The following is a 240,898-nucleotide window of genomic DNA, read 5'->3' as shown; positions in this document are numbered from 1 at the left end:
GTTGCACAAAAATCAGTTAGCATTTCACTGAGCAACTGCAACTCACTACTGAAGAAGTGACTTCCATTGCATACCAAAGCCTACTACGCTGAACAATACTTCCTTTATAGCAAATTAATTTTAGGTTGGCAAAAGTGCAATGTTTCCTTCACTAAATAATTTTTTTTTTTTTTGTTAAAAAAAACTTGTACATTTTTTTCCTTTTTTCTCTTATTTGGTTGAGTGAAAGATGGGCAGAATGAAGCTGGCCACAGAATCTTACAAACTTGTTGGTCAAAAGCTGAGAGCCTGTGTATATGAAACAAATTGTAAATGGACTACAGTTTAATGTACACTGTAATTTGAATATGATTACTGTATCTTAAAATAACGAGCTGCTATGAAGTACATTTCCTAATGTTACTAGGCTACTGTCTCTGAAGGTACTGGATCATATTGCAAAGGTCTGTTCTTAGGCCCCCCAAGCATCATGAATGGTCTTGGTAGATTTTCTTTTTTTGTTGCTTTTTTTAAAGGACCTTGGCTGCTTTTTACTAAAGGGTTGCTTTTATGAATATATTTATACTATTAAAGGATGGTTGATCTAATTTAACTTGCCATTTTGTAGGAGAAAGTCCCATCACAGAGTCAAATCTTTTGAACTGTTATGCATGCATATTTTTATTTAATATAAATTTTGAGTATAAAAAGTAAAAATTTTAACGTGAAATGCAAGTTCTCATGTTAAGTTTCTTTAAAGAGATGTCTTATTTTATTTGTAATGTATATATAAAAGTCATACCTGTATGGTTTTTTTCTTACATTTAACTGCTGTCCAGTGTTAAATGTATGCATGTAAATCTGTTGCACATCTGAGACAGTTTTATTCTGACAACTATGTAACTTATTCATTCTGTAAATACACTTACCGTTTTTGTGAAGTAACTTTGGTTGATATTTGGATCAGTACATCCATTTAACTAAAATATAAAAGTCATATATAATCACAACAGAGTATGTGCTTCTTGTGAAGATTGTGTTCTTGTCTGAATCTATACTGTTGCAGATAGTACCCATGATCAGCAGCCCCAAGACACCTTTTCCATCACTTATGGTGAAACCATTCATTACACTGAAATATACCAGTGAGAAATGCAAGGGCTTTATTGTAAGTCTGTAGTTGCAACTCATCCAGGAAGAGGACACTGACTAAAGCAGTTTCATAGCAAAAAAAAAAAAAAAAAAAAAAAAACAAAATAGAGGTGAAGGTTTGTTTCTGCTAAAAACATGAGTAATGGTCCTGTTCTTTACAGTGCTGAGTTCTGGTGAGTTTTTTTTCTTATACTAAATGCAAAAGAAAAGCTGTACGGCTTGATATATCAGCCTCACCTCTGAGAACACAGTAAAGCCCTCTCGCACACCCCTTTTCATTTTCAGAACACTTCCACCATTGTATGTGAATCTTGAAAAGTACTTGTATTGATGCAAAGGGGTGGAATCAACTTCTTTTACAGGTTTCCTAGTTTTGCAGTCCATACAACTCTGTAGCACAGTTGCAGGTTAAAATAAATGCAAGGCAAATCACACAGCTATTTTTCTGAGTAAAATAATCTGCAATGGTTAAAGTCATCTTCAGATTTCCGTTGCGTATTTCACTTTTGAAAGCTATTTGGAACTGTAATTGGGGTGGTCTGCAAAAAGTTTTAGTGGTTGGTGAAAGCTGAGACCTGCTCTACCACTCAGCAAAATCATGGATATTTTACAGATCACAGTCACAGGAAAAATTTGATGTCACCTGCAAACTTGACAGGTATATACTCATGCCTCCTCCAGATCACTTGTAAAGATGTTGAACAAGACAGACCACCCAGTATACATCCCTCATTACTGTCCTGGAGGTAGAGTATGATCCATTAAGCAACTTCATTAAACTTTTCCTCCACCGAGTATACAAACCTCCAGAGGTTCCTTCTACCCTATTCTATGGCTCTTCATAGATAAAAGCTGTCATGTAGCCATTTACCTTTCTGAGCATCATTTCTAAACTTCAGTCAAAGCAGAAATCCGTATATTCCCAACAAAACCTCACAGAAGCCCTAGGACAACATGAACTGCAGTAATACCCCACTGTGCTTCTACAACACTGAGACTTAATTAGGATTCCCCCAAACACATTTTGTCTCCATGAAAGCACATTGTTACTCCCTCCAATTACATTCAAGCCACCTATGCTGAAGGTACATTAAATGAGCAGAAAACTTTTGAGGAACAAACCAGTATTGAATTGGGGGCACCAGGACTTGTTCTTCCTCTTTTAGGACACATTAAGCCTAGAAAAACGTGTTACACAATCACAGACAGCCCAGCTCAAAAAGTATTTTCCCTGCTCACTTGGAGGACATGTGGAACATACAAGGGAAGAGTGTATGTTACAGGCATAATCTTCTAGCATACAGTTTTTGATCAAACTGCCTTTTTTATATATACAGAGGCAGTGGGAAGAGACATAGATACGTTTACCCCAGATGTTATGCTCCAGAACGTTTGCATCTTCCACATTAGTTCAGTTTGAGTGACTGAAGAAAAAACTCTGTCCCAGTTTTAATCTTTGCATCGCCTAAAGGCAGACTACACAGAAAACTTCCTTGCTTTAGGAAATCAAATAGGTTCTGTTTCCCTCCAGATATACGTTCCTGTTTCATCCCAGCAAGATGAAACTAAGTGATAGCACACTTCTACTGAACTTTATTCACAGCATATATACAATTAAGTTATGTATTTTATAAATAGTACAAAAGTCTTTATCCATTATCCAATGCCAGGTCAAAAGCCTAAAGTCAAAACATTGTAAGAGTCTGACAAAGAGCAAAGCACAAAACAAAAGGAGGGCACACAGATCAGACAATGTATTTGAAGCTGTAAGTGCTATCACAGGACAACCTCTTGCCTTTGCAGCGGCCACAGAGTTCTTGGCGATGAGGTCTCCTGAGATCAATGTGTCTTTTCTTCTGAGGGCAGGAACAACGAGTCTTTGAACAGGTCTTAGGAAACAAGACATTTTATTAGCAGTAGATCAAGACTGCTCACTTCATCTTAGTGATATTTTGTTTTCCTTAATCATAGCAACACATTTGAGCTAATACACTTAAAAGAGCTTGTGGTAAAAACTCTATGCAGTTAAGACGTAAGAACCTTCTCACCTAGAAACACACAACCCTACCCTTCATGTAGCTATGCATAGTACTGTCTGAACAGAAAACCATTCATGTAAGCCATCTGCAGGAGAGGGAGTCCTACTCCCTTACACCTTTCCCAAATACCATTTGCCAGTACTTTAATGAAAGCAAGTTCTCTTCCAGAGAAACTCAGAACCTAATTCAGCAACTGTAAACTATTAGAGTTTATGACAGTCTCTGTCAGTTTTGCCAGAGATACTGACATCTGCAACTCACCTGGCACTGGATTGCTTCCACTCGATAGGGATTGAAGGCCTTTTGGCATTTGCGACATAGCTGCTTGAAGTACACCTGGAAAAAAAAACAAACAAGTCCTTGGTTACTACAGAGACTTACTCAGGGTGTTCAGTACTTAAATTTGTGACAAAGCATCCAATTTGTCACAGATTTGGTGCCAGTGTTACAAGTCTCAGGGGCAAGAAATGACTCATTAACTACCTTGTTGCTTCCAGAAATGCACCACACATAAGCACTCTCCCATCTGGTCTTGCATTCTTTACAGTGGAAATAGCCGTACTTCTGCTCCAAAAACTGCAGAAGGAAAGTTCATGAGCGGCCTCAAGCACCACGGGAATACCCAGCCCGCTCCCTCGCTACATCACCTCTTCTCGCAGCCAGGAGGCTCCCTGCTGCAAAGAGGCTGCAGGGGAGTACCCACCCTGCCAGTGATGCGCGACCTGAGAGAGAAGCCAGGCTGGGAGCCGCTGTGCCCTTCCCTAGGGTAGGCTTCCCTCCACCCTGCTTCGCGGCTCGCTCCCCGCCTCTTGCCCGGAGCGAGCCTCGAAGCCCCTTTGCGCACCTGGAAGACAGCCCGTCGGCGGAACACCGCCTCCGTACTCGGCAGCGCGGCCTCTGCCTGCCCCTCCTGCTGATGCCTGCTGTCATCCTCCACTGGCTGCTCCTCGGGGGTCGTCCCAGCCGCTGCTTCCTTCTCCTGAGGTGCGGCGACCTCCGGCAGCGTGAAGAGGCGCCTGTCCGTCACGGGCGAGTAGAGGGCGAGGTGCCCCAGGGCGCGGCGGGCCACGGGGCTCAGCGGGCGGCCGGCGGGCAGCGTGCGCGGCCCCAAAGAGCACTGCACCGCGGCGTCGGCCCGCATGCTCACCTGCACGCCCGCCTCCCGGGTGCTGGCCCTGCGCAGTGGCGGCGTCAGCCCCGGGCTCATCTGCGACAGCATGGCCTGGAGCTGGGCCCGGCGGCAGCTGTCCAGGTAGTCGGAGGGCATGGGGGTGAGAGGCCCTCCAAGGAAGGGGCTGATGCCGCCGCTCTTGCCTTGCTTCCAGCTGGGCTGCTTCACTGCCGGATCCCCGCTGCGGCTCGGCGTGAGACTGCTCCTGAAGCTAGAGAATGTGCTGAAGGGGGAATAGACAAAGCCCTCCATGATCATAACCACAGAAAAGTCAGCCCTAGTTCTCCCCCTGCCCTGCCTTTTATCTTATCTTGAGCGCTGCTGCTAATTGATGGGGAAATTGGCCCCAGCCCATTGGAGGGCTGATGACAAAGGGAGGGTTGCAAACCTGTTCTCATCCCCTGCCCCTAGAGCTGGGCACAAATAGGAGGTGATGGGCATCCAGGAACACAGTATGGAAGCCTGGGCATTCAGGCCGTGATGGGACAGCCCCGTGCCACCGTCACGGTGGGATGTCCCATCATCACCTCATCAATGTCTCTGTCAGGCCAAGGGCTGCACCGAGCTGGCCTGCAGCTGTGCACCCCGCATGCAGACTGGCTTGTGTTGCTGATTCAGGCCTTCATCTCCAATTTCAGGTGGGAAACAGCCATGGGGCTGCATGGCTGCATCAAATACTGCAAGAACAAGTCCAGGGCTGAGTAAAGCCTTGGTTGTTTACGTAGCTGTACACTGGTGAAGATCTTGAGAGAGCTGATTAAGTAATCAGTGCTCAAAAAGTAGTGCATCTCTGGAAGACCCTGAAAAGATGAACAGATGTAATTCAGTCACAGCTGGGACTATCATAGCTTTCATGGGGAGGGGAAGTCTGCTTGCTCCCAACTCCTTCACTTTATGGTCTTAGAAGAAGAAAAAGGGGGGGGGGGGGGGGAGAGTGGGTTGGGAAACTAACAAAGCCCAGATAAACTCCACTGACAACTGAACAAATGCAGACACTGCTGCTGCTGCCGGCTTTTCCCATGACTTTATTCTCTGCTGATGACCATGACAGCACATATTTTCTTTTAAAAGCCCAGAGTGGTGGAGATGAACATCTAGCTGATTGGCTATAGAAGTGGTACATAGCAGGCAACAGTATATAATTGCGTTCATTGGCTGTTTTCACCCAAATTTAAGTCCTCTTGAGGTACACACCAGACTTCCCCATCTTTCTGCATTACCCATCATGTACATCCAGGTCCCTGAGCAAAAGCAATTCCACAAATGGGTTTGCCTTTATCTGAAGCAGGAATAACCCAGACTGTCTTCCCCAGCAAATTCTTTATCCCCTTCTACACTCTGTAAAAGTTCTGATTGGGCTGGTCCAGCCCTGTTGGTGGATTCCCTCGTGTTGACTAGCCAGGTGGCTTTTGCTAAATGTGTATCCCAATGTTTGTAGGTCCCATGACCCATTGCTCTCAGTGTAGCTTTTGGCAGTCCACTGTAGCATTCGATTTTCCCAGAGGGTGGTGCATGGTAAGGGATGTGATATACCCACTCAGTGCTGTGCTCTTTGGCCCAAGTGTCTATAAGGTTATTCCAGAAATGAGTCCAAATTCTATCTGGGGTGCCATGTCACATCTCTGCTTTGATGGCCTGAGGTGTCGAGCCCATAGGGCCAAAAATAATTCACCCTTATGTTGCCAATCTAAGTCCATCTGAGCCACTTCAATCTTAGCAGCTTTGTCCACTTGTTGGTTGTTCTGGTGTTCCTCAGTGGCCCGACTCTTGGGTACATGAGCATCTACATGGCGTACCTTCACCATCAGGTTCTGCACCTGGGCAGCGATATCTTGCCACAGTGCAGCAGCCCAGACGGGTTTACCTCTGCGTTGCCAGTTGCTCTGCTTCCATTGCTGCAACCATTCCAACAGGGCGTTTGCCACCATCCATGAGTTAGTGTAGAGGTAAAGTATTGCCCTCTGGCCAGTCCATGGTGACTTCTAAAATTCCTGGATAACTGGGATTTCCTATTTGAGCTTGTCATGTAATTAAGTACGACCCACTTACTCCATGTAGCATCAGTTGCATGATGCGTAGAGGAGACCCTGCCTTTGAACATCCAGCTGAGCACAGGCAACCGGGGTGCCGAAAGGAGCTGTGCTTCAGTGCCAACCACTTCTGAAGCAGCTCGAACCCCTTCATAGGCTGCCAGTATCTCTTTTTCAGTTGGGGTATAGCTGGCCTCAGATCCTTTGTATCCTGGACTCCAAAGCTGAGGGGTCGACCTCGAGCCTCTCCTGGAGCTTTCTGCCAGAGGCTCCAGGTAGGACCATTCTCCCCAGCTGCGGTGTAGAGCACATATTTCACATCTTGCCTGGTCTGGACTGGTCCATGGGCTACTGCATGAACTATCTCTCGTTTAATTTGTTCAAAGGCTTGTTGTTGCTCAGGACCCCATTTGAAATCATTCTTCCTGGTCATGTGATAGAGAAGGCTTACAATCAGACTAATTTGGGATGTGCATTCTCCAGAACCCCACAACACCCAAGAAGGCTTGTGTTTCTTTCTTATTAGTTGGTGGAGACATTGCTGTTATTTTGTTGATCACATGTGTGGGGATCTGGCAATGTCCGTCTTGCCATTTTATTCCCAAAAACTGGATCTCCTGTGCAGGTCCCTTGACCTTACTTTGTTTTATGGCAAAACTGGCCTTCAGAAGGATTTGGATTATTCTCTTTCTCAGAAACTTATTCTGCTGTATCGCCCTAACCCTAACCCGATACCCAGCCCAACCCAAGCAGCGATTGGTCTCTTTCAGGTAACTCCCCCCAGTTTATATACTGGGCATGATGTGCTGTGGTATGGAATACCCATTGGCTAGTCTGGGTCAGGTGTCCTGTCTCTGCTTCCTCATGGCTTCTTGTGCCCCTCCTCACTGGCAGAGCATGAGACTGAAAAGTCCTGGATCGGCGTAAGCACTACTGAGCAACAACTGAAAATGAGTGTGTTATCAGTATTGCTCCCAGACCAAAGCCAAAACAGCACAGCACCAGCTGCCAGGAAGGAGAAAAATAACTTGCAGCTGACACCAGGACAAGCTTGTACACTGCTCCAAAGGGAAAACAGTTATACTGGGAAAAGTGACTTAATGCCTGTGTAATGAAATAAATTTCAGCAGTACAAGCACGTACATATTAGTCTAACGGTTCTTCTTCCATAATCACATCACTCTAGTTCAATTCTAAGGTAATATCATAGTTAATATAGTTAAAATCATGTAATTAAATCATCCAAACTGTGTATGTGAGGATTTAGAAACTGCAGAATCCCCAAATCCCTGGACCTGCTGTGATGTGAAGTAATCTCTTTGTGTAACTCCTCACTGCTCTATAAAATTTCAGTGAGCCAACAAGACCAGGGCTACAGAAGAGCTGGCAGGGGTGATGTCTTTAAAAGTTCACAGTGTACTTATGAAATATCATTTCAAGTGTCTGAAATAAATCAGTAGAAACAACATTTTTATGGATCAGCAGGAGGCTAAGATTCAGGAATCACTCATCACAGTCAAAAGAAAGATGGCTCAAGGCTCCACATTATGCTTGGGTTTTCAAAGCACTGTCTGTAGCAAGTGAAAACTGGGGTATGGAGATGAGCAAGTTTAAACTTAATGACTGCAGCATGGCTGCAAAAAGACTAAGCTGTTCAGGTGCTTTGGGAGAGGTATGGAGATTAAATTGGAAGCTACATGCCATCATTCAAAAGAGATGTTTGAATGCTTTGAGAAGAACCAGGCACTGCAGCCTCCCCAATTAGAAATTCAATAATTTCGTTGGAAGGAGGAGGGACATGGAAAAATTATTGTATAAAGAGACCCTGAAGTAGGTGACATATGAGCATTCCACCCAACTTCAAGTTATTTTATGGACTCATTGCTGAGGCCAAGAATTTATCAAGAGTCAAAACAAGAATGGCCATGTACATGGAAGATAATAATATTCTCTTTATTGTAATATCATCATTGTAGTATCAACCTAATAAGCCACCTCAGCATATGAGGTCAAGATTTCCACAGCAGTGACACTCCATCACAGTAGTACATCTCACTACAGGGCTCCTGGAGCCTTTTTCTGCGACGCTGGTGTTAACCGCTGTTAAGCAGGAGGATGGATGTGTCCCTTGGATGCGATACTTCATCGCTCACATCTATAGGGACGTGTGTCCCTTGGATGCGATACTTCATCGCTCACATCTATAGGGACGTGTGTCCCTTGGCTCGGCACGCTCCCTGTCCGTATTGTGACACAGCGCGCTCGGAGGGAGACCACTTACGAGCGACCCCACAATCCCTCCGCCACAGCTGCCCCGCCTCACACAAGGCTCGCGGGATCGCCATGACACCACCCCCTTCCCATGACGGGACGGCCGGGGCAAGTGGGAACGCGGGTGCGTGCAGTGCGCAGGCGCGCGGGTGCGTGGTGGCGCCGAGCTTTGAGCGGGAGTCCGGCAGGGTTGTGGTGGTGCTGCGCGTGCCGTTGGTACTGCGGAGTAAGGTCGCCTGTCTTGCGCGTGAGGCGATGCAGCCGCGCCGCCCGAGGGGCCGGACGGAGGTAAACGGCCCGCGGGTGGCTCTGCCCGCGCTGCCCAGGGCCTGCTCCTGCTCGGGCTGCGGGTTGTCTCTGCGAATCCAGGCCCGCCGGCAGGTCCTTCCCGCTGCCGCCTTCCTCACGGCCTGCGAGGCGTTTGCGGTTACCTCCCGCCGGGGGTCCCGTGTGTGGGGGGGAAGAGGGGTGTCGCCCTGTGAGGCCCCTCGGCGCTGCGGGGTGACGCGGTGGCGGCTGCACAGGCAGCGCCCCGCGTGTGGTGGGTGCCCAGCAGGAGCCGTCCGTGACGGGAAGCAGCGTGGACAGGGCACTTCGGCTTCTAAAATGTACTTCTGAGGCAGTTTTGCATTACTTGATTTGCTTCAGGATAGTACTTTCCCCTTCTTTAAGTGCCTGTCACTCTCATCGTTTTGGTGAGGCAGTGTGTGTAAAACAGCTATCGCGGGGGAATCTGATTTTGCTGTGGAAACAATGCACGTCTTAAAATAAGCAGGGAAGTTTCTATGACAATCTTGTACCTGGTTTTTAGTAGAACTGTGAAATTGACACTGCCTCCTCCCCTTGAAAGCATCTTTAAATCACATTCTTGGCACATAAGTTGTAATGGTTGTAGCAGTTTATACATATTAGTATATATTGTATCCTAATATTTAATAGTGTGGATTTTTCATTTTTTAGTAAAATACCTCAAGAGTGTTCTGCCCATTCCATCTCGGTTTTGTCCTGTATTTGCTCAGTGTTTTTATTATCTCTGGTATGATGCCTTATGCTCTCCTGGACTGTTGTTTACATACCATGTTTGTCTCATTGCAGTGTTTGAGCACACGCATCACAGTCTTAAAGCTAAACAGGCTGGGTTATGACACACCTACTAACATAGGAAACCAGGCTTAAGGCTTGCAGTCCCACGACATTAGAATAGCACTGTGTGAAAGTCTTTTCTCATTTCTTCTCAGGTTTTTCCACAACATTTCCAGTAACGTTATGGATAACACAACGGCTTGCAAACCTGTGGAGAGACTGACTTTCTTTGAAATATTTAAGGCACATTGCAGTGAATCAGGTACGGTTTTTCTACAGGAAATAATTTTTATTAGGGTTACTTTCTGGGCATTGGTATTTAATCTGCTGTATGTTCCATAGAAAAGCATTTTGCAACTTGTTAGCTGTTCTTCTTGCCCCAAATCTGTATTTGCTAATACCTGCTTTTTTATATATCTCTTTATATTTTTCTTTGAAGCTCTTTTTCATAATGTGTGCTCAGTAACTTTTTTATTTGTACTTGCTTTTAAGCTGTTTCCTCCTTATGTACCCACATGCAGACTAGGTTTAGTCTTTTGCCAAATGCGCCTCTAGTAGTATGATTTATTAATGTTAAAAGGAACCTTAACTTGACAGTTTAACTAAAATAAGATATAAACTAAAAGCCACAAGTATACCTTTGGTTTTAAACAAAATGGGTATTTATCTGCTCTTTGATTTGTTTTGTTAATGGTGGGAGAATTTGGGTAGTCATTCTTTTATATCTTGTGGGTATCAGAGCTCAAAGCTATCTAGAAACAAACAGAAGTGTGACAGAAGAAGCAGTGCAATTTGCTGCTAGCATTTAAATGCTGATGTATTTTCATATCCTGTGTGGATGATTCTTTTTTCCTTTTCACATAGTTTGCTATATGTTTTTCTTCATAGACTTAGGACCTGTCAGTCTCAACTGGTTTGAAGAACTCAGCGCAGAAGCACCCCCGTATGAGCCTAAATTGTTAGGAGAACTTGATGGTCCCCTTGGCTGGCTTGATCAAACATCTTTTAAAACACCAAGGGCGAAACCCTCTACATACAGTCAGCTGGTATCAACTCCTCTGATTTTTAAAGAACAAATATTGCCACCTTATTCTTCTCCTGGAAAGGAAGTGGATCAGAAAAAAATAGAAGCAAGTAAGTAATTTTTATTTGTTTATTTTTTAAAGTGACACTTAATGGTGGTTTGTGCCCTCCATAGCAAGAGATTTTTTATCTTTTGTTGTTGTAGCTGACTACTGTTAATGTAACAGATAATACTGCTGCAGAAATTGTGTGACTGAAATACTTATATATATATATACTATATATATAATATATATATATTATAGTATGCTTCTGAAGACCACCTATAAAAACACAGAATTAACCTTGACAACTCATTCAGCCTTACATTAAACTGGTACTGTATATGCAAAGTTCCCTGTAGAAGAGAGATTGTTGTGGTCCTAATAGAACCACAGAATGGTTTGGAAGGTACCTTAAAGGTCACCTAGTTCCAACCCCCTTGCCATATGCAGGGACACCTTCCACTAGACCGGGTTGCTCAAAGCCCCATCCAACCTGACCTTGAACACTGCCAGGGATGGAGCAGCTACAGTTTCTCTGGGCAACTGCTCCAGTGCTTCACCACTCTCACAGTAAAGAACTACTTCCTAGTATCTGATCTAAATCTCAGTTTAAAACCATTACCCTTTGTTCTTTAACTACATGCCCTGAATACTGTTAATATAAGGAGATGTGTGCTTATTAGTGTAATCTGTTGACTGAGAATCAGAGTGATTTTATTTTTATTTCTTTTTAGCTGTGTGATTTTTGTTCTATGCAAAATCTCTGAAAATCTTTGTAAGAGAGTATAATGCTTATCACGCTGAAGTATGGGGTGATCTGTGGAGCACACCTTCACCTATTTTAGAAAGATTTAGAAGCACTGAGCTCTTTGAACTAGTAAAACTCTGAAGTCATGGAAAGAAATCACACTTTTCCATTTGAAAAAAGAATTTTACGGCTTTATGAGGTACTTCTCATTACTTTCATGAGGTGCTTGGGATTTGGAAATAAAGTGCATGTTACTGGCCCTTTTTGATGTACCTGAAAGCCATAGTTATTCTCCTTGGACAGAAGGAAGATTCTTTTCTAAGGAGAATGAATTATAGATCATATATAAGAATCTTTTCTATGGAAGAATATCTAACCCCATTCCTGTAATATCCGATTTGTATGTCAGCCATGTCTATGCCCTCCCTACAATAAGATAAGCTTTAGATAAGCTTTTCTAAACAGGTTATAGACAAACACAACTTTATTACCAAAATTGTTCTTGGGACCTAAAGGTCTAGAACTGTGCTACTATTCAAATATACTTTATAATATTGCTTCCAGAGAATATTGTTACCCTGTTTGTTTTTCTGAAGTTAACTGCTGATCTGCTGCTCAACTTATTCTCAGCTGAGGACATGTTTCTTACAATTATTTGGACTCCTACAGTGTTAAGTCCCTTGTAAATTCTTGATAGCATGGAATCCTATGATTCTTCTTTTCAAAATGGTTATTTTTGCTATGTGTCTGTGCATGTGGACATTTGCATATACTTCCCTAAGGAAGGGAAGATGAAGTTTACCTGTGGCTGGCCTCAGATCTTTTCTTGGGGTTTTCTTGGTTAGAGCCAAGTAGCTTGTGTGTATAGGTTTTCCCCTTGTGAAAACCAGAAGCTTTTGGATTTCACCTTGGTATGGCACTGAGATGCAGTCATGCTGTGCATATGGGCTTGAACTCAGAAGCAGAGAGAAATGCAGAAAGCTAGGTGTAATTTCTGTTATGGAAGTTTGGAAATTTGAGTACGAATTCTTCTGAGTAGTGGCTTGTTCATGTGAGAGGCTCACCGTTCAGAGGCTTCTGCTGCTTTGGTGGGCACACTCACTTTTGCCTGGAGATGCTTAGCATAGAAACAGCTACTGCTAGCAGTGACAGTGCCTCCACTAACAGTTCCTGACATAATTTTTGCTTTATGATGCTTATTCAAATCAATGGCTTAAGTAAATGTGAGGGAAAGTTTGTGCAAATGCATGTTTGCATGTATTGAGTTTCTCCTAAGAATAACTTCTGCAGTGACAAGAAGGGCGCAATACACTATATTAAAGCTGACATGAAATATGTGACTTGAATAAGATTAAGAAAATGTACTGAAGCATGTATGTATATATTTATTCACATGTATCAGGTGAATAAAGTGACATAATGAGGTTTTTTTTGGCTGTGCATTTGAAATGTGTTTAGCATTTTTTGGATATGGAATTTGAACATGCTCAAAACACCAGAGGAGAAAGTGTTGGGGCTTGGGGATTTTGCTTCATTTTTAACTAAGAATTAGAAGTTGCTTTTTTTTTTTTTTTTAAGCTTGTCTCTGAACTCAAAACTGAAACTGTTGCCTGTAGTTTTGCAAAGCTGTGTTCTTACTACATCCTGTGTTGCAGGCAGAGAGAATTTGACAAGCCCAAGTATCACAAGAAAAAAAGTAATAGATCAAGAAAATGAAATACTTGCTTCTCCTCCTGGTACCTGTCACAACTTCCTTGCAGCTAGGTATGCTAAGTATGCCAACACAAATATAAAATAAAAGGGATTTTACTCAAAATCAATGTTAAACCCACCATATTTGACTGGTAGACTTTTTCAGAGCAGTGAATAATCTTGTATGTCTGGTGTATTTGACACCTACAGGCTTCTAAGTAAACTGAAAACGAAACTAGAGCTAATTTTGAAAATTTCTGTGCTTTCAGGTGTTCTTCCTTTTTATTTTTCTACTCCTTCACAGCTGTCATATGGCATTTGTTGATATTATTTCAGCTTTCCAAATCCTCAAGATCCGGTGCAAGAAAGAGGAGCAGTGATGTATCATGTGCTTCTCAAGTAGTAATTTGTAAAGCCACTTAACAGTATTTACTGAGGTTTTTTTAGTAATAGCTTGATTTTCTACATTTAAATGTGTAAATTTAAATGTGTGTATTTAAGATAAATCCAATCAAAGTACTCATGTTGATTATAAGAATAGTTTAATTATTTAAATTAATTAAGCCAATTTCTGTAGTTTCCTACAGCGTATTAACAAATGCATGGTTATACTGAAATCTATCATATTTATATTTGCCAGACAAATAATCTCTGAAAATTAACATATATCAGAAAAGAAGCATTTTGCTGTTCGTAATAAGCTTATAGTAAGGTTTAAAATACTGACTGCCAGTTAGGAAAAATTTACATTTTTTTTTTTTTTTTTTTTTTAGCCATGGGTGGAAGTGGTAATGTATGTAATGTCTAAAATATTTACCTATTTTCAGAAATTGAGAAGTTAAATTAATATTTGGTTTTCTTTTGCAGTCCAGCTATTTTAAGAAATACTTACAGAACACCACAGAGAAATAATATTCCTGGTTTGTATTTTCGCTTTTTTGGTTTTAAAATATATCTAATATCTGTAGATAAAAAAACCCTTTATGTTGTCAGTATTATTTAATGTCCTTATTAAATATTTTCTTTTAGCACCATATGGAAGCTTGTTTTGCACACCTAAACTTTTGGAGGTAAATACATTATTCGTGCATTCTGTTTTCCTTTTATGGAGTAGTACATTTGGAATTCTTCATAGAAATAATAATTGTTAAATATATTTCTAGGTCAGAACTCCAAAACGTATTTCTGAAAGTCTAGGAGCGGAAGTGGATCCAGATATGTCCTGGTCAAGTTCTTTAGCTACACCTCCTACACTTGGTGCAACAGTGATACTAGGTATTTCTAAAAATGAAGACTTGCTAAAGAAGTTCTGGTTTTGACACTGGAAACTCACTTAGTGTGAACTGATTTTTTTTTTTTTGCTTTAATTAAAAAGGGCAAAACTCTTGCAGTGATGCTAAGTGGGTGACATTAAATAATGCAGCTGTAAAAGGAGAAATGACATTAAGTGTGTCATTGCTTTTCAAAAGTTTTATTCCTTTGCATAAGGGATTAGGGAATATAAATTCAAAAATAATATAGCGAAGCATAGGAAGAGGATTATATTATATTATTATTATTATATATTGTTATTATTATATTACGATTGCTTTGCACTATCACAAAACTAGATACTATTAAGGTTGTCATGTGAATATGTTTATGAAGTCTAAGGAGTTAGCCCATTGAGTAAACTTTCCAGCAGCAGTTCTGGCTTCAGTGTTTTTAACCTTCCTCACAGTGCCTATCATCACATCAGTGCAGTGAGGCAGACTGAGATACTGATCAAATTGAAGACTGTATTTCCTGGGTTATTTGGACTTAGTAATTCCTGGACCTCATTTACTGTGCAGCTGTGGAAACAGCTCTGCAAGCATAATTGTGAATGAGAGTCGGGTGTGTGATAGCTGTTTAAGTGGTAACTAACAGCGATGCTAAACATCAAGCTTTGACCTAAGGTGTTGCTCTAAATGGAATTTCCTTAGCATATGATATGCAAAGTGAAATTTGACTGTGAGATTTGTTGATGAAAACTCTTGAGAAAGGAAAGCTCTTGGGAGGGAGGGGGTAGCACTGTTCACAGGGCTACTGAGTTGTGCCATTTTGCGTGTTCGTTCATTCAGAATGATGTGACCTGAAGAGATTGGCTGGGGGAAGTACTCATAGTTTAATGGTGGTGCTCTAGGGGACAAGTTGTTTGAGCTCTCATTCTCCCACTTCCTGGATGAGCATGGTATTTTATAGTAGTGATGCCCACTCTGCCATCTGACACCTGTGAAAGGAAAGAGTGAGTCATTTGACAGCTACATGGAAAGGAGTTGCTATGTCTATGAAACATGTTATTTGAATATACTGCTCTTAGGCATCTTAAAAATAGGGTTCACTTTCTCCTTTTGTAATCTAGGTGATTACTGCTTTTGTGGGAGGAAATGGAAACCAACAAATTCTTGACAGAGGCTTCATGGTCTTATCCAGATCCTTGGACAGAGCAGTGCCATGAATAACTGCTTGAAAGGGGAATGGCAGTGATGGTGGTCTCAGAGGAGTAACTGGTCTACCCACACAGCAAAACCCACAACCTATCATTGAGGGTGTTTTGTGCTGTTATGAAACTGCATTTGCCTCCCAGGCTCACTTGTAGAACTTTTCAGTTAGAACTTTTAATTTTTAGTAATTTTTTGTTTGCAGATCTCAGTTGCATTTAAAATAATCCAATGAAAACCCTCCCAAAACACGGCTGTATTTGAACCCAGCAAATTACTTTGGAGCCAATTAATTGACTTGTCTGTCTGTTTTCTAAAGCTAGAGAGAGTAATTCTATTTCTGGAGCAAAGCAACAGGATGGAAGAGCTGATATAGTAAGTAGTTTTAAGAGCTATGCTGTTCCTTAATTTCAGTTAAGCTATTCAGTTACATGTTTTTATTCCTGGCTCAAGGAATGTAAAATTCTGTCGTTTTCATTCTAGGCTGTCCTATCTGGCTATTTTTAGAAGTTACTGCTCACAAAACTAAACTTGCAAAACCTGGCTGTAGACTGTATTCTCGCAAATAACCCACTTTGAGGAATACTTTTGCTGTGTTTTTTAAAAAGGAAATCAAAACCACCTGGATTCAGCAGCAGTGGGAGTCCTTCAGAGAGGCATCAAACCTAGGAATTGCAATATGCTACTTATCTGAAGGAGGGTTTTTTGGTTGGGTTTTTTTCCTGTTTTGACAGAGCTTTGGAAGTTACTGTTTGGCAATAACTTCTTGTGTGTAGCCACTACATCAGGAGTCAAAATTGAGTATTAATTTCAGTCTTTTGAGGGTGTTAGTTCTTGCATAAGTATAATTTTACTGTATATATATGAAAGCTGAATGATTATTCAGACTGAAAACTGAGGATGTCACTAACAAGATTCAATTACAAATTTATGTTTGATTCTTAAGTACCTGAAGCTTCACAGTTAACAAACAGTTGCCAGTTAAAATAAACAGAAAATCTTTCTGCTTCCTTATGTCTCCTTTGTTCATTTTTGAGAGGCTTGCTTACAGTAAGCTGCTGAACCCATTCACCACAATTAAATTGGCTGTAGAATGGATCCTGATTCGCATTGAAAATGGGGTTATCTGCTTATTTATTTTCCAGTCTACCTGTAAAAATGTTGCCTTTCATTTTAAGAGATGTGGAATTATTCAAATACTGAAGTAAATGTTTTACTGTTAAAGTGACAGTTCCTAGTATTTAATATAACAGCTTATGTCTTTGGTTTACAGATTTCGCGCAACTTTTTTTCCAACCATGATAAATGTCCTGGGACAACTGATGCAAGTATGCTGCCTGTACCAGAGACAGTAGAGCTAACTGCTGAAGATGACATCAAAGATTTTGGTATGCATTGGTGTTTTGTTTTCTTGCTGACTATACTGTGAAGCAAGGTTGAGGGTGAAGTTACATTGTATAGCTTGAGCTGATCTCACCTTACATCCCCTGCCAACTGTGTACTCCCACTTCCTGAATAGAGTCAACTTTGTAAAACTAATCTAGCCTTAAAAAAGGGAATCAGTTTCTGCTGAGTCAGTTAATTAAATCAGCTTACCTTGCCACTTGATGACAACCAGATTAGTAAATGAAGGCTTGAAACTGTGGGAGAGCTCAAAGAGAAAAATGGTGCAGGCTCAAGGGGGAGCAAGACTACTACTTCTAGCTGTTGAACAGATTTAGCTTTATCATGAAGTTTCATGCCAGTACTCATTATTCTGTGGTAAGGTTGGTTTTGGATATTGCTATATCTCTTCTTCATTTACTTTACATATTGGTAGTTCAAAATGTGACAAATCCTTTAGGAAAAAGAAATGTTAACTTTTTTAAAAGAATGCATAAAATAGCCAGGGGAAAAAAGCGTTTTCATTCTGTGTCCTGACATCATGTTAGTGAATAGTGAAGAGGTTCACTTCATTGTGAGCTAGCTGTTTGATTTGATTTGATGGAAGAAGGGAGAAATCTGTTCAGCGTGCATGAGTATAAAAAGGTGCTGTAGGGATTGACGCAGGCTAGACAAGACAGTATATCCTTAGGATTGTATGTCTCCTGCTCTTCTGAATTAATTGGACTGCCCTAAAAGTGCTGTTTGGTGGTACCTATAAGAATTGTGAGAGAATCAGTTTAGAATTTGATGAGGGTGGCTGTGAATGCTGGGGTCAGGATGCATTGTTCTTGCAGATCATTATATACCGCTATTTTTATATTGTAGGTTCAAACGTAGTAAAAAAAAAAATGTAGTTGGTAGTAAACATATTCAAGTAATCTGTAGTCTGTAAAATACTGGAAAGGAAGGGCAAATTCATGTCCTGTTCTGTATTCTGAAATGACTTATTGCATTGCATACTACAGTAGAGAAAGCTCTTTAAAACAACCTCTGTGTAAAAATAAAAGGAAGAAACCCATTTCTCTTAAAGTATAAAATAACTTTTGCAAATGTCTTTTTTTTTTTGTGTGTGTGTGTGTGTCTTCCCATTTTGGTAATAGTTAATTTGGCATTTGAAGATGCAATGTAAAAAGAAAGATAGCTCAAACCTCCATGTTTATAGCTTTCAGATGTTGGTTTTCTCTGGAATAGTGTTGTATGATCGTGAAATGCAATCGGTTTTATTAGGTATGCATTTTGTTTCAGTCAAAGAAAAAAGAGATGATAATATTGATTTGAATACTTTCATGACTTCAAGGATACAATGAGATTATTTATATTTTGCCAGTTTTGTAATTAATAGCAGTGAGACTGAATATATGCACTCAGTCCAAAGTACAGGAACTGCAAAATATTCCAAAGATTCTTTTACTGGATTGTTTTTTATTCTTAGTTGTAATAATTTGGGGGAGGAGGAAAACTTTTTTTTTTTTTATCTGTTTACATTTAGTGTAACTATGGACTGCAAGTTATGTATTGTCAGGTGTTGACACTTCAGAATTTTACAGAAGGAGCTAAATTTGCATATAGTCATTAAGAATATTCATTTATAACCCAGTAATTAATTCCTAAGGTTCATGTCCCTAGTTTAAGCAAGTCTAGGGCTGCTCATTGTAACACTAAGCTTTAGGCATCTGTCCCTTGTATCAGAATTCACAGTTTTGCTGTAGGTGTATAACTGTGGATTCAAGAGTTAAGGTTCTTCAAATCTATAGAATGAAGAAGCTATTTAAATTGAAAACTAATGTGAAACATGAAATTCTATAATGCTTTTAGATACTTTACCCTGACATTTTGCCCAAAACTTCAGATTTAAACTCTTTGAATCAAAAAACCAAAATGGCATCATTCATTCCAGTTTATAACCCTGATGAGAGTAAATGGTCTATCTTTAATTTCAGTGTCTAGAACTATTCATGCAGTAGGTTCACTACCCTCTGCTAAAAAAGATTCCAACCTGAAATGGGATGATATGTCCTGTCTGTCAATATATTAATCCAGAGCAGGACCGTCTAATGCTTAAGCCTGTTTTTTAATGAATATTGTATTATTTACCCAGAAGGAGAGGCGCTTACTGGGAAAACAGAATTCTGTTGTGCAGTTCATGTCTAGGGGGTTGTCATTTCACTGAGTCTCCAGTGAGTTTAGAAGTCAAAACGAACTTCTCTGATTTTTGGATTTTTTTTTTTTTTTTCCCCTGCCTTCAGGTTACTCAGTGTACAACCAGTATCTTTACAAGCTTTCAGATACTCCTGGTTTTCTTTTTTCAATTAAAACTAATGGTTCCTGTGTAAGTAAAAAGAAATATAACTGTATCTTTTTAGAAAACTCTATTCAGAAATTATTACAGGATGAAAGGATGTGGAAGCAGATATTACTTCAGAGTAATGTACTTTAATAAGGGAAAAGGACATGTACACTTGATCTGTAGTGTTACAGTTTCTTCTTTTCAAGATCCAGTTCAATGATACCTTCTGCTTCTCAGCAGAAAATAGAAAGTAAAGAGAATGAATAACTGTTAAAGAAATACAGTGAGAAGTGGGTTTATGTCTACAACATAGGCATGAACTCTTGATGGGTGTATTGAAAATAGTTGGATGTGTGTGACCAAGTATTGGTAAATATTCTGTGGACTTCCAAATGGCAAACATTTCGGACACGAGGTTATTTACAAGTTCTAACAGGGAAAATTATGGAGTTTGAAATTATAGAAAATGTACCTTAAAAAGGCTTATGGAAAAAAGCTAAGCTATTGGTTATGTGCCCAAGGAAAACAGAGGACAGCAGTGTTTTGTAGGTACTTTGTTACCACTTCTTTGATTTGAAAAAGCCTTAAACAGTGCTCTCAAAATAAAACCTAGCTGTCTTTTTTAAGGTGCACTATCTTGATAGCTGGGTCTAGTTTCATACATCTGAGAAGGTAATATTTTTATTTGGTATGAATAAGCTTTTAAGTCTATCTACAAAGTAGAGTTTAGATTATCTTCCCTCCACCTCATATTATTTCTATGCAGAAACAAAAAAATTCTCATTATTTTTCTAGCATCTGTGCCAGTCATGTGGAACTTTTTACAAGCTTCCTGATCAGTTAAAAAAAATAAGAATCTTTTCTAAATCTTTCTAAATCCTGTACTATTCTATATCAAAGCAAAAGGTAGTTTAATGAAATCCTTAAATAACAGTTTCCTTAGCTGACAGTTATAGACAAAACCAGGCAGCTTCTTAAAGTTGTTTTGTGTACTTCTACCGGGTATAAATTTTGGAAGAAAAAAATACAGACATTTGTCTTGTAAAATTTACTACTCATTCTCATGTCAATAGGAGGAAAAAATACATTTGACAGCTACATTTCATCTTGGAAACCTGCTTAAGCACCAAAGCCCTCAGGAGGCCAAGGCATCTGCATGTATGTCTTTTGCTTCCTGCTTCCTCTAACAGCTGCGATTGGGGAGTAACCTACTTTAAAGTCATGTAGATTTATCTTTCCAAACTTGCTCTGGAGTAGAGGCAATTACTATAAAATTGAAAGCTGCATTTACCTATAAAAGCATGATGCTGTTCCTAAGTTGTTTCCCCACACTTAATTTTTACTTCTTTTACTCTCCCCATCTTCTCTAAACTCTTTAGAGTCAGAGATGTTAAATGGCTTATTTGGCAAGATGGACAGCTTTGAGGATACATTCAGCATGCCTGTGAAGTCCAGTGGAACTCTTCTGCTGTTGCCGCATGTTCTTGATACAGTAGAGAAATGTGAAATAACCACTGGTACAGCAAAAGGAGAGGGAGATGTTCCTTCTGAGCAGCCCGATAGAAGAAAGACTGTCATTTCACAAGAAGTGGAAACAACTAGGTGGACTGAAAAAAGCCACTCTATTGAACTAAAGGATTCTTTACTCCAAAACACAGATGGAGATACAGGGGATGGTAAAGATGGCTGTTTAATAGGACACAAGGAACTGGAGTCACTTAGGATCGCAGGAGATAAGCAAGACTGTAGAACATGTAAGTCATCGGAGAATGAGAAGCCAGTGAGAGAAATGCAATCGTCATCAAGCCAGTGGTCTCAACTGAACTTATCTGATCTTGATGTAACTCACTTGGAAATGTCCATATTTAGTTCTCCACCTTCTGACTTACATAGAGAGAAAAATACAGAAGAGAAGACAGTACTAATGACCAAGGATGATGCTGTGGAAAGATCTTTACTGGATACTTCAGACTTGATAAAAGCGCAAAAGCTGTTGAGTGTCAATTTGTCAGAAAGGTGCTATGAAGTGAAAAATTCTGAAAACAACCCAACATCAGAAATAACTCCAATAAAATCTGTGTCTCTGAGTGTTCAAGACCCACAGTTAGTAAAAGGATGTGCAGCTGAGAAGGTTTCCAAAATGAGCTTCTTAAACTGTAATTCTTTATTAATTGAAAGTACAAATGTCACAGAGTATTCTGTAGTCTACAATGGCAGCTTTTCCAAGCATTTAAAAGCAACTTCTAAATCTGTCATAACTGATGTTCTGTCTCACCCACTTGTATGCAGTGCTACATCTCCAAATAATGGCAATGACCTACATTTAATAAATAATGAAAATACTCTCACAGAGTCTGGCTTAAAAAGCAGCCTGAATATGTTATCCAGCTTAAGAAAGAGATCCAAGGGATTCATTTATACAATAAATAATATGTTACTATATCAAGAAGAAGAAATAGAGAAAGAAGTAACCTCTGAGTCACCTATTCATCCTGAATTACCACATTCAGAATCTGATTTGTATGAATTTCATGGATGTCATGTGGCCAGTGTTGATGAGCAAGGTATATTATTAAGCTTTTCATCATTTGTGGAGGCTTCTTTATTTATTAAGAATATTTTATTTAAATGTTTCAGATAAAATCATGTAAAATCTTGTGTTTGTGATAAAGTAGTTGTACAACTGGGAATCATTATACGGAACTGGTCCATAGCATTATTTTCACATAGACTGGTGCTAATTTTCTGCTTTATTTTCAGCTTACTTTCTGGAACAGAAACTTCCAACTTGAGCCGTTATTCTAATTGACAAGCTTTATTATCTTTGTGAGTGCTGTTTAGATATCCAGAGTGTCAAGGGCCATCCTGACTGAGTTGATAACTTCTGAGAGATCAGAAAGAATGATCAAGTTGTACTGTTGTTTTTCTAAAATTAGAGGGTTTAAGACACTACATCGGTTTCTTTCAGAAACACAAAATATTTAAAAAACCAAATTACGTAATGAAAGAAGCACATACTCCTGTTTTTAAAAGCTGTTGTTGTCACTAGAAGAATTACTTTAATGTTAGGAGTTGAAGTACGTCTCTTTAAGGTCTGAAATAAAAACTTACGTTGAGACACAAGGAATGAAAGCCCATCTCTTCAAATTTCATTACAACTAAAAATTGGGGGTTTATTTTTTATATTTATTTATTTATTTATTTATTTTAACTAATAGTAGTTAACTGCGCACTTGTTTCTGAGTATTAGAACATAAGCAGTTTCAGTAGATCTCCAGTCTTGTCAAGGTGTTCATATTTGAAAACAAAAGTGATGTTTATGGTACCAGTTTTAAACATATGTAGAAACAATCTGATTTTACATTTGTTTGAATAAGTAAGAACTACTTTATTAACACTTATTTTTTCTCTAATGTCTTCTCTTGTAGACTGCTTGCTTCTTGCTGAGAGAAAGTGTTTGCAATCAAATATCAAGGAAAATAAATTTGGCACTTGTACGTTAAAAATGGATATAATGAATAGCTCATCTGGTAATTCCTTCAATCATAAGCTGAAGCAACAAGACCTGAGAGACTTAAGGGAAAATGCAAGAGAGGGTCAACCTGCCACATCACTAAAAAGCTTAGATATATCTAATACGTGGAAGGAAGACATAACAAATTCTTTAAATAGTGAAATAACTTCAAATATAAAACGTAAAGTTCTAGCTTCAGCATGCATAATGGCAAGAAAGCATTCCAAATTGTTCCCTAAAGGCTGTTCCTCAGAGAAAGGCAAGAAAGATAAGTACATGGGTGCTAATGTGAACAAGGGAGGTTCTGTACCTCGGAGCCTGAAAGAAGAGCTTGCATGGTCTTCCCCCAAGAATAATGAACGCTTGATTGGTACGCATCATGACACTAAATCTGTGACAGACAGTAGTTTCAATAATACTTTGAGTCAGATCAACATTGGCATAAATGGAGTCAGTAGTGATTGTTGTAATAAAGCACCAACTGATAAGAGGCTTGCTACAGACCAGTGGTCAGTAGCTGGCTGTGGAGAAGCATTTGGACCTCTGGGAGTATACTGCTCAGAAAATTATAATACTGGATTAAAACAAGAGGAGAAAACAGATGCGGCTGCCTCTTCAGAAGTTAGAATCAACGATGAAAAGCCAAAGTCGACTGAAAACAGTAAAAGCCTTCAAGCAGCTGATTTCACTAATGTAGCTGTAGAGATTGCTAAAGAATCCATAGATTGTGTAGATGATAATTCTTTAAATGAAGTGATTTCTGAAGAAGATAAGCAAGTAGCACCTGTGTATTTCAGCAAAAAGCCAATTGCGAACCTAAAGTATAAAGGGAAATCATCAGGAAGTCTTAATGCATGCAGTTTGAATCTGGGCTTTGGTGGCTTTCAGACTGCTTCCAATAAGCAGATTAAGTTCTCTGAAGTCAGTATAGCAAAAGGCAGAATGCTGTTTAAAGATATTGAAAATGAATGCTTTGAAGCCTGTTCTATGGAAAGAGTTAGAAACTTTTCAAATCAAGAAAAAAAGGAGAGTATGTTTTTCTCAGATTCAGAAAGCAACGTGGCCAGTAGTTTATCTGATTCTCTAGATTCAGAGACCAATTTTCTTAAGCCCAAACATACACAGTTTACTCCACACAAAATTGGTTTGTGTAAAAGCTTTCCTAGAAGCCCACAATCCTTGCAAGAAGCAAATCAAACCTTGACAGCAAGCCAAGAAGCTGAAATTGCTGAACTTTCTAGTATCCTGGAAGAAACAGGTAGTCAGTTTGAATTTACACAGTTTAGAAAGCAAAGTAGCATGATACAAAATCATGCCTTTCAACAGTTTGGAACTGTAGAAACATATGGAAGAAAAAATGTGGAAAATAATTCAGAAAAAAGGAAACATGCTGGGTGTAGCACTTTAAAAACTGAAAATCGGGTAAAAACTGATAAGTCTTGTATGAAGCAGGAAGACACAAACGAAGACTCTGATGTCATGGAATACAAAAAAGAAAATGCAGTGGTTTTTCATAAAAATGACAAAAAGGTTATTTTTGCTAATTTAGGCAGAAATGAAAGTAGAATATCTAATGAGAGCTTTCCAGTAGCTAAAGGGGACAGCTTTTCTCATTTCGTAGGCTTTAGTTCAGCTGGAGGAAAAAAAATAAATATTTCTAAGGCAGCTTTGAACAGATCTGCAGAGCTCTTCAGGGACTTGGATGATGATAACTATTTGTTTAAATCTTATAAAACTAGTACTAGATGTCACCATTTAAATAGTCATATGTCTTCTAACTGTAATTTTGTCAGATGCCTGGCAAAAGAAAATGAAGGAAAAAAGGTTTCCATTTCAGATTTCAAAAGCATAGATGCCATTTCCCAACCAGGTTCTGTTTCCCACCATGCACAGAAAAAAAATGAGGACAGTATTAGTACACTGTTTAAGGAAAATGTGGAAAATCATACAAAAAGACCAATAAAGTATAATGAAAATGCTAGTTTCAGCAGTACTAACACTATCGTCAGCAGTGTACCATTCATTAAAATCCATAACCAGAATCATAAAACTTCCAAACAATTTTTGAATCAAGGAGATCGCCAAGTTGAAGGCAGTTTACAAGAAGACTCATTAGATGTAACATGTGTAGGAGATGCTATTACAGGTGCAGAAGAACAAAGTTTAATTATAGTGGATGAAATTAAAAACCTGTCTCCTAATCAGAAAGGGGAAGACAGAAAGGAAAATGAATGCTTGTCACCAAAATGTCGAAGTCCAGCTGGTGGTGATAAATCCATTTCTGTTGCAGCTTTGGATCATTCTCTACACTTGATCAATGTACAACATGCAGAAAGAGATGTAAATGTTCTGGACAACTCTCATAAATTAAAGGCAAATCTTAAAAATATGGAAGAAGACATCACCCGTGATAAGATCCTGCTAGAGAATGAAAGCAGAACAAAAGTAGGTTCTTGCCATCATCAAATACCTGTTGATCAAGAGGTAGATGTTGAAAAAAATGAAGTGAACGGGAGTTATCTGACTGGATTTCATACTGCTAGTGGCAAAAAAATAACAGTTGCTGATGGATTTTTAGCTAAAGCTGAACAGTTTTTTGCAGAAAATGTTGATGTAAGAAAGGAACATAATGGCTATTTTGAAAATCCCATAAAAAAAAGGAAATGTGGTAAAAACTGTGTCAAAGACTGGGATTTACATATTGAAAGCACTGTTCAATGTGACCCAGATAAACTTAATAAAAAGCTTGTTCCTGAAGAACCTGGAAATCAATTTAAGCAGGCAGTAGAGAGCAGTCCCATTAAACAGGCTGTGCTTATTGATACTGTTAAAGTAGATACTTCTTTTAAGCTGAGCGAAAGAAGTTTCCTAACTTCATATACATGTGAAAAAGCTGATGTCTGTCCTGAAAAGTCAGAATTGGAATTGCTTCCTGAACAGGAGAGGGATACTTTGAGTAGAACTTCTTTGTCTGAAGGTGAAAAAGTGTTTGGAGAGAGAGAGAAGAAATACTCGCCAAAAAAGAGGGATGATTCAGAAAACATGCATGATTCTCCTGTGCACTTTGCTGTGTCTCTGAATTTAATGAAACTGTCAAATGACCTTGAAGATAATTCTGTGCCTGGAGACACAAAAGATACTTTATTTGCTGAGGATAGAAACAGTATATCTGATCAATCCCTCCTCTTGACTTCAAAAAGTAACTGCTCTCATTTGAACTGTGACAGTACAGACTTTGACTTAGAACATTTAAATGAACTTTGTGCTGATGAAAATGGCTTCATGAGCACCACAGTTAATGCTTGTCAAAACAAGTCACTAGTCAGTCTTCCTGAAGATGAAACTAATTTAGCCAGGTTAAAAGAAACAGCACTTAGTTTTGAGAATCAGAGGGGTGATCTGAAACAAATTGTGTTTAGTACAGCAAAAGGTAAAGCAGTTCCTGTTTCAGAAAGTGCATTAGCAAGAGTCAGAGAAATATTTCAAGACAACTACAGTGAATCTGTGAAATTTGAGACTAACTTGAGAACCAATCAAACAAAAATTGCTGGAAATCCATCTGCCATCATTCATGCTGAGTGCCTGAATTCCTTTAAGTTTTTAAATGCTGCAGGAAGTGAAGAGATTGATTTGTCCACATCCCATTTTATTAAAGTAAATGCAAGTGCTAGTGAAAGTCATCACCAGGATATAAACACATCTGCAGATGCAAAGCCAGCTTCAAATTCTCAGATGGGAAGCTTTGAACGCAATAGTAAGCTTTTAGGGCACTTGCCTATTCCAGATAAGCAGATAGAGGAGTCAGATTCTTCTGCAAGCAGTCGTGGGTTTTTCAGTACAGCAAGTGGTAAGCCTGTACAACTATCAGAAGAGTCACTCAGGAAAGCCCGGCAGCTCTTTTCTGAAATGGAAGGGAATCGGTCATCTCATGTACAAGAAGCATTTTTAGTTGAGAAAGGTGTTGAAAAGTCTGAAATGCACACTGAAATAGTTCCTAGGAAAATGCAGGTAATGTTACCAAGAGGGGAAGAAACTGCCAGCACTAAATTGATTTCAGGTCCTGCTTTTGGGTTCAGCACTGCAAGTGGAAAGCAGGTAAAAGTCTCTGAAAATGCCTATCAAAAAGCAAAGGCAATTTTAAAAGAATGTGATGACTTTTTGAGCAGTGGGCTTTGCATTACAGATCAACTCAGTTCAATTAAAGAGAGTGGTCAACATGTAGAATCTGTAACTGATAAAGTGATCTCAGAATCCAAAATTGAAAAAAGTTGCAATGAAGACTTTCATGTAGAAAGCACCTACCTTGAGGAAATGAAGTCTTTTCCAGGCACTCACCATGTCGAAATGCCCGAGTATGTACCACATAGTAAGAAAAACAAGCAGTTAACATTTAAAAATAACTTTCAGCAAGAGGAGACTAGAGCTTTTGGAAAAGGTCAGCTGAACCTGGGGATGAAAACGGAGTCTGGAGCAGTTTCATGCAGTGTTACTGCTAAAGCAGAAAGGAATATTAATCTTCTCCAAACTCCAAATAGTTACTTGGGAATGGAGGCTGTAGAAAGTGCAAGAGCTTTTATGGAAGACGATCTTTCCAGTTCTGGAGCACAAATTAATGCTGCGCAGTCTTTCAGTGGCCGACTGGATAGAAACTTTCAGAGTAAGACCTTTGGGAAGAGGCACTTTGAAGAAGAAAACTCATTCGGTAGGTCTTTGTCTTACATATTCATATATTTATTTATTTTATTTAGTGTGAGGTGTCCCTGCCCGTGGCAGGGGGTTGGAACTAGATGATCTTAAGGTCTTTTCCAACCCTAACTATTCTATGATTCTATATGTTCAACTCCATATTTCTGCACAGTGGGTTGTTTGAGGGTGGTTTTTAAATGTCGCATTTATTTTTAGGTCATACAGAAGTTGAAGTTCTTTCTCTAGTGTCAATGACAAAACTTATTCTTGTTGCAGGCAGAGTTCATCCACTTGCTGCAGCTCATCCACTCTTTAGAGCCTTAAATGCACAGTGCAAGCTGAATTTGTGATTAGTATTTGAAGGTGTGCAGGTTTTGCTGGTTTATCATAAAGTAATGGAAGAAAACTACTGCTCTTTTTCTCCCTGAACAGACTTCCTTCCTTTTTTTTCTCTACCCAAATCTAGTGTTTTTTCATTGCAAAATGAGCAGCAGTATTTCCATTGTCACCTTTTTGTGCCTTGTAGGTAAGGAAATGGTTTCACTTGTATCACTATTGCCAGTCTGATATGAAAAATAGTTGTTGATCTAAAAGCACAGTTTACCATCTAAAAGTGATCTGTCTCAGGGCTGAAGTGTTGCTGCTTAATGCTTGCACAGTCACCCAGACCTGTTCAGGGACCTGGGCTGGCTGCAGACTCTTTATGGAATCGTAGATTGCACCAGAGTTGATGCCCAGCTACACCAGTTCAGGTATGATGGTTGGGCAGGCCAGCGTGGCAGAGTGGGCAGGTGTGAAAAGGCAGATAGGTCTCTTTCAGCCCAACTTCTAACAGCTGTGCCACAGTTGAACCATATCCTTAGTTACAGCTTCTGTAAAAGATGTGTTACACAATTTTTTAGAATTCTGAATGGACTCTAAGTACTTAAAGTATAAAAAAGATGCAGGTGAACTGTGCTGCTGGAGTCCACTGCAGTGCACTTTGAGGCAGACTCTCCTGATTATGTTTGATAACTTAAGGCTCACAAATTTTGATTTGGAGGGAGCAGACTTAATGAGCACTAAAGATTCTGCAAGGGACTTCATTATATGAAGTCTTGAAATCATTCTGAGTAACACATACACAGTTATTCTGTACAGAAGAAGCTTTTGTATTTTACGGTGAAGTAGCTCAATGTTCAAAAAGGCTGTTTAATGGAGACATGATCTGACAACTTGCTACTTCTTTTTGCTCTGAGTTCTTTAATGTTTTATTTAGCAATTATAATTAAGTTATACAGCATTGGTAAAAAACTGAACTTAAAAGGAGCATCACTTTTAAAAAATCTGTGGTTTTATTCCAGGAGAACCTCCAATTAAAAGACAGCTACTGCTTGAGTTTAACAAAACACGGAATTCCCCCAGGTCTTTGAAAGCTTCAAAAAGCACCCCTGATGGTAACTTTAGTCTTGTTGTATTCTAAGCAGTAATCTGATACTGGTTGTTGTCTTTAGAATTTCCAGTAAACTTACGTGTAATAAGATTGCTTAACAACTGGTTTTATCAGTATAGTCATGGAAATCCAGGGAAGCTGCTATGGTGACGTCTCTGCTGAATTGAAAATCACATGATTAATGGTATGCCTTCTTGTAGAGAATCTAAATATATTACGGGATACTACTTCTGCAAGAACTGTGGTTTACAGCGCAGTAGGAGTTTATCCAGTTTCTCCTAAATCTCTTCTATCCTAAATCTCACAAATTCTAGTCTCAGAAGGCAGAATATATTTTATTGATCTGTAATTGCTCAGTTAAAAACTGTATCTATAAGAAAATGAGAAGTTATTGGTAATTTCATCATATAATAATTTGTGAACAATATATTTACTGATTTACTCTGTTACAGATGCTTTTAATATTTTAAGCAAGTAATATGGAGGCTTGTGAAATTAAGGTTTTAAAGTTTGAGTTGATGCTTTATGTGAAACTAGTTAGTGATTAGGATATTAGGATAATACGATTTTGGCTACAGGCTTTGGTTATGGGATATGCTGGGTTCTTTAAGGAACTTGTTCTTACTAAGCACTGCATGTTCTCACCTAGAATTCAGTAACAGGATTCATCAAATATATTGGTTTAACCAGTATATTAGTTTCTGGATGCTGTTCTAAATCTGTCTAAACATAAACCCCTTGATCTAAAGTTTTAAATGGAAGTAGTGTCTACCAGAGAATAATTTTGTACCCTTCATATGTAAATATGATCCTACTCTGCAGCAGGATCGTTTATTCTTTGGTGCAACAACTGAAAACAATTCTGATCTCCAGTACAGTCTTGCCTCTGAGTTCTAGAACATGTGACATCTTGTATCTGTGACTTCTCATATGAAACTTCCTCGTTGCAGCCCATGGATGTTGCACAAATGAGTTTAAATTCCAGGCAGACATGATTTAGTTATGTTGATAATTCCAAGATAAACATGCCCTTCAATGATGGAAGAAGGATTTTGTGCAAATAAGCACAAAATCTGTTGTAACTTAAAAAAAAAAAAAAATAAAAGAGTTACTTGAAGAGTTGTAAATTGAATGGTAGCCTACCTGGAATTAAATAAATGATAAACATTTCCCTTTCATGAGCCTAAAAAACATCTTTCAGGCTCACAAATAGTAATTGTGGAGAGTTCAGCATTGAGGTCACTTATCCTTTATAACTGTCTGCAACAAGTGAAGATGTTTTATACAGAGATTTTATTGGTGGGGGTGGGGAAGAGCAAAGCAGTTAAAAAGGTTTCCAAAATAGAATTATGTATTTATGACATTAATATAAAAAAAATATTTGCTGTAAATATCCATGTGATATGCCATTTCAGACTTTTTTGCTAATTATCTTACAGGCATTTTCAAAGACAGAAGAAAATTTATATACAATGTTCCTTTAAAACCCGTAACTTGTCAACCTTTTGGGTGAGAAATTTATAATATATTTTACAGTTCTTCTAATGTGGTTTCTTAAACTTGGAAGCCCTCATATCCTTTTAAAAGTATATGGCAATAATTTGCTACCCAACTTTATAAAACGCTTATAATCTTACTTCAAGCTAAATAAGTTACAATTGCACTTTGCTGCAGTAAACCAGTGAGATGCTAAACAAGTTTTACACTTGTATTTCTCTTTTCTCAGTAGATAGAAATTAAGTATTTGTTTTTTAAAATGTCAAAGACTGATATTTTGTCATTCTATTGATGTAGTGTTGAATGTTGTATTACTAAATTAAGACTATAAAAATCCTAACAAATAGTTTTGTCAGGAAGCTGAAACCTGTATGTTTAAATGTTTTCGTCTTTGTAGGGCTATGAAAGAACGACAGGAAGTCAAGAATCCTACCCTTACTCTACCAGATCAGGACTTTAAAGGATTCAAATCTAAACCTGCCATTTTTCAGCACTGTGCAATAAGGCAGTCTTCAAATGGTACTTCAGGGGTTTCTACTCCATGTACGGCCTCAACAAAAGAAAGTGAAGAAACAAGAAGATTGTACAAATCTGGCAAAACTGCTAAAACTTTTATTCCACCCTTCAAAACCAAGCTGACATTTTCAACAGGTGAACAGCGCATTAGCAAAAGGTGTGACTCACCAATCAGCAAAGATATGACTAAAGAGATGGAATTAAATCAAACCACAACTGAACACAATATTGCTGAACCTCAAGACCACCAGTCATGCACCCAGCATGCAGCAGACGCTGACCTAGAAAATGGCAATTCAGGTATTTTTTTCAAATTTTGATCACTTAACTATTATGAATACTAAACATCAGAATTGAATCTTTAAGGAGTTTTCATGTTTGGTCAGGTTTCTTTTTTAAGTAAAAAGAAGCTTCTCTTTCAGCTTTTTTCTTTGTGGGGGGGAGGTGGTGGTGGTGGTGATGGTTCAGGAAAATCAAGAAATAATTACTTTTCTAGTATTTTATATTGCACTCCTAATAAATCGTATGCAACTCTTTTCCAAAGTTAATTAAGAACATAAAGAATTTGCTTTCACATAGTGCTTCAGAAACAAACTGTCATATGCTTCATTTGATATTTGATTTTATAGTGTGACTGTGTATCTTTATGTGTACTGTACAAAAAGGGTTTGCTGATTAAATTATTTTTTTTTTCTTTGCAGATCTGGTCAAGATGATGACAAATCTTCGTTGTGCCAGAGATCTGCAGGAAATGAGAATTAAAAAGAAATGTAGGCAACATATTAGCTCCCAGCCAGGCAGTCTTTATGTCATTAAAACATCTGCAAGAAACAGAATCTCTCTGAAAACTGCAGTAGAAGAGAAATCTCCTAGTTTTTATTCTGCTGAAGAGGTATATTGGTATCTTTTTATTGTGTGCCTTTCCTGGGATTTGTTCCTTAAGACAAGCAAACAAAAACTCAGTAGCTTTTAAATAGATACATTCTTCAGTTTTGAGATGAATGTTTACAGTAACTGTTAGACCAGTTGCTACAGTATTTAAGCAGCTTTGCATATCCACAGTTTCAAAGACTTTTCCAAATAATAAAGGTCATAAATATCTCTCTGTAGTGTTATAATCAAACAAGAGAAGCATCAAACAAGGAAAAAAAACTACCAATGATAGTTGCTATTGACTTTTAACCCATATGAAGAGCTTTTTTTGAAATAAAGTTAAAATTTAAGATTAGCTAGGTCTATATAAAAAGACCTTTGCTTTTGGTACAGTGAAGGTACAAAACCTGTTGAATGTTTTTAAACACTTATAAAGGACATTGTGATGCTGTGCTGCTAAAATAGTTGCTGGGAATTCTTACATTCTCCCCAGATTACATACGAAATGACATTTTTAATCTGAATTTATAACATTAGGTATTCAGCTGAATTCTTACTTTTTGTCATTATTTTCTCTTTTTAATCTGATTTTTTACAGCTTTACACATATGGTGTTTCAAAACATTGCGTACAAGTTAACAGTACAAATGCAGAATCATTCCAGTTTCTCATCAAAGACTTCTTCAGTAAGGAGGATATATTAGCTGGAAATGGGATGCAGCTTGCTGATGGAGGATGGCTAATACCTACAGATGAGGGAAAAGCTGGAAAAAAGGAGTTTTACAGGTACTGCTACTTAAGAACTCGAGACAAGCATGCTCTTTGTAATTATCCCCTAGAATAAAATCCAACAGAGTGATCTTTTAAAGCCTCTGAATACTTTTACTGGGCATTTTTAATATGTCTCTGTTAGTGTAAGTAAAGATATTGTAGGATTGTAAATTTACTATGTAGACTAATGTTGGAGATCTTTGCTGACCATTAAAGAAAGCATATGAAGTCGATTTAGAAAATTCCTGGAAATTCTCCAACAGAGTAAATAGTCCAATTAAATTAAATATTACTATTTTCTGTTACCAATAAAATATTACTATTTTCTGTTAATTCAGGACTTTACCATTGCACACACATGCTGCCAAAGCATATGAGAACAAAACTGCAGTATTCAGACAATAACCACATCAGATTATTGTAACCTTCCTCTTTTCACTCTAATAAATATTCCTTTGTTAATGTAGCCTATGTACATACACTGAATACAATGCCAGGGAAAAATAGGCAAGTGAAAACTTAAGTGTGTTTCAGATTAATTTGTTAACAATTTATCTGCAGAGCTCTCTGTGACACTCCTGGTGTGGATCCCAAGCTAATAACAGAGGCCTGGGTTTACAATCACTATAGGTGGATTGTATGGAAATTGGCAGCCATGGAAGTCTGTTTTCCACATGAATTTGCTAACAGATGTTTGACGCCAGAAACGGTTCTGTTGCAGTTGAAATATAGGTATGTGTATAGCAGTGTATTTGGAGTTACAATCTGTGATACTGTGTGCTTTCCAGATCATAATATTATAAACTAAGCAACTTTACCTTGCGTTTACTGTTTTTATCAGAACTTACGCATAGCAGTATTAAAAATGTTATTTTCAAAAATCTACATAACATTTGCTTCGCTACAATGGTACTTAATCATGTCAATTGATTAAGCTATAGTTTGCTGCAGTTGTTTTTAAGGAAAACCAATGTGATGGATTTTGTTTGCTTTAACAAAGCATCATGAATTCTTTTTTGTAGGTATGATTTAGAAGTTGATAAAAGTAAACGATCAGCAATCAAAAAAATAACAGAAAGAGATGATGCAGCAGGTAAAACACTTGTACTGTGTATCTCTAAAATCGTATCACTAAACACCATTGTATCTCCTAGCGGTAGCAATAAGAATGTGGAAAGTAAAAAAACAGCAGCAATAATTGAAGTTACTGATGGCTGGTATGGGATTAGAGCTCTTCTGGATCCACCTCTCAAAGCTTTCTTACATAGAAGAAGGCTGGCTGTTGGTCAGAAGATCATAGTGCATGGAGCAGAACTTGTTGGCTCTCAGAATGGATGTACGCCACTGGAAGCCCCAGATTCTCTTATGTTAAAGGTAAAACAAAATATTAGTTCAGCTTGACTGGATGTGACCAAGAGATATGATGGACACAGTGTCATTGAGCCATGTTTTATAAACAGAAAAAGTTTTCTCAGGACTTATAAACACACAGAGTTTTCTTGAAGTTTAATAACCAGATTTGTAAGACATGACACCAGGTAGCTGACACTATTCAATAGGATGGAAAGACAAGTTTAAAATATTAAATTCTGCCAAGTTTTTCTGTGTGTTTTGAAAGTTCCAGCTCCTTTATTTGGCAGTATGGAAATTGGGGGATGAATGGGGGAGAAGAAACAGGTCATGATAGGGTGAGCTTGGCAGGGGTGTCTGTAACTTGTTTGAGGATGATTAAAGCACTGAGTGAAGTTTCAGCATAAAACTTTTGCTCTTCTGGTATAAAACAGTGGCTTGTCTCATAGATGCTCCTTTCCTAGAGAATTTTTAATTCATCAAATTTTTTGGTTCCTGTTTAAAATGCATTCTTCAATGTGAAAAGAAACCTTGAAATTAAAATGTGGTATGTTCAGGTGCAAAAATTAGATAGTTGAGGTCAGTGTGAAAATAGTCTTCCCTCTAGTTATAATAAGTTGGTATCTTTTTGACCTACTGGTGACAGTTTTTCAACATTTGACTTACTCAGATTTCGGCGAACAGCACTCGCTGTGCACGATGGCATGCAAAACTAGGATTTCACTCGGATCCCAGGCCTTTCCCTTTGCCTTTGTCATCACTTTACAGTGAGAGTGGTGCAGTGGGATGTATTGATGTAGTTGTTCAAAGAACTTACCCTATTCAGGTATGCTATTTTATTAATCTAATAGGTTTTATGAGGTAAAAATCATGTTAGTTAATTTTATTATATTATTCCTCAAATCAGCCATTGTATGGAGAGCTAAAAAATTTGAGAGAAGATGCCATTATGTGTAAAATAAACAGGAGTAGTTCCTACAGTGTGTGTGTATTCAATATTTCAGGACTGGAGCATCCTGCTGGAAGAAGAATTTGAGTTTGTGCTCAGGATCTCTGGTTGGCTTTGCTTTCAGCTTCAAAAAGCCATAAATAATTGAACTTCAGTTCTGTAATCTAAAAACACAGTGCTTGTTTTAAAGGAGAAAAAAATACTGACAATTTCAACTCCGAAGCAGAAGTAAACCCCAATTTTTTTCTATCAATATGCATATCCCTGTAAAAAGTTAGATATTTATAACCATTAGTAAGTTTACTTTTTCTTACATGTAAGTGACTATATTGTGTAAGATCTATAACTTAAAAATGTTACTGAAAATACAGTGCGATTATGGTGTAAAATAGAATGAAGACCTTTTAAATACCACTTGATATGCAGACATTTTCAGTATGGTCAGACTTCACTCTAACTACTTGCTTTTATGACAATGCCACCTACAAAAAGAAACATTTTTTTTTTAATTAATAATCAATCCTCTTAATGTTAACAGTTTAGTCAGGATACAACTTTCAGATTTTGTTAACTTTTCTCAGCGCATGTTAAACTTGGCATTTACACATAGGGATTTTTTTACTGCTTTCTGAAGTGTTGTATTAACTGTTGATTTATGTAGAATGAATTCTGCAAATGTAATAGTAATACTTGGTTGGGATCATTACATAATCATAAACAAATGTCATTAATGGAGGAAATTGGAGCACTTACTATGTGAACTGCCTGATAGGCAGAAAGGGGACTAATCTGTAACCACATCAATACTAAATAGCTTCCAGGCTGGGGAGAAAAGTGGCGCTTTGTATCTCTTTCTATCAAAGATTCATGTGCTGATGTTTTTGTTTGTTTGGGCTTTTTTAAACACTGAGACTTGCTCAAACATAACAAAACAATGGGAAGACGGCTGTCTCCTTTTACTCAAGAGTCAAGGAGTATAGGAATCAAAGTAACCCTAATTAAAGGTGTCAAACTGTGAATACTGCAAGAAATGCATGGCATGCAACGCCTATTTCAGCAATTCACTTCTTCGTAAGGATTAGCTGTTCAGCCCTTTCTCGTCCTGCTCTCACTATATTCTTGTGTTGCTTCTCTATGCTAAACCTGGAGCTCACCTAATCCTGTTGCTTAGCTAGTTTAATTCACTAAACCAGGAGCAACTAACTCATAGTAATAATACAAAAAAACCAACCAAACAAAACTAGCCAGTGCTCATTGCAGGGGGCGTTGGACTAGATGGCCTTTAAAGGTCCCTTCCAACCCAAAGTATTCTATGATTCTGTGATTCTATTAAAAAAAAAAAAAATAACCCTGCAATGAACTGCTGTTTGTTGGATTAACAAACTGAATGTGGTCTGATGAGATCAAATATGTGCTAAAGCAAGTATAAAGGAGAAGATAGGACTGTGCAGCAAAGAGAAAGGTAAGGGATCACTTTCAGCAGCACTGACCTCTTTGTTTGGCTTACCTATTCCTTCAAATTAGGCAAGGTTGTGACCACGATTGTTTGGCTTACCTATTCCTTCAAATTAGGCAAGGTTGTGAACACGACTGGAGTCCTGTGGAACCATTTCAGGCAGAAGAAGTTTAAGACTATCTTGAGAGGAACATCATAGTTCTTTTACAGCATATAACCTAGTGTGTTAAAACAGACAGTACAGTTGATGTGGAAACACAAATTGGGTAGAGGGTAGAATGCAGTTCTGGTGTGTTTTTAAGCATTGAGTTTGATGGTTCATATCTTAAGGTATCTGCCAGTGGGATCCAGCTATCTTCTAAATTACATCATTGATACCTATTAGTATAAGCTTTGGTTTCTTCAGCTGTCGAATCATGCAGTTTTCATTACTCATTCATTCTGTCTGTGTATCTTTAAAGTGAAGATTTACCAACTAATGCTGTGGGGTTTTGCCTTCTACCTATTACACTGAAAGAACTTATGACCTATTACCTGTTCATTTTTTTGAAGCATTTTTACTTAGCAGTGAATATTAGAAGGAAGTTAAATGAAGTTAAAAATTTTGAAAGTCTGGGATTAATTTTTTTTTTTTTTTTTTTTTTTTTTTTTGAATCTTCTTTATTTCAGTGGATGGAAAAGACATCAACTGGTTCATACGTATTTCGTAACAGCCGAGCTGAAGAAAGGGAAGCTGCCAAGCATGCAGAGGGTCAACAAAAGAAACTGGAAGCTCTGTTTGCAAAAATCCAAGCAGAATATGAAAAGCATGAAGGTAAAGTTGTCATCATTTCAGAACATGTATCAAGAACACAAAAACTTCAATGTTTACAGAAGAGTTTAAAGAAACTGGCAGAACTTATGTGGGGATAGAGAAGTAGGGATAGAGTGTTAGGTTGGTTTGTTGTTGTTGGTTTTGTGTTGTGTTGTTTTAGGCTTTTTACTTCCTACGTATTATGACCTTTCAGTACAAAACAGTTATATACTTATTTGCTTGGCTTCTCAGCTCTCTGGAAAACTCTTCCTGAATGTGTTGGTAGCCAGGCTACTGAAAAATTACCATTGAGATGATGCTCAGGGAAGTGCTTACAGAATTGTAGAACTGTTAATTCCATTCTCTTAAAAGACCTCACACCATAGTATTTCATCCAGAGGTGGATGCTGCTTAGGGTGTTTCTCAGTAGACCTAAACAGTCAAGACTGAGCATCTTGCCTCACAAACATTGTAGGACTGTGAAGATACTGAGGTCAGTGGAACCACTAAACAGGACAGGAACCCTGGTGACACAGAACATGGAGAAGGCTGAAGTACTGAATGCCTTTTTCATCTCAGCCTTAACAAGCAATGCCAGCCTTCAGCAATCCCAGGCCCTAGAAACCAGGGGAAAGTCTGAAGCAAGAACAATATACACTTGATGGAAGAGGATCAAGTTAGAGAATGCTTACATAAACTGGAAATATGTAAGTCTGTTGGTGATGGGATGAACCCACAGTGCTGAAGGAGCTAGCTAATGTTTTTGTGAGGCTGCTTTGATCATGGTGATTGGTAGAGGTGCCTGAAGACTGGAGGAAGGCAAATGTGTCTCCTGTCTTCAAAAAGGACAGGAAGAAGGACCCAGAGAACTAACTACAAGCCAGCCAGCCTTACCTTGGTACCTGAGAAAGTGATGGAACAACTAATCGTGGAAACCATTTCCAGGCACATAAAGGACAATAACATGATAGGGAGTAATTAGCACAGATTCAGCAAGGGGAAGCCATGTTTAACGAACCTGACAACCTTCTCTGATAAAATGACTGGCTTGGGTAGATAAAAGGCAAGAGCAGTGCATATTGTCTACCTTGACTTCAGTAAGGCTTTTGACAATGCCTTCCTTACAATCCTTATAGAGATGCTGATGATGCATGAGCTGGATGAGCAGTCAGGTGGATTGAAGACTGGCTGAACAGTTGGGCCTAGAGGATGGTGATCAGTGGCATAAAGTCTGTTTGGAGGCCAGTAACTAGCGGTGTACTCCATGGATCAATGCTTGGTCCAGTCCTGTTTTACCATCTTCTTTAACTATCTGGATAGTGGGGCAGAGTGTCCTCTCGGCAGGTTTGTGATGATACAAAATTAGGACTGATACAATAGAGGATTGTGCTGCCGTCCAGAGGGACCTCAATAGGGTGGAGAAATGGGCTGACAGGAGCACTGTGAAGTTCAACAAAGGGAAGTGCAAATCTTGCACCGGGGGAGGAACAGTCCCATGCAGTAGTACATGCTTGGGATCATCCAGCTGGAAAGCAGCTTTCTGGAAAAGGTCCTGGGAGGTCCTGGTGACAAGTTGAAGAGTGTTGCTAGAAGGTCTAAGGAGGTGATCCTTCCCCTCTGTTTAGCATTGGTAAGGCTGCACATGGAGTGCTGTGTCCAGTTCTGAGCTCCCTAGCACAAGAAAGATGTGGACATGTTTGGGAAGAGCCAAAGGGCCATGAAGATGCTTAAGGGGTTAGAGTGTCTGACATAAGAGGAAATGTTGAGAGAGATGCTTCTGTTCAGCCTTGAGAAGAGAAGGCTCAGGGGCATCTGATCTGTGACATAAATACATAAGGGAGTGTGCTGAAGATGGAGCCAGGCTTTCCCAGCGTTGCCTAGCGGCAAGACCAGAGGCAATGAACACAAACTGAAACAGGAGGTTCCCTCTGGACATCAGGAATCCCTTTTTCACTGTTGGGTTACCAACAGCATTGTCTGCAGAGGCCGTGAAATCTCCGTTCTTGGAGATATGCAAAAGCTCACTGGACGTGGTCTTGGGCAGTGTGTTGTATGTGACCCTACTCGAGCAGGAGGGTTGGCCAAGACCTCCAGAGATCCCTTTCAATTTCAGCCATTTTCCTGATTCCGTAACAGGATGACACTGTGCCAGTGATTTCTAGCAGTAGTTTCAGGTCTGCTGTTGCTGTAAGTGCTGCAGCTTGGCTGCTGATTGCTGCAGCTTCATGAAACTCACTGCTGCAACAGAAAGTGTTTGCTTCCTCCCAGGTTTGACTCAGCTAAACTGGAATGAGGAAGGAGGGGTATTAGGATTCTTGCCACACTGATTATGGATTCCAACTGTCTTGATACTCTGATCTGTGTTTTTGGGAGGAGTTTTTATTGGTTTTGGTTCAGTGGAGTTCTGTGGGTGGGGTGTTAATTTTTGTTGTTGGTGGTTTTTTATCCAGAAACAGATAGGATTCCATCACTAACAGTAACCTGTGCAGTTCAAATTTCATATGGTCATATCTACAACCCAGATAGCCGCTCACTTTTTATAAATCTTTCTCATGCTCATCTGTAACACCAAGAAGTTCTCTAACTGCTTTCTCAGCATAGAGTCCCTCATAAGTAACAATGCTAGATCTTGGTATCTTTGAGGCTTTTCTGCTATATGAGAGGAAGAGGAAGTGACAGACATACAGAAATGGTCAACCATTGATGAAATTTCATAGCAGCCCATCAAGCCTACCACCCTCTCCTAAGTGTGGACACTAATACTGGCTTCCCCAAAGCTTGTATAAATATTCTGATCTATGTTGTATTTGAATGAATGAGATTTTTTTTTCCTGTTTGCATTTTCTGTGTATCTACACACATATATCAGTTCCTCTATAGAAGTGGTTTGTATTTGTATTCTGGCAAGACCGACATCCTGCCATGCTTCTTACATAATTATTTCTTCTTTCACTTTCAAAGTGTATTGGTTGCACGCAACATAATGGTGCTTTTTCAACAGAGAGAACTAGCAGAACACTGAGATCACGCATAGTCACAAGACAGCAAATCCGTAATTTGCAGGATGGTGCAGAACTTTATGAAGCAATTCAGAATGCAGCTGATCCTGGTTATATGGAGGTAACTGTAGATCCTACTGGGCTAATTTGGAAATGCTGGTGGCATAATTTACAATATCATACCTAACAGCTACAATCAACAATTAAATTACTATTTATTTTTACTGCCTTTTGAGATTTTCTACAGCATGCCTACTGCTAAATAAATTAAGATTAAAAAAATGAATTTAAATAGATTAATAATATATTGGATTATAAAACAGAATGCTATTTTCTCCTGACATAAAAATCCAGGATATAGCATAATTAAAAGTTAGTTACTTGTAATTTTATTTCTTTGTCTTCTAAATATGAAAACTAAATGCATCTCCTAAGTCTGGACTTTCACATGCATATTCTTGCATGCTGCTCACTGAAGTGTTTGATTGTATTGTCATTGTTCTCCTCATTCCCTGTTCCAGTTCAATCACAACTTTTAAGTGCTTATGCCTTTGTTAATGAAGGTGCAGGTGATTAGTGCCTGCCAGTTGGTAAAAATGAAATACATACCTTGTCTTTTACAAGTCAGGATCCTTGACTGTCATAAAGCCAAATGGTCTGTGACTTTATCTATACAATGTTAATCATGTCTATGGTGCTGCATGTAAAGGTATCTGGATCTTGAAGGCTTGGTCAGAAAGGTAACACTCCTGATGCATTTTAGTGTAGGTCACTGTATTAGCCCAGAGATAGCAGCCTACTGAGAGGTGCAGCTCTTTTTTAATCCTGACAGAATGTTTTTCTATTATTTCTTCTTTCTTATGAAACAGAGAAGCATGCCAGTTACATTAAATATTCACCTTAGTTATGCTAAGCATAAGTTAAGCAGGCTTCTCACTCACTGAGCAGTGTGTTATGTAACACTGCAACAGCAGAGCACCAGCTGAGTAGCAGTCAAGACTGGTGACTCCTATTGTGTTAACATACCTTATGTCAAGTCCTAGTAGTGTATCCATTGAACAGTAAATTACTTGTAACAGACAAACAGAGGCTATCTAAAAATCTTGGCAGGATTTTTTAATTAATAAAAGATACTAAATACATTTTTCTCTTGGTTATAGGGATATCTCAGTGAAGACCAGCTAAAAGCTTTGAATGCTTACAGGCAGTTAATGAGTGACAAAAAGCAAACTCAGATACAGGAAGAATTCAAGAAGGCTTTAGAGTCAGCAGCACAGGAAGAAAATGGTTGTTCCAAAAGAGATGTGTCTACTGTATGGAAATTATGTGTGGTAGACTACAGAAAGCAAGAAAAACATAAAGGTTAGTACTTGGAAAATTATAAATAACTCTTATCTAAACATGGTAACTGGCCAACATAGGTAGATTTGAAGAGTTCTAGCATGTGTGTCAATACAACACACAACAGTTTTATTTGCGGTTTGGTTTAGGGCTTTTAGGTGGGAAGGAGTGTTGTGGATTTATTTTGATTAAAAGCTTTCAAATCAGCATTGCGTAGCTAATACATCTTAATCTGATACTATCAGGGGTGATACTGAGTATCTGGCGTCCACTGCTAGATGTTTGTTCGTTGCTAAAGGAAGGCAGTCGGTACAGAATCTACCATCTGTCAACATCACAGTCCAAAGCAAGATCAGACTCAACTAATATACAGTTAACAGCAACAAAGAAAACTCAGTATCTACAACTATCAGTAAGTGGCTTAAGTGCATAAAGATGTATTAATTAAGTGTATCAGTCTTATAAAGTGTCTTGTGTAAATACTGTAAAATGTTGTGTTTCTTCAGGTATCACAGGAGGTGCTGGCACAGATTTTCTTTCCAAGGCAGGCTCTAAACTTCACCAGTTTGTCAGATCCTTCTTTTCAGCCACCATGTGCTGAGGTTGATTTAGTTGGAGTTGTCATTTCTGTTAGCAGAACAGGTATGTTTTGGATCACATTCATGTCCTCCCATTGAATAAGTAGTAAATTTTTTATTTCAAAAGTCAAAATGATCTTGGTTGTTGTACCTGCATCTCAGGCCTGTGAAAACCTGCTAATATAGCTCATCACTGCTATATGCTGGCAGATAATTCTGTTTTCCTAAAGAAAAACTGTCCTCACTTGTTAGCTCAGGAAGAATTTAGTAAGGGAGGATCTAAGCTCATGAGAGGCTTTTTTTTTTTTTTTCATTCCATAAATTCTGTAAGTTCTCACGTCTGTGTTCAGCATCTGCAGAAGTAGCGTCCTGCATGTGAGCTCTCTCCTTTGTGTGCAGTGTCTTGGAATGCAGGCACTGGAGCTCATGGGTAGGGACAGGTGCATACTCTTCTATACTCTTCCAAATGAAAAGGAAAAGCACAATAGGAATATTGTTTTTCAAACACTGCAACACAGACTTTGAGTTGTTTTCTGTAATTGGTAAGGAGAGAGTATAGAATATGAATGAAGCAAGAAACATCTGTTACCATGCAAATAGGCTGTCATATTACATTTATCAATTCTCTTTCAAGATGTTTGTGACTTCTTTGCAGTTACAAATAGCAGTAATCAACCTCTACTTGCAGATTTAAAGGTTTAATTCATACTTTTTTCTTGCTTTAAGGTTTCACTACTATGGTGTACTTATCTGATGAAAGCTATAATTTAGTGGCAGTAAAGATCTGGACAGATCTCAGACACTTTGCTATTGAAGATATAGTTGTCCGCTGTGCATTCATTTCTGCAAGCAACCTTCAGTGGCAATCAGAATTCAGATCAGAAATTCCTATGCTGTTGGCTGGAGATCTTTCTGTATTCTCAAGCAGTCCAAAGGAAAGCTATCTTCTAGAGAAGGTTAATGGACTGAGAAGTACAATAGAGGTAAATCTGTATATTTTTAGTTTAATTTTAGCTACTGCTGTATTACATTTTTCACCAAAAATTCCATTAGTACTAAGAAATCTTTAAAACAAGTATTGCAAGTAATGTTGATTTTGAAGGTGAGAATTTGATGCGGGGAGACAGAGTAGGATGTTAATGCACTTTTCCTGCACATTCCTGACTCAAAGTGTCACCTATTGAATGTCTTTTGGTTTTGTTTTGATTTGGTTGGTTTTTTAATTCAACTTAATCTACACTGTCTTTAGCATGTGCCACGGAATCTTCTCTGGCTACCAAAAAATATTGTGCCTGTCAATAGGGAATCTGTCATGGACAGTTCAGCTGTAGCCTTTTAAAAGCTGGAATTTACTGTCTTGCTCAGTGAATATATTTAATATTAAATTGTTAATTTAATTTATTATTTCAGTTTTCTAGCTGTGCTAAATAGCATGTACTGGTCATGCATTTCCACTTCTTCTTGAAAAATAAGTTTAAATACAAAAAGATTTTTTTCTTGTTAACAATAAATGCAGGCTATGATACTTCTGTTCACAGAAAGTGCAGCAGTCTTAAAAGTTGTTGGTTTGATATAAAATAAACTTCTAGTGGGTTATGATGAGAAAACAAAGTCTTGAGTACTTTGTGAGCATACAGTACTTACGCAATTGGAAAGCAACTATTCTGCATTGTAAACTGTTTTCTCCTTTGTAGCATGTGGCCTCCTTTTGCTCTGATGCAGAAAGTAAATTAATGAATCTGCTACGAAGAAATCTCTTGCTTACACCCAGTTTAACTAAAAGATGTGGCTTGGAATGCCCCTCTCCTTTCTGCAACTCAGGTCTTTATGCAGAGGATAAAAGTTTGGTAAGCTTCTGCTAATTAATACTGTGTTTATACAGATGGTACATCCAGTAAGGATATAAGCAAGTTTTACACTGATAGCTGAAGGGAATGGTCTCCCTCCTCAGTCTGCTCCATACATTCTCTTCAGGGCAATGCAAGATGATTAGCTTTCTCTGTGCTTATTATGCCCCAGGAGGAGCTGTAGGTTATTCTTCCTCCAAGTGGTACATGAAAACCTCCCCTTGTGGTCTGTGTTTTCACATCACACTAAATATTCTGATTTTTTTATGAGTAAAATGAGTCATTCTTTTCCTATAGATGGTTTATCGCTTCCTTGGTCCCACTGTGAAGATTATCTGACAGGGATGTCACAGGAGGGAAAAATCTTGATCTTTACATTTTTTTCTCATGGCATTCTGCAGTTCCTGTATTTGCTTAGAGAATTTACCTCCTGGTCATCTTTTCTTAGATATTGTTCACTATTTCTAGGATTTAAAAGGGGAGAGGTATCACCTAGTAAATATTTACGTTTCATATAAGTCTTGACAAAGATAGAGTTAAATAGTACTAGAGTTTTCCGTGACGGCTGCTGATGACAAGTTGTTCATGATGTGAGTACTGAGTGCAGTCAGAACAAAAATCTTTCTTGCCACTTAGTTGCAAGGAAGGTGGAAACAACCCAGTGTGTTATCAATTCCCAGGGACTAAATTTAAGCTTATAAGGCATTCTTCTCCAATTCAGAGAAAGAGCTAATACCTAATTATGAAGGTTTTGTTTATATCTGTTTATTAAATATGTTAACAGAATTAAAACAGATGAGAGGTTAAAGGTTCTCAAGGATATGTTTGAATGATTTGTTGTGCAGTGGCTATCCTGTATTGTTAGCTTCAAGGTTTTTGGTCTAAATTCTATCCCTTTCTTCAAATTTTTTTCTTCATTTTCTCTACTTAACAACTGGGTGAGGATATATCCAATGCCGTAGAAGACTTAACTCCTTTTTTATGAGTGCTTTGATTTCCTACCACCTGGCAGAGAAAAATTTCCATACATTTACCTTAGATCTGAGAAACAGAATGTAAATGAGCTGTCTTAATGTACATGCAGACAGTAATTTATCAAGCATCAGTACTTGAAAAATAGTATTAGGCACTATCAGAAGGTATCAAACGGAAGTTAAGTTTGACATGAATGGTGACATAGAGGGGAAAACCTGGTACAAAAATGTGGTTTTGTGTAAGTAATTGAGGAAGCTAATGAAATAGGACATTCTGTTCAACATAGAACTTATTTCTTTTTAAATAGATCTCTTCTAAAATTGAAATAAAGCACCCAAGCCCTCTGTCAACTAGCACGCCAAATATGAAATTTGTCACACGAGGGTCAGCAAAAACACCTTCACCTGCTACAATTAATGATGACCATTCCAAAAACAGCAAGAAGAGAAAAGCCATGGACTTCCTTAGTTGCATACCTGCCCCTCCACCACTGACACCAATGTATTCAGTAATTTCTCCATCTTTAAAAAGAGCATTTCAGCCACCAAGAAGTTTGGGTTTACAGCGTAGCAATTCATCAAAAGAAACAAATCAGAATATTGGTCATGTCACCCCCTGTAGAAATTTGAGAGAAAATGTCCATCTTCCTGAGAACGACCTGGTTGCTGATGAAGAGCTTGCAATGATTAATACACAAGCACTCATGAATAATTTACCAGAAGAAGAAAAGATGGAGTATGTAAATGAAAACAGCAGTACAATAGCTACTAATTTATCTGACAATCTTTTACCCAAAAATAATTCCAGGTCTACTAGGCAAGCAAATAACTCATCAAAAAGCAGTTCTGACGTAGCTGAGGCTCTTCAGAAGGATGAAGGAACCTGACGACTTGTTACCAGCCCACAGAATGCTACAAAGACAACACCCCTGCAAATGCTACGAAAGGCACATGTACAGTACTGCATATATTTCAAATTCAGTTTATTTTTACACTTTGTACCTTAAATCCTGATTGTATTTAATAAAGCTGTATTATAAAAACAATGACATTTCCTCTGCAAAATAATTTGGCTTTCAATAATTATACATTTCTCACACAAACATGTATTGTACAATAGCATCAGTGTGGCTGAAGGTCTGATGACATTTTTGAAACCATTGCTTTGATTCTGATGTATTCTTAAATTATAGCAGGATCTTTGTTTCAGTCTAAAGCAATCAGTTTTGTTATAATAGTTCTTTGGCTGTCAGAAGTGGCACAGGGCAAAACAATTCTCTTAGGTTTATTGTTACCAAATTACACTTTAATTCTGAAATACAGCTGTGTAATTGTGACACAGTTCTTGTACTTCTCCCTTGGAACTTTCCATTTAGTGCTAAAATAGGCTTAGAGGACAGCTATTATTTGATTCATAGCAAAATGCCGTACAAAGTTATTAATGATAGAGCCTTGGTCAGTGTTTCCAAGGAGCTACTCCTTAAAGAAGCACTCAAGGCCACAGTATCATGAAAGATAATCAGATGTTTAATGTCATCATTTCTGCTGGGGAGTGAGTCAGTACTTGAATTCATTACTTTGTTCTCATTAATTTAAACTTCTCAGAACTGGAGTTTCTCTACTGGAGAGGGCAACAGTCCTGCTAGACTGGCTGCCAACTCCACGTTTTAGTTTGTTGTCAGCCTGCCCTTTGCCTGCTGTTTCCCACCACACACAAATCAAAGGAGGGAGGATGTTTCAGATCCAGCGCCACCCCCAGCTCCTACTCAACAACCTTTCAGGGGTCCTGTGCCACTTACTTGGCTCAAGTGCCAAGCTGGGAATGGCTCCTGGTGCCAAGCTGGACATGGTAGCAGGACTGGAGAATTGACACAAGCTTGCTGAAAGTTCTGTAAACCTTTGTGCAACATTGCAGAGCCAGGTTCCCTAGACCCCTAGGTCACAATTATTTACAGTGATGATATTACTTCTTTAAATGCAGCTTGAGTAGAAAATGCAATTCATTTCATACATCTCCTCTGTCCTGAAGAGAGCTTGGCATTTGCCCTGAAACAGTAGATTTCTTTATACCTTTACACTTCTTGGCTGAATTGCTAGATGAATAGCAGCTGTACCTGTATTTGTTAACAGCCAATGTGAGCTGTCTTCATATCCTACTGTAAAATAACTCATTACTGCCCTGTTCCATAAGCACTGCCTAATAATCCACACACACTTAAAAAATAATTGCCCTCACAAATGCTGTGTTTCAAAAATGTTCATGAGGCATCTTGATGAGGGCATAATCAGCAGAATTTAACTATGGATAAAATCCCTGCAGGATAGCTTCTCACCCATCCATCAGTCAGTGGCTTCTCAGCACTCAGCAGAAGAATTGATTTCTTCCCTTAAAAGAACATTCTTTCCCTTTCTTAAGTAATTACTTTGTACTTCTGAGTTAGTTTGGGTATTTGGTAGATTTGCACTTCAGCTACTTGGATCTGCTCCTGTAGCCCTGTTCCTACTTAGAAGCTAACAAGCACTGGCCTAATGCTAATGCTTCCCTTTTAGAAGCCCCTGTATATGGACTTGTCTCAGGACCAGGTGAACTCCTATGTCTTCAGGACCAGGTGAAATCCTATGGCAAGATAAAGGGCTCCATTTGGTATGTTTAAAGTTTCACCTTCAGGCTCGTGAAGCTGTTTGGCTGCACTAGAGCTGAGGTAAGAAAGACCAGCATGTATCCAAATAGCAGAGATGGGAATAGGGAACAACATCAAATCTTGCTAAAATCTGTTAGAGCTGCCTTTTCCATCATTCACTTTGCATCTCTTAAAGTTGCAATAATGCTCTAGGCAAGGTGGGGTGGGAAGATACAAAAAGTTATACAGCCAGACAGAAAGTATTAAAATGTCAAGAAATGACAACTGCGTGGAGAGGGAATTGGCCACATGGCCTGTAAGAAAGAAAGAATTAACTTAGGAATATTTGTTGTTATCTATTAGGGACAGAGAGTGATGCAGGAAACCGAAACCAAAACCAAACAGAACCCATGTGGCACAGCCACTGTCACTGTAAGCTTGGATGGATTTTCATGAAGGATGTGGGACAAGAGGGAGTACAGTTTCTGCTGGAGATAGTGCTTTTAGATTGGTCATGCAAAGCTGTGGGATTGTAATCCAGAGGCATTAGAATATTTCCAAGAAATAAAAGTAGTTCAGAAATATGGTAGAAAAATACAAGAATAAAAAAACAGTTTAGAGAAAAATATGTACAACTGGAGACTTTTATACCCTGTTAAAACCCACTGGGGAATCCACCTCTTCAGTTAAAAGGCATATTGCTTGTATGCGCCATGCGAGGCCTCCTGTCTGAGGGGGCTGGAGGTGGGCAGGAATGGGCACCCATGCTGTAAGCTGCGTTTGGTTCACGGGACCTTCTTTCATCTCGGCGTGGTTTTTCGGACTGAAGAACACTGTGGAATGTAACATTGTGCTCATATTGTTCCTTCATCTGTTGTATCTTTTGTCGAGGAACATGATGAGTATTTCTTCTGTAGAGTCAACATTAAAGAAGATAAAAGTATTTAGCTGACTGTGTGTTAGAGGTTACCTGAAGCTTGCTACAGTTCCCGACACGTTCAGGATAATGGTTCACATCCCCACTGATCTGTTTCTGGCCCTATTTTCCCAAACTGTTGTATGCTTCCACATACTTCTTAAAAATATTATGTCACAACTGAAAAAGGTAACCCAAGCATTTTTGTGGGTAGCCAGGACACAAGAAGTTAGACAAATGCTTTGAAATGAGAGTGCCATGTAGAAGACCTCTGTATTATATAATGCATATATATAGTGTGTATATAGTTTTGCTGGTGTTTAGTGCTAATGGCTTGATAGCCTCAGGGTGAGCTTTTGTACATCTGGAGAGATGCAGGCAAGGGCTGTAAATAGCCCGGGCACTGACTTAAAATCACCATGTATAGAGGTCAAAATAATGTTGTTGCTTTGTCTGAACACGGGTTAAAATCATACCTGATGTGGTTCAGGCTCCAGGGTAAATGACATGTTTGAGAGAGAGGGGAGCTCAAACACGCAGGGCTTCCTGGATAGACCTGAAACAGCTGCATTCTCTCAACACATAAGTAACAACTGTTTTTTCCAAAGACCACTCGGAACTTCTGTGAGTTTGCGAACTCAGAATATCTTTAGTTTTGCCATTTAACTATAAGGCACAATTTGTAATTGAATCCCTGCAGCAGACAGTGCTCTCACCCATGCCATTTGCGCCCAGTAACCAGCACAAACTTTATTGCTGGTGAGGATGTAGTGTGGGACCACAGCAGAAGCAGCCATCAGCTGTCCCTGAATCATCTGCCAAAGAGCTGCTCCAGACTGAGAATATCTGGATTAGCATTGCAGTGCTGCTGTAAAAAGCCAACTCGCTTCATATGATTAATAAAACAAAGTACAAACTACCAAGTAGCTCAATCTATAATAAGTGATTAGTAGTAAAATCTGCCTCTGCAGCAATGCCCTCCAAATGCTCCAAGCTGGTGCTGGTGAGCTGACACTTGCAGTTGAATGCTAAGGCATAAGTGCCCTCACCTGCCTTCAGCCCCAAGCCATCCACTGCCACCTGCAGTACCCTGAAGCCACAAGCACTGTGCAGAGCCATCACCGTCTGCCATGCACCACACACAAAAAGGTGCAGCCCTGAATTTTAATTTCAGTTCCTAGCTGATACAAAATGAGTAAATCAGTTGAGATTAAATACCTGTGCCCTGTTTTCTTGCAGTAATAAGTTATCATGTGTTAGCTACTGGATCTAGTAGATGGGAGTGCACTATTCATTCACTGTAATGTACTTGACATCAGGTTGGTTAAAGGCTAGGAAATTAGCCTGCATGGATTTTTTTCTCAGTGATGTAACCATTAACCCTGCAGCCACTAGCAAAACAGAGTCCTATTTGGCTCCCTCTGTATCCTACCACCTCACGCAGCATTGATACATTCATTGTATCCCTTCTGGGTGAGCATGTTAAGATCTTTATAAAGATCCTCTAGAGTTCCATTTATTGCCCACACTTAAGCACCATACACAATGGTGTTACAGCAAGACCATGTTTGTTATGGTTAGATTTTTTAAGAACTGAGTATTGTCTGTAGTGCTTGGACATCTTTTTGTGCCCAAAGAGAGTGCTGCTCAAAATACAGAATGAAAATTAGGGTTCCTGCCCCAAGAAGCTTGCAGTATAAATACACGCTTCAGGGGGGTTGCTTTTTCTACTGCCTGGCTCACTTCATGGTTAGGCTTTTTCAGTGCTGAGTTCACTACAGGCCAGGTAGGTACTAATAGACATTTTCCACAACAACCCTTCTGTTGTCATTTGCTAGGTTACTTTTTAGCATATGTGAAGAGGAAGAGGGCTGACATTTCTCAGACCACATAAATAAAATAGAAGCTGTCTGCTGTATCAAAGAGATGTACCTTGTCAGTTCCTGAACATTGAACTTCCAGGGTGTATCTGGTTCTTGGAATACAACTTCATATCCATTTTCACGTGCCTAAAGAAGGACACAGAAGTGTTAGATGCATGGCTGCCAAGCTCAGGAATAGCCAATCATCCAGACCCCCAGAGATTTTATCTAAGAGATGTATCATATGTACCAGGAGCCAGAAACGGGAAGATAACCATGACTCCCACCAAGGTGCTGCTGCTCTGAGGCCCAGCTAGTTTTAATTCCAATCAAAGGGTTTGGGTCTCCCAGAAAAACTTGCCTCAGCCTTGCCCCAGTCCCTGTCCCCCATTGCAATGGGATCCTAGCACTTGAACACTTTGGAACTCTTTGAACACAGTTCAAGAGCTGCAGGTTGGCCACGAAGGCTGGAGCTTCTAGAGTGTGAGGTCAGCATCTATCAGATGTGCTATTTCCAGCTACTGAGTCTACAGGCCTCAGTATGTTATCATAATTATATATTATATATATAATATATATATAAATATATTATTATATTAATTATATTAATTATTATTAAATTATTATTAAATAAAATTATAAATAAAAATAAAATATAAAAATAAATATAATTGTAAATAGAAATTATTATTAAATTATTAAATATTATATAAAAATATATAATTATATTAATATATAGTATATATAAATATTATATATATTATATTATATATCATAAGTGTTGCCCCCCGCAACACTCCTTTCCAAGTCAGGACAGACATCTAAGAAGTTACAGCCCCACAGCTGTGGTGCATACAGCTGTAATGAGCTGCTGCTGGGCTGGTTATCTGCAGATCAGTTGCTGGTACCTAATAGTCACTGGTTTACTTATTAAAATAACATCTATCAATCACCAACTATTTTATCATTTATAAGCCAGAAGAAATAAAGGTAGAGCAGTGTACCATGTTACTCTATATTTATGTACGCACACACAAATGTCCATATATGTATTTAATACAGGATTTGATTGCTTTTGTCTTGATTTGTCAGGGAAATCTGTTCACCTTTTTATACTTTTTATACTTTGCCCTTTTATACTGTTTACCTTTTTATACTGTGCTCTCATGTGCTTCTGAGTCACCCACAAGCACTCATAACTGCTCCTGGGGTGACACGCCCAGCCTCTCCAGCACCACCAGAAATTCCTGCCTCTTCTGTGCTCCCATTACAAGCAACACTTACACACAAATTTCTTAACTGACAAGACCATAACCCAAGAATAGAAGTGCGAGCAGACAGGCCACAATATAAAACTGCACTAAAATGTTGCCATCTCTGCCAGAACTCTTGACAAGAGATACCAGTGCACCTTCAGAAGCTGTTTATAGTGTACTTTTTGCAAGTCATAAACTAAAATTGTAAGTAAGTCATATCTTGTTATATTTGTCAACAGATAGATAGGTTGGGAACTGTTTAATTCATGTCACTGCTGAGGAAGGAGATGACATCCTGATTGCCAAGAAGAGGGCAAGTTCAAAAGACTGTTGATCTTTTCAAGTAACTTTGCCTTCACTGAGCTATATAGCGGACTAGATAAAACAGCTACACTGGCACTTCTTCCCCTACTTCACCACAATATCAATCCTTAACTATAATCAGAGAACTAAGGGAGAATGGAAGTAATTGTTCTTAACCACATCAGATAACCTCATGAATGTCATAGCTGAGCATATAAAAGCAATAAATCAGAGCTTTCCCTACCATTATCACATACGGCTTCATTTCCCAAGCATGGATGTTGGTATTATCAATAATAACCGGGCTTTTCCCATTCTTCATTGCTTTGCGTGCTGTAATGTAACACATTAAGTAAAGCTAAAATGTATTAAGTAACAGGCTGAGCCAGGTCTCACTACCACAGCATCCTTTCTTTGCCCACCACTAACAGCCTTGTTTCCCCACCATTTGGTGCAGCTGCCACCCAAATGGGAGCAGTGGTTGTTTCCCACAGATGCCCTCCTAGAGGAGGTGCTGCAGCCGCTGGCTCTGCTCAGTGATACAAGCTGAAGCTCTCATAAAACATACTTAGCAGTATCGTAGCACTATGTGTTTAAAACAGCTAAAAATGTCTGTCATTTGCTAAAGATCCCTGCTACAAGATCTGAAAGTATGTTTGCCATTGCTAGAAATGAGTTCAGAGCACAGCCTCAAAAGCACATTACATTTTTCTTACTGAAGTAGAGACCTGGGTTGTTTCATTCTCAAACTTATAAATAAGTTTGCAAGTTTTCCTCCTGGCTATCACGAATTGCCCCCCGCAACACTCCTTTCCAAGTCAGGACAGACATCTAAGAAGTTACAGCCCCACAGCTGTGGTGCATACAGCTGTAATGAGCTGCTGCTGGGCTGGTTATCTGCAGATCAGTTGCTGGTACCTAATAGTCACTGGTTTACTTATTAAAATAACATCTATCAATCACCAACTATTTTATCATTTATAAGCCAGAAGAAATAAACTCAGAAGTGGTAAATGTATTTTCCTAATCAGTACCCATGAACTGCACTATGACACCACTTCCAGATATTTTATTTTGGGGGCTAACTTTAAAGACAGACTGAAAAGCAAAACTGTTTTCTAAAACCCCTGGATCGAGTTCAGTCACCTCTCTTTTGGTTCCATTTGTGTGCATCCTCTAGGAAGTCAGGCTCAAACACGTATACACCATTTTCAACGAAGAAGTCATCCGTACTAAGAACTACAGCACTGGGATAGTCACGTTTTAGTTGTCTGAAACAAAAAAACAAGATGAAAGAAGGATTAGTATAGCCTAACGCACAGCTTTCACAAAGCCCATCATTAACCCACCCTTTATGAATGCTCTGCAGATAGTGATTCATTTGTAAAATCCGAGTTTAAAGGATCTGACAGTAATGTCATCAGTAAGTGGACACATAGAAGGAAAAGAATGGAGCTTAAAGGTGTGGCCCTGATTTCTTTAATTCAGCAGAGAAGTCTACACCAGACTACCAACATGCAAGTCTTCAGTCACATCATATATTCAGTTTTCTTCCTGAGTCAGAATCGTAGAATCATAGAATAGTTAGGGTTGGAAAGGACCTTAAGATCATCTAGTTCCAACCCCCCTGCCATGGGCAGGGACACCACACACTAAACCGTGTCACCGACGACTCTGTCCAACCTGGCTTTGAACACCACCAGGGATGGAGCATTCACAAGTTATCTGAGAAGGTATGATTGCAAACACAAAAAACCCCAAACCAAAACTGCTGATCCCATGGAAGTTGATCTCAAAAGACAATTTGGCAATACGAGTTTGGCTGTAGAGAGATTTCTGAAGATAACCAGGAGGAATGATCTGTCATTCAGTTAAGGTGGTCTTATATCGCCACTGCTCTGGCTGGCTGGGATTTTGGGGTTCAGTCTGGAGGTTTTGGGTTTGGGGTTTTTTGCAACAAAGCACATAATACTTTTTTTTTTTTTTTTAATTTGCAAACACATACCTGAGTGATTAGCCAATATTTCTTAGTATTTGTTGCAACTTCATGGGTTTTTTCTGCTTTTCACTTGTCTCTGTTTTACTTAATTCTCCTCTTGTAGAGTTGAGTAGTTTTTATTTATTTTCAGCATTTAAGCAGGTTTTATAGACAAGTCTGAGCTGTCTGGATTGGCAGCCCGCAAAACAATAGCAGGGCAACCCCTCTTCTCTTCACACCAGTGTGCATCCCACAGCAGTGCTCGTTCAGCCCTGGGATACCCATGGAGGGCAGATGCATGTCCTGCTGTAAGCTGACCAGCTGCCTCATGGACCATGACTGGCTTTAGGAGGTGGAAGTACTGGCTCATATGCTGGTTTAAATAAGAAGCATTCCTCTGCCAGTCCTTATAGGGCATAAGAAAAGACCTTAGCGCAAAATTGCGTCCCCATTTTTGTGTAACCCAGATCTGTGTCCAGATTCTTCAGTGAAAAAAACAACAGTGTTATGGGATGAAATCAGGGAGATTTTATCTGCATAAAACCAGGGAGAGCCCGCAGCAGAATCTCACTACTCACTGTCTTCCTAAGGCCCAAAACATCTCTGGAAAAGAAAATAAGGTCAGCTGAGGAACCTTGTAGCTCTCAGACATGAATGCTGCTTCCCTGCTATCTCACAACACACCTGGTCTCCAGTCCTGGGACTTGTTTCAGCTTCCCTGATAAACTTCTTGTTTTCCATCCCCATAAACTGCAAAACAACTATTTCTCAATGTCTTATCTAATTGAGCAACAGCAAGAGAAAAGGTGCCTCTAGGTTATCAGTGAAAAACAGACACAGAGAGAAAAACCTTAATTCCAGCCCTGCCCCAACCATTCACTTGCCAATTTTACCCTAATCTGCCTGCCAGCAGCAGCTCTTCACTAGGATTGCATTTCACATTTAGCCAAATAAAGGTCAGCTGCTGACTTTGTTCCGCCTCCACTGCAACTTCTACCATCTGCTGAGTAATTAATACCATTTTGTGTTGGCAACCACGAGGCTCACGGCTGTTGGGACTGGGCTGTAGCTGCTGTTACGTATCATTTAGCACCCATATATTATCTTCCAGCTCCAAAGAGAGTTTTTACTCACATAATCACTGCTGGACAACCAGATCTAACAAAGGTCACGTTGCAAAAAGTTAACAAAGAGTTAAATTATTTTGCTTTATTTTTGGTCCCAGGCAAAGAATTCTTATAATGAAGAGCATGGGAGCACCTAATGCTCACCTGGTTACTCCTGTACTGATGAACAGAGGGGTTCAGCTCTCACTGCAGTTCAGCACCTCACCTTTCCCTCTGCTCTACCCACCTACATCACAACCTCTTCTCTAAAAACTTGGCTGTGCTAAAATATGTGAAAATACGTTGAGAAGGATCTCGGGGGGGGGGGGGTTCTTGCTCAGTGTTTCCTTTAAAAATGTTCTTGACCGGTGCAATTTTAAACAATTATTTTCTTAGCATACACCTTAATGAATTTTTAACATGTATATATGCAGGATCCCATGAGGACTTTGATGTTAACCCCTAAGCAATCTAAATAGTACATGATTATCTATAAACTCAGTCTACTGTCCTCATATCACTGGTAATTAAAGTAGATAAAACTTGTGATTCAACGGAGAAAAAATAGGACACGAAATGTGCTAACGGCTATGAATTACTGTCACATTTGCTGTATTCATACCAAACAAACTCCTACTAACAGCAACATAAGAAAACATTAAGTGGGAAAAAGGTGTTTTACCTTCTGCTTATTTTGCTAGTTTTCACTTTTAGCCTCCTAAAACACCCAAACTGACACTTACCACTTTCTTTAATCACCTATTGCCTGTGAAGGTTTTTCTGCCCCTTATACTTTCAAAGGGCCCCCAAATCTCTTTAGTATGTTCCCTCAGAAATAAGCTTTCTACGACCTACACAGGCCCACAAGTGGGTTGAGAAGAAGGGGTTTACATAATTAGATCTGGCTTCTAATCCCTGTATGCAATAAATAGACCTGTATTTTAGCAAAATATGCCCAAGCTGTGCAAAATGGGAGGATTGGTGGCCAGTGTTATTAATTATTACATTGTGAGCAGCACTGTAAAAAGAAAATTACCCAGTGCTGTTAGATCCATAAAGTGTGAAGCATACTGAGGAGGAAAAGCAAAATGAAATCTCTTTGCAAGATCAAAGGATACATATGAGCTATGTTTGCATTTCTTAAAAAAAGCCATCAAACTCAAAGGGCTGCGCTGTGATAAGCAGGACCTGTCAAAGGTTCAGTATTAATTTGCCTGCTTGGAACATTTAATTGCACAGCATCACAGCTCTCTACCTTGCAGTAAATACAAAGTAGGATATGCTCTGTGTCTTGCTAAAGATAAGTTGCTGCTGTTTTGGAAAATACAAAGGATAAGAGAAGATGGAGAGTCCCTTTTACAAGTAGTTACATAGAAAAGATGAGGGGTAATAGACACAGGTTAATCCTGGGGAGATTCTGACTGGAGACAAGAACAAAAAATTTCACAATGAGCACAATCAGCTGTTGGAATAATCTCCATTGGGAAGTGGTGGATCCCCCAACACTGGACACTTCTAAGATTCAGCTGGACAGGGTGCTGGGACATCTAGTCTAGGCCATGTTTTACCTTAAAAGGTTGGCCCAAATGAACCTTGGGGTCACTTCTAAGCTGGTGTTCTATGATTCTGTACTGCTGCGTTTCTGTTTGACCAAAGTACACTGTAACAACTGCCTCAGCGAGTAGAGTCTCCTCTACTTTTTGATTATGATCTGTTCCCATGGTATAAAGCATACCATTTTAAAGTCTCTTTTTTCTAAAGAGCATCTTCAGTGCTTTCAAACAATCATTTCAGATTTTAACTATATGTGTAGACAAAAAGCAAATATTCAGGATTTCAACTAGTTGGATGCATTAAAGTACTTGAGAGAAGTCTCCGTATCACTAGTAATATTATTGAAGAGAAAAAAACCCCATAACAGTATTCCATAGGCTGTCAAGTTTTTCCATCAGAAAATTTGAAAATTGATTGATTTCTGATTTGAGCCAGGTATGCAGATTGGAAGGAACATTTGCAGTGCTCAGAAGGCAACAGGATGGTTTACTGGCTAGATCTCTGAGCCAGTAAATTCTCAGTCTACTTCCAATGTAACTGAGATCAAAATATGTAGGTACTGACACCACATGCAGCCACTTGCTCTGGTCACTTTTCCCAATGTAAAGCATTTCTGTGACATTTGGAAGCCTTTAGTTTCAGCAGAAAATGAGAACTATGAGATCTGGAGCACATGCCCAGCACTAGCACTGAAACACTTGTGTTGGAGCAACAGCATGATGAGGACCTTGCCCTGCTCTGCCAACAGCTCTGTTGGCAAAGCACTCACATGCCTGGGTGTCTCACCTACAGTGGGTAGAGAAGTGCATGAGAACTTTGCATGGGATCGGGCTGCAGGTCACATTTGGTAAATACATTCAGGAGAATCACCTGTTAGTGTTTTACATTGTGTTGCCTGGTGCTGCAGAGCTGAAGTCACAGAATCATAGAATCATTTGGGTTGGAAGAGACCTTAAAGCCCATCCAGTTCCAACCCTCTGCCATGGGCAGAGACACCTTCCTCCAAAGCCCCTTTCCAGCCTGGCCCTGAACACTGTCAGGGATGGGGCAACTTCTCTGGACAACCTTTTTGTTTGCTTTTGCAAATAATCACCTTCCTCCTCCTCCAGCAGGATCTTGCCCTGAGCTTTGCTGCAGTAGTTTTCTTCAGCCATCGCGTTGCTCAGCACGTTGTGTTTACCAACACCAAATGGTACACAATGGGGGAATAGCACATCTCAGAATTTTGGTAGCGCAAGTCCTTCCATAATGTGGGCAGAGTCAATGGAGAGGTAACAAATGCTGTTTTTACAGCTGCCCTTTGATCTGTGGACTGCTGAGTGGCTAAATGCAATGATATCATTAACAGGGGCTAGAAACAGAGTAAGTTCCTCAAATGCTCATTTCGCAAGAGACTAAAACAATACGTACAACTGGTTTGTAAATCTGTCATTAATAATTAATCTTGTCTTGTAACCAAAAAGCACATAGGTGAGTCAGTTATTTGCACTGCTCGAGAATATGGCGTCAAACTATTATGCTCTGTACTAAGAGAAGACCCAACCCCCCCTCTGAAGGAGAAGAACTTACAGAACCTCTTTCGGGGGAACACATTTGGGTGCCAGTAAAAACACTGCATTTGGCTGTTCATTAAAGAACTTGGTCTTGCCCAAGTCCTGTGAGGCAGAAAGCTCAGTGTGACAGGAAAGACTGTACTGACAAGAGGAAACTGTACATTAACCCAGTGTTTCACACACCTTCCACAGCGAAGCCCTTCCTTTGGCAGCCTGTAATCCCCGCGTGTGTTCCTCACCCAAGCAGAGGAAGAAGACAGCGAGTGTTCCTCTTTTGATGGAGAATGGGTGAGTGGCACCAGAAGCCGTGAGGTACTGGACTGTGAGATCTTGTGATACCAGATTGTGGCTATGCTGCATCATGCCCATTGCAATGCCATCTCCCAGCACTCCCCTCGGGGGTTTTCCACCTATTTTTAGTCAGTCTTGGAGCTGTTGGGGAGTGGACTGGTCTGACCACTTTATACACCCTATAGCTCTGACCAGGAATGCTGGACACCATGAAAATACAAGTCAGAGTTGTCAGTTTTCACAGTCAGAGAGGAAGTGCTTTACTGTGTTTGTGATTAACCACGAACAAATCCAAAACAACACAAAACCAAACAAACAAAACCCACCACCAACAAAAAGGGACTAGTCTGGCACTTCTTAGAGAAGAAACAGCTGCCCTGGAGTGGGTGATTAGTCCATCTTAATATAAACATCCCTTCTGGTACTGCTCACTCCGGACAACAACATTCACAGTTCTACAGGCAGCACATCCCCAAAGCGGTTATAGGCAGCTGGAGCAGAAAGGCTTTGAGCGGTTCCTGGAGGCAGAGAAGGTTTCCAAATGGCTGTGCTTACTCGTCGGAGGTCCTGCGAGGCTTCCGCCTCCCCCTGAGCCAGAACCAGCTCTGAACCAGTGCCTCACTCGCCTTCGCCTGACTTACGACGGTGTCTCCTGCTCTCCCACGGGCACCGCACCGGGAGACCCCGCGGTGCCGCTCCCGGCACACGGACCCTGCAGAGCGGCCCGCCGGGAGCCGAGCCGCGATGGGAGCCGAAGGAGGAAAAGGAGAAAGGCGAAGGGCTGCGGAGCCACCGCCTTACCTGGCCAAGGTGCTTTTCCCGGAGCCCGGTAGCCCCCGCAGCAGCACCAGCCGCCCGGCGAACCGGCCCCGCCGGGGCTGCAGGCTGAGCCCCCCCAGGGCCTGCAGCAGCCGCTCATCCATCCCCGGCCCCGGCAGAGAGCGGGGTGGGAGCAGCCGGGCCCGGCCCGGCCCAGCCCGCAGCGGCGGGGAGGAGAAGGGAGCCCGGGCAGCCGTTACGGAGCCTGGCCCCGGGGATCATTCCCCCGGCCCCCGCCGCGGCTTGTGTCGTCCACTGACGGGTGGGTAGGGGAAACCCGCGTCCCTCGGTGGAGGGAGACCTGGGATCCGTCCCAAGCTCCCGAGACCTTCCCCCTGTGAAAACGAAAGCTGTCTGAAGGAGAAGCATACAGGAAAGAAAGGACATTGGCTGCTCATGCCGCAAAACCGTGCAGTTATGGCATCGGCCTTCTACCCGGAACATTAGCCCAAGAGACCATCTTTCATAACTTAAAAATCGAGATTAACTCCCAAATTCTCAAAAGTGGGAGAACACAAGCCAGTGCTGAAAGCGTTCAGTCCCCTGTGCTGCCCATGTGTATTGGTCATACCAGAAAGGGAATCACCAAAACTCTTCCGAGGAGTGTAGCTATCTACAGGACACCAGATACAGAAGGGTTTTTTTTCTTCCTTCCCTCTTTGCCTCCCCGACTGTGATGGAGTTCACCCCACCACAAAGGCAGGCAAGGATTCCAAGCAGCTGTAGCCAAACAACTGCCCTGCACCAATGACCCTATGCCTCACGCTCACTTCATCAACTCCACTTTTTTCAAATACATTATCACATGAGAAAAACTATAGGGAGTTTAATAAGATTTATTTCCCCTAAAGAAAATCTGATCTGCTTTCAGCTGATCACCACACAAGCCAAAGAAATTATAGTTTCCTGTAAACCCAGTAACAGCTGGCATGGCATCACACCCTTCCTCTCAGAGGTACATGCAGTATCAACTCCAGCTTGGTTAAAAGGTGGCCTCAGGCATGCCACAGGGACATGCCACCACCAAACTACAACAGTGAAGCTTTTGGGTCCGAAGTTTGCAAATAGCGCTGAAGAGTGTTCACAGATCAGGAGGCGGCTTAGCTCCCTCGATGTGGCACACCAATAATAGCTGAAGCAAGTGGGAAAAAAATAGTGGTAGGAAAGAAGATACATACACTTGAAAACTCAAAGATACCCAAGGGGGTTTAAAGTAAACTTAAACTGGCAACACCCTACTAAGAGATGAAACACCTTTTGTCCATACAAGAACACTGTGAGATTTTCAGAATTACTTTTATTTTAAGCAATCTGGAAGGTCAGTGTTCAGTAACAGAAAATACGGGCATTCAGATTTCTCTCTCAATAAACAGAAGTAGGAAGAAAATATTAACCCTTAAGTGACATTTTCTTGAAATCAAACTAACTTGCCTGCTGTCAGCGGGACATCAGGTAAGGCTGAAGCTGTGGCTATGGCCAGCATGAATTACCTTCCTTCTCCCTGTGACATTTTGTATAACATTCTGCTGGTAGAAGGGCAGCACATTTCCAACCAAGGAAAGTAAAAATCACACAAGTACATAAGAAATGCATAAAAAAAAGTGCAGCTGGTACATTTCGCCAATGGTACAACCTTAATTTAGAGCTACAAATATCTTTAACTGCTTATGCTTATATGCAGGATTTGTTTAAGTGGAGAGTTGGGATGCATCAGCAATTCAGAGCACAGTGGAGCTTCAGCATGACTGCAGTTGGGTAGCAGCTCTTCAGCTGATGCACATCAAAAAGGGTGCAGGGAAAGAGGAAGAAGAGGAGGTGAATGAACAGATGGATCAATATTCTGGATGTGGAGGCTGTGTAAATGGGAAATACTGTTTTTGGCAAGTACACACAACCTAAGCTTCCTTGCTTCTCCTCTTCTCGTTGATCTTTTCTCATCTTTTTCACCATGAGGTTATAGTTGTCTTTTCTGTCACTCCCTCTCACTGCAAAGTAATTTCCAGCCTTATGCCGGTCTCAATTGACAAAAGTTGCTCTTTCTGATTAACTAACTAGGTGTAATTTCATTTGTCCTTTCATCTCCCTCCATTTTCTATTGCCTGTCTCACCTTCTTTACTTGCTATTTCTGCAAGCACTCATGATTTTTCATGGAATTGAATTCATCACTTAATGAGTTTGGCTCACTCTGCACATGTAAAATATTTCCAGCTTTCCTGATTATCCGTGTAGGCCTTAGACATTTCCATGAGCAAAATTTTAGATTTTATTGCCGGGGTTCATTCATTTCTGCTGCTCATCTCCCCCTGGAAATCAATACTCATGTTATTGGGACAACTTCTTCAGTAACAGAATTGCTATTAGTAAGGTTACTGTTCTAGTTGAGGAATGAACACTGTGCTTAATTTTGAGGGGAAAACCACAATATTAAAGAAAAAAAAAAAAGAGGAAACAACTGCTTCAGGCTTAAATCATAAGAATTTAAGTAAAAAATGGCAAAAGCAATACTACTAACAGAAATATCAAATCACTCATTACCAGTGCTTATAAGGCTTATCAATCTATCACAAACCATATGCACCTCACCTCCAATATGTTTGAACCAGATCTACAGTGAAATTTTCTCCTTATTTCTATAGTCCCAAATAAGTCTAGTTGAAGGGAAGCACTAAGCCTAGTTTTAGGAGAAAAAGTGGTAAGTTGTGCACCTCTGGGTGAAAGAATAGGAGTTACTGATGAAAACATTCCACCTGAGGTTGTAAATAGACTGGGGTGTGATTATGACTGGCAGGATGAAAAGCAAAAGTAGGGTAAGACACATAACAGGCACCTTTCCCTGCAGGTAGGCATTACTACCAGTTTGTGTACCAGCTGATGTGGCAACATCTTGGATCCTGGTACAAATGAATTAAATACCAGAGTCTGAAGCTCACACCTCATGCTGACAGACATCTCCTTTCTGCTTACTGGTCTCTTATCTCAATCTCTTTGTACCACACTCAAGGATGTACTAAGAAGGCATAAATCCCAAAGGGCTTCAGAAAGTGACCCTTTGGCACACACAACAGAGTTATCTGAATTTTGACTTTTCATATGTGGACAGAGAGATTGCTATTGGGGGGCTGTAGAGAAGGTGGCCAAAGATTCATGCCAAGAATCTACAGTGTTTTCTTCCTTCCAGGTTAATCCTCACATTTAAAATCCTTGGTGGCCAACTGAAGTCCTTCCATGGTGCAATCAAAGTGAGAAGTTTCTGAAAGAAAAAATAGCAGATTCTGCTGAAATACCACAACAGCACAGACTGCAGAAAGACTTTAATGGTTGCAAATCTGACTGAGGTTCACCTTCAAAGTTAAAAAGTTCAAAGTTAAAAAGAATGGAGAAGAAGCAGATGATGGAAAGCAAAAGGAAAATAAATGCAAGAATGGAAATGAAGAAAACTTGGATGTCAAAACTAGAGACAGTAAGGATGTAGCAATCTCAAGGCTGAAAAATAAAGAGAAGAGTAACAGTGGACTTTTTTCCTCTACATGTCACAAACACTATCTAATTAATAGCTTTTCAACCAATACCACTATAGCATAACTACATCCCATAATTGTTCTGTTGTGTTGCAAATCTTTCCCATTACATTTACTTGGGACCTCACAGGCCTCCAATTTACGCAGTTCATGGGAGCCACCAGCAGAGCCTGATGGTTACTCTTGTCTGAGAGTTCCAGAAACACCATTCTGGGCAGCTCTTACCCATCCTGGTAGTTGTACTATCTGCTTAAGTAAACTGTAGGCCAGGTTTTCCTGGTGAGCACTGTAAAAGGCAGGTGAGGTTTTCTGGTCACAATTCTGTGCACTTTTTCATTTCCTTTTTTTTTTCAATTTTTTTTTAATTAGTGGTTAAATGTCAAAGGATAGAGAAACTATTTTTTTATTATCATTGTATCAAAGTAGCAACTGGAAGAGGTTTGGCCATGGGATGGTTGGTGACAGCCAACATGGCTTCACTAAGGGCAAATCACTCCTGACCAATTTGGTGGGGGCAGAGCAGTTGACGTTGTCTACCTGGACTTGTACAAAGCACTCAACACTGTCCCGCATGACATCCTTGCCAAAAGACAGTCCTTCCTGTCCCAGCTGTATGTTCCTGCTCCTTTGCATGTGTCCTGCTGATCACATGGCTCAAGTAAAAGTTGTTTCAGCTCACTGGTCCAGACTGAAAACTTTCTGGATGCCTTTATGCATTGGATGATTGAGCTGAACTGCCTCAACCCAGCTGCTGAAGCATCGGGTCCAGCTAAGGGAAGTGATGGGAATAGCATAGCCAGTGAAAGGAGGAGCAGTAATACATGTCATGAAGAGATTCATTTCATCAAAACCACAGCCTGATCGGGCTGTCACGGAGGAAGTCTTCCTGCAGGGAGTTACTGACTGCTACACTTCACAAAGAAACATACCAGCCTTTATTCTGCAGTAGTCCTGCAGATAAATGCTTAAACTGACACTGGGTTTTGTCTTCTTGTTCTACATTTGTATAGCACCTGGTACTCATGAGTCCTTCTCTAAGGAGAGCTAGTAGGCACCAAAATAATGCTGTTTTCACTGATCTCAGCATTTTTTAACCCAGGATTTCTTGCTTAATCTCCAGAACAAATGCTGATGTGCTGCCAATGCGACTATAAGGAGCTCTCACAACAACTTGAGATTAACCTTGTGTTTTCACAGAGGAACACCAACACTGTTCATTCTACCATTTAAATAAAACCACCCTTACAGAACATGAATACAGAAGCATGATCATCTGACTAACAGATTAAGTTACACTTGGCCAGTAATGCTCAGTTTATTTTTCAATCTAAGGGGACTGAATTGATCATACCAGGTCTCCATTTATTTTCCATGACTTTAAAAGCTTTCAGAAAGAATGCCTCAGCTTTTTCACTTTTCCTCCCCGCCCCCCCCCCCCCCCCCCCCGGACATTTGATGAAATCAAATCCATTTCAACATTTATAGCTGTTCACTGGAGCAGTTTTACAACCACTCTGGGACATCATTCTTGGCAAGTCTACTTTAATCAGCAACCAGAAGAGAATGATTTTGTGGTGAGGAAATGCAACCTTATCCCTCGAAAGCAGGGGCACTATTGACCAGAAAAGCACACCTTCCTTTTAGAGCAATTACACATGCAGACTTCAGAGGACTGCTAGAATACCCACCTGGGGTCTGGCCAAGGGTTTGCATCACCTCGTATCCTGTGCCTGACAGCGAGCATGAGTCAACTGAAAACCGTAAAAAATGCTTTTTGCTTTTGGAATATTTCTTTTCTTTTTTAATTTTTCTAATTAAAAATTCCTAATATTTATCATAGAATCACAGACTGGCTTGGGTTGGGACGGACCTTACGGATCACCTAGTTTGAACTCCCTTGCCACGGGCAGGGACACCTTCCACTAGATCAAGTTGCTCAAATCCGCATTCAACCTGGCCTTGAACACTTGGAGGGATGGGGCAGCCACAGCTTCTCTGGGCAACCTTTGTATAAGCTTAAAAACAGTCTTTCATCTGAAGGCATGACTGCGCAATACGTGGTCCCTGGTATCAAGGCTGACTGCACATCTGCAGCAGCACCAACCCATTTGCTCCCTGGCCCCAGAGCTTCAGCACTGAGTTGGACCTTGCAGCATCTTATCTAAATTTTCCAGCCCAGCATAAAACTATCCGTTTGTTTCCTCTGGTGTTAACAAGTGAAATTGTAGCCTTCATGCCAGCCAGCAAGCGCCAGAGCTGAAAACTGGCACAGGGCTGGGAGGAGGGGTACTTCCCACTTTACTATCTGTGGCAGTGAGCCATCACGACAGCTTGGCCTGAGGCAAAACCACAGCTCCAGAGGCTCTGGTGTCTCATCCTCTTCCTCCAACAGCCTGCAGGACTTTCCATGACTCATTTCAGATGGTGAACTAAAAAAAAAAAACCCCGAACAAAACAACCCCAAACAAAACCCCCCCAAACCCCTGACCAACTTCCCTCCTCATCCCAACACAGAGCCCTGGCCAATTTAGCACTCCCAAGTCAAAGGCTTTGCTGAGCGCCAAAGCTGCTGCAAGGAGGTTGGGACCAGGGCAATCAACCCTTACACAGGCTTCATCTGTCAGCAGGGACCTCCAGCTTAACCACTCCATCTCAGCACAGATCTTCATTGCCAAGTCCTTCTGCACAGAGATGCAATGCCTTATTTTAAAAAGCAAAAAAAAAAAAAAAAAAGACTGAGTCTTTTTTCGTGGCAAAGTACACACCACTTTAATTCTAGGTTCCCTAGGACTAACATAAGCCAGTTCAGTAGAGTATTAGACTGCAATGTCATGTTACAAACTGGGGTTTAACGATGTTTCGTTACAGACCGGCAGTCAGCAGCTGGCTCACAAATGCACAGGACACACCAAGACAGCACACAAAGGAAAGAAATTTCCAGGTTAATCACAGTTTTCCTGAGGGAAGAGAACAGAGCTCTCCAGTTTTGTTTCTTTAGCACACAAACATTTTAACAAACCTGGATAATTCTGGGTAGTAACCTCGGTTACATATCCACACTGGGACAGCCAGTGAGTATCACAAGCAAAATCCTTGCCTGTGGAATGTTCACATCTGCATTATTATAAATGAGTAACTTTCAATAATTTGTGGCTGAAACAGGGCAAAGCATTTGGTGAAAACATTTTTTTTATTTGCTTACCAAATACTTTAGTGCTTGACTATGTAAAAGGCCATACTGCTACCAGATGTTCTTGATGTTGTTAATGATCTGTGTTGACAGCACCTTGTGAGATTAGTGCTGTTGGTACTGTGTGGTTCAGAGACTCCCCTCACCTTCCTACACTGGTAGTGGGTACAGGCTCATCAGCAAGTGACCTCCAATGTCATTTTTGTCATCAATGATATAAAACCACATATAATCAAATCAACCCCCAGTCAAGAGGTTTCAATTCCAACCCAAACTATTCAACTACTTTACTTCTGTTATGAACCTCCACTCTGAAAATTAAGAAGCCTTCTAAAAAGTCAACTTCTGCTTTTGTAACTGTCCCACACAGAACATGTCTCTGCCTCCTCCTCCAGCCACTGTCTCATGCTCAGGTCAGGCACAGGACACCGGGTGACACAGACCCCTGGGCAGACCTCACGTGGGTGAGCTTCCAGCAGTCCTGTGGTGTCTGCATGGGAATAATTTAAGCCTCAGGATTTCTTTTTTTCCTGGCTCAATTTGCCCATGGTGCAAGTTATTCTATTTCCACGTACCTCAGTTTCCTTGTTTTAAAACTACAGATTAATCCATTTGCCACTTGGAACAAACCAAAGTTAAGCTAGCATTTTCCTGCTGGATCCAAAAGACCTTCCTTCCTATCACCATCTACCTAGAATATCTTCCATGAGCAAACTGGAAAAACTTCGCCAAGTTTCCAAAAATTCACAAGCCAAGCATGAACACAATAGCAATACTTTCCAATACTCAGTAGTGCACTTTGTCATACCAAATAAAAACATCCATGAAAAATTAACACTTCAATATATGGAGTCCTATTGCGACCTTCTGCTGCTGATTCTCAGCTGAAATGCAGAACTGTCACTTTATCATAACTTGGTGAAATACTGTTTTATTGCTCATACAGTGCTCTTCACAGGTAGACCCTTTATGGAGTTAGCATTGCTCACTACACTGAAGAGTTGAGAAAAATAGGACTGAGATGACATGACTCACAGCAGATTGCCACAGTAACCAAACTGGGAATAAAGCTCAGCTCTCAGGCATCCTCGACTGCTGCTTTCACTTCACCAGGCAGGTTTTAGATTCGGGAGAAAAAATGGCTTTCATAATAATGCTGCCTTCTCTTTTCCCCATTCAGGCTTAAAACAAACCTCAAGAACCAAAACAACCCTCAACCCTAACTTGAAGAAAAAAAATCAACTAAGTTGGATGAGACTAAAGACATCTTAAAATTATAACAAACAATATTCTTTAGTCAAATATAATACAAGAATGAAACACATTCACAAGTGGGACTGATTACCTTTTCCATCATGCAGAATTTAAGACAGTCAGTCATGGCTGATGAGACACAGCATCCAGAGAGCCAGCGCAGGCCACAATGTTCTCCTCTATCATCCCTTGAAACAGCTCCACTACTTCAAGTGTTTCAGAAGAGTCTTGATTCTCTTGGTGATTTTTATTTATATCTTCAAGACCAATAAAATCATCTGAAAAATAAATCACTTATAAACTACAGCCAAAGACACCTGAAATTATCTTATGTAGTCTGGCATTTATATCATGTCAGGATAGAGTATTTCTAGAATAAAGTTTCATTTAATCAGAATATTCTTGATTTTCCCTTCTAAATGGCCTACAAAATAAACCAAACCTTTCAGGTTTGTCTCTGATGCAGAGGGAGACTGAGAGCAAATGTGTGTGTGTTTTCCTACTCTTACGTTTCTTCTCAGCTCTTGGAGAGCATCCTTTTCTCTTTTTTAAGAAAAAAAACACAACTCCTCTCCTATTTAAGACAGAAAATCCTACCAGCTTCCAGGGAACTACTACTGTGTATTTGTAATCTCAAATTACAGAATTTGTGAGATTATACTACACTAATATGGAAATCGTAGAAAATGACAACCAGCAACCTTATCCCATAACATCCACACTGCAGGAATTAATGCAAGCAGAAATCCAAAGCTTCCCATGGACCCTGATACCTCCTGCTGCTCAAGTGTGTGACCTCCGAGCTGGGGAGCAGCTCTGTGGAAAGAAAACTGGGGGTCTTGGTGGGCATCAAGCTCAGTATGAGTGAACAGCATGCTGCTGTGGAAAAGCCAATAGGATGCAGGGTTACATCAACAAGGGCATCCGCAGCAACGATGTTGTTATCCCACTTCACTCTTCTTGTCAGACCACACCTGGAATACTGTGTTCAGCCTTGGTCTCTGCTATATAAAAAAAGATGCAGACAGGCTGGAGAGGATCCAGATTGGAGCCACAAAGATGATCAACAGACCGGTAAACCATATGAGGAAAGGCTGAGAGAACTGGGTTTGTTCAGCCTTGAGAAAAGAAGGCTCAGGGGAGACATGATCACTATGTTCCAGTATTTAAAGGGTGGCTACAAAGAAGACAGAGACTCCCATTTTGCAAGGAGTCACATGGAATAGACACGGGATAATGGATACAAAGTTAGTCCAGGGAGATTCCAATTGAACACAAGAGAAAAATTTTCCACAATCAGAACAATCAACCATTGGAATAATCTCCCACGGGAACTGGTGGTGTTGGACACTTTTAAGATTCAACTGGGCAGTGTGCTGGGCCATTTTGTGTAGACAGTGATTTTGCCCAGAAAGGTTGGACCACAGGATCCTTGAGGTCCCTGCCAACATGGGATTCTATGATTATCAAGTGGACAATTTTTAGTGATCATAAAATTTAATTAAGTTGAAGATGCTCAACATTTCAGAGAAATAAAATCTTTCTGTAAGACTTCTTCATGCGAAACGTCCTTCTGATCTGGAATAGGTAAACTTGAGCTAAGTATTGGATTAATTCTGTATGGGAAACTTCAAAAGCCAAGGAATTTCAGCTCTTGCAACACAGTGACCACAGCTCTGCCATACTATGTGCGCAATTAATGGAGGCACGAATTCGTTTGTCACAACCTAAAGCTTTTGCACAAAGTGGAGTGTTATGACTCATTTGTGCTGAAAATCTTCAACACACTTCAGCATTAACTATTCTCTCTTCTGAACAAGTATTTTATACAGTTCTTGTATCACAGAATACACTTACCAGCCAAGGTGTTTCTATTTTGCAATCCACTGGTTTTTTGTTTTTCCTAAAATAGATAATAATAATCCAGAGAAAAGAAGAAAGTATGTGACAAGAGAATTTGTTATTTTAAGGAAGAACAAGGTTGATGCTCTATTTTATAATTACTATTTCATTGTATTTACAGAATTTTCCTCATTTCCATTACCAGACGTTACTGAGCTCCATGAATAAAAACAAACTTTCACGAAGCAACAGTTACAGTGGGGAGAAAAGTAATTTGTAAGTTACCACTTTCTACCTAGAAGAGTACATAAAACATCCACCTCCTCATTGCGGGTATTAAAAACCCACAAAGCAAATTTACTAGCGAAGAACATCATCTTGCTTATGAACTGAAGAATTCCTCTTTACACCTGGAATATTGGAAAGCTTTCAAAAATCTCCTAAAATTCATACCTCCACAGAGGTCTTCCACAGTAAATAGATCATCTTTGAAACTTTCCAGTCAAGAGGAACTATATAATCATCTGGCAACAAGGATTCTGCAGAAGAAAATATTTTGTGCAGTTGAGTGTTCAGATCTCTCCATAGCCAAAATATATTACTGAATTACAAGTTTTGTACACATTATATATACAGACTTAAAAAAAACCCCACTACTGATATTTAAATGGGCCGGCAGCAAACTCAGAATTTAGGTTTTCTAGAATCTAAAGCCAGTGCATAGGAGGGGTAGGAGGGGAAAGGAGATTTGGGTTTGGTTTCTTTTTTCAGGTGAAGACTTTCCTACCATACTTCCGTTTCCCCGACATACTCCCTCAAAACTGGGCTGCAAACAAGAAAAATTGAAAGCTTTCAGCCCACAAATTAAACAAAATGCAACTTAAGTAACAACCTTTATATTTTAAAATGTTGAATTATAGGAATTTGTACAATATCACTAAAGAAATTACTTTCTAAAATGTTCTCTCTTTAAAAAGTTGAAAAGAGATTCTTTGTAGGAAAACAGTCTAAAATATATTCTATATGAGAATGATACAAGCAAGTCAGTAACTAAATATTTCATTTCTAAATAACCAAAAATGTTTACCAAAAATTTTCCCTCCAAAATAATAATAATAATAAAAAATTACTGCAATTGCCAGTGTTGTAAAATACTGTAGTTCAAATGTGTACATGGATAAATAACAGATAACAGGCCACAAAAAAGAACTTTTGAACCTGTAGGAAAATTATGGCCAAATCAGAATGTGGACAAACCTCTGCAGACAGCAGGCATATTTTTGATGAAAAAAGCCCCAGCAAACACCTGGCAGAGCTTCAGAGAGATATTGGGGTGGGTTTGTGCTTCTTGAAGGTTATTTCCAAAGGAAACTCACCTAAACACCAAAGCATGTCACCTGTTACTGACTTAGAGAAGAACAACATTTGGTTCACTAACCTACTGAGTGTTGCCTGTTCAACTCCCCCTTCACAAGATCCCTGTTTTCAAGTCATGGTCAACTCCCTCTAGGATGATGAAATTTAGGATCACGGCTATGAAGACTCATCAAGTTTGGAGGAGAAAAACGTCTTGTATGTAACAGTAGAGGACATGAACAGAACTCCTCTGCTCTGTTGAAACAGAGCTCTACAGGTCAAGCTTTTTTGGTGTGTGGTGCCAGGTTTAGATAAAGCAGCTTTGTAGGTCCTTTGGGGATCAAGCTGAATACTGCTGCCAGTGGTTTGCATCATTATTCTGCAGGTAGCATTGCCACCAACTTTTACAATAAAAACAAGGAATCCTGAGGTCAGTTTGGGCAGATAAACAGACAGAAGCTGCTACTCACCTGTCACCTTAAAAATGCTTATATGAAGCTACATGCTTAATTTTAACTGAAACAAATAGGTGTAAAGGTCTATGTGCTGAAAAAAACCCCACCAAAACAGTCTGGTTTTTTAATCCTATTTGTTGGCCAAATCAAAGTTACTGTTTCTCCACTGACTAAATTTGGACCAAAGAAGTTGCAGAACTTCATGCACAGGAAATCTATGTCTTAGCGTGATTTCGAAACAAATGGCTGTTCTTGTTGCTGGCTACAGCTCTGTAGGATTAGCCTGTAATAAAAGTTGGAAATCACTGTTGCCATACACAACACCTTTGAGGACTGATTGCCATTTTTCTAAGTGCTAACTTACAATGATTAAAAAAAAAGTACAAAAATACGACAACTGGAGCTCTGGAAGGCAAATATATAACACTGTGGCACTTAATAATGCAAAAATGATCAGAGCGGTGGAGCACCTCTCCTATGGGGAAAGGCTGAGAGGGTTTGGGTTGTTCATCCCAGAGAAGAGAAGACTCCAGGGAGACCTATTGCAGCCTTTCAGGTCTTAAAAGGGGTCTTTAAGAAAGATGGCGAGAGACTTTTAACAGGGCCTGTTGTGATAGGACAAGGGATAAAGATTTTAAACTAAAACTTTACTAAAGAAAGAAAATGGAATATTGTTATATTAACCAGGTGGAATATAAAACATGCAACCTTTATATTAGAGCACACATTTTGTACCACGTTTTCATTTAGTTCTGTGATTAACACAGTAAAGTCTTATACTCGGTAGGGGGTATTAAAACATCAACAAGAGCTTCATCCTTTAAAGTAGTAAGGCTTTGTAACTAAAAAGACTGCAAATGCAAAGCTAAACCAAACAGCACCTTTGACAGAGACTGAATTTTACATTAAAAATAAAACAAAATAATCACCAAGGCAGCGATAACTCCTTTCAATAGGATTAATATTTGATTAATTGGTACCTAAAATAAAGTATTTAATCATGGGGGGTTTTGTTTGTTTTCTGGTTTTGGGGCAGTGTTTTGGTTTTCATTTGTGGGTTTGGGGGGGTTGTGGGTTTTTTTGGGTTGAGTTTTTTTGTTTTGTTTTGGTTTTTTACATAGGAGTAGTAAGAAGAGTATTACCCAGCGGAAGACCTGGAGAACCAAAGAGCTGCACAAGCTGAAAAGCAAATCCTAATGATAAGGGAAGTCCCAGAAAACTACACGCCATATTCACATCTCGATTATCTTTGAGTTGTGAGTCCTCTGCTGGCTCAGTGTCATCTGCTTCCTGCACATTTTCACTGCAGCTTGCCAGCATACTGGAATCTTCAGCATATTCAGACACAACTTTCACAGATGACAAAATATCTGGTCGGCTATTTGTAACCTCTGAAGAAACTTGCTCACTTTCACCCTCTTTATTATCAACTACCTTCTGTTGCTTAAGAGCTCTAGCTTGTTCCTTCTTCATCCCAGAAACTACACAAACTCTGCAGGAATATTTTGGCATAGGAGAAGACTGTCCTAAATGAATGCAAGAAATACCATGTAACAGAGTATCTGAGTCTGCAGTAGGCATGGAATAGGTTGCCTTGGTGCCACTGAAAGGTGCAGAATATTCCTGCAATACACGGTCCTGTTCACATTCTTCTTTGTAGTCCTTGCATAGAAAGCTTTTTTTCCCCACTTCCAAAACACTTTTCTGGGGAACATCATCTTTTATTGGGACTTTCTTCCCTCCACCTGTACTACCACCAATCTGTCTTGGTAGATTGAACTTTGGTGCCAAGTTGACAATTCTTCTGTATCTTTTTCTCTTTGATGCAATTGGTGCAGCATCATTTCTTGGAATATCTACTTCCCTTGAACACTGCATGAAGGTGGCCCTAGCTTCCACCAGGGAATGAAACTGCACTTCACCAGCTGCAGATGCTGACAGACCATTACTTATTACATTACCAGCCTCCTCAGTTACTGTTACCCAATGGTTTTCCTTCATCAATCCTTCATTTGACCAACGGCATTTTAGCTGTTTTGAACTGTTCCTATGAGTCTGTTTAGGTTTTCTCATTTTTAGGAGCCTTTGTTCACCTACAAATTTATTCTCAGACCAAGAAGAGAGAGAAACTTGTGTATCAAAGCCCAGCTGCAATTCCTCAGTAGGTAATTGGAAATTAATTGGAAAAAAAGCCTGGGCATTAGAGCTGTTCTCTTCTGCTTTTAATGCATGTGTGTCCTCTGTGTTATTACCAGGCACATTATCATGTGTATTTGAATTGTAACACTGAATGATTTCTTTTCCTTCACCACTTAACAGCTTAGCTTCCATGTCAGGTTCAGGTATACTTTGATATGATCCGAGTTTATTTTCTTTGCTTAACAGTAGGATGTTACAGACTTCAGAGATGCCTTCTGTTTCTTGGATAGAATTTTTCTCATTGCTTATTTTTAGGAAACTGCTCCTGCAAAGATTTTCTATGTGCCTTTGATTTGTTTCCTCATCATCTACTGCATTTTTTGATAGGTTATCAGTAGAAAAAGGTTTTAGATCTATTACAAGGGAACTGTGACTTTCCACAAGCAATTCATTTTTCGATGCACTGTTGGTCATTGTTGAGACCTCAGACACAGCGATGGGAAACCCTTCTCTTGAAACCCCTGCAGCTTCTTTCAGGCTTTCATCATCACCATTAGGCTGTTCTTCAGAAACTGTTACTGAATCCTCTGGACCTTCACTGAATATACACAATGATCGGCTGTCTTCTTCTTCCAGATAATCCTCTTCACTTCCTGATGTGTCCTGGTCATCTGGAATTGGATGATGAGCTGCTCCACCTAACATTTTCTTTGTGATTTCTGTAGGATTACCTTTAATTTTTTTGTTTCTTTTTCGCTTTCCCCTCTGCTTTGCTTTTGTAGACAGGTGCCCATGGTTCTTCTTTAAAATTGTCTCCCTATGTGAAAATAATAATAATAAAATTTTTTTAAAAAGCAAAATAAATGTCAGTAATAATGCATTCATTGTGTCTAATTTGAAGAATAGGTACTTTATGTTAGTATGATGATCAAACACAGAACATCTGCCTTTTTAAATAAATAAAATCTCAAATAAAACTTTCTATTTATTACACAAATGTACACCCTACAATTCAGAACACTCCTGAACATTTTAAAACAATTTAAAAATATAGGTGCCATCTCATTAACTTAGCTTTACAAAAGTATCTCTGCCAGAACAACATGTTTCTGGATGTCTTTTGTGATGTTTGAGTAAGAGATATTAAAGAGCAACTGCTATTCTGAAATTTCATTAAATGCCATGCTGAGCAGAAGGGTACTAAATGGAGGATGTAGTATGCAAATTTCATCCATTAAGATTAAATGGACTATACTTATCTAATTTGGACTCAAATGCAAAACATACTAACCAAAAATTTGAATAATGGAAGGGTACAGTGACTACAGTAAGAGGTATTTACTGCTCAGAATATTATGTGTCGCTGCATACGTATTTGGAAAAAAATATTTCATATTTTACGAGCAATAATACACTACTGAAAAATTTAACACAGTTTTAGGCAGTTATTTACAATTAGTTTTGCATCTCTCTTCAGAACATCGGATTTTTCTCTGCATTTCTCATCAAACTGAACAGATAGTAGCCCTAATGGTGACTTCTCTGAAATCTTGGCATTAGCCCATCAGCCAGCTAACCCTGAAACGGACACATGTAGAAAAACCTAATGCAAAAATCTAACTTCTCCCTATAAAAGAGAGAAATGAGATTTTTCAAAGCTAAGCTTGACTGCAAATCTTTGTATCAAAAATCTGCTTCTTTGCTGTAATTCTCTGCTTTTCTGTAACCCTTTGTTCAGGATGGTCCTTCACACTAAAGCAAACAAAGCAGCAGCTACAAGAATTAAAATATTGAAAGTGGGTTAGAAGGGAAAATTCTCTGGTTTTAAGAAGCATAAAACCCCTTATCAGTGAAGTAGAAAATATCACATTTTTAGTTGTTTTTTATGGAGTGGGGAATAAAACATCAGACTTGTGCAGCAGTTCCAAGAATACTTTAGTATTGTACCTAGGGGCCCTTGTGCTGCTATGCAACAGCTCCACAGAAATGATAACCAAATTGCCCAAGTCAGCACTAGAAAGGAATGGGCTTGCTCCTCCAGTCTTGGTATCATTATTGTAGCTACACTCTTCCTTATCACTCACTTCTCACAGATGTGAATTTGTGCTGCTACTGATGGATGTGAACTTGTCTAATACTCAAGCATGTTTCTGGTGCCTAACTCCCGACACATCTGACAACATCTTCAGGACAATGCTGACAGAAACTCTTAGGCTAGGATGTCACATCAAAAGGTATTGTAAAACTCAGCACATTCATTTCCTTTCCTTGCCATTAATTCTGAACTAAGAAGGAAAACCACACTGATAGGATTCACTTCAGAATGCAAGAACAGCAGATATACATCTACCAAATAATGGGAGAAGAACCACTCAGATAATGCAGAGAAATTAACAGTTATTACTGCATTGAAATTGTTGCATGTCAAAACATAATGAATGCAAACGTTGGTCCAGGTTGATAATGCAGTGAGATTCAACAGTTCATAATAAATACAACAGCCATGTCATTTCTTTGCTTTGGAGACATGGACATTTTACACCAATTCAGCAAAATTTGTTCTCTAAAGGTCTGCAACTCTTAAAGATGGGACAAAAGCAAAAAGGAAAGTGATGAGCAGAATAAGAAAATTTGTTATTCTTCACTTTTCTAGGCAACATCTATTTTCCAACTGCTTCTAGGAAAATACTACACCAAAGAAACACTGTAATGAACCATGATGGCATAGCTAAAAATTTCCTTCTTGGGGTATATCCAGTTTCATAGTAAGGTTTGTGCATTTAATAAAGCAATTTTTCCATTAGTTTTCTTTATTTTTCTTATAGTTCCTCCTCTTTTAGTCCACCTATATGCTTTTTGAGGATTTTTCTTATTGTAAAACCATATAGCACACAAACACTGAGAAAATTCAAGAACCAGCATGGAGATAGACTTTTCTTTACAGGGGCATTTGCTAGTGAGTTGTTTTTAAACGCATATAACACAGGCAAATGGGATAAGAAGGAAAGTACCAGTTTCAGTAAAAATGTAAATTTCGCTATATATTTTAAAAAATGAAAATTAAAAAAAAAAAAAGAAGTTAGTAATAAACAGGTCTGAAAAAATATACTACTATTTTTATTAATATAGGAATTCCCTTTCTGTACAACACTTTGGTTTTTCTCAGCCTACTGTTCAGACAATATTAAAAGCTTTTTGCCATAACTCTGTTACATGTGACTTCAAAGTTGTAACCTACTGCTCAAAATAGCACTGTCCAGCTTGATTAAGAGTCAGTGCTCAGATGACACTCTTTACTGGAGAAACAAATGCACTTTCACAATTGCTGAGGAGGAACATGCAGAGTAAATAATCTAAAGGTAGTAGTCACATTTTGCTGAAAAATGGCAAAACCAGAAAAGAGCTATTTATTTGTAGTTGTACAAACTTTAGCTCTGGCATACATCTAAGCTAATGTCTGCTTCTATCAAAAAATGCCTGCAGTCATTGCCATAATGAAATACAGGAAAGAATTATGGAATCATTTAGGTTGGAAAGACCTTAGAGATAATTGAGTCCAACTGCTAACGTAGCACTGCCAAGTCCACCACAAAACCATGTCCCTAAACCCCACATCTACGTGTCTTTAAAGTACCTCCAGGGATGGTGACTCAACCACCTCCCTGGGCAGCCTGTTCCAGTGCTTGGCAACCCTTTTGGTGAAGAAATTTTTCCTAATATCCAATTCCTAATATCCAAGCAATACAGAGGAAATAATACATACAAAAAGCAATTCTATATGACACTTAGCAACGAGGTACATGCTCTTTCAGAAATATATGTCACCATTAATCTGAAGTCTCTAGAGTGGGTTTTCAACATCAAAATTATAGTAGAGCTGTTTACATAAAACAGTTTTTACTGGGATAGACTTCACCTTTTCCACCTGGTAAATCCAAGTGCATTGCTGAATTCTTTGTGACCTAACTTCAGCAACATGCAAAAAATGAAGTTACAAGTTTGGAGTAACAAAAAAAGTCATGGTGTCAAGCCTTTTTGTTACATATCTTGGTTTTAACACTTAAGTGAGTGATAAAGATCCAGTTCCTCAAAATCAAATAAGATATTGGTATTAGGCGATCAAGAAAACTGAAAAAAGAACAAAAAAAAAAAAAAACAACCACCTCAACCTCCCCCCAAACCATCATATGCAAAATAACTTGTCAGCATTACTTGGCTTCCTGAAAAGTGAAATTCCATTAGACAGCGAGCATCCAGCTTAGCACTTTATTGCCCCTGAAGGAACAGTCCTTGTCACCTTTTCCGATTTTATTCCAGATGTTGTCCTTGCACTTCCCTTACCTGTCTTTTCCTGGCTCTACCACCTCCTTGTGGTGGATTTACCTGCCTGAGCCGGCATCAAAAGAAAGCAAGTACATGTTATTGTTGTTGAGCTCATTTAACTTACCAGAGCAATAAGTAGAATGTCTAGCTAAGACAAAGGAAGTGGTGGGTAGGATTGAGGTGACTGCTTTCAAAAGCAACATACTAGGTTGCCCCACAGCCCATTTTAAGGCAATTCACTATAAGTGATCTGTAAGAAACATGTGCACATTACAGTGTTGCAAATTAATGCTCCCCACTCCAAGTATCCTACTAATTAGATCTGATCTGAAGTAACCCAGTATTTATTATTCTTTTGTCTCTCAACAGCATTGCTAGTAGTGGTGAGATTTAAGTACTGCCTTATGAAATAGGCTAATTATCACAATGCTCGAAGAGCTACTTCAATCTTTATCACTTCTACAGGATTGATGTCTATACAGCTTCTTGCAATGTATAATGAGCCACCAGACTGCTGCTCTGTTACAGGCCAGACACAAGAGACACTGATCTAGAGAGCAGACAGAGAATAGCATACAATTGGTTTGATCAGAGCATGCCTTTAGAAGCTATTCATTTAATGAACAATGGGGCAAAGTGCAACCACTTTACTTTTCAAAACAAAAAAAAAACCAAAAAACCCCATGCCCAAGTAAAACACCCAACAAACCAACAAAAAACCCCACCAAAATCACCAAAATCCCAAGTTCCTGAGGTGTTTGTAACAGCAATTCAGTTTCAAGCAACAGCTCGTTCATTCCACAAGAAGTTTCAGGTGGGGTGATCTAATTGATCACCCCCCCCAAGTTCATGAAAGTCATAAATGTCTTTTGACGGAAAGATCCAATCTCCTATTTCAGCTCCTTAGTCATACAATATGTTGGTTGACACTAAGGAAATAAATCCTGAATATACTGACTGATATATGTGTACATACTCACTGAATATGCTTGTGGCCAGTACCAAAACATCTACTTCCTGAACAAGTGAAACAACTCAAAACCTGCTTTCAACCTCATATAGGTGCCACAAATCTCTCTTGCCTGACACAGTTTAAAATTCTAACCAGAAAAAAGGAGGAAAATAAAAATAAAAAAACAGCACTAAAGGTACTGATGGATGCTGACAGACAGAAAAAACACCATGTTCTGTTGGACTGCATTTCTCTGCACCATTAAGTATTGCTCAGTATTAAAAAGCAGGTTAAGGAGGAGAAAAAAAAAAAGGACAAAATGAAATGCTACAATTGATCTGAATCCAACTTGAGGGGATGTACTTACAATACAGAGAAGAAACTGCAGGTTTATCATCAGCTTTCTCACCCATGAAGGCTCATAGAATCAATTCTCATTTAAGTTCTCTCTGTCAGTGTTTAGTCTTTTGAAGAGAACATGATGGACACACATGCCAATGTTATGCACTGGAAGTACAGCATGACTCATCTTGTCAAGTTTAATGATATCAGTTCTATTACCTAGATGATACCAGCTCAAGCATGAAGACAACCTGACTGAAACTAATCCAGGCTAGACATGAAATATGCTACTTTGAGAAGCAGTCTGGAGAAATAGGAACTGTAGTCTAACTTGCACTAATTAATAAAGTTTGTTGTGACCTGCTCTGCAGTAGCACTCCATAATTTTCTATTGATATAAAGACATTTATATATGAGATTTTAAGGAACACTTTCAAAAATCCCAGGATAGAAAAATCCCATCTTCCCAGACAATGATCAGTCTCAGTTTTTCACTAACTACAGCACTACTGCATATGTGGATATGAACCAAAGGATATGAATTAAAGTGGCCTAAATCAACAAAATTGGAGCAACGACATGTAATTAAGTATCCACCAAAGCACAGACCATAATTCTGAGAGCAAAAGTACAACTTCCAAAAAAACCAAGATGATGCTGCAAACTTAATGAGACTAAAGAAAAAAAAAAGGAACAAGGAAAATGGATGGTATGACAGAAAAATAGTACTTTCAGCAGAACAAGAAAAACATTCAAAAGGATGGGGGGGTGGGAGGAGGGGAGGGGAAGAGAAATATATAGATTCAGTTTTTAAATTAGCATCAGTTTGAACTGAAGCATTAAAAAAAAAAAAAAAAAAAGAAGACAGCATAAGGTGATAAGGTGCAGCTCTCCATACAAGTTTACAGTTCAGGAAGAAAAGGGAAGTGGGAGATGGATTCAGTTATGAAGACAACTGTAACTGAGCACAAAACACTCACATCAGACAGATGAGAAAGATGCAATTCAAGAATAAGAGGAAACCGGGGGAAAGTTAAAGAGGAAAACAGTAAATAAAACAGTATCAGTAGCTATTAAGTAACCAGCATCTAACCTAGATTATAACAGCTTTAAAATTTAAATACTTGTAACCACAGACAATGTTGCTTTTCAGAACATCTGCTCCAGGTAGTGCACTCATTCTCAAACGCTGTATGAAACAGAGTTGCACAGCATTCAATTATAACATGCATTCTCCAGAAGGTATTACACCTTTTCAACACATCTCAGTCACACTTTGTCATACTGGTATCCAACTTTTACTTACTATTACTGCGTATTACTCCTTGGCATTGACTCATTTCCCTTTTAAACATCTTTCACCAAAAGGACTAAAGATATGCAAGTGACACAATGAATTATCCCTTAAAGATCGTTACTTTTTACAAAACAGCCCTCCATTATTCCTTGAGTGTTGGAGATGAACAGCTGCAGAAAACTGTCTTTCAATTCTGCGATACATAGCATCAACAGAATTCTGTCTTTGGACAGAAAATAAAAGGCTACTTTAGATAAGCACTAACACATGCCAGAACTTTCTAAGTCTGGAAAGACAATACAACTTAAAAGAGACAAGTGGTAACAGACACTGTCTGAGGGAGAAAAAGGGGCATCAGCTAAAGGTGTTGTCAGGAGCTTGTAAGCAACTGTCCCAATATAGCTATGAAACAAAATAAACAAAACAAACAATACAGCCAGTTTTGCTGCAACAGTTAACGCCAGAAACTTAGTGCCCACTTGAGAGTACGAAGAGAATCATGTACTGCTATATTAATTCAAGCCTGCGTCTGACACGCTGAAAACAGGCAGCAATTCTGTTAGTGATTTTGAAGACTTCTCTGATAACTCTTCCAATATTCTGGACACTGCTCTCACTATATTCATTAGAATAGAATAATTTATGTCAGAAAGGGCCTCTAGAGATCACATGGTCCAGCCCCTGATCAAAGCAATACCAACTGAGATCTCATTCCTCAGCACCTTACCCAGACAAGTTCTGAATACTCCAATGATGGAGAATACACAACCTAATATCTGATTGGAATTTCCTGTGTTGCAACCTCTACCCATTGCTTCTTATCCAAGAGGAGCCTGGCTCCATCTTTACACTCTCCCACTAGGCAGGTGAAGACAGCATTAAAGCTGTCTTAGCTTCCCTTCTTAAGGCTGAACAATCTGTTTCTCACAGTTTCTCCTTGTGTATCAGGTACTCCAAAGCCCTGACCACCCTCTGCTCAACTCACTCCAGTATGTCACATCTTCCACATACCAGTGAGTCCAAAGCCTGACACTTTCAAAGGCAACACAAACTAATGAGGCAATACACAAGCTTATTTAATCTCTTTACAAGCTCAGTTTGCTGCAGAGCAGCAGAAAGTTAAACCACAGTTAAGTATCTTTGCCCACAATAAAACCTCTCCTCAAGACTTAGGGCCAAAAAGGGCAGCATTATGAACTTAATCTAAGTATTCATTATTAGAAACAAGAACTTAGCCTAGACTGTTGGAACAAAACAGAAACAGAATGAAACACAATGCTCTGGATCTTCCATACATAGAAGAATGTATAGAAGAATATACACACACAGAGAATTCCATTTATACTCTTACATATAATGCAATTTTGCTGCACAGCCATAAGTACAGTCTTCCAACTGTAGTTTTCATAAAGTGAAAATAGTTTTGAAATGCTACCAGGTATACCTCACTGAATATTCAGTGATGTACCAAACAGCTGCAAAGAGCTGCAGATGAAGCTCAAACATGTATACCTGTCTTGCTTCAGGTAAAAGATGTGGTATCTGCTTATGCTCTCAAGACCCCTGTGAAGCAGTGTATTCACCTCACAAGCAATACAGGAAAATTATTGGGAAAAACACTAAATGGGGAGAATGTAATACAGTTAATCCACTCTTAAGTCAGGTTCATGAGCTTTCAGAAACTCTTCATGGTTAAGAGAAAGATGTGGGATAAGTTGTTCAGTAACTTCTTATAGATTACTACAACCTATAGTATAGATTACTAAAAACCATGGCTGATGAAGAAATAAAAAAAAATAATTGAAGTATAATGAATAAGGTAACAGCCAAACTGCATTATAGGCCCATGACTAAGACTTGTTTGTAAATGATACAATAAACCCCTTCGAAATGAACAAATGTTTACTCAGTCAGCTAAAGCAGCACTTCTTGTCTGTTAGCCATTTAAGAGATCAAACAACATTCACTAAAGAATTCATGCTTTTTTAAATCCATAGAGTTAGACAACATGCAGGCACACAAAACATTTTTCTACTATGTTTCCATAAAATCTTAGAATACTTGAGAGTTAGTATCAGGAAAATACTTTAAAAGGACAAGCAGGATGACCCACACTACTATAAAGCAGTTGCCTGCCCTGATACCAGTTTTAGGGACCACAAAGGAAAAATTGGATTAACAACCCAAAAAATAAAAATATTTAATATCACTAAAAAGACTGCAAGTACAACAAAAAATACTCTATGGATACAATATTCTGACTTGGTACAAGATGGTATTGCTACAACAGAATATATGTATCAGTAAGGTGTACATGAAATGGTCAAGGACTGCCCGCCAGCCTGAGAAATGAAGCAGCAGCATTATCAGCTCAAAGGAAACTGCAAAGGCCCATTCCAGGTGCAATACTTCAATGTTTTTATTATTCTTTAGCTAGAATGACATTGACAGGCTATCTCAAGCTAAAAACACCACTTGCAGCTTCTCTGTTACTACAGAAATAAGTTAGACAAATTTGCAATGATCTGGCCTTGACAAACTGTATTTCTCACTACTTTATCTTCTAAATATTTAAAAGACCAGCTGTGCTTTCACATATTTTTCTGTGAACTCTAAAAAAGATGATTAACAATTAATTTAAAGCATGAGCCTATTAAAAAAATAAACCCCAAATTAATTGACATACAAGTAGGAAATTATCACACCTAGGAGATTATTACTAAAGAGCTTTAATCTCTGCTCTTGCTTTTATTTCAAAAGGATGAGAGCATAGAACACTGAAACAAGAAAGGATCACTGCAGAAACACTGAAGTGAAATATTTCTGCATCTCATCTATGTATGTGAAACATCTGATCACTCTTAAATTGAGTACTTAATTTCAAATTCATGAACTGCATTTCAACACTATGTCTTCTGATTGCTCTCTACTGGGAACTGTAATACATATCTCTGTTCTTTTGCAGGGAAAACTCTCAATTCTCAATATGGACCTTGGCACCTCTTCTTCACCATGTGCCAGGAAAGGGAAAACATTTCTTCCCAAAACCTCAGCTGCTAGGAGGAAGCAGCAGTTAAAGCTACAGGTAACACACATCAACATAAAAATATTAAAGTAATTATTTTTCTAATTCACTAAAAATCAATCCAACTGTCCAGCTCAAAGAAGAAAATACTGACACAGTCTAAATTCCATCAGGGAAGACAGACACAAACCACTCAAACATAAATGTTATGGACTTCATCTCAGTCTAGGTTTCAGTTCTATTAGCAGAGAAACACTCCCGTCTCTGCAGAAGGTTTCAAGAGATAGATTACAAAAGACAAAATATTGGTTTTCCTCTTAAAAGACAAAAAGCTTAAGAAAAATTATGCAGTATGGCAAACTAGATTAAATGAACCTACAGAGGACATACGCACAAGAACAGAATTCCAAACATGGCCTCATTTAACATCGCACATTACAAAGTTTATACAAAAAAGTGTCACATTAAGTTGTTATACTTGAATCCCAGCCAGCAACTAAGCCCCACACAGCTGCTCACTCACTCACCCCTGGGTCGGATGTGAGACAGAATCAGAAAATTAAAAGTGAGAAAACTCAGCGGTTGAGATAAAGACAGTTTAATAGGTAAAGCAAAAGCCATGCACAAGCTATGCAAAGCAATGAATTAATTCACCACTTCTCATCGGCAGGCAGGTATCTCCATCTCCAGACAGCAGGGCTCCATCGCTTGTAGCGATTACTTCGGAAGACAAATGCCATCACTCCAAACATGCCTCGTTTCCCCTTCTTCCTTCTTCTTCCCCCTGGTTTATAGGCTGAGCATGACACCACATAGTACGGGCTATCCCTTGGGTTGGCTGTCCTGGCTGTGTCCCCTCCCAACTCCTTGTGCCCCCCCAGCCCACTCACTGGTGGGGTGGTGTGAAGAGCAGAAAAGGCCTTGGCTCTGTGTAAGCACTGCTAAGGAATAATGAAAACATCCCTTAATTATCAACACAGTTTCCAGCACAAATCCAAAACATAGCCCATACCAGCTACTGTGAAGAAAATTAACTCTATCACAGCCAAACCCAGCACTATAGGTCTTCTGTGGTTTGGTATTGGAGTGGTAGGGTTTTTTTGTTTGTTGGTTTGTTTTTTTTTTTTAATTTTGCTTGTTTCCTTTTTTTTTTCTTTTCCAAACAAAAGAAAAATAAGAAAACTAAGTCATTCATCAAAGACAAGGCTGATGGAAACTTCTGATAATTCAGAAAGTAAACTAATCAAACAGAAGCAGCAGTTTAGACAAAGCAGTAAAACTAGAACTGTTTTTTCCCTCTAGCAACATGTAAGCTTATATAGCTGATGCTAACTGGACAGCTATATGAACCAAATTATGTATGTCTTGCAAATTTATTCTCATTTAAATTTCATGCTTCAAAAAATAAGATGTTTAAACGACAGCTGAATATCTTAACTATACTGTTTAAATTTACTTACCAAACATCTTACTGGTTTGAAGCATGCAGCAGATATGAATGCAAATTCTAAGTAACATTCAGGTTCTATGTATTAGTTGCATTAAAAAAAAAGTTCTGATACCATTTCATGAAGTGTAACAAACTAGCTAGCAATTTACTAAAAATCTAAAACAACAGGATATCTTCATTCTAGGTACATCATCATCATCAAAGGTGATCAAAAAACTATGCCAGACAGTCAAACTTTTTAAACCCCCAGTCTAACTGAACAGCAACCTCTTACATTTCTGGTACACCCTTTTTGACAAAATAAGTAATTTTCCTTGTTTGTGAGGAAGCAGGACAAATCCAAATACCTGCAATAGGTATTTCACATTATTTTATTATTTTACATATAAACAGTGTAGTGTAAAAAACTTCTGAGATGTATGTATGACCATGACTGTCATATCCACATGAAATATTAATATACTATGAAACAAAAATATGTTGCACAGACAGTAATTCCACCATGTTATCACCTACCATGTCATTATACTTACCTTGGAGTATGGCTTTATAAATTAAGCAGTTTACAAGAAATGTCTGATACAGTGCCAAGTTGCAAAGCAAAGCACTCATTTTTTGTTATGTCCTTTGCAAATACTGACAACATGCTCTGCATATCAAAAATACTCACCAATAATTTATTAAAAATACAGCACAAAAGTGCTCCACCATTTTAAAATAGCATAAATTTGTATATATTTACATACAGATTTCAGTTAAAGAAAACTTAAATATTAATTAAATATTGCTAAAAAAATAAATATATTTCCTTTAAAAACTGAAGATGGAAGGTACCAACAGATATCATAACATAAGCTTTCAATAATCTGCTCTTTTTTGTCATACCTTAACACATTGTATGTGTGTAAAGCAGCAAGAAATTTTATCACTTTATTATGGCTTAATGTAATATAGAGTAAATAAAATGAGTCTTTCTAAAACCTTTTTATCTTCCACTTGAAATATGCTTTCATGTTCAAATGTAAAAATTTTGGGATAATTAAAGTACTACTGATCATTTATAATGATTACCATGACTCTTCTGAGACATGGAAAGAGATAAACATGAAAACTAAAATACAGTCAAGTAATTGGTATGAACAACAGGTAACGAGGGAAGACAATCGATATAGTAGGAAAGCTTTTTTTACATATAGACATAATTTGATATATTAACAACACATGCACTACTGAAGTATTTTAAATAATTTTGCAAGTAATTAAAACAATTACCAAAATGTGAAACTGCACACTTCAAAATTTTATAGTCAATAGAAGTGCTTCTGAAAATGTTATTGCAGATATACATTAAGTTGTACAAACTTAATTTGCACAATAGGTGTAGAAAAAAAATTTCATTATATACCTGGACTTTCAACTTTCATGGCATTCAGGCTTTAAAGATGAAGTAATTTATAGGGCCTGTTGAAAAATTGTCCGTAAGTAAAAGAAACGCTGGCTTTGGAATTTTCAAAATTCTGATTACTATTACACCAAATTAGTAACAGAAAACCATGAAAATTCTTTTACTACATACTCATGTTCTTGACAAACCCTCCTATTCAGGATTTACTCAGTGTATAAGGAAATCAAATGTAGTTAGACCTCAAGATAGGTTATTTCAGGTAGCAGGGTAGTAATAATGCTCATATGCATAAAATCCTACAAGCATGAAAATAATAAAACTGTTGCACTGAACTACTAAAACAACATAGAGGAGAAAAATGATTTATTAATACAACAGGCTGTTAGAAAGCAAGCAAAGTGAAAACTTACAAAATCATTATTTTAAGAGAAAAAGTTCAGTAAATTAGCCTATCTCCATGCTGGCTTATTCTTTGTTATGTGCTGATCAGATTACATCGGCTATGCCAAAACTGGGAACATGACTGGTTTTACAGAATTATATGCACTATTTATATTGAATTGATGCATTGCAACTGTGGACTGGGACTTGACAGCCTACTGCTTTAATACTTCATTTTTATTATAAATAAAATAATTTGACTTAGAAAAACATAGCTGTGAAATTTTGGGTGTTTAGTGATAAAATTTAGAGGGCTTTAGTCAGCACAAAGAAGTTGGTGTGCAACTACCATCACAGCTTATAAACTACCACTGAGAACAAATAAAAAAGTAGTTCAGTTTGTGCAGTTTAAGGCTGGTGAATACTGTATTGACAAATACTGCTTCAGCTGCCAGGTGAGCTTCTCAGACAAAAAAAAAACCAAACCAAATACCACAACTGAAGAGAAAATACATGCCAAAATTATGCCGATTGGTAATACATGCAAAAGAGAACAAAAGAACACTCCAGGATAAAACTGCTTTCAAAAACATCTCCTAAAAGAAGACTAAATGACAATCATTAAAACTGGTTATTACATAAATCACCTCCTCTTCTGGGGCTTTATTTATCTTTTAAAAGAAGATCTCCAATATGACCTCTTCAAAAACACTGCTCAACAGTTACTTTACGTATGACAACATCGTCTTAGGTTTATGAAGGAAGACTGCTATACGTCATACTGTATTAAATATTTTACCAAATTCAAAGTTATTACAACTGTAATAAATATAATTAAAAAGAAAACAACATTAAATGTACAATTTTATTTACATATAAGTCCATTAAAGGAGCAACCTCCAGATGAAAATAGTCTTGAAATAGGCCTATTTAAAACACAGAAGATCCACTACTTTACTGGAGGTGATGATGTGTTTTAGAAGGGCAAGTAACAGATTTTTATTAACTGACTGCAACTGTTATCGGCTACTGGAAATACTGAAAGAATTCCGTAAGTCTGTATTGCCTCCCCACCTATGTCTTCGCTGCAGAGGTGGCCTTTCAGTGTTTTTGTGGGGAGGTACCACTGAATTCATGACAATAGGTATGGATATTTGATATTCATATCGTTCCAACATCTGAGCAATCTTCTCACGAGTGACCCCATGTTTATTCCTCCTACAAAAATAAAAATTTAAATAAATTGTTTGGTATGTTTATATGTCTACACTCTTTAAAAAGAATACAGAAATCCTTTAATTTCACATTTTTTCTTTTTGCTTTTCATATTTGAAACTCCACTTTTATTATACTGTACCTTCATTCTCTCAGTATTCAATTTGTGTTAAAGTTTTAACAATTCAGTACTGCATATGTTAAATACTAGAAAAAAGTCATTCTTCATACAGAAATGTGATGTTATTCTCTAGGAGTATGTACCTAAATAACCCTAGAAAGACTTTGTTTTCTATTTTTTCATCAGGTTTTACATGATATACTAGCTATGTGAGTAGAGGGATGGAAAATATTATAGATCAATACTTGTGAAGGCAATGTTCGAACTAGCTATTTCAGTGAGACCTTGGCCTATTAAGAACCTGACACATTAGACATTATATTAGAATGTATCCATCTCCTTAGTATTTAAGGGATAGAATCTTAAGATCCATGTTAGCAGAAAATTTTAGTCTCTGCCATTAAAGAAAGCCACAAGGGTCATGCACACACTGAGTGCCACAGAATTGCCAGCACTGTAACAGAACTGAATCTAAAAGAACAGATACAAAAATAAAAAAAGTTTTAATAGTGTAGACAAGCATTTATCTTAACCCAATACATTCTTATTCTATGAAACCTTGTCCAAGCTGAATTATTTCCAAGTCATACCAATAGCGAATATAAGCCTGCATCATTGTTCTTTCTGCTGGGGACAGAGAAAGCTTGGGCCTCTTTACCAACTTGCTCAGTTTTGTAGGAGAGAAATCAACACTGGAAGCAAACAGACTATACTGGAAAGAGAATACTCTACACAGAAATAGACTGATTCTCTTCTTTCTTCCCTCTCTCCTCTACTCCCCCTCCAACCTCCTGTGAGTTTCTGGGAAGAAAAGACTTAGAGTACTTCTCTCAGACATTCTTCCCTAAGACAACATCAGATACTAGAGTGTCGTCCAGGGCAGCAGCATGTTGAACTTATCAGTTAACAAAGTCTTAACAGTTTTGATCTTATTCACAAATATAAAAAAGGTTAATAGTAGAGAAAAAAGCCAATCTCCTAGGAATATAGAGATTCTATAAAGCACTTGACTCTCATGACAGAAAACCAAAACACAAAACCCTCAAAACCAAACAAGACCAACCAATCAACCAACAGTAAGTCCAAGTCCTTTCACGTCACATGGTGGAAGCATAGTGTTACTCAATGTTTTCCATATCTTAATGCTCCTAGAAAAAGATTACAGCTCAAGTGCTCTAGGCATAAAGCTCCCACTCATCCACAACTGGACTTCTGTGATTCTGTGATTCTGTGACTTGTGTATAAACACTTCATAAATGAACAAGTACTTTTCCTTAAAGAACAAGGCAGGATAGTAAAATCACCGAAAGCAAAATCACATCAAGCATAGAAATTAATTTTAAAAATTAAACAAATCTGCTGCATAGTGTCACTTAATACTGGGATCTTCTCCTCAGGCATGTCTTCACTCATGCTTTGGAGGCTTGGCTATGCTGAAAGAGCATAAAGCCATCTATCCTTAACTAATCAGATGTACTGGTAAAAGCTCCTAACAGTTACGTTTTGGAAGCTGGTTTTGCTTGGAGGAACAGAGTCTATAGATAAAAGCAAAGTTCTGTCACTATTAAATCCTTCTACCCTAGAAAAATCTTACATACCAATACACTGGCAAAGTAATCTTGCATGGACATGACTACTTAAAAAAATCAGCACAAGTTTAATGAAGTCATTATCAACTTGCAGTTTTGTGATCATACGAAGGAGAAAGGATTATATTAAACATGTTTGCATTTCACTTCTGTGTGAAGTTACATAGCAGGTAACTTTACAATTAAAACAACATCCACCCCCACATACAGATTATACACAGGATACCTGTTAGTCCCTAAAACCTTGAATCAAATGTATAGTATGTTTTTTAAAAAAGTTCCAGTCCCCAGCTGACCAGCTACTCAGAAAGACACAAACATGACACTAGGGATTTCTTTCATCCAACACCAATTAAACACTTACTAAAATTTAAAAAACCCCTCTCTTATACCTGTGATTTTGACACTCATTTGTTCTCTCACCTGCAGTTTTGAAGACTTCCTAAAGATGGGATCAAAGTACAAAATCCTTTATAAAAATGTATAAAGAAGTTTTGAGCATGTCTGTGGAGTCATGTCTGTGGAGTCAAAATATTTTTACAGAAGTTCTGTGCACAAAACTAAACTAAAAGCAAAATCACTCATGAATGACTCTAAAGATAATCTGTACTTCACAGGCACACTGAAGAATAAGATACTGATACCTAGTTCATGCTAAAAAACAGGTCACGTTCTTGATATCAAGAATTCACCCAGTAATGACCTAGAGAGCCTTTTCACAGATTTCTCAAACACACTAAGCAGTGGCAGAAACAACCCTAACAAGCAGTATCTAGAAATGCACCTGACTTCTAGAATACAGACAGATTACTTGATAAAAGTTACAAACATTCTAGGCAGCACCACTAAAAACAATTCAGAAGACTGTATCTAAAATACAAGAAAAGTCTTTTTGCTAATTAAAGTACGAGGCAGTGAATTTTTCATTCCAACTACCAGAAACAGATCTTAAGTGATCCTGTTTAGAATTCGAATGTATGAATGCAGACAACTAATCAAATTATCCAAATTTATTATTAGCACAGTATTTGCCCAGGCACTGCACAAAATGTTTAGCTTAAAATTCATAAGGGGAATCCCAAACCTACAATATCTTCTCTATTGTTATCTATTTCCTAAACATGCAAACATGGGGGAGAGAGAAGAGGTGAGAAACGACATACAAAAAACCCCAAACCTTAGAAATAGAGCCTTCTCCCCAAACAAATGAAAGCTCCCATCACCACCTTTCCTAAACTCTCAGAAAATAAAGTTTCCAGACAATGGGCCTCTATTCAAGTATTTAAAGCAACTGGAGCTGCTGAAACATTTCCAGGAAGCTCATAGCAATTGGTGGCAGCCCTTCACAGTTCAAGCGGTTTCCTTTGGTTTTGGAAAAGACAAACTTTACTTTACAATAAAATTCAATGGTAACAACACTTCATGTTTATCCTGTTACCTGTTAAGACCACGTGAAAATACGAATTTTCCTGGAAAATTAGCCTCTTCCATGTAATGGATATCTCACACTGAATATCTTAAAAACATCTGATTACCAAGACAGCTTCCTAACTTGGCTGTGCTGGACCCAGAATTAGACAAACTTCCTAGAATCCATCCTACAGACAGAGGACTTCATCTCTAAAAATAAGCTACTGGTAGCTTAGGAGAAAAGGTGAAACTTCACAATATTTATAAACACAAAGTATAATTCAGTAATGTAACTATTATACACACATACTTTGTGCATTGTAGGGGCTACTTGACAAATCTGAAACACCTACAAGCCATGTCAGCTGGAAGCATATAAAATAACAATCAGTAAGAGAACTTCGCAATCAACCATGAAGATACTACATTCCAAACAATGAAATTTTCCTAAGTTGGTTTGAAACCTCATAGATTCCTAAAGCAGATATATCTGAGATGAGACATTAACCAGGAATACTAAGCAGCTTCTCAGGAACTCTTCCAACCCACAAGTCCAATGACCTATGTCCAACAGTACTTTAAGTCAGGTACTCTGAGGACTGAGGACAATTTCACAAAATCTTGCAATAAAATAATCTAAAATATGAGCTTTCTTTTTAACCTTTACACTCCTTCCAAAAGGTGTAATTTCTTTTTGTCTTCTACCTATTTCTTGTCATCAGTGCTTTGTAGCAACAAATTTCTAAGAATAATTATTGATTATAATAGCAGGAATAATTTTTCTACTCATGTCCAAAAAAATTTGAATATTGACTTTTTGGACCAACAAGACCTCTACTTATTTGTCTGTTTATCCATAACATTTTCACGCACAGATACATCTCAAAATGTGCATTTAAATAAAATAAATTTTATACTAATAGGTGAGTATTTATAAATCATAAGATACTGAATAAAATATAAAGTATTATACATATATGTGCATATTTATCTGCCTTTCTATCCTGATATATAACTACAACAATTTTTGTAATATAAACCTTACTTTTCTAATTCTTCAGGATCAAACTTCCACCACGTATCTGGCTCATGGAACTCCACTCTGTATCCCTTTTCTAGAGCCTGCAGCAAGCAAAGAGAAATTCATGATATATGTATCATGATTATATAAAATGTAACAAAAACTTTAAAGACCAATATAATAAACAGATGTAGTTAACGCTGCGGTGGTAGCATGCTAAATTTCACTTACCCCCAACCTGTCTTAACATTCATTCCAGGCTAAACAGATCATGTCAAGTCAATCTTTACACTGGTCTGAATTATTGACATACCAATTACTGATCATATCAATAAGCTGCCTATTTTTAGAAACTTGACTAAGGAAAATGTATCTGGACAAAACACACCAACTTACACATCTGAAGGTAAGCGTGAAAACTTGTCACAGATGTTAAAACCACACAACAAAACCTACCACTTCCACGTATGGCTTCATTTCCCAGGCTTGAGTATTAGTGTTGTCTATTATAACTGGAGATTTTCCCTGCTCCATCGCTTGCTTTGCTGCAATGGAAAATAGTGCAAGTTAATAAACAGCTATGTAACTTTAATAAATGGTAAATGTAAGTTAACAGTTCCAGATGTTTTTTGCACTAATCTAGTCTGACTGATCTAAGAGAAGGAATAAAAGCACTGAAAGGCAGAGACAAGAATGGAAAGAACTAGAAGCAAGAAGGGCATAAATAAGTGGTGCTGAATTGATGCAAATGGGTAAATGGGAAGTGTAGAAGTCACAGCAACACAACTAAACTGCTCAAAGTTTTGCTGAGTATAGCAACCCCAGCATGATACCGTATCCTGCTTCCAGCTTCACCAGCACGATTGGATAACACATGGTGCATTCATAACTGAAACCTGTGGTTAGGTATTGCAGTCCTTCTCCAACAAACTGCTAAGAAATAGGTGATTTTCACAGAAAGGCATCACATATCTGAAATATTTTTGAGATCCATTAAAAAAAAAAATTACAGTCATGCTGTCTCCACCTCACTAATGTTTGAACTCGCTGGCCAGTTTCTAGCAAATCCAAAAGAGGGCAAAAGCTTCAGGAATAACACGCTGCTTCCAAGTTCTAGAAAACAGCAACTGATAAAAAGGCACATCCAAATTAGCATCTTTACTGATGGAAAGACAGATTGAGCACAGCCACCATGCAGTTTGTTTGGCAGGACACTTACACAGTAGCATGCTTTTAACTTTGGACTAGAAAGATATTACTGCTTCTTACTCAGCAGAACTGTCCTAGAGCTTACAGTGCAGAGGTGAGATCAGCTGGAGGACCATAGGGACAAAATATACAAATGTGCTGGCTGAGATTCATCAGCTCCACAGCACAGAAAACATTTTAATGTTACCCTGATGCCTAAAGCAATATCTCTTCGTAAGACTAAGACTGCTTTAGTCTTGATAAATCAGTTATCTCTCTAATGCCTAAACCTAACTCTAATTTTGAGATCAAATATTCTTCTAAACTCCGTATACAGTCTGGAAAGCATCCCCAGACGACTCCTAACTCACATTACTAGGATTTGTCCCTAAAAAGCCCTACACTGCACAACCAGCTTTCTTGGGCACATCTAGAGAGCATGATGATGACATTCAGCTTCTACATAATGCTTCACAGGAGACTTGTCCAAAAAAGTGAAAAACTCAAGTTCTATACCCTTATCAGCTTGATATCCACCTCCATTTTATACAAACCGGGACAGCAGTTTAGCTCTTCTTACCAGAAGTTTAGAGGAACGCCTACAGAGGAGAGTACCTCTCAAGAGACAATACTTGAGTATCCCACTTTTGGGACAAATGGACTACTTCAATTTTTATAGTTTTACTTCCTTCACCTTTGTATTCTGAAAGCAAGACCTCTGCCATTACTTGTAAAAAGGGACACAACTTCTACATCTTTAGAAAAGAACTACTCTGTGCATGGATCAGTAAATTAGGTTCTTTTTGCAGCCTGAAACTAAGCCAGATGGAGAAGCAGATATCCAACTTGTATTTGGGTATCAAACTTACGAAGAAGATTCCTCAACTCCACCTACAACTATTCAGAAGTCGGGCTTTTATAAAGTCTATTCCTCAGCTTCTTTGTGCCTCAGTTAATCAGCAAACCCATAACTATAATTCCTTATCTATTTCACAGAAGAATTATGAAGACGAATTCCATAAAAAAAATTAAAAAACCCAACTGCTCTGATGCTACACATTGAAGTCAAGGAAAAAAAACCCAAAAAAATCCAAAAAACCACCAAAACCCAGCTTAGTTCTAAGCAGTACTACCAATGTGAGCCACAAACACAGCGAGAATTTCACATTTCAAAATTTTTGCAGAAAAAGAACAAGGATTCAGTCCTTACATTATGGTTGCAAACCAAAACTCAAGACTCTGAACCTCGGGAAATTACTTGAATTAAGGTTGGATGTGTAGTAATTATAGGGCATACATACCACCATACTGTCCTTAAATACTCATTTGGGGCACTATTTCCTCTCGGGTACTCCAAGCTCTTTCAGCACGATGGACTTGTTCTGTAGTTGAATGTGGGGTATGCATCAGAACAACAGCATGACCCAAACATTCCTCTACGATTCTTTTTTCTTTTAATAATTGTGCAATAAATGAGTAAGTCAGGATGACTACCAACAGAGAAAGATCATAATTTGGTGAATGTTTCTGAACACCATCCAGCTCTCTCCAAGTGCCAATACGTTGCATGATCTTCATTTTCTTGCTGCCCAATTAAAAAAGTTCCACGTATCATTTACAGAAGTGATCTTAATTCGTATGAATAGGAAGACAGTGAAAATACATTCTGAATATGACATTTAATTATTACTAGATACCATGAAGGAAATATCCGAATTGCTAAATCTTGTATCTTAAACAGGAAGATGCTTTTAGCAACTGTGCCGTAGCTTGCTAATAAAAAATTCAGAATGTAATACCACTAGTGTTCACAGGAAAGTTGATGAACTAGATGAAAGAATTGAAATATTTGAAACTCAAAGTACTAAAATAACACTCATACAAAAAAAGTTTCCAGGAGAATGAATAATGTTCCATTAAACAAAGTTAAAATAGTATGCATTAAATGAAAAGCAAGATCCACAATGAGTAGGAAGATTAAAAAAACACGTATGTTGGATACCTGCCCATTTAGTGAACACTGCTCAATCTGTTCACTGAATGAAGCAGGGATCTGAAGGAATAAAAACCCTGAGTTATTGGAGAGAAGTAGGGATTTATCTTGATGGAAATCAATCCATACAATGGGAAGAAATTAAGTTAAATGAACAGGCTGGAAAGCAGCTTTGTAGATGGAAGGAAGGAAAAAAGCAAAGATAAAGTATGCCCAAGAGAGCACTAAGATTTGATGGAAAAAGCTCTTAAAAAAGGAAAAATATATTAACATGGCACAAATGGTATTTCTGAAACCCGAATCTACAAAAGAAAGCTGGTAGGCTGACATAAACAAGGGGAAAATCCTGAAATATGCATTTCAGAAAGATTCATAAAGATAGCAAGAAAATAGCCAATTCTGCAATGAAGATATTGGGACCATCATTAATCTGGAAAAGCCCGTGAAGCAAGATTATATTACAGCTATAGCCCACTCACACATTCTACCATTTTGTTTTAACTCTGGATCTAAGTGCTAAGTGTGCTGACGTAGCACCTTACATAAAGCTTTGTTTAAAAGTAAAAAGCTATTAATTAATTTTACTACCACTGTCCAAACCAAATCAAAAGAGTTAAAAAAGCAGATAAACCCAACTTGACCCATCAACTCAACAATGTTAAAAACATACCAAAGACAGCCAAAAGTTCCAGTAGAAGCAGCAGGATGAACTAAAATTGGAAACAATTAGAAAAGCCACAAAAGTGAATGTAAAGGGCCTAAACCCCTGAAAGAGTGACACTGATTGAAATCACAGTGGCAAATTAGCCACAAAGATTACCTAATGTTTGTGCATTAACCTTACAACCTTCACATTAAATGTGTATGTTTTAAGTGTTAAGGGTATGTAATTCACTACCTTATTAATATTTGAGAGTTTGAAATTCTGTTAACCTAAAATATTTTTCTTTTCCTAATGGGTCTGACTTGTAACTATTTTTTTTCCCTCCTACTTACTATATCACAGTAATATATCATTCTCTCCCCAAAAGTGGGGCGTGAGGGAGAAGATAAAGTTATCAGAACAATTTTCTCATTTGTAAAGAAAGCAAATTTTTGCTTTTTCCATAATTCTGACATGATTCTGAAGCTCTAGCTAAATATGTTGTCACGTGAATTGAAAAAGAAATATATATACACATGTGTATTTCATGTAGCTGATATAATCTTTATAGAACTTTAACCTAGACCTACTCTTCAGAATCCAAACTATCAGGATTACCATTCCCCAGCAGTTCACATTTCATGTATTTCAAAAATCCACACATAAATGAAACCAAGACCTTCTCAAGTACTTCAAGTCAGAGAGCTCTACCTAGTCAAAGCAGAAGGCAGGAATTGACTGTAACTTCAACCCAAAGTTATCCTGGCAAACGTTTCAAGGGGGGGTGTTCTAAACAGCACGGCACAGCTGTTCTTGTTCTTGCTATCAAAATCATTGAATAACTAAATTATACACTGTTCTGGTTATCAAAACCACTGTGTAACTAACTGGTACAGAAATAGAGAAGTCTTAACATCAAGCCAGAAACAGCCAGAAACCATTATCAAGTGAGAACTGTCCAGTAGTCTTATAATTGTTGAGCCCTCTCGCCTGTAAACTGCCACCTTATCGACTCTTTTGCTCCTTAGGCTCCTACTGGGAACTTCAAAGTATTTACTATTGCTGCACTACATCCTCAGAAGTGCTCTTTATAACTGATATTCTAATGACTGCTCTAAAGATTTCCTTCACCTTTCATACAGAAATGTTCCCTGATGTATCATCAATTTTGCATTAGGATTAGAAGAGGAGGAAAGGGGAAAATATTTTTTTCCCTTGGCCCTCCATATCTTCTGATGCAAAGAAGTAGTCCTTTAGATAGAAAGGAAGCTTCTGCTTGAGCGACTGCAGCACAGACAGTAATCTGCATGCACAGACAATGGAGTTGTTCAGTTTGTCCACTCCTTGAAGCAGACCAAACAGATTATGAGATTCTTGGAGAACTGCTACACAACGGGCAAGAATCTGTCTGCTACCTTTCCTACCCTAATTATTTACTTCCTTACCAATTAAACCCAACATTTGGACACTGCTAGGTATTAAGAAAAATGAGTATTAAAACTGTTAATCTACACAACTGAACTAAAATCTTCCCCAGAAAAATTCTTCCATAAACTTTGGATGAAGCTCAGATTAGGAAAGATACTGGGAAAAAAAAAAAAGGATACTCTGCTGTTGGCAGAATTTAAAAGGTTCAATTCTGCCATCAAGATACTAGTATCAAATGTAACAAATCAGCAGGTCATAGCAGAATGAAAAGAGATTTTCTAATTTTAACTGTGAGCCTTCTGTAAGTTCAAAATTTAATGTACATGTATATATACACACATTAATTAAAATATAAGGAATACTTTAAATATATACATCTATATACCCTATACTAATATATATACACGTATATCCTTTTCATACAGACTGTTAACACACATGCACATTATGCTACACTTCTATCTTCTACATATAAGCATAATTTAATAGGATTCCTTCTATGCATTCAAACCTCTCTTCTGGTTCCAGTTATGGGCATCACCAAGCTGAGCAGCATTATATGTATATCCATCTTGTTGATGAAAATAATCATCGGTACTGAACACAATACCATCACGACTTTGACCAAGCAGAACACTGTTAAACAAAGGAAAACACAAAAATATTTTAACTTCAATTTTTTCAGATAGATGAAAATAGACCCATGTCAAGAAAACCTCACAGAATATTTTCTCAAAGCCACTTAATTTTTAGGGTTGAGGGGACACACGACAATCAAATCCACATTAATCAATCCCAATAAACAACCCCCATCCTGCCAAATGTAAACTTTTATTTTCAGAAAATCCTTGGAAATTAGGGGTTAAGGGAAAACCTTGTAAAACTGAGACAAAACTACAATTTTGTTTCAAGTCTGACCTACATAATAAGTCTGAATTAAGTGTGATTACAAAACCTCCGTGATTATTTTTTGGTTTTGATAGTAAATTTAAATTTGAAAATACAAAGCAGTCAGTTAGCACCACAGAGTATTTGTAGCCCATTGCTACAGCCATGTATCACTGTCCTGTGGAAATTCAGGCAACTATTTCAGCTCAGAAATGGGCAATATACCCAAAGGCTACAAGCCCCAAATTGTACCAGAAGTATATGGGATTGCATAATTGCTTAGGTGGCAGGAACAGAAAAGAACCCTGGCCAAATCCGAAATAATGTCAGGGGAAAAATATATGTTAGTTTGAAGCTACCAAGCTTTCTTAATGTATCTTCAAGAGACCTACATAAGTTTGATTCCTACACAAGGAATTTTCTGTTTTCTGCCACCTGCCACTAACAGATCTGTTATGGATCACAGTTTAATGACTACGATACTGTACTGCATATTAACTTACATTCCAACACATTTATTGTCCCATGACTATGTTGTTGGTTATTTTTGCTTTTAAAATACAGAAATCTGTAACAACAAAATTCAGATTACTGAGGACTAGAAGAAACTACTAATGATGCAATTGTCAAGTAACATGATCAAGGCTGCATATAAGCTGGTTTTGACTTCGTGCTCCTTCTCCCTTTTCCTGAGTATTAAGGTTACCTTAGGGCAAACAGTAATGCTATTTCAGAAAGCAGAGCATGATACACCAAAATATGCCCACTTCTTTTGGACATTGAACAATAATTACTTCTGTTAGAGCCTATGTCTTTATTAATGGTGTATTACATTGGTTTATGAGAGCACAGAAGGATTCAAAGGCTAATTTTGTTCCAAGTAGATAAAAAGGCAGCAGTAAAGCATATACCACATACAGCAGCATTTTTTCATATCTATTCCTCTCTGGTATGAAGTATTTAACAGGAATTCATGTTCATTAAGTTACTTGGCCATGATTTCACACATGGTCCAATTTTCTTATTTAAAATATGCTACATTTGCAATGAATAATGCTACAAAAACTGGATCCATCTTCTACATTCACTTTTTGTGTATACACATCTGGAATAGTAAGGACCATCTGCCTTAATAAAAGAGATAGCAAATAGTAACTAGGATTCTTCTCCTAGCTGAGTAGACAGACACAGCCCTGCAGCTCCTGAGAAGCCAATCATCAGGCTTCCGCAGGAATATATATATGAACTGATGAATCAAAACTAATGGGACTAATAGGGCATTAATTTTTATTTTTAGGAACTGACTCTGTTTGCTCAGTCTTCTGAAGAATAATTCACTTACTCAGATCTATTCTATCTTCCAAACATCATTAGCAGCAATAAAGAAACACAATGATAAGAGTTAGGGAATCCTGTAAACCATCAACAGAGTTCATTCTTGAGATATTTTGTTATTATTCCCCAAAGTTCAGAATACACCACAATTTATTTATGAACCTATATTACTGATGTAACAGATTTAATACAGTAAACTACGTTTGTAAGAATAATCCTAAAACTACAGAATTTGTGAAGGCAAAGTGATTACCAAAGAAGCCAGAGTAACAGAATCCTTACCCTATACACAACATACAAGCTATCACAAAGTAATGATTTTATGAACTGGAGCTTCAAGTATTACAGCAATGATCATAGCCTGTATCTAAATTGTGAAATCATAAAACATAACATTTTAAAAGCCTGACAGTTATCCCTTTCAGAATTCATAGTAATTAAACTTGCAAAATTTAAAACACACACTTGTCAACATCATTTGGAATAATTCACACACATCTAACATGTATTTGGAAATAAAATTTATCCAAGGCTCATTAACTAGGAAACAGAAACAACAGGAAGCACATCTATGCAAAGAAAGCATCATTACTACTTAAACCCACAAAAAGATGACATTCCACTTTTGAGCAGTGAAGAAAAGAACATACGTACATTTCTAATGAGAGTCACATTCCAGATTAGTCAGCATCAATATGTGCACATGCCTGAAATGAGCAGCAGAATTATCCAACTGCTGCAGTCCAGCTTCTTCACCCTAAATATTCCCTGCAATTGAACATCTACCTTTGAACATAGTAGAACAGTGAAATAAAAGCAGATAGGAAAATTAGAGCATCCCACCTACCTTTTCCAGACATGCTTTCTGATCTAATAGAACATATTAGCCCAACATACAGAACTCAACTTGAAACCAAATTCTATTTAATAGTCAGCAACCTGACATTTTTTCCAGTGCACACATGTGCACACGCACACAAATCCTGTCTCAATTTTATTTCAAAACTAAAATGGTCTCCCAACCTGCATCCTAGTTAGCCTACTTTGACAGATTATTTGATAATGAAGATCTCTCAATCTAATAATTCTCCTATTTAAAATAGCTAAATATCACAGATGACAGAAGAAAAAGCCAGTAACTAAATATTCTAAAATTTGTAGCATTACTAAGCTATGTAAATGCTAATTTAAAAACATGACTTGTAACACTGTTCATAGAAATACATCACACAGTTGTTTCTATGTTCAGCTATAAATACCAACTTTTCAACTTTTCTGTTCAGAAGACAGAGCTCTCAGGAAAATGGTCTCAGATACAGATGACTCTTGATATATTCCTGACAATGAATTTAATTAAAAATGTACTTCTTAAATGACACCAATATTTGTTCTTTCAACTTCATTAAGCTTTTTATTCAAATTCATGTTCAGATATTTATGGAAGAATGGAAAATTAAAATTGCTGCCAAGTTCAGTAGCAAAATACCCTAAAAATCCCAAGTCTGTTTTCTTGTAACTTTTTCCAGCGTTGAAGATCATATTATCATCTACTTCTAATTGTAGCAGACTTTTGTCACTTGGGCTAAAGATATCACTGCTGGGTATCTGTCTGGCCAAATTGTTTTAGATAATAGTCAATTACTTCTAAAATCGAAGGAGAAATACAGCATTTTTATCACGTGTCATTATTCCAAGCTTTTCTCTGAGAAGTTTTGGATTGAGGAAGTGAACTCTGGCAAAGTACATGTGTTTGCTTTTCCTGCAAGATTTTTTTTGTAAATCTGCCCAAGCTGTAGAACTTTGAAATGTCACGTGCATAGAAAATAAAGCACCCATTTTTGTACAAAGTAAAACAGAAAACAGAAAGGTTCTCACTGCAGTAAACCCATTCCCAAACAGCGCATTCTGGCAGCAGCAGGAAGCTGATTCAGCACCAATACTGCCACCATTCTAAGAACACATTTTTTTTCCCCAACACAATCTTAAGAATGGCAAGAGAAGTAACAAAATTGGCCTGAAATAGAAAGGACATGGGAAGCATAGTGGCATAAATACTGGAACTAGCAACTTGGTGCTGGCACCAGAGCTAACAAATAGGGACACTGCAAAGCATAAAGTGAAGGGAAGAAAATGGTACAACAAAGATGAGAATGAGATCCCATCAGCTGTTGAAACAGGGACAAGATGAATCTGCGAAGAAAGGGGATGGAGAAGGAACTGAGAAATCAGCTTAGAATTTAGGAGCAGATGTGGAGCTAGTAAGCACAGATCAAAAGCCATGGTTGGATAGGAACAGGGAAACAAAACTGGAAGCTGATGGATAGAGAGGAACTCAAATGAGCTGTGACTATCTAGATCAGGTGAATACAGGAAATAAGTCATGTTGATGAGAGGAACTCTCCAGTGACCAGAAAACCACTAATGTTATGATCATACTTAGGGTAAGTAAAGACAAGGACCCAAGGAACTAAAGGCCTCACCTAATGTCAGTTCTGGAAAGTCAATGGACTGCATCCTTTCTGAATCTATTTCCAAACATGTGAAGGAAATTAAGGTAATCAGGAAGAGCCAATGTGGGTTTTGCAACAGACAAATCATTCTTTATTGACTGAAATGCACTCTCTGATAAACAACTGCCTTTGTAGATGAGAACAGTGATGAATATAACACAGTTTGAAATTATCAAGGCTTCTTATCATCTCCCATTCAGTAACAAGCAGAGTACAGCAAGGGATGACAGCAGGACTAACTTTTTCATTATCTTCATCATTAACCTGGATGATGAGGCAAAGAACTCGCAGATGACATCAAATTTGTAGTGATGTCCTACATACCTAACAGTAGCACTTCCATCCAGAAGGCCACTGAGAAACTTGAGTACTAAGCAAAACATCATGAAGCTCAACAAGGAAAGGAGCGAAGGTCTGAAACTGGTGAAAAAGAAACCTAAGCATTGGTACAGGAGGGAAAGTCACTGGTTGAGCAGCCCTGCTGAAAAGGATTTGTGTATTACAGTGGACATCAAACTGGAGATGAGCGATTGGCGTGCTCTTTATCTAAACAGCAAACTACACACTGGGTTTTATTAGAGAAAATGTGGCCAGTAGATGAATGGAAGGTATCATCCACACTCTACCTGGCTCGTGTGTGGTCAGTTCCAAAATACTGCATCCAGTCTGGGGCTTCCCAGTTCAAAAGACATGCTGAAAACTACGAAAGGACTGAACAGATGCCTGTCAAGAAGGTTATGGGCATACAACCTTACGGAGAAGTTAATATCATCTGGGCTTGTTTAGTCTGGCAGTGAAGACAGTAAAAGACCATCTGATAATTGGCCTATTACAGTAAATAAGTCCATACCTGCACCTGAAGGAAAGCTTCAAAGATGAGGAGCCAGATTCTACCAGGTAACAGCACATGTTATAACACAGGAGAACACACACAAATTATGGCTTGAGAACTTCAGTTTGGAGATTAGGAAGAACTTCCTTAGTAGGAGGACAGTATTGCACCAGAAAAGTTTGCAGAGACTGTGGTGTCTCCATACTTGCAGGTTTTCCAAGATCAGGCTAGACAAAAACACAGCTGATCTTTTCCAGTGATGGTGACAGACGTGCTCCAAGCAGAACAAAGGACCAGCTGAATTCCACAAGACTCTTCCAAAAAACATGCCTGTGATTCCAAGCAGCTGGGATGGAAGAGTTGAAACAAAACACTGTTCTTTAGTGGAAGATTCAGGACAGACATGGCTCAAGTTTTGGAGCAGGAGGACAAGCCCTTACTTTGCACCACATGCAGACAGGAATTCAAGACTCCTGGGTCCTACTACCACTCTGTTGTCATTTCATACTTGGGAAACCTGCTTGCAAGATGCATCTTATTCCCTTCTAGTACTGATCCACACAAATTATGTCAATTTTCTGCTTTTCTTTAACAGCTATGGTAGCATAAGCACTAGAAGTTTGTCTGCAGGTACTAAAGATGCCAAGCCGGCCAAGATACCTTGCGTACTAACATAACTTTAGAAGACTATTTGTTGTCCTACTCTACACTGCAGAGTTCTGTGATTTTAAACAGAAAAACATCTTCAACGTTATTCAGAACAAGACTTAATAATACTTACATTTTTCCAGTAGAAAGCCATTAATTCTTAGTTACCCCAAAAAAGGTAACTAAGATGCTGAGACATGACTTCATTGGAATTAACAATCGCAGCCAAGCGTTGAACAAACAAAACTGCATATAATTGAATACATTGAAAATCAAGTCCCAGGGAGTTCGAATTCCACATCTAAATTTGGTGACTATTCTTGACCTTGATCTCACAGTTCCCACTTTCCCATCTGTTAAATAAAATTAGCAATTTATCTCACTAGCAAGAGATGAAAAAAGCATTAATATGTGTTCTTAAAAATCTGAAGATATTTAGAATCTGTTAGAGAATACGAGTAATATATTTGGAGAAAGATTCAGAGAGAATTCAGCACACCAAACATGGAAAACAGATTATTTTATATCTTTACATTAAGTATCAAAATTTCTGCACTGAACGAGGAAGCATGTTTTCCACAGGATCATGGTTGGTATTTTTAATTTTCTATATTGCTCTCATGTATTAAAGGAGTTACTGCAATAGAATCATAGAATAGTTAGGGTTGGAAAGGACCTTAAGATTATCTAGTTCCAACCCCCCTGCAATAGGAAGGGACACCTCACTCTAAACCATGTCACCCAAGGCTCTGTCCAGCCTGGCCTTGAACACCACCAGGGATGGAGCATTCACAACCCCCCTGGGCAACCCATTCCAGTGCCTCACCACCCTCACAGTGAAGAACTTCCTCCTTATATCCAATCTAAACTTCCCCTGTTTAACATTTAACCCGTTACCCCTTGTCCTATCACTATAGTCCCTAACGAAGAGTCCCTCCACAGCATCCTTATAGGCCCCCTTCAGATACTGGAAGGCTCCTATGAGGTCTCCATGCAGCCTTCTCTTCTCCAGGCTGAACAGCCCCAACTTTCTCAGCCTGTCTTCATACGAGAGGTGCTCCAATCCCCTGATCATCCCCGTGGCCCTCCTCTGGACTTGTTCCAACAGTTCCATGTCCTTTTTATGTTGAGGACACCAGAACTGCACACAATACTCCAAGTGAGGTTTCAAGAGAGCAGAGTAGAGGCGCACGATCACCTCCTTCGACCTGCTGGTCATGCTCCTTTTGATGCGGCCCAGGATACAGTTGGCTTTCTGGGCTGCGAGCGCACACTGCCAGCTCATGTTCAGTTTCTCATCGACCAACACCCCCAAGTCCTTCTCTGCAGGGCTGCTCTGAATCTCTTCTCTGCCCAACCTGTAGCTGTGCCTGGGATTGCTCCGACCCAGGTGTAGGACCTTGCACTTGGCATGGTTAAACTTCATAAGGTTGGCATCAGCCCACCTCACAAGTGTGTCTAAGTCCCTCTGGATGGCATTCCTTCCCTCTAACATATCAACTGAACCACACAGCTTGGTGTCATTGGCAAACTTGCTGAGGGCGCACTCAATCCCACTGTCCATGTCACCGACAAAGATATTGAACAAGACCGGTCCCAACACCAATCCCTGAGGGACACCACTCGTCACTGGTCTCCAGCCAGACATTGAGCCATTGACCACAACTCTTTGCATGTGGCCATCCAGCCAGTTCTTTATCCACCGAGTGGTCCACCCGTCAAATTGATGTCTGTCCAATTTAGAGACAAGGATGTTGTGTGGGACAGTGTCAAACACTTTGCACAGGTCCAGGTAGATGACGTCAACTGCTCTACCCTGTCCATCAGTTCCGTAGCCCCATCATAGAAGGCCCCCAAATTGGTCAGGCAGGATTTCCCCTTAGTGAAGCCATGGTGGCTGTCACCAAGCACCTTATTGTTTTTCATGTGCCTTAGCATGCTTTCCAGGAGAATCTGCTCCAAGATTTTGCCTGGCACAGAGGTGAGACTGACTGGTCTGTAATTCCCTGGGTCATCCATTTTCCGCTTCTTGAAAATCGGGGTTATATTTCCCTTTTTCCAGTCATTGAGAACTTCACCTGACTGCCATGATTTTTCAAATATGATGGCCAGTGGCTTAGCAACTTCATTTGCCAGCTCCTTCAGGACCCATGGACAGACTTCATCAGGTCCCATAGACTTGTGTATGTTCAGGTTCTTAAGATGGTCTCGAACCTGATCCTCTCCTACAGCGGGGCCTAGGGTCTTCATTCTCACAGTCCCTGTGTCTGCCTTCCAAGACTTGGGTGGTGTGGTCAGAGCCTTTGCCAGTGAAGACTGAGGTAAAGAAGTCATTAAGAACCTCAGCCTTCTCCAAATCCAGGGTAGCCAGTTCTCCTAATAGCTTCTGGTGGGGGCCTACATTGTCCCTAGTCTGTGTTTTATTCACTACGTACCTACAGAATCCCTTCCTGTTATCCTTAACATCCCTAGCCAATTTTAATTCTAACTGGGCCTTAGCTTTCCTAACCTGGTCCCTAGCTTCCCAGACAACATCCCTACATTCTTCCCAGGCTCCCTGTCCTTGCTTCCACCTTTTATAAGCCTTTTTTTCCCTTCAAAGTTTCCTTAGCAGCTCTTTATCCATCCAAGGATGTCTCCTGGCCCTTCTGCTGCACTTCCTTCTAGTTGGGATGCAACACTCCTGAGCTTGCAGTAGGTGATCCTTGAATATCATCCAACAGTCTTGGGCTCCCCTGCCCTCTAGGGCATTCCCATGGAACCTTACTAAGCAGGTTCCTGAAGAGGCGAAAGTTGCCACACGCTCTTCTCATTGTCCTGAGGATCTCGAACTTGACCATCTCATGATCAATAATACTTACAAGGGAGATAGCTTTAAAAATGTACCTTTGCAAAACAGAGCAACCAGTAACTAGACGATACTATAGTTAAAATTACACAACCATGTAAGCTAGAAATCTCTAATAGGTGTTTTTCTATGTTATGGAGACCATGATGTCCCAAATACCAGAAAAAAAAACAAACCCACAAACAGCAAGGCTACTCCTTCATAAAAAAACAAGGAAGAACATGACCACTGTATCTATTTCACAGATTCTCACCATACAATAGAAGACAATCACAGAATACGTCCCATTTGTGATGTACCCTTTCTAGATGAAGCTCTACCAGTAAGTATGATATCATATAGCATTCACTGTCTGTAATCTATGGGACCTTAAATGTTTTTTAAACTATAAAAAAAAAAAAAAAGTGAAAATCCAAGTTGGAAGCGGTACCTGCTTTTAACCCAGTCAGACTTCAACAGTGTATTTTTAAGGGAAAAAAATACCTTGCATGTCTGTTGTTCACAAATAACCAGAGAAGCTGATAGACCACAGTATGAAAAAGAAAGGCAATGAGATTATGATCAGTTTCATCAACACACTGAAAACGAATTAAGTATTTCCAGAGTAGCAGAATTCTTCTAATGGTCTCTGAAGATTTTTGAATGAGCAAAAAAAAAAAAAAAGTAATTCTGGTTCAGTGAAATTAATGCTGTTACATTTGATGGAAGACCTCTTTATATGAAGGAATTTAAGAATAAGGAAAAAAAAAGCAGCAGACATCACATACTAGTACACCTGAAAGCTTCAGAATAAAAGATTATGCAATTTAATGGGTACAGAACATTTTAAATTCAACACAAACCAGCTCCTGTTCATCAAAACTTTAAAGAAAACCAAATCCCAAGCAAATACTGTTAATGCTTATGGATATTTTTCATTCAAAATTAAGCAAAAATTACTGCATTTTAATAGCCAACTCTACAAATACCAAAGTTTGCCAAGTGCTTCCGGATATTTATTTTTTTAGTTCTTAAAATTTTTTACGTGAATAAGCTTCTCAAGATTTAAGTCTGTACTTACTGAGAAAGTGTTGTTTTCCCTGAACCAGGTAGGCCTCTTAAGATGAGGAGCAATTTCTGTGAACAGCTAGATCTTTCTTCAGTTAACTGCAAAGAAGAAAAACTGTGTATTCCTCCTGTATTGGCAGCTTTTGGATCCTTCCAACACTCTCCTCTGGTTTCACAGAAACCATTATTTTGGAGTCCATTCTGGTCATTATTTACATTTCTGAAGACCTGAGTAGTACGGGTATCAGCATGACCTGTATCGTTGATACTTTGATCAATCAATGAACCATGACTGTTATTATCACTATTTCCATGGTAACTATAATAATTTTTGTAAGAAAGGTTACCATTCTGAGAAGGGAGAACATCAGTTTTTTGTGATGGGGAATGAAGTACCTGAAAATGCGACTGATGGTTGAATCTAGGAGGAAAAGGTCCCTGAGGTATTATGAAGGACTCTGTTGACTGCCAAGCAGGTCTGAATTCTGGCACTGAGTAGTCCCAATATTTAGAATCCTCTTCTCTATCAAAGGTATTTTCAGTTTTCCAGCCACTTGTTTCCATGACAAACTGCTGCTCATTGCTTGTTTTCTCACTGCTTTGTTCTTCAAAGAAACACTGTTCATTCTCGTAATATGGTTGTGGGCTGCCCAACAACATGCGCTGACAATCCTCTTGTGACAGCTGACTACAGTCATATGGAGCGCATTGTTCCTGAGAAGTTTCAGTTTCTTGTTCCTGAAAATTGGTATCTAAATTTTCACTTTCCAGCTGGTAAATTTCTTTATAGAACTGGTCCAGTTCATCATCTATTTCTGGTACAGCAGAAGTAACAGTCTGTGTCTTCTTTGCCTCCTTTCTTTTAGCTCTGTTTTCATGCAATCCATTCCGGTCTCCCTCACTGCTTTCATTGCAACTGCCAGATTTGTCCTGTTTGTTACTTTTGACAGGCTTGTAAATCGGTCCGATAAATTCTGTGCTTGTAAAAAAATCTTCATCTGATGCATTTCTATTTACTGAGAATGATGTAATGCTATTTTTAATATCTTTACCAACATTATTTGTAATAAAAGGGCCTTTTTCTTCAGCTTTAGTGTCATTTATTGAAGCAAGCTGAGGATTTACATTCTGCACAGCTTCCGAACGAACTAGGTTATTTTCAAGGAGCACTTTATTCAGTGTTCTCAGGACACCCGTAGGTATTTTCTCTTGCTTCTGCATTTCATGTTGCCCTTGGTCATCTGAAGCACACACTGGTATCAAGTCATCTGATGTTGCTTCAGTATCCACTTCATCCTCAATAGCTTGGTTATCACCAGCAGAGAGGTTCTCATAGGCCTCTTCTGTTGATTTCATTTTTTTAGAACATGGTTCAATGATTTCATCCTGACACTTCAAGAGAGGTACTCTGCTTTCAGCATGAAGCATCTTAGAAAACAAATAACATATAATCAGCATGTACATTCTAAAAGTAATGTATAAAAAAAGCAGAAGTTATTCAGGCCTACGACAGGCATCCTCAGACACTCCATGGTCACAACTAAAATGTATTCAACTAGAAGAAAAGCAGAAAGCACCAACAGGGAGCATTGTTTAAGCAAAACTGCCACATTATTGAACATCTTTAGTAAATAACTACATTAGTGCTGTACCAGTCCAGCATTCATGTTTTATAATATACCTTAAATAATTTACAAAAAACTTCCAAATGTGAATATTTGAAAAATTAATTACATCAACAACCTTTGTTCTTGACCGACCTATGTTAACCCATCAAGTGTTCTAAATCTCTTTTATAAGATAAACATGTGCCAATTTCCAATGCACAAACTGATACCTGACATCACTGCTAATATGACCAACGACAATGAAAATACTTCCGTTACAAGGATTATTTCCTGACTGAACGAACTGAACTCAATTAATTCATTTAACACCACTCAGATATTGGATGGCATTTATAATTTGGTACTAGTTAAGTAAGACTTAAAATTACATCTGCAGTCTGTTATAATGTTTCTGGGTTTAGAACAACTAAAGACGTTTGCTAGGGACCAAGACACTTGTTGCACATTTTCTAAAAATAAACACAAAAAACCAATCCCTGCCCCAAACAGACTGCATTCTGAGAATGATTCAAGAAGTTCCAGAAAGATTCAGAGACAACAGCAATTAAAAATAAAGCAAGATGGCACTGACCACTGTGACATGAGATCATGCTATTAGCCATCTATTAGAATTACTTGGATTTTCCTTTGTATTCAAGAGGCCTAGACAGAATGCAATAAACCCCAAGTCATTTTATTATGAATCAAGTGCCAAGTATTTTATTTAGCAAATTACACTTCCCCCATACAAATGCAGCACCTAACAAGAAAGTATTTTTCCTATTAGAGGGTTTATTCTACTTTCTGTGAACATTCCAACTTTCTAGGAGTAAAATATTAAAAAAAAAAAAAAAAAAAAAAAAGCAGCTCATGCCTTTCATTCTGACCAAGAAATGAAGGTTTTTTGAAGTTTTTTTTTTTCTCTTTATCTGAAAAGGACCTATATGTAGTATTAAGGAAAGAGTCCTAAGTAACATTTATTACCTCATGCTTACTTGCAAAACTGATGTTACTCTAGACACATTCTCACCTACTAACCTACTATGCAAAGAAAGAGAATCTTGCCATCCTCAGTCTCAATATGTCTAGACCAAGGAGATTTTACTGTTTGCATTTGATCTCACTACTTGGAAGACAGTATTAATGTCAGAAGGGGGAAAAACATGGCCATGCAACTATCCCTCTTCCTCAGAGCTGGTGGAACAATGTTGTGTGCATGGTCTCCCCTCTTCTCAGGATACATATATTTCATGCATACCTCTAGTTTATCAGTTCCTCCTTTTTGAAAATTAGAGAGTTGTGTGCATGGTCTCCCCTCTTCTCAGGATACATATATTTCATGCATACCTCTAGTTTCTCAGTTCCTCCTTTTTGAAAATTAGAGAGTATGACACTATATGAATCATGAACTCTATTCTACATCTATGAAAAAAAGGGGTTACTCTACCTAGTAAGTGGGGGGGGGGGAGGGGGAGGAAGAAATGTTGCTTTATTAGCTTCTATGGCCTCATCTGTCTTCTGGAATGGTGTCTGTGCAAATCTCATATCCTGATGTGGAATGAAAACAGAGCATGTGAACACCTGCCACATGACAGTATTTCTAACGAGGGAAGATGCTGCTCTGACTGTCCCGCACAGGAACATCCTTTCTTGACAATCTTGAAAAGACTTTCTCTGACTACCCTTTGGGACAGTGAAATTGCATGTGAAAGCATCTCCACCTGTATTGCTGAGGAGGACCGACCAAATATGTACCAGAAAAGTCCAATCTACATGACAGCCTTGCCTCTTGAATGCTGATAGTCTGTCACATTTCTGTAAAGAACTATTTGTAAGCATTGCACCTGAGCTGGTGGTTCACCAGCAACACCAAATTACTACTTTAATTAACCTGACAAACATACAGAAGACTCAACCAAGTCGGTAAAGGCCTCAAGCTCCACCTGTACACTAAATATCCATATGTAAAACAAAGCACTTACTGATGGGGGGAACCGATTGGCTTTGCTTGCATGACATCTTTGCGGACACGGGAGTGACAAAGCATGTAGGCCAGAGCCCCCCATAGGGCAGGCCACCCGTCGCAGGCTGACGGCGGTGTGTGTGGGGGGCCGAGGCCGCAGGTCCCAGCTCTCGGTAGGTGTGTCAGCCGCTCTCCCACCCTTCCTCCCAGCAGTGTAAGGCACCCACCTCCCCGCTTCACACACATTTTGCTCAGCCTACGTCCCACAGCCTGAGCAGCCGTATTCTCACTGCCCGCTTCCCCGCTCGTCCACGGTCTCTCTTTGCCACCCAGCAGTGGTAGTAAAGGCGGGGAAAAGCCCCTTCCCGGCCCCGCTGAACAGAGGCCGCAGCCCCATGCGAGTGAGGAGACCAACCTCAAAGCCAAGCCACCCGCCCGTCTTCCGCCGCTCAGGCGAGCTACGCACTCCCGGCAAGCCGGGGAGAGGAGCGCCGGCCGAACCTTGCCCTCAAGATGGCACCACCTCCTGCGCCCCTTCACCCCGCAGCCCTTGGCTGTTATGGGGCTTGTAGTTCCGCCCGGCTGGGCTGGCGGCGGACTGCAAGTACCGGCATCCCCTACCGGGGCGGTTTAGTCTTCCGCAGGTCCCGCGTTCGCCGATTGGAGCAGTGGGGTTTGGGCTGTTTCAAGCTATTTCGGGAGCGGTTCTCTCAGCGTGCAGCCTTTGTGGGGCAGGGGCCGCCTCTGTCATTTCGCAGCGACGGGAGCAGCTGTTTGTCTTTCGCTGCGCTACACTGATCAGTGAAGCTTGATTTCTCAGCTTCGTGCTGGAGCATCTGGAGGATGCTTGAGGAAGGATAGATCTTGAGGAAAGATAGAGTCTCGGCCGCTGAAGACATGGGGCAGAAGCGCCGGGCAGCAGCCATTGCCCTGCTGTACCTATCGGTTCTCCTGCCGGGGCCCAGTGCTGTGCCCCCACCACGTTTTGATGCTGGTGTCTATGGTATCGCCTGCCTTTCTAAAACTGTCTGATGGTTGGTTGTAATTAATGAAATAAACCTCACAGGCGTATTTTGCCCAGACGTTAGGCCAGTCCACGTTACTTTGAATAAAACATGTTCTTTTGGCTATAGCCTCAACGGAGAACACTTACTGTTATAGGTTATGTATGTCTGTGTACTAGATTAACTTACTCTGACCACTATGTTGAGGAGAAAATACCTCTACAGAGTTTTAGGGATCAGAACGTTTATTTTGCTTAAAGTGATATACTGATTTTTGTCTAAGAGCAACAAAGATTTTAGTAACATTATGGAGTTTCAATGAGGACTGCCCCCAGTGTAAACACTGCCAAGGTTTCCTGCATGTGTGTTATACTTAGATGAACTTGCAATTTTTCCTTGCAGCAGAAATAGGGTATATTTTTTTTCCATTATGTGGCTGCATTCTTTTTTCAAATCTTACGACATTATGCAAAGCAAACCACATTTTTCCTAAGAAACAGTCTTGTAACAGTACACACAACAACTTCTGTAAGTGATGTGCCCATTCTAAATACCTGCAACATTGATGCTTTCAGATAACCTGAATAAATTATGAATATTTGAGAGTCTATATAATTTATAAAATCTCTGAATATTGTTTATTTGCCATAAGTGGCAAAACGAACACAGTGATTGTTAAAATCCATGCCTGGCATTCCTTCCAATTACCTCTGTGACCAAAGGAGCCTCCTTTCCTGTGCTGGGTGATAGCTTTGCTCCGCTAGAAGGTATGCACCTTTAGTAGCAATTTAATTTAGATCAGAAGTGAGCTTTGGACGTGAATCTCCTGATTCTTCCCATTTACTCTGCTTTGTTAAGATTAGCGCTATTCCAGTGTAAAAGCTACTGAAATGCGCAGTGTATGAATGCCACAATTGTAGCATCAAATAGTCAAATACTTTTCTGTATTGATTTGGACATAATGGTGCTGTGGAAGTTATGAGGACATTGCCTGCGTCACAACCAGATCTGGGGAATCAGTGTGCAGCTTCTGAAGGAATAAGGGTGGCATAACCTTGTACCTTTGTTACAGGCTGGCAAAACTGTGTGTGAATTCTGGAAGATAGGAGCAGCCTTGTGTTCAGATACGGCCTTGCTGCAGCTTTGGGGCCTGCATTTTGTACCATACTGTGGAATCCACAGTAAAATTCTAAAGCTATTTTGAAGTAAAATAAAATTCAGAAGGAACAGATCATTTCTGCTGTGAGGAAGGAAAATAGGAAATGGCATAAAACCTGACCATTGCTACTAAGAAAAACACAGAGGCACAAAATACACAAAAGAGACTATTATTGCAGGTTGGTGGAATATTTCTAACACAAGTATTTTCTGAAATACAAAGGGCTACACTGCTTTTTCTTCTACCATTTTTCATGAGATTATCTAAAGATAATAAGGCTAGTCCTTAATTTTAATATTAAAATTATTCTTCAACCACAATTCCTGACTTCTTGGAGAATTCTTTTCCAATAGTAATACTATTGAATATTTAATCCTAAGGAAAAAAATATTTTCCATCTGAAATAATAATTACGTGTTTCCCTACACATGATAAATCAAGAAACACTGAAGATAACCATTTGGAGTGAGTAAGAGTGTGCTACATGTGGACTTTTTGAAGGTAGTATTGGGAGATCAAAGCTCTCAAGTGCTTCATGTTGTGTAACCAGTAATTGTCTCAGATGCATTTCATTTTGGGAATTCTCCCAGGTAATTAAATAAGCCACATGTTACAGCTGACAATACCCTAATGTCATTCTTTTTAACCTCACTGAGGGTAATCAAATACACTTTCCCTGGTGGTACTACTACAGCTGATACAGATGCCATATGAGAAGATGTTGTACTTACTAGAGACAAATCTACAAACAGTTCCCCCAGAATCCTCAGGCTGCACTAGATGATAAAGGAAGTTCCATCAGAAACATCACTGGGGGAACCAGATAGTGTACACAGTGTCCAGGCACTGCTTAGTCAGCAAGACTATCTAAATAGCAGCTCACATTTACATAAAAATGGAGTAGACTGAGTGTAAAGCGTCAATAGAACATTCAATGGGATGTTAAAATAACTAGCTTTAGATAGAGAACAGACAGTGGAATGGTAAAAACAAAGTGTTGAGGAGGAGAAAAAGAGCATCAGATAAAGCAACTTAAAAATGCTCAGCATTTTATACAGCACAATATGTTTAAGTATTTAATGTTTAATATACTAAATATACTAATTACTGTTTAAGTGAGACGGAAAGAGAGATAATATGTATTACAAAAGTTCAGTGCAACATGCTTAGTTGTGGCAGTGTTGACAACCCTACTCTTTGTGGAATATTTGTAATTTTAACTACTCAGTTGTTACTTGAAATTACTTTTATTTGAATATTTGAAGGTTAACAACTAAGATGCTCGCCTTTGAGGTACAACTTATGGTAAGAAGTTCTTAAATATTTTTCCGATTTTGTTAAACTAACAGCACTGCTTAAGAATATTTAGGTTATTGTACTCACTTCTCCCACCTCATGTCCTACATCTCAATTAAGGATGGAGAGCATTTAAATCAATTAAAGGTAACTCAGAGGAGACACTAATTTAATTCACTGACAAACTGAGCTATTCGACAGGGAAAGAAAGACTGCTGGTACAGACTCCCCAAATATTAATTCACTACTGTTGTACCTGTCAGAAAGGCACCAAGAGAAGAACACTGACTACTGTGGCTTTTTAGATGATGGCTGCCATAGGTAGGGTACTTTAGTATTAAGCTGTAGGAATACACTGTGTACTCCACTGTGCTGGAGTGGTCAGCAAGAAGATTCCATGACATTTAGCAACAAAGCAACTATTAACCCACACTAGAAGGGAAAAAAACAATGAACCACACAAAGCAAAACAACCAACCACAAACTGGTATTAGCAGCCTTAAAAGTTTGTATATTAATGGTCTCTAGCTTACTCATATCAGACAGCAAGATGGTTAGATTTGTTTAGTGTATAAAGCATGCACTAGTTGATAGCGAAATGAACATCACTTCCTGACTGTAGGAAAGAGACAGATTCTGATTCAGGAATTTAACAATCTGAATGAAGTTTTTTGCTCCTGTGGCTACTGTAACATGAAACATTTTACTGCTGTCTCTGTAACATGAAACATTTTATTGCTCTCTTCTTATATATGACTCCAAAAAGGCACTGACCTCTTTAAGGTCCTATCTGAAGAAGAGAAGTCAGGGATGAAGATACATCTACAACTGACTTGAGATGGCAAATTTTGGGAGGGGGTAATAGTTTGTGTTCTAATAGAAAGACTTACTTTAGTAGGTCATTTAATCTTACTAGTGTCCCACTGTAGCTGTTAACTATTTCATGAAGAGAACTATTTCATGAAGGCTTCCTACAGTCCTCACCCTGAAAAGTAACATAATATAATCTTCAGTTTATTGGGGGTTTGGGGAATTTATTTTTGGTGAAATATATAGTATTTAATGACTCTTGTCTTTTTGTTAGAAAACAACCACAAGCTGATAGGTATTTTTGGTAAAGTCTTCTTAGCACAAAGATTAAAGCAGTACTTATTAAACTTCAGAATAAATACCGCAAATGTGTTTAAAGCTAGTAGCTTCTGAGCATCACTGCTGTCAGCTGTTTGATTTTTGTTTACAAGGAGATGGTGTTGGGAACAGCACTGACAGAGACAGTAAGAGTCTAAAAATTCCAGTCATCTTAAGTTACTGTTTCCGTGTGGCTTCCTTGCAAATTATTTAAGAGACATGTAAGATACTAAAATTAGTTGAAAAGTTAACTCATGTTCATAATAATATCAGCCATTTACCTGAAGAGCCAACACAAATAAATGAAGTATTTTTTTCTTTCTCTGAGACAAATCACTACACCTGCAAGTCAAAGGTGTATATAGGCACTAACTCTCCCTCCTACAGGTCAAAAACCCATTTGGTATGAAGAACTCACTATATAAATGATGTGTATTTTATTTGAACTGTTTTTCGAGTAAGAAGGCTGGAGCACCTCTCCTATGAAGACAGACTGAGGAAGCTGGGCTTCTTCAGCCTAGAGAAAAGAAGACCTTAGAGATGGTTTCCAGTACCTAAAGGTGGCCTGCAAGGAAGCTGGAGAGGGACTTTTTATAAGGGCATGTAGTGACAAGAGGGAGGATGGCTTTAAACTGATAGAGCAGAGATTTAGATTAGGTATTAGGAAGAAATTCTTTACTATGAGGGTGGTGAGTCACTGAAACAGGTGGCCCAGAGAAGTTGTGGCTTCCCCACCCTTGGAAGTGTTCAAGGCCAGGTTGGATGTGGCTCTGAGCAAACCAGGTCTAGTGGAAAGTGTCCCTGCCTGTGGCAGAGGGATTGAAACTAGGTGATTTTTAAGGTCTCTTCCCACCCAACCATTCTATGTTTATAAAATATTTTTGATGCAATTGTTCAAGAGTCATAAGAGAAACAAACAGAAGGGAAAGGTGCTTATACCTATGCTGGAAACAAAAGTATTTTTTTTCATAGACCTGCTATATTAAGCAAGTGAAGATAAGCGTGATGGAAAAAATATTACACCCTTCTATTTCTCAAACTTTTTCAATGTTTACTTTGCTGCTCTGCCTTTATTTTTCCCAAACCATCTATAAAAGGAAACAAAAGCTAGTTTAGGAATCAGTTAAGTAGTTTCTTATTTCTCCTGGGTAACTCATGTAATGTTAGAAATGTAACTTGCAGTTTGCATTCAAATAAAACCCCCTGTCAGTTGGCATCCATTAAAATACTTCATTTGTGCTGGCCCTTTATCACTCTGGTGATGACTGTATGGAAATATTTGCTCAACAGTGACTCTTAATTCACATAATGTTAATCTATGGGTAGGGAAATCAGTAGAACAATTCACAACTTACTGCTATCAAAAGCAGGCGTTCTTGTTCGCTGGTGTATAGTCTCTTCTTTCTTCCTTGTGTTAATTCACACTTCTGTGAGTGGACTGAGCTTGCTAGCCAGGGCAGAGATTTACAATATGGTTAAGCTGAAATATCTTCTTATCCTGGGAATGAAAAGAAAGTTTTGCTCTCTCCAAACTATTCCTTCCCTTGTTCTGCCAGGGACTGTAGGATATTTTTAGGCAATTTTTATATTTCAGTGTAGTGAATCAGTAGGGATTGCTACAGCACAGAGTCATTCTAGGACCTAGCTTCCTTAGGACCTTTCTTCACCCCTCAGTGGGATGCTGGGGTTGTTTGAAAGTTTATGTCCTCACCTGCCAGCTTTCTTCCCGAGGTCCCTGCCTGTTCAGTCTTGTGAAGTATATCTTAGAGCTCTTGTTTAAATAGAGCTATGATTGCTAAAGTTAGGATATTGGTTTGTTCTGGTTTGAAATATCCTTGATCTTCATCAATGACCTGGGAAAGGAGCTGCACACTGTGATACTTGGGTGGTGCCAAACTCTTTTGGGTAATCAAATGCTGTGCTGGTGGAAAGAACTCCAGGTCTCACAAAGTGAATGGGTAAAAAGAAGGCAGATAGTCTTGAATTAGATCAGTGTAAGGTAAATTATAGGATTATCTGTCAGTAATGGAAGTTTAAATTCACAGTCTGGAAATCACTGCTTTCAGCTCTCGGAAATCGTTGGCCCAAACTGTAGCAGTAACCAAAAAAGCCTCACTGAACCACAGAGATATATCATCAGGAAGAGTACCGAGAGCAACACAGAAAGCATTTTGCTGATCTGTGGGAAGTCTCAGCGTATTCCTATCTTGCTTACTGTGTGTAGTCCTGGTCTGCAAGGACACAAATTTAGAGAAGGTGTTGAGAAAGACACCTAAAATGACCCAAGGGAAAAGATCAGCAGTCTAGCAAAGTAGGGACTAAAAGGGTTTGGATTCTGGTTGTGAAAAGACAAGGCTGAAGAGCATATGATCATATTTTACAAACCACCTGTTTAAGGTGAAGAAATAGGGTTCTTGACACAGTGGGTAGTTGGCTTCTATAATCTGCTGCTTAAGTAGGCTAGAATATATGCAGTGGCAGCAGGTTCAAAAAGGGATTAGACAAGTTAGTGGACAACAGGTCCACAAATGGATTCTAAAGGCAAATAAGTCTTTGAAGTTCTGTGGCACTGGCTTTCTCTGTATGTTATAATGTAAGCAAAATTTCGTGAAAACATGTTGAATCTTTCTTAAGCACACAGTTTCTGTAACATACATTTATGTTTACTCCTGGCTTTCAGGAGGTGGCAGATGTAGTAAAACGAGTCTGCTTACAGTTATCAGTGCCCTGTGGGGATGTGACATTTCTTGTGGAGAGCCGGAGCCTGCCCTCGGGAGCACAGCCAGCACTTGCACAGATTGCACGGTGCGGCTTTTTTCTTTTAGGACGCCGAAAAGGAGCCGGGTACTTGCTACTCCCTTCTGTAGGTCGAGTTCTTAACACTTACAAGTTATTTTCTGAGGGGACTCCTGCGCAGCACGGTCAGCGACGCCTCCAAACGAGCATACAAGTAGCTCTTCAGAGGCTGGCCGGCCGGCCGGCACATTTCACCGAGGAACGACAGCTCCATGCTGCCTCCTACCGCCCACAGCCCCGCGCCGGGCCCGGCCTGACGGCACTTCCTTACGGCACGGCCGCTCAACGGCTGCCCGCAGCTCTCGCTGAGGCGGGGCCGGGGCGCCGCAGGCCGCGTCCCTCCCGCCTCCCTTGGCGGGAACCGGCCGCCGGGTGAACGTTAGCGAGCGTCCGGCGGGAGCCGCGGTGTCCGACGGGCTCCCTCCTGAGGTACGCGCACGCTACTGCGGCAAGCCGAGCGCCTGTCTTGTAACGCGGCACCCGTAGCGAGCACCGCGCGGTGGAGGAGACCGGGATGGGTTGAAAACGGAGGAGTAAAGAGTCACCTTCGAATATCCGTGAAGTATTAAGGAGTCTTGGTATAGGCAGGAGATGAAGGGCAGAGCGTATCTGAGGGGAGGCCTCCGTTATACAGCGCCGTTCCCCGCTCCCCGAGGCGTTCACCGAGGGAGCCGGGAGCGTTGCGGTGACCTACTCCCTCGGCAGAACGGGGCAGAACAGTCACGTCCGCAACATGTCAGCACACTAGTTACTTTGACAGCTATGGACCTGGGTTTGCAATTGCGGTAGCTATGTTTAACTTTCCTCCTGGTTGGTAAGTATCCCCGCACACAGGTGCTAGTGCTCCGTAGGAAGCAGGTGCGCTCCCCAGCGCAAGATGTGGTGTCTCGGTAAGCCCAGCTGACAGTGAGGGGTGTCGAGGGGAAATTGTCCAACCTGCGTCAAAAAAAAGTATATCCTTGACTGCAAGTAATAGAAGACTGTCAGATATAGTATTCCTCTCTTTCCTGCCCGTGCAGTAGTACTTTTGTTTTCAGGAAGTGCAGGACAAACATAATTCACCTGAAAATCCAAACGAGGGGAGTTTTGGGGCCTTAAAAACAAAGATTTCTATAAAATTTCTGGCAATCTATCCCTAGGAGTGATGTAGTCTTTATTAGAAGATGAGGCTATATAAGTTAGTTTAGAAGGTGAATGAAAAATAAGACAAGATGGTTACAATGTGTTAGTGACAAAACTCACTTAAAGATTGAAAGCACTAGATACAATGTCTTGGCTAACATGCAGTTGAAGTATGTTCCTCACACTAAGCAAAGCCCTGAATGTGTTTCAGCAGAACTGCCAAGTACTATTTATGTTTGGGTTTTTTCTGAAGCATAATACTCTAAGCACTTCCACGCTCTCCTGATGCGTCATTCATAAATGCAGCATTTCATCTGCAGCCCTGAGAAAAAGTTACATCACTTCACTGCCTGCACTTCCCTGTCAGGGCGCCCCTGAAACTCTTGCGTGCTCTGAAGCAAAACCAAAGGGGTTGAAGAGCGATTTCTGCTACTCTTTCTGCTGTTTCTCTGCATTTAAGCAACTTTATTCCTCACCATTTTACAATAATCCGTTAATAATTCGTGTTGGTTTTGAGAAATACTTGTTTCTCTGCTTTGCACCGTGCACGTAGGCGGGTAACGGACCGCAGCTCATCGGCCGAGGGGATGCTGGGCCCCTCCTTCGGACCGGGCCGCGGGCTGTGCGTGAGGAGAGGTGCTCTGCCGGCCTGCAAACCCTGCAGTAGAGGTCCTCAACCCGGGTCCTGGCTTTTGGCAAGGATCTGTACGGTGTTGTGCAGCAACCGGCAGTCTTTCGGGGTGGCAGGCATAGCCGTAGCCTCAGGCTAGCAGGCGAGAGCTGGATCGGGACCCAGAGCGCAAGCACGCTTAGGGAGGGGTCGTAACTTTTATACCCTCTTCCCTTACCGCTGCATCGCCCAGTAGCGGCGCTCTGCAGCTCCCGTAGTGGCTGCCCAGAGGACCGGGCTGTCCGGCTGGCCAGGGCGCGGGGGTCCGCCGTTGAGGGCAGCGGTGGCCGCGGGCCCTGTGACCGCTAACTTCGGCCAGTGCCCGCGCAGTGGCGGCTGCGAGGGCCGGTAGGGGGCGCTGCTGCCCCACTCTGGCCTCGCTCGCTTCCCCCGGCGGTTCCATTGGAGCAGCCAGAGACAAGTTGGCGCCATTTTGAAGCCGACAGGGGGACCGGGGCGAGCTGCGGAAGGGGAGGGGGTTAGAGGCGATTGGCTGCGGCTACGGCGGCAGCTCCTCTCCGAGCCGGAGCAGCGGCAGCGCGGAGCGGACCCGCCTGGGACCAGCGAGGAGAGGCGGTTGCGGCGGGGTAAGGAACCCGGCACCTTAGTCGCCGTTACCCCCACCCTGGCCCCTCTCCATTTTCCTTTCTCTGGGGCGGAGGCGCCCATTCGGACCGAGCTCCGCGGCCGGCGATCGAGGAGGACAGGGAGGAGGCAGACCTCCCCTTGGCCCGTTGCGGAGCACCCCCTTCCCTCCCCATCTCCTCTCGGCGCTGCTCCCCTCCCCCCTTCCCCGTGGCCGGCGTCACAAATTAAATTTGCCGCTCCCCCTCTTTGCACCCCACCCGGCGGGGCCCCGCGGGGGGGTGACCTTGGCTGGGGTGCGCCGCGGGGGCCTGGGGGTCACCCCCTGTTCCCCCCCCTCCAGGTGGCCCGCCGGGCGGTGTCGCGCGCTCAGCGGCGGTGGCTCCTCGCGGCGGGGCGGGGGGGGGAGGGTGCTTGTCCGTTGTGGTGAGCGATCGCGGCTCCCGCCGGTACCCCCCCACACTCCGCTGTACCCGGCCTGTTCCCCGCGCGGGCTTCGCCGGGGATCGCCGAGGGGACCCCCCCAATACTGCCCAGTTCGGTCTCTCCGCCCTGCACTTAGCAGCGATCTTCAGCGGGGGGAAGCTGGCGGCCGCTGAGGACCTCGGTTCGGTAGGTCCCTACTTGTGTGAGCCCGTTCCTTTCATGCTGGCTTTTTTTTTTTTTCCTCTCTCCTTTCTTTTTTCCTTCCCACTTTGCATCAGGCTCTGTTAGCGCTCGGAAAGGAAGCTGGGGGGTGTTAGCTGCCGCCTGGTATATGAAAAACTATGAATTTTACATCTGAATTGCCAGATGGAGAATGGTTAATTTATAGGTTATGTATTGTTTACGTGGGGAGACTCTGGTCGGGAATCTAGGTCTGTAACTTCATCCCGCGGCAAATAAATCACTATCTGCTCTTCAAAACAAATCAACAATTAATGACGGTGAACAATCCCGGAACGTTAAACTGCAGCAGAGCAGCTCCGGCAGAGCTGGGTTTTGTCGTGCAAGTCTTACTCTGACTTTAATGTTTGCTCTCTGCACGGTCGCTTGCCGAGAGTGGTGGTTATTTTTTTAGGCGTTCTGTTTTCCCATTTACACAACTGCTAAAGTATTCTCGTGTTGGTCTTTGTTTTGTGCTTGCAGGGTAGGTGCTTTAGCTGTAACTGATTGATTTCTCTTTGCTGGGAATGGAATAGGAGCGTTGAAAATTTGAGTGGCTTTATAGCTGAAAGTGGGTGTCAAATCACATTTTGGGAAGGGGTAAGATGACATGCATTCCTTCAGGTTTTTTCCCCTTCCAAGCTAGTAGAGTTGTCCAGTTTTCATATGATAGAAATTTTGCTTGGTGTGTCTTGTATGTATTTCAGTATTATATTTACTTGTGTCAAGTAATGCCTCAAAAAGATGTGAAACATCTGCATGTATGCTGTGCTCAGACCACCCTAAAAGAAAACTGGTAGTGACAGACAATCAGGTAAGATAGTTTAACAGAGGCATGTGTCTCTGTTCATGACAGGCATTTGAAAGCATGCGCTACTGGGGAAAGTATTTAGTACTTCGGTACTTGCATGACGTCTTGAGTCTGTTTGAGGCAAGGTAGTACTTAATTGCTGTGAGGTGTGGGGGGTGTGCAGTTGTGTGTGGTGTTTTGTTTGGGTTTATTTTGTTTTAAAATTCTTACACAGTAGTACTTGCTTCTGTGCCTCTTGCATTCCCTTTGCTAGTTACTATACAGACTGGATATGCTGTAGTTCAGTTTTTGATGAAACAGCTAAATAAATCAAATGAGAATGGACAATCATAATGTGTATAATGCTTGTATGCTATTTTTTTTTTTTTTCTCATGTGCCATGTGAATGTTGGTATTGACTGTACCTACCAAGTGTACTTGTGGACTTGAATTGAGCAAGTCAGCTAAGTCAGTATTAAGTTGTAATTAAAAATATAAAAACAAACAGTCATTGCTAGCATTTGGAAAAGCATAGTAATGAAATATCACATGACCTCAGGCATTATCCATTTTTGGTTGTAAAAGAGGAGACTCTGTTCCCTCCTGTAGATCAAAAGAGATGCATTTTCTTTTGGGGTATATTGCTCTCTACCAGGGTATCAGGTTATGCTTTTTTCCCTCTCTTTCTTCAGTCACAGAGTTCATATCATACAGAAGAGTAAGAGGTTTTATGGGTATGTGTAGGAGTCTTTTAGTATGGGATTTTTCATTTAAAGTTTTTTCGAGTAAATGTCTTTTCTTTAAGCCTGAGTTTGGAAGGTGATAAAGGCTACTTGTTGCGCAAGGAGAATTTTCATGGGAGCAATGAATAAGAAAATGTGAAGCAGAACGCTAAAAGTATGCGAAGGAAGAAATGGAGGAAAATGTGATACTACAACTCATCATTTTTCCCTACCAGTTTCATTTTAACATCTCTTTCCCTTAATATTACTTAGCCCAAATACCTTCCTCTTTCTTGACGTAGTCTTCACCCTTGCCTTCAGGCAAGTTCCAAGTCCTCCAGGCAAGAACCAAAAAGTAGTTTTGGTATGTGGTACCCCTTGTCAGTATCATACTCCTTTTAACAAGTATCTGCAGTAATGGTGTTTTTACTCATAGCATGAAACATGAATACTTCAACCTGAAATAATCCTTGGAAAGACTGAGAGAATATCAGAGGCTTTCAGTCAGTTTTGAAACTAGCTGGTAGTGGAAAACTGAGGAAACTTTTTTAAAAGAATATGTTAGTGTGATAATCTTTAGTGGTAAAGTGTTGTGTTGATTTATCAGATTTGTAGACCCTTTGGACTATTTGAACAGCATTGACAGACCCTGGAAGAAATCGTGTGCAGGCTTTTAAAGAATTGCAAAATACATGCTTTAAAAACAATAATAATATCTTGCTCTTAGAGGTTGAACGCCTCAAAGTTAAGACTGTGCATATGACATACATACTGCTCTTCCATTGGTGGCCTCCTCAGTTGAGTATAGCCTTGTAGAAAACTTAAATCTTTTTTTTTTTTTTTCCCCCACCTGCTTAATTCAGATGTTTAATTACATGAGAAGTGCAGTGTATGGCTGAAAATAAACTATTATTTCAGTAAGTTAGTGGTTTATTTCAAAAAGTCTTTGGAACACTTTGGATTCCACAATAAAAATGCTGTTAATATGAATATTTACTGTAACACATGTAACTTGAAACAATTCCATGAAATACAACTAATATTTTAACTTTGTTTCTAAGAATCAAAATGTTAACGCCTCCACTCTTTTTAGAGGTTATTACTGTTTGTCGCTGTGTGTACTGCCTTTCAACTTTCCTAAAGTGTGAGGAGGTTCTTGGAGTAGGTTCTGAGGATTAAGACTTCCAGTACTTTGTCCCCATCTGTGGGGTTTACTCTTTCACATTCCATCCTACGCATTCAGAAAACATTCTGCATTATTCTGCTTGGGTTATACTGCCTGATCTTAGCTCTGTTATTTCAGCTCATGACAACTTTGGTATTAATGTGCTTCAAGAAATAATAATTGAGAGAAGCGCCGTACCTCATTGGGAACAGATGGGCGTGTTTGTACTAATCATCTTGTGTCTGTCACCATTTATATGGTAGTACTGTAACCAGGGATCAGGACCCCATCTGGGGTTTTCTAATTTAGACCCTGTTCTTTAAAGGTTGATTTCAGACAATACTAACTGTGTGTACTTTTTCTCTGACTTAATTAGAAACCCTGGTGGATGCTTCTGCTGCTGACATGAGATGCTTCACTTGCATTCATTTTAATGGTCAAAAAAGACATGAAGTTAGCAGTCAAAATGTTATTGTCTTAATTGCTTCTGTTGTATATTCACCTAAACTACATTTCCTAGCTCTTCTAAACAGGACTAGATTGAGCTAAAACTTAATTGTTAATCACTTAGAAAATAACTGCTGAGTGAGGCTTTCCACCTTTTGTGCACATAGAGCCATTAGTTGTCCACGACTTCTATCAAAGCAGCCTCTGGTTCTCTCTGAGACATCCCCAGTGTATCCACATTGTAGTTCAAGATCAAGAATCAGAATTCTGAAAGTCTTAGAAAGGAGAGGATGGGGGGAAAAAATCCCTGTTTTTTTTTAAAAAAAATGAAATTAAAACATCTAGTTACCCACCCTGAGTGTGAACATACTGCTCACAAGGAAGTCTTAAAAAAGTACATCAAAACTTTTTGTATGTAATCTTTCCCCCCAACTTGAGTCTGACTGTTCACTTCTGTTAGTGCTGCTTCTTTACCTGGATGTAGAGTTTCAATGAAGACAATCAGATTTCCAGGAAATCTTTGTGCATGTGTTGGGTTTCTGTTCGTAACAAAAAATAATTGAGATGGGTTGTTGTCATTTATAAGTAACGAGCAGAAGTTACTTCATGGAAACCTTTTCGAGTTTTTTGAGATTTCCTTCCTGCCTTTGCATCTACCTACTTAAAATTTGAAGGTGTTTTCTTCAGGGAAGTGTACAGAGGTGGTGAGCAGTTCACTGTTAGGTGTGATACTGTCAGTATGAAGCATTGTGTGTACTTCATTACGATTTCCTGTACATGGAAATAAAATATATGGCAGAAGCTATAGCTTTTTGTGCCATTAGTTTGTGAAAGCTTTTATGTGGCACAGTGTCTGTGGGCATTCCACATCACACCCAATGCTTTTCAAAAGTTAAAGGAGACAAACTGCAACCACAATTCATGGTATATAATAATGTTTGCATTGGGTTTTTTCCTTCTTGAAAGTATGAACTACTTAGAATAAGGCTGTAACGTTTTGCTTTCCTGGTTTTTGGAAATGGAAGAAAGAACGGATAAGCCCAGTGATAAACTCTTTTGAAGATTTTTGAGGGAGCATTTATCTTCCATTTGCCCAGCTTAGATTATGCAGTCTGTAGTTCTTGGAAGCATTTCTGTAACTGAAGGAATTAAGAACAGAGATTTTCATGCATGTGTAGTTTTTGGAAAGAAATACTCTGTGCTAATTTTTAAAGAGTGTTATATATGTACTTTGAGAACTTGAAGTATTTTGAAAGGCTTCCCAAGTAACAAATGTTTCTGGTGGTAATCTCTCCATTAGGTTGTTTGTACAGTGTTATATATGAGCATGTTTAGAGTAGCTTTTTATTTCTTAATGGGTCATTGCCCCCTTAATCTTCTCTATAATATACAAAAATGTCATAAACAATATTCAAAATGTAATTTCTTCTTAAAAATAGGAAACTGCTTTAGTTAATTTCTGTCCTCATAAATACATGTTATGATAGTCTTTAGTTATGATTTATATATAATTATTTTCAACTGGCTGTATTTAGGAATTAGAGCTGTGTATCAAAGTTGGCTGACATATTTTCCAAAAGCTGGGAAATGCGAAATGAATTGACAGGGAACTGTGGGAAGGGGAAACATATCTAGTGATTTGAATGATTGAACATCACTTTGGAATACTGCAGTTCTTTTCTGTCAGTTTTTTGTGATCCTAGATAAGTCTGTTTCAATCAAACTTTCCACAAGAACTTTTTAGTAGTGCATTTATGTCCTGGGAGACAGACTGTAGACCATGACTATTTCTGCATGGGTCAGTAGAAGTTTTAGTTTTGGATACAGCACTGGATAACATGGTGTACTTTTAAAGTTGTGCCCTAAATTTCCTCAACTGTGCAGACAAAATTAGTGGGTAGTTCTTAAATTTCATTCTGTAATTCAGGTTACTCATCTGTAATATGAGAAAAATAGCTGGTTTTATGAAAACTTTTGTGACTGTGTGAAACAAGTTGATTTTTATGGCACACTAGCATATTACAATGGTGAGTCCTGTAGAGAAGCCCAGTAGAAAATTAAGTCTCTTGAGCATGGTTTAAATAGGGTGTAATAAGGGAGACACGTTAAATTACAAGGAGAAAAGTTGAGTAGCTTCTTTGCTTTGAATGAGGAAGTCCTGTGGCATGGAAAAAGGTAGTGAGGGATCAGGCAAATAATCTCCTTTGTGCATATTCTCTTTAGTATTGTATAAGGAATCTTAATTCTGATGCTTCCTAACTTATACTAACTGATTTTGCAACTATTTCTATACTTTTGCTCTTTGTTTTTAAGCAAACTTAGTACACAAATTGACTGTATGGATGTGCTCCTGTGGGTCATTAGGTTATAACCTTTAGCTCTGTGTAGCTACTACTAATTAAATTAATGAAATGCTATTAGTAGCTGTAAGTTTTTCTCTTTTAACCAGCAGTAAGTGCGACGAGATACAAGAGCTTTTCAGTGAATTATTGTAAATGCTTGTTACTGGTAGAAGATCTGTGTAACATGATGGTTGCATGTTGCACTGCAAGCCTGGGAAGGAATGAGTTCTGCAGGATGTTCATGACCCTACTGCCACCGGCAGCTGATCTTGCTGTTCTGGTCGTTCTCTGTCTCTTTCTCTAGAGAGTGACTTCACTGTCTAGTTAATCCTCATACCTTTTCAGGCTTCTGATTCCAATCCGTCATTGTCCGAGTAAATTCTACTTCCTTGAGGTTCCTAACTGTTGTGTGTGGAGTTTGTGGTTTGTTCACACCTTCAACTTTGCTTTTTGGTTGACTGGCTTTCCCATAACCCCTAAACTTTCTACTTCATTTGTCTGATACAACTTGTTAGTCTCTGCAGTGGAGTTAGAAGTGTGTCCATACCTCAGCTGTTTCTGTGCTAAGTTGAGCTTTTTGTCTTAAAGACTTAATTAAGACAGACTTCTCTTGAGCTGAGAATCTAGCTGAGGTGTGGACAATTCCAGCTTTTTCTGCTAAAGAAGCGGCAACATCTGGCTCTGAGCAGACAGGTGGATTAATGGTGGATTCAGTTGTCAGCAGGATTTACCAGAGGTGTTCATTGGTCAGGTTTGGCTATGCTAACCTCCTAACTTCACGGGAATCAAGAGAGGGCAACCTGTAAGTTACAAGAGCTGATCATATGCAGATTAAGTAATATGTGGAAGCTCTCTGAACTGTTGTGTCTTGATGGTATACTTAGAGTGTACAAGTACAAGCAGCTGTGTCTGTTAATGCTTTAATGCTTGAACCTTTCAGTTGCAAAATCTGTCCTGTTATCAATGAGGAAAGATTAGCTTCTACTGAGTGTTTTTACTGTTATCTTCTATAGGTGTTACTTATGTCCTAACTGTTTCTATTTATGGAACATAATCCTGTGGGGAATGTGTAGGGTTTTTTGTTGTTGTTTTGATCTGGTTTTTTTTTTTTTTTTTTTTTTGTTAATGCTGATGTGCTTTAGATTTTTCTCCTGGGTAGATTTTTGTCCTCCTTGGGGGATGGGGTAGTATTGGGTTATTGTAAGGAATGCGGCGTATGTCGTAAATGAGGTGTATGTCCTTAATACGTATCAGCACAGATCTGAGCCTTTAGCAAAAGTGTAACCTATATACCAATGCACACAGTTTGTCTGCCACTGTACAACGAGTATGTCATAGAATATCCCAAGTTGGGGGGGACCCATAAGGATCATAGAGTCCAACTCCCTGCTTCTCACAGGACTACCTAAAACTAAACCATATGGCTAAGATGTCATTCTTGTTCTTTGAATTCTGACAACTTGGTGCTATGATCCCTGGGGATCCCTGGCTCTCTGGGGAGCCTGTTCCAGTGAGTGAGCACCCTCTCAGTGAAGATCCTTTTCCTAATATCTAGTCTGAACTTTCTCTGCAGCTTCATTTCATCTCTGTGTGTCCTAATATAAGTGATAAGCTGCAACTGAAGGATAACTACATATAAAGCATTAATTTCCAAAGTGAAAACAAACCACAGAGTTTGAAAATTTCTTATCCGGAAAGTTGGTTTAGATGTAATAGTATGAACACTCCTGTTTGTAACCAAGCCAGGATTAAAATGTCTCAACATAAGCAAGTTTCTGAAAGGAGGGCACAAAGAAGATGGAGTCTGTCTCTCTTCAGTGGTGCTCAGTGACAGGACCAGAGGCCATAGGCACAAACTAAAAAAGGAGGTTCCCTCTGAACATCAGGCAACACATTTTCAATGTGATGATGACCAAGCACTGATACAAGTTGCCCTGGGAAGTTGCAGAGTTTCCATCCTGGAGATGCTCAAAAGCCATCTAGATGGAGTCCTCAGCGACCAGCTTTAGGCAGCCCTTTGCGAGCAAGTGGGTTAGACCAAGTGATGTCCAGAGGTTCTCCTCAGCCATTCTGTGAAAACACAACCCCGCAAGGCTAAGATAATTATAAGGGATGAGTAACTGTATTAGAAGTTGTTACAGGAGTGAATAGTTTATTGGCAAAGAGAGCTTCCATGTTGGTTGTGTGTAGAGATACTTGTCAAAGGTAAGACTTTGTAGACTGAAACATGAAAAGAGTCTTCAGCTTCAGTATGTATGTTAGCAGATGACTATGCTCTGTCGCTTGAAGTTTCTTCTAGTCCTGTGGTCTTAAAAACCTACCACAAATGCACCTAGGTCACCTTGTAGTAAGTTTTTATTTAATCTGTGCTTTGTAATCACAATTATGAGTTCTTCCTTTGTCTCCAGGGACACAATCATTTTCACAGTCTATGGTTTTCTGTCACTTAGAGTTCTGAGAAAAGCGAATAAAAACGTTCTAGTTAGATGGGGGAAAAAAGCTACCCCAATACAAGCCATCTGGGTAGCCAACTTCTATTTGTAAAACACCCAACAGAATGTGGTTTTGGTACTAAGATTTCTGTATGCAGTCATAAGAGGAATGTTTGTTTATAGATCATATTTATTAGGAGTGGATGCAGTGTTGCTTACCACAACAGCTGACTTTGCAGGGCAATACCCATGCTTTCTTTAGGGGGATGGATTCAATTGTAAGACCTAAATGTGTTATGTTTTGATCTTTAGTAATTCTGTATTGGATCATTTGCAGTAGGGTGCAAGACATTTAATTTTGTGATTTTTAACATTATACATGAAGTTACAAATAGAAGGGCAGTTCACTTATGTGTACAAATTCTGCCTTCTTTCTAAAGCAACTTTGTATTGGTTGTCCATCTGTGAAGTTTTACAAAATACTCATTTGCTTCTGTGGTAGCATGCTCATATTCTTCATGTTTGGAGTTCTTTTGTTTTAATTCTTACAAGAAACCTCTCCCCTTCCTCACCAAATCAAACTAAACCAAAACTCAATGAGCTTTCGCATTAAGGCTCGATAAGGCATTTTTTGCAGAGGTGTATACTGAAATAATGAGTGTTGTTTTCTCCCAAGGGACAATATAGTGATTAAACTTGGTTTGTACCTAATGCCTATCCATTGTAGTTGTCTTCTAGTTTGTCATGTTCTCCTTATTTTCCCCATGGCTTCCATGCTAGTCTTGCATGTTTTCTTCTTGTGCATGGATAAATACTACAGATGTTAGCCTTCTAAAATTAGTAATGCAAAATATCTGGACTTCTAAGAACTTTGTTATGCTTTTTGAAAATAGTTATTGTAATGGAAAATAATGATTTCTGCCTCCTTCTTCCCATTCCTTTTGAACTGCTGGAGGAAGGAAACAATTTTTGCTCTACTAAATCTTAAAGTAGCTTTCCTGCTAAAAGAGGACTATGCCCAAATTAAGGCTGTAGGTGAGTGATATTGTTAAAATTTATACCTAGGCTGTTGTTAGTTCTTCTTAGACTGGTACTGTTAAAAAGATCTGTTGTTTTCTAGTGATTCTGATAAAAAGTATTTTGTAGAGTTAAAGGTCTGCTTTTTCACATAACTATTCATGTAGCCTACAACAACAAGGTACTGATCTCTTGTATACTGACTGAGTTGTGCCATATTCTATTTGGATATTTTGCTTCAGAAACTTGTTAAAAAAACTTTATTTTAAAAACCAGAAGTCTTCCTCTAAATGTCACGTTTGCTTTTTCTGAGCAGGGAGGTTGGAACTAGATGATTTTAAAGGTTTCTTCCAACACAAACCATTATATGATTCTGTTTATCTATGAGCTTATGTCTTATGGTGGCTTGTTTTCTTTGGGTAGGATCTTCCAGTATTTCTGGTGTTTATAGTGATTTCTGCCTCTCTTCACTTACCCTTCTGACTGGCTCTTGTCACCTCTGTAGATGTGTCCTTTTGATGTAGTAGACTTCAGGAGTGCTTTTTCCAATTTAAATTATGTTGATGATAGGTGCTGGTAGCTGTACTTAGTATTCTAAGGAAGTTCTTGCCAGTACTTTAAAATCTGTGTTAGATATTGAGATTTTTGGCTTTGTGAGGTGTCATTTGATGGTGTGTGTTGTTTTTTTTTTTTTTTTTTGAAGTACCTTGTCTAGAATTAATGTTACATAGCCCCAGTGTGGTGATTTTTCTATGCCTGGACCCAGGCATGGGACCTGCCTTCAGCCCCCTGTTTTTCATTCTTCTTAACAGTTGATTTTCTTTCAGACTTGCAGCATATATTCTTGTTTGGGCGTTCAAATGCAGTCTTTATACAGAAACATTTATCTAATCTTTTATTTCAGTGTTTTACTGGATGACAATCTGATCTCTCTCTGCATCCATCCAAGATTTCCAATTAATTGCTTACATAATAAATGCTTTTTGGTGCAAGAAAACTGCAGATTGTTTTATCACAGTCTGATCAAACATAAATCGTCCCAGGGTAGTATGATAACCTTTGAAGTTACATTTATGCCAGTATTTAAAATTTTTACTTTAGCACACAGGTTTTTTTCTAAACTCTTAGACTCTTCTAAACTCTTTCTAAACTCATAGTGCAGCTGTAGTGGCAGTATTACTTTTTTGCTCTGCATAATTAGTGTCAGCAGTGCCTTTATTTTCTTGTACTGCACTTTAATTTTTAAAATTGATTTAAATTTTTCAAATTGAAATGTATTATGCTTTAGTTTTTAGATACCTTTAAAAAGCTTTGCATACCATACTGGTTCCTGAATTCTGAGATAGTATTTGTGCAGTTGCTTTGATTTGAAAATGGGAAGCTCATAAATATAGGCACTGTAACTTCTGATTGAATGTACCTGTTAGCAGTTGCTGCAGGAATTACATTTACCTGCCATTTCTTTGAAAATGGATATTCAGCTGACTTTTTAGTGTATTGCAGTATTTTTTTGATGCCTAATCATTATTATGTAGCAGTACTTCCTTCCCTTCTGACACTCCCAAACCCTTCTCTCTTGGTTTTAGCTATTGAAGTGCAATTTTTTTCTCTTTTTAAATTTGTTTACAGTGGCCGTTTGGCTTCAATTCTGTCTTTTTGGTACAACTTTCCTGTCTTGAGGGCTTTGATTGCTACTTACGACTTTTCCTAAGGGGTCATTTGAATTCACTTAGTACTATCGAAACTTTCCTTGCATGCCAGTCGAAGGGACAAACAGCTTAAAGCTCAGTTTTGTTCCTTTGGCATGGACGTTGCCTGTGATCACCATGCTGGAATTGTATACAACTCCAAATCATTTCTGCTTTCAATTTGTGCCTTTCAAAACAGAGACTTTATTTGTGCACTGCTTGTGTCAATGTAATATAAACATTCATTGTCTTTGAATATTGGCAAAATCGGAACCTGTAGGGTTACGAACTTATGCAATGTTGTTTGTGAAACTTGAAGTTTGTCATGTGTGTGTAGGCTGGAGGATCCTGACTGGGTATGACTTAGGGAGTAGTTTTGGTCTTCCAAGTATGTGCATGTGGCTTTCTTGATAGAAGAAGGGTTTTTTATTCCAAATTTACCAGTGAGAGCAGTATTCCCAGGTGCAATAATAGTTAATGAGGAGGTCCATGGGGACAAATTTCACTTCTCCTCCTCAGTATCGTATAGCTCAAATGTACAGATAGAATGTTGTGAACATATCTTACCCTTCTGAAAGCCACCTGCATGGATAACATTGGTGTGTGACAGTTTCATGTGGTGGACTGGAAGCAGAATTATCCTACCACTGGTCCATGTCCTGTTGGTTCGTTGGTTTTGGTCTGTGAAATGCTGAAGGATGTCCAGAACATTTATGCTTACGATCTCAACTGATACTTCACTGAGTTACACTCTTTGTTTTTCTGGAGATATAGACAAATTGCAAGTGTATCCCTTGCAGTATGTCACATTTCCCATCAGCACCAGAAAGGCAGAGCATCTCAAAGGCATCCTCTAAAGAAGACAGGTGAATATGTCAAGGTGAAGTAATGCATGAAATGAATCTTCATTAAGTCCATCATTGGTAAATGGGCATTTGTGAGCTTTATAGTTTTGCATAATTCTCCATGAGTGTAATTTTTAATAATTACCATGCTTTATTCTCAAGTCTTTTCAGTATTATTTCGAAGTAGTGTGCCTTCACACAAAATACCTGCATTTCAGTTTAGTACTGGTTAGTTTGAGTCTTCTGTGTGAGCAACTGAGTTAACTTTTTTGTTTTATTGCAGTCACAACATTAGCAAGAAGGATGGGAGAGGTCTAATTTCCTGAGTTAGGTCAATATGTGCCCTTTAATTTTAGTCTTGCTTAGACCATGCCGTTATTGTAGACTCTTGATTTTATTTTTTTTGGTGACCGCATTCTTTCCCAAATCCTATTGAAATCATTCTGAAGTACGGGCTGTCAAGGCATAGACATAATAAAGACAGTTTTTGTAGGCTTTACTATTAAAATCAAAGGGTGTTGAGAGTATGTATACCATGAGGCTTTTCAGAAGCTTTGGTAAAATTTTCTTTGGGGCAAAACCTATGCTATTACACTTTTACACTAGAGAGTACTCTTTTCCTAACTTAATATTTTGTGTTCTAGAGAACAGGGAAACTAGCATCTTTTTAGACAGCTCTATCCAATTTGTGATACATTAAGTTTACTTGGTTTTATCCTTGGATGTGACTGAATTAATAACACTCAACTGTAGGTCCTTTACATAGGATATAGAAGTATCTGAAGTTTTTCAAAGCTTTTGTTTGTTTGTTTTTAAATGAAGTCTAACAAGAAAACTTACCAAGATGTATTTGCAGCTTCTCTAATGTAGCTGAATTTCATCGTGTTTGATATTGACCTTCAATATGTGAGGTCATTATAAAAAATTTAATGGCTTTTTCTCAGACTTAATGAAACTTATGTGTGTTCTCTACACCTGCCTTTCTCCCTGCTTCTCCTCCTGACTGGAAAGGTGTTACCTTTTCACAAAATCCTCCACATCCAAGCAGTACATACAATGCTTCAGTTCTGATTTTGTGAGTATAATGACATCCTGCCTATCTGCAGCTCCTTCCATGCATTCTTTTTCCATTTCTTTAAGGAATTGTATTTTTCTAGAGCAAAATAAATTACTTGGTACAGGACTGGAAATGTTTAGTAAGTGAATTAGATGAAAACTGCCATGCTCCTGTCCAACCGAACTTAAGTGCAAGCTACTTTGAAAGACTTACTGTACTTTTTTTTGCAATATTTCAAATTCTGTTATTTCACATCCTTTGCATTCAGTGTTAAGCAGACTATGGCCAGACCTCAGTGTTTATGTGCTTCCCTTTTTTAAGCTTTTATGTAGCATGCTTGCATAATATGACCACCTAGCAAGCAATGAAGTGGGATGTTTTCCCTAGTATTTGGCTAACTGACAAATATATTGCAGATGTCTGTTCAACTACCATCATATTTTGTCAGCCTACACTCTTTTCCACTTTATAAAACAATTACACTTTAAAAAGTCTTAACCAGTAGTTCTTTGGTTAGTTGTGGTTTTGCCTTTTTCTTTCTCTGTCAGAATCTTCTGCTATAGTCTTCCAATTTTTATCTTGTCATTTCTTTTCCTGCAGCCATGCACAGAAATAGGAAATTATAATTGTAATGTCTACAGTCCATTTTACTTTGTCTTGGGCAAAAGTCTGAAAGCTGAGATCCCATAATAACAGAGCAGTTTTGGTTTTCTTAGGTTGTTGATTGGTTTAGTAGTGAATTCTGATATGTAGTTTCACATCTTTTCTTTTTTAATCTGGTTTTATTTCAATGGAAATGCTGTTTTATAAATGGCAAAAAAAAAAAAAAAAAAAAAAAGAGGCAGTTTTATTGTTATTTTTGCTTTTAACCACATCTCAAAAATGATGAAATTTACAAGTTGGGTCAGTTGTATCTTATGGAAGCTGCAAGTGTCTGGAAAACCACTGGTGAGAGCTGTATGCTGAGATAAGTTGGTACTGAATACTGCCCACTTGGGTAATCTTTGGGAGGTTTTCTATAGTGAAGTTTGAAAAAAATCTTATCAGCAGAAATGGGCACTTGTTTGGGATCACTTCCTAACTGGTTGCAAGGAGGAGTACTAAGAGTACTATACTCCATGTAAGCTGCTTTAGGATTTTTATCAGACATATGCTGACTTTTGTATAGTAGCTTGTCTTAATGTTTTGTTCTTTCTTCTTCTGTGTTCTTTTCCTGAATCCTTCATATCCTGCGTACGTAATGAAAATATCTCCTCTTGCACAATTATGACCTGCACATCTTTTCATTTTCCACAGTGTTTGCTGAATATATTAATAAACAAACTTAATGTGCTTTGCTGTATTTTCTAATGAAAGGTTGAAAAAAATAGCATTTCCTAGTTTAAACAGGCATTATTACTTACATATTGACTGTCACAGGATTTCCATTAATGAGACTTCTGTAGCAAACCTCAGTAGTTTTCATGTAACTTGCCAGGCTGAAAGTGTTACTTTTCCCTTATAATATGTTTTTTTTTTAATTCCAGGAGACCTTTAATTAGCAATTTCTGTAAATTCTTCCTGTATCAGTCCTTAACTATGTATAGTGCTGCCTTACAGAAATAAGAAGCTAACATTTTCTTGATACTATGAATAATGCTTAATGGTAGTTAAGTAAACAGAATAGCATAATAAAACATTCCTAAAAGAGAATGGAAAGCCTTCGTCTAGACATTTTATCTGAATCTGTATGAAAAATTACTTTGATTTCATGAACACACTTGGTCCATCACACTGAAGTTTTCTATTTTACTCAACAGCAGAAAATTAACTGCCAAGTTTCAGCTTGGAGTTTTTTTGTTGGTTTTTTTTTTTTTTTTTTTTTTTTTTTAATAGCCAAGTTATAACTCCTTAGCAGTAGATATATTATAGAAATAGATTTAATTTAGTGACATTTATATAATGAAAGTCTTTAAATCCAAAGTAACTTCTCTGATCAATTGTTATCAATCAGCTATACACAACAGGAATTTACCAGGATGCAAGATTTTTCTGTAAATGGCTTAAATCATTAAATTATTTGTGATTTATTAATAATCCTGCAGAAGTAGAAAGATGCCTGCCTCTTTCACTTCTGTAAATCACTAAGTAATCTCTTCAGAATACCTTCTGGCATCTTTTGTGGAAATTACAGCTTAACTAGTTTCTTCATACACGCTATATTGTTGAAGCAAGATTAGTGCTCTCGGAGTATTTGTAATGGTTTAATATGTATTTGTACAAGGATGTTTCCTACTGAGGATGCAAAAATAAAAAAAAATGGATATAAATAAGAAAGAGACATGACAAACAGCATGTTGACAGAATAACAGAGCCTTGGAGTGAACTCTGTATTGTGGCTTACAAAATGAAAAAGATTTGAGTTCTTTGCAATACTCCCTTGAGACAATTTAGGGAAAATGTTCTTGGTTCTTCTAAACCATCTTTGTATTCTGAATAGAATAGCTTGTGACAGTGAGAGGCCACTGGTCGTCCTGCTTTATTGTGGAGAACAGGTTGATGAATATTTGCAAATCCTTTTTCTTGGCTACACTTCCGTGTTGTTGGAGTGATACGAACTGTATGTTTAAGTTTCTACATATGCATGTATGTTTAAGTCTCTACACATTATAACTTTGTTCTGTGCCAGCAATTTGTTAAATTCATTTAGGCTTCCAATAGCCTTGTGAATATGAAGAAAGTGTGCTTCCCAGCAGCTCATTGTAAAATGTCTTGCAAACATAGATTTAAAAGTACAAATATTTGCATAGGTCAAATTTATAGGTCTTAAATTTTGTATACCTAATTAAAAAATAGTGATCTCTAGATACAGCTACATAAATAATGATGTATAGTTCAGTGAAAGTTCTGTGTCCTCGTGTTTGGAGTCTGGATTTTAAATAGTAAGGTAGGAGACAGATTTGCAAGGAATACAGGAATTGATTTGCTAAAGCTTGCTTTTAACACATGTAGGGTCTTTGAAAAAGTACTGTTGACACGACTTCATGTATGTTAAGGCATAGTTTGTTTAATGATTAGCACAGTTAATTAAGTCACCATAGGCAATGTGAACAGTCATCCAAACAGACCACACTCCATTTAATTGTATTTTAAGGCCTCTTTCAGATCATTGACTTAACATCTTCTAATGATATTTCTTGACCATTAAATATACTGCATAGGTACTTAATATGCAAGATCTCAATCCATGGTTTATTTGCATGTTTGTAATCTGTATTTTATACTGTTGAGCAAGTAGAGTGTGTGTAATTAAATTACTCACAATTTTGTACTATACAGAAACCATCCTAATATTGAATCTTTTAATATTCAGTCTTACAGCCAGTAGACTTAACTGGGATTGAATAGCTGCTGGGTCCTGCTAATTATGTACAAAACTACTCATTTTGAGTTTGACCAAATTTTGGCAATTATACTTGTTAATAATTAACTCTGTTTAGAATAATGAATTGTTCCTCGTGGCTGGCTGATAATCATAATTTCTCATGAAATATTATCTGTCTATTTAACTTTTGTCACAGGAGGTAGATGAATTCAATCTATCCTATTTTAATGTCCAATAAGTGCAACTTTCATTTTTGTTGCTTTTTCCATGCTTTAATTTTCCTGTTAGCGTTGTATGAAGTGTGTATATTTTGTCTTCTTATTTTTTTTATTTTCCCTCCATTTCTTTTCTTGTACTGCTTTCTTGGATCCTCTTCTCCCCTTTCCCTCCCACCCCCCCCCCCCCGCCATATAATTTAGTTTTTAATTTGTCAAGCTTTTTTAGGCATACATTTTTCCTGCAGACTTGCTCCTGGTTCCTGATTTCAAGCCTTTCACATAACTGTTCTGTGATTCTATGATTAAAGTCGCAACAGCGCTTCTGGTGCTTCTGTGATGAAAGCAGCAGTGCCTGGATATCTTAAGTCCTACTCTGTCATCTGCTTCTGCACACGGAGTGGAAAAAATATTTTAAATGCTAAATTAGCTTAAGGTATTCCACATGATATCCTTGTCTCTAAATTGGAGAGACATCAATTTGATAGATGGCCCACTTGGTGGATAAAGAACTGGCTGGATGGCCGCATGCAAAGAGTTGTGATTAATGGCTCGATCTCCAGCTGGAGACCAGTAACGAGTGGTGTCCCTCAGGGATCGGTGTTGGGACTGGTCTGGTTCAACATCTTTGTCAGGGACAGGGACAGTGGGATTGAGTGCGCCCTCAGCAAGTTTGCCGATGACACCAACCTGTGTGGTTTGGTTGATACACTGGAAGGGAGGAATGGCATCCAGAGGGACCTTGACACGCTTGTGAGGTGGGCTGATGCCAACCTTATGAAGTTTAACCATGCCCAGTGCAAGGTCCTACACCTGGGTGGGAGCAGTCCCAGGCACAGCTACAGGTTGGGCAGAGAAGAGATTCGGAACAGCCCTGCTGCTGAGAAGGACTTGGGGGTGTTGGTTGATGAGAAAATGAACATGAGCCGGCTTCAGTGTGCGCTCGCAGCCCAGAAAGCCTGGGCTGCATCAAGAGGAGCGTGACCAGCAGGTCGAAGGAGGTGATCGTGCCCCTCTACTCTGCTCTCGTGAGACCTCACTAGGAGTATTGTGTGCAGTTCTGGTGTCCTCAACATAAAAAGGACATGGAACTGTTGGAACAAGTCCAGAGGAGGGCCACGAGGATGATCAGGGGACTGGAGCACCTCCCGTATGGAGATAGGCTGAGAAAGTTGGGGCTGTTCAGCCTGGAGAAGAGAAGGCTGCTTGGAGACCTCATAGGAGCCTTCCAGTATCTGAAGGGGGCCTACAAGGATGCTGGGGAGGGACTCCTCATTAGGGACTGTAGTGATAGGACAAGGGGTAGCGGATTAGAAGTTAAACAGGGGAAGTTTAGACTGGATATAAGGAAGAAATTCTTTACTGTTGGGGTGGTGAGGCACCAGAATGGGTTGCCCATGGAAGTTGTGAATGCTCCATCCCTGGTGGTGTTCAAGGCCAGGTTGAACAGAGCCTTGGGTGACATGGTTTAGTGTGAGGTGTCCCTGCCCATGGCAGGGGGGTTGGAACTTGATGATCTTAAGGTCCTTTCCAACCCTAACTATTCTATAATTCTATGATTCTAAGATATGTTTATTTTCTTTGTAGTTTTCAAAGACTTAGCTTGTCCTGCTTAATACAACTAAAAGCTGATTGAATCATGATTTTTATTCCTATGTGTTAGGATTAGCATTTGTTTCTTATGAATATGTTTGTATTTGTTATGTATTTGTTGAATTATCTCAATTTTTGTCCTCATATAAGAGCAGAAACAGTGCACATATTACTGATTAGGTAACAGGCTTACATTCAGGCTGGTGCAAAGCATCTTAGTATCCGGAGTGTTTTCTTGCTGAAGAAAGGTATCCATGTGAGCATTTCCTGTTTCTTTGTCTTCCAATTGTGCATATGAAATAATACTGGATTTCTGAAAATGTTGTGAAGAACTGAAGTTTCAGTTTAAAAAGAAAAACAACAAACAAAACAGAAAAAACACCCCCCAAAAAAAACCCCGAACCAACCCATCAGCTGATTTTCTTGTTGAATCTCAAAGAAACTTATAAAGAATTGCCCTTCTCTGGATTTGGTATGTAGTATTTCATAGAATAGTGGTTTGGGACCTTAAAGATCACCTAGTTCCAACCCCCCTTTCACTAGACCAGGTTGTTCAAAGCTCCATCCAACCTGGCTTTGAGCACTTCCAGGGATGGGGCATCCACAACTTCTCTGTGCAGCCTGTTGCAGTCCTTCATGACCCTCATTGTGAAGAACTTCTTCCTAGTATCTAATCTAAATCTACTCTCTTTCAGTTTAAAGCCATCCTAAGAAGTTTTCAGGAGTGATCTGCAAATTTATAGTGCATAAAAAGTTTAAACTATTTATGATTCTTTGCCTGTTGTGGTCAAGTAGTAGCCTTTTTAATTGAACCTTTAAAAATTTATTTTTGGTCCTATAAGATTAGATGTGTTAATTCTATAGAAAATTAGTTTCTATATAGTGATTTCTATACTTCTGAGAGGGATAAGTTATGTGCCCTGTTCTATAACTTTAGCTGGCGGCTGGGCACCCACGCATCTGCTCTCTCACTCCCCCTGCTCAATAAAATGGGAAGGAAATAAGACGAAAAAGTTTATGGGTCAAGATAAATACAGGGAGATAGCTTACCAGTAGCAGTCACTGGCAAAGCAGACTTGATTTGGGGAAAGTTATTGCCAATTAAAAGTAGAGCAGGATGGAGAGAAACAAAGACAACACTAAAAACACTTTCTCCCCAACCCCCCTTCTTTCCATGCTCAACATTGCTCCTTTTCTGACTCTTTTACACTCACGTTTTCACATCATGCAGTGCAGGGGAGATAAGGAAGAGTGGTTGCGGACAGTTTGTAACCCTTCATCTTTCCACTCTGTCCTTGTACTTTTCCCGCTGCTGTAACGTGGGCCCTAACCAAGGGATGCTAATAAAACCTTCTTATGTAAATACAATACAGATGTTCAATTTCAAACCCAGACCTTGTATGTCACACAAGCTTAAAAGCTTGGTTGCATGTCAGTTGGACGTATCAGCTGGACAGTTCAACTTGACCATAATAGGAGGTTCAGTCTTTGAATTATTTCAAAATGTGCTCCAAATAGGACTGCATCATCATCTGCTAATCAAGTTTGCACTGTGGTTGATCTGATCTGACAGCTACCCACCACTGGAAAAGGAAGTTTTGTTTCCCCAGTTCCCTTAGTTCCTGTTCTTTCCCTTGAGTTAGTGTTGATGCTTGTCACATGCTTTTCAAAAAGAATTAGGCTTGTTTTTCTGAGTTGGCAAGTTTGGTTGGTCCAGCAAAGTATTTGATGCTTTTATATATTATCGGATTAAGGGATGCAAGACTCCCTTCTGCTGTCATGAGCTGTTAAAATTAATTTAGCTATGACATCAAACATCTGAGAGTTGGATTGGAATTATCTGTGTCAAACAGCAACAAGAGTGAACTTGATTAAATCTTATGTTTGTCTTTGAGGAGTCCTAGACTTAACGTCATGAGAATGTGTTAAGAAATGCAGTGGGAATAAAGGTGGCAGCGTATTTTACTGGGAGTATTAGAAGTAGTTACTTCAGTGAGTTGTTCCATCACAGTTTTCTCATGGTCTTTACCTCATGTGCGTACCGCTTGGTTCAGCTGTCATGTAGGTACAGAGGGGATGGCAGAAACTGAGTTGACTTTGTGTAGCTACTGAAGTACGTTGTATAACATGGCTTGGGCCAGAATGGCAGGTTACACTGTCCTGTTATGTAACACGCTTCTGACCCATCTCTTGTGGATTCTGGTTGATTTTTATTTCTTATGTTACAGTTCTGAGAAGTTCAAAGTGTACATAGATACTCCTTGTATTGGAGGTCAGAAAATAACTGACTTGGAATTCATGGTCCAGGAAAGTGATGACTGCGAGGAAGTTACTCAAACTTTAAAATAAAAATATGAAGGCAATGGCAAAGAAATTTTATTTCCCTTTGGTACATTTTTGACTTGTAGCTGTCCTGGTAGAGTCTTTTCCTAAAATCATAATTTATGCCAGCACATGCCATCTAGTTTTTCAGTGTCTTTTGTATTGATTGCTTTTATGCAAGTAAAGCTTTCAGTTCAGCTTCCTTTTCTGCAGCAGTGGAACTTTCCATAACTTAGCATGGATTAAGGTGGCAGTCTGCATTTCCATCAGTTTAAAGGGACTGAGAAATGAAGTAGAGTTGTTTTTATACTTGGAATTTAGGAAGAATATACCTTTGCTTATCTGCAGTCTTGCTTAAAAACTTGTCTTTGTGGCATAGAGGAAAGACTTCCATTTGGTCTGCTCTGTTCCTGTCACTGCTGTATTCTGTCTGCTGCTTGTCTGTCAGTATTGGCAAATTAAAATTACTTATGTGTAACCCTTCTCCAGCATTGCTGTTTGGGCTTTGGGGAAAATTGTGCTCTATTTGTTTGGAAAACACAAAGTCCACTTCAGATGTCTGTTCTCAATCTAAAAATCCAAGCTTGGCTAGGATTTATTATTATCAAGTGATAGAAACAGTTCATACAATAAGATAAGAAGATTCTTGGTTGCTTCTTTAAGCGTGAAGATCAAATACATTCAGGAATGAGGAGTTTCAGCTTTTTTCTGCTGTGTGCTTTTCAAGTTTTATTGTAGTATAAGGCAATCTACCTGAATACCAAAACCATTGCTGTCTACCAGAATATATATTACTGAAAACAGTTGAAATCTCTTGTCTATTTTTTTCTTTGTATGGTTTTTTTTGGTCTATTTCTAATTGGATTTTGTTTGTGAAAATGAGGCAGATAAGGTAAACCAGTAAACAACATTGACTTCTTAATTTCTTTCCACAGTTTTAAAATTGTGAAATCATGGCTCATTCAAAGACGAGAGCCAACGATGGAAAAATCACATATCCTCCTGGAGTCAAAGAAATCTCTGATAAAATATCTAAAGAAGAGATGGTACGAAGGCTAAAGGTTAGTATGCAAGTAACTGTTTGCAGATTCAAGTTTCCTGTGTATAGCATCAGTGATCCTATTACTCCATTTTTATGTCTACAAGGTTTATTTACTTATTTTTTTCCTTCGGGCTTTACCTTTTCTGTACTCAGTAGGAAAAAATTGTTGCCTGTTGTGCCTACTACCACTTTCTTGAAGTGACTTGTTTAAAAATGTTTAAATGAGTTAAAAAATCACAAATGGAAATAAACTATATTAGTTTCAAATACTTCCTAAATTTTATTTTAACTCCTACAGTAAGTTGGTACTTTTAGAGAAGAAGATACTGGAAAACATGAAAAGCCAGTCATGATTTTGGAAATAATATGGATACCTCAGAATTTATATTTTTGTGCTTTTTGGGTTGATTACAAAACTCTTTATTCTTGTTATTTTAGCCTGTATCATAATGAAGGTTGTCTTTGATTATGGTATGTATTTCTGTCTCCTCAATTTCTTGATCACTTTATTTGGCTAAACTCTATGGGAAGGTGGAGAGATTTGGGGGATAATTATGTTACCACAGTTCTTTATCTATACATGTACTCTCACAAAAAGACAGGCCCGTTAGTATTGTGCAGAAGGAATGCCTGCAGCTTGGGCTTGCCCTGTGAAACAGGAGGGAGCAGATGTGGGAGAGGAACCTTAAGTATTCTTACAGCTGGAAGAGCTTAATTTGGCGTTTGCTTTCTTAAGAAGTGGGTTTAAGTTAGTTAGAACTACTGGTAAATGAACAAAAAGACATAAAACCCCAAAACACACGGGAGTCTTTCTCCCCTTCCCCTCAGCAACCTGTCTGTGCTTTGGGAGTTAGGCTGATAGACTGCAGTATACTGACTAAAGTCTATGATGTTGAGTAGAAGATGACATTTATAACCAACCGTATGGATGACTCGTAACAGAAGAAATTACTTGTTAGCGCTTGTGTAACTTTTTTTTTTTTTCTAGTTTATTAATATGTACACAGTTCTTACTGATACTTTTTTTTCCTATGGTTTTGTTTCATTTTTGGCCTTGAATGTCTAGTCCCTTCTGCTCTGTCATTTTGATCTGTCTTGGCAGGCGAAGTGTTCTTTGTGGGATGTCCTGTATTTCTTGTCAGTGGTTTATTCTGGCTGTTCATTCATTGGTACACAGGCAGAGAGAAGGTATTTCTTTTATAAAGGATTGGATGATCTAGGCTACACCACAAGTGTATAGATCTAGAGTATAAATACAGTTTCAGATGTTAAAGAACGGTAGTTGATAAATAAGTAAACTATTAGCCTCTTCATTTCCCTGACTGCCAAATTCAGCTAATTATTAGGGGAGAAGCACTTTTCTGTAGAGTTTATTTTGATTTATAGAAGCAGAGAGTCTGCTGTTTGTTATGACAATCTATTTATGTAAATACAAATTATATAGAGAAATCTCTAGAATAAAATGGAAAATATGCATAATAGATTTCTGTGTTAGTATAATTTCCCTCAAATATTGTACATTTCTGATCCATGGTGTCTCCAAGTTGTAATAGATGTGGAAAAGAGAGAGAAACTAAATGGTTGGAGTTATGAACTAGCACTGAAGTCAGAAAGAAGGTAATAAAACACTTGAAAATGATAGTGTGAAAAAAACATTATCCCAAAGTTTCTCTTATATGCAAGAAGAAAGGCATAATTAATGAAATACATTCATTCTACACCAGCAGTCTGATAATATACTCTTTCATAAGTTGTATGACTAAATTCTGAAGCTTATTACTGTAGAAAAAGGTAGGAAAAATTGAATGGGTTAAGAAATACAGGCCACATCTGGAAGATGAAGCTCCAGGAGTATTAATCATGGTGGCCTAGCTGTGATTTCAGGCTCAGGAATCCTCTAACCTGTTGTTTTGTGGGAAGCTATGAAGGAATGCTAGGAAAACTAGCTTGGATTTCTTTGTTTTTCCTTCAACACTGTGACAGATTGCTCTGGATGCAAGATGACTGATACTACTTGTCCTGACCAGTATGGAAGTTCATTTCTAGAGTAGACAAAAACCATATTTGTTGCATGAACTCTTGTGATGCCTGAATGTTTTTTCATTTCCTTTCTAGTTACATAAATCTAGCTCCTTTCCATAAAAGTGAAAACAATTTTGGTTGCTAAATCACTTTAAGTGTGTAAGGGCACCTGTGCACTTCAAATGGTTCATCTTGTGTCTGACTGGAGAAAACTTTTTTTTTTCCTCATAGTGGATATTCTATGTGTGTGCAAGCTACTCGCCTTTTATGTCTTTCAGTAAAAGATTTTTGTATGCTTGAAAGTCTTACAGCTGCTGTGATCCTAATTGTGCAGAAGTTCTTTCTTTTTTAAAGTAGGATTTGTTGCTACCTCACTGATCATAGTGAATGGGGGGGGGGAGGGGGGGATTATTTTTTAAATAAACTATAGGAAAATGAAAGAGTTTGTAGGATGGGTTTTGGTTTGTTTTATTTTGTTTTTGAGGAACTTCACTGACATCATTATCCTTGAAAAATGTCTGTCCCTGCAATGTGAAATAGATGTGAGTTTTGACTTTAATTCTCAGGATTTTGTAATTGTCTTTATTTTGTTAATTTTAACAAGAGTTGAACTCCTGAAAGTAATTCTGCCTTTGTGATCCAAATAAGAAATTGGAGAAAGACATAGTTTATTTTGTCAATTGGTTTTTCTCCTCCAAACAGTTTTTTGAATAGAAAAATTATGATTGAATAGCAGTTGCTAATTGTGGCTTTTCTTGCTTTTGTTCTGTTTAGGGTGTTAAGTACTTGGTGTCCCAGACTTTTCTTTTCTTTTTCTTCCATAACTTTATTCTACTGGATCCTAATAAATACTCATAGGCATTTTAGAACATGCATGCTGCTGAGCTGCCTTGGAATGATATATAGTTCTGCTGAAAGTGCATGCTCTGCTTCTGGGGAGGAAACTTGTTCTCAGCATTAGAAGAGAAAAACCTGAAATTGAAAGAGAATAGAAGAAAAATAAATTGTAACCCTGAATAGTTCTATTCAAAATACTTATTTCTCCCTTAGTTTTGCTGTGTTCAGAGTTTTTCAGGGAATTGCTACAACAGTGAATGCTGTTGTATGTTCTTGGATTTTGATTATATGGTTTCTCAGAAAGGTATGTGAAGTACTATAGGTAGGCTTTTTCAGTAACTCTGAGACTGTGTGTTGAGACAATTGATAGAGGACCTGACTAGGTCCTTTATCTTGAAAAATAAGACACTGGTTGCTCAGGTAAGTACTACTGCATTGCTAATAATGTTTCTGATTAGAAGTTGCACAAAACCAGAAAAGGAACTTTCAGTGAGGACCCTGTTACACAGAGTATTTAATGTTATATACTGATGTCTGTCTGTCCCTTTTAGATGGTTGTGAAAACTTTCATGGATATGGACCAGGACTCTGAAGAAGAAAAGGACCTCTACCTAAATCTTGCTTTACATCTTGCTTCAGATTTTTTCCTCAAGCATCCTGATAAGGATGTACGTTTGTTGGTAGCATGTTGTCTTGCTGATATATTCAGAATTTATGCTCCTGAAGCTCCATACACTTCACCAGATAAACTAAAGGTAAATTGAATTAATCGCTCTTTTCACTCCAGATTTGAATGATTGGTATGATTGATTATAACTCTTTATAAGTTATAATCAACAGTTTGAACTGAACAGTTCAAAGTTTTAACTTCATTCTGAGATAGGGGTGTTTGGTCAGATCAGATGTTCATTGGATAAAGTGATATATAGTACCTCTTTCAATAACTTGTAGAGTTTCGGATTTATACTGAAAAGAAATATTTTATTGAACTGCCATGGGGATTTGCAGATAGCAGTTTATTACTTCAGAAGTATTGATACACCTATATATTTTATCATAATATCTTGCAAGATAGCTGATTCCTTCAATTGGAAATATGCCTCTGCTGTTTACAATTAAACTGTGAAAAGATGATTACTGTATTCTTAAAGGCTCTGTTGAAACAAGAAAAACGTATTTTTGTACAGAGGATGATGATTTCTCATGTGAATTGGAAAATTCTGCAATTACAAACATCACTGATCCCACTAGATGGAGATGATTGATAGAGAAATGCCAGGTTTGAAAAGGCACTACAGATCTGCCCCATTTATTCCAGAAAAAAAATAAAATTAGGTGGTTTTGTTTTCTTTTTACTTTTTAAAATAGAAATCTTAACTTTCTTTCAAACTCTCAAAATTGAAACACTTCTCTTACACAGTCTGACTCTAAAGTGATGAACCAAATCTTAGAAAAAATCTTGCAGACAAAAAAAATAACACTAAAAAATATGTACTACTCTGTTTTGTTTTGGTTTTTGTTTTTTCCACAGTAGGATAAAAAGATGGTTGTGGTGGAAGGCATATCTGTTATCACTCAAGAAGAAATCAATCAATTTCTGATCTTGTGATTGCACCAGAAGGGTGTCATATGTAGGGCAAACAGTATGGTTTCAACTGTAGTAAGTGCATTAGTACCAGACATACTGGAGAGATACCCAGGGATTTGTTAGATGTTTTATTTTGAATTGTTGCACCTCTGATTACACGGTTATCTTACCTATTGATTACACCATCTTCAGCTGGAGACAAACATTAACTTTCTCTGCTGTGCTATATTCTAAATCTGGTTTTGAGGCATCCTAATTTCTACTTCAGTTTTGAGTGTATATTTTCCTTTGCTTGTTAGGCTTAGAGTTTGTTGATGTGTTTTTCCTCTCTTTCTGTGTTGGGCTAACATTATAATATTCCTCCATACTGAATTTCATCTATCAAATGCTACTAAGTTTCAAATTGTGCAGTATATCATATTGGAAGGTTTACACTACTGATCTCAAACTTGCAGTGTAAGCATACTACTACTTGGCCAGAGCTCTGAACAGACTAGGAACTTTCACTTTCAACATTCAGTTCTGTAATCTGTACAGATTTCAGAATTCAGTTTCTTGACTGGAATTTCTTAACCTATTTTGAGAAATAAAGAAAGGACAAGCAATCGAGACCTTTGCCTGGGGCTACCGAGGTAGGTTTTTGCAAACCTGTTTCCTCTGAATACAGCTTTTGTGGTTGCAGGACAAGCTCTGATACAAATGTCTAAGAGTTCCCTTCACTTTATGACAAAGAGGTAAGAGGAAGAATACTTCCTCTTGGGTTATGTCTTGGCACTATTTTAACCCAGTATTTAATATTTTATCAATACTGCAGCTATGAAGTCTCTTCTAGTATGTTTAGCACCAAAGTTAAAGATGGCAAATTAAGTGCTAGAAAAGATAATTTCTTGAGAGAAGAAAACTTAGGTTTTTGCCCTTGCTTCAGACTCTGTATCTCTTTGTAACTTGCGCATTGTGTGAGTGAGATGCTGAGAGAAGGGATCAGATTTTCAGATATCCCTCTTAGGAGTATCCTCAGTATAAATCTTACATTCCCTGCTGAGTGTTGTAAGACCTTTGATAACAGGGATGGAAAATGCCACAAGTAGGCTAAAAGCAGAATTGGAGCAGGATTGCTCTTCTGGGATATGGAAACATTCAAGTCTTTCTCAGTCTAGGGAAAGCCTAGAGCCCAAATCTAATTTTTGGGGGGATGGGGAGGGGAAGATACTCCACTCATGGGTATGTATCGAAGAAAACGACTTGGACAAATGGACTGTCTGCCTGACTCAGCTGAAATGGAGGTGTATAAGGGTGTATATAGTAGCAGAACTTTAACTATCTGAGTGAAAGCCATAGCTCTGATGCTTACTGAAACCATTATGTGGTTAATTTGTATAAAGACAACAGTACACAAACTCCATTCAGGGTTATTCATAAAGTTGAAGTATAAGCACTTTTGTTTTTAGAGTCTGGGTTCTAATGTGGACTTGCTTTATGGAGTCTGATGTGAAATCATATTGTCCACTTTGTTAAAGTGTTGCAATTTCTTAGCTGCACTCTAAGTTTACTTTATCCCATGTTTTGCATTTATAAATGCACGTTCAAATAGTATATTCCTTTCAAAAAAGGGGAAAAACTTTGGGTTGTATTACACTAGATACTAAAAATTAGTGAGTTCAGTCTGTCTTACTTCCTTTAAAAGAGGAATAGGAAAATAAAAAAAATTATGAGTAAATTATTACTTTTTTAAATGATGCATTATTATTTGTGAAGCATTGAGTTGCTAGACATTGTACATGTAGGCTATTCCTTAATATATGTATTGATATACAATATAGTGATGAGTACTTTATAAAAGGAAAATTAGTTTGGTCTCTAGGGTCTTTGAATTGTGTTCAGTAAAAGGTGTTGTATATTGAGCTGCAGGATAAAAGGTAAAGATACTTTGTTAAATGAACTGATTAGTACTCATCTGTACAAGTAAAGTTTAACAATAATTATACCTAGGGCATGAATTTTAAGATGAAGTAGGTGTTATATTTGGCATGGAATAGTCTCTTAGATGCTCCCTTTCTTCTGTATTTGAATCTTATCCTTCACTCAGTTTGTATGTCTTGTTGAATTCATAGCACGTTCTGGTGTGCCAGTTTTCCAGATGATGGAACTCGTTTTTGGAAGGGCTGGTGGCCTGGTAATGGTTGAGGCACGGTGTTTTAGGGGGGGTGGGATTCTCCAGACTGACTTTTTTCCTGTGGACTGAATGCTCTCTAGTGGTTGGAGTCTAATAGATGCATCCTTTGAACTGTGTCTTTTGGTTTAGTTGGTGTACTCTGTAACTGAAATGTGAACTAAACAGTGATTCTTCTGATCATCCTTATTTAAACTTCAAAGGCACAGTCTTGATCCAAATTCAAACACCAGTTTATCTGTATCTATGAACAGTTTGCTTGCTGTGCTTTTTTGCTAAGAGATCATGTTGTGTGTAATCTTTTTTTTTTCTTTTTTTTTTTTTTTTTTAACCTAGACCCATATTGAATGCTCAGCTTAATTATTAAGGATTACTTCTGTAGTTGTAGTGTTTAAAAAAAAGTAAAAAAAGGAACCTCATTCTCATCTTCTGTCCATGTCATTCTTGTGAGAGTGAGGGGAAATGGTCCTTGGAAAATGTTATAGAAAAGCTTTCTAGACTATTTCTAGGATAGGGTTTTTTTTTCAGGGTTAACTGTAAAGCTTTCTTGTGTTTATTATGACAACTTTATAAATCAGATAAATTCCAAAAGATAGGCCTTGATTGTTAGATTGAAATATTACAGATTCACTTGAGGTTGTAAACACTGTTTCTGGTGGTATGTGCTTCTGAATCTTTTGATTCAATGTAGTACTTAGGAATTTCCAGCTGTTGATTATTTGAATATAAAAAGCATTTTAAAAAGACAACTTCCTGTGTGGTTCCATTCTGTTCATAATTGACTACTTGTTCCTTATAACCTGCTTGAATTTATTCTGTGTGAAACTTGTTCTTAAGAAGTCTTCTGGTGCTGAAAGTTAAACCAAATTGCTCCTCCTTTGTTTATTATTGGTTTTTGCAAAAGATGTGATCTTTGTCAGTAGCAGATGGCTGAGAAATGCACAAGCAGTACCATGTAAAAATATAATAATACTCTTTAAGAAAGCTGAAGTTGCCTACTGCTTTCTTCCCCTTCTGCTGAAACCTATTGCAGTATAAAGTACAAGTGTAAAATTCGTTGTCCTTCTGAATAATCTTTGGGCTTCCACAGCATGTCAGCCAGTTGCAGCTCTCTTTTTGTCAAGTTGTGTGATTTTGTTTGGAAAAGAAAAGCTTTTGCTTCCTTCAGAAAAAGAATACTTTCTCAACCCTTTAAAGAAACATGAAGCATTTTGAAATTACTCCTTGACATTCTCCAAGATGTTTTTGTAGATCATCTTCTTTTGGGCTGTGAAATAGTGTCTGTTGTTGCTGCATATTTTGTAGTAATGAATAATGCTAGAAATTTAAAAAGATAATTATTTTAATTTTGAAAGTTTTATTGCAATTGATTAAATAACTGTAACCTTTTTCTTTTCAGGATATATTTATGTTCATAACAAGGCAGCTTAAAGGTTTAGAAGATACAAAAAGCCCCCAGTTTAATCGGTATTTTTATTTGCTTGAGGTAAGCTTCATAAGTTATTTCATAATAACTGTTAAATAATGTTTTCAACTTAATTGTGTATTTACTCCTTTTGTTTTTCTCTGTTCAACACAGAACATAGCTTGGGTCAAATCTTATAACATATGCTTTGAATTAGAAGACAGCAATGAGATTTTTACACAGTTGTACAGAACACTGTTCTCAGTAATAAAGTAAGTATTGTCACCCCCAATTATAATATATTACTGCATGGTTGAGGTCAGATGTTTCTAACCTGGGTGTTCAGTCTATTGTGTGACTTGTGGCAGTAATGAGCTTAGTTTTGTAATTCAGTTTAACTAAAGGTAGAAATATAAACATGACAAGTTGTCAGTTTTGCAAGTTTCAATTAGAAAAGACACTGCAAATCATCTTTTTTTTTCCAAAGAAGCTTACTTTGATTGTCTTTTACTGCATTTATTTTATTCTGTTCTTGAAATTGAATGAGGTAACATGCAATTACAGGGAATTTAGAAAATTATTATTATTGTAGAAACTTGAGTTAGTAAATAGTGGACACTGAAATGTATGGCTAAATATTGTCCAGTCTGCCCCCCTTGCTCAGACCAGGTCAGCTAGAGCTGATTGTCCAGGACTGTAGCCAGTTGTGTTATGAGCATCTCCAAGGACGGATACTACTCCATGGCCTTTCTGAGCAACCTTCTAGTGCTCAATCACCCACACATTTAAAAAGTTTCTCTTTTTTTCTGTTTAAATGATATGTCCTGTATTTCACCTTGTGCCCATTGCCTCTTGTCCTGTTAGTGGAGAACAGTCTTGCCCCATCTTCTTTACTCCCAACATCAGGTATTTAAACATAATGATAAGTTCCTCCCTAAGCCATCTCTAGTTGACACTAAAAAAATGTCAGCACTCTCAGCCTCACCTTGTATGAATGCTGCTTCAGTCCTTTAATCATATTTGTGGCCCTTAGCTGGACTTACTCTGGGATGTTGAGTAAAGGGGAGGGATGTTACAATACACTTTCTTTTCATACGGACAGATACAGTCCTCCTACTCTTTTGCTGCAGTAGTAAATGAAGAGGGTGTGAGATTCAAGAACATTTTGGAGAGTGGTATATGCAGCTGAAAACCAAGTATTTTGACCTCTAAGAAAATTTGTGATTTGACTATTATATTCCTTGTTGTTTGGCGTCACCACAGGGAGTATGCTGCATGGAGATTGTACTTTATGTATACAGTACACTAAGAATTTTGTTTTCAATTTCAGCAATGGTCATAACCAAAAAGTACACATGCACATGGTTGATCTAATGAGCTCTATCATTTGTGAGGGAGATACTGTGTCGCAGGAACTTTTGGATACAGTGTTAGTTAATCTAGTGCCAGCACATAAGGTAAGACTTAATAGTGGCTTAATTTTGATTTTTTTTTTTAACTGTTATTTATTGGATGTATGTGTTCAAATATTTGCATTTCTTTATGAGAATAGCTGTAGCAAATGTATTCCTATTACTTGGATCTTTTTTAGCAAACAAATAATTTTTAATAGTAACAATTCAGTAGTTTCATTGCTTGGATTCACTTGCCATAAACCAAAGTATCAGTGGTCATGGTAATCTGAAAGCTTTAATGACGTATGAATTTATGCATTTTTATATATGGTCAATATCATCAGAACTTTTTATAAAAGATACATATATTCTTTGGAAAGTTTTTAATTATTGTAGTGCTGTATCAGCAGTTCAAACTAATGTGCTGCCCTAAGTGGGAGGGGAAGAAGTTTTGACTGCTGATTTGTAGTTGGCACAATTATATTTCAGAAATGCTGACTTGGTGTTACTGAAAACACATTGGTATGTTTTTGATGCAGCCATAGAACTAAGTTCAGAAGTGGAGGTGCCTGAAGACCCAAGTGATAATTGCCTTTCCTTAATGAATAATGTCGTCTTAAACCCCCAAAATGGTGTCCAAAAGATGAACTGAGGAAAAACTTCAAACTGTGCACATGTTGTGACACTTACATTTCCTTGCTGTTTAAACATTTGACTTCCTCATTGAGAAAACTAGCTGGATCCTACTGGAATCTTTTGGGCTATGGTGTAGGAGAAGACTTATAAGTTGTGTATGACAAAAAAAAAAAGGATTCTGGAAATTGTCTAGGAAATGTGTACTTAGCTGGGTTTTGGACAGTTCTGGCTGTCATCTGACAGCTTTTTTTTTTTTTTTAAGTGCATTCAGGAAAGGGCTAACCTAACTTTTTAGAAATTACAGTAAGGTTCAGTGTGAAATTTTTTTGCATCTTTGGAATGCCTTTTTTTTTTTTTTCTTAACAGTAATGTACCTGAAGAAACTGAATAAATTTTTCGTGACCGGCTCTCAAAAGTTTATAGCAAACAGTGCAGCATAGTGTGCTTTACCACTAGCCATCAATTTCAGTAAATAAACAGCACATAAATTATTTGTCTATTGACACTGAAAGATTAAATGCTTAGTGTAGATCAGCGTTTTTTTCCTCTAGAAATGTTTTTAACTGTGTTCTTCAGGGACTCTAATACTTTTGTGCCAGGACCAGGATGAGATTTGTATTGCTGAAATTCAGATTTATGAAGTAAAGATTTAGGATGCAACAAGCAAAAGCAAGACTACACAAAACAGTTTGTATTTTCTCAGTTGTTAAGTATCTGCTGTTTCATTATGTCATCTGTGTTCAACTTGATTTGATTGTGCTGTTTTTAATTCATGTTACTGACTGAACATGTTAACAGAATAAGATGTTCGGGGTTTTGCATTTTCTTCTCCTAATCAGACTGGCTCTTTGGCTCTAAGGGTGCTAGCTCATAGCTTACTTTCTAACTGAAATAGTTACTTCAGGATGCATACTTTTACCTTTGTTTTATTTTTTTAAACTGTTTTCATACTAATAGAAGCTTCTGATAGTTTTGTTTCATCTCAGTATCTTCTCATAGTGTTTATTTAAAATTTCAGAGCTTACATAGTCATCTAACCACTTTCTGTGGCTACTAATGTCATGTTGGAAAAGTGTAATGAATTCAGAGTGAGAATTTTTCCACTCATGTCCATTGAGCACTAAACTACAAGGCAGTTAAGGATAAGGTCCAACATAAAGCAGAGCTGTGTCTTAACTGACCTAACTGTTAAGCTGTACATGTGAGGGAAAATCTAAAATCAACCTGGCTCAGCAGAAATGGCAGAATGACAAGAGCTGTTGTAATGGTGAGTAGGGAATCCTTATCTAGCCAGATTCCTCAGGAACCAAAAGAATACATTTGATGGTGTAGAAGAAGCGTAGATCTGTTACTAGCTAAGATCTGAAAATGATCAGATTGAGAAATTGCTATAGATAGGATAGCTTTGTTTGTAGCAAGTGGCACAGGCAAGTGGTGTATTTCTGATGCAGCTCGAATGAAGGCTGTGTGTCTGAAGGAATGTGGAGTGCCCTTGTGAATTGAATGACTATATTCTAGAGAATAGTGATAGGCCTAGTATGACTTGTTGTATAATGAGCTGTATTGGCTAACACTGGGTGGAAGACTTGAGGAGTTTAATCTCTATAATTTATCAGAGAGGCAGTCTATAAGTGTGTATTGGGAACAGAAGGTTCAAACAGCTTCTCTAGTTTTAGATCCTGGATGCTGAAGTCTAATAGCTGAAATTCATCATTAGATTGATGCACAAATTATATGAATATATTTAAGAGTTGTAGTAACTAGTTGAGCAATTTATAGAAGGTTAATGCAAAGTTGTTGTCTTTTAAAACCAAGATCAATATTTTTCTGATGAGGGATGCCACGTGGTCACTGAGTAGTCCTGAGTAGTGAGTCTCACAAGCAATGGTGTTAGCAGAACAGCTGCAATGACTCAGGTGAAAGGAGCATATACTGGGGACGTGACGTACCATCAAACTTCCGTCTCCCATAATTACTAGTCACTGAAGTAGCCTAAGCTGCTCTAGCTCACTTGAGTTTGTCATGAATCTCACTTGTCCAGAATAAAAGCCATATTGATGTAAACCTGAACGAACGTGGCTGATGGTAATAGTGCAGGTACAGTAGAGTATGCACAGGCTTGTTTGAGTAGTATAGCAGGTATCAGATAAATCAGTAAAACAGTAAACTTAAGTTGACTATCTGCTCAACTCTTAATTTTTGTGATGTTTAATTACTTTTTCCCGTTTGTGGTTTCTCTTTTCTTTTTTTATGAATTCTACTGAAATTCATTTGATTATATTAACAAAGAATGAAATAAATATATAGTGAACTAACCCCAGAAAAGACCAAAAGCAAAGGAGAGGTAGTGAATATGAAAAGGCAAGAGAAATTAATAGCTTTCCTTTCACTTTTAATTCTTTTTAGATTATTAACCCTTTATGGTAGCATCTGTAAACAAGTTTGTTTGTGCAGTGTGTTAGAAGGCAAATTGTACTTTATTTCCTGGAGTGTTTCCCAGAGTATTCCATTTTCAGCCTCAGGAGTACACCAAGGAATCCCACATAGCATGTCCCACATGCTTTACATGCTTATCTCTTCAAAAAAGTGATATCGACAATTGAATTCCAACTGTCTCTACCAGGAACTTGCTTTAATAATTAGTGCTATCTGTCTTGGCAACACTTCAGCTGAGCTTTTCCTTTATCAGCCATCCTTAGAAGCCGGTTTCCCTCCCCCAGTAGAGCTAGAGAATCTGTTAGAACTGTTTTGTCAAGTGCTCCTGGATACAAATTCTGGTGCTTTGCCATTGATAGTAAGAGACAAATTGAAAACCCTTTTCAAATGTCAAGAAAATAATATGTTAAGTGTACATTGTTCTTTGGGGTGGGTTTTTTTGGTTTGTGGTTGGTTGGTTTTGTTTTGGTTTGGTGGTTTTTTTGTTTTTTTTTTTAAGAAAATTTGCTCTAGATACAGACTCAATGTTTTATTTTACTACTAAATCTATGAAATTAAGGGCTGGCTTGATGCTAGCAAGCTATCTCTTTTGAAGGAAAATTTAAGGGACATACTTTTGTTTTCTGTTACCTTTTAATTTATTTATTTTAAAAGGCTTAGTAGGCTTTTAAAATAAATAAATTAATGAGGCTCACTGAAATGAGGCTCACTCATTTTCTTTGAGTTGTGTTAAATTGGGCATTGAGAGGCAACTGGAGAAAAGTAACTGAAAAGAATCAGTGGGTATGCATTTCCATCATGGCTAACCCCTCTGTATTAGTACAACTGACTTGGCTCTGTGGCAAACTGTCCTGGAGAGCACTCGCTATAGATACACAAAAATATCAGCAGCATTTTGTCAGACATTTTGGAGAAGAACAAGTATGAAAACTGAGTTGGCAAAACTTAATGTTTTACAGAAGTGTAAAAAGCTTTAAATGCTAACAATATATACACAAAAATTGTGGTAGAAATTGAGACAAAGGAGAGAATTGAGGGTTGACAAAGATGGTCTGTTTTCAGATATTATTTGTGGAGGCCTTCTAAGCATAAAAATTAATGTTAATAGTAGTAGTGTTCTCTCCTGTTTATTAACATTCTTGTGGAAGATCTGAGTTCTGCCTTTTCATGGGTGGTTCTTTGATTTGTCCTTATCAATTGGTACTTATTTCTGCTTTTACCTTCAAAATGCAGTAATTACTAATGATTACTTTAAACAGTGTTGCCAGCTTATGGCTTGGTTTCTATCGAATTCAGGACTCTTAAAAGCTTATCCCTGCTGGGTGCTTGTGGGCTCTTAGAGGCATCCTGATTAAGGTTATTGTCCCCATCATGAGGGCTTTCTTAAAGCATTAGAAGATCTTGAAATACATGTAATTTTTTTTTTTTCCTACATGTATAGAAAGATTGAAGAGAAGATAATGATAGAAGAATTGAGATAAACACAGGGAGGAAATCTGTTAGATTTGTTTATAAAATTTCTGCTTAAGGCAAAGTTTAAAGTTGTGGCTATTAAATTAGTCAGAAAGATAGATTTGATGTTTTGTATGAGATCTTTGAACCTATTTGATAATGGTCTGGGCTGCTCCTGGCTTAATTTTGAGTAAGGCAGTGACAATTTTTCTTGTTTCTGCTTTTATCCTGGAATGGGAAAAGGGAGAAGAAAACTTTCTTGTGTGCTTTTAAGACTACTTTGGTATTGTTATTGTCAGAAAGTTCAGCCTCTGGACACTTGAGGGCTTTGGCTATTGGCACGTAAATCAAGTACATAAGGCATGAAAAAAAAGCCAGCTTGCCTTAGCAGGCTGTGATAAAGTGTATATTTTTTACCTTTGCAGCTTCTTTAGATAGAAGGAAGTGTAATGTTAATATGTTAGCCTGGGTTGCAAGTGGATGCTTCTGGCATTTACCTTGGGAAACATTAGGGTTTTCAAATGAAGTGTGTGAGAGATGCAAGCTGAAACTGTAATTAATGAGAATCAAAACAGATCTGCCTCTTGGAACTCTGCTGTACTAGGTCTGCTGTTTGGATTTGTTGTATACGTAAATCAGATCTTTCTCATGATCTAGAGTTCACTCTTACCCAGGTAAAAATTATTTTCTTTATTTTGGTGGAGGTGAGCTGTGGAAGTCAAGAGGGATCAGAGCAAGAACTGCAAGTGACATACGTTCCTTGTTAGGGATTTTTGTGCCTTTTTATTTCCTGAACAGTCACAATTCTAGCTAAATAACAGAAAACAAATGCTTCAGTCTTTTCTGGGACATGGAACAGCTGTAGAAATTTGTAAAAAGGCTGCCAATGTTGACCCTTGCATCTTGATTGAATAAAGGGAAGAGGAAATTACAGGATGTTAATGTTTTCATGTAAGCATTTGAGTATCTTTCCAGAATTGGGATTTATTCCCCTTCTGTAGTGGCTCTGGGTAAAATAGGTACTTCAGATATGAATCTTTGTAGTCTTTTGACTTGGGTTACCTGACTTTGTTCTATCAGTAAGCAAGTCAAAGGCTTCTGTTTTAAATTAACAGAAAATGTTAATCCGTTCCTACTACTATTGAGAAGCCTATAGTTGCTGTACAGTTTTTGAAATTGCAGGCAATACTCTCCATCTATTTGCAAATCTCGTCTTTTCCATTTGGATAGCTACAAAGAACCAGGAATATGCAGTCAAAGAAGTACCCTGGGTGTCCAATGTATCTTATGTTTGTTTTTCATTATTCTGAAGGAATGTATGAGATGTTTTGAAAACAGCTACAAACTGCCACTTTATACTGTTATCTGATAAATGGAATATGCTGAGTTTTTTAAATTGCAAAGACTAATAAAATTGGGAGAACTATATTTTTACAGAGAATTTTAGCTATTAAAAGACTATATGTATTTTTTATATTGAAGACTTTCCTTTCATTCTTCTATGTGTTAATCAAGTCTGCTGTGGGTGTCACAAGGCCTGCTTTTCATTTTCTTCTGAATTTTTGAAAAATAATTGTGATTAGAAATAATAGAATGGATGTAGCAACTGAAGTATGGGGAATGTGTGCAGGGAAAGGAAGGAAACACTGATAGAGCAATAACCCAAATAGACAAATGGAGGGATAGGAATGGAGGGAATGCTGGGAAAGTGGTGTGGGTTTTTATTTTCGTTTTAGTTTTGTTGGTTTGTATTTTCTGCTTATGAACTGAAATTCTGGGTATTTCTTTTTCTTTGCTGTCTCAGTCAAAGAGACTGAGTATCTTTGCAGGATATCATGGAGAAGCTGTGATGGTGGTTCACAGGTGGCTGCTTGGTGCAAGGACAGAATCATACTTTCTACCACAGTCCTGTTCAGAGTCTTGTTTCTGTGGTGCCTGTAAATGCCTTGGTGTTGCTTTATATCGCTTTCCTGTTTTTCAGGGATGATGATAAGGACAAACAGTAAAATGCAGGACCGACTTCACTGAGTTTCAGGCTTAGATAAGTAACTGAGAATTAAAAGTAAGCCCCAATTTGCCAGGAGTTTTCTCAGTAATATTAGTGGAGGCTACAAAGCTTTGTTTGGAGTAGGCTTGTTTTTACTGTATTATCTTTACTACTGAAAGTATAAAAAGAACTATTCCTTTAATGGACTTACGAGTACACATTAGCTTTAATTTCTTGGATTTATTTTAGGATTAATGTATGTGCTTAAAACTTCTGTTGCTTTTTTTTTTTTCCTTTCCCTTCCAGAATTTAAACAAGCAAGCCTATGATTTGGCAAAGGCTTTACTAAAGAGGACAGCACAAGCAATTGAACCATACATTACTAATGTAAGTGAAGACTGCAAACAAATATGGAAATCAATACATTTCTAACTGAGCTGTAATATAAAGTGAATGAATTGCATATAGTCAAATAGGGCTGCTCTTTGAGAGAATTATTGTATCAATGAAGCACTGTAACCTATCCCTTTGAGTTTAATTTTTCATGATATGGAAACTACTAAGCCCGTATTAATTTTGATTTCTGAAATGCAGTGGTTAGTTTACTTTCTGCTGCTTTGGGAGACCTTGCACTTCAGTCCTTAATGTGACTGGAAGACCAATGGTACTTACAGGTATTGTTTTGAAAAAAAGTACATAAACACGTTGTTCCCATGGCAAAATTATTTTTCTAGTGAGGAGATGAGACTATTTTAGAAGCTAAGAGAAGTGAAGATAAAGCAGAATTTTAATGCTGTTGTCACAGGAAAAGAAGAGGAAACAGAATTGAAGAATAGATATTAGGGAAGAAAACAAACAAGTGGATTGAGGATTGTAGCCAAGTTGAGTCTAGATGTCATAGACATGGCAAGAGGGATGAGAGGAAGTAAAGATCAGACAGGAGTAAAGATCAGACAGGAGTATGTTCTAACTTTGGTTGCACAATTTTAGAAGTAATTAAAGGTTTTAGAAGTAGTTAAAGATTTAGCAGGTCTCGTGGCAGTTATCCAAAGCCTCAGGAGCTTGAAAACAATAGAAAATTTTCAATGCATTTTACTGCTTTCAGACTTCTAACACTTGTATTTGCGAAGTGGGTACCTTCTAAGATTTAAAACAAATCTTCTGTGAAAACTCTTCAACCCTTTTAGTTAAACCTACTGTTTGGGAAGGTGTTGCTACATGGGAATGTGTTTTTAATGTTGTTCAGCTGCAAGGTTAGATTACAAACTAGGTGACATTATGTGGGTTTAAAGAAGTCTGTACACTAAGAATCTTCCTCTTATGGAAAATATGTACATGCAGTCTTCTGTTCTTGGTTTCCACAAGTGGGAAATATTATGCTGTGTGGTGTCTTTGTTTTGAAAGTTGCTTGCTTCCTTAATATATACTAAAGGCACAGTAAGAATTAGTTTCTTAACCAGGAATATATGAATTCCAGGCAACACTGTATTCAGAAAAGGAAAACTTTTCTACAAGACAAGTGTGGACTCTTTAACTTCTAATGAAATGCACTTACTCGTTATTTCTGGTAATTATTGCTAGAAACTGTTGACTTTTTTTATTATATCACTTGTTGGGGTTCACTTTAAAACCTTAAAAAGTGGTAGCTTTCATGTTTTCAGTTTCTTTACTTATATGATTAACCTTGTCAGATACAAAGGGTCATAATGTTCATCTGTACCAAGTTTGGGGTTTGGAAACTCAAGTGCCATTTAAGTGCGTTCTGTTGCCTTTGTGGCAGGTGGAAATAGTTTCATTTGTTTAGCCATGCTTGTGTATTGTCCTAACCCAAAGAAAAGAAAAACTTTCCAAATTATGTCCTCCCCATTATGAGTAAGGAGTACTGAGTTCCTCCTTAGTTGCTTCTTACCCATCTATTATGGGAGGATATAGTTGAAATGTGTGGAAATAATATTTGATTTTAGAAAATATTTTCTTTAATGAGAAGTATAAAGTTTCTCTCATGCCTGTCAAGTTTATCATGAAAGAATAATGGCTTTACAGCTGCATTATGCTGCTTGTAAATATAAATTCTGGAACAGCCAGTTATTAATTCATGTGCTTTTACTTACAGCTCCTTAACCTGTCAGCTGTGAAATATAGTAATTAGCCAGTTGTTTCAGCCATGTTTTGACTGAATGTTACAATACTTTTAAAGTGATTGTTCTCAATAGTGAAATAACTCTAAATATAGTCACATTATAAAAAGATGTGATGCACTGGAACTCCTCTAAAATTGTGTTTCTTACATTATTGTAGGCCTGCTCTGGTAAATTAAGCGTTTTAACAAACTTCTAATGTACTTTCCACTACATGTAATACTGAATACGAAACAAAAATATTTGAAGATTTCTGTTACAGAATCCTGATCTGTGCATGGTGAATTTATAGGTAGGCAAGCATAGAATTTAGAAGAGTATATATACACCTTGTTATTGATGTATATGCCCTGTTTTATTTTCCAGTTCTTCAATCAAGTCCTCATGCTTGGTAAAACATCCATTAGTGACCTGTCAGAGCACGTATTCGACTTGATTCTGGAGTTGTACAATATTGACAGTCACCTCCTGCTTTCTGTTCTACCCCAGCTTGAATTCAAACTTAAAGTAAATGCTTCTTATCCTTCCTGTATATTTGAAATGCATGTGCTTTGACTGTTAATGATTCTTATTTATTTATTTATTTATTTACTGAAAAGTTCATCAAATTATTTGGTATATAAAATGAATACTTACATGTAAAACATATCTTTGTACTGTTTAAAGGAAAACTCATAAAAGCCCTCAAAAAGAGTAATTCAACTTCAGATGTATGAACCTACAGTGCATGTATGCATATGTTTGGGTTTTGGTTGGTGTGATTTTTTTTTCTTTTTTTTTTGCCTTGCTTCTTTCAAGCAGTAACTTGATTTTTTTTTTTTTTTTTTGATGACTTGAGAATCTGACCTGTGTTGTTCCTTGGTTTACTGTACTATTTATTGTGAAGGTGTTTCAATATATTGAAAGTACCTTATGCTGCTAGCTGCACAGAGAAACTACATCTGTTCAGAACAGGGAAAAGATGGGCTCCATGTTAGTGGAAACTGATGTACTGATAATTTTGTTTAAATAGAAGGCCTGTGAAATGTGAAAACAGAGCATTGGACTCAATAAATGTGTGTTGTAGTCATTGCTGCAATGACTTTTATGATTTTCAGGCTTACTTCTTATGTCTGAAGGATAGCTGGTGCTAGCTGTCTCTTTCAGCAGTTATTTTTCTCTTTGACTTCCTACCATTTCAGATTGTCTCAATCACTTGGAAGAAATTCATGTAACAGTTCATACTCCTTTATTCTGCACTACTTCTATTCTCTTTGTCATTCCACAGGGTTTCTGTGGAAGCGGGGAATTTGATTAGTTTTGTATTACTAAGTTTGAAAGTGATCTGTTACTAAACTTGAGGGCTAGTGTGTGGTAGACCACTTGTAAAATTGCATGTATTTTTATTATTGAGGACAGATTTTAGGTTTGTAGAACCTTTGGTTTGTTCTCAGTGCAGTATTCATTATCATAGCGGCTTGTTCATAGAATCATAGAATGGTTTGGGTTGTTTAAGGTCCTTAAGATAATTTAGTTCCAACCCCCCCCCCCCCCATTATTTTTCACTAATGTTGCTTGGCAGGTGCAATACACTTGTTGGTCTGGTTGTGTATTAATGGTTTTCATTCATGTTTCCAAAAGAAGGGTTCAGTTTACTGCTTTCTGACTGACTCTTAAAAGTAGACCTTTGCAGCCTTTAATTTCTGTTCTTACAGATGGTGAACAATTATCATTCTCACTCCAATAAAAACAGTACTTCTGTAGCCAAAGCTGTTATTCAAAAGATTTAATGTTAACTGCTGCGACATCCTTTATTTCCACCCCCTTCTTCATAGCCGTAATTGCAGTAACCTTTCCATCTTTAGGTCCATTTAAAAACTGAAGGTTCTTGAATTGTCTTCTTCCTCTTTCATTAACTCTTGCATTCCACTCTTTCTAACTTTTTTTGTATCCTATTTTACCATTGGAATCAGGAAGTTTAGTAGCCCAATGCTGTCAGCCTTTTTTTCTTTCAACAGCTCCTGGTCTCTTCCTTCAGTGGGGTGATTTCAGCACTAAGCATTTCCATGTTTTCTTTGTACTGTTTAATCTGTTTAATTTACACACCTTTTTTTTTGGTGGATTTTTTTTTTTTTTTATTTCTTTATTTCTGCATTTCTGTTCTTTGTTTAGTATACTCTTTGAGCATGTGTTTTGTTGCTTTTGTCTCCTTGATCCTTAGTTTAGTTTTCTCCTTGAGGTCTTGAACCCCTGAGGGTAAGGGTTCAGGTTTGAGGATTGTAAGATCCAGTTAAGCAATGTTTCCAATAGATATGTATGTATTTATAGTTACTATTATATAGTTATTATTCCTCTTTCTCATCTTTTGTTGATGTCTTGTTGAACAGGGTACAGTTTGTAGCTATTCTAAGACCATGGTGTTGCTTCTGTTTGAATTATTTTGTTGCTTCAGGTGTGTGTTTTTGATGCCTTAAGTTGTAAGACAATATATGTCTGGTTTGTCCTATTGGCTGTCAAATGAAGTTTGACCTATCTTTTACGGGGGGGGTGAGGGGGGGTGGGGGTGGGGAGGCAGGGAAGAAACACCTCCATTTGGAATAGGATAATCCTAGTTTAAATCTTGAAATACTAGAAAAGGCTGCTCAGGGAAGCTGTGGATGCCCCATCCTTGGAAGTGATAAAGGCAAGGTGTTGGACAGGGCTTTGAGCAAATGGTCTAGTGAAATGTGTCCCTGACTGTGATAGGGGGGTTGGAACTAGGTGATCTTTAAGATCCGTTTCAACCCAAACTGTGTTATGGTTCTAAATGGGTTGAGAGGTCTGTAAGATCCTTCTGTGGTTAAAATAGTATCTTGAAGATGAATGTTCTGAAATACTAATGAAATATGGTCAGCCTATGTTTATTCTGAAATCAGCACAAATTCGTTCTTCATGCAAACCTGCCAGTGATGATCAAATACTTTCCACTCCAGTAACAGTCATGGCTTTATTCTAAACAGCAGTAGCTAGTGTCAAGCATTTTTAATTCAGATCCAGGTAAATTGCATGTTAGCATGTTAAGAAGGGAGTGTGAATTCAGTGAAACTGAGAGTGCATATGGTAGGAGGCAACTAATGTTTTGCTGCTTTAAATGAAAAGAAACTGGACAGTAGTATCCCTGCTAGCTTTGATGAAGCCTTGGATCAGTTGCCTGGTAAAGGAGAAAAATACACTTGGCAGTCCAAGTGAAATAGCAGAGAGAGTAGGTGTCTTTTTGAATAAAGTCAGTTAACGATACAATAACCATGAACTTCGGTGAGCTCTGCATATCATTCAGAGATTGACTAGATGATTTTGGCTTTTCTGGATTTGGTACATAACATTTCATAGAATCATAGAATGATTTGAGTTGGAAAATACCTTTATCTATCATCTAGTTCCAGCCACCCCTGCATGGGCAGGGACACCTTCCACTAGACCAAGTTGCTCAAAGCCCTGTCCAGCCTGGCCTTGGACACTTCTAGGGATGAGACAGCCACAGCTTCTCGGGGCAACCTGTTCCAGTGCCTCACTACCCTCAATGATTTTTTTACTAATGTCTAATCTCAGTCTACGCTGTTCCAGTTTAAAGCCATTCCCACTTGTCCTGTCACTACATGCCCCTTGTAAAAAGCCCCTCTCCAGCTTTCTTGCAGGCTTCCTTTAGGTCTTGGAAGGCTGCTCTAAGGTCTCCTTGGTGCCTTCTCTTCTCCAGGGTGAAAAAACCCAGCTCTCAGCCTGTCTTCATAGGAGAGGTGTTCCAGCCCCCTGATCATCTTTGTAGCCTTCTATGAGATTATATTCAAGAGCTGTACCAAACAAAGGTGTGATTGTAAAAGTCAAATACTTTTTTGGGGCAAATACTCAAATAAAGCTTATGGGGTAGTGGGACAGTTACTGATTTCCAGGATCTCGTATTGCTACTTTGCTGCTAAAGAGGTTTGTATTGCTCTTAAAGCAGATGATGTTAAAGGAAAGCTGTGGCTGTCTTAACTGTTGTCAGTTTTGAGGAGTGAAGATGTATCCAAATGATCTCATCTGGAATGCTTTTGAACATATGGAAGTTGGACATACGATCTGGGCTTTTCAAAGGCAAATTGAGTAATTGCTCTCTGTTTTTCTGGGAGCATGCATGTTCTTTATAATGGTTTCAAAAGCAGTAAATAAAAAAAAAAATTGGCCAGATGAAGTAGACTCATAGTAGACTTATCCAAGCAAGATTCCAAGTGTTCTCTCTCAATATAAAGTGGATGCTTTAAAAAAAAAGCAACAATGTTCAGGTCAAACTTGGCAAGTTCTGTGGGCCAGAACTCAGTGCTTCTGATCATTTCAGTGAAATTTAATTTAAAAGAAATGAATTAATTTCTTAAAGCATTTTTCTTTTGTTTGCTGTAGTTTGAGCCGTTTTTATCCAAAAGCTGTTCTTTTTAAATTCTTTTGACATTTTCTGAAAAGTCTTTTTGCCTTGGAGGTTACTTTCGTACAGATGTTAAATGATTTTTTTTTTTTATTTTTATTGGCCCTGTCATGTAGAGAGCAATGAAGGTCAGCTCTGTAGGGCACAGGACTTCAAGATAAATTGGGAAATAACAGTTCGGCCTCTTGTGTATAAGAGAAGAATGATGTGATGTGGGGTTTCCAAAGGCAGATATTACAGAACTTCATTACTGACAACCTGAGAAAGATTTCTGCACTTTTTTGGGTTGTCATTTGGCAACAAAATGGGAAGTCAGTAGCCAAACAAGAGAAGATGGGAATTCCTGGAAGAATGATAATAATTTGATAATAATATGTGATAAGACTTCAAAGGGTTGTCCTTGAGATACTCATATCTGTATGTTCTAATGCTATATATATTTTGCTGCTTGTTACTGAGCCCTTAAAGAAAAATATAGTTTAGTTCATTTTTACTGTCTTCCTTTTTACTTGAGATGCATCAAGGAGACATGTTCTGGTCCTGGAGCCATGTGGTTACTGATGAATCCGTGTGATTACTGATGAATCCTGTTTGTTGAATGGGATGAGTCTGTTTACACTGAGGGAAGCATTGTTGGTGATGCTTTTTCTACCCAAAGCCAAATGCTATTCACATCAGTTAATTGATTTCTGTCTGACAACAGACTGAAATCTCAAGTCTGTTGGATGTACTCCTGTTTCGTGATTGCAAGTGCTGCCATGCTCGTTTGCGTAAATTCTAGTTAAAGTGACGAGGAGGGGAAAAAAGCCAAAAGGTGCTCTTGATCTTGATTGTTCTGATGTTGGGGACCTTCCCCTGTTCTTGGAGGATGCTGAAAGGTCTTGGTATTCTTGACTTGTTCTTTCAGGGATTGTTCTCATATTTCATCCTGACTTTAGGGTACTCATTCTCACAGTGAAGTGCTGGGCATTTCTCTGATAGTGATCCTGTTGCTCTAAACTGATTCTTCCTGGTATCAGCAACTTTTCTACTAGTTGTATTCTGTATGTGAACCAGAATTTCCCCATAATGTTGTACTTTTTTGCTTTTAAACTCTTTGTGGCATGTTTTGAAGAGGAAGTGGTGATGGTTTTTTTCCAACAACTAGGTGAGTGATCTTCAGAGCCTTCCAAATGATTGGGCTGATAGGAGTTTGACGACATGAACAAACATTTGTGTGTCTGTGACTCATTACCTGACAGGATCCAGATTTCTTCCTCTCCATCTCTTTAAACTTCTCTTGCACTCTTCGTGGCAGTAAGCCTCTTGGTTTTTCTTTATGGGATCAGGGTCTTATGGAAGATTGTCGTTTTGAGTGTGGGGAAAAATACAAGGGTTTTCTTGTCAGTGACCAAGTATTTGACAATGTATGGAGGGATTAAGAAACACTTATTATGAGGTTGTGAGACAGCATAGGTGCCTCAGTAACACTGTTGAACATATTTACTGTTTTGGATCTAAACAGTGTGGCCACCTAGTGTTCAAGCACCTTGCCATTAGGTGCAACCAGTCACCATGCAGTTCGATCAGGATGCCAGATGATTTTAACTGCTGTAAGAATTGTATTTGTTGGCTCGGCTGAAGAATGAAAGGTTATTGGCAGCACTGGTGTTCTCTGAAATGTGCAGCTTTTGTGTGCTTTATTCCCTTAGGTGCTTTTTCTGTATCACAAGAATCTTTTTAGTATGTTTGGACAGAACTGAAATGCAGTGAGGTGTGTGCTGCCATGTCACAAACAAACAGAAGAGAACATACTAGTTATCCTTTTGGGTCTTGCTGGGATAGAGTTAATTTTCTTTGTAACATCCTGTATGGCACTGTACTTCATATCTGTGGCTAAAACGGAGTTATTGTCACACTAATGATTTGGCTGTTGCTGAATAGTACTTGCATAGGTAAAGGCTTTCTCCCCTACCACAAGTAGGCTGAGGCAGGGCAGGAGGTTGAAAGGTGACAAGTGCTCAGCAATAAAAGGTCAGGGAAAGGAGGAGGAACGGGGGTGTTTTGTGCTCATAATGTTTGTCTTCCCAAGCAAGTACTATACACTCTGAGACCCTGCTTTCTAGGAACTGGTGGGGTGTAGTGGATGAATTCCTCTCTTTGCTTTACTTGTGCATGCAGCTTTTCCTTTACCTATTAAACTGTTACTATCTTGATCCATGAACATTTTAATCTTCCTTCTATTTTCTCCGCTTTCACTCTTTTTACAGAAGAGGAGAGTGAGTGAGAGGCTGGGTGGATGTTTGACTTTTGGCTGGGGTCAACCCACCACACCTTTATAGATTTTTCTAAAGAAAAAGCTCCTATGTTCTCATGTGGCAGAAAAGGAGCATTGTTAAACTGTAACTCTTGGAGAGCTGTGTCAAATCACAGTTGCTTCTAACTGGTAATTATTTTTTAACTGAATTTTGGGAAGGAATCTGGGGCTTAGCAGCAGAATGTGCACTGAAGTTCATTTAGCTTAACCTCCTCTGTGAGGGTCAGTCATTTGTGTCTGACATTGGCATCTTAAGGTGATGTGTTTAAAGACCTAGTGTTGACACAGAAGCATTACTGATGCAGAAGGGAACAAAGGTAAGAATGTATTGTTGTGTAGGTCAGCTTGTAAAGGAAACTGATATTCCTTTATTCAAGTTACATACTTGAATTTTAGAAATTTGTATTACTGAGGGTGAATACCATTTTAAATTCAGGTGAATTAAAAGCTCATGAATAAAGTATTTAGGAAATAACCGTAACAGCTTTTACATCTTTATTTTACCATCTTAGACTATTACTAATGTAATGAATAAAATCAATAAAATGTTGACTTCTATTATTGTAGAGCTGCCTTTCTTTCTGGATATGGTAGTTAAAATTCCTGGCAAGTTTCAGGTCATGTGTCCGCTTCTACCCTCAAATCTCCCTCAGATCCTCAGTGGTGCCTGTGCTTTTGGACTTGGTAGTGATAACAATCTGACCAACTTCAGCTGCTATTAGTGACCCTGATATGTAGGCAGAAGAGCAGCTGCCTGTGTGTTGGGAGCACGTATGGGAAACTGAAAATATTACTGAGAGGCTGCAGAAATGATGTATTAATTTAATAAGAGGGGCAGGTTAATTTTTGTTACCTTCAGGAGTTTTGTATAAGAATGCTTCAAGGAGACCAACATTTGGGCACAAATTTAGAAAGTTCCAAATTCTGTTCATCCATAGTCATAAATATTCATTGTTTCTACAAGTGGGACTAGAAATGTGGTAGATTGTCTTGTAGTTGCCTAATAGGTGAAAGCTTCTTCTATGGCCAGTTCATTAAGGATATTGTATGGTTTTGGGTAGGGTTTTATTTGTTGTGTGTTGGGATTTGTTTGTTGGGTTTTTTTTTTAACCTCTTTTTGTCTTTCCCCCCCCCTCTATTTCTGGCTGTGAAATCAAGTAGTTGAATGTTTAGTGTGCTACAGACCCCTCCACCCCCCTTTTTCCCTACCTTCTGGTGTGTCTTGCTCTGGATCTGTATTGGTTACCTAGGGAAATTCAGAGGTGCTTAATGTTTAATATTTTGTTGGTTTAATAGAAGTTGATGGGATGTGCATAATGGAGACTAAAATAGGCTCAAAAAAAAATTAAAATTCGTAACCATGAGGGCACAGAATAAGACTTTGTAGTATAAAGGGCACAAGCTGAAACTTATCAAGGAAATGAGGTATAATTTATTGCAAATTAAGAGAAGGAGTTTGAAAATGGCTTTCAGTAATGTCAACCTGAATTTTATTTGGAAATATTAGTCAAACAGTAATGGATTTACTATTAGTGCTGTTAATACTAGCATGTATTCGGAAGAATTAGTCTTGTAATGCCATATGTCAGTGTTCAAGGTTTCTTCATCCTTAACTTCTCTAGCTATGTTTAAAGATTTTACAAATGCTTTTACAGTTTTTAGGGAGCTGAGCTAAAAGGACATACTGGCAAGCTTTTCAGCCCATTTATGGTATTGAGCCAGATAGGAGGAATAGTTGGTCTTCAAGGCTATGATGTCGTATTAGAGAGCTCTGTCAGCTACATTGTGCTCTTATTTCTTTTTTACATTAAAAAGGTGATGTAAATTTTTAATTTACATTAAAAATAGGTGAACTAATAAGAATGTCAGAAGTAGTAGAAAAGAACAATATTTTAAACAGTCCTCGTCTTTATTACTAGAAAAATACTGAAATAATGAGGTGATTAATATCTAGTTATTACAAACTAATTTTAGCTACTCCCTTTTCAAAGAAATGTTGCAGCCAGTTATCTTTCTTTTTAATAAGCAAAAGAAAAAAATTGGTGAGCAGCAAGTCCATGCTAATTGCACAAGCATTAGCACGTATATCCAAAGTGTGTATTAAGCTTCAAATGCGGTGTGTGGTACTGAACAAGTGTAATGCAAACCAGTGGTAATGAAAATACACTGGGAAGTGCTTTGTTTTATCTCTGTTAGTGCTAATTTCAAATATGAAAGGGAGATATCTGTTGTAGCTCAGTATTTTTAGAGGCTTAAATACAGGACCAGATCCTGTGCATATTGGATCTTCTCTATAAATTGGTTTTCTGAATGCAGGCAAATGTAGTGTTAGTTTTGCAGGTTTTGTGTTGCGCTTGAATTTGTGTAAGCTTGTACAGGAACATACCAAATTTCTTAACAGAATCACTAATCTGTAAGTGAGAGTTAAAAAGATGTATGCACCTGTGTATTTTTCAGATTTTTTCACCAGCCTTTGTCCACATTAGGTTTTTTCCTCTACATTGTTTTTAATTTTCAGCTGCTGTTATTGTTTTGTCTTCTCCCAGTAATAGCAAAAGGTTTGTGTCTTGACATACACATTTCTACAGAAGAAAAGTCTATTAATCTGCATTCTGATATTTCTAGAGGTGTGTAAATGTATTGGTGTAAAAACTGTACAAACCAGAATTCTGGTGGGGCTTTTTTGTTGTTGTAGTTTTTGTTGGTTTGAGTTGTTTTGGTTTGTTTTGGATTTTTTTTGTCCGTGTGTGGAGATTTGGGGCTTTTGGTTGTGTGCTTTTGGTTTTTATTGGGATTTTTTTTGCATTTTTTGTCGTTTTTTTGGTGTTGTTTGGTTTTATATTTTTACTTTTTAATTTTTTTAAAAAATGTGTTCAATTTCTAGAGCAATGACAATGAAGAACGCCTGCAGGTTGTAAAACTGCTAGCAAAAATGTTTGGGGCAAAGGATTCAGAGTTGGCTTCTCAAAACAAACCACTTTGGCAGTGCTACCTGGGGAGGTATGTGTTGGTTTAATTTCCTTCCCTAGGAGGAAAAAAACATTCAGTGAAGTATAATTAAACTTTTTAAGTGATACAGCTAAAGTGAGTTCCCTCCTGCTGCTTTATCTGAAATCTGACAGCTAATGCTAAAGCGATTATTTTACATAAATCTTCTGCATCTGTGATTCTGCAGAGGAAACAATTACAAATCATTCCTTTCTAGTTCTCTTTTTTCCCTCCCCAATTATCTTTATTGCAATTGTCAAGCAAAAGGAATATTTTATTTCTTCACAAGTGAAGCTATTCAATAATGGATTAATTCTAAAATAGCATCAAATAACATTTGCAGTATCAGGTGATACTACAACTAGTTTTGAGGCTTTTATGTACAGTATTTGTATACTGGTTTCAATTTTTTAATGGTAGGAGTGCCTTTAAGGAGGTTTGTAGTATTTAAATTTGTGCTGCAAACATACTTAGTCTTGATTTTGAAATATTATGCTGGTTTGTGCCAGAAAATACAGCTGGACGTTGTAGTAAGGAGAAACTTAAGTAGGGCTACGATGATGAAAATGTTTTTGATTTGAGTAAATGAGGATAAATTCTATACATTATTACAAATGCAATAGTTTATAATTTAGCTTTCAATTGTATCAAAACCAGAGTCCTCAAAGAACTGCTGCTTTTGAAAGTACAGAAATTTGATTGAGGGAAGGCCTTTTGTTTGAAAGTGTATAACTATTGAAAACATTGCATGTCATTAAAAAAAAGACAGGTCTAACTGGGCCTAAAGGAAAATGCTTCACTGGATTATGATGAGAAGCAATGTGAAGACTATGTTGTTCATAATTACTGTTTTCAATTAGTTATGAATCGCATACATGTGTTTACTTTTTCCCCAGTATTTTAACTAAGTTATAATAGCCATGTTGTTCATAATTACTCTTTTCAACTAGTTATAAATCACATACATGTGTTTACTTTTTCCCCAGGATTTTAACTGAGTTATAATAGCCATGTCGTTAAAGGAACTGTTCTTAAAATCTGTTAAGTTTGAAAACATAACTGCTTTTTTGCTAAAACAGTTATTTGTTAAAATCTCTTTATTTGATAAATAAGCATTTCAACAGCAATATTGTTCTAAAATCTTATTTTGAATTTATTTAAAACTAAGCATTTTGAGGTTAGCTTGAAAATGCATTGAATTTTTCGAAATGAGAGTTACAAAAATCTCTTACATCAATCATTTTGTTATAAAATGACTTGCATCAAAATTAAATATGAGAAAATACTGGTTTTCAAGCATCAAACTTAATTCATTCCTTCAAAAGGAAGTACTACAGAGGTTGAAGTGATCCATCTCAGAATAAATTTGTACTAGGCTAGATGCCTGTTTGATGTCTGTCATACAATTTAAAGAGGGGACAAATATCATAAGCTTACAGAAATTTTAGCTGCTGATACATGGTTCATGGTCAATTATATGGATTATTGCAGAAAAAATAGTTAAAATGTCAGACATCTTTGTAATAAATAGTTGTTATCTGCCTGGGAGTTTTTCATGTGTACTAGGAGAGAATATTTCTCTTCATGTTTGGAACATGAATTAATAAATGAGTGCAGAAATCTTTTCTTAAGCTAAAGACAGTCTACTTAATACTGGGAAATCAGAGATGTTTTGTAGTGTGTAACTGTGCATGGGAAGCATAAAAATATTTTTGGAGATATTTAAAATTTTGTAGAAATAAACTAATTGCTTTGGTAGAAGCGTTGGTATTTTTGTTGTTGTTGTATTCATTGTCTTGTTTCTAAATAGGTTTAATGATATCCATGTACCTATTCGTCTTGAATGTGTGAAATTTGCAAGTCACTGTCTTATGAACCATCCTGACCTAGCAAAAGACTTAACAGGTACCGGATTTATTATAATGTTAAAATAGAATTTTAAGTCTCCTGGAAAAGTCAAGCAGGTTAGTTGTAATCCTAAGTAACGTCAGATGTGGTGGAGGATGTAATTGAGGTTCAGATTCTAAGTCACAGTCTTAGTTAGTTAGTGCTGCCTCTTGGGCTGAGGGAGTTGTACATAAAGGATGTCTTAACCAAAGAGATCACTCTCTCTCTCTTAGAGCAGTTGCATTCCCAACCGCTGTTGAAAGTAAGCACTGTGGGGTCAGGCAAAGACAGCCTGGCTAACCTAATGGTCATGGCATTTATTAATTAGGATGCAGAGTGGAGACCTCAGTTCCACAAAGCCAAAATGTGTAAATATTATGCAGTCGTGGTTTAAAACATGACAAACGGTCCTGGTAACTGTGATCACAGCCATTAGTTCTTTCTTCTTCAGGTGAAATACAGCCTGTAATTCAAGACCTCTGAAGAAAGGAGCTGGTGTAGATAAAAACATTTAGTAATTGTTGTTCCTGATGTCGTAATGAAAAAAGTGTAATTAAAGAAAATGGGATGGTTTGGTTTTTTTCCCCTCAAAGTGTATATGGAGACTATATCTCCCCCAATCAATAAACTCCTACCTCTTATAATTTTTGGAGGTAATACCTTTGTTCATTTGGTCTAAGCAGGGAATTTAAAGGGCTGTTAATTGCATGGGACTGCTTTCCTGCTTGCTGAATGTTTGTCACGTTAAAACACAAATACAGGCAGGCTGGAGTCATCCTGTAGTTATTGGTAGTGTTAAGCCAGCTTGAAAGAAATTTCTGGGTTTTCCAGAATGGAAATGGCAGAGGTGTTTCTTCTTTAATTATCAGAATTGTATTTTCATGGATTTTTTTTTTTTTCTTTTTTGTACATTGCTGAAAGACTTTGTGCCCCCTCTAATGGTATCCTCTGGGAAATGTCATTTTGCTTGCCCCTCCTTTCTCTCCCCACAGCGCTTGTCAAAGTCACATTGTTGAAAAAGTTCTCTAACTCACTGCTCTTTCAGACCAGAATTGTTTTGTGTAGTGATGTAATTCTTCACTTGGTTTTAATTTATTATGTGTCCCTGTGGAACACATAATTAAAAAAAAAGAGTTGTATTTGGATTTCAAATTTCATAACCTCTATGAGTGCAAAGCTTTATTTCTTGATGTGCACTTTTGACACTTGTGCTGATTACCAGAAATGTTTAATGGTCAGTATTTCAGATAAGACTTGAAAATTTTCACTGGTCATTGAACAGTAATAAGAGAACAGTAACCTCTGGTTATTGCATGCAGAATAAACTTTGAATTTCGAATGTTTCTTAATGTACTCAGTGTTTCACTGATGTATGCAGAGTACAGTGATCTTAACTTCTGTATGCATTTTCCTACCTGATTGTGCTTCTATAACCTAAAATAGGTACTTCTAGAAAGATAAATGAATTTTGCCATTTTATTTGTGAGCTTTCTGAAAGGACGATGGCTGACATTTTTGACACTTAAGCAGAAATCTTAAAATGTGGATAATATAAGATTATTGATGCTACCAAATAAGTAGCAGTGGACCAAAATAATCTAGAAAAATAGTTTTAAGATAAATAAACTAAAACATGTCTAAGTAAGCATTATAGCTGGTCAAAGAGCTTGCTTTTTAAGTATGTCTCTTGATTTGTCCCTGTTTACAATGCTTACACAGCTCATATGGTGGAGTGTTCCTGGAGTATGTAAACTAGATTCCTTGTGAATAGCATAGAAGTTGTGGTCAGGAGGTGCAGCTAATGTGCTTCAGTAGCCAAAGGGGATGGAGAATGCAGAAAAAGAGTAATCTCTAGTCTAAAGACTTTAAAATGTATCCAGTGTGGTTATCAAGTTCTCAGCACTGTCTGTTCTACTTTACAGATCCAATTCTGTTTGGCTGTCAATAATGTAGACATAGCCTAATTACTATAAGAAATAATAAAAATTAAAGTAAAAATGTAATGCTAGAACTCATATTTCTGTGATGCCAGAAATACAAAAATTTGATATTCTAATATAAGGTTTTACTGGTATTTCTCTTAGAGAAAATTATTAGTTTCTTACTGTCAGTGCTTAAACCAGTAGAAAGTCATGATTTCTGCTTCTGTCAGTTGGGTGCTGTCTAGCATAAGAAAAGTAGCTAAAATTGTGTACTTACTTTTTTTTTCCCCAGAATATCTTAAAGTAAGGTCACATGACCCTGAAGAGGCCATAAGACATGATGTTATAGTCTCCATAGTTACTGCTGCTAAAAAAGATCTTTTGCTTGTCAATGATCATCTACTTAATTTTGTTAGAGAACGAACACTGGACAAGCGGGTAAGACATAAGTAGTCCTAATCATGAATGTGTGTTATATTTCTAGACTGTAATTCAGCTTTTTAAAAAACAGCAATTCTAAAAAATGCTGAACAAATTTGAAAATGATGAATTAAAACCAATATTATGCAAAAAATTTTGAAGCAGTCTATTTAATGAGGCATCTTTTGCTCGTTACTTGAATGCCACATTTTTCATTGTGCTGCATTTTTATTAAAGATAGTATGTTATAAAAAAAATAGGCTAAGGCATAAAAATACTGTTGCAGTTGTGTAGCTCTAGTTGGGTTTGTTTGGTTTTTTTTTTTCAATAAAATGAAATCCTTATAAAACATTCTAACATTTTTCTTAACAAATTTCACAAGCAGGTTTCAAAATATATTGTAAATCACTAATGAAAAATGTTCCCCCATTACAGCTAGGTAGTTTACCTTCCTTTAATTAGATCACTGTGAGACTGACAAATCAGTGTATTAGCTTTCAAATTTGAGTAGTTTGAAATTTAATTTAACTGTATTTGGTTATTTGATAAAATTTTTGAGGGTTTGCTACTTGCAGTAAAGCTGCTGGTGGCAAACCTTTAAAATTAACATTATCACTTGTTTTTTTTTCATTTGCTGACATGCTTTCTGCTGTTGCACTGGTAATACAATCACAAATATTCAGTGTAGCCTGTGAGAAAGGGCATTGGCTTGAATTTGTAACAGTCTGAATTCAAGATACTTGCACAGTAATTACTGATGTTGAAAGGTTTAGCATAGTAGATTTAATGCAATATATGTCTTGTTGAGAAAGTGTTGCACTTAGAACTCAGTTTAATGATTTATAAATGAGATTATTCTGGTGTAGAATAGATAATGCCTACCAGGAAATTCTGCAGTCTGAATTTTGAACTGCTAAACTGAGTACTATTTCTTTTTCTGAAGTGGAGAGTGAGGAAGGAAGCTATGATGGGACTTGCACAGATATACAAGAAGTATTCATTACAATCAGAAGCAGGAAAAGAAGCTGCAAAACAAATATCATGGATCAAAGATAAACTTCTGCATATATATTACCAAAACAGTATAGATGACCGGTAAGTCAGTCATGAGCTAGGTGATTCTGTTGATAAGTGTGTAACTTACTATTCAGATTTGTTTTTCCTTTGTGCTTAAGTGCTGACAAGAAGGAGACTTGATAATGTATGTTTTGATCCAGTGTGTAGCATAATCTTACATGGTTGCAGCCAGATGTTGTCTTCTTTACTGTGAGAGTGACAGAGCACTGGAACAGGTTGCCCAGGGGGGTTGTGGAGTCTCCTACGTTGGAGATATTCAAGGCCCGGCTGGACAAGTTCCTGTGTGATGTACTCTAGGTTACCCTGCTCTTGCAGGGGGGTTGGACTAGATGATCTTTTGAGGTCCCTTCCAACCCTTGGGATTCTGTGATTCTGTGATTCTGTTGTTTTCTTTTTTACCTTAAAGGGCTAAAGATATTCTAAAGGGTGAGATAGGTCAGGGTATTTCAGTACTTAGAGCTGTATTTCATTGCCTGAGTAAAGGAGATTTTTGTTTATATTTAAGTAGCTTGCTAATTTTTATGCTAAAATGCAGTAATTGAAATTGCTTTAACAATCTTGTTTTAGATTTGCATGTTGTTATGTGATTTAAAAGTAAGCCTAATAAATGTAGAGACAACAGTTAAGGCATATCTCTCTGCAGAAGGTTCGTTTTTCCGTGCTATAATTGCCATGAATTAGAGCTTTGTCCTGGATTTATGGTGAGAGCAGTGCTTCTGTCATACCAGCTATAGCCTTATCTATGGTTGTTTGTATTGAAAAATAGATGCGTATGGGCAACTAGTCCCTCTTGACTAATCAAGGCAGTCTTGGTGGCACTGGAAATGAGCCTTTGACCTTCACAGTGTGATTGGATACAAGTGGTAATTGCAAACTCATCCGAGTCTTTTCGAAAACTTTAGACTCAAAAAGTCATCTGTCATCTTCAAAATAAGAAATTATTTTGTGGTAGTATGGAAGTGTGCAGAGCTGCCTGGATCTTCAGATTCAGTCTTACGATTTTCTTAAACTTCAGGATCTTTTTAATGTAGTTGGGTTTGGGTTTTGACCACCTGCTCCAGCTGTGCATAAGAATTTTCTTCTGTCCACTAGCCTAAACATAATTTTCATAATTCCCTTGTGAATGTACCTGCATTTTTATTGTGGAAGAATAAGAAATGGGATAAACTTATCCCTTGGGAAAGGGGCTAGGGAGAGGTGGAAGAAAGTCAGCTCATTTTGATGAGTATCTGAATTCTCCTTCTAGGCTTCATGATAATGTATGATATAGTCAACATGATATTTCTTTATTTTAGGCCCATTAATTTACATCAATTTATAATTCATCTAAATGCTGAGCCGTAATGAAATTCATTGATGACATCTCTTTGGGCTGATTATTCAGAGACATCCTTCTGTAAAATCCTTTGGTTCCTGTCTAGAATAATACATCTGACTTCGATTATGTCATCTCTGAAATGTCCTACTGCTAACAGTATCATTACAGTAGATGTAATATTAGAGTTTTCTTTGGCTTATGCTGAGTTATATTGGAATTTAAGTAACTTGACCTTTAAGTTTTTGAATAACCGCATCTTTATATGCAACAATTGACCTCTAGATAGATCTGAGAACTTCTGAATGAACGTTTTGCAAATCAAACTGCTTTCTTCCTTTACAGTTTAAATTTCTTAATCCTATCTTTCAGGTTACTTGTTGAACGCATCTTTGCTCAGTATATGGTCCCTCACAACTTGGAAACCAATGAACGAATGAAATGTTTGTATTATCTTTATGCAACATTGGATTCAAATGCTGTGAAGTACGTGCTGTTTTTAACTACTTACAAAATATTTTTTAATGCAAACATTATTGTAAATTAGTTCTAAATTGTCACAAGTAGCCTGAGCCTGTGGACAAAAGTAGTTTATGAACTGTCAGAAAACAGAACATAGCAATAATACCTATTTTTCAGATGGTATTGTGGAGGAAAAAAAACAACAACCCAAACCCCCAAAATAAAACACAAACAAAACCCCAAACTAATAGGGTGTTTTCGAACAAGGTGTGGTATCTTTTAAGCATAAATAGCTTGAGTGCATGTCAGTCCTTTTATGTGTGAGAAGAGATAGCATAGATAGTGGCATTGACTAGCCCTAGATCTTATCTGACAGCTTCTCAATAACACCCAGGATGACTTAAGAGTGGAAAGGACTTAACTTGTTTGGTTTTTCTCCTTCGATATACATTTTATTTAAAATTATGCGCCTTCCTCAACTTAAAATGAGTATGTATGCATGAAATTGACTAATTTTGCTGCTGTAATGCTCACAGTTTGAATGTAGTAATTTTAAATTTGTTTTTCATTTACTAGTACTTAGTCACTTGAAAATCAAATATAGTTTGTTTTGTTTTGTTTTTTTGTTTCCTCATAAGGGAGACTTAGAAAAAGCTTTGTATGTGAAAAAATGGCTTAAAAAAACCTCACAGCATTCAAATGCTACAGAAAGTGATTTTTGAATCGCCTGCATTTCATATTGCCTGTCTAAAGATATTACAACTGTAACAAATTAAAATTAGGAATAGTATATTAAAAATAAAAAGTTACTGTTCTAGTAAATTTTAGTATAAGCTAAAGAAAAAATGCAGAATGGATCCCTTTCAGTACTTGTTATTTCAGTCAACAAATAACTTCAGAATTCTACAGTTTTCATGTGCAGCAGTACTCATTTTAAAGACACAGTATGTTCAGTTAGGTACATAGAACTGACTTCTTGTGGCTCATGAAAGCTTAAGTGAATCTATGACTCTATTATTTCTATGGCTTATTTTTCCTGAAAAATGTGCTAATTTTTGATTTTGTCAAATATCTCTGACATATCTCTTACAAGTCTAATCATGTCCACTTTTCTCAATTTATTCATCTAGTAGCTGTTTTCTGTGTGCAAGAAAAACATTCTTTTGATGATAAAAATCTTAAATATCTGCTTTAGCCTGCTTCTTTGAATGTTTTTAGAAGAGTGATTTCATGCTTGTACAAATGAGCTCTTTATGGGCCAGATATCAGTTACTTCCTACTTCTTTTAAAGGCTGTGTAGTTAAGTATCTGAAATGAAACTTGTTTCAAAATCTCACTTTGTTCCAATCTAATATGACCATGTTATGCCATTAGGAAACGTTTAAGCATTGCTCACACAGGAACAAAAGTTCTGGTGATAAGCATATTTCTGAGAATGGAGTTGAAAAGGATTTAAGGGCTCTTCTTGGTCAGTTGTGTTCTTTACCGAGTTTGTGATTTTGACAACTCTTTTTAAATTAATTAATTTTAAAAAATTTTTTTTTTTTTTTTAGAGCATTGAATGAAATGTGGAAATGTCAAAATCTTCTACGACATCAAGTAAAGGATTTGGTTGACCTAATAAAACAACCCAAAGTAAGTTCAATTTATCTTTAGCTTACAGGTTTTTAATTCCATTTGTTTCACAATCTGAAGCTTATTTTTAATCACAGAAAATATTTTGAAAGTTAACTGATATTCCATTAGACTGCACTTGCAGTAGGAAATTTTTTTTCAGGGAGATATAATGAAAGTTCATTCTCAGTTACACCAAATATAATGTGGAATTAAACATGTAGGTTTTGATAAGTGCCAGTATTAGCATTTTATTCAAACCAGTGTTATGCTGTTGACATGTTTACATTTGTCCATGTGGCTTTCATCCTATCATTTGCTGTTAAGTGCTAATTCTCTACACTATAATATTCTTTTGAGTAACAGGCCTGAATCATAGAATATAGAATAGTTAGGGTTGGAAAGGACCTTAAGATCATCTAGTTCCAACCCCCCTGCCATGGGCAGGGACACCCAATTCTCCAATTGGAGAATGTAGGGGGCTTCAGAGAGTCTGGGATGCTGTCGTGGGTAACAAAACGGTTTTGAGTGAGGGAATTTTACTTAGTTTATTGTCTATTAACACAAACTTTTTATTTATTCAGGTATTGAGAGAAAAAAAACCAAACACACACTTAAAAGAAACAGCTGTTTTACAGTATTCAGGCCCCCCATTGCACACTATGCTCAGTCCCTTCAGTGAGGTCATGGCAACACAGGAGATGGGCATCAGGTGTGGTGGTTCCTTTCCTTGTGCTGCTCCTCATTTCTTATCTGCTCCTCCATCAGGGATTCTTCCACTAGCAGTAATCCCTTTAGAGTTATATTTTCTCCAGCATCTTCTCTCTTAAATATGTTTTCTCAGAGGCACCATAGCCTTCTCTCACTGATTAGAGTTGTATTGGTTTGGTTTCTTGGTTGTGGAGCTGGCTGGAAGCAGCTTAAGCAGGCACAGGGCAGTCCCTAACCTCCTCCCTAGTGGGTCAGCCCAGCAGCCCTTTGTTACCCCAGACCCTGCCTTTACACCCAGTGCAGATGCTTAGGTATTTTTAACAAACCTTTTACTTGTGATGCTCCTCGTATGGCTTGTTTGGTTTTTGTTGGTTTTGTGTGTTTTCCCCAAATTGATAATTAATTCATAGAATTAAATGACTGTAAGAGTGTGTTTTCATAATCGTGAACTGAAGAGACGTGCAGTCCAAGGCAGTAATAACGTCTATGAGCCATTCAGAGCTGTAGAAACAGTTTCTTTCAGAAAACAAAACAGAAACAGACTAGTAATCTTTTAGAATATGACTTGGTGTTGCTGTGTATGCTATTTCACTTCAGTCTGATTTCTTCACTTACTGATTATAGCTTAATTGTTGATTTGTTCTGCCGTAGATCTTGTCACTGTGGCAAGTGTAGGCATTGTGAGAGCTCTCAGAGGTGAAGAGGGATGAGGAAAAGTGGGTGAATGCTGGTTTATCTGTATTGGAGTATAAGCTTTATTTGCTGCAGATGCTTCCATATCATGAATGCAAGATAATGTAGATAAAGTGCCACAGTAGATCTTCTAAAAATAAATGTTTCTTGATCTTCAATCTGTCATTATTCAGTGGAGTTATACTACTAGAAGTTAAAAAAATACTTTGGATTCAAGTTACTTCATTTGGGGTAGCTTGGGAAGCTAGGGACCAGGTGAGGAAGGCTAAGGCCCAGTTAGAATTGAACTTGGCTAGGGATGTTAAGGATAATAGGAAGGGATTCTATAGGTATGTAGCGAGTAAAAGACAGACTAGGGACAACATAGGTTCCCTTCGGAAGATACCTGGAGAACTGGCTACCCAGGATTCGGAGAAGGCTGAGGTTCTTAGTGACTTCTTTGCCTCAGTCTTCACTGGCAAAGTCTCTGACTGCAGCACCCAAGTCTTGGAAGGCGAACGCAGGGACTGTGAGAATGAAGACCCTAGGCCCACTGTAGGAGAGGATAAGGTTCGAGACCATCTTAAAAACCTAAACGTACACAAGTCCATGGGACCTGACGAAATCTATCCACGGGTCCTGAAGGAGCTGGCGGATGAAGTTGCTAAGCCACTGGCCATCATATCTGAAAAATCATGTGAGTCAGGTGAAGTTCCCGACGACTGGAAAAAGGGAAATATAAGCCCCGTTTTCAAGAAGCAGAAAAATGGATGACCCGGGGAATTACAGACCAGTCAGTCTCACCTCTGTGCCAGGCAAACTCTTGGAGCAGATTCTCCTGGAAGGCATGCTAAGGCACATGAAAAACAAGGAGGTGCTTGGTGACAGCCAGCATGGCTTCACTAAGGGGAAATCCTGCCTGACCAATTTGGGGGCCTTCTATGATGGGGCTGCAAAACTGATGGACAGGGGTAGAGCAGTTGACGTCATCTACCTGGACTTGTGCAAAGCCTTCACCACTGTCCCACACGACATCCTTGTCTCTAAATTGGAGAGACATCAATTTGATGGGTGGACTACTCGGTGGATAAAGAACTGGCTGGACGGCTGCACGCAAAGAGTTGTGGTCAATGGCTCAGTGTCCGGCTGGAGACCAGTAACGAGTGGTGTCCCTCAGGGATCGGTGTTGGGACCGGTCTTGTTCAACATCTTTGTCGGTGACATGGACAGTGGGATTGAGTGCGCCCTCAGCAAGTTTGCCGATGACACCAAGCTGTGTGGTTCAGTTGATACGCCGGAGGGAAGGAATTCCATCCAGAGGGACCTCGACACACTTGTGAGGTGGGCTGATGCCAACCTTATGAAGTTTAACCATGCCCAGTGCAAGGTCCTACACCTGGGTCAGAGTAATCCCAGGCACAGCTACAGGTTGGGAAGAGAAGAGATTCAGAGCAGCCCTGCTGCTGAGAAGGACTTGGGGGTGTTGGTCGATGAAAAACTGAACATGAGCTGGCTTCAGTGTGCACTCACAGCCCAGAAAGGCAACTGTATCCTGGGCTGCATCAAGAGGGGCGTGACCAGCAGGTCAAAGGAGGTGATCCTGCCCCTCTACTCTGCTCTCTTGAGACCTCACTTGGAGTATTGTGTGCAGTTCTGGTGTCCTCAACATAAAAAGGACATGGAACTGTTGGAACAAGTCCAGAGGAGGGCCACGAGGATGATCAGGGGACTGGAGCACCTCCTGTATGGAGATAGGCTGAGAACATTGGGGCTGTTCAGCCTGGGGAAGAGAAGGCTGCGTGGAGACCTCATAGCAGCCTTCCAGTATCTGAAGGGGGCCTACAGGGATGCTGGGGATGGACTCTTCATTAGGGACTGTAGTGACAGGACAAGGGGTAACGGGTTCAAACTTAAACAGGGCAAGTTTAGATTGGATATAAGGAAGAAATTCTTTACTGTGAGGGTGGTGAGGCACTGGAATGGGTTGCCCAGGGAGGTTGTGAATGCTCCATCCTTGGAGGTGTTCAAGGCCAGGTTGGATGAGGCCTTGGGTGGCATGGTTTGGTGTGAGGTGTCCCTGCCCATGGCAGGGGGGTTGGAACTAGATGATCTTAAGGTCCTTTCCAACCCTAACTATTCTATGATTCTATGATTAGTAGTTTGCTTAACTTTAGGTTTGTTTTAATGGAAGCTTTAGCCAGTACTTGTAGAGGTAGCCTGTATTGGAAGGCCAGACCAGTCAGAAACAAATAAACTCTGCAGTACAGTTTTGGTATTTTTCTTTTGAATTTTAAGAGGTGCAAGTATGGAGATTCTGTATCTGTTGACATAATTATTTAAATCCTGTAAGCCAGTTTTTATTTCTGTTTTGCTGGGTTTTGGGTTTTTTGTTTTGATTTTTGCCTTCATTTCTTGTCTGAACGTACCTGTTCAGCTGTGACATCCATAAGCCCTGAAAATTGCAGCATTCTTCCAATACTAAAAAGTGACGGAAAGTTCTGCAGAAATACGTAATGGCTAGAATTATGTGCCAAAGTGTCCGTGTCACAAGATGAAGAACGTTGACTAAAAACATTGCTTGTCTTAATCTCATGCCATATTTTTTTATACTCAGATAAGTTGCCTCTCTTCTCAAACATTGCTATGTTTTCCACAAATTTGCTAATTAATATCCTTAATGACAAAAAACCTGTGCAAATATGTTAGAACTCAAAATCCTGTTTTATTTTATAGTACCTAGTGAATTCCATTCTAGAGAACAGAAATTTACTATGAAAAGTTGAAGGACCTGGTCTGGTGGGAGGTGACTGTGCCAATGGCAGGGGATTGGAGCTGTGTGATCTTTAAGGTCCCTTCAAACCCAAACCATTCTATGAAATGGGCACTTCTGTGTGTCTTACTCTTCAGTGAAAGCTAATAGTGTGGTAGTTTTCCTATTTAAATCTTTCTCAGGAGAATATAATTTGATAGTTGTAGCCCATAATTGATACTATTTACATGCATTTATGGAGTTTTGCAGACTTCATAAGTTGTATCACTGAAGTTGATCTGTCAAGTCAGTTGGCAAAAGAGCAGCTTCCTTTATGGTTTGGAAGCTGATGGGTCTGTATGCTTTTGGCAACATTGCTGTAAGCTTGAATCTTCTTTCAGGTTCCAATTTTCATTTTAGTTATGAAGATTTCCCAGTTGTTGAACAGCACTTATTATGCAGCAGTGAAAGATTTCAATGTTTTTTAATGATTTTGTCCACTTTAGAACACTTCTCTGAAGATGATTTGGGTGTTTATCTTCAGACTACAATTAAGGATTCCCTTTGGCATTTTTACTGATAATTTCTTAATATTTCAAACTTCAGTGCAATTCAGTAAAGCTTCATAGTCTGTAGAATACTATGGATTACAGCTAAAAGTGGGGACAGAGCGCCCTGGGAAGTAGTTTGTTTACCTTCAGTAGTAGGTTTTTCATTTTCCACTTTTTCAGTGCCAGAACTAACTTTTAAGGTGAACTTTGCATGTAGAATTTGAAATCCTGTAGCAGAAGAATTACTGACAAAAGGAAACTAAATTAAATAAAAAAGCTGTTCTGCATAACTAATTTTGCTTGTAAGATGCTGTTGGATGACTTCATGTCAGTAACAGTTTCACTGAAATCTAAGCATTGCACATATTTGAAATGCAGTTATGTTGTCATTTGTTCTGTTGTTATGGTTTATGATTGTTACTTTCACAATTACTGCCTTCCCTGTTCAGCTAAACAGGGGTAGAAGGTGTCTTATTATTGACTTGCTCTGTTCTTTACATTAAGTTGGGGACTGCTACCAAGACTACTTAGAATCAATACCTGAACAAGAAGACAAAGTGAATTTAATGCTTGCTGTCCATTTTATATTTAAAAACCAAGGAGGCATTAGATGGAAAACAATGACAGAAATAACCCATTTGTACTCTTCATAAGCTGTATAGTAGATTGAAAAGTAATAAAAATATTTTACATGGTTATCTGAGACAATGATACTGTAGATGTGACCTAGCTTTTACTCCCTGTAACTGTCTGGCATTAACTTTGCAGTGGTAGTTTTGATTTCTAACACACTGATGTGTTAGCAAAATGGGTGCTGACTTGTTGATAATGCATTGTGGTATTTTGCTCACTCAGTATCCAAATGGAAATATATAATGTAAATTTTTTACTTAATCTATTTTTCTTTTGTGACTTACAGACAGATGCCAGCAGTAAAGCTATATTTTCAAAAGTGATGGTTATAACAAGTAAGTTAAAATATTTACAGTTTTAAAATTACAGGTTAACTATATTGTGTTCTTGTTTTAAATATAATTTGAGATAAGCTTATTAAAAAGTTCTGTAAAATATGAAATATGACAAATCATGATAAAGATGATGTAACAATATACTTTAAAAAATTAAGACAACGGTAAGCAGAATGACTTCCTTACTGTAAAAAGCTTCCACTCATGAAGCTTATCACATGACATTTTGGCTGTATCTGTTGTGGACTGATTAAAAATCTAGATCCTAATATGTTAGTGTCTGCTTTACCATTTATAATAGAATATATATTAACTGATGTTAACTAACCTACTAAAATATCTACTGTCTTTGAGGTGTTGACATTGTAAGTGCTGTTGGGAGAGCACAAAAAAAATTTGGGTTTCAGTAGCAGGGAAGGCACTTTGGAAACTGAAGAACTTCTTTGCAACCTGAATTCTCAGCAAAGAAAAAACCATCAGCCCCAAAGGAACATATCTTGCTCCCCCTAGACCACCATGCCAATTGCGTTAAAACCGGTTCTGAAACTTTGTTTTTAAATCAATCTTTATATTAAAAAAAAAAAAAAAAAAAAAAAAAGCCAGCTGTTCTGGCAGAAACTGATACTGCTTAAGGCTATGTAAATTTTTGTAAAAAGTTGGAGGAAAAACTGAATCTTACTGCCTAGCTGGCCATGTTCCAAATCCTTTTTTCCTTTTGTTTTACAATATAGAAGTTGTTCAGTTTGTAATTTTTCTGATTCTTTCAATTCTGGCTTGCATTAAAAAACCCAAAACAAATAAAAGGAAAGAAATACTTAGTAGAACTTGTTTTGAGCTGACTATCCTGTAGTCCTATACTATTTTCTGTGCCAACTTTGCTTAATGTTGATGTTAGTATGTAGTTTAAGAAATGCATTTTAAAAGCTTTTTTTTTTTTTTTTTTAAGAAAAATATTATAAGCTGTTGTACAGCTTACATTTAGTGGAGCAGTAATTTAGCAAAAATACCCTTTTAATGTTATTCCACACCTGTCATATCAGGTGAGCTATATAAAGAGTATATTTTTCTGTAGAGTTACAGACCTTGCATTCTGAGGTCAACTTCAGCTGTTACTGTTATTAACAAGAACAACTAGACTTGCTGCAAAATGAGTGTGAAGGCCAAGGAAAGGAAATAGCATGGGGAGATCTGTGGGTATACCAGGTTTTAGAAATTGGTGTCCTCATAGATATATCAGCATAAGTTAAAGTGTTTTGTGGTTTGGGTCTTCTGTTTATTTTGTGGTGTTTGGTTGTTTACGCCTCTTCCACCTCTTTTTGTTAACTTAAGCACACATAGAAACTTTCTTGGTGTAACATTTCGCACTTGTGTAATTTACAATACTGTTACTTCATACTTCTTAAAATAAATAGTGCTTTCTTTTGCTTATTTAAAGGAAACCTTCCTGATCCAGGGAAAGCTCAAGATTTCATGAAAAAGTTCACACAAGTTCTAGAAGATGATGAGAAAATAAGAAGTCAGTTAGAAATGCTTGTTAGCCCAACATGTTCTTGCAAACAGGCTGAAGGATGTGTGGTGAGAATTGCTCTTTAAATATGTTAATATTTTTGGAACTGAATTGATTATAAATTTAATTGAAACTTATATTGCAGAGGGAGATAACAAAGAAGCTGGGCAATCCAAAACAACCAACAAATCCTTTCCTGGAAATGATAAAGTTTCTTCTTGAGAGAATTGCTCCTGTGCACATTGATACTGAATCCATCAGGTATTTTTGTGTGCGTGTTGGCTGTAGATTGCAGGGTTTGAAATCAAGGCTTCTTATTTCATCTTTAAGCGTAAGCTTTAATGGACTGGAGGGTACAGTTTAAGACCTGGTAACCTGCAGTATTTTCTTCTCTTTCCCCTTGCTTAGGGGTTTTTGTGTGCTAGTTCAGAATGTAGCCGCAGAAACAATTGAATTGTCATTTAGCACAGCCGTGACAACCTGTCAGTAAAAATGTATCTGTTGCTGATGGGTGAAGTTTGGTTTGTGACTCATTGACTGATTTTAAAAGAAATTTCTGTCCATGGCTCTTTACTGAGGTTTTCCACACGGAATATTAGCTCATAGTGTGATCTAATCAGTAATTTAACTGAGGAAGTACAGGTTATGGTGATGAGGCATCAAGACTTTAAAGAAAAGTAAGCCAGTTAAGTTATGGGAGGGGAAAAATGTAATTGCTGAAATAATTATTTAACAGCTGTATTTTGAGATATGTGGTACCTTATTTAGAGGCAGGTAGTTCTAAATACTAGGAAATTCTTACCTCTTAATTCCAACTATAGTACTTGGCTCTTAAGTACTTGAGCTTTTCACTTTCTGCCTGTCATGTATGTAATGTAATGGAGCTATTGAGATTTCATTTAATCTGTTTCTGATCTTGGATCAAGTACAATATGTAGCTGGATTTTTAATTTAAATTTGAAAACAGATTTTTCACATGCACAGAAGTAATATAAAATGTATATTTTAAGTAAGATTCACATGTGGCACTAAGTTGTCTACTGAGTGCCTTACAGTATACAATGGAAAAAAAAGTAGTAAGAAGTACATATTTTCAGTTTCGCCACAGAACTGGCTTTCTTGCATCTTTGTAAAATTTCACTAAACTCCCTCTTTGTTTTTGAAAGTCACTGGGTTTTGGTTATTTTTGGTTTAGGTTTTGATGGGGTTTTGTTTGTTTGTTTGTTTGTTTTTTGTTTCTGTTTTGATTTTATTATGTGGTCATTTTTGTCCAATTAAGGGCAGGAAAAAAAGTGAAATGTGGGAAGTCTGGCTAAGAGGCCTTGCCCTTGGTTTGCTACCAGTTGAGGTTTTCTTATTTATTTTCATCTGGGGCTTTTTTGTTTTCATTTGAGGCTGTTTGGTTTGGGGATTATTTTTTTTGCTATAAATATTATTTACAGGATGTACTGGAGGAATACTCTGAATGTTGTTCAGTTTATGATATGGAAGCTGCCTACACCACACACTAATAGGATCATTTCAATAATCATTTCCTTTCCTAGGGTACAGTGTAAGGAGAAAATGAAGCATTACTGTCAAGGTTAAATAAGCAGAAAATAGGTCTTTTAAATATTTCATCAACTCTTAGTAAAGCTATTTAATGGTTATTTTTTTTCTCTGGATTGTATACTAAACATTGTAAACAGTTGTTTTCCATCAGTTTTTAAGTAGCCTCACCGTAATTCTTACATGAATTTGTTGCTTGTAGTGCTCAAATTGATTTCTTATTTTGGTCATCCTTCTGGAGTAATTTGTTTATGGTTCTTATATCTTATGAAAACTGTCATACACAGTGGATTGCAGTAAATACGAGGCCATACTTTGTTTTCCTCTTCAGTGCCCTTATCAAGCAAGTAAACAAGTCTATAGATGGAACGGCTGATGATGAAGATGAGGGTGTACCTACTGACCAGGCAATCAGGGCAGGTCTTGAATTGCTTAAGGCAAGTATACTCCTGGTGGTCAGTGAGCATGTAAAACTTTCTGAAGCAACTTTGTTAAAATAAACTTTAAATTGGCATGCGGTATCTTTAGCCATAAGCATGTGGTGGCTGTCTGAAAGAATACTGGTTTGGGTTTTGTTCTCTGTGCTCATCTTACATGGCACATAAGTAAAGTTATCTTATAAAGAATTTAGAAGTTTTATTATTAGAGTGTGAATTCAGTTGCTTTTGAATATAGTTATAATAGTTTTGGAACTGTACTTGTAAGCATCATACTGTGGTTCCTAGTAGTTCCTCATAAATTTGTGTCTTACCTATTTCAACTCTGTATAGTCTTGGATACTCAGTTAACATAGCAAACCCCATAAAGATGCATTTCTGGGGACAGTGTACAGAATTTCTTATTCTGTACTCCCTCTTTGCTAGGAGGAAAGAAAAGGGCTGATCACTGTTACTTACAAATACTGTTATATGCATGAAACTTAAGATGCCATTACATAGGGCTTTTTGTTTCACTTAGTGTCTCTCAAAGACTAGGTTATGGGTACAGTGTAGTCAGATTTGCCTGTACTTGAACAGAAATGTACTTAAACTGTAGTATCACTTCAGTTACATGTTTGTGTTGAGAGTGGTCCAGATGTGGGTTGACTTCAGAGGTCTCAAAATCTAGAAGACTTCCATACTTAAGTTTTCAGAATATCTTAGATCAGCTAAGGGCCTGCTAGATTCATCTGAGAGCATGTGACTCTCTAACCAGGTGTGCATGTTTAGATAGAAGTACAAAAAGCCAGTAGCACAAAAATTAATCTGAGTAAGAATGAATCATGTCACAAAGGACTATATATGTGAAAGAAGGCTCCCAGGTCAGTACTTAAATATTCATATGAACTGGCATGACACATTTAAGGAAAAGGAGTAAGATTGCCCTGAGGAAAGTGATCTGTACATCATGAGAAAAAACCTGAAAGGACAAATGTAGGAGTCTGGAAAAGGGAATGCCATACAATGAAGTGGGGAGGAAAATGGAAAACTGATTGTGAAGAAGTTTCTAGGTTGAGAGGATCATTTCTTTGCCATGGGTCAGAATATGGTATGGAAAGAGGCTAATAATCAACAGCCATTTACAGATGTAGAGAGGGCAAACTTTAAAGGAGGATCAAAAGAGGATTTTTATTTTTTTTTTAAACATGGGAGGACTGTCGTACTTGAAAACGGAGTCCAGGAATCTGAAGGAGAGGTACAGGATCTGATGAGCTGCTGTATAAAGCTTGAGGGACTAGAGACCCTATTGGGTATATCTATATTACTATTTTGGAGATAGGAACTTCAATTCAGAGTGCAACCAGTTCTTCCACATGGCAAACAAGCATGAAGCCTGGGAGCACATAAGCTTTATTCTTTTTAGAGAAACAAAACTGAGATGAGCTTCAGAAGCACATGTTGTGTTGCAGTGGCTAAAGTGGGTTCAAGTCTGTCTAAAAATACTCTGAAGTAAAACCCCTGAAATGTGAATATTGCTTCCTTAGTATCAGTTGTTTCTTTTAAGATCTGATTCTGCTGTAAGCCAGTACTTGCTAATGTAGATGTAGCCACTATTGCAGTGTGGCAGTGGACAATTACTCATGATGGTATGTTCTATATAAGTGGACCTTTAAAAAAAATATTAACATGGCTTTCATCTTATTTTGGCAGGTACTTTCATTTACACACCCTATCTCATTTCATTCAGCTGAAACTTTTGAATCTCTCCTGGCTTGCTTGAAAATGGATGATGAAAAGGTGGCAGAAGCTGCATTACAAATTTTCAAAAACACAGGAAGTAAAATTGAGGAAGATTTTCCTCACATACGATCGTAAGTTTTACATCTTACTTTGCTTGAGCGGTGTTCTTTATGGGTTTTTGGAAGTTCTCTTTCTTCCCTTTGCATACTATAGCATTATCCTGCATTCTTTTGGAAGAAAGTATAATTTCAGGTAAAACATGAAAAAGATTTTGAATTACTTTAAAATGTGGTGCTTTTTGAACAATGGAAGTGAAATGAATGTATCCAAAGTAGCGAACAGCTGATATGTCACTGGCACTACTATAATTTTTATCATTGCCCTTCAGAGTTACGTATGGGGTGTTGTTTCTTTTTTTTTTCCCCCTAAATTAAATATATGTCAACGTAAAACCATTCTTTGCAACTTAATGAGGATGTGTAGACGAGAATATTTCCAAAAGAGCATTTAGTAACTTGTGCAGAGAAAATATTTCTTCTAGTCCATGATATTTTATCAACAAAAGCCAGGGGCTTTTACTTGCAAGACATTTCTTTCTTTGAAGAAATTGCCAAAACCAGGACAACTAGCACTTTTGCAGAGGTGTTATGTTCTTTATATCTGTACTTTTTTTGCTGGTTTGATATTTTGAAGATTTTCAATTTGTGAAAAGGTGTGTTTTTTGTTTGTTTTTTTTTTTTTATTAGAGCTTTGCTTCCAGTGTTACATCATAAAGCTAAAAAGGGACCCCCTCGTCAAGCCAAGTATGCTATTCATTGCATCCATGCAATATTTTCCAGCAAAGAAACACAGTTTGCACAGATATTTGAGGTAAAATTAAAATATTTAAGTTAGTTTTTCTTAATCTTTTATATAGCAAATGTAAACTAAGGGAGGTAGTAGTAATTTATATGGCAAGTTGTATCAAATTTACAAAAGATATTTTTCCCCTTTCCTTTTGTTCTCTTCAGTTTGGCCTGAAATATGGTAATGGAGGGAGGTTTTGTATCCTATGATCCATCATGTTTAGGGTTATGTATTTTAAGAGATGATAGAGTAAAATTAAGTGTTGAACTGTCTGCTAGAACCATGAACTTTTTATGGGAAGAGGAGCCATACACCATTCCTTATCCTTGTTGGGACTGACCCGAAGTATTTAAATGGTTATAGAAATGAAGGAAAAAATTATGGTAGATAGTATTTAAATAGATTTTAAAGTTACAACTGCAAATACACTTTTTAATTAGTGCCCATCAGCTGTTTATCTTGAAGGCTGAATCATAGTCCTTTACTGAAATTGTGATCTTAAGATGTAGCATGCCCACTTCTTCAGCAAGAAAATACACATTTTTTTACTAAACAGCCCTGCTTGAGCTGCCACTTTCTGAACTATGCAGATGTGACAAACAGTTTGTGTTTCTTTGTGATTTTTTTTCTTTTGATGTGTGGGAAACTTGTAGGGTTGGTAAATCTGTCTTTAAATCAAAATAGTAGTTCTTTAAAAATTGTATTTCTGAAAAATAAATAGTCATGGACAACTTAGTGCAGAGCTCTAACCCCCCTCTGCTCAATAAGACACAGATTATATCAGTAATACTTGAATATTACTGATTACTGAATATTACTGATTACAGTTGCCTTTATTCTAGCCACTACATAAAAGTCTGGATCCAAGCAATTTTGAGCATCTCATCACACCGTTGGTTACTATTGGCCACATAGCCATGCTAGCACCTGATCAGTTTGCTGCCCCTTTGAAATCTTTGGTTGCCACTTTTATTGTTAAAGATTTGCTAATGAATGATAGGGTAAGTATTTTTAAAACCTCTTATTAAGATTTTGTTTCTCCTGTGGTATGATACTCAGCAAATTCTTGTGAAAATTTTTGACTTGTTGATTTCTACATTTGGATATGGTGATAGATGTCTATGTGTACTGTTTGACTGAACTGAAAGCCCACAGTACAGGAAAGGAGGTAGTACTAATTTTATAGTCCTTACAAAAGTGACAAGCTATATAGCACAGCGTTTAATCACTCATGATTCACCTTTTGTTAAAAATGGGGAAAATTGGTAATGACTTCACTCAGTCCCTTGTCTTGAGCAAGCAAGTTGTGATTTATTTTTTTTTTTAGGAAGTATAATGTGTTTGAAACTGAAATATGCTGTCTAATTGGAAGACTGTAAATTTTAATTTTTCTACTACTTCTGTATCCATAGTGGTTATAAAGTGAAAAAAAAGTACTTGTGCATTATCAGCCATTGTTTAGGGAAAGATTTACTGTCAAACTATGCTCTTGAAGTTCCAATCTACTGGATATGGAAACTGGAAATTAATTTGAAAGCAATGGCTATTACACTCAAAAGCAATAGTTTTCAGATAACAACAATAAAACCCTCTCTACTGCTGTCAAATTTGCTGATACTTGAATTGTGAGGTATGGACAGTATTTCACTCCCATAATCGTTACTGCTATAAGAGACAGAAGAGGCATATAGCAAACCAGTGGGTGCTGCAGTATTGATTTCAGAAGCAAACAGGAAAGAGGAGAGTTACATCAGGTTTCACTAAAGAGTAATGGCAGTATAACAAAATGTAACATTTATTTTAGCTTCCAGGGAAAAAGACAACAAAACTTTGGGTCCCAGATGAAGAAGTGTCTCCTGAAACACTTGTTAAAGTAAGTAGCACTTACTATATTTTGCTATTATTGTGTAATAATAGTATTGTTACAGAATAAGAATTCTTAAAAGAATTCTGGATTCTTAAAGCTGTCAACTGCTTTTCTCTGCTTGTCACTTTTCTAAAAGTAAAAAAGAAGTAACGGTTTTTAGATTGAGTATCTTACCAGAACATATTTTGAATTGTCAGAAGAATTTGCTTTTGGGAGCATGTACTTTTTTTGCTTTTCTAAATAAATTTACATATATGCTTTATTGAATTTTTATTATAGCCTGTTATAAGCATAGGTTTGGTGTGCAGCAGTATTTCAGGTATTATCGCAGTTAGCATACAAATATACTTCCCTCCTGTTTCACATAGGAGTTAAATACCATGGAGACTGTTTAAAGTCTTCCTTTTTCTTTTGAATTTTTAGGACATTCCAAGAAACTTTCAGTGCTGTTTGGAATAAAGTAAAAATTGGGTTTGGGTTTGCCAGTTTCTTCAAATGAAGAAATGTGTTAAATTGCTTTGCTCTGTGTGCAATGTGTACCAGAGAAACAGCAAGATTTAAGCAGAGAGGGGAAAAAAACAAAACAAAAAAACAAACCACAAACCAACAAACACAGCTTTAAAATGGTGGGGATTTTGTTGGGTTTTTTTACTTTAAAATGTCACCTCAAGCTTATTGTTTTTTGGAATAAGTTTATTACTACATTTTCTGGACTTGGTAATAGATATTCTCACTTAATTTTTCACTCCATGAGAAATAGATTTACACTGTAGAAAATGTATCCTATGCCTGTATTTGCATTCTAAATGCCCTTTCTTCAGAACAGACATAGATTGTGCTTTTGCATTTTCTTTCAGAATTGGTGAGATGCATGTACTTCATAGCATGCTGCTTCTAAATTAAGTGTAGCAGCCATTTAATTTCCAGTGCCTTTTCAAATAATCAGAGCAACTTTATTCAAAAGTTCTTTGTCTTCTCTGTGAAGTTGCGCTCTTTATAACATACCTTATTCTCTGCTGATTTAACAAGTATTTTTGTTTCCAGCTTGGTACAGAACTCTTACTGGAAGTGCTCAGTTGTGTTTGGAGTTTATTTGTTAGCTTTTTATTCGTTTGACTACAGCAAGGATATTTTTTGTATTTGTGCAACTCCATAGTTACACAGTACACTCCAAGAAGTGTTGAAAGAATGCATGTTTGTTTTGATTTCATGAACTGCTAGTTTAAAATAGACATGATTTCACTTCAGTGATTATATGTGTAACTTGAAGCAGTAAATATTAATTGTTTTTCTTAATTTTTTTAAAGATTCATGAAGCTGTTATATCTCTCTAAAATGCTCTTTTATGTTGATAAAACTTTTCTTACAATTGGCTGTTTGAAAGGGAATTGTTTGTAGAAAATCTTCAGGCAATTCAAAGTTGAAGGCAAGCCTGAAAACTGTACAGAGCATTTACTGGCAAATGAAAACAGGTTATTGTAAAAATTGATTTGCAAATTTAATTGGCATTTATTACCACTGAGAGGCCTATATTTAATGAACACTGCAGGCCACACCATTAATTAGGAGATGATTTCTCTCTGACGGTCTATTTTTCTTCACTCTGGTTTTAAAAGCCTCTATCTCCCTTTGTAATGTAATTGCTTATCTAATGGGGATCTTAAAACTAGCAAGTTTAAGTATGAAAGAGGGAAGTACTGATGAAGACAAGATTTTAGTATTGTCCAGCCTAACAGATGTAGACTGATATAGGCTACCCTTAGTTTTGGGTGCTACACCTTAAGTGAAATGTCTGTAGAGAACTGTTTCAGTACAAGTATTAAATTGGATTAATTACTGTATGAGTTAGACTTGAATTCCTACACCTGGCACTTGTGTCTGCTCTAAAGCAGTAAACTCCTGACAGTGACCAGTATTGCATACTCTGTACCCTGCAGTGGGTTAAGACTTATGTAGAATCAGTGATATTTCTTGTTTCCTTCATTGTACACAGCAGTATAAGTTTCTCATCCTATTTTTCTAACTGTGCTTTAAATGGGCATTATTTCATTTTCCACTTCCGCACAAACTTTTGTGGCATTTGTGGCTCTGAAAACTCAAGTAGTAGAAACCTGAGCTAATTGTTGTGTCATCATTTGATGTAAGGAGACAGTGTTTCTAGGATCACTACATGGGATGGGAGCCTGTTATACTTTTACAATGGAAGCATGATGATAGCCTCTAGATCAAAGTGTTATAACTACCTGTTGATTATTTTTAATTGTTAATTTTAATATTAAAAATAATATTTATTCACTTCTGACAGCTTATGTAAAGCTAGTAGTCAGTTGCAGTTTTCTCATAAAAAAATCAAAGATCTGTCATGTTATTCTCTAAGTGTCCTGGGTTCAGCAGTAGCAGTCATTTTTTCTCCTTCTTAGTAGCTGGTGCAGCGCTGTGGTTTTGACTTTCGGCCTGGGAATAATACTGATAAAACTGGTGTTTTCAGTTGCTGGTCAGAATGTTTACTCTGACCAAGGACTTTGTGAGTCTCATGCTCTGCCAGGGAGGAGGGGAAGCCGGGAGGAAGCAGAGACAGGGCACCTGACCCAAACTAGCCAAAGAGGTATTCCATACCACAGCACGTCATGCCCAGGATGTAACTGAGAGTGATCCGGAAGGGCTAGTTCGCTGCTGGGTGGGGGAGTTATCGGTCGGCAGGTGGTGAGGTGTTGTATTCTCCTGCCTTGTTATTTCCTTTATCATTATTATTATTGGTGGTAGCAGTAGTGATTTGTGTTATACCTTAGTTACTAAATTGTTCTTACCTCAACCCGTGGGAGTTGCATTCTCTCAATTCTCCTCTCAATTCTCCTCTCCATCTCTCCAGGAGCAGGGGGAAGAAAGGTGGTGGTGGGGGAAGTAGACTGCGTAGTTCTAGTTTACGGCCTGGGCTTAAACCATGACACTAAGAAATGGTAACTTCTTATTGCTTGAGCTTACACTTCAAATACATGTTGTTCATGTTGTGCTGCTGAGTATAAAGCAGTTTTTTGTGGCAGGCCCTCCGTATGGTTCTGACCCATATAGTATTTTGACTTTGTATTTTCATCTCATGTATAATCATGTATAAAACAACAAGGTGGTTGGTGACAGCCAGCATGGCTTCACTAAAGGGAAATCCTGCCTGACCAATTTGGTGGCCTTCTATGATGGGGCTACGGAACTGATGGACAGGGGCAGAGCAGTTGACATCATCTACCTGGATTTGTGCAAAGGCTTCAACACTGTCCCACACGACATCCTTGTCTCTAAATTGGAGAGACATCAATTTGATGGGTGGACTACTCGGTGGATAAAGAACTGGCTGGATGGCCGCACACAACGAGTTGTGGTCAATGGCTCAGTGTCCGGCTGGAGACCAGTAACGAGTGGTGTCCTTCAGGGATCGGTGTTGGGACCGGTCTTGTTCAACATCTTTGTCAGTGACATGGACAGTGGGATTCAGTGCGCCCTCAGCAAGTTTGCTGATGCCACGAAGCTGTGTGGTTTGGTTGATACGCCGGAGGGAAGGGATGCCATCCAGAGGGAATTTGACACGCTTGTGAGGTGGGCTGATGCCAACCTTATGAAGTTTAACCATGCCAAGTGCAAGGTCCTACACCTGGGTCGGAGCAATCTCAGGCACAGCTACAGGTTGGGCAGAGAAGAGATTCAGAGCAGCCCTGCTGCTGAGAAGGACTTGCGGTGTAGTTTCTCGCTACTCGTGTGGTGAGGGACGGAAGCACTAGTTCCCTCCGAACTAGGGCTGAGACATAGAGCATTCACGGAATGCGGGTCATCAACGATTTATTGCGCAGTTACAATTCCTTATATCTGCTGCCTAAGCACCTCCCCAGGGTCAGCTGGTTCCTGTCCCTCCTGACAACCTCCCGTCCATGTACCAATCCCTACATCTCCCCCGCCTCAAGACTAGAAAACTCAGGGTTTTAACAGCTATTCCAGATAAGCAACTTATAACTCTTATTAACTAAGTAAGAAAGGTTTGTGCCACTAAGTATTCAAACACAGTGCGCATTACATAATCAAACAAGAAGGAAACAAACATCCTAATACTAATAAACACAGAGCGTCAGCCTAAAGGAACCTAGACGCAGGTGTTTCCGGCCTGAGTGATGTCGTATTCAACGGCTGGCTACAAAGTTCGTAAGGCACATCTTGACTGGATCCGTGAGCGAAGTCATCTGGACACATAAGGGCCAGGGATGTCATTTCACACCTCTTTCCATCACTCTCTCCCAGATATAGCCGAGCGCCAATCACCACCTGTGAAATATAGCTCAAATACAAACTTACGGACTCAGCTACAAATACGGTAATAACCATTTTGCCGGTGCTCAGCTTAGCCCAGTCTCCCCCTCCACACAGGCATAGCCTCACCCGTGAGCACGTAGGGCAAATGGACCTATCTTGCCCTTTTCCAGATCTTTCACCCGTACCTGTGGATACGAGGGTTTGTCTAGAGGTGAGGCAAAGTGCGAGCTCATAGGGGATTGTTCACTTGATCCATGCGAGAATTGATTTAAACGAGTCAGAGCAGAAAGTAAAAGTCAGCGCACATGGACTGCGGGAGCTCTTCCGGGTACGGTCTCCCCCGCCTCAAGACACACAAGGCGAGCTTTCAGAGTCCGGTGCGCGTGTTCGACGATAGCTTGGCCAGTGCTGTTATAAGGACAACTGGTCTTATGCTCAATGCCCCACTGTTGTAAAACCAAAGCCACCAGTTGACTTGAATATGCTGGGCCATTGTCGGTCGTGATCTGGCTAGAGACTCCCAAAATCGCCATGACGTCGCGCCAATGCAAAATGGCCGCCTTAGTGTCTTGCTTGCGTTGTGCCATAGCCAAGCATAGCCAAGCCACTGCTACAGGTATCAACCATGACATGTAAATAGCGCATAAAAACTGGAGCACAACAGTCAGGAACTGGCAGACCTTGTGCAACACGGTCTGCACTACTGTTACCTTCAGTCAGGAGTCCAGGGATGTGCGAATGACTATCACCAGTGTTTCGGGCAAATTTCAGCAGCTTGCTGAGACAAAGCCTGAAAAAGGACTTGCGCACACTGCATCGTAGTCTCAATGGCCAATGGGGTCCACAGACCACTGTCGTAGCACAGTAGCTACAGTAGCTACAGTATATGCTTCCAGAAATTGAACTGCTATTGGCTAGACGTAACCAATATAGATTGTGATTGGCTCAGAAGTGCAGTCCACACATTTTGAAGCAGACAACAAGCTAGCTAAAATTATCCATTCGCTACCTTTCTCACATAACTTGCAGTTTCACCATCCTGCTCCCACATCTTGTTAGCCTTGAGCAAATGCCAAGTTCCTTATTCTACTGCACGTAACTGTCCTTTAGTAACCTAAGGCTAGGCCTCACAGCCAGAGTAACTTGAATTCAGACCTTGCAACTTAAGTCAGAGTTTGGCTAAAACCAAACAGCTGGGATTGCTCACATGTCCATTGTTCAGCTGTTTTCTTCATAACCACCATCTCCTAAGGCTGACCTCTCGGTTGGTCACGAAATGTCCACTGTCCCTCAGCCACTCCACAATTCCCTCTTTTTGTTTTTGAGCAAAGCAGACGGATGTTACATTTTTCTTAACCATAGATATCACACACCGCAACATAAAACTTGCTACTAATACAAATAAAACTAACACACATAATATAGCTACTCCATCCATCATCTTTCGTTAGCCATTTAACCCCCTCTTTCAATTGTTGTATACTCTTACAAATTGATTCCAAATGATCTAACAAATTCATGCAGCACATCCCCTCAAATTCAGCACAACCATGCCCCTGTGCCAACAATAAAAAGTCGATTGCTGCCCTATTTGTAAGGTGGCATGACAAACACTATCAACATCAGTCAAAAGCCCACTTAGTGCAAGCATAGTAGCATTTGTCAGTTCCTTCTTATCTTGCTGTGATTCCTTCAGCTTTTGTTGACCCTTGGTTCATGTCCGACTCCACGTAGGCACTTGCTGATCTGGGTACATGGCCATTCTTTGCCAGAAAGTCATCCACATCTCCGCCTTTTTCTTTCTATACAAGCCAAACACACTTTGTAGCACTCATAATCATTCGTTGGATACATTAAAAATACACAGCAACAAAATCAAAATCATTAAAATGACAATAAACACCATTAGTCCACCTTTTACTAGAGCAACCAGCCAACCTGTCAGTCCCCATTCACCTAACAAATTGTCCAGCCAAAAGGCTTGCCCATCCTCATACACCATGTGTAAGATCTTAGCATGTTTCCATATTTCTTCAACATAAGCCAATCACAGGCTGCTGGGTCTGCCCTTTTTCTCCTGGATGTCTCTTTGGTAACAGGGGAGGCCATCCCCTCACATCAAGGTCTGGCATGGCATGTGTCCCCATCGCTCCACACCTGCTGGGTTGCAGCCAGCAGCAGAGCTAAAGGTTCTTCTTGGTGGCAAACACAGAGGCCAACCCAGTCTTGCCCTTGACTGTGGCAGCAGGCATTTGGTCAACCTCAGTTCTTGTACCTCGTTGTCAATGCAGAGTTTTACCTGCTTCATCCAGTAACAAGTTGCTACTGTGGCAAAGCATACACACATTTACATTACCAGAGTAACTATTACAGGTTACAACAGCATGTTGAAAATGCTGATGGCAGCAAGAAACTAGCCAAAGAATTTTCTTACCAGTGGAGTTCTTCCACCCTCTTAATTTGTTCCATTACCTGGTTTATAACACTACCATCATATTAGAATCTTTCTAGCTTTTGTCTTAGCATTTTCTAGCAGCTGCTGCAAATTTGCATGCTCTAACATCTTTTACAAGTAACAAATCCACACAATACAAGGTATAGTTTCTCATTAGCAACTGGCTAGTAAATACAAGTGGGTTTTATACACAAAATCACAGTCTGTAATAACAGCTACGTTACAAGCACACATATTCAAGTTGTTACTTTTCAGTTGCCCTCAAGTGATGTCCTGTAATCATTTATTTTTCTTCTCCTCTATCTCATTCTGCTCGGGGTATTCACTGTCAGCTCCTGTAGCTGAGGCATCGGGTTCCTCCACTTGTCTGTCCAGCTCATAGCAAGGCTTTGCAAACTTCGCAGGCAGCTGCCATGGACCTGTAGGTAGGAGAACACAAACATACCCCCTCTCCCACGCTATCAGCTCCTGAGAAGGAGGCCCGTTAAAGTGATTCAAAGGCATTCTGATGGGAAAGAAATGTGAAGCTACAGCTGCCTGCCTGCTTAGCAGCAGCAGTAAATACCTGCCAGCAACGGCAGTTTGCATTAACCCTTTCTTGTCCAAAATGTTAATCTGCTACCCATTAAAACTTTTACACAAACCCAACAACAAAAAATACATAGAGCACTGTCCGCTCTCAGCACACACACACGCACACACGCATGGGATCCCACAAGCACACTCCATACAATTACAATATTTGAAACACAAAACCTAGACAATCATTATTCCCACTATATGGTCCCTCATACAGAACGTAGCATAAGGACCCTGTGAAGACAATCAAAAATCAGCTCCAAGCAGCATCACTGCAGTGTAAGGCGGCAGGCTCAACTTTAGCAGGCGTCCCCGCAGAGGCTCTGCCCCCCCCCACATCGCACGAGCCTTGGGCTTTTACACTGACCAAAATGCACACTCATTCCGATGCAGGTGGCCAGCCTACATTGGAAGAAGTGGTCAGCAATATCCATAAAAATTCTCCAAGGGCTAACAGAAACATGGATATACATGGATATATATTTGCCAACTTCTAGTACATGTGGATCACAGAGAGACTATCAAATGAGTTGTATATGGGGTTTCAAGTCCACAGCCCACCACGGCACTCACACACCGTGTTCAAAAGGCTATAAGGGTACCTTTTTTTTTTTTTTTTTTTTTTTTTTTTTTTCTTCCTAGAAAATCAAAACCAAACTGAACACTCCAGCCTGGTAGCCAAGGATAAAGACAATGTCGTTAGTAGGGAGGATTCCCCCAGGGTAGGCTTTGAGGGTTGCTGTCGCTCGTTGTGGAGAACCCCCCTGTCCCCTCGCCCTGTCGCACAAAGGGGAGTGTTGCCAGGGCTCACAAGACTCCACTTCCCGGTTTTTTGCTGTTGCCGCGGCCTCGGTTTCTGGCAGTCTCGCTGCAGCCCCGGCACTGCCCGCTCGGCCGCGCGGCCCGGGGGCTCCGGCCGCACCTCCTGGGGCACTTTCCTCCACAGCTCCCGCGCTTGCACCCGCGGCTCCTCCACCCGCAGCGCCTCCACATCCCTCAGCCGCTCCAGCAGCTCCTGTCCTGGAGACAACTTTCTCGATGGCACCCCACGTCTCCCCTAGATCTCCTGCTTTCTTTTCCCCAGCCAAGGCCTCTTCCAAAAGCTCTTGGCGGATCTGTCCCCATCGGGAGGTATCTAATACGTCCACAGGGGCCTCCACCGCCCCCCGGCCTCGCAACCATTGGATGCAGTGGCCCGCTGGCTCCGAGTTTATCGCCTTCGGCAGCCCAGCTTGCTGCACGAGGGCCTCCAGTACCTGTACCACGTGGCTCACATCCATCGCTATCACGTCGGGGTCACCACTTGTAGTTTCTCGCTACTCGTGTGGTGAGGGACGGAAGCACTAGTTCCCTCCGAACTAGGGCTGAGACATAGAGCATTCACGGAATGCGGGTCATCAACGATTTATTGCGCAGTTACAATTCCTTATATCTGCTGCCTAAGTACCTCCCCAGGGTCAGCTGGTTCCTGTCCCTCCTGACAACCTCCCGTCCGTGTACCAATCCCTACATTGCGGGTGTTGGTCGATGAGAAAATGAACATGAGCTGGCTTCAGTGTGCACTCGCAGCCCAGAAAGCCAACCGTATCCTGGGCTGCATCAAGAGGGGCGTGACCAGCAGGGCAAAGGAGGTGATCCTGCCCCTCTACTCTGCTCTTGTGAGACCTCACTTGGAGTATTGTGTGCAGTTCTGGTGTCCTCAACATAAAAAGGACATGGAACTGTTGGAACAAGTCCAGAGGAGGGCCACGAGGATGATCAGGGGACTGGAGCACCTCCCGTATGAAGACAGGCTGAGAAATTTGGGGCTGTTCAGCCTGGAGAAGAGAAGGCTGCGTGGAGACCTCATAGCAGCCTTCCAGTATCAGAAGGGGGCCTACAAGGATGCTAGGGACGGACTCTTCATTAGGGACTGTAGTGACAGGACAAGGGGTAACGGGTTCAAACTTAAACAGGGGAAGTTTAGATTGGATATAAGTAAGAAGTTCTTTACTGAGATGGTGGTGAGGCACTGGAATGGTTTGCCCAGGGAGGTTGTGAATGTTCCATCCTTGGCGGTGTTCGAGGCCAGGTTGGATGAGGCCTTGGGTGGCATGGTTTAGTGTGAGGTGTCCCTGCCCATGGCAGGGGGGTTGGAACTAGATGATCTTAAGGTCCTTTCCAACCCTGACTATTCTATGATTCTATGATTTTTAATCTCAGAGGAAGATTCTAGGCTCCTAAACCAAATTGAATTGGCGTATTCCCATCCTCCCAACAAATGAGAGGCACTAATGGCTACAGGTACTGGTTAAGGCATGAGGAAACTTTAGTTGGTAAACTAAGAGAAGATCTGCTGCTGCTGTTATTATTACTACTATTACTACATTGGGTTTATTGCTATTATTACATTGGTTTTGTTGCTATTAAAATCTTCTGGTGGATACTTAGAGTTGTTTCAGTGGAAGAGTGTTGGAATGCTAGGGCAAGACAATTTCATTTCTGTTCCACAAACGCTGTTTGCATTTTGAGATCTGGAGTGACAGATATCCTACCTCTTGCTGGTGTTACCCAACAGAATTACAGTTCTGGAGGTGTAGTATATGGACCATGGTGCTAAAAAAAATACTCTGGTATAGATGGCAATCACAGAATTTAGATCTGAAGGGACCATTGTGGTCAGTTTGTTACATGGAATTTGTCAACTGTATGATGAATTTAATTTGGTGATACTGTCAATGTTTATATAACAGTCATTAGAACTGCCTTTCCCATAAAGGAGAAAATTTGAAGTTAGTGTTTACGAAAAATATCTTAGATTTTCAAAGGCTTGGTTTTGGTTTGTTTTTCTTCTTCCCCAAGGTTGCCTATGTGATTAGCATTTTCATTTTGCTGTAGGAGGATAGTCCTCTCTCTGTTTTATTGTCTCTGCTCTCATATAGAAGAAAAATGAAAGGACAAAGTGATTCAAATACTAAAACAAACTAATCTCAAAATTCATGCTCTATTTTCACTGAAGAAATATGAAATTATTCAGTGTCTTGATAGCAGCTGGATTCTGCTTACTTTTAGAAGCTTGCCTCAAAACATTTGATGTTTCCATTGGCAAAAACCAAGTTATCCTAAGTAACGTGCTTTGAGGCTTTTCTTTAGACAGCCATGAAAGAAAAGTTCTTTTCTAGAACAAGTTACCTTAATACAGTTTGATATTCTAACAGTCAGTTGTCTCTGAAGTGTTTTTAATTTACATGTCTTAAACTCAAATATTTCATATATAAATATAGAACATATAGGGATTAAGTACAGGAATTATAATAATATAGGAAGATGAAAATGCCTTCTGCTTCTTGATCCAGTAACATTTTCTTAGTAAGTATAGACTGTTTTGCCTGTTCCTCAGTGTTTAATAGATGTAAGCTCAATTAGCATAATAGGTTTTCATAGGGCAAAATGTATGATTGCTTAGTAAAATGAACAGTTCAAACCTTAACTGTTGTACGGTTTTTATTTGCTGTAATAAGTTTGTGAGACTTTCAGTAAAATGTTGCTGTCTAGTGAGAGTATGTCTAGTATATCTTTCAGTATTCAAATGATGTTTTGCAGCCTTGACAGGTTTATGTTTGTAGCATCAAAAAGCATTTGGGCAAATACCATGTGATTAAATTATGATAAAGATTATTGAAATAAATGAGCTCATTGTGTGATTTGACTTCTGCCTATCAACTTTTCTTTCTTTTGCAGATTCAGGCTATCAAGATGATGGTTCGGTGGTTGCTAGGAATGAAGAACAACCACAGCAAGTCAGGAACTTCTACTCTGAGGTTGCTAACAACAATATTACATAGCGATGGTGATTTAACAGAGCAGGGGAAAATTAGGTATGTAACAGATGGTAACGCTTGATGTCTGTGTTGATGTGGTGGGTAGAGTTTTAGTTGAAGTTGTACATAAGCTATTCTGTTAGACTGCTTAATGATTATGCATCTTGTTTCATAAGAACTAGTGGTAAGCTTAGCTGGATACTTACATAAGTTTGCTGAGTCTCTGTTTTTTTTAACACTAGATATAGCTGTATATTAGTTTTTTATCATCTTTGTTTTATCCCTTTCTTCAAAGAGCCATTACTGGTATTGCAGGAATGAACTGTGTAACTTCCTCTTTCATGTTGAAAATTGGGTTTAATTTTTTATGTAGCTTGCTCTTCCTGATGTACAATTGTTGTGTATGCCAAAGGCCAATAGACAGCCTTTCTAATGAAAAGATAATAGCATGTTGCACTAAATCAGGTGGGAATAGCTAGTACATAAGGCACTTTGCTTGGAGGCAGACTTTAATCCCTTGAGGCCTCTAAAAAGTGAAAACAAGAGGAAATTGTGTAAAGAGGATTAAAGTCTCAATAAATAATTTGCCTTTTAGACGATTTGTTAGGCAACTGATTTGTTTTTGTGGGTATCTTCTTAATCCTCTGCAGTAGAAGTGACAAGTTGTCAGCCACTATTGCTTGCCAAATACTAAAAATTCACGTCTATAAAAGCCATTAATGGCTTGCATGAATTGTGTCAGTTTATGTAAAAAGATTTTAATTTTGGGGTAGAGTTATACAGTGATTATGCAGATAAAACCTGCATTGCGTGCACAAAGTTGCAAACTAAAGAATTGTCTCGTATGTTATCTTTGCAGCAACTGTGTAGTCTTTATCTTAAAATTCCTTGAAAATAACTGTTTCATAGTTTTAAATTCTGTAATATGACCATTCATAGCATTTGCTAGGGAGATAAGTGGTAGTAATTTAGCTTTTTAGCATAACTGCTCAGAGCATATTGTTGGCTTATCCAGAATCAATCAGTTCTGTAGGTCCTGTGTATTTTGATGCTTGGAGTGATGATTACTTACTGTGCATGTTTTAGTAATTTAATTTTCCCAATCTTTTTGTACTCAAAACTGCAAATAATAATACAAACTGTACATAATGATATGGTCAATGCTCTGTTATTTAAGTTAGTTGAGGGCTGGAGATACTTTCAGGGGAGGGAGAAAGCTGCAATGACGAGAGGTCGCTCTGTGTTGAAGGCAACCCTTCAACCCCAGAACTTGAAGCTCTGCCAAGGAGTGGATGATGAGCCAACTGAGAGCTTATGGGTTAGGTTTAAAGAGCAGACTGGTACAGGTGACATTATAGTGAGTGTCTGCTGTAGCTCTCCTGGCCACAAAGAGGAAGCGGATGAGGCCTTCTATAAACAGCTAGAAACAGTTTCGTATCTGCAGGCCTTGTCGCTCATGGGGTACTTCATCTACTCAGATATCTACTGGAGGAGCAACACAGCATTTAAACAATCTAGGTGCTTACTGCAGAGCATCAGTGGCAACTTTCTGTCACATGTGATAGAGGAGCCAGTAAGGCTAGGTGCTCTGGTGGACCTCATACCAGCAATGGAGGGACTTGTTGGGGGTGTGAAGTCTAAAGGCAGCCTTGTCTGTAACGACCGTAAGATGGTAGAGTTCAGAGTCCTGAGGGTAGCAAGGAAAGCAAAAGGCAAGATCATAGTGCTTGAGGAGAACAGACTTGGGCCTCTTTCAAGGTTCTGCTTAGTAGAGTTTGATTGGAGAAGGTCAAGGGAGGTGATTCTCCCCATCTACTCTACTCTCTTGACCGCAGCCGGAGTACTGTGCTCAGTCCATTGTACAGGAAAGACATGGACCTGAGCAGGTCCAAAGAGGGCAGCAAAAATAATCAGCATGATGGAACACCTCAGCTGTGAAGAAAGAGAGTTGGGGTGGTTCAGTCTTAGAGGGGGTAAGGCTCCTGCAGAGACCTTGTTGTGGCATTTCTGTACCTAAAGAAGGCTCACAAGAACAATGTGGATCGACTTTTTAATAGGGCCTGTTGCAGTTGGGCAAGTGATAATGGTTTTAAACTTAGAGTGTAGATATAGACTAAATTTAAGAAAGACTTTTTTCACAGTGAGGATGGTGAGATGCTGGAACAGGTTCTCCAGAGCAGTGGTAGATGCCCCCTCATTGGAAACATTAAAGGTGAGGTTTGTCGGGGCTCTGAGCAGCCTCATCTGGTTGAAGTAGCCCCTGCTTGTTGCAGGAGAGTTGGATTAGATGACCTGTAAAGGTCCCTTCTAACCCAAACCGTTCAATGGTTCTATCAAGCGTACAGAAGGTAGAAGCAGGGACAGGTAACCTGGCAGGAATACAGAAAACACCATCTGAGACTCTGTTAGGAAAGCCAAAGCCCAACTGGCTGGAATTAAATCTAGTGAGTGATTACAAAGGCAACATGAAGAGCTTTTTTAAGTAAGTGATAAAAGGAAGACTAGGGAAAATGTACACCTGCTGCTGAACAATACAGGAGCCCTGATGACAGGAACGTGGAAAACACTGAGGTACTGAATGCCACCTTTACCTCAGTCTTTACTAGCAAGACTGGCCTGAGCACTGGCACAGGTTGTACAGAGAAGTGGTGGAGTTTCCATCTCTAGAGATACTGAAAATCCATTTGGACACTGTCCTGGGCAGCCTGCTCTAGGTGACCATGCTTGAAGAGAGGGGTTTGGCTAGATGACCTCTAGAGGTCCCTTCCAAATGTAGCTATTCTGTGATTTTCACAATGCATTTTGTGAAGGCTCTAAACTGGAAGGAGGGTAGGTCTCCATTGTCTCTCTATGACACACCGCCTATGTTAACATCTCTGAAGCAAAGATGACATTTCAGGTGCATTAGTTCTGCATGGAGGTTCCTGGGATCTTGTTGACACTTCCTGACCCTTATTCTTCACCGTTTGAGAATAGAATGAGTATATCTTCTTTCTCCCAGTACTTACTGTGTTCCTACTGTACAAATCTGACGCTGCCCTTTTCAAATTAGAGTAGTCTGGAAAGCAAAATTATCTGTTGAGTATAGAACATAATCTTTTAAACTGTACTTGATCTGATGTCAGTCTACATAGAGGCAGTTTTTGTGTTCATAGCTTGTACTTGTCTTTTAAACAATGTATAATTTGCTAAAGATAATTGAATTAACTGAAAATGGCAGGGTTCAGGAGGCATTTGACCTCATGGGCTCTTAGTCATGTTATAATCATTTTGGTGTAGTGTCCTCATGAGCCATAAAAATTACTCTGTTTCAATGCCTCTTTAAATACACACAACTGTACTTCTCAGTGACAGTGTAAGGGAAGGGGATTTTTAAATTTCAAGGTACGGTTCAGCTTAGAGTGTCAGGTACAGGCAAGGTCCTACTTGGAAAATAAAGAAACAAATCTGTACTCTCATTTTGAAGTGCTAGGATTGATGACTTTGTTGAATTTCTTTTAAGACAACAACTGATTGCTTTGAGTTCTTAGCATACGTAGGTTAAATTCACCGGTGTCTGATGCTTTAATATTAAATTTTTTCAATAAACAGTATCTCAACTGCCCTTTCCAGGTCTTTATTTTTCATCTTATAAGTCATGAACGGCCCTACAAATTTGAAATTCAAGATTATACAAATGTTTTCATTTGTGGTCAGGTAAAACTAAGTTGAATCTTGCATGTCTTTGTAGTAGGATTTTAATTTTATCTATACTAGGCATAATGTAAGAGTACTTGAGTATCAGAGAACGCTAGCTGTTGCTGAAAGTATTGATATTAGATACGAACTTGAATTGACATTTTTCTGAAAGGCTATCTTTATTTTCCTTCCACTGAAGTGTGCTTAAAAACATGTAGTTCAGAACTTCGTAGTTCTGTGCTATAGATAAATTGCTACACCATCTGATATGCAACGTTCTCAGAGGTTGTCGAAAGACACTGTTTATTCCATGGAATGTAGAAAATGCTTAGAAAACTGGACACATTTATCCTACAGAGTAGAAGAAAAAAATGTTAACTCCAGTGCTGGATTGTTTTAAAAGAGAAGGGCATCCTTGGTACAAATTTTCAGAATCATTAGAAGTAATCAAAAGCTTAATTACGTCATGCAGGAGCTTTTATTTCAGCTCTAATAATTGTGTGGTTTGGGATCAATAACAGATCAGAAAGCTTTTGGCTATAACAGTTTGACAAAAAATAAATTCTGAAGAGTTTCTTCAAAAATATCCTTTCGGGGCATAAGGCAGCTGATGAATTTTCATCATCAGCTGTAAGAATGATATTCACAACTGACACTGTCCTCTTCCTTCCCATGTGCTTGTGGTTATTTCTGTGACACACATACTCTGTAAAATTTGGCCAACTTTTATGTGAAATGTCTTTGATTCAATTTTCAAAATAAATGTTATTACTATTAAAGCTGAGGGAGATTGAAAGCTCTTAATTTTATACTTCCTTTAGCTCAGTCAGTGTGTGCTTGTAAGTTGCTATTTCTCAGTTGTCACTGAAGTGCAAAACTTTGTTGGGTTCATTTATCACGGAAGATTCTTTTTAAACTGAAATTTATCATCTAAAAACTAGACATTACCATGTTAATCTTCATGCCTTGCTTGAAAGTGAGTGCAGCTTTTGTCCTGCCACTTGGTTGCTATTTGTTATGCTTTATACATTTTTTTGCAATAATGGACTTAAGTCTACAGTGTTTGCTTTTCCTAAGGATAAAGGGGAATGATTAACAAGTTAAACAGTATTTGTCCTGCTTAAAATGAATAATTATTTTTAAATAAAAATACAGCTTGATTCCTGCGTCAAATTACCCAAGGAAAAAGCTGTACCTACTACTGCTGAATAGAACTCATTAGTGCTTTAAGTGAGATGCGTAAAACTTATTTATTTCTTTGTGTTTGATCGGAAGAAACAACAAAGTAATGTAATTTGTTGAAATAAACTCTGAACAGTGAAAACTCAACTAAGTTTATTAAATTTATTAACATCAAGTGGGTATCAGTTTGCACAGCTCCTGTTGAAGATGCTTTTGATATTCTGATAACCTACAACCATATTTACAAAGGTTATAGAAAAACCCATTCATCTTTTTACATGAAACTTAGCAGAGAGTTTCAGTGTTTTGCTAAGTGGAAGTGCAATTTTGGTGTGTGGGTCAAGTAACAATACCTTCAGCATGTTGAAAACCTTTTCATATGCCTAATTGTTTTTTGCTGTTATTTTCACTTAGTCACCTATCATAATATCTAATTAATCTTAACTAAAGTTGACTTGCAGCACTGATTTTGAGCTGTCATTCATAGAATCCTTGAATGGCCTGAGTTGGAAGGGACCTTAAAGACAATGTAGTTCCAACCCCTCTGCCATGGGCAGGAGGCACCTTCTACTATACCAGGTTGCTCAAAGCTCCAAAGCCCTGTCCTGCCTGGTCTTGGAACAGTCAGGGATGGAGTAACCACAACTTCTCTGGGCAACCTGTGCCAGTGTCTCACCACCCCTTATAGTAAAGAATTTCTTCCTAGTATTGCATCTGCTCCCTTGCAGTTTAACCCATGCCCCCTTGTCTTATCACTACTTGCTGTTTCATTTCTAGACAAACTTTGGCATCTCTGGGGACTAGAAATGGGGTACTTCTTTGACAGAAGCACCCTGCTGAGGAAAAATCAGCATGCTGAATGGAAGTAGATTCCATCATAGGCTAATTGAGGTCTCTTAGGGGCAATTTGGGCTGAGCTGCTCCAATGTACAGCTAAAACTTTGACACATGTGGAATTTTTAGGAAGTTCCAAGGAATACTTTTATTGCTAAGTTGGGGCAAGGTAATAGGTATGTGGTAACAGGCTGTGTGTGGTGCCATGAAAACTACTACTGGTTTGAAGTTACTTCTGCTGTGGATTTGTGGGGGTGTGGGTGGCAAAGTCCATGGAAACTTTTCCTTCTTTTTGAAGTGCCTCGTTTTCAGCAGTGCAAGTTTATTGAGATTTAATTAAGTCAAATAATTACATATTTTCTTACTAATTAACCTTCATAATCTATATGCTTGTTTTTTCAGTAAACCTGATATGTCTCGGTTGCGGCTGGCTGCAGGGAATGCTATTGTCAAGTTGGCACAAGAACCTTGTTACCATGAAATCATCACCTTAGAACAGTACCAGCTGTGTGCACTAGCCATAAATGTAAGGAAATTAGGTGGGAGTTGTGGGTTATCGGCATATGCATGAGTATGTATTTTGCTTGTTCTGTATGTTGTGTATACTTCTGTTAATCTCATTTTATGCAAAATGTTCAGTCTTGGCTTGAATTTATTTTCCTACTACATAATCCTGAAAACTGATTTTTGATGAGAATTAGACCTATAGTACTAAGCTGTCCAGTGGGGGTATACTAACTTAAAGTAGTGAAATGTCAGAATATTGATAAACCAAGGAATTCAGTATAAAGTTAAAATACCCCAGCTGCATTAATAAATTTTTAGAAGTTGAAATGATATAAAGTACATGGGACTGTGGTGACAACAGTCACCTTGGTTTCTTGAATATTTGAATATTTGGGTAGAATATAGTTGGAATGTAGAGGTCTGCAATGATAATCGCCATCCTTTAAATATTAAGAGAAAGGGAGAGATTTCTCAATAGGTGCTTCAATTTTAGAATCATAGAATCATAGAATAGTTAGGGTTGGAAAGGACCTTAAGATCATCTAGTTCCAACCCCCCTACCATGGACAGGGACACCTCACACTAAACCATGCCACTCCAGGCTCTGTCCAACCTGGCCTTGAACACCGCCAGGGATGGAACATTCACAACCTCCCTGGGCAAACCATTCCAGTGCCTCACCACTCTCACAGTAAAGAATTTCTTCCTTATATCCAGTCTAAACGTTTGAACCCGTTACCCCTTGTCCTGTCACTACAGTCCCTAATGAATAGTCTAATCTAGAAAATCCCTAGCATCCTTGTAGGCCCCCTTCAGATACTGGAAGGCTATGAGGTGCTATGGCTGCTGTGAGGTCTCCACACAGCCTTCTCTTCTCCAGGCTGAACAGCCCCAACTTTCTCAGCCTGTCTTCATACAGGGAGTGCTCCAGTCCCCTGATCATCCTCGTGGCCCTCCTCTGGACTTGTTCCAACAGTTCCATGTCCTTTTTATGTTGAGGACACCAGAACTGCACACAATACTCCAAGTGAGGTCTCACAAGAGCAGAGTAGAGGGGCAGGATCACCTCCTTTGACCTGCTGGTCACGCCCCTCTTGATGCAGCCCAGGATACGGTTGGCTTTCTGGGCTGTGAGTGCACACTGAAGCCAGCTCATGTTCATTTTCTCATCGACCAACACCCGCAAGTCCTTCTCAGCAGCAGGGCTGCTCTGAATCTCTTCTCTGCCCAACCTGTAGCTGTGCCTGAGATTGCCCCAACCCAGGTGTAGGACCTTGCACTGGGCATGGTTAAACTTCATAAGGTTGGCATCAGCCCACCTCACAAGTGTGTCAAGGTCCCTCTGGATGGCATTCCTTCCCTCCAGTGTATCAACCGAACCACACAGCTTGGTGTCATTGGGAAACTTGCTGAGGGCGCACTCAATCCCACTGTCCATGTCACCAACGAAGATGTTGAACAAGACCGGTCCCAACACCAATCCCTGAGGGACACCACTGAGCCATTGACCTCAACTCTTTGCGTGCAGCCGTCCAGCCAGTTCTTTATCCACCGAGTAGTCCACCCATCAAATTGATGTCTCTCCAATTTAGAGACAAGGATGTCGTGTGGGACAGTGTCAAACGCTTTGCACAGGTCCAGGTAGATGACATCAACTGCTCTACCCTGTCCATCAGTTCTGTAGCCCCATCATAGAAGGCCACCAAATTGGTCAGGCAGGATTTCTCTTTAGTGAAGCCATGCTGGCTGTCACCAACCACCTCCTTGTTTTTCATGTGCCTTAGCATGCTTTCCAGGAGAATCTGCTCCAAGATTTTGCCTGGCACAGAGGTGAGACTGACTGGTCTGTAATTCCCCTTCTTGAAAATGGGGCTTATATTTCTCTTTTTCCAGTTATGAGGAACTTCATCTGACTGCCATGATTTTTTGATTTTCATCCATAATTTATGCCTGTGAGCCCACAGTAGCGGAAAGAAAATAACTTTCAAATTGTAAGCAGAGATATAGAGATTATCTGTGTTCCTGTCTGGTAGATTTAAGAAAATCAACAGAAGTTGATCCACACACTAAGAGTAACGCCATTATGGAGGGGCTCATTTTGGTATTACTTTTGTAACTGCTGGTATTCTCATGATCTCACAGAAGTCAAGAAAACTTCTGGAAGGAATCTCTTCCAGAACATACCTTTAGTAATAATGATACTCCATTCTAGACCTTAAGTCCTGTGACTGGCTAAAGCTTTAAAACCTGTAACCCATTTTAAATTAGTTAGTTGAGAAAAACCATTCATATATCAGAGTAGCACAGTCAGTATTAGTTTTAAGAATGTTTATGTGGATTTTAAGCTTCTGTCTTCCTTTGGAAGGGAGCTTTTATTCTGTTCCCAAATGCTATGAAAAACAAGAGAAATGGAACAAAACAAAATTACTTAAGCAGATGAAATGTAACAAAACTGCATCAGAAATTCAGTGGTAATAACTGAAGGTTTTTACACCCAAAGCGAGGACTTTTCAATGTTCCTATTCCAAAACCTAATAGAAATTTTAGTCTTGCGTGAAAATGAGGTTTAAGGATTTTTACAATTTGGAACAAAATTAGTAGAGAGGAAAAGAGCCTCTTACTCTAGTGACAAATAAGATCTGTCTCTGTTCCGAAAAGGATACTCTAGCCACATAATGTCATGGAAGACTAGCATTGCCAGTATAGTTTTTGCATGTTCTATTTTCTCCTGATCCCAGTGATCAAAATCTTTTTGTTTCTTCAGTCATTTGCCCTCTGTGGCATATTTTTGTGTATTGTAAATATTCTCCTCTCTCAGAATTTGCCTTCATTGCTTTGACTCTCTTTTTAATATGTTTGGTGCAAGCCCCTTGCCCTTCATTTCATCACTGTGTACCACTTTATTTTTCACTTCCTATTTTCTAGCTGTATCAGTTGTAACTCTTTTTTGTGGATATTGATAACAGATGTGTTGTAACCATTTTGGTTTTTGGTTGGTTGGTTAGTTTTTATTTGTTTGGTTTGGTTTTGGTGTTTGTGTGGTTGTAGTTTGATGGGGTTTTGTTTTGTTTTTTGTGTTTTGTTTTATTTTTTGCTATATTTGGGCCTGATGCTTACCTCTTCTTAATTTTCAAAAGGGAATGTTGAGAGATGAGCTTTTTATTACAAGAACGTAATAGGGTCATCAACATTTATAAGTAAGTTAGTATCACATTTTACTGTAGAATTGTAGTATAGTTTGGGTCGTAAGGGACCTCTAAAGATCATCTCGTTCCAACTGCCCTGCTTTGGTCAGGGACATCTTCCACTAAATCAGGAAGCTCAGAGCTCCATCCGACTTGGACTTGAACACTTCCAGGCATGGGGCATCCACAACTTCTCTGGGCAACCTGTTCTAATGTCCTACCACCCTTACTATAAAATACCTCTTCCTTATGTCCAGTCTAAACCTGTACTCTTTCAGTTTAAATCTGTTGCCCCTTGTCCTGTCGCTACAGGTGCTGGTAAAAAGTCTTTCTTTGTTTTTCTTACTGTCCTGGGTTCAGCAGTAGCAGTCATTTTTTTCTCCTTCTTAGTAGCTGGTGCAGTGCTGTGGTTTTGACTTTCGGCCTGGGAACAACGCTGATAACACCGATGTGTTTAGTTACTGCTCAAATGTTTAGTCTGACCAAGGACGTGAGTCTCATGCTTTGCCAGGGAGGAGGGGAAGCCAGGAGGGAGCAGAGACAGGACACCTGACCCAAACTAGCCAAAGAGGTATTCCGTACCACAGCACGTCATGCCCGGCATGTAACTGGGAGTTACCTGAAAGGGCTGGCTCACTGCTTGGTCGGGCTGTTTTTCGATGGGTGGTATTGTATTCTCTTCCCTTGTTATTTCTCTTATCATTATTATTATTGGTGGTAGCAGTAGTGATTTGTGTTATACCTTAGTTACTGGACTGTTCTTATCTCAACCCGTGGGAGTTGCATTCTTTTGATTCTCCTCCCCATCCCTCTGCGAGCGGGAGAGGGGGGGAAGAAAGTGTGGGGGGAGGGGAGTGGACTGCGTGTCTAACTTGACGACAGGGTTTAAACCATGACACTTACAAGCCCCATTTATGTACTGAAAGGTCGCAATAGGTTTCCCTGGAGCTTTTTCTTTTCTTGGCTGAACAAGCTCAACTCTCAGCCTTTCCTCAAATGAGGGGTGTTCCATTCCTCTGACAATTTTCACAGCCCTCCTCTGGACCTGTTCTAACAGCTCTGTGTTTGTCTTGTAATGAGGACCCCAGAGCCAGGCTCAGGGTGCCAGGTGAGGGTCTTATGAGAGCAGGGTAGAAGGGGAGGACCAGCTCCTGTGACCTGCTGGCCACATTTCTTTTTATGCTGCCCCTTTTCGTGGCTTTCTGGGCTGTAAGTGCACATTGGTGGCTCATGTCCAGTTTTTCATCTGCCAGTGTCCCAAAGTCTTCCTCTGCAGAGTTGCTCTCAATCCGTCCATCCAGCAGTCTGTTTTCTTACAGAGGATTACCCCAAGACAAGTGCAGGGCCTTGCATTTAACCTTTTTGAACTTCGTGGTTTCACATGGGACCACACCTCAGGCTTGTCAGGGTCCCTCTGGAGGGCATCCCTGTCCTCTACTGTATCAACTGCACCCTTGGCTTAGTGTCATCCACAGACTTGCTCAATCTTGTTATCTGTGTCCTTAACAAAGATATTGAACGATATTGGTCCCAACACTGACCCCTGAGGGACACCACTTCTTACTGATCTCCATTTGGACTTTGAGTATTCGAATGCAATTCTTTGGATGTGGCCATCCAGCCGATTTCTTATCCATCAAATACTCCATTTGTGTAGCCCATATCTCTCCAATTTAGAGACAAGAATGTTCTCTGAGATTGTGTCAAAGGCCACACAGAACTTCAGATAGATATCATCACTTGCTCTTCCCCAGTGACTCCATTGTGAAAGGGTACAAAATGGCTTAGGTGTGATTTGTCCTTTGTGAAGTCTTGTTGGCTGTCTGTAATTGCTTTTCTGTGGATATCCATATGCCCTGACATAGCTTCCAGGAGAATTTTTTCTACTTTAATATCACTTTTGTCACTTTTTCTCCTCATTTATTGTTACTCCTTTACCTTTTGTGACTTTATCGTGTTTACTAGATTGTAAGCTCTGTCAGGACAGAATTCTGCCTTTATTTTTCACTGCAGCTCCTAATGGATTTTGAATATTTATTCATAGCTTGTCTGTATCTTTTTGAGGCCTTCTGCAGGTTCCTTTCTCTCTTTCGGATCTTCAGATGCAGACTAACTGTAATGATTTCAGTGACTTTGGCACTTGCGGCACCATATTAATCTCCTTTGGAAACCATCTGAGGTTGTTTTGAGATATTTGCATGTATACATAATACATACATAATATAATAGATATTTGTTTATGCTTACAATGTTTAGTATTAGAATCCATTTCTTGGTGGGAGACACTGACTATTCTAACAGTGTATTTATTCTTAATACTGTCGAGTCCACTCATGAATTACGACATTGAAGTGATGTCAAGGCTAACTCTAGCATTATGTAATTTACAGCAAATTTTCTTTAAGTGGACAGATCAGGAAGCAGATTAAACAAAAGGAAAAACTTTATTTTTTAAGGACTGTAATGGTTGCACATGTTCTGCTAGGGTTCTATGCTGGCTATTTCTTTTTTTCTCTGAGAGTGCCATTTTGTATTGTGAAATGATTAGAAAGCAGAATACATAATTGACTATTGTTGCTAATTGCTGTAATCAAGAATCAGAGCTGTGTCTGAGGGGTACATGCTGCTTTGCAGATTTTTTAAAAATACTTTGAAATGGTGAATTTCTGATGAACTGGCACTAAATTCAGAGAGGTAGATAAGTGAAATTGGTTTAATGCATGCGTTGTATTTGTATGATGTAAAAATTTAGACCTTAATTGAGTTTGGTCCCCCTTTTTTTTTTTTTCAGTGAACTAGTGTAACTGAGCTGAATTAAAACTTATTTCTTTATCTTCTATTATTGAGAGTAATAATCATTCCCCTTTGTGCCGCACAACACCATCAGTAACAATGAACTATGCCTTTCTTTGTCCTCTTGAGTCAAGGAGGACATGCTTCCTTGTCCATATACCAACTAAGCACAGGTCTCTTTTAAGCTTTCCAAAGGCTTTTAGGTGATGTTTCTGAGCAGAAGAGGGCTATATCTTAGCCTGCTGCTGGATACTGAATTTTCTGTAAAGAGGCAATATATCTTGAGTAGGTCTCACAGTTTGGGCTTGTGGTCTTGGGTTGCTTCAGCTCCATTACAGCAGGTGTTTCAGCTCAGAAAGGAAGACTGTGGCTTGAAGCGTAGAAGGGATAATAGAGCTTGGTTAATTTCTTCTAGATTTAATTTTCGGGTGGTGGGAGATGGAGGCTTGTTTAATATATTATATGGTCTGTCTTGATGCCCTTTACAAATTTAGTACAGTCAGTGTTACCAGTGGCTAGGTTTTGTTTCTGCATTTCTGTTGGCAGATAGCTGAAAACCTGTTTCAGTTCCTCCTAGTTTCAAAGCCATCGTTTGACAAAGATAGCTGTTTATTCCTTATTTTTTTTTCTTCACATTTAGAGATAACAGATCTTTCCTCTTGACCTGTGTTTTTGACAGGTTAAATAGGCCAAGCTGTTCTGGTGGCCTTGCTTACATTATACTTTTCTGTACATTTTCTTCTGTTTTCCACACCTACTTCTGTTAACCTTCCTTGGCCTGTGTTACTAAATTGTTTTGTATTATATTGAATGGTGTCTTAAAGTATGTAGTTTATTTTCCATACTGAGAATTTTCAAGTTCATATATTTTTGGGAAATATATTACTGAAAAAATTGCAGGAGTAAATTTACTGCCTTCGTATTATTTTCCTTAGTGTTATTTGGCACCTATTAGACACGGGTGGTCAAGTCGTAGTTCATAGATTTCAACAGTATGATGAAAATGCTTGATACTCTCTTCAGTATTTGACCTTTCTTATCTGGTAATTCTGCTGAATTTTATTCAATTTCTCATATTAATGGCTTGATGAAGATTTGTGAAACCACAGTAATAAAATCAACACAGTGATTACTGGTGGCCAAACACTGTTCTGGTGGAGATCTTTGGCTCCATGAAGTAAGTGGTTCTATTGTATACAATTACATTAGGCCTTGTGTCCTGAGTGTGATACCTTCCTGTACAGTTTCTGAACCTTAACTCTTCTCCTGATCCTAAGGGAAACTTGGAACTGATTAATTCAATTTAATTGCTCTGAATTGACATTAAAAAACATTCTTATAATTCCTGTGTTTCTGTGGCTGCAAGGTCTGAAATTGATTTTGGCACAATTACCCAGGCTTCCATGTTTTATTTCACAGTCTGTATTACTTTTAGAAGAGTTTACTGTTACCTTTTTTGTTTTTGCTTTTTGGTTTTTTTTTTGTTTTTTTAATAGGATGAATGTTACCAAGTGAGACAAATATTTGCTCAGAAACTTCATAAAGGCCTTTCTAGACTACGGCTTCCACTAGAATATATGGCCATTTGTGCACTCTGTGCAAAAGATCCCGTGAAAGAGAGAAGAGCTCATGCTAGGCAGTGCCTTGTGAAGAACATAAATGTCAGAAGGGAGTATCTGAAGCAACATGCAGCAGTTAGTGGTAAGAGAATAGAAGTCTCTTTTTTGGTACAAGTGCTATAGTTCAAATGTAAATGTGAGTAGACTGTGAAAGTATGATGGTTTTCTGTTTTTATAGATAGAATGGCTATAAATTTCTCTTAGAGGTATCTAACAAAAACTGCAAATAATGTTCAGATTTTGTTTTGATTTTTTTGAACGGGCATTTCTGAAATCTTTCAATTTTGTTAAAAGCTGTGGAACTGCTCATTCCTGACTATACTGGAAGTGAAATAGTTTCTTAAGGCAGTTATGTGTACTTAATGTGAACTTAATGGTTAATTATGTTGTAAGTGAAGTGACAATGATTAGTTTTACCTCGGTAATTAATAATATGCAACCTTAATGACATAAATGCTGTACTAAGTTGACTGTCTTTGCATTGCTATATTGAGTAGCTTCTTGTCTTATGCTGGCAAAGGGCTATATTTGTAGGCATTTCAGGATCAATTTATGTAATACTTTCTTCCCAGTACCGGCAGTTTGATCATGGGAATACGTAAGTTGTTATGGACTAATGTTAGCTATTTTTCTTTTATAAAACCAGTCTTCTTCCCTTTTGACTTAAAGCTACACTGGTATATGGTCATAGGAAAAAGCAGACCTTTGTGAAGAGCTATGGGCATTTTGAATAAAAGCGTTTGAAAGATGACTGATGGTTTGGCATTTAATGGAGGGGATTTTTTCATTTCATCTTATGGTAGACGAGACCTGTTTTCTGAATCTGATGTCACAGGTGCTGTCAGATAACTGATTTCCTTGTGCATTTATGGATCACAGACTTTATATTAGTCATGTCAGTCAGTGTGTGCCTTGGACTTTGGTCAAAGAATAAGTCTGCAGAGAAATCCTTTTGTGTATTGCTAATTAGACTTTAAAAAAGGAAAAAAAAAATGGGAAAAGAGCAGTGCCTTCGTCCCTCCTGAATTACATGTAAAAAAGAAAAATCCATTACGCACTTTTACATCATCCTAAGACTATTCCTCTTGGAAGTTGAAAACTCTTTTTAGCTGTGTAGTAGGAAAGTATAAAATTCTAATAGGATTAAAAGTGATTTCTGATTTCCTAACTTGATTTAAGATAGATGCTGCAAGGTTACCATAAAAACCTGTAGAAGAAATGAAGAGGAGCCTGAGTGTGTGTGATCCTTTTTATCCAGCAGGACCTCAAAGTGTGCCTTATGACGTTTTTTTTTCTGGCTGAAAGACTTACTTTGAGTGATGCCATTGATTTGAATAGGTACTCTGATACATGAGGACTCTGGATTAAATGCAGATTGCAGGATTTTTTGGGGATTACGGTGTTAACTTTGTGACATTCAGATTACCAGTCTGAGCTTTTTAACAGATGTCTTGAACTGTCTGCGTCTTAAAAAAATCATTATTTGCAGTAGTACAGCTGAAGCTCAGTTCTGGTAAAATCATACTATTTAAATGTGTTTGTATCTCCCTCTATCATTCTCACTACTGGCCATACAGTAACTCAGGGTGGTAATGATGATAGCACCTCATTTGAAAAGCTTCCACAGAAAACTAGAGCTGAGAATCTGCATCTTTTGATTAGTGCAGCTATTTTTCTGACTCTATAAATGTGATTTTTGTGATGTTTTTTCTTGAAACCTTGGATATCTTTCAAATATTTTGGGAGATTTCAGGATTTGTTGAAAAGATGGTAAACTTCTGTATACCTTGCCTAAGGAAAACTTCCTAAGGACTGATACCCAAAAGTAGAATGATTCTTTCCTCCACACTGACCTTTTACAGTCTGGCTGGAGTTGCTCTCAGGCCTCTTAAATTCTCTAAATGCTATTCAGAGTGGAAGCCACTCAAGAGCAGACTCAATTTGATTGTGTATCTGTTCATAGTTTCATCTGGGTAGACACATCTTGCATAGGAATCTTTGTTTTGTCAGTTTGTGCTTCAAGTCAGTAAGTGGAGAAATTACAAGAGTAAATATTAGTTTTTAACAAGTTTCTTTCCTCAATGCTCATAAAGGCTTGTTATGAGGGGTTTGGCATAATCTGATTTTAAATGCTGGTAGTTAATGTCCACAAAGCTAGCCTACCTTTCGGGTTGTGTCTTTTCTCATTAAAGATGAGAAAACAATGTGTAAGCACTATTTTTTGTCTCGATGGGTTAAATGCAGTATGTGTCAATATTTATCCTTTTCCTGTTTCATGTTCACTTTGTTTTCCAGACCAAGTTGGAATTACTACTGTAGTTATTGTAGAAATAGTACAAGGCAGGAAGTTAATGAAGCACTGAGTTCATGAGCTCTTGATGAGCATTCTGTTGAAGTTATTACAGTTTTGACTGGGACATGTCTAAGGCAAGCCAATTTTGCCAGTGTTCTGAAATCATAACTACATTCTTTTTCTTCCCTGCCACATCTTTATATTTTCTATGTAGTTATGCAAACACCTGGTGGCTAAAATGCAGGACAGCGCATGAAAAGTGAAGTGTTTTTAAAGTTAATAGTGCACTGTCAACTGAAACACATGAAAGACTGCTTTGTATGCTGGATTTCAATTACATAAATATAGCTTGAAATAGAAATTTGGTGATTTGATTTTTTTCAAACCCTGTTATGGCTTACAGTCCATATAATAATTACTCTTGATAATTAACTGCATCAACTGCAATGGCTGTCTAAAAGTTTACCCCTGGAAATTGACAGCGCTGTCTTCTGAGGGCCTTTATTAATTTTTCACGCTTTCCTTGCTGTAATGAATGAATCCAAGTATTTGATGTAGACTGTGCATTATCCCTATTAATAAACCTCTAAGAATGAGATAGATTAAGATTTTACTTACTCATGGCAATTATTTAATCAGTCTTCTGAAATCTGTGGTAATGATGTATTTTATCTGATGTGCACAGTATTTGTCAAGCACATCGTATACAAATATATATATTGGAGATAAAAACGTCAGTGTTCTAATGTGTTATAAACTAGTTTCAAATATTATTATATATAATGGTTTACAGATGTTTGGACTTCTTATTCATAACCTAATGTGGATAGTTAAAAGCTTACTGAAAGAAAATTTCTCAGACTTGGTTATGTCTTTGATGACCAGTCACTAACTTAGAAATGTGATTTTTCAAAAGCAGAGCCAGAAATTCCCCTCCTTCCTTTACACGTACATTCAAGTGTATATCATAGGCATGTTAATACTATGAATTTGCATTTGCCAAAAGCACTCAAGATCAAATGCTTATATCATAGTAATATACTAGCATGCCTATCCTGCCTGTCACACAGGGTACAGGTTTAATAACTTAGGTGTGCTGAGCATCCTCCAGTTCCTTTCAATCATTAGGCTAAAGAAAGTAGTGTGGATGTTATTTTGCAAAATGCTTTTTGTTGTCCTTGCCCTTCGGGATATGTCCTTTTTTACTCTGATTTTTGGCATTGGACTTTGAGGTGCTGAAGTTCACCCTGCATACCGTTGGTTAGCTCAGGAATATGTTGGTTACCTTAGGGAATGTATATTTTGTGTTTGTAACTGAGAGGGGCTTTGGCAACAATCCTTGCTTTTTGAATGCCCAAGGAAAATAAGCCGTCTGGCTTTCATGATGTAAGGAAGACATTTTTCTGCAGTCCTTGCTTAGTACTATTTACAAGCCTAGGAAGAAGTTTTGAATCCTTTGAATACCATGGTTCAGTTGTGCTGCTCTGTTCAAGTGGGGTTGGGCTTTTAAAACTCAGTCCAATACTACTTTATTACAGCTTTCGTGTTACCTCCTCTCCCTTCTTTAAACAGTTGTGGTAGGCTGTGGGTTTGAAGAAAACTGCAAAGCCCCTGCAAAGGCCATTTCTTTCTGCTGACAGCAAGGCTGTGCTCTACAATATCCAAAGGAAGAATAGAGCTTATCTTGCAGTTGTGCTGGTCTCATGTTGCAATTAACATGGATTTTGTGATCTATCCTCATTTCTCTTTTTCAAAGTCTTTCAGAATACAGGCTTTGAACTGAGGAAAAGATTGGGAGAAAGGGGTGACTGTAGCTGTATTCTCAGGGTAGGTAGAAGGTTTGCAGCTCTGTGTGAGAGATACTTAAAATCTTAATTTTTGCATGCATGAAACATCTGTACATCGACCATGAGATACAACATCTTAAGGAAGTGATAGGTCCACATGTGCCTATATCTGACCTTAAATTGTGCTGTTTTCTCTCTAGTAGAAAAGCATATTTCTCAGTATGTAGTCGTTTGATGCATATTTCTTCTGCTTTCCAGAGAAACTTTTGTCACTTCTACCAGAATATGTTGTTCCTTATACTATACATCTCCTTGCTCATGACCCAGATTATGTCAAAGTCCAGGACATTGAACAACTCAAGGACATTAAAGAGTAAGACTGCTTTTAATAATGTTATTTCTAGTGTTAAAACCAACATGACTTCATGCTAAGTGAAATGTTGGTTCATCGTGGTACCCTGATACTGTGCAGCGCACATAACAATGGTAGTTATTTCTGTAAAATACTGTGAGAAATAGTCTATGTACATTTTTAGTGCTCTGTGCTATCTTACAGAGGAACCTTCATCTTCTGCTCATCCTACTTTCATTTCTTCTTTTTTTATTTATTTTTGAAAGAATTGGTTTCCAGAGTTAGACTGGTTCAAGTTAATAATACTGGTAACACTGGGAGGACACTGCTTTCTCAACTGTGCTGTTTAAAAGAATTTCTTTTGCATTTTTATTCACGAGGAGTACTGCATTTCTCCTTCAGGTGCCTGTGGTTCATCCTGGAAATATTGATGGCTAAAAATGAAAACAACAGTCACGCGTTTATCCGAAAAATGGTAGAAAATATCAAACAGACTAAGGATGCTCAAGGACCAGATGATCCAAAAATGAATGAAGTGAGTGATACTTTTTGATGGGGAATTGCATTTAATTCTGGCCTGCTTCTGGAAATTAATTGCTTTTTGGTTTTACACCAACCCTGAAAATGTCTTTCGTAGAATTCTGTGTGGGAAATAATACTTATATACTGTAATGTTTATTGTAGTTTAGATTACCGTTATTTTCCTATGCTTCAGTAAGTCTTGCATGATTGCAGGGGAGTTGTAATAGTTTAGTCCTGTTTGTGTCTCAGTAAGATTATTAAACACTACAGTATATGCAAACTATAATTTTTACTGTTTAAATCATACACTAAAGTGCTTTGTAATTAATTTTTAAAGTGCAAGAGTAAGGTTAGTATAGGAAGAAAAATACATACATTAGATGTCTCCAGTGTGTATTGCGTAGTGAATGTATCAAACCCTGATCTTTTTTGAGATTTTTGCACCACAGAAATGTACAGATTTGTCACTTTTCTGCTTTTCCCACAGAGGTGAGATTTTTGGTTTTCTGTTTTTAGCTTTGTCTTTGAAACTGTGGCATACACTGTTCTTAAGTGTAGAAGCATCATAAAAGTTGGGTCTCTTCAGCTGCTGGGCCTAAACCACGTGCTTAAACCACAAGCTGCTTTCGTCTTTTGCGCCTGTATTTTAATACCCTGAGATACACAGTTTAAGGTGCAGGCTGTTGTTACATGTTGAAGATGATTGCTTTTGAACTGCGCATACTTGTAGTTCTGTGCTTAAAATATACTGTCTATTGTCAAGATGTGCAGTGAACTTCTAAAATGTTGTTTCTTCAGTTTTTTAAATTTTATTATTTACAGAAACTATACACAGTCTGTGATGTAGCAATGAATATCATTATGTCAAAGAGTACAACATACAGTTTGGAATCTCCTAAAGACCCGGTCCTTCCTGCCAGATATTTTACTCAGCCTGACAAGGTATATGTTAACATTTAACATTTCTTGAGATAGGTCTGTTTAAATCTTTGTTAGTTGTAACTGAGGGGTTTTTTTAATTGTTCTTGTAACTTCTGACTTCTCCCTATTATAATGTAGCTGCATGTATATATATTTTTTCATAAATATTTATAGATGTTCACACATACTGATTTTTTTCCCCCCACTGCAAAATAATGTTCTTCAGGTTTAAAATTTCAAAAACATAAATGATGTAAAGAAAATCATGTAGTGGCTGAGGTTGGAAGGAACCACCAGAGGTCATCCAGTCCAACCTCCCTGCTCAAGCAGGGTTACCTAGAGCACATTACTCAGGATTGTGTCCAGGTGACTCTTGAGTATCTTTGGAGGAGGAGACTTCACAACTTCTCTAGGCAACCTATTCCAATGCTCAGTCACCCTCAAAGTAAAGTTCTACCTCATGCTCAGGTGCAACTTCCTCTGTTTCAGTTTATGTCCATTTCCTCTGATCTGTCTGCTGGCACCACCAAGAAGAGTCTGTCCCCATCCTCTTGACACCCTCCCTTCAGATACTTACCCATATTACTCATATCACCCCAGAGCAATCTCTAGGCTGAACAGGCCTAGTTCCCTCAGCCTTTCCTCATATGAATAGACATTCCAGACCCTTAGTAGCCCTTTGCTGGAATTGCTCCAGCAGCTTCATGTCTGTTGTATTTGGGACCCCATAACTGGACACAGTGCTCCAGGTGAGGCTTACTACGGCTGAGTAGAAAGGGAGGAACATGTACCTTCACCTGCAGGCAATGCTTCCTAATGCAGCCCAGGATACCATTGGTTTTCTTGGCCCCAAGGGCACATAACTGCTGGCTCATGGACAACTTGTTGTCCGCCAGGACCCTCAGGTCCTTCTCTGCAGAGCTGCTTTCCAGCAGGTCAGACCCCAGCCTGTACTGGTGCATGGGGTTATTCCTCCCCAGGTGCAGGACCCTACACTTACCTTCATGAATTTCAAAAGGTTCCTCTCTGCCCATCCCTCTAGGTCCTTCTGAATGAGAGCACAGTGCTCTGGGGTATCAGCCACTCCTCCCAGTTTTGTATCACCAGCAAACTTGCTGAGGAGGCATTTTATCAGAGCCTGCGTTATAGCAATGAATATCATTATACACATCAACAACCATCCTGGGCAAGTCCTGTCGAGGACTTGAGGTTCCCTCGGTGGCTCTTGCTGCTCTGAGTTGAGGCTCCTGGATGCTGAGCTTCCCCCCACTCAGGTGTTGAAGGTGTCCTCTCTCGAGCTACTCACCTCAGCAATCATGGACCTCATAGCAGGTGGATATAAGGAAGCAGTTCTGTACTGTAAGGGTGGTGAGGCACTGGAATGGGTTGCGCAGGGAAGTTGTGAATGCTCCATCCCTGGCAGTGTTCAAGTCCAGGTTGGACAGAGCCTTGGGTGACATGGCTTAGTGTGAGGTGTCCCTGCCCATGGCAGGGGGGTTGCAATTAGATGATGTTAAGGTCCTTTCCAACCCTAACTGTTCTATGATTCTATTCCTTCTTCATTTGTTAATATCTTTCAGTACTACCTTGAAAATGTATGTATCTTGCTAATTGATTATTGTTCTGATTCCACTCCCCATTTCTCCCTGTCATTCCTTTACAGAATTTCAGTAACACCAAAAATTATCTTCCTCCGGAAATGAAGTCTTTTTTCACTCCTGGAAAGGTACGTATGGCAGGGAGTTTGCTTTTGGTACTATGTTTGTGGTTTTGGTTTGGGTTTTGTTTTGTTTTAAGAAAACTAACATGTAGTTAATAAAATCTTCAAGTGTAAGAGAATAGATAATTTCTACCCAAAGGGTGTCTATACCAAAGGTTAGTAAACAGGTAAAGAGAAAGAGATAGGTAGAAGGGAAAACTGCTGCTGTCTATCCTGGGGTGTGGTGATAGTAGGCAAAGCCTGTTGTCTTCTAAAGGAGAGAGTCCAAAAACCCAACCCCATAATATTTGATAAGTTTGCAAAATGGTTATCCTTTTTTTCTGCAGAAGACTACAGTACTGCATATGAAGTGACAGCTATGGAGAACTCTAATAGAAATGATTTTAAAAATCACATAAGTTAATCTTTGGCAAACCTGAATATCATTTTACAGTATCTTACAAGATATCTGACTGTTCTATGGTTATATTAATTTGTTCTTTCTAAATATGCATTGTATTGAATGGCAGTGTTCTCTCTTCACTAAAACTAAACCTATGTCCTCCTTAGAATAAAATTGAATTCTAGTAAAGGGAAAAATTATGATTTTTTTTTTTTTTAAATTTGCAGTAGTGTGTCCTGATCTAGATTACAGGAGATCATTCATTTGCTACCTTGCAAAAGAAGTAAAAGTATAACGTCTTCATTGCTCTTAACTTTGCTAATGAAGTATTAGCTGCTATGTAGTGACTTACTAATAAAGGAGGAATGCAAGTCAGGAAAAAATGCAGATGTACAGGAGCATCTTTCTTCTTAGAAGTTGAAAGCCAACATGTATTGATCAGAATATGTCATCACTGTATTGCACATTTCAGTATTCGAACTCCGTGGATTAGAGACTCATTTCTTTCTGAAGATGCACAAATCTTTAAATGAAAATTGTCTCTTAATTTCTGATCCGCAGTCAATATTAAGTTCTCTTACCCAGTTCTTGACATAAAACATACTTGATAGTTTGTCCCCAACTTAGTAAGTTAAGTGTACTGTGACAATATTAAACAAGAAACATGTTTATGCCATCACAAAAAATCATAGAATTCCAGAATGTTTGAGTTTGGAAGAGATATCTGGAGGTCATGCAGTCTAAAGTCCTTGCTCTCTCAGACTTTCCTCATAAGGCAAATGCTCTTGTCCTGTTTTTCATCCTAGAGGCCGTTTGCTGGACTCTCCCCAGTATCTCCATATCTCTCATATATCCTAACTGAAATTCTTTTGAAACCTAAGGCAGGTTTTATATTATTTTGTATTTCTAGTGCCAGGTGCTCTCGCTCATTTTTTTTGTTGTTCTGAAATTTTGTAACAAACACAGAGGTGTATTTGATCACCAAAACTTTTCGGTTGTTTGACCGTATTGAGAGCAACATGAAATGAGAGTTGATCTAGGGACTCTCAGTTTTGGGAGTGGAAGACTAGCTTGAGTGGATTGCAGTGGGGTGGATGTAAGCAGGGCAGAGTGTAGGTTCTGTGGTAATGGAGGTTAGTGTAGGACCTGTTTGTTAGTTCCTTTTTAGTAGGAAGTCCAGTCCAGTGTGAATTTGAACATCTCTCTGCCCTAGATGTCTTTCTGTATTCACTTATTGGTTAAGTTCTAAACTAATCGATACACTTTCTTAAACTGGATTTTGTTCTCCAAGGTTTACTTTTGGAAAGGATATGCTGTTTTGCTTGTACTCGGTGCAGAGTGAATCTTTGGTGTACGTGTAAAATTCCCTACAGCTATAAAAGTATAACCACCACTTCCATGGTGCATGTCTCTGAAAAAGGAACACCCAAAGCTGCTATGATGTGCATGTTGAATTTGTTTTTCTTCAGCTGTCACTAACTTTAGACATAGCTCGAATCCAATACTGAGGTAGAAGATGGATCATCCTAGGTCATGAGAATTGAAGGGAATGGTCTTCAGTTCAGTGGTTTTGTATGTAGGTGTTTAGCATAAAGGTGTATTCTGTTCAGGAGTAACTGAACTCTTTCAGCTCTTTCAAAAGTTAGTATGAGCTGCAGGTATTTGGCGTGTCTGAAAGACAATCCAGTTAAATGAGTAACCTGAAGCTCACCAGTGTCTGGAAATTTTGGCACCTGTTAAAAGCCTAACGTTTATAATCTGTGCATGAAATATCAGAATCTTCCGCACAGTATTTGGTTTTTTGAATTCAGATTCATTCCCAGTTGAAACTAGTGTGGTTTGTCTTTACAGCTTAGCCAGTTTGATGGCTTCTTTGTTGAAAGGGCTGTCCTACTGCTGTTTCTGTTTTGCCAGTACAGATGCTTATCTGACCCAAATGGTGAGCTGGTTCAGGCACTTAGATCAGCAGAAAGCAAACTGCACAAAAATGCTGAAGTGGCTTACTGCAGGGTCAGGTGAGCACTCAGTACTACCAATGAGAAGAGGGCAGACTATAAGGGTAGGAAAAAGAATACTGGTTTTGGTGGCAGCAGGCTATTTGATTACAGTTTTGTCAGCATCCTTCTGGTGTCTGTTGTAACTTTCATATGAAAATGTTTATAGTTTTGTGTTAAAACTAAGATATTGATTGCAGAAAGTGAAATCTCTGAATATTTTAAGCATAGTACATGTTAACAATATCTAAATATGTAGCTCAAAATAAAGGAAATATATTTTTGGTTTCAGCCCAAAGCAGCCAATGTTCTTGGAGCAGTTAATAAGCCTCTTTCGTCAGCAGGCAAGCAGTCTCAATCCAAATCTTCACGAATGGAAACTGTAAGCAATGCCAGCAGCAGTTCAAATCCAAGTTCTCCAGGAAGGATCAAAGGAAGGTTGGTAGACAACAAAGCAGCTTTGATATTTCAAGTATTTGTAATGGCAGCTTTGAATATTTATATAATGTTTTCTAAGTGAGAAACAGAATTCTATTATCTTATTTTGAAGTGAAGTTATGGTACCGCATTGGTATAACTGAGACCATGAATTTAGCTTTCTAACTCAAGAAATAAATTTGCTTTAAAAAAGACCCCAAAAAACCAGAATCAAATCATATCCAGAGTTGCCTGTAGGAGGGAAAGAGAACTTATATGTTAATTTTCTTTTTTTATATCTATATATAATCCACACACACATGTGTGTATATATATATATATATATATACACACGTTTGTGTGTATACATACATCTGCAGTTCCTAGGAACTTTGTGGCCTGCCATAACGTTAACAACACATCATAGACAGTGAGAACATAGACAGTGAGGACAGTGAGTGACAGACTCATCTGCAAAACCTGGGACAAATTTATAGATAAAAATTTTAATACTTTTTGATTTTAGATTCCTGTGATGGAGGGGGGGAATGTACTGTAATGCTACATAAGTCTGCTTCTAGATACCCATCTTCAAAAATTATAGCTTATTTTGTGTCAATTTTTAAGGTTATTAATCAGTTACTGTATCTTCCTATGCTCATTTTTCAACTGTAAGGCACATTATAATCAGGTTTTTTCACAGACCGTTTAGAGATTGCATATTCATATTTTCTCACTTTATTTCAAGACTGTGAGGAAAATGTTATGTTTGGAAATAAGACTTCTCACGTGGTGGTACTTATATCTTTTATATATAATGCTAATTTAATGTATACTGTTAACATATAATACTAATTTAAAATGTAGTGCAGTGTTTTACAAAAAATACTTGTCAACTCCATGGGAAGTCCACAGAATGACTTGTAAGAAATGAGTCATGCAGGTTCATATGTTGAAATACATTATTGGCTAAAGACATGTTGGAATCCAGATTATTCTCTATATCCAGAAATAAATCTGAGACCAGTAGTGTTCTACATCCAGTTCATTTAAAAAATTGTGCTTGCAGTCTGACATGTTCTGTCATCTTCATAATCTGCCCAGTTCACCTAAGTTAAACTGATCAGCGTTTTGAGTGGAGATACCAAAGAAGAAAAAAGTCCTCTAAAAGTGATGTTGTTCTTAATATATATTTTTTTAAGTATTGCCTGCTGTATTATAATAATGAGGAGAATAAATATTTATTCATCCTAGGCTTGACAGTACTGAAATGGACCACAGTGAAAATGAAGAATTCACACTGACTTCACCCTTACCAGGGAAAAAAACTGACAAGAGGGACGACTCTGATATTGTAAGGGTGAGCTGATTGGTTGCATTGCACGTGTTTTATTTTAAGTCACCAGGACTTATAATAAAAACCAATGTGGTGATATTTGATGTCAAGAAAATGTGCTGAAGCATGAAAATGAGTTGATTGTGTAAACTATGGGAAAACATGTTTGAATTGAATATGAAAATGCAATGAAAAAAAGGTTCAGTTTGTCTGCTTTTTGTAGAATTACTGAGGTTGGAAAAGACCTTTAAGATCGAGTGCAACTGTTAACTGCCAGTTCCACCTCTAAACCATCTCCTTAAGTGCCACATCTACAATGTCTTTTAAACACCTTCAGGGATGTTGACTCAGCCACTTCCCTGTGCAGCCTGTTACAGTGCTTGACAACCTTTTCAGTGAAGAAATTTTTCTTAATATCCAATTTAAACCTCTCCTGGCACAGCTTGAGGCCGTTTCCTCTTTTGCTATCATTTGTTACTTGAGAGAAGAGACCAGCACCCACTGTGCTACAGCCTCCATTCAGGTATTTGTAGAGGGCACTAAGGTATCCCCTGAGACTACACAACCCCAGTTCTCTTCAGCCATTCCTCTGTAGGACTTGTGCTCCAGACCCTTTACAAGCTTTGTTGCCCTTCTTTGGACCCACTCCAGCACCTCAGTGTACTTATTGTAGTGAAGGGCCCAGAACTGAACACAGCTTTGAGGTGCAGCCTCACCAGTTGCTCAGTACAGGGCAACAATCACTTCCCTCATCCTTCTGGCCAGTCTATTGCTGATACAGGCCAGGATGCCATTGGCCTTCTTGGCTGCCTGGGCACAAGCTGGCTCATGTTCAGGCAGCTGTCAGCCAACACACCCAGGTCCTATTTTGCCAGGCAGCTTTCCAGCCACTCTTCTACAAGCCTGCAGCATTGCATTGGTTGTTGTGGCTGAAATGCAGGACCCGGCACTTTGCCTTGTTGAACCTTATACCATTGGCCTTAGCCCGTCAGTCCAGCCTGTACGGATCCCTCAGCAGAGCCTTCCTACCCTCCAGCAGATCAACACTCCCAGCCAACTTGGTGTTGTCTGCAAACTTACTGAGGGTGCACTTGATCTCCTTGTTCACATCACTGATAAAGATACTAAACAGAACTGGCCCCAGTACTGAGCTCTGGGGGGCACCACTGTGACAGGCTGCCAACTGGATTTAACCCCATTCACTGCTCTTTGATCTCAGCCATCCAGACAGTTTTTTATGCAGCCAAGTGTGCGTCTGTCCAGGCCATGAGCAGCCAGTTTCTCCAGAAGAATGCTCTGAGAAATGGTGTCAAAGGCTTTATGTTAAAGTTGAGATAGGCAGCATCCACAGTCCTTACCTCATCCACCAAGCAGGCCACCTTGCCATAGAAGGAGATGAAATTTGCCAAGCAGGACTTGCCTTTCATAAATCCGTGCTGATTGGGCTTGATTACCTGGTTATCCCATGCATGCTGTGTGATAGCACTCAAGATGATCTGCTCCATAACCATCCCTGGCCCTGAGGTCAGGCTGACAGCCCTGCAGTTCCCCAGATCCCCCTTCTAGCCCTTCATGTGGATGGGCATAACATTTGCTATCTCCAGTCCACTGGGTCCTCCCTGGTTAGCCAGGACTGCTCATAAATGATGGGAAGTGGCTCAGTGAGCACTTCCACTAGCTCCCTCGGTACGCTTGAGTGGATCCCATCTGGCCCTAATAGTGTGCCAAAGTGGTGTATCAGGTCACTGACCATTTCCCTTTGGATTATGGGGGTTATTCTAGTGAGGATATAAAAACTATTTGTACTCTCAGTCAGATACAGTGTTTTAATATGTTAAGAAAATTATGAAATATTCTAAATACTAAATGCAGGTTAAATACTGTCTCAGGTGGAATTTACACATGTATCAGAATGGAGAAAAATGAACCACCAAAGAAAATTATAATTGTGTTGTAATTCTAAAAGCAGTTAAAAAAAATACAAATTTCACACACTACTAGTAAATTTCCGTTCTTTGTCCCTTAATAACAGCTGGCAGTATGTAAATTTTATAGTAGTTTAGATGTGCATGAAAAAGTAATAATATAAACAAGGTCAGATTTATTATAATAGTCATGATATAATGTCATAATTATAATTCTAATAGTCATAATATGAAAGTCATAATAAGTCACGAAATGGTTTTTCTAGAATGCAATAAGTATGTCCTGGTTCTGGTGTCCTCAATATAAGGACATGGAGCTGTTGGTGCAAGTCTGGAGGAGGACCACGAGGAGAAGGGGGCTGGAGCACCTCCCCTACAAAGACAGGCTGAGAAAGTTGGGGCTGTTCAGCCTGGAGAAGAGAAGGCTGCGTGGAGACCTCATAGCAGCCTTCCAGTATCTGAAGGGGGCCTACAAGGATGCTGGAGAGGGACTATTCATCAGGGACTATAGTGACAGGACAAGGGGTAGCAGATTAAAAGTTAAACAGGGGAAGTTTAGATTGGATATAAGGAAGAAATTCTTTACTGTTAGGGTGGTGAGGCACTGGAATGGGTTTCCCAAGGAAGTTGTGAATCCTTCATCCCTGGCGGTGTTCAAGGCCAGGTTGGACAGAGCCTTGGGTGACATGGTTTAGTGTGAGGTGCCCCTGCCCATGGCAGGGGGTGTTGCAATTAGATGATCTTAAGGTCCTTTCCAACCCTATCTATTCTATGATGTCACTGTTGTTTTATTTTTGACTGTCTCTGACATTTCTCTGTTCTCCCATTATGTCTGTTCCATTTTTTGAAGTTGCTTGGGACTTAAGGTACTGATAGTGAAAATGTCCTGAATTTTTGCTTGTCTTGAAGTGCAAATAACCATCTTATAACTGTGATAACTTGTGGGAAAAGCAAACTGACTTACAACAAAACAGAAAAATCAGCAGTCTCTTGTCAAAAAAACCCACTGCCTATATTGATATGTCACTTCAGCTGTAAACGTTGAAAAGCCCGAGAGTCTAAACAGCTGCTGGCATGCAATTCATGTTTACAAGCATTTGGTTGAATTGGTAACTCTGACAAAGCTGAGGAATAAAGCAAATACAATTTGGTTTTTCAGGTACCTTTGAGAGCATTTGTATTTCACTTTGACTATGTAATCAAGCTGCTTAATTTTATTGATTCAGGACTCATTTGGGTTTTTTGGAGCTGGAGAGCAGATTATAGCAAGCATTAACTGAGAAGTGGACTTTCTGCTCCCCAATTAATATTCTACGTTTTAAAGATGTCGATATTTTGGATATTTGTCCAGATTAAATCATGGTGTACCACGTTAGTTCTAAGGTTGTTAAAGGGACACTGTTAAACCTGAAGGGACAAACTTTGCTATGAAACATGGCTACAACTATTTACCTGGTAAAAGCAGCTGCCATGACACATGCACAATCACTGCAAAAAACAAACAGAACAGGGAATAACAAGGATGTCACTGATCTAGGTCAATAGCTGTGTCACTGAAGTCATGAACTGACAGGAGATGTCTTCACTTGTTCAAACACAGGAAGGGGTCTTGTAAGAAAAGATGGAGAAAGACTTTACAGGGGCCTGTAATGATGGGACAAAGAGCAATGGTTTTAAACTGAAAGAGGGTAGATGTAGATTAGGTATTAGGAAGAAATGTGTTAGTGAGGGAGGTGAAACACTGAAACAGGTTGCCCAGAGAAGTTGTGGCTGGAAATTTCCCTGGAAATGGTCAAGACTAGGTTGTCGGGGCTTTAAGCGACTTGGTCTAGTGGGAGGTGTCCCTGCACATGGCAGGGGATTTGGAATGAGATGATCTTTAGAGGTCCCTTCCAACCCAAGTATTCTGTGATACTTTTAAGGGTTGGGTGGGGCTTTTGCTGCACAGAGCAAATGTTGAGTCTTAGTGTGGCTCTGACAGCCATGCTTTGGCAGCTACCACAATTTCCCGTGCTTCCTTCTACAATTATAAATTTGGGTCACCTGTTGTCTTCTCTATTAGTTCCTTGCCACTGCCAGCATGGGAGCCAGGCATAAGCACCCTGGCAGCTCGCAACAGAGCTGAAGCCACAAATTGACAATTCCCATCTTCTATATCTTTTTCTCTTGATAAAAATGCACTTACTGATGTTCTAGCAACTTGTGTTTGACACAGGTGAACTTACAAATGAAGACCTTACACACTCAGTGTTTGAAATAGTTTTTCTCTTTTGCCTGGCATTTTATATTTATGTTGGTGCTTATACTTAAGTGCAAAGGTTTCTGAAATGGATATGGTGGACAATCTTAGATTGTTATGAAGTTGTGTAACTTGAAAACTGTTTCTCTTGGACGGTGAAGTTTCTGTAGCTTTTGCATACCCGACAGTTTAATGTGGCAGTTTAATTTTTAAATTTAAAGGTGTAATCTTACCTTTTCAGTCAGAGATGGAGAAGCCTAGAGGAAGGAAGAAAGCAGCTATCACAGATGCAGAAGAGAAACTAAGCATAGATGACCTGAATAAACTGGGTCAAGAGCAGAAACTTAGAGGCAGTCAACGGGGAAGGAAGAGACCTGCAGTTGTTTCAGAATCTGATGAAACACAATGGCAAGAGGAGAAAAGGCTAAAAGAAGATGTTATAGAAAGTGAGGATGAACAGAATAGTCCACCAAAGAAAGGGAGAAGAGGACGCCCTCCCAAAGCAAATAATGGGGGAACACCTAAGGAAGAGCCAGTAGCAAAGTCATCAAAAAGGAGCAAAAAAAAACAACCGTCAGCAGCTGCAGCAGACGAGGAGGAGGATGAGGAAGAAAGGCAGACTGAAAACATTGAACAAAAACCAAAAGGCAGGCAAAATAGGACACCGAAAAGAACACAGCAGAGGTAAGTCTGTCTCCTTGTAAGCTGCATCTTTTTTATCCTTGGACATTAGTTATAATTTGATACTTTGCAATTTGGGTCTTCCTCAAAACAGAGCAGAACCATCTGAAACTAGTACAGTTGAATCAGCACAGTCTACGCCACAGAAAAGACGAGGAAGGTCATCAAACACACCACCATCACAGCCAAAAAAAGTGTAAGTGGGGAACATTTTCTAAATTTGTATTTAGTGAAAATTAGAACTGCCTCTGTGCTCCCAAACAATCATTTACTGAAAATATTTCAGAATCCTTTAATTGACAGATAAGAAAATAAATTTCCATTGCTATTTCTAAAATGTTTTCCCTAGCTGCTTCTCCCAGAACATCTCAAACCAGAGCAAGAGGCTATGAGTAAGTTTAATGTGCGCAGGTAGCGTATACCAAACTTTGCTCTTCTAGGAGAAAATAAGACACATGAAGGCGTTAAAGACAGGGCTTTATTAGGACTTCAAGGGGCAAAAAGTGCTCTCATTTGTTTTGTATAGAGAGGAAGAATCAAATTGTTACTGTGGTTAAAGAGTATTGTGGAGAATTAAGTTTATTCTGATGCTTAAATTAATGTTCGCTTTCTAATTTGTGGCCTTATTATGCACTTGAATCATTTCCACATGAATAAAATGTGCTACAATCTGTGAAGGATAGTAGCTCTTGAAACTTCTGAGGCAGATTAAGCTCTAAAATAAAGTTAAACTCTGTGGCTAGCTTAATCTTTTTGTGCCTGCTGTCAGAAGCTACAGGTGTATCTGCCTTTTCTGTACATGTATGTGCAATGTACGTAAAGCAGAGGTGTACAAGTTGACAGGACTTACCTGCTCACATGTATCAGACTGCAGTTCGTGGAACAGATTTGCAAGATACTTTTCCAGACCCCAGTGATAAATTCCTTAGGGCATTATATATGTACATCTTCAGTATGGCATTTGATACTACTCTGTTGTTTTTCTAGCTTCTGGGCTTAGTTAGCATCATTTTGATCTTCCTCTGGCACCTTAATGTACCAATTTGCCTGTCCCTGGAGAATCTTCCATAACAAAGATCTTTGCCTGAACAAGCTTGTACCCTCAATTCAAACTCTAATTTCACACCAAATTGCATGTTCTGGCATTTTACATGCACAATATCCCAAAACAGTGTTCTGTTTCCCTACCCCAGGTTAAACCTCTCCTGCTCCTTTACTCTGTCATCAGAAACACAGGTCCTGACACTGTCTTGGTTACTGCAGAAGTCACTGCTACATGTACAGTGAAACAAGAGTTGGAAACAGCTACTGCCATACAGAGAAGACATGCCCACAAGTATATTGTTGGGTGATGTGCTAATACTTAAATAGCTTCTGATTAATTTCTCAGTGAAATCAGTGTATTTCTTTACCTGATTTTAAGCAAAGTAAACAAGAGTACACATGATCAGTAGCAGGCATAGCTCTTGTTCACATGTATGTACATTGCTCCTGGCACGAGAAGCCCAAGTAAGTTGTGAGTTGTGGGTCTATTCTAGATTTCATTAAAAAAAAAACAAACCCAACCAAAAAAAAGAACCCCACAAAACCAAGAAAAATTTTGTGTGATCAGACCACCCAAATTGCCTGTCCTCTTTCCAAATCTGCAAGAAAAAGGTGAGACCATAGTAATTCCTCAGTTTTCAAAGTGCACTGTAGTCAGGCCTTTCTCCCTTTTCTACACGTGTATCTACAGCGGTTTTAAGAGAAAGGAGCTGATAGGCTGAGCAGCACTGTGTACCACAAGATAGATAGATAGATAGATAGATAGATAGATAGATAGATAGATATAGATTGAATCCAAATGCTTAAAGCTTTCTGGGTTCCTTTAATTTGTCATAAGAATTTGGGATTTTACCTATGAGGTAAAATCACCTTTGAGGTGATAGTGTATAACCTATTTCTGATAGCCACCTGGGTTACTGGTTATGCATGTGAGCTGGCTTATTTTTGTAATCTGTGAAAAGATGAATTTGTGAGTAATTCTTCTCTCTTCTTTTCAATTCTCTTGTATCTACCAGTCCTGCAAGGCTTGAGTTGGGCTAATTTGTATTGTTTCTCAGAGGATATCATTTTGGTTGGTTGATGCTGAAAGCCCCTGTACTACATTATAATTACTATATGCAATTCAGAAATTCTGTTTTGTGTAGATTTTAATGTGGTTCCCATCACATGTGTGCTTTGATGCTGTCAGAAGCCGGCTGTTCTGGATCTGTGTTCCCCCACTGGGGACTGAAATGTGTTTATTGGCAGTTTGGAACAGAGTTTCTGGTTTAGTTTCATCCAGAAAGTTACCTAGTTTGGGTGCAGCAAGACTGCATCTGCTGTAAGTTGGATTATTCAGTGATTTGATCCTGAACTGTGCTAATGACACAACCAAAATTATGATGTGGATGCAGCTGTGTGGTTTTGTATGTATATCTAGTTGGCCTCTCTTTTTTTCAGGCGGGAGGGGGACTAGTTCTTATTTTAAGCAAATGGGTGCTTTTTGCTTGTGGTTCAGCTCCCGTCACTAACAGACAATTTATTACATTGTTGACTGATTTTTTTCCTGATTATCCTGACGAAGCTATTGCTATCCTGATTATACCCAGCTCTTAGCATGAGCTAGCTTGGCAGATTTGTATTCAGGTTCATTATAGTGTTAATTTCATAAAGAGCAACAAAGGTTCTTCTAGGCTGGTAAAAACATTGATGCAGTTACCAAATCTTGTTGTGTATAAACTCCTGTAGAAGTACAGCACGTCTGAATAGAAGGGGAAAAAGCAAAACCGACTAAGTATTCTGTCTGGCTGATTGGCTTTTCCTGTTCACTGGTTACTGTTGTGTCCACCTTCTTAGGCCCATATTCTCGCACTGAAGAGAAAAATCTGTTGTGTGGAGGCAGAAATTGTGCAACTTTGTACTCCTAACCCTCTAACCTGGAAGAATGAGTTTTAAAATGCTGTTGTCCAGCCTCCTAGTTTCACTTCTTCTATTCCATGTGTGGATGAACTAGATGGGTATAAAAGATCTATTATTATATAACATGAAGTGATAAGGCTGCTGGTTTTGTAGAGTGTTTGCTCTTATACATGTTTATACACGTGCAGAGCCATATACTATGAAAATGATCTTTATTTTTCTTCTGATTGTAGCCGTGCAGGACGTTCCAAACAAGCAGCCAGTAAAGAGAATGAATCTAGTGAAGAGATGGATGTTTTTCAGAGTAGCTCACCTGTCAGTGATGACATTCCCCAGGAAGAGGTAACGGAAGAAGAGGAAGTTTCCACAATCAATGTAAGAGAAATGCCTGAGATTTTCTTTGAAAGTCTTTGTGGTTTCCTCTGTCTGTTGATGTTCAACGAATGACTTCTCCTGTTCTAAGAGCTTAACCTTTCTCCTTTAAAATTAATGAGGTGGTTGTCAACCGCCACTGTTGTGTAGTGGCACCGCACTGTAGCTTCCCAGAGAAGCTGCATTCCTTAGCAAATGTCAGGTTTTGTCAAGCATTTTCTGTTTTCTGTTCTGTATAGCTTCTGAGTTGTGTATGACCTCATGGTAATTATTTTCCAGGTAACTCCTGCCCATTCTTCTCAGCAACATCATCATAATGTTTCTTTATACAAAAAAAAAAAAAGACACAAAATAAATAGTGCTGAAAGAGAAGCATGGGATCTTGGAGCAGAATCCTAAATAGATTTCTTCCTCTTACCAGAATATGCAAATATTTTAAACTAAGTTTATTTTTGTATTTATTTCATTAGTAATGTTAGTAGCAATACTAAAAATGTTACTGTGAATGCCTTCACACTTTTGGACACTTCGGATGATTGGAGCATCTGAGTGTGTGAAAACTCTAAAAAATGAAACCAAATGATTTTTTAATATTTGAAGGGTGCAGACTCAGGAGCATCAAGCAAAGTTATGTCCTGGTCATTGACTGGGACTTGTCCCTGTGATGAGCAATCAATGACACTGTATACAGTTATTCACATGTTATTGTGACACTTAAGCATTTTTTCCATTATAAAATATATTTATTCCTGAATTTTTCAAATATTTTCCTGTAAAAACATTTAAAATGCTTTTTCTCCAAACAGGTCCGTCGCAGAGCTTCCAAAAGGGAAAGACGATGAGTAAGCATGTAGTTATCAGCCTTCCAGGTGAAAGCTTTGAAGAATGCTTTTACTATAAAGCTTGAGACTGAATGAAGCTGTTAGTGCACAAATGGGGTTGCTGAACGAAAGACAAAACCTATTTTCCTTTTCCTGCCCCTGCATTTGCAGTCCCTAGGTCACAAGCTTTAGCCACACACATGTTGATATCATTAACTGTGGATTTTTGTGAAGTGTAATGTGCGCTGGCTTTGTAGACATATGAACTGAAGAAGAAAACTGTACATAGTTCTTTTTTTAATGTTTCTGACTTCTAAAGTGCTTGTATAGCTTTTATCTGCGGCTTTAAACTGACAGTACCCCACTGTTTATTGGATCTATTGATAAAAAAAAGAACAGTTTGTTGAAAATTGATCTCAAGCAATATCTGTCAGTGTTCGTATTTGTACTCTTGTTGACATTTAACTGTGAAAACAAAATCAGTTGAACAAATAGTGCCACTTTCTTTTGCCACTATTTGTTGAGAAGAAGAAAAAAAATGGTCTTTGCTTCCTTCATGGATTTAACCTAATGTTTACCTTTAAGCACCTACTTATCATCAGAGGTGCTAAATTACTTTCTTTTACAGTTGAACAATGTTGGATAGAATAATACAAGAGATGCAAATTGTGAAAGAAGTTGTTTGTTTTACACCTCAGTATTGATGCCAGACTTTTCTGGACTTCTAGTGGCATTGAAAATTCAGAAAGGATTTAAAATATTTTAATTTTAAAAGTGTGTTATTAAATAATGTACTGAATACCCTACCCATTTTATCTTCCCCATCAGTTTTTATTAATCTACTGTATCAATAAAATTCTGTAACTGAGTTTTTAATAGTCTAGTATGTTAATGTGTATAGATATTTCCTTCTGAACGTGATGTTCACAGAGCAAATTATTACTACATTATAATATGAAATCTGATATATAAACATTAGTGAAAATACAGTTCTTATTACAATGTAAAGTTAATCACAAAGAAAAATTTTATTGATGCAGTGTGTCTTTATAAAGCTGTTCTTGAGAGCCAAGTGTTTTGTATTTTATAGTGAAGTTGCATGTTTATGAAAAATGTGCTGAAAATGGGATGTAATGTTTTTTTGGAAAATCGTACCTAGCAGTAGAATATGGTAGGTTGCCTCTCGACAGAATCTTTTATTGAGAGTTTATTGTACCTTTTTGTTTTGTTTTGGGGTTTTGAGCCAAATTTTTTTGGTATGAAGAGCTAAGTTTTTGTTGAATAGCCAGCTGCTGATTATTGCAGTCAGGGTATTCAAGATTTGAATGAAGCTCCATTTTTATTTTCTGCTACCATAGAGAGGTTGGCTTTTTGATTTTTATTTTTTATTTTCAAGATATAATCTAAAAAAAAAAAAAAAAAGAGAGAGAAACAAAATACTTAAAGCAGTATCCTGTATGCAGTTTTACAGTTTATAAACTGTGTCTTTGAACCAAAATGTGTAGGTTATTACACTATGCTTAGCCAAGCACATACGATAATTTCAGGTGCTGTTCTCCCTCTGGTTCCCTACAGTTGACAATATGTGCAAAAATCAATTTCTAACTTGAGAAAATTTTATCTCAATAATGGAGCATTTTCACGTAATCCATCAATAAGTAAGTTAGAGTTGCCAGGTGGCCCATAAAGATTAGAGGAAATACTAAAACCTGGATTTCCTTATTTCCAAATGGTAAGATCACCACTAAATAAACAGTTATAATTTTTTCATTATGCTTTTTTTTTTTTTACTAATGGAAAAAGGTATTACAAATATTAGATTATTTTGCCTCAACGTCGCCCCTACTCCCTTCAGTGTTCAGCTTTTCAACATTTATACCTATAGGTATAGGTGAAATGCTGCCTAAAAAGGCAATTATGGTTGATTTGAATTGACTTTGAAATAGTTGGCACAACAGAACTGGCTTACTTATGTTTCAGCAGTGCAAATGCAAGTTGTTGTGGTGGTTTTTATGGTATAAAATGATTGAAAGCTAGCTTTATATTTTCCTCTGACAGAATTGCACTGAAAACATTTATGGAAGTACCTTTTAAGTCCATTTTATACAAAAAAAATATGAAAAATTGATGCTGAAACTGCTGCAGACTCTTGAGGCTTTATGTGCATAAACATGGTTAGGTTAAACTTCATGGAATATTGATGCACATTACTGATCACAATGTCTAATGTAAATTTAAACTATAGTTTTGCAATTTAAATGATGATTCCTTGGGTTATAATGTGTAATTCATTATTTCTTGAGAAATAGGCACAGCAAATATTTCATTCTTACATTCAAATCTCTTCTAAGTTCATTCTCATCTCATATAAAGAAAATGAATATTTTATGTACTAACATTTTGAGATCTGCGTACAGTAGCTACAGTAGAGTATAATTATGTATAAAAGATAAATTGCTAACACTGAGTTAGCATGCTCTTCTGCAATGATAATGTTAAGTTTATAAAAATGTACTGTATTACATTAAAAGATCAAATTGAACTCACTGTAACAAGTTCCAGTATGACATTTTTGTGAGATTACCGAAGTATCTTGCTGTACTTCGCAGCAAATTAAGCTCATTTGTGTTACATTTCATTTTCTTGCTGCAGTGCAACAAGAGACTTTCAGTGATCTGTAGTTCATATGCAGAATGCAGACAGTGATTATAATCTTGATACTAGTGTTTAAGAAGAATTCACTCTGATTCCAGAAGCATGGGATTTTTCACTTGTCACCAACAGAGATAATAAATATTTAGGGCTAGCTAAAACACTCCAATGGGAAGGAAATATGAAATTGCTTGAAAGTTCTAGTGTGAGTACACCTATTCCACTTAGGACAATCTAAAATCCTGTATTAGCTATACTTAAATCTGTGAATTGACTTCATTTTCTAGCAAAATTAAACCCTTTTTGAAATATTTTGACATTTGCTGTTTTGACATTTCAGTCTATGTGAACAAAACAATTAGAATTTATAAAAAAGCATTCATATTAAAGACATTTCCACTGAAAATTAATATGATCAATTTGTAAGCAACTTGCAAAAAGGCTTAGGTTTGAAGATTAAATACTTCATTCTGGCACAGCACTTGTCATCTGATATTCTAAAAAAACCCAACCACCACCAGACTTCACATAGAGGTGTGTATACAGTTTTCGTGTTATTTTCTGCACGTGTAGTGTAGGTTATGACAGATTACCAAACTCCGCTTTTTGTGAAAACACAGAGTAGGTTTTGGATCCTGGAGGTTTGCATCCCTTTGGTTCTGTGGGGTTCTTCAT

General features: G+C 38.5%; 5 protein-coding genes across 21 annotated transcripts; 2 read left to right on the top strand and 3 right to left on the bottom strand.

Moving 5' to 3' along the window:
* Window positions 1–2,876: 2,876 nt before the first annotated feature.
* On the bottom strand, window positions 2,877–4,593 carry ZAR1L (zygote arrest 1 like; the record flags this gene model as incomplete). The annotated part of the gene is made up of 4 exons (XM_080613417.1): window positions 2,877–3,020; window positions 3,432–3,506; window positions 3,654–3,746; window positions 4,015–4,593. 4 exons carry the CDS (start codon window positions 4,591–4,593, stop codon window positions 2,877–2,879), a joined length of 891 nt encoding a protein of 296 aa, XP_080469543.1.
* Window positions 4,594–8,823: 4,230 nt separating this feature from the next.
* Window positions 8,824–45,996, top strand: BRCA2 (BRCA2 DNA repair associated). Of its 4 annotated transcripts, none has more exons than XM_080613397.1 (27): window positions 8,824–8,930; window positions 9,881–9,987; window positions 10,614–10,859; window positions 13,196–13,304; window positions 14,100–14,152; window positions 14,262–14,302; window positions 14,396–14,507; window positions 16,014–16,069; window positions 16,968–17,082; window positions 20,786–21,970; window positions 22,835–27,622; window positions 28,950–29,042; window positions 30,478–30,547; window positions 30,933–31,351; window positions 31,753–31,943; window positions 32,523–32,710; window positions 33,257–33,427; window positions 33,850–34,069; window positions 34,716–34,871; window positions 37,120–37,264; window positions 40,245–40,363; window positions 41,403–41,604; window positions 41,829–41,995; window positions 42,090–42,225; window positions 42,888–43,144; window positions 43,856–44,008; window positions 45,291–45,996. In XM_080613397.1, the coding sequence occupies exons 2-27, from the start codon at window positions 9,909–9,911 to the stop codon at window positions 45,867–45,869; spliced, it is 10,050 nt and encodes a 3,349-aa protein (XP_080469523.1). In that variant the 5' UTR covers window positions 8,824–8,930; window positions 9,881–9,908; the 3' UTR covers window positions 45,870–45,996. The 4 variants fall into 4 exon arrangements, with proteins under 4 accessions (XP_080469523.1, XP_080469522.1, XP_080469525.1 ...); XM_080613396.1 differs by having other exon boundaries at window positions 33,718–34,069; XM_080613399.1 differs by lacking the exons at window positions 41,403–41,604; window positions 41,829–41,995; window positions 42,090–42,225; ... (1 more) ...; window positions 43,856–44,008; window positions 45,291–45,996 and having other exon boundaries at window positions 33,718–34,069; window positions 40,205–40,310.
* On the bottom strand, window positions 45,949–62,458 carry N4BP2L1 (NEDD4 binding protein 2 like 1). Its single transcript, XM_080613409.1, has 6 exons — window positions 62,433–62,458; window positions 59,224–59,576; window positions 53,087–53,211; window positions 52,185–52,273; window positions 50,452–50,528; window positions 45,949–48,514 (listed from the first exon to the last, which is right to left on the bottom strand). The coding sequence occupies exons 2-6, from the start codon at window positions 59,343–59,345 to the stop codon at window positions 48,286–48,288; spliced, it is 642 nt and encodes a 213-aa protein (XP_080469535.1). The 5' UTR covers window positions 59,346–59,576; window positions 62,433–62,458; the 3' UTR covers window positions 45,949–48,285.
* N4BP2L2 (NEDD4 binding protein 2 like 2) lies at window positions 62,421–110,975 on the bottom strand. Of its 12 annotated transcripts, XM_080613403.1 has the most exons (12): window positions 110,477–110,564; window positions 107,284–108,315; window positions 106,901–106,986; window positions 97,291–97,415; window positions 91,984–92,072; window positions 91,552–91,628; window positions 87,246–87,389; window positions 72,000–73,813; window positions 69,500–69,585; window positions 69,062–69,107; window positions 67,296–67,482; window positions 62,421–62,492 (listed from the first exon to the last, which is right to left on the bottom strand). In XM_080613403.1, exons 1-11 carry the CDS (start codon window positions 110,558–110,560, stop codon window positions 67,328–67,330), a joined length of 3,738 nt encoding a protein of 1,245 aa, XP_080469529.1. In that variant the 5' UTR covers window positions 110,561–110,564; the 3' UTR covers window positions 62,421–62,492; window positions 67,296–67,327. The 12 variants fall into 12 exon arrangements, 9 of the variants coding, with proteins under 9 accessions (XP_080469529.1, XP_080469528.1, XP_080469526.1 ...); XM_080613402.1 differs by lacking the exon at window positions 110,477–110,564 and adding an exon at window positions 110,873–110,975 and having other exon boundaries at window positions 106,901–108,315; XM_080613400.1 differs by having other exon boundaries at window positions 106,901–108,315.
* A 9,141-nt stretch (window positions 110,976–120,116) lies between these two features.
* PDS5B (PDS5 cohesin associated factor B) lies at window positions 120,117–239,926 on the top strand. 3 transcript variants are annotated; one of them, XM_080614425.1, is made up of 35 exons: window positions 120,117–120,219; window positions 141,797–141,922; window positions 145,314–145,517; window positions 149,920–150,006; window positions 150,100–150,197; window positions 151,256–151,382; window positions 158,137–158,217; window positions 160,335–160,475; window positions 169,563–169,678; window positions 171,477–171,571; window positions 173,768–173,913; window positions 174,839–174,990; window positions 176,660–176,773; window positions 178,303–178,384; window positions 183,966–184,014; window positions 185,450–185,589; window positions 185,667–185,782; window positions 187,401–187,506; window positions 189,199–189,359; window positions 189,975–190,098; window positions 190,917–191,075; window positions 191,879–191,947; window positions 202,989–203,125; window positions 209,165–209,288; window positions 216,744–216,948; window positions 221,205–221,319; window positions 221,701–221,833; window positions 222,643–222,762; window positions 224,405–224,467; window positions 227,130–227,275; window positions 228,509–228,608; window positions 232,996–233,438; window positions 233,530–233,631; window positions 236,612–236,753; window positions 237,557–239,926. In XM_080614425.1, the coding sequence occupies exons 2-35, from the start codon at window positions 141,815–141,817 to the stop codon at window positions 237,590–237,592; spliced, it is 4,341 nt and encodes a 1,446-aa protein (XP_080470551.1). In that variant the 5' UTR covers window positions 120,117–120,219; window positions 141,797–141,814; the 3' UTR covers window positions 237,593–239,926. The 3 variants fall into 3 exon arrangements, with proteins under 3 accessions (XP_080470551.1, XP_080470550.1, XP_080470552.1); XM_080614424.1 differs by having other exon boundaries at window positions 228,509–228,614; XM_080614426.1 differs by lacking the exon at window positions 233,530–233,631 and having other exon boundaries at window positions 228,509–228,614.
* The last annotated feature ends 972 nt before the right edge of the window (window positions 239,927–240,898 follow it).

The sequence above is a fragment of the Psittacula echo genome (genome assembly GCF_963264785.1).
Source record: "Psittacula echo genome assembly, chromosome: 3".
Classification (NCBI taxonomy): Eukaryota; Metazoa; Chordata; class Aves; order Psittaciformes; family Psittacidae; genus Psittacula; species Psittacula echo.
This window is presented reverse-complemented; position numbering and strand designations above follow the sequence as displayed.

Coding starts and splice junctions, on each gene's coding strand:
- PDS5B (XM_080614424.1), top strand. CDS start 141,815: ATGGCTCATTCAAAGACGAGAGCCAACGATGGAAAAATCACATATCCT. Junction 145,518..149,919: donor CTTCACCAGATAAACTAAAG/GTAAATTGAATT, acceptor TTTTCTTTTCAG/GATATATTTATGTTCATAAC. Junction 185,783..187,400: donor ATTGATACTGAATCCATCAG/GTATTTTTGTGT, acceptor TTTCCTCTTCAG/TGCCCTTATCAAGCAAGTAA.
- N4BP2L2 (XM_080613400.1), bottom strand. CDS start 110,560: ATGGGGGGCTCTGGCCTACATGCTTTGTCACTCCCGTGTCCGCAAAGA. Junction 97,416..106,900: donor GGGAAAACAACACTTTCTCA/GTAAGTACAGAC, acceptor TTTGTTTAACAG/TGTTCTGCTTGGTCAAAGTC. Junction 91,629..91,983: donor TGAAGCCATACGTGGAAGTG/GTAGGTTTTGTT, acceptor TGCTTGCTGCAG/GCTCTAGAAAAGGGATACAG.
- BRCA2 (XM_080613396.1), top strand. CDS start 9,909: ATGGATAACACAACGGCTTGCAAACCTGTGGAGAGACTGACTTTCTTT. Junction 32,711..33,256: donor GGAAAAAAGGAGTTTTACAG/GTACTGCTACTT, acceptor ATTTATCTGCAG/AGCTCTCTGTGACACTCCTG. Junction 41,605..41,828: donor AAAGCAAGAAAAACATAAAG/GTTAGTACTTGG, acceptor TGATACTATCAG/GGGTGATACTGAGTATCTGG.
- N4BP2L1 (XM_080613409.1), bottom strand. CDS start 59,345: ATGGATGAGCGGCTGCTGCAGGCCCTGGGGGGGCTCAGCCTGCAGCCC. Junction 53,212..59,223: donor GGGAAAAGCACCTTGGCCAG/GTAAGGCGGTGG, acceptor TTTTTGTTTCAG/ACAACTAAAACGTGACTATC. Junction 50,529..52,184: donor TGAAGCCGTATGTGATAATG/GTAGGGAAAGCT, acceptor GTCCTTCTTTAG/GCACGTGAAAATGGATATGA.